Here is a 288,358-nt window from a genome sequence, read left to right as displayed (position 1 = left end):
AAGTGTCTCGGCCTGAAATGTTGACTGTATTCATTTTCATAGACACTGCTTGATCCTCCAGCATTTTGTGTGTCTTACTTGTAAAAGTTTGTATATACTGTGATATTTCAGCTTCAACCTTAATCTCGTATTTGGGCCCCAATTGCTTTTGTCTCCCTATAGAAAATGTTAAACATGCTCATTAAAATTTAACACCTTGGTTTGATTTGTTAGAAGTGTATAATGAAGAATCTTCCTTTGACTGCTCATCACTTGCCAGAATGAAGTTAAGGTCATGAAAAAAAAACCTTACCATCGAGTCTGGAAATCTTTGTGGGGAACTTCCTTTGAAGTTAGTGATAATGTAAAAATTGTACTAACACTTTAAGTTGGTGACATTTCATCAAGTGAAAGGTCATAGACCTGAACATTAACTGTGTTCTTCTCTCACATTTGCTATCTGAACAACTGAGTATTTCAAGTATTTTGCATTATATTTAAATTCTCCAGCATTCACTATATTTTTGTTTTCTATTTTTAATTATTTATCAGCAGATCAAGAAGGATGATTGGGTTTATTGTTGAATAAATTTATTTTTGATGCCTCCTTACGTTCTGTGGATTGTAAAAAGAAATTGTTTTAATAGAGAATATTTGTGAAAACTTCAGTTTTTGTTTGGTTTTCTGCATCCCAATCTGATTAACCACATTGCAAGAGTTTATGAAAGGCACGATACACAGATGATTGCAACTGGGGTAATTGCAATTGCACACCATCTGTGCCACTAGATCATGTAACGTACACCTTTTGCTTCTCAGAGGGGATGATTTACTAACTGTGAAAAGCATCCCAAAAAGATATTAAATTGTGACAACTGTGGGCCTCAACATGATTTGTCCCTAACTACATTCCTGCAGGTTTAGGTAAACAAACACTAATAAATGGTCAAGAAAAATTTAGAAAGGTAATCATTCATAATTGTAGATTCACTGCCTGCTTTCTGGTCACCAGTGGGATTGCTTTGCTGCCGGAGAGGCGAGCCTTTGTGGCCTGTCACTGTGCCCGAAGGATTTTACCAGGGTTTTTCTGCATTTTGGATGCAGATATGGATTTTGACTATGATCTATGGACTTTTTTCTGTCTTATAGTTTTTTAGATTCTGTGTTTTGGGTGGGGGGGCTAATGTTCTTGTACGGAGTAGTGGGATTTGGGGGTTGATGATCATGTTGCTGTTCTTTGTTTTTTCTTCTTGGCTACCTGAAGAAGAAGAACCTCAGAGTTTGTATCCTTTGATAATAAATGAACTTGAACCTTTGAACCATTGGATCATTGTCAGTGCCTAGACAATATCAGAGCTTCTCAATACAGAACTAGGACAATGCATGGATATAAGGTTGGAACAATGAAATACAAATCTGCAGAGTTTTGCCACAGAATTTATACAGTATAATGAACTAATATTTCCAGTCACCCATATTTTAGAGAGGGACCAGTAAAAACCCTCTAGTAAACAGTAAAAGGGTCAAGTCATTATGATCAAAGGTTGTAAACATTTATATTCAGAAGGGAGGCATTTAAACTGAAATTTCAGTGATATTAAATATTAATAGCTTATTTTAAAATGTCATAGTTAAATATCTTTCTAATTCATTTTCCATTTGTCATATTTTCACAGGTGGAATGTTCTGAACCTAAACGTGCATTCTTTGCAACACACACAAAATGCTGGAGGAACTTGGCAGACCAGGCAGCATCATGGGGTGATAGGTAAGGACAAGAAGAACTCTATCACTGTATGACAGTGGGAAGATGGCGTGAGCATGGATATTCGGGAAATGGAGGAGATATAGTTGAAAGGAGCATCAATGGTGGAGGAAGGGAAACACCATTCTTTGAAGAAAGAGGACATTTCTAATGTCCTGGTAAGGAAAGCTACATCCTGGGAACAGATGCGGATGAGGTGAAGATACTGAGAAAAGGGAATAGCATTTTCACAGGAGACAGGGTGGGTAGAGGCATAATTGAGCGTGGGAATCGTTAGGTTTATAAAAGATGCCAGTTGTAGTTTGTCTCCAGAGATGGAGACAGAGTGAGCGAGAAAGTGGAGGGAGATGTCAGAAATGATCCCAGTGAATTTAAGGGCAAGGTGGAAGCTAGAGGCAAAGTTGATGAAATTGACGAGCTCAGCATGGGGGCAAAAACAGCACCAATACAGTCATCAGTGTAGCAGATGAAGAGATGGAAGGCTTGGAGCATGGAATGTTGTTGTTAGCCAATGAAAAGGCAGGCATAGCTGGGGCCCATGTCTACTCTTCGGGTCTGGAGAAAGTGGGAGAAGCCAAAAGAAAATTTGTTGAGGGTGACGACCAGTTCAGCCAGACAGAAGAGGTTGATGATAGTGGGGAACTGGTTGGTTCTTTTATTGAGAAAGAAGCAGAGAGCTTTAAGGCTTTTTTTTAAGGCAGAGAGCTTTTCTTTTCGGAGAATGGACGTGTATAGGGACTGGACATCCATGTTGAAAATGAGGTAGTCAGGGTCAGGGAATTGATAGTGAGGAGATCGAGAGCATGGATGTAGGTGGGAAGGGACTGAGCCAAGGGGGATAGAATGGAATCAAGGTATGAGAAGGTGAGATCAGTGAGGCAGGAGCAGGCAGAGACAATGGACCTTCCCACACAGTCAGGATTGTGGACCTTGGGTAAGAGGTAGAAACAAGCAGTGCATGGTAAATGAACTACAAGTTTATTGGCAGTGGATGGGAGTTCTCCAGAGTTGATGATGTCAAAGTTCAAAGTCAATTTATTATCAAAGTACATAAATGTCACCCTATGCAACCCTGAGATTCATTTTCTTATGGGCATATGCAATAAATCTATAGGATAATAACTATAACAGAATCAATGAAAGAGCACACCAAGTTGGCCGTTCAGCCAGAGTGCAGAAGACAACAAACTGTACAAATACAAAAATAGAGAAACAGTAATAATAATAAATAAATCAATCAATAAACAATATGTATCAAGAACATGAGATGAAGAGTCTTTGAAAGTGAGTCCATAGGTTGTGGGAACATTTCAATGATGGGGCAAGAGAAGTTGAGTAAAGTTACCCCCTCTGGTTTAAGACCCTGATGGCTGAGAGGTAATAACTGTTCCTGAATCTGGTGATGTGGGTCCTAAGGCTCCTGTACCACCTCTCTGATAGCAGTAGTGAAAAGAGAGCACATCCTGGACGGTGGGTTTTTCTAATAATGGACGCTGCTTTCCTGTGACAGCGTTTCATATAGATGTGCTCAATGGTGGGTAGGGCTTTACCTGTGATTGATTGGGCCGTATCTACTACTCTTTGTAGGATTTTCTGTGCAAGGGCATTGGTGTTTCCATATTAGGCTCTGATGCAGCCAGTCAATATTCTCCCCACTATAGAAATTTGTCAGAGTTTTAGATGTCATGCTGAATCTCCACAAACCCCTATGGAAGTAGAGGTTTGTGTTCTCTTCATAATTGCACTTAGGCGCCGGGCCCAGGACAGGTTCTCTGAAATAATAACACTTGAGGAATTTAAAGTTGCTAACTGGCTCCACCCCTCATCCTCTGATGAGGACCAGCTCATGGACTTCTGGTTTCCTTCTCCTGAAGTCAATAATCTGCTCCCTGGCCTTGCTGACATTGAGTGAGAGATTGTTGTTATGGCACCACTCAGCCAGATTTTCAATCTCCCTCCTATATGCTGATTCATCACTGCCTTTGATTCAACCTACAACAGTGGTGACAGCGGCAGTTTTCTGATGGTCCAGAGTAAGGTTTTCCTCAAGAGGAGGTGTCTGAGAGTTGCCACCTGGCCTCAGCAAGATAGAGGCCAGGGTACAGCCACCCCTTTGTCTGTGGGATTGGTGTGGAGAGAGTGGCAGGCTGTATTATTTATCCACTTGTGTGTTATGTTCATGTCTAATGTTTAAAAGTAATTATTATAAACTGCACTTAGTTCAAAGTGCATTTATTATCACAAATTATACAGCCTTGAGGTTCATCTGCTTACAGGCAGCCATAAATCTCAAGGACATCTTTGGAGATAAGGTGACTCTTTTGCACTTGTCAATGTTGATGGCTGAAAATATTTTGCACTAGACTTTTTAGAAAAATTCTACATTGTAACAACTGAAATGACTAATCAAAACATCGATATTTCAAAGATCCACTGAAGCATCTGACTGGGATTATTGATTAAATGCAGTTTGTTCTTTCGAGATTCTTCTGCTGAACTCTCAGAATGCAAAAGAGAGTGAAATGATATTTTACAAATAATGGAAAGTGTAAAGTAGGTGCCGGGGAGTTGAGAACAGAGAAACTGGGGTGAGTTGTAAAATGAGCTGATATTTCACTGTTAATAGTGTCACCCCCACATTGACCCTTCCCTATTTGCACACAGTAGCAAGGCAACCTGGTCAAGGTGTGTTTGGTACTATAACTGTGCGACTTCCCATTGGAAGGTTCTTGCACTTTACGAATAATCTGAAGATGATAATAATTTATTTGAAGAGAGTAGTAAAAGCAAAATCTTCGCAGTGTTACAGCTAATTAACAGAGGGATGAAGGCTCGGTTAAGTCATGCTTTTCATCTTCAGTTTTCAGTCATTTCATTCAAGTGATTTAACGGATGACAATCACACACAGGTTCTCACATTTGCTGCCAATACTGTTCATATCTCAACATTCAATATTGTTTAATGTCACTTCCACTACATTAGTGTACAAGAGAACGAAATTATTAGTCAGGATTCGAGCAACACCCAAAAAAAAAACAAAAGGTAAAGAATACTGTAATGAAAATGGAATAAATATAAATATATAAGATAGCTTATATACAGAGATTGATTGTATGTCCATAAAAAGATGCTGGGCACAGGAGTGTCTATATAAGGTGATTGACAGGAAATGATAACATAGTAGTGGTGGGGTTGGGGTGGTGGGTGCAGGTCATGATCAGCCTTACTGCGTGGGGTAAGTAATTGTGGTCCTGGTGTGGATGCTACATACCCTGCTCCCTGATAGGAATGGGACAAACAGTCCATGAGCAGTATGGGTGGGCTCCTTTATGATGTTACTAGTCCTTTTCTGGCACTTTTCCTTGATGGTGACTAAGCTGGTGTTGGTGATGCCTTGGGCAATTTTGACTACCCGCTGTACAGCCTTCCTGTCCGCCACAGCACAGTTTCTGCACCATGTAGTGATGCAGCTTGTCAGGGTGCTATCCACTGCCCACCTGCTGAAGGACACGTGTATAGATGTTGCTGTGTTACAGGAAGGAGAGGGTGCAGAAGAGATTACCATGATGTTGCCAAGATTAGCGCATATTAACTCTTAAGGAGAAGCTGAAGGAACTTGGATTATTTTCTCATGAGTGTTGAAAGATGAGGGGGTGACTGATCAAAGTATATAAAATTATAAGAGACGTGGATAGGATGAATCATCAGAGCCTTTTTCCCACAGTGGAAATGAGGGAATATTTTTATGATGAGTGAGGGGAAAGGTTATAGGTCATTTACGAGACTGACTTTTTTACACAGAGGCTGGTGTACACACTATTAATAGGTTGAAGCAGATATGATAGGAAGTCTCTAGCTTCTGGTAATTCCCTCCCTCTCCCTTACCCCATCCCACTTTCACTCTGCCTCCTCTTCCAGCTGCCTATCACCTCTCTCATGATTCTGTCTTCTTCTACTACCCATAGTGCTTTCCCCTTACATTCCTTCTTCACCTTTCCTGCCTATCCCTTCCTTGCTTCCCCTCCCCCATACCTTGATCTTATCCCTTACTGGTTTTTCTCCTGGCACCTTCCACCCTCCCCCCTCCTTCTTTATAGGGCCCCTGCCTCCTCCTTCTTTAGTCCTGATGAAGGGTCTCGGCCCAAAACATTGACTGCTCATTTCCACGGATGCTGCCCGACCTGCTGAGTTCCTCCAGTGTGTTGTACGTGATGATAGCAATAAGACCATTTAGACAGGAAGACAGGGAATGGAGTGACTATGTTCAGGCAGATGAAATTGTTTTAAACTGATGTCATACATCATGGGCCGAAGCATTTATTCCTGTGCCGTGCTATTCCAGGTTCTGTCATTTCACTGTTCAGAAGCGGCCTGGTTGAGGGAAGTGCCTGGTGTGAAAAGTGCTAGTCTTTGGCTCGAGAGTCTTTGGCGAGGAAGCTGAGGGAGGAGACTATGCCAAGCACAATTGGAGAGAGTGAAGACATGACCGCTAAGCTGATTCAGTGTGCTACGTGCATGATGTGGGGGGGTCAGGGACACTGATGGTACCCCCGGCTGCTATAGCTGTGGAAAGTGTGTCCAGATTCAGCTTCTGAAGGAGCATGTTGCAGCAGTGAAGAAAGAACTGTATGACCTCAGGTTTATCCGTGAAAATGAGAGTTTTCTGGACAGGACCTGCAGCGAGGTTGTTAAATCGAGGAGTCTGATGCACCATCAATAACTCTCAGAGACGTGAGTTAAGGTAGGCTTTTATTGGCTGGAAGAAAGCACAAGCAGCAAGCGACCACCACACAACATCCTGGAGACCGAGGGAGGAGCAGTGCCTCCAATCGCCTTTATATAGGGGTCTGTGGGAGGAGCCACAGGAGCAGTCAGTGAGGGGGGGGGGCGTGTCCAGACAGGTATATGTAGTTCACCACAGATACTGGAAGAGAGAAAGGGGGCGACAATGAGGAAGGAAAGGATGCTTGAAGTACAGGAGACCCCAGGGGATGTACCTCTCGTAAACAGGTTCACCCTCTTGGAAGCTGTCAGGACAGAAGATATTGCCAGTCTGAGAGGCGGACAGGTCTGTGAGCCGAAAATTGGTGCAGAAGCAGAGCCGAGGAGTCAGACATCAGGAAGAGCCGTGGTAGTAGGGGACTCCATAGTAAGAGGTATGGAAAGGGGTTTCTGCGGCAGCAGGCGAGATTTAAGGAGGGTGTGTTGCCTCCCTGGTGCTAGGATCCAGGACATCACGGACCAATTACAGGGAATCCTCGAGGGTGAAGGTGAACAGCCAGAAGTAGTAGTGCATGTTGGCACAAATGACATCGGGAAGGACATTCTGCAGCGGGACTTCAGAGAACTCGGAAGAAGGCTGAAAAGCAGGACTTCCAGGGTGGTTATCTCCGGTTTGCTTCCAGTTCCTCGTGCTGGAGAGGGCAGGAACAGGGAGATAATGCATCTGAATGTGTGGCTGAGGAACTGGTTCAGGAAGCAAGGATTTACATTCTTGGACCACTGGGATCTGTTTTGGGGTAGGGATGAATTGTACAAAAGGGATGGGTTGCACTTTAATAGGTGGGGGACCAGCATTCTTGCAGACAGGTTTGCCACTGCAACACGGATGTGTTTAAACTAAGTAGTGGGGGGGAAGGGGATGAACTGGAAATATAAGGATGGAGTTAAAAGGAAAGTGAAAATAAGAAAAGTTAACAAAAAGGACAACAGAATCAATGGAGTAGAAAGCTCAAGAAGAGATCATACAGTATGGCCAAGTGAAATAGGAATTGATATGAAAGGAGAGGGGAGTAACAAATTAAAAGTATTATATATGAATGCACAAGGTATAAGGAATAAAGTAGATGAGCTTGAGGCTCAGTTGGAAATTGGCAAGTGCGATGTTGTGGGAATAACTGAGACATGGCTTCATGCAGACAGGGCCTGGGAAATGAATATTCAAGGATGTACATCTTATCGAAAGGACAGACTGACTGGCAGAGGGGGTGGGGTGGCTCTGTTAGTGAGGAATGATATTCAGTCCCTTGCGAGGGGGGACATAGAATCTGGGGATGTAGAGTCAGTATGGATAGAACTGAGAAATTCTAAGGGTAGAAAGACCCTAATGGGAGTTAACTACAGGCCCCCAAACAGCAGTCTGGATGTAGGGTGTAAGTTGAATGAAGAGTTAAAATTGGCATGTTGCAAAGGTAATGATACAGTTGTCATGGGGGATTTCAACATGCAGGTAGAATGGGAGAATCAGAATGGTACTGGACCCCAAGAAAGGGAGTTTGTGGAGCATCTCTGAGATGGATTCTTAGAACAGTTTGTACTGGGGTCTACCAGGGAGAAGGCAATTCTAGATTTAGTGTTGTGCAATGAACCAGATTTGATCAGGGACATCGAGGTAAAGGAACTATTAGGAGGTAGTGACCATAATATGATATGTTTTAACCTACAATTTGAGAAGGAGAAGGGAAAATCAAATGTGTCAGTATTACAGTTCAACAAAGGGAACTATGGAGCTATGAGGGAGGAGCTGACCAAAGTTCAATGGAACAATACCCTAGTAGGGAAGACAGTGGAACAAAAATGGCAGGTATTTCTGGGAATAATGCAGAAGGTGCAGGATCGGTTCATTCCAAAGAGGAAGAAAGATCCTAAGGTGAGTAAGGGGTGGCCATGGCTGACGAGGGAAGTAAAGGGCAGTATAAAAATAAAAGAGAAGACGTATAACATAGCAAAGATGAGCGGGAAACTGGAGGACTGGGAAGCTTTTAAAGAGCAACAGAAAATAACAAAAAAGGCAATACGCCAAGAAAAAATGAGGTACGAAGGTAAACTAGCCAAGAATATAAAGGAGGATAGTAAAAGCTTCTTTAGGTATGTGAATAGCAAAAAGTAGTTAAGACCAAAATTGGGCCATTGAAGACAGAAACGGGTGAATTTATTATGGGGAACAAGGAAATGGCAGATGAGTTGAACAGGTACTTTGGATCTGTCTTCACTAGGGAAGACACAAACAATCTCCCAGATGTAATAGTGGCCAAAGGAACTAGGGTAAAGGATGAACTGAAGGAAATTTATATTAGACAAGAAACAGTGTTGGATAGACTGTTGAGTCTGAAGGCTGATAAGTCCCTGGGACCTGATGGTCTGCATCCCAGGGTACTTAAAGAGGTGACTCTAGAAATCGTGGATGCATTGGTAAACATTTTCCAATGTTCTATAGATTCAGGAATAGTTCCTGCTGATTGGAGGGTGGCTAATGTTGTCCCACTTTTCAAGAAAGGAGGGAGAGAGAAAACAGGGAATTATAGACTGGTTAGCCTGACGTCAGTGGTGGGAAAGATGCTGGAGTCAATTATAAAAGAGGAAATTATGACACATTTGGATAGCAGTAGAAGGGTCAGTCCAAGTCAGCGTGAATTGATGAAGGGAAAATCATGCTTGACTAATCTTCTGGAGTTTTTTGAGGATGTAACTATGAAAATGGACAAGGGAGAGCCAGTGGATGTAGTGTACCTGGACTTCCAGAAAGCTTTTGATAAAGTCCCACATAGGAGATTAGTGGGCAAAATTAGGGCACATGATATTGGGGGCAGAGTACTGACATGGATTGAAAATTGGCTGGCTAACAGGAAACAAAGAGTAGTGATTAATGGGTCCCTTTCGGAATGGCAGGCTGTGACTAGTGGGGTACCGCAAGGTTTGGGGCTGGGATCGCAGCTGTTTACATATACATTAATGATTTAGATGAAGGGATTAAAAGTAACATTAGCAAATTTGCTGATGACACAAAGCTGGGTGGCAGTGTGAAATGTCAGGAGGATGTTATGAGAAAACAGGGTGACTTGGACAGGTTGGGTGAGTGGGCAAATGTATGGCAGATGCAGTTTAATGTGGATAAATGTGAGGTTATCCACTCTGGTGGCAAGAACAGGAAGGCAGATTACTATCTAAATGGAGTCAAGTTAGGAAAAGGGGAAGTACAACGAGATCTAGGTGTTCTTGTACATCAGGCAATGAAAGCAAGCATGCAGGTACAGCAGTCAGTGAAGAAAGCTAATGGCATGCTGGCTTTTATAACAAGAGGAATTGAGTATAGGAGTAAAGAGGTCCTTCTGCAGCTGTACAGGGCCCTGGTGAGACCCCACCTGGAGTATTGCGTGCAGTTTTGGTCTCCAAATTTGAGGAAGGACATTCTTGCTCTTGAGGGAATGCAGCGTAGGTTCACAAGGTTAATTCCTGGAATGGCGGGACTGTCATATGTTGAAAGATTGGAGCGACTGGGCTTGTATACACTGGAATTTAGAAGGATGAGAGGGGATCTGATTGAAACATATAAGATTATTAAGGGATTGAACATGCTGGAGGCAGGAAGCATGTTCCCGCTGATGGGTGAATCCAGAACTGGAGGCCACAGTTTAAGAATAAGGGGTAGGCCATTTAGAACAGAGATGCGGAAAAACTTTTTCACCCAGAGAGTGGTGGATATGTGGAATGCTCTGCCCCAGAAGGCAGTGGAGGCTAAGTCTCTGGATGCATTCAAGAGAGAGTTAGATAGAGCTCTTATAGATAGCAGGGTCAAGGGATATGGGGAGAGGGCAGGAACGGGGTACTGGTTGTGTATTATCAGCCATGATCACAGTGAATGGCAGTGCTGGCTAGAAGAGCCGAATGACCTACTCTTGCACCTACTGTCTATTGTCCATTATTGATCATGTCTGAAAAATGCAATTTAAAAATTCCTAGTTAGGAATTGGTTTCTATTTGTCACATGTACCGAAATGCAGTGAAAAGCGTGTCTTGCATGCTGTTCATACAGATCAAGTCATTGCAATGTGCTTTAAAGCAGTAGAAGTTAAAACAATAATAGAATGCAGAATAAAGTGTAGTAGTTACAGAGAAAGTGCAGGGCAGGTGCAGAATACGGTGCAAGATCAAGTGTAATGATTACCAGCAAAATTGTCAGGGACATTTGAAATGCAGGCAAGTGCTATTATCAGACGGTAGAAGAGGAATACTCAAATGGCCTTTACCAAAAACTGACATTTTGATTTTTATGAGGTCCTCTCCACTTTCCACATTGGATCAGAAATTAGGTTGATTATCACTGCCCTCAACCCCGACTGTTGCTTTGAAATGCTGGTGATAAATCAAACCTCAGATTTTCCTGCTTTCTGTAATGCTCTCCCAAATAACACTACGCCTTCAGCACAGTCCCTAATGAACATCAAAGTGTCAATTGAAGTAGGTAAACACATTATTGATTAAAGTGGAGCCCAAGTAATGATCAATATAGTACGCTCAATCAGAGCTACACTGTCAGCTTCACTCATAACAAAGGTGTGGTTCTTTTGCAAGTAAATGCAACAACAATTTTCAAAATTTGACTTCTTTAGTTTAAATCCTTCTCATTAGTTAACCATTAAAAACTAATATAATAATGACTTCTGAATATGAATGTGGTGTCTTTCAAAATCAGAGGCTGTCTCTTAAAAATGCAGTCTCAGCTGGCAGCACTAAGTTAGAAACATCTCATCGTCATTCTATGAGATGTAAGGTCTAACTGCTTATTTAAACTCATCTAAAAATCTTCATTTTCTAGCATTTTCTCAGAAAGGCGTTATCCATTATTAAGGACCTTCGCACCCAGGGCATGCCCTTTTCTCACTGTTACCATCAGGTAGGAGGTCCAGAAGCCTGAAGGCACACACTCAGCGATTCAGAAACAGGTTCTTTCCCTCTACCATCCGATTCCTAAATGGACATTGAACCCATGAACACTACCTCACTTTTTTAATATACAGTATTTCTGTTTTTGGACATTTAAAATAATCTAGTCAATATATGTAATTGAAATAGTTGTTTATTTATTATTATGTTTTATTTTATTTATTATTTTTTCTCTCTGCTAGATTATGTATTTCATTGAACTGCTGCTGCTAAGTTAACAAATTTCACAACACATGCCAGTAATAATAAACCTGATTCTGATTCTGTTCCTTACACCTTTCTAAATATAATTTGTTGTTGCTTTCAGTAGAGAATTATCTTTAGTTTTGCATTTGCCTGATTGAATTTAGTAATCATGATTTTATATATCATTTATCACTGGGGTTTGTTAAAATTTCATTTTCCTTTACCTACTTATTTCTGTTTCATATTTAGTTGGTTTGCCAGCAGCTTAATAATTTTTGTGACAGTAAGTAAGATTACTTTCCTCTATATTAACCCAGGTTCAGTGTTAAATAGCATTTCTTAATGGTTAAGCCAACAGTTGCAGTCTACCATTTCTATTAAACTGAGGAGGTATATAAAAATCAATGGCGTGAGTGGGTCAGGGGTCACATAGAGGCCAGACTCCTCTGAAAGACACAGGCCATGAACCAGATAAATTTAACAACTCATTTACCAGTAGTAAAGCTAACTACTTTTCTCTTTCTAATCCAGGGTTCATTAATTACATGTGTAACTAATAAGATAACCAGTAGCTTTTTGTCCCCCGTCTGATTAAAACCACCCCAAAAGACTCTCTCTTTCACCATAGTGCACTTATCATCATTATTTTAAATGACTGTTTTTTCCAAGAACTGGCAATCTCTGTACTGCTGAACTGTTTGGTGTGGGCATTTCAATCTATTAAGGCCAATAAACTGTAAATCTCAGTAAAGGTGTGGGATAAAGAGAAAGATACTGCAACAAAGTAGTGAATCATATCGTGCATTGGCAAACACATTGACAGATCTGCTTAGAAAAAAATTGCCTTACAAATAACTCTTGCGTTAAAAAACTGCCAGGGAATATATGATACCATAGCAATGATACATTGAACTGTGCTTCTGCAATTCAGTTCTACTACAACAATAAGTTGCTCACTCTATGATATGTGTGTTTACTTATACCGGCTGGGGTGATGTATTTTCCAGCACAGCTCTAGGATATTAGAAGCACTTAAGTAATGGATGCAAATAGATGTTTTCAGTTTCATTTGGCGTCCTTCAGGACCTGAGGCCCTCTGTTGACCATGCACGTTGCGTTCCAGATGTCTATGTGATGCGCAAGCCAGGGCAGGATGATGTGGAGAGCATGCAGTTGCCCATGTTGCATGCTCCTCCTCTCCACGCAGCTGGTGTCTCCACAGGAACAGCAGAAGCCGATGCAGTTTGGCACCAGGGTCATTGCGGCCGTTCCAGTCAGCGTTGAACTCAGCATAGGACTGCTTTATTGACTCCGGCTCGGTACTTTTCCTCGTGGTTTACTCCTGAAGCTACAAAACAGCAGAGGATTGAGATCAGCGTTTTCCTTCTCATTGATGAGCAACCAGCCATGAGTAACGAGCCCCACCTGACTGAAGCAACTGGTCCTGTAACCTGCCTTTGCTTCTTCTCCTGTCAGTAGAAATGTTTCCACCAAGCTTAACAGCTTGGCTGCACATGAAGGTCAGGAGCTGGACTTGGTTGTCAGAGGCTATTTGAGGTGCACACTATTGGGAGCATTTAATGGGTAGTGGGAGCTTAACCCCACTACAACCCCTGGCAATAACAACCTTAAGGAAACACATACTGAGTCACCCTTTTGGTATTAGATTGTTTACTAAGAAATAATGTTTCAAAGGTTCAATTAATGTCAGAGAAATGTATACAATATACATCCTGAAATGCTTTTTCTTCACAACTATCCATGAAAACAGAGAAATGTATACAATGTGATACTTGAACTGATTAAATTCTTAAACCACAAGCCACAGTTTATTTAGTCAGTGCCGATTAAGCAAACATATGATAGATTGATGTGAAGGTGGACCATGTTTCATTTACATTCTTAAAACATCAGTTGGCTGGTGGTGTAGTGGCATCAGCACTGGACTTCAAGGCAGATGGTTGTGAGTTCAAATCCAGCTGGGTCCCAACCTGGGCAGCAGCAATATCTGTATGGAAGAAAGTCCTGGCAATCTACTTCCGTATCTTGCCATGAAAACTCAATGAACACTATGGTCCATGAGGTCACGAAGAGTCGGACTCGACTTAACGACTGAACAACAACAAACGTATACCATTTACAGTCTTGAGATTCATCTTCTTACAGGCGCCCACAACGGAATCCACAATGACCAACAAACATCGAATGTGTGAAGGAGTACAAATCAAAGTAAGCAAATAATAGATCCAACATGTAACCATAACATAACAATCACAGCACGGAAACAGGCCATCTCGGCCCTCTTAGTCAGTGCCGAACTCTTAATCTCACCTAGTCCCACCTACCCGCACTCAGCCCATAACCCTCCACTCCTTTGCTCTCCATATACCTATCCAATTTTACCTTAAATGACACAACTGAACTGGCCTCTACTACTTCTACAAGAAGCTCATTCCACACAGCTATCACTCTTTGAGTAAAGAAATACCCCCTCGTGTTTCCCTTAAACTTCTGCCCCCTAACTCTCAAATCATGTCCTCTAGTTTGAATCTCCCCTACTCTCAATGGAAACATCCTGTTCACGTCAACTCTATCTATCCCTCTCAAAATTTTAAATACCTCGATCAAATCCCCCCTCAACCTTCTACGCTCCAATGAATAGAGACCTAACTTGTTCAACCTTTCTCTGTAACTTAAGTGCTGAAACCCAGGTAACATCCTAGTAAATCGTCTCTGCACTCTCTCTAATTTATTGATATCCTTCCTATAATTCGGTGACCAGAACTGTACACAATATTCCAAATTTGGCCTTACCAATGCCTTGTGCAATTTTAACATTACATTCCAACTTCTGTACTCAATGCTCTGATTTATAAAGGCCAGCGTTCCAAAAGCCTTCTTCACCACCCTATCTACATGAGACTTCACCTTCAGGGAACTATGCACTGTTATTCCTAGATCTCTCTGTTCCACTGCATTCCTCAATGCCCTACCATTTACCCTGTATGTTCTATTTGGATTATTCCTGCCAAAATGTAGAACCTCACACTTCTCAGCATTAAACTCCATCTGCCAACGTTCAGCCCATTCTTTTAACCGGCATAAATCTCCCTGCAAGCTTTGAAAACCCACCTCATTATCCACAACACCTACTTTAGTATCATCAGCATACTTACTAATCCAATTTACCACCCCATCATCCAGATCATTTATGTATATTACAAACAACATTGGGCCCAAAACAGATCCCTGAGGCACCCCGCTAGTCACCAGCCTCCATCCCGATAAACAATTATCCACCACTACTCTTTGGCATCTCCCATCTAGCCACTGTTGAGTCCATTTTATTACTCCAGTATTAATACCTAATGACTGAACCTTCTTAACTAATCTACCATATGGAACTTTGTCAAAGGCCTTGCTGAAGTCCATATAGACTACATCCACTGCCTTACCCTCGTCAACATTCCTCATAACTTCTTCAAAAAATTCTTCAAAACATGAGCTGCAGAGTCCTGAAGATGGGCCTACAGGGTGTGGTGTCAGTTCAGCGCTGAGGCGACTGAAGCTGGTCCAGTAGCCCGATGGCTGTAGGGCAACAACTGCTCCTGAACCTGGTAGCATCAGACCAAAGACTCCTGCACTTCCTGGCCAATGGTAGTAGTGACAAGAGGGGAAGATGGATCGAATGCAAGCGAACAAGAGGGGCTCGGGGGGGATCTTGGCTGGCATAGAGAACAACGCAGGTTCATTTGAACTCTGTTTTAATTTGCTTTGGCAATTTAATTCACTTGAAAGAATGGAGCTGAGCATGGGTACGTTTTCCAATCTCAGGCCTTGATGAAGTGCTAGCGTCGACGTTGGTCAGTGTTGGGGGCCAGAATTGGGACTGCTTCTTTTTACGTTATCTGTCAGTGATTTGGATGACAAAACTGATAGCTTTGTGGCCAAATTTGTGAACAATATCTAAGAAAGGATACGCTGGCTTTGGAATTGGTCCTTGGAGATTCATGAAAATGGTTCTGGGAGTGAAAGCATTGTTGTAAGAAGAGGGTTTGATGCTCTGGGTTTGTAATTACTGGAGTTTAGAAGAATGGTGGTGGGGGGAATTGAATTTTCAAAGGCCTTGATAAAGTGGATGTGGAGGGGATATTTCCTGTATTGGGGAGACTAGGCCAGAGGACACAGCCTCAGAATAGCAGGACGTCTCTTTAGAGCAGAGATGCTGAGGAATTTTTTAGCCAGAGTACGGAGAATCTATGGATTTCTTTGCTACAGCCAGCTGTGAATGCCAAGTCATTGGGAATACTTAAAGCAGAGGTTGGTATGCGGTACTCGATTAGTAAAAAGATGGAGAGAAAGCAGGAAAATGGGGCTCAGAGGGAAAATAATTCAGTCATTATGAAATGGAGGAGCAGGCTCAAAGGGATGAATGGCCTTCTTCTGCTCTAATGCCTTACGGTCGTATTTAACAAAGGATGTCATTAAAGAGGGTCTTACTAGAATAATACCTGAAAATGGGTTGTTTGTCTGATGAAGAAGGGTTGGACATGCCAATGAGGGTGAGAATGAGATGAATTGGCAGATGACTGCATGGCTGAGGAACTGGTGTAAGGAGAAGAGGTTCAGACTTCTGGATCATTGAGATCTCACCAGGGAAGGTATAAACTATACAAAAGGGAGTGGTTACACCTTAACCCAAGGAGGACCGATATCCTTGCAGGCAGGTATGCTAGAGCTGTTGGGGAGGATGGGAACTGGAATGATAGGACTGAGAATGGGACAATTGGTTTTCAAGTAGGGGCGGTCTGTAATTCAGACAGTGAGAGAGGGCAGGCAGATGAAAGAGCAAAATTGCAGTCAGTGGGATAAGCTGAAGGATAACATGGGGGCCAATCAAAAAGGGTGATGAATACAAGTCTAAAGGTGTTATATTTGAATGCATGTAGTATATGGAAAAGGTAGATGAACTTGTAGTGCAGCTAGAGATTGGCAGGTATGACATTGTGAGTTATGGCTACCCAAAGAACAAAGTTGGGAGCTTAACATCCAAGGATACACTTTGTATTGATAGGACAAGCAGGTAAGCAGAGAAGGTGGTGTGGTTCTGTTGGTAAAAAATGAAATAAAACCCTTAGAAAGAGGTGACACGGCATAGGAAGCCATAGAATCCTTGTGGGTAGAGTTAAGGAACTGCAAGGGTAGGAAGACCCTGATGGGAGTAATAGTAGCTAGGTGTGGGATCCAAATTATAATGGCTGATTAAAAAAATGCATATCAAAATGGCAATGTTATGCTAGTCATGGGGGATTTCAATATGTAGGTAGATTGGGGAAATCAGGTTGGTGCTGGATTCCTAGAGGAGGAATTTGTAGAATGCCTATGAGATGCCTTTTTATTTCAGCTTGTGCCTGTGCCCATTAGAGGAAAGGCAATTCTGGATTAGGTGTTGTGAAATGAACTGGAATTGATAAGGCAGCTTAAGATAGCAATGCTTAGGAAGCAGTGATCACAGTATGGGAGAATTCACCTGCAATTTGAGAAGGAGAAGCTAAAATCTGATGTGTCAGTATTACAGTGGAGTAAAGGGAATTACAGAGGCATGAGAGAGGAGCTGGCTGAAGTTGATTGGAAGGGGACACTAACAGGGATGATGGCAAAACAGCATTAGCTGAAGTTTGTGGCAGCAATTCGGAAGGAGCAGGATAGACGTGCCTGTATCCCAAAGGTGAAGTAATATTCTAAAGGGAGGATGAGGCTGACAAGCCAAGTCAGAGACAGCTTAAAAGCAAAAGAGATGGCATATTATGCAGCAAAAAATAGTGTAGAGGATTGGGAAGCTTTTAAAAATTAGCAGGAAGCAACTAAAAAAGACATAAGGAGAGAAAAAATGAAATATGAAGGGAAGCTAGTCAAAAATTATAAATGAGGATATCATAAGTTTTTTTTCAAATATATAGAGTAAAAGAGAGGCAAGAGTTTATATTGGGCCGCTGGAAAACAATGCTGGAGAGTCAGTAATGAGGGAACAATGAAATGGCGGAAGAACTAAATAAGCATTTTGCATCAGGCTTCAATGTGGAAGGCACTAGCAGTGTGCCAGAAATTTGAGGGGGCAAAAGTGGGTGTTGTCCCTATTACTAAGGAGAAGGCGCTCAGAAAGCTGATGGGTCTGAAGGCAGATGAGTTACCTGGACCAGATGGTTCTGAAGGAGATGGTGGAGGCATTAGTAATGATTTTTCAAGAATCAGTAGATACTGGAATGGTTCCAGAGGAATGGAAAATTAGAAATGTCAGTTTGCTCTTTAAGAAGGGAGGGAGGTGGATGAATGTAAATTATAGACCAGTTAGCCTGAGTTCAGTGGTTAGGAAGATGTTGGTGTCCATTATTAAAGATGAGGTTTCAGGTACTGGGAGGCACATGATAAAATAGGTCAAAGTCAGCCTGGTTTCCTTAAGGGGAAATCAAGCCTGACAAATCTGTTAAAATTATTTGAGGAAATAATGGGCAGAATAGACAAAGGGGGGGGGGTGAGTGGATGTTGTTTACTTGAGTTTTCAGAAGGCCTTTGACAAAGTGCCACACATGAGGTTGCTTAACAAGATAAGAGCCCATGGTAGTAGAGGACAGACAGAAGACTGGCTGACTGGTAGGGAACAAAGAGTGGGAATAAAGGGTTTTTATAGTTGGCTACTAATGGTGATCTGCAAGGGTCGATTTTGGGACCACTTCTTTTCACGTTATATATCAATGATTATTAATGACAGAATTAATGGCTTTTGGCCAGGTTTGCAGATGACACAAACATAGGTGGAGGTGCAGGTAGTGCAGAGGAAACAGAGAGTCTGAGAAGGAATTAGGCAGATTTGGAAAATGGTCAAAGAAGAGCCAGATGGAATGTAGTGTAGGGAAGTGTATAGTCATGCACTTTGGTACAAGAAATAAGGGCATAGACTATTCTTTAAGGGGAGAAAATTCAAAAAATCAGAGGTGCAAAGGGACTTGGAAGTTCTTGTGCAAGATTCCTTAAAGGTTAACTTTCAGATTGAGTCACTGGTAAGAAAGGCAAATACAATGTTGGCATTCATTTACTATAATATGAAAGTAAAGATAAAATGCAAGGCTTTATAAAGTATTGGTCAGACTGCAGTATTGTATGCCGGTTTGAGGTCCTTATCTGTGATGTGCTGGCATTGAAGAGGACGTTCACAAAAATGATACCATAAGACATGAGCAGAGTTATGCCATTCAGCCTTTTGAGTTTGCTCTGCCATTTCACCATGGTTGATTTATTGTCCCTCTCAGCATATTCTCCTGCCTTTTCCCTGTAACCTTTCACACCTTAACTAATCATGAATCCATCAATCTTCACCTGAAATACTCCCAATGACCTGGCCTCTGCAGCTGCCTGTGGAAAAAAATTCCACAGATCCACCACCGTCTGGCTAAAGAAATTCCTCCTCATCTGTTCTAAATGGACGTCCCTCTATTCTGAGGCTGTGCCCTCTGATCCTAGATTCCCACACCATTATGTATCCAGATGGAATGTTCTCTGTGGTGCATTGATAAGTGTTAATGGGGACACGCTGAATTTCTTTAGCCTCCTGAGGAGACAGAGGAATTGGTGAGCTTCCTTGGCCATGGTATCAATGTGGTTGGATCAGAACAGGCCATTGGTGATGTTCACTCCTGGGAACATGACCCTCTCAATCTCAGCACCTTAGATGTGGGCAACACTATGTGCACTTTCCCTTTTTCGGAACTTAGTGACCAACTGTTTTGTTTGGTTGACGTTGAGGGAAAGGTTGTTGTCATGACCTTGTTTCACTATCTTGTACTCTAATTCATCGTTATTTGAAATGTGCCCACTATAGTGGTATCATCTTGAAGATGGAATTGGAGCAGTACCTGGCCATGGAGTCATGAGTGTACAGGGACTAAAGTCAGGGGCTGAGGGTGCAACCTTTTGGAGCGCCAATGTTTAGAATGTGGAACGTGGGTTTACAATCAGATACCCCATGATCTCATATTAGCACATTTTACAGACCTGACGGACAAGGTAGCCTACTCCTGCTCCTAGCTCATATCTTTATTTGTAATTGCCATAGTTGGTTAAAATGTGAAAAGTATTTCATATAAAACTCCACAGTTTCAATTAAAAGGAAGTCAATAATTGACAGGTATTAAATTGTGGAAAATGAATAACTGACTGCCAGATTCTTACTAGGAGGAAACTGAATGGCAAAAGTCTGTCAGGCCGAATTGCCTGATGCCATTCAGTTATGGAGCCATAAAATCATTAAGCAATCACATAATGCAATTTGTCTTCAAATGGGTCTGTCCTTGGACTTAAAAATGAAACTATCAAAACAATTCTGAAAGCTTTTCCTAGTGCAGAGATTGCTCCCTTTGTGATTCCCTTGTCCATCGTCCCTCCACACTAATCTCCGTCCCAGCACGTATCCCTTGCAAGTGTCCTATGTGCTGCACCTGTCCATACACCTTCTCCCTCACCTCCATTTGGGGCCCCAAACAGCCCTTCCAGGTGAGGCAACACTTCACTTGCGAATCTTCTGGGGCCCTCTATTGTGTCCTGATCTGGTTCTCTCTGAACTGGTGATACCTGTTGTAAATTGGGGGATTGCTTCATCGAGCACCTTCACTCCACCCACCAAAAGTGGATCTTCCCAGGGGCCAAAAGTTTAATGTAGCTGTTCTTTACTGGTTACTTCCCTTCTCTAGCCTTGATAGTAGCAATTAGCCAAGATTACCAGAACACAGTACAAACCTGCTGCTTTATTGATCAGCCGTTTCTAGCATTTTCCATCTCTTTCCAGAGGCTGGAAATAAATCACCTTCCAAAGTGATTTGTATTGCTTGAATTATGAACCAAAGCAAGAGCTTCTCAAATGTAATCAGAGGCTCCTCATTGCAAGAGATTGATTAATGAAGTCATAAAGCAGTAAAACAGGACATTCAACTCATCATCTCTGTGCTGACCATTATTGGAGTATAAAAGTTGCATAGTCAGCTTTGAACTTGCTATTTGCTATGCGTGTATCCAATTTAGTAGGAGAATGAAATCTTAAGAATGTAGAAGACAAGTGTGTATTAATGAGAGGTAGCTAAGAGATGTAGATTAGAACATGATTAAGTCAATGGGTAGAAACAATAGTGGCGGATGTACGTGTGATACGCAACTGTAGACCGATTGGATATGCTAATGCAACTAAACCAGGAGATTGCTATTAAAAATGCTATGTACAAGGATCAGTGGGCAATCAGCGACTAGCTCAATGACTGTCTCAGTTTTGATTTGCAAATTAAAGTTTAACCCTTCTTGAAGAATCTTCTGCGTCTCCTGATCATTTGTGGGGCACGAGAAACCACGACACCATCAAGTGCTATCTTTGAGAGAATTGTAGAGAAGATGGCGGCGCGACGCAGCACACAGCAGCCACTCCAGGATGAATATCTGTGATCTGTCAAGTCGGATGCCGTGTACAATCCTGATTTGATGGAGACGGACGTGAGAAGCACGGAGGAACATCTGGTGAAACTTCTGAAATGCCTGTTTTGTTGCTGCTGCTACAGTGCGATCAAAAGATCTCCGAGAGGAAGGCCCCGGATCCTCGGCTTTGCCTGTCGCTTGGCGGCCGGGGCCGGGGTCGAAGCGCTCGGCAGAGATGGTGCTCGGTGTCAGAGGGCTGGTCGGAGGCTCGAAGTTTTCGGACGGACTCAGAGTTGGCTGTGGTCGGGTGCTTCCAGGGTGCTGCATCGGCAAGTTTGCGGCGCTGGAGTTTCATGGCAGGAAGAGTTTTCCTTCCTTCTGCCGTCTACGTGAGATGATGGGCTGTCGGGACTTTGAGACTTTTTTTTACCGTGCCCATGGTCTGCTCTTTATCAAATTACGGTATTGCTTTGCACTGTTGTAACTATATGTTATAATTATGTGTTTTTTTGTCAGTTAGTCTTGGTCTGTCTTGTGTTTCTGTGATATCATACTGGAGGAACATTGTATCATTTCTTAATGCATGCATTACTAAATGACAATAAACGAGGACTGACTGTCCTCATAATCTAATAATCTAATCTAATAATAATCTACACTAATGCTATTGGATTGTAGGTGTTGGGAATTAAAGTGCTCATCCAGATACTTATTAAGTGATGTGTGAGCACTTGCCTCCATCACCCCTCAGCCAATGCCTTCCAGATTTAACCTTACTCATGGTGAAAATGTTCTTTCTCAGATTCCCCTTTATGTTAGGTACCTTACAACCTAAGCCCTCTAGCTTTAGACATCTCTGCTGTGGAGGAAAGTTCCGTACTCTTTACCCTTTCTAAGCCCCTAACAATAGAGTGGAGGAAACTGAGGAGGATGCCTGGTAAAGGGATACAATATTACAATAAGGATGTGTTCCATTTTGACAAGTTGCGCTGCAGAATTAATTCCACATGAAGGATCTTCTTTAGCATTGCTCAAAGTGTGCTGAAAGCCATGGTCCTCGAACCGTTGAAACCTAAGTTTTATGTAATAAGAGAAACACATCACTGCCTGCAAGTGTTCTGTTTCTGTTGTAATCCAATAAAATGAATAAGCAGCCTCGTACAAAAAAGCAAACTCAAAAATTTCCTCGTGGTGCAGAGATCATTTACCTTTTTATTACGTGATTGAGACATGAGAGGACAAGGAATTACTCTGATCATTGTTTGTGAATTGTAAGTATGTTCTTTCCTTTTATTCATTTGCTGTAACCACTGCTGAAGCAAATCTTCCCTGGAGAATTTTTTTACTTGCACTCTAGAAACATTCTGTAGTTAAATTAATTCTGATCCTATTCAATTGTTATAAATCTTCTTTGGGGAAAAATACAAATATTATCATAAAGCTCCTTCCCCAACTATACAGACTGTCAATCATCAGAACCAAGTTCAATATCACCGGCATAAGTTGAAAAATTTGTTTTGCATCAGCAGTACTTTACAATACATGGTAATACAGAAGGAAAAAAAACAATTACAGTAAGTGTATGTGTGTGTGTATATATATATAAAAAAAAAGTGCAAAACAGAAATAATATATTTTTAAAAAAGTGAGGTAGTATTTATTGATTCAGCTTCCATTTAGGAATCGGATGGCAGAGCGGACGAAGCTGTTCCTGAATTACTGAGTGTGTGCCTTCAGGCTTCTGTACCTCCTTTCTGATGGTAACAGTGAGAAGGGGGAATGTCCTGTGTGTTGGGGGGTAGGTCCTTAATAATGGATGCCCCCCTTCTGAGGCACCGCTCCTTGAAGGTGTCTCAGATACTATAAAAGCTAGTACCCAAAATAGAGCTGGCTAATTTTACAACTTTCTGCAGCTTCTTTCATTCCTGTGCAGTAGTTCCTCTACCCACCCCCAAATACCAGACAGTGATGCAGCTGGTCAGAATGCTCTCCATGGTACATCTTTAGAAGATTTCAAGTGTTTTTGGTGACAAACCAAAGCCCTTCAAACTCCTAATGTCTTGCCTTCTTAATAGCTGCATTGATATGTTGGGACCAGGTTAGATCGTCAGAGATCTTGACACCCAGGAACTTAAAATTGACCAGTCTCACCACCTCTGATACTTCTATGAGGATTGGTTCTTGTATCCTCGTCTTACCCTTCCTGAAGTCCACAATACCCAATTTCCCTCGGGATCAATAAATTATGTCTGTCTGTTAATCTTACTGATTTGAGTGCAAGGTTGTTGCTGCAGCACCACTCAACTAGCTGGTATGTCTTGCTCATCTCCATCTCAGATTCTACTGATAATGGTTGTATCATCAGAAAATTTATAGATGGTATTTGAGCTATGCCTAGCCACACAGTCGTAGGTGTAGAAGGAGTAGAGCAGTGGGCTAAGCACACCCCCCTAAGGTGCACCAGTATTGATTGTCAGTGAGGAGGATATATTATCACCAATCCACGCAGATTGTGATCTTCTGATTAGGAAGCTGAGGATCCAACTGCAGAGGAGGTTACAGAGGCCCAGGATTTGTAGCTTATCGATCAGGATTGTGGGAATGATGGTGTTAAACACTGAGATGTAGTCAATGAACAGCATCCTGATATAGTTGTTTGTATATAAATTACAATAAAAGGGATGTATATAAAAAATTTAATGCGTAGTGCAAGAAGAGAGGAAAAAATACCGAGGTAGTGTTCATCGATTCAATGTACATTCAGAAATCTGACAGTAAAGGGGAATAAGCCGTTCCTGAGATGTTGAGTGTGTGTTTTCAGGCTCCTGTACCACCACCTTGATGGTAGCAATGAGAAGAGGGCATGTCCTGTGTGAAGGGGTCCTGTGATGAATTCCCTCTTTTTTAAGGCATCACCTTTTGAAAGGGTTCTGGATGCTGGGGAGGTGTCCACGATGGAGCTGACTGAGCTTACATCTTTCTGCAGCTTTTTCTGATCCTGTGCAGTGGCCCCTCCAGACCAGACGGTGATGCAACCAGTTACAATGTCCTCCACGGTACATCTCTATAAGTTTGCGAGTGTCATTGGTGACAAGCCAAATTATCTCAAACTCCTAATGAAATATAGCCATTGCTGTAGCTTCTTTGTAGCTGCATCAATATGTTGGGCCCAGGATAGATCCTTGGAGAGCTTGAAACTGCACACCCTTTCCACTTCTGTCCCTCGATGAGGACTAGTGTGAGTTCCTTCGACTCCCCCTCCTGAAGTCCACGTCAATTCCTTGGTCTAACTGATGTCGAATGCAAGGTTATTGCTGTAACAAAACCCAACCAGCTGAACTATGCATCTCAGTCCTGTACATCACCTCATCACCATATGAAATTCCACCAACGATAGTTGTGTTGTCAGCAATTTTATAAATGGTCTTTGAGCTGTGCTTAGCCACAGAGTTATGGGGGTAGAGAGGTTAGAGCAGTGGGCTAAGCACACATTCCTGAAGTGTGCCTGTGTTGAAGACATGTCATTTCTGATCCGCACAGACTGTGGTATCCCAGTGAAGAAGTCAAGGATGCCGTTGTAGAGAGATATACAGAGATATACAGAGTCCCAGTTTTGGAGCTTTTTGATTAGGACTAAGGGTATGATTGTGTTGAACGCTAAACTGTGTTCAATAAACAGCTGTCTGTTGTAGGTATTGCTGTTGTCCAGTGACCCAAGGCTGAGTGAAGAGCCAGTGAGATTGAATCCACTGTAGATCTATTGTGGTGAGAGGCAAAATGCATTGGATCCAGGTCCTTGCTTAGGCAGGAGTTGGTTCTGTCCTTGACCAACCTCTCAAAGCATTTCATCACAGTAGATGTGAGTGCCACTGGGTGACAGTTGTTGAGGCAGCTCACCCTGCTCTTCTCGATCACTGGTATGGTTGTGTCCTTTTGAAGCAGGTGGGAGCCTCTGACCACACCAATGAGAGATTAAAGATGTCCTTGAACACTCACACCAGTTCGTTGACACAGGTTTTCAGAGCCCTACCAGTGACACCATCAGGAACTGATGCTTTACAAGGATTCATCCTCTGGAAAGAAGTTCTGACTTCAGCCTCCAAGACAGAGATTACAGTCACCAGATGCTACAGGGATTTGTACAGATGTAGTTTTATTCTCCCTTTCAAAGCATGCATAGAAGGCATTGCGCTCGTCTGGGAGTGACGCATCACTGCCACTCGCGATGTCAGGTTTCGCTTTGTAGGAAGTAATGGCCTACTGACCCTGCCAGAGCTGATGTGCAGCCAATTCCATCTCATCAGAATTGTTTTTTTGCTCTTAAGATAGCCTTCCAAAGGTTGTACCTGAACTTCTTGTGTAGATCTGGATGCTGGTCTTGAATACCACAAATATAGCTTTAGCTGACTATGAATCTCCTAGTTCATCCGCGGCTTTTGATTTATACATGTCTGGTATTGTATGGCACATACTCATCCACACAGTTTTGATTAAATCTGTGAGAACTGTGGCATATTCATTCAGGTTCAAAGATGAATCCCTGAATATTGTCCAGTGCCCTGCCATCTCCCTTGACCATACCTTCTCGGTCCTCACCACTGGTGAGGTGTATGAACTGAACGGAATGTAAAAAATGGAAGCAGAAGTGGGCCATTTGGCTCCACGTGCCTGCTGCACTATTTAGTTTAACAGTCTTTTACCTCAGTGCAATTTTACTTCGCTTATCCCGTTTTTGTCAATTCCTTTAATATGTAAAAACCTGTACAAAGCTAGTCAATCAGATCACAGCTCTTGGAAGCCACTCTTACCCTCTTCTTTTTTAATCTGCTCTCTCCTTTCCAGCATGTAATTGTCAGTCCCACATTTACCTAATTAGTCCTAGCTTTGGGCAACATCTCAATCCTAAACTGACTTCTCCAAATAAAAACACATCAACCATTTGCACCTTTCCCTTTCATTATCTGCTGCTCCTGGCTTCCAGCTGTCCTTGGCTCAGCATCATTCCAAGGATAATTCCCAACTCTAGACAACGCTGGCTTACTCACCCCTGACTAATGTGTTGCTTCTGCCTAGATTTTGCTGCTTAATCTCCCATTTTTTAAAATGAAGTACAGAACAGTGAATTGATGGCTTTAATTAAAAATGAGTTGGCTTTTATTGCAATGCGTGCTATCTGGGACAAATTATAATTTAAATGTGCACAAATTTAAACAGATCTAAATATAATTTTGTTTAAGGAACTATAAAATATTTAAATACTGCCTTAAGATATCTGGCAGCTTCTTCATCAGGGAATTTTCATTTATTGTAAATTGTAACTTGATAACGTTGCATCAGACAATTCTGATGGATAAGCTATTGACTCAATTTGCTCAACCAACTCATTCATATGATCCTAATATGAAATTAAGAGTCTACCTTTGATAAAGATTGATTATAGTTTACGTTGTGATATTGTGGCATTAATTTAAGGATAACAGATTGTGGATTCAAAGAATGCAATTTCATGATTTAAACTGGAATTATATCGATTCAAAAGAAACCATCTGTAGAAGGAAATAAAGGCAGTTCACACCACAAAGTTGACTGCCTTTGGATCTCTTGGAGCTAACTAATTTCAGTTAGCTATCCATGCTGAAAAGATTTCCCATAAAGGAGGAATTCAATATCAATTTCCAGAGCAAAATGAGCTAAGAAGGCAACAATTGTGCGTTTCATTTACTTCTGGTTGTGAACACTGGGAAGTACAGTACATTTAGGAAAGACAAGAAAGCGGGAATAAGTGAGGGAGTTGCTCTACTAATTAACATTCTAAGTGCAACATAATGCTCATCAGGAGACTGTTTTAAGGCAAGGAGACGAATTGGTAAGGCAGATGAATTCAAAGCTGTGCATTTCATAGGGAAATGCAATATTGTTTCTATCACTGAGACCTTTTTGAAAGAGCGACAGGGCTGGCAGCTCAAAGTTCAAAGTAAATTTATTATCAAAGTATGTTTCTGTCACCATATTCTGCCTTGAAATTTATTTTCTTGTAGGCATTCACAGTACAGCAAAGAAAAATAAGGGATACTGAGAACATGAGCTGTCAAATCCTTGAAAGTGAGTCTATAAGTTGTGGAATCAGTTCAGTGTTGGGTAAGTGAAGTTAACCACGCTGGTTCAGGGCCTGAAGGATGAAGAGTAAGAGCTGATCCTGAAGCTGGTGGTGTGAGACCAAAGGCTGCTGTACCTTCCTCCCAATGGCCTGGCGTGGATGGTGGAGACCCTTGATGATTGATGCTGCTTTCTTGTGGTTACACTCCCTAAAGAGGATTGGTGGGGAGGGCTTTTCCTGTGATGAAATGAGTTGTGTCCACCACTTTCTGAGGGCTTTCTCATTCTTAAGCATTGGTGTTGCTATACCAGGCCTTGATGCAAACCGTCAGGATACTCTCCACTGTGCATTGTGCATCTATACAAGTTTGTCAGAGTTTCAGATGACACTCCAAATCTGTGCAAACTTCTCAGAAAGTAGAGGCACTGCCATGCCTTCTTTATAATGGCACTTACATGCTGGTGCCAGGACAGATCCCCTGAAATGGTAATGATAATACCAAAGCATTTACAGTGATTGATCCTCTCCATCTCCGATCCCCTAATGAGGACTGGCTGATGGTCCTCTGGTTACTTCTACCTAAAGTCAATAATCAGCTCTTTAGTTTTGCTGATGTTGAGTGAGAGACTGAGTGAATATTCAGGGCTATAAAATACTTAGGCAGGACAGAGAGGTAAGTGCACATACTTTGTACTTTTGGACAAGAACTGCATTATTTCTTCATTGGGAGAATATGCTAGAAGGCTTTTCAAACATGGTCATATGCGTAGAGACCAGGAATAAAAAGTGTGTTGTGACTCTGCTGGAGATGTATTGCAGATCTGACAATCAACAGGAACAGATATGCATGCTGTTATCATGAAGAAACAAAACACTATCATCCCCTCAAAACTAATCAATAAGCTCCAAGACCTAGGCCTCAATGCCTCCTTGTGCAACTGGATCTTCAATTTCCTCACTTGCAGACCTCAGTCAATTTGGATTGGCAACAACATCTCATTGTCATTGAATTATTGAACACTACAGAACAGAAGCAGGCCCTTCAGCCCATGCTGAATTAAAAATCGGCCTAGTCTCATTGAACTGTACCAAGACCATAGCCCTTCATAGATTTCTCATCCATCTACCAAATTTGCCTTAAATGTTGAAGTCAAACTCATATCCACCACTTATGCTGGCAGTCCATTCTTCACTCTCACCACTCTCTGAGTGAAGAAGTTCTCCCTCATGTTCCCCTTAAACATTTCACCTTTCACCCTTAAGCCATGCACCCTAGTTGTAGTCTCACCCAGCCTTGGTGGAAAAAGCCTGCTTACATTTACCCCATCTGTACCTCTCATAATTTTATGTACCTCTGTCAGGAATCACCACAATCGTCACCAGTATAGATGCACCACAAGACCATGTGCATAGCTCTCTGCTCTACTTACTTTATAATTATGACTGTGAGGCTAAGTTCAGCTCCAAGCAGAGGAAAGTCACAGCGGTCAGGTCTCTGGCTCTATGGTTTGGGGGGTGGGGAAGAGGAGGAGTGCAGTGGTGATAGGGAATGCCATGGTTAGAGGAGCAGACAGGACATTCAGTGGAAGTGAAAGAGACACCCAGATGGTATGTTGCCTCCCAGGTGCCAGATTTGGTCCACAGCATTCTGAAGGTGGAGCGTGAATAGCCCAGAAGTTATGGTACATACTGGTACCAACGACATAGGCAGGAAAAGGTATGAAGTCCTGAAGAGAAAATATAGGGAATTAGGTAGAAAGCTGAAAAGCAGGACCTCCATGGTAGTAATGTCTGAATTGATGCCTGCACCACACGCCAATGAAGATAAGAATAGGATGATGTGGCAGATGAATGTGTGGCTGAGGAATTGACGAAGGGGGCTGGGTTCCAGATTTCTATATCACTGGGATCCCGTCTGGGGACAGTATGACCTGTACAAAAAGGACAGGTTCCACTTGAACTCGAGTGGGACCAATATCCTCGCAGGTAGATTTGCTAGAGTTTTTGGGGAGGTTTTAAATTAATTTGGCAGGGGGATGTGAACCTGAGTGATAGGGCTGAGGATGCAGCAGTTGGTAGACAAGTAAGTGCAGTTTGTAGTGAGACTGTGAGAAAGGACAGCCAGATGATTTGGCAAAATTGCAGTCAGTTGAAGTATGACATGAGACCAAATAGCCATAGCCATATAACCAGATAACAATTACAGGACGGAAACAGGCTATCTCAGCCCTTCTAGTCCATCCAAACATTTACTCTCACCTAATCCCACCAACCTGCACTCAGCCCATAACCCTCCATTCCTTTCCTGTCCATATACCTATCCAATTTTTTAAATGACAATATCGAATCTGCCTCTACCACTTCTACTGGAAGCTCGTTCCACACAGCTACCACTCTCTGAGTAAAGAAGTGTTACCCCTAAACTTTTGCCCCCTAACTCTCAACTCATGTCCTCTTGTTTGAATCTCCCCTACTCTCAATGGAAAAAGCCTATCCACGTCAACTCTATCCATCCCCCTCATAATTTTAAATACCTCTATCAAGTCCACTCTCAACCTTCTATGCTTCAAAGAATAAAGACCTAACTTGTTCAACCTTTCTCTGTAACTTAGGTGCTGAAACCCAGTTAACATTCTAGTAAATCTCCTCTGTACTCTCACTATTTTGTTGACATCTTTCCCATAATTCGGTGACCAGAACTGTACACAATACTCCAAATTTGGCCTCAACAATGCCTTGTACAATTTTAACATTACATCCCAACTCCTATACTCAATGCTCTGATTTATAAAGGCCAGCATACCAAAAGCTTTCTTCACCACCCTATCCACATGAGATTCCACCTTCAGGGAACTATGCACCATTATTCCTAGATCACTCTGTTCTACTGCATTCCTCAATGCCCTCCCATTTACCATGTATGTCCTATTTTGATTAGTCATTCCAAAATGTAGCACCTCACACTTAGCAGCATTAAACTCCATCTGCCATCTTTCAGCCCACTCTTCTAAGTGGCCTAAATCTCTCTGCAAGCTTTGAAAACCTACTTCATTATCCACAACACCACCTATCTTAGTATCATCTGCATACTTACTAATCCAATTTACCACCCCATCATCCAGATCATTAATGTATATGACAAACAACATTGGACCCAGTACAGATCCCTGAGGCACACCACTAGTCACCGGCCTCCAATCTGACAAATAGTTATCCACCACTACTCTCTGGCATCTCCCATCCAGCCACTGTTGAATCCACCTGACCTATCTCATTCCCTAACAGGAGATCCAACACTGCCCCTTCTCTAGTTGGTACCTCTATGTATTGCTGCAAAAAAACTATCCTGCACACATTTTACAAACTCCAAATCATCCAGCCCTTTTACAGAATGGGCTTCCCAGTCTGTGAGTGGAAAATTAAAATCTCCCACAATCACAACCTTGTGCTTACTTACAAATTTGCTGCTCCAATTCTCGCTCCCCATTAGGTGGTCTATAATACACCCCTATAAGAGTTACTACACCTTTCCCATTCCTCAATTCCGCCCAAATAGTCTCACTAGACTAGCCCTCTAATCTATCCTGCCAAAGCACCTCTGTAATATTTTCTCTGACAAGCAATGCAACACCTCCCCCTCTTGCCCCTCTGGTTCTATCACAACTGAAGCAATGAAATTCAGGAATATTTAGTTGCCAAACACACCCCTCCTGCAACCATGTTTCACTAGTAACTACAACATCATATTTCCAGGTATCAATCCATGCTCTAAGCTCATCCACCTTTCTTACAATGCTCCTAGCATTAAAATAAATGCATTTAAGGAATTCTCCAGCTCTTACTCTCTGTTTATCCCTAATGGTTCAAACAACTTTACTATCTTCTTTTTCTTCCTTCTCCCCTGCATCTTCGGTCTGAGCGCTCCTCTTCTCTATCTCCTGCTGATCCTCCCTCACACACTGTCTGCAAGCTTTCTCTATTTGTGAACTAACCTCCTCTCCCCTAGTCTCTTCAATTTGATTCCCACCCCCCAACAATTCTAGTTTAAAGTCTCCCCAGTGGCCTTAGCAAATTTCCCCGCCAGGATATTGGTCCCCCTAGTATTCAAGTGCAACCCGTCCTTTTTGTACAGGTCACACCTGCCCCAAAAGTAGTCCCAATGATCCAAAAACTTGAATCCCTGCCCCTTGCTCCAATCCCTCAGCCACATATTTATCCTCCACCTCATTCCATTCCTACTCTCACTGTCACGTGGCACAGGCAGTAAATATTACCTTTGAGATCCTTCTTCTCAACTCCCTTCCTAACTCCCTATATTCTCCTTTCAGGATCTCTTCCCTTTTTCTACCTATGTCATTGGTACCTATATGTACCACAACCTCTGGCTGCTCACTCTCCCACTTCAGGATATCTTGGATGCAAACATCCCGGATCCTGGCACTAGGGAGGCAGACTACCATCTGGAGGCTAGGAGATTCCAGGACCTCTCACTTCCGACACTGAGAACAACAAGCTGCCCTCACACTCATGATTCCCCCTTTCCTCAAATAACAGGAAAAATTGAAAACTAAACCTACCTTGCCTGGCCCATTTCCGCCTAAGCCCGTTGAGCCTTTAAGCCTTCACTCTGCTCCCGGCTCACTCCGCTGCCCGCTGTACAAGGCTGTGGTCCTTTTAAACCTTCCACGCTTCATTGCCCAACGTCACACCCCTGCACAGTCCCGCCTCTCTTAACCCCAATGAGAAGAAAAAATCAAATTCACAGCACTCCCATTCTGATTCTCAGACTTCCTTCTCCAATTTCTTTTTTTTTAGAAAGGATCATAAGGAGAGAAAAGATGAAATTAGCTAATAAAATAAAAGAGGATAAAGAACTTCTTTTCAGATATATAAAGGGTAAAAGAGAGGCAAGAGTGGATATTGGACCACTGGAAAATGACACTGGAGAGATAGCAATCAGAGACATAAAGTGGTGGATGAACTTAAGTATTTTGCATCAGTCTTCACTGTGCAAGACACCAGAACTATGCCAGAAAGTCTAGAGAGTCGGGAGGCAGAAGTGAGTGTACTTGCTATTAATCAGGACAAGGTACTTGGGAAGCTGAAAGTTCTAAAGGTGGAAAAGTCATTTTGGACTAGACAAACCACACTTCAGGTTTCTGAAAGAGGCATTGTGGAGGCATTAGTAATGATCTTTCAAAATCAATAGATGGTTCCGGAGGACTGGGAAATTACAGAAGTCACTCCACTCTTCAAGAATGGAGAGAGGCAAAAGAAAAGAAATTATTGGTCAGTAAGCCTGACTTCAGTGGTTGGAAAGATATTGAAGTCCATTATGAAGGATGAGGGTTTGGGATACTTGGAGGCACATGATAAAATAGGCCATAGTCAGCATGATGTCCTTACGGGAAAAATCTTGTGTGTCAAATCTGCTGGAATTCTTTGAGGAAGTAACAAGCAGGATAGGCAAAGGAGAGTCAGTGAATGTTGAATACTTCAGAAGGCCTTTGACAAAGTGCCATACATGAGCTGCTTAAGAAGATAGGAGCCAGTGGTATTACAAGAAAGATACTAGCATGGATAAAAGATTGGCTGACTGACAGGAGGCAAAGAATGGAAATAAAGGGGACCTTTTCTGCTTTGCTGTCAGTAACTAGTGGTGTTCCACAGGGGTCTGTGTTGGTACTGCTCCTTTTCATATTATATGCCAATGATTTGGACGACAGAATTATAGATGAAAACAATAAAATACTAGAACTAGATCTATGTCAAGAATTGTGGGAACTCAGGTAATTACAATCACCAGGGAAGTTGTACTGAGAAAACTGTTGAAGCTATGAGGTGACAATCTACAGGGCCTGATGGACTTCATCCTAGGGTCTTTTTTTAAAAAAAACGTAGCTAGTAAAATATTTGATTTGTTTGCTTTAATTTTTAAAACTTCCCTAGATTTGTGGAGATTCCATTTGATTTGAAAATCTAAATCTTTCTTTTATATGAATTGAGATGAGAGGTAGAAAGCTGGAAACCAGTGGGCTTAATGATGGAGAAGATATTAGAAGCTGTTAGTTATTTTTTTTACTTTTTTATTTATTTGTTCAGGGATGCAGCAAAGAACTTTTGCCCTTCCGGTATGTCTTTAAACTTTGGGAGGGATTTGCGGGACCTGGAGGATTGCTACATGGTCATGGGGAGAACATACAAACTGTACAGACAGCACCAGAATTGAACACCCAACTCTTACACCCCTGAGTTGTGATAGTGTCGTGCTAACTGCTCTGATATCATGGCGCCTCAATGTGATCAGGCAAATTCAACATGGCTTAAGTTTATCAGAAAGCGGAAACCAGAGAATACATAATATTAATGCTTCACAATGACTTTTCATAACATCTTGCTTCCATATTTGATGGTGCAGGCAATAATATTTTCTGTGATTAGTTGGATAACATAAAAAAGCAATAAGTGTTGCTACAATCTGCTGGAGAATCTCAGTGCATCAAGTAACATCTGTCAGATTGTCAGCACTTTATATTGGTGTAGGGCTTTGATCCAAGACAATGGCAATTTCTTTCCTCCCACTGATGCTGTTCGACTCACCTGAGCTCCTCCAGAGGATTGCTTATTGCTCCAATTTCCAGTAGCTGTAGTCTCTTGCTTCTTCAAAATATATTTTTTAGCTGGCATGATGTAACATGTAATGTACCACAGGGGTCATTTCTGGGCCTCAGCTTTTTACAGTGCATATGAATTTGTGAAATTAAGGCACTGATGTTCTGTCTGTAAATTTATTGATGTAAAGATAGGTTTTCTCATTCCTCTCTCTTCTCCAGTGAAATCTCGGCTGAGGTTCAAAGTCAATTCTGATATACTTCCTTCTGCAGAAACCAGTCAGTTATTTCCTTCCTTCCTCCCTTCCCTTCCCCCCTCCTTTCCTTCCCTTCCTCCTTCTTTCCTTCTTTCCCGCCCTTCGAGTCATGCTTTCCAGCAATCATGGGACAATTTACAATGAGCAATGACTCTGCTAATCAGCACCTCTTCAGACTCTGGAAGGAAACCAGAACAGCTGGAGAAAACCTCATTTTCCTTACAGATGATGTCAGAGTTGAACTCCAAACTCCAATGCCCACGCTGTAATGGCCTCGTGCTAGCTGCTGTGCTGCAGTGTCAATCTTTATTGCCCATCAAAACTGCTACCGTGGCTGAAGGAAGCCCAACTCATAACTACTGAACTCCATAAATCAGTCAGAGGCAAACTTACAAACCAACTGGTCTGTGGTTACTGACACTTTCCAATGTACACCCTGTCTTTCTCAAACACCCTAATGAGAAAGTACACCCGCCGTCTGCATGCTTACCCTGCCAACATACACACCACCAAGTGCAAGTCAGGTAAGTGGAGGAAAGTTCAGTGGAGATGTTCAGGGGTGGCTTTTTTTTTACCCAGAGAATGGTGGGTGCATGGGATGCCCTGTTGGGGATGGTGGTAGAAGGTGATGTAATAGGGACATTCAAAATGTCTCATAACCCTCCATTTTTCCTGCATCTTAGATATTCACATGGATGTAGGGATAATGGAGGGTCATGGACTGTGTTGGAGGGAAGGGAGTAGGTTTGTATAGATTGGCCAAAGGGCCTGAACTGTACTGTAATATTCTATGTTATATGTTCTACAAGGTTGGTGTTACAGGTGAAGGCCTGTGTTCCACTTGCTAACTGATGGATCCACTATGCAGGTGGGAGATGTGTCACTATGTCTTTGAGGAGGCACTAGAATCATGTCTGTGACATACACTGCCTTATGTAATGAAATGATATCACAATCTGTGTACTCTGAGTACGTCCATTGTGCAAAAGCATGGCATATACAACCGTACGTTCCTACTAGCACCCAGAACATCGGAACAGTGGGCCTTACAGAGCAGAATTTTGCAGTCAGTTTATCTAATTCTGTTCTATTCCTCCATGGCACACTAACTAGAGAAGGCAATCTTTAGCTGTGGGCTTGCTGCTCCTAGCAAAATCATTGTATTGTACATTTCAAGCAGAAATTAAAAATTGAAAACATGCAAGACATTCATTGGATAAGTAGAATAATACTGCAATGTCAGAAATGCATTGATAGAATAAAATAATTTCCAATGACATAAGAAAAAGAACGGGATATCATCAGTCAGTCATGAAATATACAGTCCTGTGAATTAGGTGCCATTTAATAAGTCTTGGTTGATCTGATTGTGACCTCAATTCTGCCTTCCCATCCACCTGAGGTAACTCTTCACCCACTTGCTTATCAAATCTTCATCTACACTGCCTGAAAAATATTCAAAGATGCCCCTCCCATGTAAGGAGGTAAATTCTGCTCTATAGAGTTAAACAGCATGGAAGCAAGGCCCTTCAGTCCACTGTATCTGTGCCAGCCTCGAGTATTTATCTCTGCTAGTAACGTAGATTGAGGGGTGACCTCATAGAAGTGTTTTGATAAAGGAATAGGTAAAGTGAATGGTAACAATCTTCTTCCTAGGGTAGAGGTGTCCAAAACTAAGGAGTAACTTTTTCATGAAAAAGTGGTGACTATATGAAACAAGTTGCCAGAAGAGGTGGTTGAGGCAGGTACAATAATGTCATTTAAGAAGCACTTGGACAGGTGCGTGGAGGGGAGGGACCTGGAAGGATGTGAGCTGAATGTAGGAAATTGGGACAAGATGGTCAGCATGGGTTAGTTGGACTGAAGAGCTTGTATCCTTGCTGTATTGCTCTATGATTCTATGATGCTACTAATTCCATTTTCCAGCACTGGCACATAGCCTGCTTGGCCAAGGTATTTCAAGATAACCTATCTGCAGAGTTTCCTCAGGGTGTACAATTCAGATCTGAACCATCCACTAGGTGGAAAAAAATTCTCCTTCAGTTCCCCTCTAACCTTTACCACACATTCTGGTTATAAACACACACTGCTAAATGGAAGCATTTCTTACTATTTACCCTACCTGTGTGGCTCAGAACATTGTATGACCCTTAGCCATCAGCATTCCAAGGAAAACAAGCTACAGTCTATCCGGCATCTCCTTATACCCGTTTCCATTCCAGTCAAATTCCCGGTGAATTCCTCAGCACAAGCTACAGAGGACACAATCACATCTTTCCTATAGTTTGGCAAACAGAACTGCACACTATATTCCAGCTGTGGGCTGACCAATGATTTACAATGGTGTACCATAACTTTTCAGCTCTCATGTTCTGCCCCAACTAATGAAGGCAAATATTCTGAATGCTTTCTTAACCATCTTATCTTCCTGTGCTGTTGCTTTCATTGGTGCTTTGACATTATGACGAAGATCCCTCAGTCTCTCATTATAATCCCTTGTGTGGATATTAATTTTATTAATCCTCCGAAAGTGGATTAATTTTTCAGAATTAAATTTCATCTACCGCTACTCTATCCATTTTTCCAACTCAACAATAAAATCTCTGTCTTAAGTGGGTGACTATTTATTCTTAAACTGTGACCCTTACCTCTAGATTCTCCCTTAAAAGATTAAGTGCTCTCCACATCCACCACAGACTCCTATGTGTTCCGATATGGATATATGGCCAACCTTTCCCCAGAAGGCAACCTATCCATTCTAGGTATTAGTTTATTAAGCTTTCTTTATTTCCAAAGCATTTACAGCCTCCCATAAATAAGATGAATACTATTCACAGTACTCCAGACGTGGTCTCACTAGTGCTTTAATAACTCTGCTTATCAGAGTCATAAAGTACTACAGCACAGAAACAGACCCTTTGGCCCATCTTGTCCTTATCACCTTGTGTATTAGATTCCCCTGATAATAAACAATTTGCTAGCTCTCCTCATGAATGCTAATGCTAACTTTCCTGAATGCTAATCTTTTGCACATCTCAGCACCTCAGAGCTCTGATGCTTTCTGTTACAGAGCTGTGCCAAGTTCTCAGGCATATGTATATAGCTAGTGTGCCCAGGACTTTTGCACAGTACCGCATCTCTCAACGTGAAGCAGAGAGTGAGTCAGTAAATCTGGCGGGAGTGAAGAATGTTGGGAATGGTGAGAGTGAAGCTCCATGGGAGGAGTGTGAGATAGATGGCAGTGAAGGAGTGCCAGAGATGGTTGGGTGTAGAGAACACCCAGCCCTGAGACACCAGGCAGGGTTATTCAATTCAAAACAATTGGTTTATTTTTCATTACAGTAGGCTTACCTGGACAGTCATGTTTGTGGATCTTGGGAATGTCTCTCTGATGCTTCCCGCTCCCTCCCCTCTCCCTGCCCCCTTCCAACTCTCAGTCTACAGTATAGATCTCAGTGGCCGGGAAGATGTTGGAGTCAATTATTAAGGATGTGTTTTCAGAGAACTTGGAGCTACATGACAAAATAGGTCAAAGTCAGCATGATTTCCTTAAGGGAAAATCTTTCCAGACAAATTTGTTGGAATTCTTTGAAGAAATAACAAGGCTTTATAAGGCATTGCTCAGACCGAACTTGTTGTGAGCAGGTTTGGGCCCCTTATCTAAGAAAGGGTGTGCTGTCATTGAAGAAGGTTCAGAGGTGGTTCACGAGATTGATTCTAGGAATGAAAGGGTTATCATATGAGTAGCGATTGACGGCGCAATGTTTGTTCTCGCTGGAATTTAGAAGAAATGTGGGGAGGGGGATCGCATTGAAACCTATTGAATGTTGAAAGACCTAGACGTAGTGGATGTAAAGATGTTGTTTCCTCTGGTGGGGGAGTCTAGGCCCAAAGAGCACAGTCTCAAAATAGATGGACATCCATTTAGAATGGAGATGAGGAGGAATTTCTTTAGCTAGAGGGTGGTAAATCTGTGGATTCATTGCCACAGATGGCAGTGGAGGGCAGGTCACTGGTTGTGTTTAAGGTGGGGGTTGATAGGTTCTTGTTTAGTCAGGGCATGAAAGGTTATGGGGAGAAGGCAGGAGAATGGGGTTGTGAGGGAAATGCAAAAGCCATGATGAAATGGCAGAGCAGAATCAACGGGCCAAATGGCTTAGTTCTGCTCCTTTAGTCTTACATGAGAATCAGGTTTAACATTACTCACATATGTACAGTACAGTGCAATACATAAAATGACTACAGTACTGTGCAAAAATCATGGTAATGGTGATGCGTTGTCAGTTCTCTCTATCTGTTGTAGTGCTTTCACCTCTCTGCCACAGGACAGGTTCTGCACCAAGCAGTGATGCCACTTGTCAGGATGGATACTCTCTGTTACATATCTGTAGAATGATGCGAGTATTCCACTCCTCTTCAGCTTCCTCAGAAAGATGAAGCGTTAGTGAGCCTATGTAGTTGTATCTGGGTCCCTGAGAGGTTGTGTGTGATGTGCACTCCTAGGAGTTCTTAAATGCCTATGTAAGTGGTACAAGATTGTCTGAAGTTGATAACCTTTGTCCTGTTGACATTAAGGAAGTGGTTATTTTTTCAAGCACCAGGCCACAATCTTCCATCTCCTCTCAGTAGGTCTTCTCACTAGCTGTTGATGAGCTCCACCATTGTCATGTCATTGGTGAACTTGACAATGTGCTTGCGAGAGTGTTTGGCCTTGCATTTACGGGTGAGCAGAGGGTACAGCAATGAGCTCAGAACACAGCCCTGGGGGGAGCAGTCATGATGGGGATGGAGGAGTGGTCTGTTGGTTAGGGAGTCTAACATCCAGTTGCATAGTGATGTATTTAGACCGAGGAGTAGGATTTTTTTCACTAAGCTCTATGGGACAACAAATTGAAATCCAGAACCAGCATTCTGACATGGACAAGTGCCCTGTTCTTGATGTGTCAGGCCAGGTGCATGACAGATGTTACGGTACCTGTTGTAGAACGGTCCTATTGGTAAGAGTATTGGTGAGTGTCCAACACAGCAGGGATGGAGTTCTTGATTTGTTGCATTTTCAGCCATTCAAGGCACTTCATGATGATTAGTGCCAGTGCCACTGGGTATTTGTCATTTGGTTCTGAAGGTGTACAGTTCTTTGGTACAGGGATGATGGTGGCTGAGTTGAACTACATGGGGACAGCAATCTGAATGAGTGAAGTGTTGAAGATATCTGTGGAAACAAGTTAGCTGGTGTGCATGCTTGCTGAGTACTCGGCCTGGGATGTTGTCTGGCCCAGCCGCCTTATGAAAGTTGACTCTTTGCAGAGTCCTTCTGACATCTGCTGCTGTAACAGACAGAAGGAATTTGGAAAAACAAGTGAAGAGAAAAAAACACAATACATTCTCTGATATCTCACATATGGTGTATTCCCAAAAGTAAGAGGTCTAGTGGGATCAAGGGGTTTTTATAGACAACCCTGTTCATAACCACACTGATGTGCCTGGAACTTGTATACAAGCACTGACCTTAACTGTGCACTGATGTACCAAAGACCCTGCGCTGAACCCAGGTTCAGTACTATGTCATCGGTAATCCCAGTGCTCAGTGTGGAAAGGCTGACGGTGTTGAAGGGCCAAAGTGAGTAAATTGTGGGTTTCATGGCTGCAGCCTGGCCAGCATGGTGAGGACTGACAACCCACTCCACGTGTTGACAGACATCCGTTACCTGTCAGGACGCTGGAGCAGGGATCCGATCTCAGACCCAGTACTGTGCACACAGTGATATTAATTGAGTAACAAATCCCGAGGTGCAAACAAAGTCAGTGTTAAAGTTCAGGCAGAGACCAAAACATCCAGAGAAATCCAAAAACCAGAATCAGGAGACAGGCAGAGTCGATATTCAGACGGACAGAGTACAGACACGAATGCTGGATAGGGTCAGGAAAATTCACTGGCATAATCTGGCCACAAGCAGGTGAATACACGGAGCAATAAACAGAGAGGCAGATGATAGGTGGAGCACAATGGGACAGAAGTGGCAGCAAAACAGGTAATAGTGAGAAACCTGTGAGAGGCGGAGTACTCAGTAATACAGGGGCTGGAGTAGAGCAGGAGCAGGGACAGGAGCACATGGGGCATGAAAACAAACGAGCACAAGGCAACACAAAGCCACAGACTGACGGCTAGGAGTAAAACACACAAAAAGACAGAGTTCAATTGGAGATACTGACATAACCCTACGGTCGCCTCCTGTTGGTTGTGATAGAATTTGCAGTCTTTCCACTCCTTGTCTGCCCAGCCCTCCCCAGCTCAGAGATTTACCTGTGGTAACGAGCACAACAGAGGTTTCTGGCTGCTTACACAGAAACCACCCTAAAACATTGTGTGGATCTGTGGAATTCTTTGTCCCTGAAGGTGTTGCAGGCCAGATCATTAGATATATTTAAGGCAGAAAAAGGATAAATATTTGAAAAAATGAGCAACTGGCACAGAAGAGGAGATGAGACCACCATTGATCAACCATGATCATATTGAATGGTAATTCAGGCTTTGGGGGTCTTGTAGTCTATTTTTGTTTCCATTTTACTGTTTTCTTATGCTCCATAACATCCAAAAGACAGCGATGGGTAATTGGTACGAATGGGAAGTCTGGCAATTTGTAAAGAAGCCACTGCTAGTCCCCAACAATGGCCTGTATTCAGTGAGCTTCAAACAACAGCTCTGAATGGTCACAGTGCTTGTCCAACCCCATCCCTCTCCACACTGAATAACCCAACCCTATCCCTCTCCACACCGAGCAGCTGGCCTGTTAGTTGGAGTGGGCATGGATTCATGCCAGGCTCCCATCGCCCTGGTTCTTAGCACAGCAGAATACAACAGTTCATGCTCAGCTTCCAAACCAGCAGTATGAGCAGATGTCTTTAATCAAGTGCTGTGGGATACATAAGTATGAATAGCGGGCTGAATCACCAAGAGCATTGTAATCAATGGCTTAGCACTAAATGACATATCAGTAGAAATAGACAGGAGCAGCTGATCACACCTTAGCATTTTCCAAAGCTCCTCATAATTAATACAAGGCATCTGTTGTCATTGTATGTTATGCAGGTAACAACATCTGCTAATTTATACACAGCAGAGACTACACAAACAAAAGAAAAGAAGACAGTTAATTGTGTAATTTGTTTTGGTAGTTTCTAATTCAAACAATGGAATCTTTTGCTGGCATATCCTAAAGGTACTTCAAAGCAGTGCTCCATTGAAACCGCAGTTCACTATCAGCCCAGACTTCGCACTCAAAATTTGGGCTTGAGAAGCTTCTGTTTTATGAGTCATAGGTAAATGCAGCCATCTGAGCCAAGCCAACACAAATTGAAATGCTTCTTGGGAAAAGAAAAAGCCATTTCCAGATTTGCCTTCTGCAATAGACAACACAAAATAAACTGAAAATATAGAGGGAAAAAAACAGTTCACCTCAGATTTAGGAATCTTGTAAAAGCTGGGAACAAAATTATATCAAAATATAGAATAAACAACATCTTGTCTTTTAACTTGGCACTCGGTATAATTTTGATTAACTATGTAGTTAGATGCATGTGAAATCTGCTGGTAGGCAAACATGTTGAAGTGTCAGAGGTGTGGAAGAGACGTGTAATCTCTGCCAAGGTGCAAGGTATAAATTTGTTATGTTTTTGGCCTTGTATATATTGGCATGAATTGGCTCGACAGGTTGAAGCATTGAGAGCAGCTCAATTCTTCACCCTTGATGTATGCCAGGCTAGAAAATTAGCAGAGGCTCACAAAGCTTCAAAACAACTGATACATCCTTCAAGGAAGTGACCTTGATTCAATGTCTATATTGTGCGAAATCGGATTTGTAAAGTAAGCTGCTGGTATGTTCAGCAGAGCAGGTAGTAGAGCTACCATTTCACAGCTCCAGTAACCCGGGGGTCAGTCCTTATCTCCAATGCTGTCTGGATGGACTTCCATAAATACGTCCGTGTCTGTGTGGGTCTGTTTCCTGCCAGATTGCAAATGTGGGTTGGTATGATAATTCGAACATAGAATATTACAACACAGTACAAGTTCTTTGGCCCACAATGTTGTGCCAACCTTTTAACCTACTCTAAGATCAAGTTAGTCCTCCCACACAGCCCTCCATTTTTTATTCATCCGTGTGCCTGTCTAAGAATTTTTTATATGTCTCTAATGTGTCTTCCTCTACCACCACCACAGTAAATTACCTCTTGGATATAAGTTAGTGGGAGAATCTATGGGAATATGGGGAGGTTAAAGTGGGATTCATGTGGCAGAAGTGGGTGCTTGATGGTCAATGCAGACTTGTGGAAGGGAAGGGTTGTTTTGTTATCCACATTAAGCTCCATTTTCCAAGCTTTCATTCACCCATTCAGCCTTTCTACACCAAGCGGTAAAGCCTTAAAGCATGATCGTAATGTACCAACTTGTTATTTTCATATCATATGCAAACTTGGATACCTTACACTCTGTCCCTTCTGGGTCACTAATATAAATAATAAAAACTGCATGTCATTGGTTACATCTTTCCAGCGAGAAAAATGGCCCATTTCATTTTTACCAAGTCTTTTCCGTCTTGGCTCAGGGTTTCATAGGTAGCAAAGCAGCTACCTCTACGACCTGCACAATAACGTCTTCAGTTCATGCTAACAGGTTTCCCCTAATGCTATAATATCTAGTGCACCAAATTATTATCTAATATTTTATCAAATGCTTTCTGGACATTTTTATACAAGAGTTTCCCTCTTTGAACTCTGCTTATTACTCTAGCAAATTTGTCAGTAGTGCTTTATGTTTCATAAAATCATGTTGACCTTGTCTGACCTTTGTTTAAATAATGTTTGATTATATTAAGTTTTTCTAAATTGAAAATTTAAATTTAAAAGTGAAGAGGGTTTCTGCTGCATGACCCTTGCAGATAAGAGTTCCAGACTTATGCCACCTTCTGGATGAATTTTTCTTCCCTGTCCATCACCAAATCATTCTACTAATTACATTAAATCTATCCTCAAGATTTCAATCCTCCTGCAAAGGGAACTAGGTCATTCCTGTTTACTCCAACTCTGTCTTTCAATTAAATCTCTCCTCTCTTCCTCCGTTGCAAAGAAAATAACTCTATTCAGCCCAATGTTAAAATTCTCCAGTCTTAACATCAGCCATACAAGCCTCATCTTCATTCTCCAAAACATTAACATCTTTCCTTTGATGTGAGCAGAACTACAGGCAGTACTCAAACTGTGGTTGAACTAGTGCTATACATGTTTCTAAGTTAACTCTCTGCTCCTAAATTCAATGCGTTGCCTAATGATGGAAAATATTCTATACAATTTTCCTGCTGCTTTCCCTTCTGTCTTTCCAGATCAGTGAACATATCATGTTCCCTTTGTTCCTTCATACCACTCAGTACCCTCCCATTTATTACATGCTGCCTTGTCTTGTTGAAAATTTTCTGGATTAAAATGTCTTGGTCACATTGCTGCCCAACTGACCAGGCAACTTATATTTTTCTCCATGTTAAAAGGTGCCTCCTTTTCCAATCAAGTAATTCGTGCTTTGTTGATAACAAGGTTTCTTGGTTTTACGAAGTCTTAATCATTTGTTTGATTAAGTAACTGGCGCCTTGTTATCTTTCAAACTGTGCAAAACATGCAGGCAGACTGCATCCATTTTCTCTTTTGCTGTTTTCTGCCTTTATATGGGTCCTCTAATGTTACTTTTTCGCAGCTCTTTTTAAACATTACGTTATATTCTCTCAGTGTTATGTTGATTTTTACCTTCCTTTTAGTAATTTGACTGAAAGTAATTATGTAGGGTGTACATGTAGTAATTACTGAGGAATGAAACTATAGGGTGTTATGCTTTACCTTAAATTCACTCAGATTTTTCCTATCTTTTGATTATTTATATACCTTTCGGTCTTTTACTGTTTTTCAAAAGTATACAATATTCTATATTTCTTATTGCTGGTTTTTGGTTTTATCATTATTTTGTCATTTTATCCTTTTTTTTCTCTCCCTTGAATACCTTAAATTAGTCATGTAGGAAGCTATTTAAACCACTTCCCTTTTTAATTATCTTCTATTTGTTTCTTTACTCTTTTTTTTGCACCTGCAAGTATATACTGTTTTACTTATTGATTTTCCTTATCTGTCTTTCCTTTTTTACCAAGACTAATACTTATATTTTCCCATGGTTTTTTTTTCATAATTAGCAAACTTATTTACTTTGATATTTTGTTTTTATATATATATATCGTTTATTCAGCACAGCTATACATATATATTTTCTGGAGCCACAGGAGTTTTGGGTTGGGAACGTTAGAATTAGTCTTCAGCCTCCCTTGGTTGATTTCTCTCTTTGGGGGGAGGGAGGGGGGAAATGGGTTCTTCTATAAAGCTTATTGGATGCTTTTACTGTTTTATTTATTCACTATCTACGTGTCTGTGATTACCTTTTATACATTACTAAAGGATACTTGATGGATTCTTTTATTAATATACTCAGTTTTAATGTGAAAGGTCTAAATAACCCTGTTAAACAAAATAAGATTTTCTCTTATATCCGGAAACTTAAAACTCATATAATCTTTCTCCAAGAAACCTATATTCGTAAAGATGATATTTCACGTTCTTTCAAAGGATGGAAGGGTATACATTTTCATTCTATCTCTATCCTGTTTGATCAGAATGTATCCTTTATTCAACATAATGTAATTTCTGATACAAATGGGCGCCTTGTTATTGTTTCGGGTAGTCTTGAGAATAAACTAATCGTATTTGCGAATGTATATGCTCCAAATACAGATGATTCCTTGTTCTTTGAACGTCTTTTCTCTTTTCTGCCTGATTTGGATTGGTATTCCTTAGTGATGGGTGGATATTTTAATTTTTGGCTTGACCCTATATTAGACTTCAAGTAAAACCCCTATCACTAATAAATCAGTCCTACTTTTTAAATCCTTTTAATCTCAATGTGGTATTCTTGATGTGTGGCATTTTTTACACCCCCAAGAAAAGGAATATTCATATTTCTCTCAGGTTCATCGTATGTACTCTCGGATAAATTGTTTTTTTATAGATAGAAACTTGCTTCCACTGGTACGATCCTGTGATTATAAGGAGATTGCTTTGTCTGATCATGCACCTGTGCTTCTGGCTTTAAGATTACCTGTTTACTCTGTAGCAAATAGAAGTTAGCATTTTAACTTATCATTGTTATCTGATAAAAATTTTCTAAAGTTTTTGGAAAACCATATTACTTTTTTCTTTAAAGAAAATTTTAAAGGAGATACTGCTGGTAATACAGTCTGGGATACTTTTAAAGCATATATTCATGGAGAAATTATCTCTTACTCTACCTATATAAAGAAAAAAGCTGACAAAGAAAGGTCTGACCTAGCAGCGATATTAAAAGATCTTGATCAAAAGTATGCTCTATCTCCAGATCCAAGTATATATAATAAGCATATTGAAATCCAATCCAAGTATAATCTTCTGCTGACTTACCCAATTGAATGACAGCTGTTGAGAGATAAAACTCAATTTTACATTCACGGGGATAGAACTGGTAGTTTATTAGCCAATCGCTTAAAATCTTTTACAGTTAATTGTCAAATCACAGAAATTTTAAAGATAATGGAACTAAGACATCCTGTAGCGGTGTGCTACATGCAGCGCTAAAATAACAACATGGAGTCGGTAAACTGCAATTAAAGATGATTTTATTCGAACTTCACAGCCTTGCTTTAAAGCCTCCCTCATCATGCCCTCCCCGGGCGCAGATGCTCTAAGGGACACGTACTCACAAACCCCCGCAGGCTTTTCCCCTTTGTTGTGGACCTGGCCTTTGTGCCTGTGCACTGGCTATTTGTGAGCCGGTTCGAGTGTGCTAGGAAGTGGGTCGCCACATAACCCCCCCCCCCCCCCAGAACCGGCGATACACCCCCTAATGTCCACAGTCTGGGCCGGACCCTGTTTGGGAGGTCAGCCTCTGCGCCGCGGTGCCGGGAACTCGACCGGTTGCGCCAGGTCCACATGGGCCGGTCACCGTGAAAACCTCCTCTCTCCCCCCAACGTCCAGCACAAACGTGGACCCGTTGTTCCTGAGCTCCGTAAATGGCCCCTTCTGACCATTCTGAAATTAACAACGTATTTAAAGATTTTTACCTTAAGTTGTATCAGTCCGACTCTTCTTCAGATGATACCTATGTGAATGCTTTTTTCAATAATATCAACATTCCTACATTGTCTACTGATAGTCTAACACAGTTAGATCAGCCTATTTCCAATGAAGAAGTGGCTGAGGCTATACGTGCTTTACATTCTGGTAAGACCCCAGGACCTGATGGTTTTCCTGGGGAGTTTTATAAAACTTTCACTACGTTACCTACACCTTACTTATCCTCTGTTTTATCAGAGTCCTTTAAATCAGGTAAATTCCCTCAATCTTTTTATGAAGCTTTTATTTCTCTTATTCTTAAAAAAAATAAAAATACAGCTGAATGTTCTTCATACAGACCAATTTCTTTATTAAATGTTAATGCAAAAATTTTATCCAAAATCTTAGCTCGAAGACTTGAAAATATTCTACCATCCATTATATCACATGACCAGACAGGATTTATTAAAAATCATTACTCACATTTTAATATACATCGGTTATTGAATGTAATATATTCACCATCCAAAAAAATATCAGAGCGTATATTATCTTCAGATGCAGAAAAAGCCTTTGATAGGATTGAGTGGAATTATCTTTTTAAGACCTTAGAAAAATTTAATTTTGGGCCTAATCTTATTCGTTGGGTTAAATTAATCTACTTGTCTCCTACTGCTCAGGTTATTACTAACTCCCAAATTTCTAAGCCCTTTAAATTACAGTGGGGAACTAGACAGGGTTGCCCTCTTAGTCCTTTACTTTTTGCTTTAGCTATAGAACCCTTAGCAATAGCACTTCGAGAAGCTAAGGACATTTCTGGTATACTAACGGAAGGTATGTCTCATAAAATTTCATTATACGCTGATGATATTTTACTTTTTAATCTCTAACACTGTAACTTCTTTACCTTTGGTTCTTTCTTTAATCTCCCAGTTTAGTTCTTTTTCAGGATATAAGCTGAACCTACATAAAAGTGAGCTATTTCCTTTAAATGACCTAATGTCATCAAATGCCAAATCTCCATTCAAAGTTGTTACAAGTCAATTTACATATCTAGGTGTAACAATTACTAAAAACTTCAAGAATTTATTTAAAGAAAACTTAAACCCCTTATTGAATTATGTGAAAAAGACGCTTTCTAAATGGTCCCCTCTTTCTTTATCCCTAATTGGCCGAATTAATTCAATTAAAATGAAGATTCTTCCTAAATTTTTTTATCTTTTTCAGGTCTTACCTATTTTTATTCCTAAGATGTACTTTGATTCTTTAGATTCAATTTTAACCTCTTATATTTGGAATAATAAACAAGCTCGTTGAAGTAAAGTTTACTTACAAAGAAATAAAGAGATGGGTGGACTAGCCTTACCCAATTTTAGGTTTTACTATTGGGCTGCCAATATAAGGAATATTACTTTCTGGTCCTATTATATTTATCGTAAAGATTGCCCATCATGGGTCTCCTTAGAAGTTAATTCTGTAAAAAATTCCTCTATTGTCTCTCTTCTTATCATACTCTTCTTTTTCAGCAAATAAAACAACAGATAATATAATTGTTAAGCAAACTTTAAGGATCTGGTCTCAATTTAGAAAATTTTTTGGTTTAGCGAATTTTTCATTATCATCTCCCATTCTCCTTAATTATTTTTTTATCCCTTCCATGACTGATAAAGTCTTTAAAGATTGGGATGAACTAGATATTAAGTGTTTTTGGGACCTGTTTATCTCAGGATCTCTTGCTTCATTTGACCAATTGTCAAATAAATTTGCACTCCCAAAAACACATTTTTACAGATACCTTCAAATTAGAGATTTTCTATGTTTCCAATTAGCTACTTGTCTGATAGGTCCTAATAAAAATTTACTGGACGATCTTTTAAATTTAAAACCTTTTGTTAATGGTTCTATTACCGGTATCTGTAACTTGTTGATTAATTCTAGACAAGGCTTTTTAGTTAAAATAAAAAAAGCTTGGGAGAATGACCTAAATTGTCAGATTTCTGATGATAGATGGAATAAAATTCTTAAACGGGTTAATAAATCATCTTTCTGTGCTTGTCATTCTCTTCTACAATTTAAAGTGGTTCATAGAGCTTACATTTCTAAACAGAAGCTGTCCAGTTTTTACCCGAGTGTTTCTCCACTATGTAATAAATGCAACTCTGCTGATGTCTCTTTAATTCATAGTCTTCTATGTGAGAAGAGGAGGAGGGGCATTAATGGAAGTTAGAGAAATCAATGTTTATGCCAGCAGGTTGGAGCTACCCAGACAGAATATCAGGTGTTGTTCCTCCAACCTGAGTGTGGCTTCATCTTGACAGTAGAGGAGGCCATGGATAGTTATAACAGAATGGGAATCTTGACAGTAGAGGAGGTGATGGCCTCCTCCACTGTCAAGATGGGCATATGTACAAGGTTAAGGGAGGGAAGTTTAGGGGAGACATCAAGGGTAATTTTTTTACACAGAGGGTTGTGAGTGCCTGGAATGACTTGCAAGGGATGGTGGTGGAGGCTAAAACATTAGGGGTATTTAAGAACCTCTTGGACAGGCACATGGATGAAAGAAAGATGGAGGGTTATGGGGTAGTGTGGGTTTAGTACTTTTTTTAAAGGATTATATGGGTCGGCACAACATGGAGGGCTGAAGGGCCTGTACTGTGCTGTCGTGTTCTATGGTTCTATGGTTCTGTGGAGGGTTCTTGAATATTCTGGCTGCTTTCCTAAGGCAAAGAAGTATAGATGGAACCAGTGTACAGTAAGCTGCTCAATCTGCTGATCTATCCCAGGCCACCAGACAAAGCTTCAAGCTAATGCTTTCATTTTGACCAGGTCTAGATGACATCCATGTATCCCCTCCCCCTTCAATATGAGCTCTCAGTTTGGATTGTACAACTCTCAATCCTCACATTAGGCAACTTCTAGCAAGGACAAATTCATCCCATCACAGGGGGACCTGGGACTTCTGCTATACATTCCAGCCATTGTGGGTGGCCATGTAGACCTGAGACAGTGTGGGATCTTTTCTGGTTTTCCTTTTGGATCATCTCTGCCATAATAAGGAGACTTCCAATTTGCATTAGGGAGAATATGTCAAGAGCAGTGTTCTCTTTTGGAAATTTTTCAATATTTCCTTTTTTAAGGGTAAACGGGACAACCCCATCAGCATTTCCATGATTAGTCAGCCTCTTGAATTTTGGTTTTGCCCTACAATTGAAAAGTTTTGGCGGGAAGTATTTCATACCTTCTCACAACTTTTTAGGGTCCAGTTTGACCCAAATCCCCTTCCTGCCTTGTTTGGTATTATTGCAAATGAAGATATTGTGGCGACCCACTTCCTAGTGCACTCGAACCAGCTCACAAATAGCCAGCGCGCCGGCATAAAGGCCAGTCCCAAAAGGGCGCCAGGTCTGCTTCACTAACAAAGGGAAAAGCCTACGCGGGACTGTGAACACGTGCTTCCTACAGCATCCGCACCTGGGGAGGGCGGGATCAGGGAGGCTTTAAAGCGAAGCTGCGAAGTTCGAATAAAATCTTCTTTAACTGCAGTTTACCAACTCCATGTCGTTATTTCAGCGCTGCGTGTTGTACACCGCTACAATTGGTGACCCCGACAGTCCAAACGATATTTGGACTGGTGATGAACAATGCCGCATCTGTTCATGCAGTTTCGTTGAAACTGCCAAGCTTCTGGACGCTGTGTCCTCACCTGTGGTTCCAGCAAGCAGAAGCCCAATTCCACGTTCAGCAGATAACCTCAGAGGACACACGTTACTGCTACGTGGTGAGCTCCCTCGACCAGGACACAGCGGCCCAGGTTGAGGAGTTCGTACAGTCTCCCCCAGTGGACGGCAAGTACACAGAATTCAAAGCCCTGTTCGTAAGGACTTTCGGACTCTCATGGCGTGAGCGAGCTGCCCATTTACTGCACCTGGATGGCTTGGGAGACAGACCTCCATCGAGTTCCTCCGCATGCCGTTCGGCCTGAAGAATGCCGCGCGGACGTTCCAGTGGTTAATGGATGCATTGGGACGTGACATGGACTTTGCATTCATCTATTTGGATGACATCCTCATAGCCAGCAGCAGTCGTCAGGAGCATCTGTCCCACCTCCGTCAACTCTACCCCCGACTGAGTGAGTATGGTCTAACAATCAACCCGGCCAAATGCCAGTTCGGGCTCGACACCATCGACTTCCTGGGCCACAGGATTACTAAAGACGGGGCAACCCCTCTGCCCGCTTTGGTGTACCAGCCCACATTACCTCCGACAGAGGCGCCCAGTTCACCTCCAGCCTGTGGTCAGCTATGGCCAGCCTTTTGGGGACACAGCTGCACCACACCACTGCCTACCACCCACAGTCGAACGGCCTAGTGGAGCGTTTCCACCGTCACCCAAAGTCGGCTCTCATGGCCCGCCTGAAAGGAGCTAACTGGGTGGACGAGCTTCCCTGGGTTCTACTCGGCATCCGCACGGCACCCAAAGACGATCTGCACGCCTTGTCGGCCGAGTTGGTGTATGGCACACCCCTGGTCGTCCCCGGAGAGTTCATACCGGCCCCGAGGGGACAAGAGGAAGAACCCACAGCAGTCCTGGGCAGACTACATGAGAGGCTCGATGACCAGGCCCCCATACCCACTTTGCAGCATGGGCAGAACCCGACCTGCGTACCCAAAGACCTGCAGAACTGTAAGTTTGTGCTTGTACGAAGGGGCGGGCATTGGCCACCAGTGCAACGGCCCTACAAGGGGCCGTTTACGGTGCTCAGGAACAACGGGTCCACATTCGTGCTGGACGTTGGGGGGAGAGAGGAGGTTTTCACGGTGGACCGCCTCAAACCGGCCCATGTGGACTTGGCGCAACCAGTCGAGTTTCCGGCACAGCGGTGCAGAGGCCAGCCTCCCAAACAGGTTCCGGCCCAGACTGTGTACATTGGGGGGTGTATCACCGGTTCTGGGGAGGGGGGTTATGTGGCGACCCACTTCCTAGCGCACTCGAACTGGCTCACAAATAGTCAGCGTGCCGGCATAAAGGCCAGTCCCAAAAGGGCGCCAGGTCTGCTTCACTAACAAAGGGAAAAGCTCGCGCGGGACTATGAATGCGTGCCTCCTACAGTATCCGCGCCCGGGGAGGGCGGGATCAGGGAGGCTTTAAAGTGAAGCCGCGATGTTTGAATAAAATCTTCTTTAACTGCAGTTTACTGATGCCATGTCGTTATTTCAGCGCTGTGTGTAGCACGCCGCTACAATATAACTTTAAATACTCCTAACCTACAGGTTTTAGTTTTTACCTCTCTTTTAGCAAGAAGAGCAATCTTGCTTAAATGGAATGAGTCTACCCCTCCTACACATCTTCAATGGCTACGTGATATAATGTCATATTTAAATTTAGAAAAGATCCGCTGCTCAGTCTTAAATTCGAAACAATCTTTTTATGATATTTGGTGACCTTTCCTAAATTACTTTTCCAATTTATAAAGTTTTAACAGTGCACAGACTTTTATGTATATTTTTATCTTCTCTTCTTAAGTGAATACCTTTTTTTTCCTAATTATCCATTGTCATCCATCAGCTTTTTTCTTTGGTAGTTGGTATTGGGTTGATTTTTTTTATATAAAAAAATTATTTTATGATGTATGACTTATCTTTAATTTTTGATTACAGAGTGGTATACCTTTGTGTTATGCTATAATATTTTGATCAATTTATTACAATATATGAATGTACACAAGTTTTGTTGAGATGTATCTATGTGTTGCACTCTGTAAGTCTTGTTTTTCCTTTCTGAATAAAAATATTGTAAAAAGAAAAAAGGTGCCTCCTCACTATTAACCACACAACCATTTATTGTGTCCTTTGTAAATGTTTGTATTGTGCCTTCTACGTTAACTGCAAATCATTTATACGTATCCACTCAGTGGCCACTTCATTAGGTACACCTGTACACCTGCTCATTAATGCAAATATCTAATCAGCCAATCATGTGACAGCAACCCAGTGAGTGTCAGTTCTGTGGGCAAAAACACTTTGGTCATGAGAGACATCAGAGGAGAAAGTCCAGATTGGTTCAAGCTGACAGGAAATTAGGGTGTTTGATTGAAAGTTGAAGATCAGGATCTCCAAGGATTGCTGCCTGTGCCACTCGCGAAAGAGGGTAATCAGAATCAGAATCAGGTTTATTATCACATCATGTGACATGAAATTTGTAAACTTAGCAGCAGCAGTTCAATGCATACATAATCTAGCAGAAAGAGAGAAAAAATAAAATTTCAGATTTCTGGATCATCATTTCTGGTGACCTTTTAGCACTGCACCATAGAGAGCATCTTAACATACTGCATCTCTGTGTGGTATGTCATTTGTACAGCAGCTGATAGGAAAGCACTTCAACGGGTCGTCTGTAGCGCACAGAAGATCATTGGGACACAACTCCCAGCCAGTGGAGGGCACCTGCAGCTTACGCTGCCTAAGGAAAGCTACAAGCATCTGTAAGGACAATACACACCCATGCAATCTGTTTGAACTTCTTCCATCTGGCAGACATTGTAAGATATTCTATGCCCGCTCTTCCAGACTGAGCAATAGATTTTTTCTCCAGAGCTATAATTGCTCTGAACCAATCGATCAAGCATCATCCATAAATTTGTTATATTGCTACTTTTAATACTGATTTTATGGCTGTCATGCATCCGAGTTGCGCTTTTGTACTGCTGGACATTGCTTGTACTGGCTGGTTACTTGATTTTTATTTATTGTTTATTTATTTTATTTGTTGTTTTATAGCATTGAGTACGAGAGTTGCAAATTCATTTTCGCTGTATTGGTGCGTGACATATTGTACTATGCAATGGCAATAAAGATATTTCATTGGGATCTCTTCTGAGGAAGGTGTGACCTGTACAAACAGGACAGGTAACATCTGAACCCAAGGGGGGGAAGGGCAATATCTTTGTGGGCAGGTTTGCCAGAGGTTTGTCACTCTATGCATCCAGAAGGGAGGCAGGCAGAAGAAAGGAAACTATAGGTTAGCTAGTCTGACCTCAGTGGTTGGGAGGAAGTTGGAGTCAATTGTTAAGGATGTAGTTTCAGGGTACTTGGAAAAACATGATAAAATAGGCTGTAGTCACCATAGTTTCCTCAAGGAAAGTCTCACCTGACAAATCTGTTAGAATTTTTTTTGAAGCAATAACAAACAGCATAGACAAAAGGAGAATTGGTTGATGTTGTGTATTGGATTTTCAAAAGGCCTTTGACAATGCACCACACATAAGGCTACTTAACAAATTAAGAGCCCATGGTATTTCAGAAAAGCTATTAGCATGGATAAAGCAGTAGCAGATTGGCAGGAGGCTATGTGTGGGAGTAAAGGAAGCCTTTTCTGGTTGTCTGGTGGTGACCAGTGGTGTTCCACAGGGATCTGTGTTGGGACCTTTTCTTTTCATGTTATACAGGAATGATTTGGATGACAGAATTGATGGCTTTGTGGCCAAGTTTTCAGAGGATACATTGATAGGTGGAGGGGCAGGTAGTGTTGAGGAAGCAGGGAGCCTGCAGAAGAACTTAGACAGAATGGACAAAGAATTGGTATATGAAATATAGTGTCAGGAAGTGTAATGTCATGCACTTTGATAGAAGAAATTAAAGGGTAGACTATTTTCTAACCAGGTAGAAAATTCAGAAGTCAGGGCTGCAGAGGGACTTGGGAGTCCTCGTGCAGGATTCCCTAAAGGTCAACTTGCTGATTGAGTCAGTGGTGAGGAAGGCAAATGCGATGTCAGCATTCATTTTAAGAAGGACTAGAATATAAAAGCAAGGATGTAATGCTTAGTCTTTATAAGACATTGGTGAGGCCTTACTTGGAGCACTGGGAGCAGTTTTGCACCCCTTATCAGAGAAATAATGTGCTGTCATTGGAGAAGTTTCAGAGGAATTCACAAGAATGATTCTGGGATTGAAAGGGTTATTGTATGAGAAGTATTTGATAGCGCTGTGCTTGTACTCACTGGCATTTAGAAAAATGAGGGGGGTATTTCATTGAAACCTATTGAACGTTGACAATAGAAAGAGTGGATGTGGGGAAGATGTTTCCTATGGAGGGGGGAGAAAGCTGTTACCAAGGGGTGCAGTCTCAGAATAGAGGGATGTCCATTTCAGACAAAGATGAGGAGGAATTTCTTTAGCTAGACTGGGGTGAATCTGTGGAATTAGTTGTCTCAAGCAGCTGTGGGGGGGGGGGGGCAAATCATCGGTTGTATTTAAAGTAGAGATCAAAAAGTTTTGATTAGTTAGGGTGTGAAAGGTTCCAGGGAGGAGAATGGGGTTGGGAGGGAAAATGGATCAGCCATGATAAAATGGCAGAGCAGGTGCAATGAGCCAAATGGCCTAATTCTGCTCCTATCTCGTATATAGATACATTCTGTACCTTCTGCACCATCAACACCTCTGCCAGTCTTAGTACCATCTGTGAATTTATTGATCATGCTCCCTACATTCACAATCAAATTAGTCACATATAATCCAACAGCAGGGCTCTCAGCACTAATCCCTGTGAAACACCACTGGTCACATGCATCCATGTACAGAACTCTGCCATTTCCCTCTGACATCTATTGCCAAGGCAATTTTGGATCCAGTTTGCCCTAGATCAACTTTTGAACTTTTATCCCATGTGGGTCCTTGTTGAAAGGCCGATCTATAATGACAATACCAAAAGAACGGCCCTCCACAACCCTTCCTGCTACCTTCTCAGAAAAATCAGTCAAGATAGACTGACTCTTGCATAAGGAAATCCATGATGTGGACTATCATTTATGAATCTGAGCCTTTCTAAAACACTGAATAATAAATGTCACCTATTCATTAAAGTACCAAGAGCAAAGTGTTAATTGAACCACAATGCAAAATTTGTGAAGTAAAATTTCTAAGTAGAGCAGTGTCCTCTATTAAGCTACCCCGTTGAATGTGTTGTTTGTGTACTGAACACATTTTATTTTGTGCTTCAGTAAACAAATACATGAAAAGCTGGTGGTCTAAATAAGGTAGAATTATCATTAATATGAATCTGAATTATGAAAAACAATTTGCAGTTATTCCTGGTGCATCACAAGTCGGTCATCAGCATGTTTGATTTTATGATTATTATTTACTTTATATTGACCTTGTTACTTAATTTGCATTTATTATAAATAGTGAATTAATTGGTTAGCTTTGGCTTTAAGCTTCCTTTGGCTCATGGTAAAGAGAAATCAATTCTAATATCTTGTTTGACTCTGGCCAGCTGACAGTAATTTATGTGGAGTTGATGTCATTTATACCCTTGCTGTACAGTGACTGATCACCAAACAAACTCCTGTAGTTCAAAGAAGGTGAGGTTGAGCGGTTGGAATCAGGGCCAACATGTGTAACATTTCACTAACTATTAACTATCAAAAGCCAAAGTATAATTTATTAAGATTTTATCTGTTCACTGAGTGCGTGGTGATAAATGAATTAACGCTTAAATGCCCTAGGCTTAGAAAGCTATGGAACCATTACTGGTAAAATGATTAATATAGATGGGTATTTGATGGGTATAAGGCCACCATGTGCCAAAGACCTATTTCAGTGCTTTATGATTCTAAATACCTGGAGGTGGTGGCCATTGGAACTTTTCCAGTGCAAAAGTTTCAGAAAATTAAGGCATATGATGTAGACCATCATTCACACAGCTGTATTATTTTCTGAAAGCCATTTAGACTCACCAATAGTGTGGCAAATGACTGCTTTAAGATACATGAAGGTGAAATATTTACTTAAAGCTAAATAAAATTTCTGTTCATCCCTGCCCTACTTAGTTTGCAGCTAGAATATTCTCAGCTAGCTTGTAAATGTGTGCCTAATTCTCAGCTAGAACATATCTCCCTTGTTAATGTGTGACTAGGATCTGGGATTCATCAGTGGAGGCGGGAGTGGGAGAGAAATTTGCTTCAGGCCTGCATTCACACCAAAAATGCTTGGCACTTAAGCCAGATGTCAGAAGCTCATCTGAAATTGGACCTCAGTCCTCTCAATTTCTACAGGCTGGCTTTAGATCAGATGGTTCAGGATGGTGAGGAATGAGGGGGAAGTGTGAAAATTGATTTCCAAATGAATTGAATCTGCAGAATTCTGACGACCTAACTCTGGAACTGAACATGCCCTTGCTCCAGGAAATTATCATAATCAGTTCTAGCAGAGGGAAAAGACTTGGAATTTCCTTTCCTGTGACTTGGGTTCATAGCCGTTATTTCTGCAGAATTAAAATGTTTAAACAGATGGCGCAAGCCAATGACTGGACAACTTTTTAAGTGATTCAAGTAACGTTCTAAGGAAGTTTTGGAGTGAATTGGCAAAGGTCTGATAGAACAAGTACTTAAATTGTAATCAATGTCTTTGGTTATTGATCATATTATTTAAATAAACTCTGGTTGGTTGACCTTTCCTAAATTTCAGTTTGCAGTGACATTGAGAAATGAGACTTCCTTTATTGAACTGTTGTTACATACCAGTGATAGATTGGCAAAATAATTTCCCCCTAAATTATCAGCCCTTCGGCACCATCTTCACCAACCCTCCGTCAGCTCAAAGTGATTCATGTATCAGCTGCAGACTGCAGAAGCCAAGACTCCTACAAACATCCTGGAAACATCCTAAATACAGAGGACTGATGCCAAGCCTCTCCAATACAATGGTTGCACTGGGAATCCATCCAACAATATGGGAAATTGCTGAGGTGTGTCCTATCCACAAAAACAAGATGGATCTGTTGTTGCCAAGTATCACCTGATAGGTCTGCTCTAAATCTTTAGCAAAGGGATGGAATAAGCTGATAACTGATGCCCGGACTGACTTTTTGCCAGGGCGATGCATCTCCAGAATACCTTGCAGCCTTGGTCAAACATTCTTAGAGAGCTGAAATCAAAGAGTAACATGCAAAGGGTAGCATTTAACCATATGTAGCATCACACAGCCCTGGTAAAACAAATCAATGAACTCTGAGCAGAACACACTAGCTGGAGTTGTACTTTGCACATAGGATTCCAAAGTGGGACTGGATGGCATCCCAGGGTGAGAACTCAGGATGTGCGCACACAACAGGCAGGTGTGTTTACAGACATTTTTAATCTCTCTTTCTCCCAGTGTAGAGTGCCCTCCTACTTCAAAATACCCATCATTGTTCCTGTACCTAAAAAGTCCACGGTAACATGTCCAAATGACTGGCATCCTGTTGCACTCACCTCAATAATAAACAAATGCTTTGAGAGGCTGGTCAAGGACTACATCTGCAGCTTGCTACCATCCAGACTGGACCCCCTACAATTCGTCTTCTGACACAGCCGATTGACAGACACAATAGCCACATACCATCCTTACACATCTGGAGAAGAGGGACACTTATGTGAGGATGCTGTTCTTGGACTACAGTTCAGACCCATGACAGCGTCACCACCCACAGCTCCAATCTACTAATTAAATTTGCTGGCAACACTATACTGATTGGCCTAATCTCAAATAATAATGAGGCAGCCTACAGAGAAGTCATTTCTCTGACACAGTGGTGTCAAGAAAGCAACCTCTCCCTCAATGTTGCAAAAACAAAGGAGCAGGTTGTGGACTACAGGAGGAATGGAGACAGGCTAACCCCTATTGACATCAATGGATCTGGAGTTGAGAGGGTGAACAGCTTTAAGTTCCTCAGCATAAACATCACTGAGGATCTCATGTGGTCTGTACAACAGTGCCTCAGTCACCTTGGACAGTTGAAGAAGTTTGGTTATGGGCCCCCAAATCCTTTCTACAGGGGCTCAATTGAGAGCATCCTCACTGGCTGAATCACTGCCTTGTATGGGAACTGTACCTCCCCTAATCGCAGGACTCTGCAGAGAGTGGTGCAGACAGCCCAGCGCATCTGTAGATGTGAACTTCCCACTTTTCAGGACATTTACAAAGACAGGTGTGTAAAAAGGGCCCAAAAGATAATCGAAGACCCGAGTCACCCCAACCACAAATTGTTCCAGTTGCTGTCATCTGGGAAATCGTACCGCAGCATTAAAGCCAGGACCAACAGGCTCCAGGACAGCTTCTTCCACCAGGCCATCAGACTGATTAAATCATGCTGACACAACTGTATTTCTGTGTTATATTGACTGTCCTGATGTACATACTTTTTATTATAAATTATTATAAATTGCACATTGTACAGTTACACAGAGATGTAATGTAGAGATTTTTGCTTATGTATATGGAGGATGTAAGTAATAAAGTCAATTTAATTCCATTCAGTTTCCAACTTCTTCACCCAGAGGGTGATCCAAGTGTGGCTCAAGCCCCAGTGAAGGGGCAGATATGGGTTTGACTGTAACAGTTAACAGTAGATTGAATAGGTACATGAACCAGAGGGGTTTGGAGGCATATGGTCCAGGTGTAGAGTCAAGTAAAGTTTATTGTCATTTAAATATATACAAGGATATAACATATATAATCATATAATGTATATAGAAATGAGACGTTTTCTGAACCAGGGTGCCAAGCACAGTATGTAGTACACATAACACAGAATAATTTATGATGGTAAAAATATAATCTACAAATGAATCGTGCATAAATTAAATTCCGTAAAGTACAGAACAGATTAACCAGTGACACTTCAAATACGATGCAGCTGGGAGTTCAGAAGCCCAATGGCCTGCAGTCCAAAACTGTTTCCCATCCTGACCGTTCTTGTTCTTATGCATCACAGTCTCCTGCCTAATGGTAGAAAGTCAAAGAGGATGCTAGATGGATGGGTGGGATCCATAATAATACTAAAGGCCCTGTGTTTGCGGCTTTCCTGGTAAGTGTGCCCGATGGACAGTAGGGCGTTCCCTATGATCCTCTCAGCTGTTCTCACAGTCCTTTGTAGGGACTTCCGGTCAGCATAGACTAGATGGGACAAAGAGACTGTTTCTGTACTGCACCCGGTGACCCTGTGATCTCTGTCTCGGAGGCCAATGTTAGACTGTCTTTAAAGAGGGTGAACCCTCACGAGGCAGAAGACCCTGACAGAGTACCCGGTAAGGCTCTGAAAACCTTTGCCGACCAACTGGCGGGAGTATTTCAGGACATTTTCAACCTCTCACTGCTATGGGCAGAAGTTCCCACTTGTTTTAAATAGGCAACAATTATACCAGTGCCTAAGAGAAATAGTATGAGCTGCCTTAATGACTATAACCCAGTAGCACTCACATCTACAATGATGAAATGATTTGAGAGTTTGGTCATGGCTAGACTGAACTCCTGCCTCAGCAAGGACCTGGACCCATTGCAATTTGCCTATATTGGAGTATAAAAGTTGCATTGTTTGCTGTGTAACCAAAACTATGTAGTCAGCTTTGAACTTTGCTATTTGCTTTGCATGTACCCAATTTAGTAGGAGAATGAAATCTTAAGAATGTAGAAGATAATGGTATGTTAATGAGAGGTAGCTAAGAGATGTAGATTAGAACATGATTAAGTCAATGGGTAGAAACAATAGTGGCGGATGTACGTGTGATACGCAACTGTAGACCGATTGGATATGCTAATGCAACTAAACCAGGAGATTGCTATTAAAAATGCTATGTACAAGGATCGGTGGGCAATCAGCGACTAGCTCAATGACTGTCTCAGCTTTGATTTGCAAATTAAAGTTTAATACTTCTTGAAGAATCTTCTGTGTCTCCTGGTTGTTTGTGGGGCACGAGAAACCACGACACCTATCGCCACAATAGGTCAATGGCAGATGCAATCTCAATGGCTCTTCACATGGCCTTACAATACAAGCACTTATGTCAGGATGCTGTTCATCGAAATGCTTAGCATTTAACACTATCATTCCTACAACCCTGATTAATAAATGATAGACCCTGAGCCTCTGTACCTCCAAACAACACACACAAAATGCTGGTGGAACGCAGCAGGCCAGGCAGCATCTATAAGGAGGAGCACTGTCGACGTTTCGGGCCGAGACCCTTCGTCAGGACTAACTGAAAGGAAAGATAGTAAGAGATTTGAAAGTAGTGGGGGGGAGGGGGAAATGCGAAATGATAGGAGAAGACCAGAGGGGGTGGGATGAAGCTAAGAGCTGGAAAGGTGATTGGCAAAAGTGATACAGAGCTGGAGAAGGGAAAGGATCATGGGACGGGAGGCCTCAGGAGAAAGAAGTGGGGGGGAAGCACCAGAGGGAGATGGAGAACAGGCAGAGTGATAGGCAGAGAGAAAAAAAAACAAACAACTAAATATGTCAGGGATGGGGTAAGAAGAGGAGGAGGGGCATTAACGGAAGTTAGAGAAGTCAGTGTTCATGCCATCAGGTTGGAGGCTACCCAGCTGATATATAAGGTGTTGTTCCTCCAACCTGAGTTTGGGTTCATTTTGACAGTAGAGGAGGCCATGGATAGACTCACCTTTCCGCTCTTAGCTTCATCCCACCCCCTCCGGTCTTCTCCTATCATTTTGCATTTCCCCCTCCCCCCCACTACTTTCAAATCTCTTACTATCTTTCCTTTCGGTTAGTCCTGATGAAGGGTCTAGGCCCGAAACATCAACAATGCTTCTCCTTATAGATGCTGCCTGGCCTGCTGTGTTCCACCAGCATTTTGTGTGTGTTGTTTGAATTTCCAGCATCTGCAGATTTCTTCGTGTTTGCTCTGTACCTCCATCTGCAATTGGATCCTCGACTTCCTAATTGGAAGACCATAATTTGTCTGGATTGGTGATAATGTTTCCTCCTCACTGATGATCAAGACTGGAGTACCTCAGTGGTGTGTGCTTTGCCCCCTGACCTACTCTCTCTTTACCCATGACTGTCTGGCTAGGCATAGCTCAAATGCTATCTATATACAGTATTTGCTGATGATAGAACCATTGTTGGTAGAATCTGAGATGGAGATGAGAGGGCATACAGGAGCAAGATATACCAGCTTGTTGAGTGGTTTCACAGCAACAACCTTGCACTCAATGTCAGTAAGACGAAAGAGCTGTTTGTGGACTTCAGGAAGGGTAAGACGAAGGAACACATGCTAATCCTCATAGAGGGATCAGAAGTGGAGAGAGTGATCTGGGTGTCAAGATCTCTGAGGATCTAACCTGGTCCCAACATAATTGATGCAGTTATAAAGAAGGCAAGACAGCGACCATACTTCATTAGGAGTTTGAAGAGATTTGGCATGTCAACAAATACACTCAAAAACTTCTATAGTTGTACCATGGAGAGCATTCTGACAGGCTGCATCACTATGTGGTATGGAGGGGCTACTGCACAGGACCAAAAGAAGTTGAAGAAGGTCGTAAATCAAGTTGGCTCCATCTTGGGTACTAGCCTACAAAGTACCTAGGACAGCTCCAAGGAGCATTGTCTGAGAAAGGCAGCATCCATTATCAAAGACCCCCAGCACCCAGGGCATGCCCTTTTCCCATTTTTCCCATCAGGTAGGAGATTCAGAAGCCTGAAGGCACACACTCAGCGATTCAGGAACAGCTTCTTCCCCTCTGCCATCTGATTCCTAAACAGACATTGAACCCATGGACACTACCTCACTTTGTATTGCACTAAACTGCTGCTGCTAAGTTAACAAATTTCACGACACATGTCAGTGATAATAAACCTGTTTCTGATTCTATTCAATGATTCTATGAACTATAGTTGTTGGAAGTTCCTTGTCACAATCAGAGTTTCTCAGACGATACTGCAGAGTCTAAACGTGAGCATCTCCAGGAGCTTCATCACTGATCTTCCTAATACCTATATGGAAATATTCACAACTGATTACACAACGCTCAATCCAGTTCGCAGCTTCTCAGCGAGTGCAGCAACCCATGCCTGCATGCAGCAAAACCAGGACCAAATTTAGGCATGGGCTGATAAATGATAAATGGTACAATGCTCAACATTATCCAGTTCATAACAGCCCATTGAATCAGCATCCTGACCACCATCCCAATTAATGTTTCACCTTAGTCATAAATCAGTCCCTGCTTTATTATGAATGAGGAATCCAGATGTAATATTTGTATTTTCTGGTGGTTATGAAATTGAGATCACATTCCACCTGCTGAATCAAAACCACTGTTTCCAATTTAAAACAAAGTACATCACCAGAACCCAACACATGGCATCAACATTGGGTATTGGAGTATGAAGGAACTGGATTACAAGCTTGAACTGGCAAACTGGATTTTCTGATTCAGTGAAGCATCTGACAGTGTGTTCCTGGTACACAGCTTCAGTTCATAATGCCAGGCTGACCTTGCCAAATTCTGCACAGCTAACCATAAAATGATGGGAAGTTCTCAGCCTCAGAGTGAGTCAGAGGTTTGATGGTGGGTGGGTCAACTTATCTCACCATGCAGAACTGTGGTAGGAGTTTCAAGCTTCTGTGCTACCTGATATTTTACTTGGAAACTGATTTACACGAAGGAGTTTCAATCTCGTAGGTACAGTTCTATTAGCGTTGGTGTTTACAGCAGCATAGCAGGAGCTTGCCAATGAACAATGGTCCTACCAGACCAAAAATGACAAAACCACCTCAATCATGCATATGGCCATGGGGAAAAGGGAGAAATAGGGGCACTAGGTGCAAAGACATTTAAAATAACTGTGTTGCCTTTATGGCAGTTACTTAGTTTATAATATTTTCGCCTAGTAATTCATTTGTTAGCATTCTAGTTAAAGTTAGGATTGTTTAAAGTAAATACATTGTCTGTGATATATCGCGGCATGTGATGACGTCACATCCGTTTTAGCCGCGTCCTGTGGGAAAATACCGGTTTGGAGAAACGAGAAGGTGGGGGTCGAGACATGTGCGCGTGCAAGCGCCAGCAAAGTTTTCTCTCTACACACTAGGAACATAGTGAGAGCAATGCTGTGAGTTAAGAGATAATCGATATGTTGAATTAAACTGTTAACGCCGATCCTGTTAAAAGTAACGATGGTCGATAAGGTTTATGTTTTCGTTAGTTAAAGAGTTGTGGATAGTTTGCGTTGAAGTGTATTTAAAGCAGTCAATGGCGTAGGTAGATTCTGACTGTATGCTGCACTCTAATGTAATGTAGTAGTTGTAGTTTTACTCTTGCAAGTATTTACGATGTAAATGTAATATCAAGAAGGAAACAAATGCTGTACAAATCTTGTATTGTTTTATCAACAGTTTTGACCATACGTTAATGTGGAAGAGTGAACAGTAAATGGTTAATCTTACTGTGATCCTGTCGTCATTGACAAAGGTTTAACTCGGTGTTTAATTCGGCGTTCCGTTACACCCGAGCGAGAACACTACAGTGAAAAAGCGGCATTATCAGGCGTTTCAAGTGCTGCAATGACAACTCGATCCAGCGTCAAGTCGTTGTCACCCAGCAACGGGGGCAGTAGGACATCATCAAGTAAGGCTGCCCATGCAAGAGCTAAGGCAGAAGCCGCCAAGGTGCGACTGCACTACACCAAACAAGAAGCAAAATTGAAAATGGAAGCGGCTGCCAGAGAAGCCAACAACCAGAAGGAAGCGGCTTCCAGAGAAGCCGAAAACCGGAAGGAAGCGGCTGCCAGAGAAGCCGAAAACTAGTTGGAAAGGGCAAGGATAGTGTCAGAGTTAGAAGTGCTGACGCTGGAACGAGAAGAAGAAGCTGCCAGGGTGGAAGCAGAGTTCATAGAAGATGCTGAAGAAAAACAAGATCTGGTTGACATAAAATCTACTTTAGAAAACACCAGATTAGAACACTCAAGCGACTATGTCCAATCTCAAACAGACCGGAAAATTCGTTCTTCCACTCCATACTTATTTGATTATGCCCCACTTCATGAGGAGTCCCAGAGAGGCCCAATTGCATCACATCCATCCGAGGAAGACAATTTACCCTTGCAACTCCGCGATGAAGTCAAGAATGAAAGGGCTGATGACAAATACTTCTCGACACCAAACTTACCAGATTTGGCGAGAAGAGAGGCAAAGGATGAATTCGGAACAGCAAATTCCATAACAGAAGTACGCCCTCAGTTATATACCCGCCGACATACTTCCCCAGCCCGCATGCCACTTGCAGTTGAACCCATGGCACAGTATTTAGCACGACGAGATCTCATCACTTCAGGATTGTACCAGTTTGACGATAAACCTGAAAATTACCGTGCATGGTACTCCACATTCACCAACGCTATTGACAGAATCCAGCTCAGAGCAACCCAAGAGTTGGATCTTATGGCGAAATGGCTGGGAAAAGAATCATGCGAACAGGTGAGACGCATACATTCAGTGTATATCAACAACCCCGAGCTAGCCTTAAGCCAAGCATGGGAGAGACTTTGGGAGGGCTATGCAGCCCCCAAAATTATTGAAGCGGCGCTATACCAACGTCTGGAAAATTTTCCTAAGGTGTCAGCCACGGATCACATTAAGTTAAGGGAGCTCGGAGATTTACTCATGGAGATTCAAGGCGCCAAAGAAGATGGCTCCTCAACTGGTCTAGTATACCTAGATACTCCATCCGGGATTAGACAAATCGTGGACAAACTTCCATTTGGGCTGCAGGACAGGTGGGTGTCCGTTGCCTCAGAGTACAAAGAAAACCACAATGGTCGATTTCCTCCCTTTGAGTATTTCACTAGGTTTGTGTGCAAGGAGGCGAAGAAGCGAAACGACCCTAACCTCGTGGGTCAAGGAAGCAGTACAGTTTACACCAAGCCAGATAAATCCTCTTTGAATAATTTCAACATTAATAAACCCATTTCAGTGCTTAAGACTGAAGTCTTTACAACTAACCACGACCCTAGCAAGAATTGCCCATTGCATAACAAGCCCACCCCCTCAGAAAATGCAGAACGTTTAGGGAAAAACCCCTTGAAGAGAGGATGGCCCTTCTCAAGGGGAAAAGAATATGTTTTAATTGCTGTTCCTCGACCTCTCACTTTGCTAGAGAGTGTACGATCGCCGTGAAGTGTCCAGAATGTGATAGCACTAATCACGATGGGGCCATGCATCCCGGCCCGTTACCGCAAACCGACAACGCTCCCTCACCCCCACAACAGGACGGCGGGGAGGGAGAGGCTCACTCCAGGACAACTGTTGTCAGCTCGAGCTGTACAGAAGTTTGCGGTCAAGCTCATTCAAGCCATTCTTGTTCAAAGATCTGCCTCACTAAGGTGTACCCTAAAGGAGCCAAAGACAAGGCCATCAAAGCCTATGTAAATCGGACGATCAGAGCAATCGCTCACTAGTCAGTCCAGAGTTATTTAATTTGTTCAACATTGAGAGTGAGCAGTTCCCATACTACCTTAGAACTTGCTCAGGCAACATGGAAACTCATGGAAGGAAGGCAGAAGGCTTCCAGCTCGAGTCCCTGGATGGTAAAGTCGTCAATGAAATTTTGAATAACCGCACTGAGATCCCGACGCCAAGTGCGGTGCTACACCAGCCACATCTCCGCCACATTGCCAAACACATCCCAGAACTGGATCCAAAAGCAGAAATACTCTTGCTATTAGGAAGAGATGTTCTTCGGGTGCACAAGATTAGGCAGCAGGTCAATGGACCATACGACGCCCCCTTTGCCCAATGCCTGGATCTAGGCTGGGTGGTGATAGGAGAGGTGTGCCCTGGCAATGTACACAAACCGACGGTTAGCACACTCAAGACCAATGTGCTAGAGAGTGGCCGCCATTCAATTTTTCAACCCCGCACAAGTGTCACGTGTATTAAGGAAGCACAAGGCTTTAACAAACGTAAAGTAACTGACGAGACACTGGGTCAGTCAGTCTTCGCTCAAACTGAGCATGATAATAAACTTGCTCCATCAGATCAAGATGCCATTTTCTTAAAAACAAAGGACACCAAGGTCTTCAGAGATGAAGCAAATAATGGGGTCGCCCCACTGCCTTTCAGAGAACCACGCCAGTGCTTGCCAAACAACAAAGAGCAGGCAGTCAAGCGGTTCACGCCCTTGCAAAAAATCCCTAAAAGGAAACCTGAGATGCAGCAAAGCACCTGATTGACCCATGAGGTACTGTGCACACTAATGGCAGAGGTCACAGCCATTGTAAATGCACGACCACTTCTACCCATGTCTTCCGACCCGGAAAACCCCTTCATACTCTTGCCATCAATGCTCCTTACGCAGAAGGCAGGAGCTCCCCCTCCACCAGGAGACTTCTCTGATAAGGATCTGTACTTAAATCAATGGAGAAAGGTCCAGGCTCTGGCAAATCGGTTCTGGTCTCGCTACATTCCCTAGCAGGGATGGACATGTCAGGAAGGTTGACTTGAAAACTACCGACCAAGGCGATGTGAAAATTTACCAAAGGCCAGTTACAGAAGTCATTCTACTTCTACCTAAGGACCGATTTAGAGACTGAAGTTTGTATTATGTTCATTGTGACCTTACGAAGGTCAAGCGGGGAGTGTGTTGCCTTTATGGCAGTTACTTAGTTTATAATATTTTTGCCTAGTAATTCATTTGTTAGCATTCTAGTTAAAGTTAGGATTGTTTAAAGTAAATTCGTTGTCTGTGATATATCGCGGCATGTGATGACGTCACATCCGTTTTAGCCGCGTCCTGTGGGAAAATACCGGTTTGGAGAAACGAGAAGGTGGGGGTCGAGACATGTGCGAGCGCAAGCACCAGCAAAGTTTTCTCTCTACACACTAGGAACATAGTGAGAGCAACGCTGTGAGTTATGAGATAATCGATATGTTGAATTAAACTGTTAACGCCGATCCTGTTAAAAGTAACGATGGTCGATAAGGTTTATGTTTTCGTTAGTTAAAGAGTTGCGGATAGTTTGCGTTGAAGTGTATTTAAAGCAGTCAATGGCGTAGGTAGATTCTGACTGTATGCTGCACTTTAATGTAATGTAGTAGTTGTAGTTTTACTCTTGCAAGTATTTACGATGTAAATGTAATATCAAGAAGGAAACAAATGCTGTACAAATCTTGTGTTGTTTTATCAACAGTTTTGACCATACGTTAATGTGGAAGAGTGAACAGTAAATGGTTAATCTTACTGTGATCCTGTCATCAAAGACAAAGGTTTAACTCGGTGTTTTGTTCGGCGTTCCATTACTCCCGAGCGAGAACACTACAATAACATTATCCTTTCTATCTAGTGATACCTCCTGATTCTAAAGCTTTGGCAGTAAGGGATTGTAGGAACCATATACCTGTTTTCAATCTGCATTGTCTTCTGTGTTGCATGTTCATTATGGCAGTTACTCACATGGGTGAGAGGGTGGTAAAAGCAAAGGGTTTAGTTACGTATTCGTACATTATTCTCAGAAGTTTAGTATTAGAGTTGGGAACCGATGGATTTTGTATCTTTTGTTGACTGTCTAATTTAGCTTCATTACATTTGAAGTTGCTTAATTCTACCTAACTTCAATTAATTCCACTTAAGTACATTTAATATCCCTAGTTATAGTTTCATAAGCTTCAGCGGTTCAATATTGTATGTTTTGTTAGTTGCCAATAAAGGATCAAATGCATTTCTTTGACCTTGTGGAATATTATTATTGGATTGATCAGAGAGCCTGTCATACAAGAATAACCATCCATGGGGTCACCTGTAGCGGTATTTATTCAGTAGGGTTTGTTGCTACAAGGATCAAAGGTCATAAGGCAGCACAAAGGTTCTGCTGATATGAGCACTGCTGCCAGACTTGCTGAATACTGCAGAGTAGTTATGTGTGGTGACACCTTCATACAAATATGGCACGTGGTGTTCTGTTCATATGGATTACAATATTGTGCTTTATTTCTAAGTTTGATCTGGTAGATATTACAGATCATTTCCTCTGTGCATCAAGGGAAGTAATTATAGTCCATCAAGTATTTGCTAGTTTGCAGAACAATCTCATTCCTCCCAATGTTTCCTGCAACCTTTTCTCTCCACATTCCCATTAACTATGTCATCCCCACCATTCTACCACTTGACTATATTCCGGGAGAGTGGGCAATTAACAGTGGCAAACTGATCTGTCATCTGGTCAGAATATCGGTAGTGTGGTTCTGGTTGAGTTTGTTTCCTCTCACTAGATCACCTGATTGTTGCTTTTGTCCTGATCCCTTGTGGCATTGGTGTCCTTTGGTAGCAGTTGGCATTATAATACTAGGAAGAATAGCCCATTTCTCTCCTTAGTCCATTCCTCAGATCTTGCCTCATTTCTAACCTATTAGAATTAGTTACTCTAGAGAAGCAAAGCCTCATAATTGGGCAGCAAATGGTGCAGCAAGCAGGGATGCTCCTCCCTGCTTTCAGTGCTGTGTGTGCAATCTGTTCTCAGATGCTTTCTGTGCGTAGTTTGTACGTTCTTCCTTTGACCGCATGGATCTCCCGGTAATCCAGTTTCTTCCAAATCCCAGATTAAGTGGTTATTGTCCATTGACTTTTGGATAGGAGAGCGGGATGAGAACTGGGGAGGAATTGATGGCGTAAGAGAAAATAGTTTGGAGGAAATAAGTGGAGGAACAGGGCAGATGAGAATATTATGGAGAGATGCATAAATACAATGGGGGAATGGTCTCCACCTTTGTCATAAGTATGATGATGAGGGATAATTCAGGAAATATATTATAAAGCAAAGTGGAAATCCATAGCTTGCTTTCTGGAAAAGCCATCGAGGTTAGCACAGATTTTTCTCAGAAAACAATATTTAATGAACAAATTGTTGTGGGGCCACAGAATATGTTGGCATTGAATACAGTGTGTTTATTTATGAAAAAAATCCAATTTCAACTACTTAAACAAAATTCTATAGTTCTAACTCTTGGGTATATCAAGGAATATCACAAAGCAAAATGACTTTGCTTCAAAATTATGTTCCAAAACATTGACTGGGTCAGAGGTTTTCCACTAATATGCCAACAAGATTATGCAGAAGCTAGCAAGAAAATAACATCAGATTCTTGAACCAGTGTGGATAACTTCACTCAACTTCACTTTCCCTGTCACTGAACTAGTCACACAATCTATGGGCTCGACTTTCAAGCATTCTTCATCTCATGTTATTGATATTTATTGCTTGCTGCTTGTTTGTTTGTTTATTTATTTTTGTATTTTCACAGTTTGTTGTCTTTTGCACATTGGTTCTTCATCTGTCCTGTTGTTTGTGGTCATTCATTCATTCTGTTATGGTTCTTGGACTTACTGAGAATGCCCGCAAGAAAATTAAACTCAGGGTTGTATATAGTGATATAAACATACTTTGATAATAAATTTACTTTGAACTTGAACACTTATTAAAAGTGTTCCACAATAATAACTTATCATCTGGAGGTTAGAAGTCCTCAGCCAATCACTCCAATAAATGACTAGATTCTGTGCAAAAAGATTTTAATAGGGATAGATAACATCTAGTTATTCACTGCAACCACTCATTCAGGAACTGCACAGCTTAACCCCCACCATCCCAAAACATGAAAGAAACCAGTTGATAACTCATTCAAAACTCCACTTATTTTCGTAAATAGACCTCTCATTAAAAAGTCAAATGGATATTCAATGCATCATTCAGCAGAAAGGGCTAAACATTATTATCATCATCATCATCATCCCTATTGACTTGAGGAACTTACTCACATTACTTAACTCCCTTTAGACAATTAGCTTGTGCAATAATAACCAGGAAGCTAAGTAACCCAACCAGAGTATTTTGTGATGGAAATGACATTTGTTAAATAATGTTCCTATAAGTCATAGATTTTATATTAGCACATTAATGGTTGAGTCACTTCATCACTGATTGTTCTAAAGACATCAACACTGAGTAGATGGTAACGTGGAGTGACGTACATTATTCCAGGATGAGAGCACCAGCCTCTCAGCCCGTTTATTAAGCTTTTTCTCACTAGTCCCTATTTTCCACTTTATTCTGTAAGAGGATTTGTATTGCTTTCTCATAGATAGAGAAACATTGTTATAAGTACTTGTGGGTTTTGCACAATACAATTTTATTCTAAAGTAAGTACTAACGTGCATCTCGAAATGGTGATGGTACAATGGTTAACCTGCTGTAATCTAGGAGCTTGGACTAAAAGATCCAGAGACCTCAGTTCAAATCCTGTATTGTTGGCAGTGAAATTTGGATTTAGTCAATAATAATCTGGAATCTTATCTTAAAAATTCTCAATAGTAATGACAGTTACATAGCTACCAGATTAATGCTGAAACTCATCTGTTTCACTGATATCATTCATCTGCTGCTCTTACCTCCATCATACCCTGTATTTAACTCCACACCCATTGGTATGTGATTCTATTGTGCCCTCTGAAATGGTCTGGCAACTCTCTCAGCCCAAAGACAATTGAGGAAGAGCTATAAATGTTGGTCTCACCAGTGACGTCAAATCTAAACAAATTAATCATTTAAAAAATATATATATAACAGCTTCAGGACAAAAGGAAGGATTTGAAAACAAGAATTAAAAATTTTGATATCAAGGAATTGGTAAATCAGTTGACAGAGAGAGAGCAATAGTCTAAGAGCCTGAGGAACTGAGATGTTTGGTTAAAGAATACTGTATTTCTACTTATCCGACACGGGATATTGGAAAAGAAGTCCGATAAGACAGAGTAGTTTGAAATCAATTGTAAAAATGTAAATTTTAAAGATCTATATCTGAAGATGCTGGACTTCTGAAATAAGTTCCAGGACACGTTGTCAGCACTGGGAAGCAGAAAGAGAGAGAGAGAGAGAAAATACGATTAGTTTTCAGTAACACTGAAATGGGGAAATGAATGACATTGATAGTGAGGTACTTGTCATTGCACATTTGGAACCTGATGTGTTTTCAGCTAATTTACTGAGGGTCAATTGTGATTTCTGTCAAAGACCATCAGTGTTGGGGGTGGGGCAAGAGGATGAGTCATCTAGAGGCTTAGTTGCCATCTGCTCCCCTTTGAATGGCCATGAACCAAGGCTTAAAGGTAGCAGAGAACTGCACAGCTGTTGAGGTTATTGTAACTGCAGGCCTGGCGCAAGGTGAGTGCAGACTGTGGTGTGTTGAGTACAATGCAACCCAGTGTATGTTATTAACATGGATGCACCTCTTCTCTTCTTTGCTATAGTGTCACATGATCTCTAATGTCCACCTGAGATAGCAAACTGGAACTAGAGGAAATATCTCAAACTTCTGCTCTATGGTTTTCTCCTGGTATAGACCTGAACCATTGACTTTGATCTTGTGCTCATATATTGGAGCCAAACTTAAATCCACTAGCATGACTTGACACAAACAGGCAGAGCCATACAAGATGTGAGTCCACCAAATTCATTCTCTATTTTTCAGATTGCAAGGTTCTCATTGTAATTTTAAGGATTACATTCCATTGGTTTCAAGGGAACAGGTTTACTGCCTTTATCATGAAATTCTGAGTTTAAATCAATGTTTTGATTCTATATTCTGTGATTATGTCCAGTTTTCCTTGAGTATAATTAACACATTTGTAACAAAAGCTAGACTAATTTGCAGATATGACAACTGTGAAATTTAGCAAGCCCATTACTCTGGCTGCAGTTGTGAGCTTCATCAAGGAGAGAAGGTGTGTATTGATATGTTAAAGGTCACTTGTAATTGATGTCCAGAGAGATTTAGTAGGAGCTATGCAATTCTAAGAAAAATTACACTATTTAAGGCAGGATATCACTACAAGGAGCAACAAAGGCAGACACATGAGGAAATTTCTAATTAGCAGAAATATAACAAACTGGTATACAATGCCATATAATTTAATGAGGTAAAGTAAGAGTAAAAATGAAAACTGGAGAATTATGATAATTGCATTAAGCAATTTGACAGAAAGGAACCTCTGTTGGCTAGATCACCCTGACTTGATCTATATGATGTTCACACTTAAAAGTCATAATTTCCCTTAATAAAATGAACCAAATTCAATTGATGTTGTATTTGAAAATACCTATCAGCAAATAAAAAGCAATTGTTTTTTCAGGAGAATTGCTTTCAAGTTAAAAGGCAGATGGAATGCATATATCAAATAATACAAATTATACCAATTGTATGTTCAGAGACTTGTGTGACATTTTATCTTATGAGTTTAAATGCTCTATAGCACATATAAAAACAATCCAGTAGATAAGGGTTTTTGTGCACTTGTTGTATACCATCTAGTATTTGGCAGAGGAACAAGAAACAACCAATTATCAAGGCAGATCCTAAATGAAAGTTACTGCACTTTCAATCAAAGTTGTATTAAGCCCCAGCACTGTAATGTCAGCTCCTGCACCTCCTCCCTGGTGTCAGTAATGAGAAGAGGATATTGCCCTGATGGTGAGGGTTTTTAACTAAACAAAGCTATCTTCTTGAGGCACTGTGTATTTAAGATGTCTTCAGTGACAGGGAGGGTTATGCCCATGATGGAAGTGGCAGAGTCTATAGCTCTCTGTAACCTTTTACAGTCTTGTGCACGGGAGACTCCTTACCCAGCTGCAATGCAATTAGTCAGAATGCTTGCCACAGTTTATCTGTAGAAATTTTGTAGATATAATCTTCGGTAGCATATCCTATCTCCTCAAACTCCTAACAAAGTCGAGATACTGAAGTGCCTTCTTCATTATCGTACAATGTGTTAGGCCCAGGATAAATCCGCTTAAGATGCTGATGGCCAGGAAGTTAAAGCTGCTCTCCCTTTCCCACACTGACCCCCCCCATGAGGATTTGAGGGGTCACCGATGAAAAGGATAAGCAGTTTCACATGCTCATCCTTTTCACCAACTGCCCTTTCCTGAAGCCCACAGCCAGCTCCTTCGTTTGCTGATACTGAATGTGAGCTTGTTGTTGCGACGTCACTCAACCCAGCAATCTATCATGTTCCTATAAACCTTCTCATCACCATCTGAGATTCTACTAACAACGGTGTCATCAGCAAATTTAGAGTTGGTGTTTGAGCTGTGCTTAGCCACACAGTCATGAGTGCAGAGGAAGCAGAGAGACGTTCATCTTGAAAGCAAACCAAAGCAAGGGACAAATGACCAAAGTTCATTTATTCTCAAAGTACATGTATGTCACCCTACACAGCCCTGAGATTAATTTTCCTGCGGGCATTCACAGCAAATACAAGAACCACAATAGAATAGTGAAAGACCACCCCTAACATGGATGCGAATCGACTGATGTTCAAAAGAAAACAAACTGTGCAAATACAAAAATAAAAAAAATTAAAAATAAATAAGCAATAAATATCAAGAACATGGGATGAAGAGTCCTTGAAAGTGATTCCATAGGTTGTGGGAGCAGTTCAATTAGGGGACAATTGAAGTTATCCCCTCCAGTTCAAGAGCCTGTTGGTTGAGGGGTAATAGCTTTTCATGAATCTGATGGTGTGGGACCTGATGCTCCTGTACCACCTTCTTGTGGCAGCAGCAAGAAGAGAGCATGGCCAGGAAGGTAGAATTCCTTGATGATGGATGATGCGTTCCTGGCGACAGCACTCTGTGTAAATGTGCTCACCTTTGGAAGGGCTTTACCAGTAATGGAGTGGGTCATATCCACTACTTTTTGCAGGGTTTTTTCATTCAAGGGTATTGGTGTTTCCATACCAGGCTGTGATGCAGCCAACCAATGTACTCTCCACCACACATTTACAAAAGTTTGTCAGTTTTAGATGACATGCCGAATCTTCACAAATTTCTAAAGAAGTAAAGGTGCTACTGTGCTTTCTTCATAACTGCACATATGTGCTGGGCCCATGACAGATCCTCTGAAATATTAATACCAAGCAATTTAACGTTGCTAACCATCTCTACTTCTGGTCTCTTGATGAAGACTGGCTCATGAACCTCTGGTTTTCTCTTCCTGAAGCCAATAATCAGTTCCTTGGTCTTGCTGTCATTGAGTGAAAGGTTATTATTGTGGCATGGGTCAGCCAGATTTTCAATCTCCCTTCTATATACTGATTCATCACCACCTTTGATTCAGCCTACAACATTGGTGTCATCAGCAAATGTGAATCTGATATTGGAACTGTGCTTGGCCACATGGTCATAAGTGTAAAGTGAGTAGAGCAGAGGACTGCGCACACAGCCTTGTGGTGCAGACTGTGGAGATGTTGTTGCCAATCTGAACTGACTGGGGTCTGTAAGTGAGGAAATTGAAGATCCAATTGAGCAAGGAGGTATTGAAACCAAGGCCAAGAAGGAAGAAAGGAAACTATTGGCCAGATAGTCTGACCTCAGTGGTTGGAAAGATGGTTGAGTCGATTGTTAAGGATGTGGTTTCAGGGTACTTGGAGGCACCTGATAAAATAGGCCATAGTCTGCATGGTTTTCTCAAGGGAAAATCTTGCCTGACTAATTTGTTGGAATTCTTTGAAAAAATAACAAGCTGCATAGACAAAGGAGAATCAGTTGATGTTATATACTTGGAGTTCCAGAAGGCCTTTGATAAGGTGTCACACATGAGGCTGCTTAACGAGCTATGAGCCCATGATATTACAGGAAAGATTCTAGCATGGATAAAGCAGTGACTGATTGGCAGGAGGCAAAGAGTGGGAGTAAAGGGAGCCTTTGCTTTTTGGCTGCCGGTGACTAGTGGTGTTCCTCAGGGGTTTGTGTTGGGATCGATTCATTTTACATTACATGTTAATGATTTGGATGATGGAATTAAAGGCTTTGTTGCAAAGTTTGCAGACACTATGAAGATAGGTGGAGGGGCAGGTAGTTTTGAGGAAGCAGAGAGGCTACAGAAGGACTTAGACAGATTAGGAGAATGGACAAAGAAGTGGCAGATGGAATACAGTGTCAAGAAGTTAATGGTCATGAACTTTGGTAGAAGAAATGAAAGGATTGACTATTTCTAACTGGAAAGAAAATACAAAAGCTGAGTAGCAAAGGGACTCAAGAGTCCTTGTGCAGGATTCCCTAAAGGTTAATTTGCAGGTTGAGTCGGTGGTGAGAAAGGCAGAAGGCAAGAATGTAATGTTGCGACTTTATAAAGCTTTGGTAAGGCTTCACTTGGAGTATTGTGATTAGTTTTGGGCCCTTGTCTTAGAAGGATGAGCTGAAACTGGAGAAGGTTCACGAAGATGATTCCAGGCTTGAATGGCTTATCATATGAAGGGTGTTTAATGGCTCTCGGCCTGTATCCACTGAAATTCAGAAAAATGAGAGGTGACCTCATCAAGTGGTGAGAGGCCTTGATAGAGTGGATGTGGAGAGTATGTTTCCTATGGTGGGAAAGTCTAAGACCAGAGGACACAGGTTTAGAGTAGAGGAGTGTCCTTTTAGAATGGAGGTGAAGAGGAATTTATTTAGCCAGAGAGTGGTGAATCTGTGGAATTTATTGCCACAGGCAGCTGTGGAGGCCACACATTATGTATATTGAAGGCAGAGGTTGATAGATTCTTGGTTTGTCAGGGCATGAAGGGATACAGGGAGAAGGAAGGAGAGTGGGACTGAGAGGAAAAATGGGTTAGCCATGATGAAATAGTAGAGCAGACTCGATGGGCCAAATGGTCTAACTATGCTCCTATCTCATATGGCCTCATGGTCTTGTGGTGTTATGAACTTATTGATTTGTTTCGAGGGGATGATATTATTGAATGTAGAACTGTAGGCAATGAAAAGCATCCAGCATTCTGATGTGTGTACCTTCACTGCCCAGTTGTTCCAGGGTTGAGTGAAGAGCCAATGAATTGGCATCTGCTGTTAACCTGTTGTGACAGTAGGCAAATTGGAGTGGATCCAAGACACTTCTCAGGCAGGAGTTGATACGTTTCATCACAATGGATGTAAGTACGATTGGGTGATAATCATTGGGGCAAGTTACCACGTTCTTCTCAGACACCGGTGTAATTGAAGCCTGCTTGAAGCAGGTGGGTACCCAGACTGCCGAAGTGAAACATTGAAGATATTGGTGAACACTGCAGCCGGTTGGATCAGCCCAGGTCTTTAGCACTTGGCCAGGCTACCTGTTTGGGCTGTATGCTTTCCGCGAGTTCACTCTCATGATGGATGCTCTCAGGTCAGCCTCAAGAGACTGAAATCACAGGGCCATTGGAGGCTGCAGGAGTTTGTGAAGGTTCCTCATTGTTTTTATCAGCTATTTGGACATCTGTTTCCCCACATGACCATCACGGATCTTGGGCTAATATCTGACTGTTCACATAACAAAACATTTGTTAATTCTATCACTTGATTTCTAAACACATCTCTTCAATAGACAAGTTGACAAACTTCGACAAAACTCTATAGATATGTGGTAGTAAGTATACTGACTGGCTGTACAACAGCCTGGTATGGAAACACCAATGCCCTTCAACAGAAAATCCTTCAGAATGTACTGGATATGCCCCTGCCTATCATGGGTAAAGCCTCCCCAACATTGAGCACATCTACACAGAGTGTTGTCACAGGAAAGCTGCATCCATCATCAAGGACCCCCACCACCCAGGTCATGCTCTCTTTTCACTTCTGCCATCAAGAAGGTACTGGAGCCTCAGGACTCTCACCACCATGTTCAGGAACCGTTATTACCAATGCACAGGATCAAAAGAGGGTTGTAGGCTAAGCCAGCTCCATCACAGGCACAAGCCTCCTGCTACTGAGTACATCTTAAAGAGAGATGCTTCAGGAAGATTGCATCCATTATTAAGGACCCACACCATCTGGGACATATCCTCTTCTTGTTACCACCATCAGTGAGAAGATACAGAAGCCTGAAGACTCGCAGTCAATGTTCTGGGAACAGCTTCTCCACTTCTGTGGTCAGATTTCTGAATGGTCTATGAACACGACCTTGCTATTCCTGTTTGCACTAATTATTAATTTGTTTGTTTGTCTATTTATTTATTATTGTAGTAATTTTTATGTCTTTCACACTGTACTGCTGCCACACAACAAATTTCATGACATATGTCAATGATAATAGTCCTAATTCTAATTCTGATCATAATGCAAGTATGTATTTTATGATGTATATAATAAATGTAAGTTACCAATGGAAAACAGAACTATGGTTATACAGTACCCTCAGTACTGTGCTGGAGCCTCAGGCAAAGATTTTGTGACAAATCACAGATGGGTCTTGAGTTCCCGACATTTATGACAGGCAATAAAACAAAAACAGCAGATGCTGGAAATATGAAATTAAAACAGAAAACTGATGGAATTCTCAACAGGTCAGGCAATTTTTGCCAGTCATCCATCAGTGAATTTAGAACTATTTTTCTTCCATTAGTGAATTTGGCCTGCTAGGTGTATTCCACGGGCCCTCTATTGGCAAAAAAATAACAAAGGCAAATAAATATAACCTGAGAGTCATATAAACTTGTTATGGTCTCACCATTCCAGACACATTCCCTTCGTTCTACCCATCCCTACTCCTTCTCTTCTACAGAAAATGAAATTGTTTTCTCATTTCCCTCCAATTCTGACCTGAAACATTAATTTGTTTCTCATTCCACAGAAGCTAAGTGTTTCTATCACATTCTGTTTTTATTTCTTGTTACCAACCAAGCCACAGTAGAAAAGAAATTCAGATCCTTCACATTACTAAGTCTGTAAGTTATTTATTTTACTCCAACAAAAGACAATTTACTATATAAAATTCATTGTGATCTGTGCTCTCAACATGCCAACTGCCTTTGAGCTACTTTCCAGTCATACTTAAATCAAAGTAAATTAATTTATTGTATCATGGCCACTTTAGTCATTGTTAAATAATAGAGTATAAACCATTTCTGTGAAATGAAGCCTTGGAAAGGATCAGTTTCTCATCTGTACTGTACCTTATAATTGAAAACTAAAGGTAAGAAATTGATTCTAATTCAATCCTTGAGAGAACACTTACCTATTTGATGCATTTACTTTAAAATGAGGAAACTTTTGTTATAAACTCTTGATTGGCTTTAACAAAAAAAATGATCAGGTGAAAAGCAAGGGGAGAGCAACAGCAGGGGGTAGGGATAGACTGATTTGCAGTACAGAAGGATGTATTTTTGCATCACCCAAACTTGGGAGAGAAAATTCTGTGTCTGCATAAGATTTACATTGACTTTTGCTTAAGAAATAAAATGTGTCCTTCTTAGCATTAGAATGTCAAAACAAATCCTTAAAATTTGTGCATTGCTCCAATACTTAATTTCATAGAGGTTCCCTGGGAAGGGACTCCTGGGTCGGTATTTCCCCTTTTATTTTGTCAATGAATCCGATGATCAGCTAGTCAGCTAATATTAATTAATATGATTTGGTTACATTTTTAATATTTTGGTAAGTTTCCCTTTAATTTCTTGTATCATATCTGGCCAGACTCATCCTCAGGCCAACCTCATCAGCATTTACTTACTAAATATGGTTGCCTGCCAAGATTTCTGTTCTTCCCTGTTAAAGTATCTAGGGGATTCCAACACTATTGATCTCTGTGATTTAAGCCAATCCATCATTCCATTGCTACAAGTGTACAAGTAAAATTGTGGCCTACTTTTTGATCCAAATCCATTTTAACCTCACTAGTTTCTAACATTATCAGCTTTAGTTGTTTATCTCAAAAAGAAATCTGTCAGGTATTTTTAGCACCTGCGTGCCCTGAGTTATATTTGGCAGAATGAAATGCCGTTTCACTTTAATCTCACATCCAGTTGAGGAGTCTCTGTGCCTTCCTTTGAACAACAGTCCTCAGAACGTTCTGTATCCCCACAGCTTACAATTCCCAGTTCTCTTTCCCTTCACATGTTTCAATAATTCACAGTTAAAGGCGTACTATTTCTTTCATTAGAAGTATCTCACTGAGTTGTCTTCCTGGTTTTTTTCAAGCACCACATAATATTGATACACGTCATTGACCATGGAATAGCATCATTGATCCACTGCAGAATTTTACATGGGCTGCCTCAATGAAAATAGCCTGCAGCTGCTGTCTGCTCCCCATTCTTGTAGAAATACAAGGAATGGACTGGACCAATCTAAACTTTACACTGTTTGAAGAGAAGAGCATTTGTTGGCATTCTAGCATTTTCTGATTTTATATTAGATTTCCAGCACCTGCAGTTTATTTTGATTTTCACATTTTTGTTTGGTTCTTGAAATGAAGCTAAGTAAGTTTTGATAGCATTACTTTTTAAAATGAAATTGCTGTGGGAATCTTAACAACTTGACATAGTCTTCTGAATAATATTAACTGAAGATAAAAGATTTGTGAATATAAGTTTGCAATACTGCTGCATTTGGAGGATTAAAGATAAACAAATATAATTCCAATTGTCAGCTATTTAAGTTAACAGGCTTAAGACATTAAGCCTTTCTCTTTGAGGTAACATAAACTTTTCAGGATTCTGAAAGTTGTTGTAAAATTAACCAAGTTGTCATTCTAGTGAGCAGTTCAGGTGACAAGGCACACATTAGGAAAAGAAAATTTCTTTCTTTCATTCTGAGGTTGATAATGTTTGGGAGTAAGGTACTTGGAAGGTATTGATGTTGAACGTGTAAAAAGGTTGTTTGTGAAGAAAGCCATAGGGTTGAGCATCTGCTGTGCATTGTCCAGTGTCCCTGAGCAAGACTTGTGAAGTAAACATTCCCAAGTGAAGACTGTTTTTTGAAGAAGGAATCAGAGTAGGGGTTGATCTCTGCCATCAAGAAGCCTGCCCATGCTGACTGCTCATGCTAATCTCACATTCCTGCAGTTTCTTATGATGTAGAAAGTGACCATTTGGCCCATTGAGTGCATGCCTGCTCTCAGAACAGTTCCATCAATCCCCCCTTCGTAAGGTTTCAAAGGACTTGATGGAATTGCCATCAGAAGAGGAGTGGCAGAAAAACACACTTATCTCACAGGGAGAGAAAATCGAGTACTGTGCTAAATTATACCAACTGTGCCAAGACCCTGAGGGCTCAACCTCTCCCATGTCCGGCAGAAAATTAGGGACACCATGAGCTTGAATAGTAACTAACCAAACCCCCCACCCCTTCCGGAGATTAGGAGGTAAAATATGTTACATGTTTTTAGGCATTTCATTCTAATGTTTTCATCAATTGCTTTGTGCTTTTTTTAGATTTTGGTAGTTTGCATTGATTAAGTTGTTTAAAGAAGCATTTAAAACTGTTTAAAATGTTTTGGTAGCTTTGGCTAGGAGATGAGGCTGTAGGCCCAGCATTGCCTGCTGTTGGAGTGTTGTAAAGGAAGGGCCTCAGTAGTAGGGAGGCTGAGGCCCACTCACCACTCAGGCATCATTAAGCCTCAATGAGGATACTTGCTTACAGCCATTCCAGGCATAAGCAAGCGGTTGAAGTGGTGGGGGCCTCTGTGGACTGAATCATAAGGAAATAAAAATAGGAGAGGGCTATTTGGCCCCTCAAATCTGGACTGCCACTTAATATGCCCATGACCAACCTGCCCCAGGATTTATTGCCTTATGGCATAGCTCAAGCTTCCTATTATCCAGGTTCCCTGATGTTTGGACAATCCAGTCAACTTCCTCTTTAGTATCCCCAATGACCTGACCTGACCTCCACAACCCTTGTAGGTAGAGAATTCTAGATAATCACCAGCCTCTGCAAATAGTTAATCTGCACAGCCCAGTTTTAAAAGGTCCATTCTCTAACCTTGAAACTATGTTCTTTTGTTTGAAATTCTCCCACTATAGTAACATCTTAAAGTTTACCCTGTCATGCCCCTAAGGATCTGGTATATTTTATTAAAATCATCCTTCATTCTTCTAAACTCTGTTGAACAAGAAAGTAAATGGAAAAGCTGGGTGCAGGACTTACACAAGATTCGTAAGCGTTCATTTTGAGAAGACGGGAATATAAAAACAAGGATGTAATGTTGAGGCATTGTAAGGCATTGGTTAAATCGCACTTGGGGTATTGTGTGCAGTTTTGGTCCCCTTATCCAAGAAAGTGTTTAGTAGCATTGGAGAGGGTCCAGAGGATGTTCATAAGAATGATCCCTGGAGAGTATTTCATGGTTCTGCGCCTGTACTCACTGGAATTTAGAAGAATGAGGGAGGATTTCATTAAAACCTATCGAATATTGAAAGGCCTAGATAGAGCAGATGTGGTGAAGAAGTTCCCTATAGTGGGGAAGTCTCAGACCAGAGGACACAGTCTCAGAATACAAGAATGTCCTCTTGGAACAGAGATGGTGGATCTGTGGAATTCATTGCCAGATGGCTGTGGAAGCCAAGTCATTGGGTGTATTTAAAATGGGGGTTGATGGGCTCTTGGTTAGTCAGAGTGTCAAAGGTTATGGGAAGAAAGTAAGCAAATAAGGTTGAGAAGGATGATAAATCAGCCATGACGGAATGGTGGAACAGACTCAATGGGCCAAATGACCTAATTCTGCCTCAATGTTTTATGGTCTTATGATTGTTGAAAGTTTTAATGGGGAAAAATAGATCTACAGTTTTAAAAACAGTTGTGGCTTCGTATTAAAAACTGTTGCCATCATATTAATTCACTTGCAAGTGAATTATGATGTTGCTCAATTGATATTAAACAATTTGAATTCCGTTCATTCAGTAATAAAAATCTCATTGCCACACAGCCAGTTTGAGTTTGCCTGCCACAACGAGTTGCTTCATCAAAGAGACAGGTGGCACTCCATTTGACTTCATCTTTTCATGAGTTTATACAGAGTTCTCTATGAGGCTATGTTTAATACCTGTGGGTCCCTCTCTGCTTTATACATCAATTGTACCAACAACAGATATTGCACTGGGATAAACAATGGTTTCTACAGGAAACCAAACCAGAGAGAAGAAAAATATCCATGGATGTGATAAAGTTGGGTCTTCTATTTTATGAACTGAAGGAATTTATGAACTGGTGACACTTTGGTGCAGTTATTCACACACCTGTGTTACCTCTGAACTACGAATTTCCACTGACTCTCTCTATGCTCCAGAACAGCCGAGAGCAAGGGTGGAGGGACTAGTCATTGTATTGGAGAGCTGCATTCCAGAAATGGCTGGCTTTCCAGCCAATCCGTTACCAGCTCAGCAATACAAAGGTATGTCCAGTTCACAAAAAGTTAATTACTCCCCAATCAGTCATCAGCGAAGTGCTGAAAACAGTCATCAATGGAGAATCAAGTGGCACCAATTAATCAATAACCTGCTCACTGAAGCCTATTTGGAGTTTCATCGGGACGATCTTGGCTCTGGATCACAGACCTGATACAAAACTGAAGAAAAGAACTGAACTCCAGGGGTACGTGACATCAAGGAGACATTTGGCAGAGCACAACATCAGGGTATTGCCTGGATATTGGCTTCATTTCCTTGGAGCAGCAAAAGCTGAGGTGCAGTATACCAATTACCTCGCCAGTGATAGCAGATCCCAAAGACAAATAAAAATATGTTGTTGTTGCAAGTATTCTGCAGTATCTTTGAACAGCTCTCATTTGGTGACTATTAAATCTTTATGGACAAAGCATGGCACAAAACTTCTGAAATCCTCCTGCAGAAGTCTAGGTTAACTACATTGCTTCCTGCTTCAACATTTCTCCAATGGTTTTGAACCACATGTTGGCCTTTGTATAAACACAAAAAAAATCTTATTTGCTAATTTCCTTTAACACACTGCTTCCTATTTGCTTACTTTGTGAACTAGATTGTGATCAGGGATATTTCATTGTGGTGTCATTTTTCATAATGTATGTGCTCCATTGTACACATTAAATTTGAGCAGTGATCTGACAGATTTGGGAAATGCACTGCCTTTGAAAGCGGTGCAGAGGAGGTTCACCAGGTTGATTCCAGAGACGATGGGTTTAGACCAGGGGAGGGCAAACTTTTTGACTTGTGAGCCTCAAAGGGTTCTAAAATTTGACAGGGGGGCCGGACCAGGAGCAGATGGACGGAGTGTTTTGGTAATAAACCTCATAAGAGAAAATAAAATATCATGGGATATGTAGAAAACATGTGCTTTAATTTCAATTGAAAATGAACAAATGCATTACAGCAAAATATCTGTCTTTGAAGTCCCATGGTATTTAGCTATTTATTGAAATGACTTTTAAAACACTGAAAATTAAATGAATAAAATACAGCTTTTTTAATAGTAACAGTTATTATTTTAAGGCACTGAAAATTCTGTTATCCTTCAAGATATTATCATCATCACTCTCCTCCTGACTGTCTTTATTTCAAAAACGGTAGGAGATGCAGGTCTACTTGTCCTGCTCCTTCTTATTCAATTGTCCCCTGTGCCAAAACTCAACAATGACCAGCACAAGGACAGAACACTGACAGCGCGCCAGTATGCGGAGCACGTTATTTGATCTGGAGCGCATTTTTTTATTTTGAGAACGTACGTGCACCTGCGCACTACTCATGTCCATCACTTAACAGAAATGACATGTAACATGTAAGGCTTATTGAAAAAAATATTTTCAAATGCATTTTTTACATAACACAATGAAGAAACTTATTTTTAATTTCAGTGGGAACAGTGTTGTTGGTCTCCCTTTTTAGCCAGCGCATCAAAGTCTGGATTTAGTTTAGTTGTGGCGATTCTCAGGATGGATCTGAGATGTTGGTCAGTTAACTTGGATCTGTGGCTGGCTTTGTTGATGTTCATGACGCTGAACGCCTGTTCACACAAATAGGTCGAGCCGAACAAAGAGTAAAGCGCAAATGTGGAGTAGTACGCTGCACCTCAACAAAGGTCAATTTATATAGAGTGCGTCATCTATTGGGAAAACGCCAGAATTGCGGGGAAAAAACGTTAACAAGGTTTATTAATATAATTTCATCAAGTTCTGCGGGCCGGATTAAAAAGCTTAACAGGCCGCATATGGCCCCCAGGCCGTAGTTTGCCCATGCCTGGTTTAGACCATGAGGAGAGGTTGAGTCTCCTGGGACTGTACTCGCTACAATTCAGCAGAATAAAATGAGATCTTATAGAAACCTATAAAATTATGAAAGGGATAGGTAAGATAGAGACAGGAAAGTTGTTTCCACTGATAGGTAGGATAGAACTAGGGGGCATAGCCTCAAAATTCGTGAGAGTAAATTTAGGTCGGAGATGAGGAGGAACTGCTTTTCCCAGAGAATGGTGAATCTGTGGAATTCTCTGCCCAATGAAGCAGTGGAGGTTACCTCAGTAAATATATTTAAAACAAAGTTGGATAGATTTTTGCATACTAGGGGAATTAAAAGTCATGGGGAAAAAGGCCGGTAGGTGGAGATAAGTCCATGGTCAGTTAACCTATGATTTTATTGAATGGCAGAGCAGGCTTGATGGCCCACTCCTGCTCCTATTTCTTATGTTCTTATGAACAGTCTTTCAATCTTCATTCAGTCACCATCTCATCATTATTGTCACAACACATGACTCAAATACACCAATCTTTGGTGAAACTCAAAGTTTTAATAAAACTTGTGAAGTACTTCTCAATAATTGAAAGAGCAAGCATCTCACTGAATGGTCATAACATGGTTCCATGGGCTTTCCAGTTACACAACACTTTTCAACTGAAAAAGCATCCCCTGGAATACTTTATAGTGCAAAGGAACTAAGTCCAGAGTGTCTTCATATTTTGTACTCTTTTAAGACTTTTAAAAACATATTTTGACCATGTTTCTAACTTTGCCTTGGTTTAAGTTTGAGTACTCTTCAGCCTTGTGATGTGCTTCTTCACTGAAGGTGCCACTTAGATACATATTGCAATTTTTTTTGTATTCAATTAAGTCAATTCAGTTAAGAGTTCATGGTGTCATCACATGTGGATGACATTGAGCCACTGGAGGTTTTGATTACATTCATGTGAACTATGTTGACTGCTGCAGGAATACAGGCTATACTTTATTGCATTCACAACAAATTTATTGGACTGAATTGGGGTAAGGTGAAAATAATAGATACTCTGTGAGATGCAAGTACAGAGTACAGTGGCTTCAGGGGAAAGGGGCCAAGCTTGTGAAAGAGAAAAAGGCAGGAACACTTTGTTTTTGTGCTGCACTGGCGTCAACACCACTCATCCTGATCTATGTTTTCTTGACCTGCAGCAGTATCTATTGGGCTTTGATGAACGAGATGCTGTCCCTGGCCAGAGGTCACAAGCCCTGCCTCATGTTTGAGCAGGCGTTCCTGCAGCAGCCGCCCGAGGACATACACCTGCTGCTGTCCGACGCGGATTTCAGCGACCCCCCGGAAGGTGGCGGCCTGGGCGGACGTGCTGTGGAAAGCCAAGAAGGAGAGTGGGGCGTCCGTCGCACAGATCACCGGGCCACGCTCCCAGCAGCAAACCAGACCAGGCCCGGCCGCAGAGCCCGCTAACCCCAGAGGCAGGGGTGTGGAGACCAACAAACAATGGTGCTTCTACCACCAACGGTGGGGTGCAGAAGCCCGCCGCTGTCGCCCGCCCAGCAAGTTCCCAGGAAACGCCAGGGCCAGCCGCCGCTGATGGCTACGGCTGCTGGCCATCAGGATAGCCTCCTGTATGTGTGGGACAAGCGGTCGGGATGCCATTTTTTGGTCGACACCAGAGCCGAGATCAGCGTCTTACCTCCAACGAGTTACAACACCTGCAACAGAGAACCAGGTCCCACCCTGAGGGCCGCGAATGGCAGCACAGTAAGGACCTACAGCACCCGTACGATGCAGCTACAGTTCAGTTCCAGCCGGTTCATGTGGGACTTCACACTGGCCGCCGTAGCCCAACCGCTCCTGGGAGCGGATTTTTTGCGAGCTCACAGTCTACCGGTCGACCTGCCAAGGAAGAGACTGGTCCACGCCGAGACCTTTCAAACATTCTCCCTGGGTGAAGCCCAGTTGCCAGCCCCACACCTAGACTCCATCACGCTGACCGACAACGACTTCACCAGAGTCCTGGCGGATTTCCCATTGGTTCTGGTGCCGCAGTTCACGGCAGCTATGCCCAGATGCGACATACAGCACCACATCCCGACACAAGGACCACCCCTCCACGCCCGTGCTCGAAGGCTTCCCCCGGACAAGCTCCGACTGGCGAAGAGTTCAAGAACTTGGAGGAATTGGTGACCATACGGTGGTCCGACAGCCCATGGGCCTCCTCCCTGCACATGGTGCCCAAAGCAACAGGGGGCTGGAGACCATACAGCGACTACCGCAGACTGAACGAGGCTACAACACCAGATCGCTACCCTGTGCCACACATTCAGTACTTTGCAGCAAACCTGCACAGCACACGGATCTTCTCCAAGGTAGACCTCGTTTGGGGATACCATCAAATCCCGATGCATTCAGACGATGTCCCCAAAACGGCACACATCACCCCTTTCGGCCTTTTCGAGTTCCTCCGCATGCCGTTCAGCCTAAAGAATGCCACACAGATGTTTCAGCGGTTAATGGACGCGGTGGGACACGACCTGGACTTCGCTTTCATCCATTTGGACGACATCCTCATAGCCATCAGCAGTTGTCAGGAGCATCTGTCCCACCTCCGTCAACTCTACACCTGACTGAGTGAATACGGCCTGACAATCAACCCGGCCAAATGCCAGTTCCGGATCGACACCATCGACTTCCTGGGCCACAGGATTACTAAAGACGGGGCAACCCCTCTGCCCGCCAAGGTAGATGCGGTCTGTCATTTCCCCCGACCCAACACAATTGCCTTCAGAAATTCATGGGTATGGTAAATTTCTACCACCACTTCCTCCCTTCAGCTGCCCGAATCATGTGCCCCCGTTCACCCTGATGTCGGGTAAGGTCAAGGACACTACCTGGGATGAGGAGTCCACTGCCGCTTTCATTAAAACCAAAGAAGCCTTAGTAAATGCCATGATGCTAGTGCACCCCAGAATGGACGTCCCTACCACCCTCACAGTGGACGCATCTAACACGGCAGTCAGTGGGGTGCTGGAACAACTCATCGAGGGTCGCTGGCAACCACTGGCGTTTTTCAGCAAACACCTACGACCACCCGAGCTCAAATACAGTGCTTTCGACCGGGAACTGTTGGTGCTATAACCTGGCAATCCGGCATTTCAGGTACTTCTTGGAAGGTAGGCCCTTCACCATGTTCATGGACCACAAACCTCTTACCTTTGCATTCACGAAAACGTCCAATCCCTGGTCGGCCCACCAGCAGCGACATCTGTCCTACATCTCCGAATACACGACGGATGTCCAGCATGTCTCGGGAAAGGACAATGTCGTGGCAGGTGCCCTCTCCCGCCCTAACATCCAAGCCCTGTCCCGGGGGTAGACTATGAAGCACTGGCGGAGGCGCAGCAGGCAGACGAGGAGATCCCTAGTTACAGAACCACAGTCTCCGGTTTGCAGCTCCAGGATCTCCCCATAAGCCCAGATGAGTGGACCTTACTCTGTGACGTCACCACTGGCCAACCCCACCCCCTCGTCCCAGCAGCCTGGCGGCAGAGCATTTTCGACTCCATTCACAACTTAGTGCACCCCTCCATCAGGACAACCATCCGGATGGTAGCCAACAGGTTCTTTTGGCACGGACTCCGCAAGCAGGTCAGTGAATGGGCCAAAACATGCATGCACTGCCAAACAGCCAAGGCGCAGCAGCACACCAAAGCTCTGCCGCAGCAGTTCCATCCCACCCACTGGTGTTTCGAGCACATTCATGTGGATATCATGGGCCCCCTGCCAGTGTCGCGAGGAGTGCGGCACCTCCTGACTCTCGTGGACCGGTTCACAAGATGGCCAGAGGCGGTCCCACTCACCGACACCACCTCCGAATCTTGCGCCCGAGCACTGATTGCAACCTGGGTATCTCGCTTTGCTGTACCTGCCCACATTACCTCCAACAGAGGCGCCCAGTTCACCTCCAGCCTGTGGTCAGCTATGGCCAGCCTTTTGGGGACACAGCTGCACCACACAACTGCCTACCACCCACAGTCGAACGGACTAGCGGAGCGTTTCCACCGTCACCTGAAGTCGGCTCTCATGGCCCGCCTCAAAGGGCCTAACTGGGTGGGCGAGCTTCCCTGGGTCCTGCTCGGAATCCGCATGTCACCCAAAGAGGATCTGCACACCTCGTCGGCCGAGTTGGTGTACAGCGCACCCCTGGTCGTCCCAGGAGAGTTCATACCAGCCCCAAGGGGGCAAGAGGAAGAACCCACAGCAGTCCTTGGCAGACTCTGCGAGAGGCTCGGTAACCTGGCCCCTATGCCCACTTCACAGCATGGACAGAGCCCGACCTGCGTACCCAAAGACCTGCAAAACTGTAAGTTCGTTTTTGTACAACGGGGCGGACATCGGGCACCGCTACAGCGGCCCTACGAGGGGCCGTTTACGGTGATTAGAAACAACGGGTCCACATTCGTGCTGGACATTGGGGAGAAAGAGGAGGTTTTCACGGTGGACCAACTCAAACCGGCCCATGTGGACTTGGCGCAGCCGGTCAAGATTCAGGCACCGCGACGCAGAGGCAGACCTCCCAAACAGAGTCAGACCCAGACTGAGGACACTGGGGGGTGTATCACCGGTTCTGAGGGGGGGGTGCGGGGTTATGTAGCAACCCACTTCCCAGTGCACTCGAACCAGCTCACAAAGCAGCACGCACTGGTATTGAGGCCGGTCCCAAAGAGGGCGCCAAGCCTTCTTCACCAGCAAGGGGAAAAGCCCACATGCGGGACGGGACTGTGAATATGCGCCCCCCCTACGGCATTCCCACCCAGGGAGGGTGGGAACAGGAAGGCTTTAAAGCGAGGCCGCGAAGTTTGAATAAACCTCTGCAACTGCAGCTCACCGACTACGTGTCGTTATTTCAGCACTGCATGTAGCACACTGCTACCATACCCCAATTCATTGATTCACTTTTTCTCTGTTTATTTGGAATTTAAACAAGATATTGCAGAGACATTGTATGGAATTTATGTAGGAAAGAAAGAGAGATTAGTTTTATTTGTCACATGTACATCGAAACATTCAGTGAAATGTGTCATTTGCATCAATGATGGTGCAAGGATGTTCTGAGAGGGCAACCTGAAAGTGCCGTCAAATTTCCAGCACCAACGTAGCATGCCCACAACTTACTAACCCTGACCCACATGTCTTTAGAATATGGGAGGCAACCAAAGCACACAGAGGAAAACCATGTGATCACCAGGAGAACGTACAGGCAGCAGCAGGAATTGCATTCCAATCTCTGTTCACTGGCACTATAATTGTGTGACACAGCCCGCTACACTATTGTGTAGAAAGAAAGTGATAACTTGGTACACATCTAAATGTGAGTTATGCTCAGTGTTAACTTCAAGTACCTTGGTCTCATCTTTTAGAAGGTCATTCCTTTCATAAACAAAGGCTTCATTCCCCAAAGAATATTTTCACTGCTGAATAACCATGTTTAAATAATGATTGCTTGGTTGAAATTTAGTGTAGCCTTGCTGTGTTTATTGAAGATGTTCTGAGTAAATAACGTGCATATCTCAAACACACTCAAAATGCTGGAGGAACTCAGCAGGCCAGGCAGCATCTATGGAAAAGAGTGAACAGTCGATGTTTCAGGCTGGGACCCTTCAGCAGGACTGGAGAGAAAAAGATGAGGAGTGTGTGGTGAACTACATATACCTGTCTGGACACACCCCCCCCCCCCCCACTGACTGCTCCTGTGGCTCCTCCCACGGACCCCGGTAGAAAGGCGATTGGAAACACAGCCCTGTTCAGTCTCCAGGATGTAGTGTGGTGGTCAATTGCTGCTTGTTCTTTCTTCCAGCTAATAAAAGCCGATATCTCACCTCACGTCTCTGAGAGTTATTGATGGTGCATCAGAGTGAGAGTAAGAAAGTGAGGGGAGGGGAGGAAGAATCACAAAGTGATAGGGGAAACTGGGATGGGGAGGGGTAAAGTAAAGAGCTGGGAAGTTGATTTGTCAAAGGAATACAGGGCTGGAGAAGGGAGAGGACCTGCCCATCACCTACCTCTGGTGCTCCCCCTCATCCCTTTTCTTTCTTCCATGGTCATCTGTCCTCTCCTATCAGATTCCTTCTCCAGCCCTGTAGATTGTTGAGTGGACATGGCATCAAAAGTTACAGGGAGAAGGCCAGGATCTGGGGTTGAGGAGGAGAAAAAAGGATCAGCTATGATTGAATGGTGGAGCAGACTCAATGAGCCAGATGGCCTAATGTCTGCTCCTATGTCTTATGGTCTTATAGTCTTTTCAGTAATTGAATATCAGGGTGTACAGCTCAAAAGTTCATTGGGATGTGCTCTTCTGCCAACGTGGAGCTGTAGACTCAAAAGAATCCTATCATCTAAGTAAAACTATCCAGTTGAATCCTCTTTATTTTCCACAAGAGAATTGATAAAGGGTGTTTCTTTCTTAGCAACATGCTGTGGTAGTAAATTTAAGCTGAACTATTGATCGATGAGGTCAAAATACTCGAGCTATAATTGTGACAAAATTACAGAGTAAATCTTATTTAGACATACACTATTATAGTTTCTGCCACACTTGCTGTGAGATTAGGTTACAGGTACAATGAATAAATTCTTGAACATTGTCTTACGAAAGAATTGCTGCAATAACAGTTGCATTTCTGGAATGTGACATTGGTGAATTCAAACCTGTACAACATTTTGCTAATTCCTGTATAGTAGAATTTTTTCACTCAGCTTTTCCTTTGATTGGCAGAAACATATAGGACACGGAAAAAGAACAGTACAGCAGAGTTCAGGCCCTTAGGCCCGCAATGTGCTGACAAATAAACCTATTCGATGATGGATCTAACCCTTCCCTCCTACATGGGCCATAACCCTTCATCTTTCTTATATCCACTTGCTTTTCTAAAAGTCTCTTACATGTCCCCATTGTATCAGCTTCTACCACCACCTCCAGCAGCTACTACTGTCTGTTTTGGAAAATAAACTACCTCTGACATCTGCCCTAAATTTTATCCAATCTTCCTGTGTTGGCCATTGCTGCCCTGGGAGCAAGGTGCTGGCTGTGCTATTTACCTACACCTCTCAAACTTCAAAGTAAATTTATTTTCAAAGCATACCATATACTGCCTTGGCATTCATTTTCTTTTGTAGGCAGTTACAGGGAAATCGAAATACAATAGAATTTATTAAAACAAACTATACATAACATACTGGCAAATAATCAGTGTTCAAAACAAGACAAGCTGTGTAAATAAAAATAGTATTGAGAAAATGAGTTGAAAAGTGGGTCTGTAGATCGTAGAATCAGTTCAGAGTGCTGGTGATTAAGTTATTACACCGGCTCAGAACCTTTTGGTGTCAGGTTATAACTGTTCTTGCTCCTGGTGGTGTGGGACTAAAGGCTTTTCTACCTCCTACCTGATGGTAGTAGTGAAAAGAGGGCATGGCCAGGATGGTAAGGGTCTTTGATGACGGGTGCTGGTTTCATGTGGCAATATTCCATGTAAATGTATTCAATATACTCATGATCATATATACCACTGTCAAATTGCCTCTCATGCTTCATCACTCCAAAGTTAAGTCACTTTTTATTGTCATTTCGACCATAACTGCTGTTACAGTACATAGTAAAAATGAGCCAATGTTTTTTTCAGGACCATGGTGTTACATGACACAGTACAAAAACTAGACTGAACTACGTAAAAAAACAACACAGAGAAAACTACACTAGACTACAGACCTACCCAGGACTGCATAAAGTGCACAAAACAGTGCAGGCATTACAATAAATAATAAACAAGACAATAGGGCAGTAAGGTGTCAGTCCAGGTTCTGAGTATTGAAGAGACTGATAGCTTAGAGGAAGAAACTGTAACGTAGTCTGGTCATGAGAGCCCGAATGCTTCGGTGTCTTTTCCCAGACGGCAGGAGGGAGAAGAGATTGTATGAGGGGTGCGTGGGGTCCTTCATAATGCTGTTTGCTTTGCAGAGTATAAATGTCTGTAATGGCGGGAAGAGAGACCCCAACAATCTTCTCAGCTGACCTCACTATCCGCTGCAGGGTCTTGTGATCCAAGATGGCGCAATTTCCGAACCAGGCAGTGTTGCAGCTGCTCTAGATGCTCTCAATACAACCCCTGTAGAATGTGATGAGGATGGGGGGTGGGAGATGGACTTTCCTCAGTCTTCGCAGAAAGTAGAGATGCTGCTGGGCTTTCTTTGCTATGGAGTTGGTGTTGAGAGACCAGGTGAGATTCTCCGCCAGGTGAACACCAAACAGACAAGCCCTAGTTCATTCAACTTTTCTTCATAAGACATGCTCTCTAATCCAGACAGTGTCTGAGTAAAGCTCCTCTGCATCCTCTCTAAATCTTTCACATTTTTTTCCAAAAATGAGGCGACCTGATCTGAACATCCCCTATTTAAACAGGGTGCAGGGTTTATTTGGCACCAAGGTTTGTAAATCAGAATTTACTGTGAAATGTCCATATGCTCTTGGCTGTCTGTAAAAGAGATGAAAAATGTTCTGTTCTTGAATGTTGATATCCTTGTTTTCTTAGTGAGGGCAAAATTGCCAAAATCATAAGTCAAACTGATCTACAGATTAATTTGCTTATTTTGTGTAAAGCTAAACTCTAATCAAAAGCCACTTCTGATTACCTGGTGCCCAGGCAATAAAGTTATGCAATGGTGTCAATATTTTAAGTAATTATAAATGCATGTTTTTATAAATACTAATGTATGTAATTATGAATTCGGTAATTAACTTCCATCTTCAGTAACAAATGCAGGTCATATTTTCACTAAGTAATCACCTCCTCTCAGAGAAAGCTACACGTCAGCTCAACTCTTCATGCTGACACTTTTCTGATACTTTTTATTTATGGATAATGCATGATAAAATGCATTCAAAATCAGAGCTTAATGAAGTTGAGACTTCAAAAACATATTTCATTTCTGGCATAATTTATATGTGGTATGGTTTATGTATACCCATCTATCTTCCAACAAAATATCTCTCTTTTGTGAAAAAAACAGTATTACACATTAATAATGTTCAGGGAGGTTCGTGAAATACACGTAATAGAAGGAATTATAGAACCCAAGCCAGTAATTACATATTTAGAACGAATGTCTGCTTGACTTGAGTATCTGTAATTGCTTAATAACCTGACTGGGAAAGCAAAGCAACAAAATAGATTTTTGATATGAAATTTATCAAATATTTGAATCAAATGCAGTGCCTTCAGTGTTTTCAGCATTAAAGATTCAGATATCCACCCGCCTGCACAGGTTGATAAGCATGGGATTTAGCAACCCATTGAGCATTAACAGAAAACAGTTTTTAACATTGTACAATTTTATCTTTGATCATTGTTCCGTTTGCTGTGATGATTATGCGGCCAGCAGAACAGTGCCTGAGCCTATGCAAAATAATTTATGACTGCTCCTTGACACAGGCTGCAAAAATCCAGGTTTACGATGTTGAGGCAGCTGGTTAGCTTTTTGTTAGAGCTATTTTATTACAGAGGGGTCAACACAAATCGTCATCATTTGGCTTAGTTTGATAGATGAAGATATCACTATTAGTTGGTTTCTTTGAATTTTTGCTGCAAGCTCATATTTCGTTAACACCATCATGAATTGTACTTGCTAATTAAATAGTTATTTTCAAAGACCTTCAGGTTATCTTTTCCAGGCATTCCATAAATAAGAAAGGTCCTCCATATAATTAGTAAAATCCATTGTTTTAGTACACACTTCTGTCTATTTTTTTCTTGATCCTTCACTTTTTTTCATAGCTGAGAGTTGTACGTAACCAGAGATGGGCTGTGGTTATTAATTAGACACATCTGTGATGTGTATTCAAAGCACAGGGGTTTTGAATTCCAGCTGATGCCAAAAGTAACGTCTCAAGGGATCTTCAGCTGGGTTTATTGCTCATTCCCAATTAGATTGTACTGATAAATAAACCAGAATTATATTGATCGTTAGCCAGAAACCTCCATGCCACAATGGAGCCCACAACACACATCTGATCTTGCAGAATGATTACCTGATTATGTGACTTCAATACTGAACCAGCTGCCCAATATGCTGCTCTGAGGAACTTCTGTATATTGTGGCTGAGACTCCAATAACCAAAACTGTGCTCCTCTGGGCTATGATGATGAACTGAACTCCAGACTACACTTCTAGAAGATCATAAAAGGTCCCATGATAAACAAGAGAAAATCTGCAGATGCTGGAAATCCAAGCAGCACACACAAAATGCTGGAGGAGCTCAGCAGATCAGGCAGCACCTATGGAAAAAAGTACAATCAATGTTTCAGGCTGAGATCGTTTTGCACTCCTGTCGAAGGGTCTCGGTCGGAAATGTTGACCATGCTCTTTGGTCCCGTGATGTCAGTTTCTGCTCAAGGTATTGGTATGTTATTGAAACATGTACCAGGGTACAGTGATAAGCTTTCCAAACATTCTGTACATACAGATCAAACATTACACAGTGCATTAAGGTAGAACATGGTAAAATAATGACAATGCAGAACATGAAGTGTAAGAACTACAGAGTAAGTGCAGTGCAGGTAAATAGTCAAGTGCAAGATCATAACAAGGTAGATCGTGAGATCAAGAATCCATCTTTCATACAAGACATTCATTCTAATGATAATGGGGTAAAAGCTGTCCTTAAGCCTGGTGGGATCAGCTTTCAGACTTCTCTGTTTTTGGTTATAGAAGGACAGAGCTCAATGTTCAGAGGGTTTGGAGGGAGGTGGTTCTTCCAATATCTTAATTAGCATTTCTGAAGTGGATTATCTGGTCATTTCTCTAGCTCTGAACCTCGCTGTGTGCAAACTAATGATAGGCCTCTGGGAGGTGAGTGGGTGTATAGATATGTACTTAGAGCTTAAAAGGATTTGAAGCCATCTTGCAGGAGCTGTGCACAGAGTGGAGAGTTAATGCATCTTACAACAAACAGAATCCTGGCAGCTCCTGTTTTGGTGTAAAGATGGTCACTATTTACATATTCCTCTATGCCTTTGGCAGGTCAAAATTACATTGCATCTCTGAGTTGATTTTGAGAATTTTAAATTGTTACAGACAGTGATTAAAACATGGCTGGTATAAAGCATCACCAGGATACGTGAATGCGATGTTTATAATATGCTCTGGGGGCTATAATTAAATGGCCTCACAAGAGCTGCATTCTGAAATGTTCCTTTTTTCTGTGTTTTCTGGATGGATATCATTACCTATGGAAAGAGGCAGGACAAGGAAGATACAACATTACTTTCCCAGTCTGTTCGATGAACTGAGCCAGAGTAAGGCTTCATCTCTCTTTAATATCACCTCAGTACTTTTGAGCCATGATTATTTGAATATGAGTATGGATCCCTGTACTGTTTATAGTGTGATTAGGGCTGCCATCCTAAACACTGTGAGGAATATCTGTTGCAACTTGAAGTTTTTAATTATAACTAATTACTCCAAAGGCATTTCTTAGTTGGATTTCTCATTACTAACATAGCCGTTTCTCTTGGAAACCCAGAACAGCAACCATATCTACATCTTGCATGAGAGTTATGCAGGAATGAAAAGGTTAATGTATCAAGAGCATTTGATGGCTCCTTGTTTGTGCTCACTGGAGTTTAGAAATATGTAGGGTGAAATCAGTGAAACCTATTTGAAATCCTGAGATAGAGCAGATGTGGAGAGGAAGTTTCCTATAGTCGGGGGGTCTAGGACCAGAGGACACAGCCTCAGGATAGAGGAACATCCACCTAGAACAGAGATGAGAAAGAATTTCTTTAACCAGAAAGCAGGGAATCTGTGGAACTTATTGCCACATACAGCTGTATTAAGTATATTTAAAGTGGAGGTTGATAGACTCTTGATTAGTCAGGTCGTCAAAAGTTACAGGGAGAATGAAGGAGAATGGATTTGCGAGGGATGATGAATCAGCCATGATGGAATAGCACAGCAAACACGATGGGCCAAATGGCCTAATTCTGCTCCTATGTCTCATGGCCTTATGTCCTATTACTTCAACAGGAAGCAAAGCGAGTGAGGTTTGGTGTGAACCTGACATGCCACCCCAGAAACATCCATTACAATTTGTCTTCAGAACCAGAAAATAGTAGAAACCGGAAAGAAAAGGAACTGTCATCAAAAGGAGAACATTTCAACTCCTCTTTATATCATTAATCATTTTCTAAGGAATTTTATATAACTTGTGTGAAATGGATTTAGTCCCTTTTATAAAAAGGGGACTTAAATTGTTATTGACATATTGTTCACCATTAGAAAGAGTTGAAACTTCAGCAGACTAGAGCTAAAAGCTGATAGCAGGCAGGGCCTTTTATTTAGAAAAGCAGGAAGAAAACCAACATCAACTCAGTCATAGTTCTAGGTCATAAATTTTCAACGGGATCTATAGAATGAGCGGGTGGTGTGAATCAATGCCATTATTTGGAATCCTTATTATTTGCTTTGGCTGAGTAACTCCTTACTCTGGAAAAAAAAGTCTAAAGGCACTTGATTCATTTTCTAAATGAATCTTTTGGCAAAAAAATTGTTGGCCTCAGTCTATCACTCGGACTGATCTGAGGCAGAGTGGTAGGGCTTTGGCTCATTCGGGCTTCAGCGAATACTTGTCGAGGCGAGGTAAGTTACCTGTGAGGAATAGAAACAGGAAGTATGTCTGTGAGGCTGGTGTTCTGTGCTCGGTGTCAGATGTGGGAAGTCCAAGAGACTCCCAACCTCTGGACAGCCACATTTACGCCAGGTGTGTCATGCTGCAGCTCCTTAAGGACCAGGTTAGGGAACTGGAAATGCAGCTCGATGACCTTCGTCTGGTCAGGGAAAGTGGGGAGGTGTAGAGAGGAGCTATAGGCAACTAGTCACACCTGGGCCTCAGGAGACAGATAAGTGGGTAACAGGAGAGGGAAGGGTAAGAGTCAGATACTAGAGAGTACACCTGCGGCTGTACCCCTTAATAATAATTACTCCTGTTTGAGTACTATTGGGGCGGAGAACCTCCCTGGGGAAAGCAACAGTGGCCATGCCTCTGGCACAGAGTCTGGCCCTGTAGCTCAGAAGGGTAGGGAAGGGAAGAGGAAGGCAGTAGTGATAGGGGACTCCATAGTCAGGGGGTCAGACAGGTGATTCTGTGGACACGGGAAACAAATACAGATGGTAGTTTGCTCCCAGGTGCCAGGGTCCAGGATGCTTCTGATCGTGTCCACAATATCCTGAAGTGGGAAGGAGAACAGCCAGAGGTCGTGGTACATATTGGTACCAATGACATATGTAGGAAAAGGGAGGAGGTCCTTAAAACAGACTACATGGAGTTAGGAAGGAAGTTGAGAAGTAGGACCTCAAGGTAGTAATCTCCAGATTATTGCCTGTGCCAAGTGACCATGAGTACAGGAATAGGATGAGATGGAGGATGAATACATGGCTGAGGGATTGGAGCAGGGGGCAAGGATTCCGATTTCTGGATCATTGGGATCTCTTTTGGGGCAGGTGCGACCTGTACAAAAAGGACGAGTTGCATTTGAATCCCAGGGGGACCAATATCCTGGCGGGGAGGTTTGCTAAGGCTATTGGGGAGAGTTTAAACTAGAATTGCTGGGGGGTGGAAACCAAACTGAAGAGATGGAGGAAGAGGCGGTTGGCTCACATATAGAGAAAGCTTGGAGACAGTGTGAGAGGGAGGATAGGCAGGTGATAGAGAAGGGATACGCTCAGACCGATGGTTTGAGGTATGTCTATTTTAATGCAAGAAGCATCATGAACAAAGCAGATGAGCTTAGAGTGTGGATCAGTACTTGGAGCTATGATGTTGTGGCCATTATGGAGACTTAGATGGCTCAGGAACAGGAATGGTTACTTCAAGTGCCAGGCTTTAGATGTTTCAGAAAGGGCAGAGAGGGAGGCATAAGAGGTGGGGGCGTGACACAACTGATCAGAGATAGTGTCATAGCTGCTGAAAAGGAGGAAGTCATGGAGTGATTGTCTACTGAGTCTCTGTGGGTGGAAGTTAGAAACAGGAAGAGGTCAATAACTCTATTGGGTGTTTTTATAGACCACCTAATAGTAACAGGGACATTGAGGAGAAGATAGGGAGACAGATTCTGGAAAGGTGTAATTATAACAGGATTGTCACAGTGGGATATTTTAATTTCCAAAATATTGATTGGCATCTCCCTAGAGCAAGGGGTTTAGATGGGATGGAGTTTGTGAAGTGTGTTCAGGAAGGTTTTCTGACATAATGTGTAGATAAGCCTTCAAGAGGAGAAGCTGTACTTGATCTGGTATTGGGAAATGAACCTGGTCATGTGTCAGGTCTCTCAGTGGGAGAGCATTTTGGAGATAGTGATCACAATTCTATCTCCTTTACCAAAGCCTTGGAGAGGAATAGGAACAGACAAGTTAGGAAAGCGTTTAATTGGAGTAAGGGGAAATATGAAGCTATCAGGCGGGAACTTGGAAGCATAAATTGGGAACAGATGTTCTCAGGGAAATATACTGCAGAAATGTAACAAAAGTTCAGGGGATATTTGCGTGGAGTTCTGCATAGGTACGTTCCAATAAGACAGGGAAAGGATGGTAGCGTACAGGAACCATGGTATACAAAGGCTGTTGAAAATCTAGTCAAAAAGAAAAGAAAAGCTTACAAAAGGTTCAAAAAACTAGGTAATGATCTAGAAGATTATAAGGCTAGCAGGAAGGAGCTTAAGAAGGAAATTAGGAGAGCCAGAGACAGCCATGAGAAGGCCTTTGCTAGCAGAATTAAAGAAAACCCCAAGGCATTGTACAAGTATGTGAAGAGCAAGACGTGAGAGAATAGGACCAATCAAGTATGACAGTGGAAAAGTGTGTATGGAACCAGAGGAGATAGCTGAGGTACTTAATGAGTACTTTGCTTCAGTATTCACTACAGAAAAGGATCTTGGTGACTGTAGGGATTGAAAAGCTTGAGCATATAGACATTAAGAAAGAGGATGTGCTGAAGCTTTTGGAAAGCATTGGTCAGATAAGTCTCCGGTACCAGACAAGATGCACCCCAGGCTATTGTGGGAAGTGAGGGAGGAGATTGCTGAGCCTCTGGCAATGAACTTTGCATCATCAATGGTGATGAGGGAGGTTCTGGAGGATTGGAGGGTGGCAGATGCTGTTCCCTTATTCAAGAAAAGGAGTAGAGATAGCTCAAGAAATCATAGACCAGTGAGTCTTACTTCAGTGGTTGGAAGAGATGCTGAGAGGCAGGATTTATGAACATTTGGAGAGGCATAGTATGAATAGGAAAAGTCAGCATGGCTTTGTCAAAAGCAAGTCGTGCCTTACAAGCCTGATTGAATTTTTTGAGGATGTGACTAAACACATTGATTAAGGTAGAGGAGTAGATTAGCGTATATGGATTTCAGCAAGGCATTTGATAAGATACCCATGCAAGGCTTATTGAGAAATTAAGGAGGGATGGGATCCAAGGGGACCTTGCTTTGTGGATCCAGAACTGGCTTGCCCACTGAAAGCAAAGAGTGGTTGTAGTCAGGTCATATTCTGCATGGAGGTCGGTGACCAGCAGTGTGCCTCAGGAATCTGTTCTGGGACCCCTTCTCTTCTTGATTTTTATAAATGACCTGGATGAGGAAGTGGAAGGTTGGGTTAGTAAATTTGCTGATGACACAAAAGATAGGGGTGTTGCAGATAGTGTGGAGGGCTGTCAGAGGTTACAGCGGTACATTGATAGGATGCAAAACCTGGGCTGAGAAGATTCAGATGGAGTTCAACCCAGATAAGTGTGAGGTGGTTCATTTTGGTAGGTCAAATATGATGGCAGAATATAGTATTAATGGTAAGACTCTTGGCAGTATGGAGGATCAGAGGGATATTGGGGCCTGAGTCTCAAAGCATTGATCAGGTTGACTCTGTGGTTAAGAAAGCAAATGGTGCTTTGGCCTTCATCAATCATGGGATTGAGTTTAAGAGCCGAGAGGTAATGTTACAGCTATATAGGACCCTGGTCAGACCCCACTTGGAGTACTGTGCTCAGTTCTGGTCACCTCACTACAGGAAAATGTGGACACTATAGAAAAGGTGCAGAGGAGATGTTGCCTGGATTGGGGAACATGCCTTATGAGATTAGGTTGAGTGAATTTTACCTTTTCTCCTTGGAGTGACGGAGGATGAGAGGTGACCTGATAGAAGTGTATAAGATGATGAGAAGCATTGATCGTGTGGATAGTCAAAAGCTTTTTCCCAGGGCTGAAATGGCTATCATGAGAGGGCACATTCTTTAAAGAGCTTGAAAGTAGGTACAGAGGAGATGTCCTTGGTAAGTTCTTTACACAGAGAGTGGTGAATGCATGGAATGGGCTGCCGGCGATGGTTGTGGAGGCAGATACGATAGGGTCTTCTAAGAGACTCCCGGATAGGTGCATGGAGCTTAGAAAAACAGAGGGCTATGGGTAACCCTAGTAATTTCCAAAGTAAGTACATGTTTGGCACAGCTTTGTGGGCCAAAGGGCCTGTATTGTGCTGTAGCTTTTCTATGTTTCTATATTCAATTGTTCAGGCATGTACAGAGCTCTTAATGAGGGATGGTTTGAAGGAGTTAATTCATGGATGGGTCCAAGTTGTTACAAAATGAATGGGTTTGTCAAGCCTGTGAAGATTTTCCTTTCTCAGATTAATATTCTTATTAACTAGCTTGGAGTAGAAGTAGAATTGGTGTAGCAGTTCTGTAGATTAAGGATCTGTCTACAGTAAACGTTGGTGCGTTGTGAGTTCTCAGTGTATTGTGAATAAATGAAATACTTCTGGATTTGTTTTTTTAGTTCTATGCAACATTAAGACTTGGTTCCATGTATTTTCACTCAAGGTGGCTGGTCTGAAACATAGACTGATAATTCCCCTCCAGAAATGCTGCCTGACTTGCTGAGTTCCTCCAGCATTTTGTGTGAATTTCATTGCAGTGACTTGATTTATTTCATTTTGAGGTCATCATTTGTTGCCTGCCCACCTTGAGTTGGTGATGGCGAACTATTAACTTGAGTCATTGAGTTCTTTTGGTGAAGGTACTCTCTGTAAGGTTTGGCAGAGAGCCCTAGGGTTTAGTCTCAGTTTTGATGAAAGACCAGCAGTATACGAAGGGTGATTGTTAAGTTTGTGGCCTAAGATAGGAGTCAATTTTAGAAAACCTAGCACATTTATTTTTCAACATAGTCCTCTCCTACATGTACACACTTCGTCCAGTGGTTGTGGAGCATACGGATCCCTTCTTTGTAGAAGTGATCAACAACAGGGGTGATTGATAAGTTCATGGCCTAAGGTAGGAGATGAGTTATACAGCTCTTGTTACATGCACATGCAGTTCAACTCTTTGAGTGAAAATGCAGAAAGTTTAAAGTTGATAACTCATCTCCTTCGACCTTAGGCCACAAACTTATCAATCACCCCATGCTGTGGACCACTTCTGGAGGTCCAAGACGCCGACTTCTACAAAGAAGGGATCCATATGCTCCACAACCGCTGGACTAAGTGTGTAAATGTAGGAAAAATAAATGTGCTAGGTTTTCTAAAATTGACTCCTTCTGCCTTAGGCCACGAACTTATCAATCGTCCCTCGTAATTCTAAGTCAGGATTATGCACAGCCTGAAGGTGGCGCTGTTCTAATTATCTTGCTGCCTTTGCCCTTGGTGGATCAGGGGTTTCCAGCTTGGGCTCCACGGAAACTTCAGTTAATAGTATTGGTCCATGGCATAAAAAAGTTTGGGAACCCCTGTTGGTGGTAGAGGTTGATGTTTTGGGTCATGTTTTTAGAATGGCCTAGGTGAATACCTGCAGTGCCCGCACCAAGACCACTGTTCAGCAGTGGTGGAGGGAATGAAAGTTTAGATTGGTTAACGAGGAGTCAGACAAATGGATTGCTTTGGCTTGTATGTCGGAATAGGTTTAATATTGTCACATGAACTGCGGTACTGTGAAAAGCTTGTCTTGCGTACTGCGATACAGATCAAACCATCACACAGCACGTTGAGGTAGAAGATAGAAGGAACAAATTTAAACAATAGCAATGGAGAAAAAGTGTGAACAGCAACAGATAAATTGCAGGGCAGGTAGACAATAAAGTGCAAGATCAAAACAAGGTAGATTGTGTAGTCTGTGGAGTACCTTTCCTAACTTAGACACCAATCTTTGGCTGTTTGCAAGAATCAATTTGCAAGGTCAACTGGACTGGAAGCTGTTCTGCCGTGTCCAAACCCAATGCCCTGAAAATGCTAGCACCATCTCTGTCCCAGCATGGCAGTGTTGGTAAACACTGAGGGCATTTAAAATTTAATCACATGGGGTGGGTCTGGAGTCACACTTGGGCCAGGCCTGGTATGGAAGGCAGATTTACTCCCCTGAAGACTTTTGGTGGTATGAGAGCTTTTCCTTTCAGAAAAGATTGGGGAAGGAGGTCTGGAGAATCAGAGGTGATCTCTTTGAGACATTCCATACCATATACGATTTTTGAGAGATGATTTCCTCAGGCTGGACAATCAAGTGGTATGTTAATCTTTACTGCAGGAGAATTCACATTCTAAAGAAAGAATCAGTCACTTAAGACTAAAATTAGGGGAATTTTTACTCAAGAGGAACATGAATTTTTGCATGGTGTACTATATATCAGAGGCCTTGAATAATTGAGAACAGTCTTGGCCATAAGTTCCCAACCTGAGGTCCACAGACCCCTTGGTTAATGATAGCAGCTGATGGCATAGAAAAAGTTGGGAATCCCTACCCAAGGCAAAGTTTGAAATGATGCTTTGGTCACTATGGGTATGAATATGAAGTTTGAGTCAGTCCTATTCTTATTGCATGGTCAGCCAAGCTCATGGCTTCCATTTCTAATGTTCTTATGCCCTAAGAAGTCAAAGCTGTGTGTCAGCCAACTGAAAATGGTGATTGATTGATTGATCAGCTCCTTTAGCACGAAGTCCACTTCTCTCTGCTGTGAGAGAATGTGGGCCACAAGTCGTTGTTGTCAGTCAAATCTGAACTATTGCCCTTTTAAACCACCTACTGCCTTTTGAACAGACTAATTAAGGTCTAAAATATTTGGATTTAAAGTAATAAACATTCCTTGCACTGCACATTTGGCAGTCTGATACAACACATCTAAGGAATAAAATCGATGGGCATTGAAGCCCATTATTAGTCACAACTGTTATTTGCCAGAAGTGTAATGTGGAGGATAGAGGCAGCAGGCACAGCTTTATTTCACTAGATAGCTAATGACTTCATTTCAGCCTGCAAGCAGAAACCAGGCTCCTCGCCATTGATCTCTCGTCATATATAATTGAATAGATACCACAGCCAGTTCCAAGGTAAGTCACAAAGCCTGGTTCTGAATCTAAGCCTGATTTCTTGTGTTGCAACAATTGAAGTTTACTTTAGTGAGTTTTATTGATTTCTATTTCCAAGGAAAGGTCTTAAAGTGATATCTGATCCTGTTCCTCAAGCAAGGCCGCAGCTGAGTCTTGGATTTATCTGTCCCATCTGGGATTGGCTCTGATTAAAGCTTATGGGTTTTTCCCACACTACTACTTCAAAGATAGCAAATAGCTGAAAGCAGGTTCCACGGAACAACAGAGGAACAGCCAAGAGGTCACAAATAGGAATATCAGGACAATGGTGAAACTGTGCTACAATTCAGTTCAAGGGGCCTCTCCTCAGAGCAAGGTGAACTAACCCTTCAAGGAGCGTATGTTGATAGTCACAGTGTCGTTACTGGTGAAACAAAACATAAATTGGATGATTACTTTGCAACACACCTCCATTTTGGAGGATGATCATGAGCTATCAATTGCCTGACTGACTCACTCTGGCCTATTGTATCTGTCAGCTTGAAGTACAGCATCTCATCTTCTGAAAAGACTAATTATACCTCTCCGGATTTAACACTGTTCAACAATTTCAGGTGATCGGCCTTTCCGGTTTGTATCAGAGCAGGCCAATTCAAATACAGATGCTGGAAATACTCAGCATGTTAGGAAGCATTGGTGGAAAAGGTTCTTTCAGTGTACAGTGTTAACTCTGTCTTTTCACACAGGCTGCTTAACCCATTGAATGTTCCCAGCATTTTCTGTTTTTATTTGTCCAATTCTAGTGAACATTCAAGGGCCTGGTAAATTGATTCATTATTGTCTCTTGTACTGAGATACACTGAAAAACTTGTCTTGCATACTGCTATACAGATAGGTTCATTACGTCAGTGCAATTGAGGTTGTACCCGGCAAAACAATAACAGAGCGCAGAATAAAGTGTTACAGTTGCAGGGGAAGTATAGTGAATAAATGTTTCAGTGCAGGTAGACAATAAGGTGCAAGGTCACAACAAGGCAGATTGCGAAGTCAAGTTTATCCTATCATACAGGTTCAAAAGTTTTTAAAGTAGAGTCAAAGTTGTTCTTGAGCCAGGTGGTAATGGTTTCAGGCTTCTGTATCTTCTGCCCCATGCAAGGGAGGAGAAGAGAGAATGCCTGGGGTTGGTGGGGTTTTTGATGTTGCTGGCTACTTTACTGAGGCAGAGAGAAGTGTAGACAGAGACTAGGGAAGGGAGGCCATTTTACATGATGCGCTGGTGCTGTCTATAGTTTCTTCTGTCTATGGTCATCGGCAGAGCAGTTGCCATTACAAGCCATGATGCATCCAGAAAGGATATTTTCTATGGTGCATCCATAAAAATTAGTGAGGGCCAAATTTCTTTAGCTTCATAAGGAATTAGACACTAGTGAGCTTTCTTGACTGTAGCATCACCCTGGTTGGACATGGACAGGCTACTGGTGATGTTCACACATCGGAACTTGAAGCTCTCTTGCCCTCAGTGCTAATGATGTAGGTAGGAGCATATACGCAGTCCCCTTTTTGTTTAGTTTTGAAGGGAAAATAATTATCATCATACCATTTCACTAAGCTCTCGATCTTCTTCCTGTACTCCAATTCATTGTTATTTGAGATATGTTGGTTTAATCTACAAACTTGTGGATGGAGTTAGAGCAGAGTCTGGCCACACCATCATGCATGTACAGGGAGTAGGGTCAGGGGCAGTGGACACAGACTTGTGGAGAGAATAATCATGGTGGACATGTTACTGCCTGTCCTTCCTCATTGCAGTCTGTCAGTCAGGGAGTCAAGCGTCTAGTCAAAGAGGGAGGCATTAACTCCCGGAGTCTGAAGTTTGGTGATGAGTTTGTATGAAATTATAATATTGGAGCTAGAGCAGTAGTCAGTAAACAATGGTCTGATATGGGTATTTTGACTGTCAGGCTTCTCCTGAGATGAGTGTAGAGTCAGGGAGATGATGTCTACCATAGACCTGTTTTGGCAGTATTCAAATGCAGTGGGTCAAGATTGTCTGGGAGTCTGGAATTAATGCATGCTATGTCCACAAAGCACTTTGTGAAGGTGGATGTCAGAGCCACTGGCAGCAGTCATTAATTTATGTACTGTGAAGATAGCGGTCTGCTGAAAGCAGCTTGGAGAGTTAAAAATGTGTGCTGATACCCTTGCCAGCTAATGTGCACAGGATCTAAGCACATGGCTAAGGACAGCATCCAGGCCAGATGCTTTCTGTAGGTACACTCTTCAGACGACTGATCTTACATCCTTTAATTCCATGGCTTTCAGTCTTGATGACAACCATATTATCTGCCACTTATCAAATGCATTTTGTAAGTCCATAATACACTTCAACCGCATTTTCCTCAGTGAAACCGGCATTTCTAATATCTCCTCTTGATCAGAATTTAGTCCATCAACAATCTCAATTGCACCTTCCTCTGCTGAGACTCCAATGGCGACATCCTCATTCCTGAAGACTAATGTAAAGTACTCAGGTACACCCTTTTCCTCTATGAGCAGATATCTTCGTAGGTCTCTGATCAACCCCACTTTTCCTTTGACTATTTTTATTTCTCTCACATGCCCATAGAATATTTTTGCATTCCCTTTAATGCTTGTTGCCAGTCTTTTCTGCTTGTCTCTTTTACTTCCCTTCTTACCTTTCTGTAATAGACCTCATTCACATTTGATAAATACAGGTATATACAGCATCTCTGTATCATTCTCTAGCATTTAAATCTGTATCACGTAACTGTGGATTTAATTCCCCTCATGGGAATGTGCCTAGACTAAAACAGAAACATTTCCACCTTCGAAGGTTTACTAATAGATTTAACTGCCAATTTTTAGTTCCAATTTAATCGAATCAATTCCTTTCTCATCCCATTGGCCCTGGCCCTTCTCCAATTGACCACTTTACCTTGGATGGACCTTATCTTATCCTTTTCCACAGCTCTTCTAAATCTCATGATATTGTATTTGCCAGGCCAATTGGAGCAACATCAGTATGTTCTCTACTGATGTTGCTCCAATTGGCCTGGCTCATTTCCCAGAACCAAATCCAGCAAAGGCACTGTCTCTGTTAATTCACATAATTCATTCAACTCTGCACATCTGTGGCCTTTATGTTTTTGCTGATCTAGAATATTATTGCATTCTTGCCTATTATCACTATTCAATGGTGTTTGTATGTACCTGCAAATTACTTCCTCAATGTTCTTCTCACAAATTGACAGCTAAGGAGTAGTTCAAACTAAGTAATCACACCCCTACTGTTTCTTGTCTGAACAGGTCATTCGATTCTCTCTCCAATACTGCAATATTGTCCTTAATCGTTACTGACTGTCTTCTCCCTGCTTCCCTCACACAGATCACCTGAGAACTTTGTATCCCAGAATAATTAAACTCATTCCTACCTCTTTACTTTAGCTGGGTATCTGTAATTACAACAACATTGACATCCCAAATAGTTAGTTGCACCTGCAGCTGACCAACCTTTTTAAATAAGCATTTAGCATTTACAAATAAGTATTGTAAACCTTGGGCCTTCCGGTTTGTGCCAGGAGTACCTGCTCTGGCGCTGGAACAATGATTGGGATCCTTGAGCAGCGAATGTTGGGGGATGGGAGGTAGGGTCGGAATTTCAGGTCGATGATCTTTCACTTTAAGGATCAATGGGCAGATACTGTCTGGCCGGCTCAGTGTTTTCAGCTTTTTCCATTTTTATTTCAGATTTCAGTTAAAACCAATTCAGTACCAAACATGGATAAAGCACAAGTACTCAATAGATAATGAAATGTATCGAGAAAGAAAGTCTTGGGTCAGATTCTCTGAATGCTAATTCTGCTCAGTGTGGTAGAGAGCTAGCACAGAGATGATGGGTCAAATGGCCTCCTCATAAGCTGTAACTGCAACACGAATGTGGAACTCTTTTTTTTAGAAGGGCCATTTTATTAAAATGGAAAGATACCTCTGTCCCTACATTAATTGACTGGTTTTCTCAAGTAATGTTATGTCTCAGTTTGGAAAAAATTAGAAGTAGAACTTTTGATACCTGATTCGAGTTTGAGAGAAGATGGGGCTCTTTTGCCAAATATTATCATTTAATTTGAATTATTTTATATGGTTTCCTTCCAATCTTATTTTATATAAACATGAATTGGCGGTTGATGATTCTTTTTTTATATATATAGATGATGGTAAGATGTGTTTCTCCGGGGGTTGATTCCAAATGGATTTTTCCCCCCTTTTTATGTAGTTAGTGGGGTTTTTTTCTTAGTTGGGTTTTTTCCTTTTCCTTATATATAATTTTTTTTCATTATCATATATTATGATCAGCTTTTTTTCTTAAGCTTTATTAATTGTATACATATTAATTTGTTGAAGTTTTGTATTCTTTTATAACTGTAGAAGATTATGTACCAATAAAAAGATTATAAAAATGAAAATGAAAAGAAAACATGAATGTGGAACTCTAGCAGTGGTCTCAAACCCCACTGCACTAAAGGAGTTTGGTCTTGGAGAATGAGCTGGAGCCAGAGCCCCCCAGATCTGATCACTATGTATAATCACAAACAAGGAGCAGGACCAGGTTTACTGTTCCTGCTTGCCATTGTCAAAGCCTTGAAGCATTGCAGGGCTGTGGAGCTGTGTACAGCAAATGGTCAGCAATTGCACTAGAGGAGCAGGAAGAATTGACAGTGGGGGGGGAGGGGAATAAGGAAATAAGAATCATGAATAAAGGATGTGAGTTTAAAGTGCTAATTTAATCTTGGTGTGCAGCTGGCAACTAACAAATCACCCAAGTGTAATCTTGCTTCACGGGTCATTGACAACCATTTTATATTTGTCACTAAAGGAAGAAATCTGCACTGCTTATCATTCTCATTTATACAACAAACCAATCAGAATCTCTCTGTAGTTAGACAATGTGGTGTTAAAATTGGGAGCTTGATCTCTTGTTACATCATTGATGGGTATTGGCCAATGCCCTTGTAACGTTGCACTGAAATTATCTGTTGAGTTATTCTATTTTGGTATTTGTTCAGTTTGTTGTCTTTTCCACGTGGGTTGATTATCTGTCTTGTTTGCTGTTTTGCATTGATTCTATGATGTTTCTTTATCTACTGTGAATGCTTGCAAAAGATGAATCTCAGGTTTTGTTGTGTATTTAATATTTCAGTAATATTCTAAATATATCATTCAATTAAGCATTCCTGGTCATTTAAATAATTCATCATGGGTTATTTGTAAAAATACGTGAATTGCATACATCATGAAGGTACCATGTTATATGTGCGTTCCTCGCTTAAAGTAAAATCAAATGAAGATTTGCTTCTCTCGGTTTTCTTGTTTTCCTTTCAATTAGTTTAAAATTTTGGAGTTACAACACGTAACACTAGTGAATGAGGAAGTTTTAAGCGTACCTGAGACAACTCCCTACCTGCTGAAGTGCAGCGAGACATTCAACTTTTGAAGAAGCAGAGCAGCAAACAGTTGATTTTTTTTTAAAAGCGCAGCACTGTCTCTTCAGAAGGGGAAGAGAGAAATGGTTGAATTTTCAAATAAAAGGCAGAAAATAAACTATTTCATAAACAGTGAGTATGAAGTGATAATAATCATAAATAAATTTTTTAAAAAAACAGAAATGACTTGCTACATTGGAAGGAAGGATTGATACATTTTATTACACAAAGGTGCTGTATACTGAACAAATTCAGGAGTATTTAAAAGCAAGTGAAATAGCCAATGAGAAACAAGTGCCAGTTTTGTTGCGTGCATTGGGTATCAGGGCATACATTTTGCTTAGGAGCTTGACAAACAACCAAACAAGCCGAAGTGAGCTTTACTGAGATCATGAAAGTAATGCAGGAACATTTAGAACCAAAATCATTGCTGACTGCAGAGAATGCTTTAGTTTCCATAAGCCAAATCAAAAGGTAGGGGAGTCCATTTCAACATATGTGGCTGAATTGATGAAGTTACCTGAGCATTGTCAGTTCAATAATGGGCTTATTGGTGCACTGACAGATCATTTGCTTTGTGAAATCTCACAAGAAGGCATTCAAAAATGGCTCCAAGCTGAAGCACAATTTGCATTTAAAGGAGCAATTGAAATAGCTGTATCAATGGAAATCACTGACAGTTGCAGTCGGGATTGAAAAGGAGCATGAACAATATTGTGGTGTATAAAGAGAAACCTGTCTGGTCGAATATCTTCTATTACCGTGTGGCAAGGGCTCATATACATTAGCCCAATGCAGGATTAAAGGAGAAACTTGCAGAAAATCCGACAATCTAGGACACATACAATGAGCATGTTGGGCAGACAAAAATAAATGGACTGCACAGGGAAGAGAAAAGGATGAACAATCAAACTGCAGTTTCAAAAAGAACACAAATCTACGCACTGTTGATGAAAAGTCTGATAATGATGTAACTGACACGGGACTGGCTGGCCTTGAGACTTACAAGGAGAAAACTAATAATAGACTGGCAGTATAGCTCACACCATAAGTGAATAGCAAATTAATTAAAATAGAGGTTGGACACTGGCTCTGCTGTTTGTCATTCCACAAAATGAATTTGAACGGCATTTCAGAAATACTGAACTGAAGCCTGCAAATATCCAAATAAGAACTTGTACTGGAGAAAAGATTACATCTGTGGGAATAACATTTGTAACAGTGAAATACAACAACAAAAAAGCCAGTTGGATTTGTATGTGGTAAAAACTGGAGGATCAGCATTGAGAGCATTGGCTAGCTGATTCAACTACAACCTGAGTGGAGAATAAAATCCACTGTTTGCATGGCATATCTTCTGTAACAGGCTCAACTGAAAGCAAATTAAGAAACTTGTTGATGATACCACACCTATCTCCATGCTGAACACCAACAGAGGACAAATAAGTATTGGTGCTGACCGCTGTGCCTCTGGTCGGAAAGCATATTGGGCCAAGGAAGGACTATTCTGCTCAGAAATGGAAGTGATGAAAGCGGTATTCCGACTATAACAGTTTTTGTACGCAACGTATCTGAGAGTTTTTGTGATATGTTAATCAGGCAGTTAATTGTGAAATGTGGCTTGGTTGGAAGCCAGAAGAGACTTCAAGGAGCGTCAGGAAAGATGCAAGCATTCGGCTTCTGTGAGTATAAAGAACCAGAATCTGCTCAGTATGCATGAAAGTTATTGCATGAACTTCAAGTGGGAGACTAAAAGCTGCTTGTAGAAGTAGATGCAAAAACCAAAGACCAAGGTTCAGCTGGATAAAAGGAAGGCCAAAAAGAAAGGAGTCAACGGAGATACCAAAACAGAGGTTTCATCAGATGGTGTTTAGATGAGGAAACCAAAAAGACAGATCAGATCGTAAAGGGAGCAATAGAAGAACTAAATGCACCTTCCAAGGATCAAGGTACACAAACTAGAATAAGAAAAAGAAAGGAGATGAAAGGTGTTCAGAGCTGTCAGAACCACTTCCTGCAGTCTTAGAGTCAACTCCTACAGTCACCATGGAGGAGGCCCCAGAACCCAATATTGTTTTTAGTCATAGATCTCACCTACCAAGCAGCCATTAAGAATGCCTCCACAACAATTAAATCTTTCAGCCTGAATAGAACATCTTAAAAATTACCTTGCTGTGGATGTCTGTACATAGTAGATGTATTATATCACATGTTGTGTGCATAGTTGAGATGCATTCTATATTGAGGTGGAGTTTAAAGCTAAGCAGGCAAGAGTGTTGTGTATTTAATTGTAACCCTCAGGTTTGGCTAGCAGCTTAATCTAGGGAAAATGGCCTCCGGCCCGGCCAAACTTGAGAAATCTCGTTTGGGTGGATGTTGCATGATGTGTTGCCCGGTTACAAATCTGTACCATGAAATAACAAACAGTACACAATATGTAATTGAACGATTGAGATTCATAATTCTTAATTTGACGCTATTGTTCATAAAGAAACTGAAAAGGGCCCATTCTCATGAAATAGTCTAATGCGCAAAGTTGGAGTTCACGGTTCTGTCCATTCGTTCCCCGTCAACCTCTTCCAAGCATTGCTGACCCTCGGACCCTCGATCCAAGTCCACTCTATCCGGCAGTCTACCAACTCTCTCCATTCGTGTCTTCTCTCTTCTTCTCTCGCTGATAAAAGACCATAAATCCCTTCTCTCAGACCCACAAGAAAGAAACAACATGCCTCTCATTGGATGACGCACACTCTAAAGCCCCCGTTATCTCCAATCATGACCCAAACATTGCTGCTACAGAGAAACCATTACATTAGCAGTGAAACATTACAGTGTGTTACATAATACTTCAGTAATATTTGAATCATCATGTAAATATATCGTTTGATTAAGCATTCTTGTTCATTTCAATACTTCATAGTAGGTTATATCATGAATTGTTAACATCATGATGCTATCACACCAGATGTGCGTGCCTCACTGAAAGTAAAGATTTGCATGTTTTGGAGATACAAAACGTATATAGTGAAACAGATGCACTTTGATAATGTACTTTGAACTTTTATTAGTACTTAATTTTTAAGATGAGCTGACAAAACATTAGACATTTAGACATTACTCATTTCTTTTTTTTAACTTATTTTTTACTTTATTAAACAAACACATAGCTACAAACAAGCATCAGCTATCAGTACACAATTCACTGTACCTATATTAACAATACCAGGGGTGGAAGAGAGTAGGAGCAAGAGAAAAAAGAAATAAAAGGCACAAACCTACAATTGCATACATACACAAACATACATATGGTCTACATACTTTACATCAACCCTCAATATAGATTTACATCCATTTAAAATAAAATCACAGTCCTCAGTCAATCAACTCAGTCCCACATTTTGCCAGGCCCCTATATGGGCCTTTCACTGTGCCAGGTATGGTATAACAGAGTTCCAACTTTCCAAGTAGGAGTCCATTTTCAGTTGTAAACTTGCAGTGATATTTTCCATACAGTTCACTTCTTTCACTCTCTGAATCCATTGTTCCAAATTGAGAGGTGAGAGTTAAGCCAGTTAACAGTTATCATTTTATGAGCAATCAGAATCAAAACTTTTAACATATATAGTTTATTCTTCTCCATTGTAGATTGTGGGAGGTTGCCTAAAATTAAATGACTAGGTTCAAAGGGTATATGTGTGTCTAAGATCATTCTTATTTCCTCAGTGACCTTGTACCAAAATTCCCTTAATTTGGTGGGCGCAAGGAGGCCTGGATCTTGTGGACCAAATGTTTGATGGTAAGGTGCTTAAATTTTTCTCCCAACTCCAAACTGAATTTGACCTTGTATCAAATGACTTCGATGGATTCCTCCAAATTAGACATTACCTTACATCACACAAAGAATGGAACAATCTTAAAATACAGCCAAATATCTTGGAAAAATTTTGGATAGAGATCATCATGGGTAGGATGCAAACCCAGGAAACTGTATCTTGTGTATGTATATATATAAAGATACACCTGGATACAATGGATAACACATTAGATGTTAAACATAATTGGGAATTGGAGGCAAATACCATAATAGAAGAGGAGGAGTGGGGGAGGTCTTGGGAGTCATGGCATAAATGCTTGAATGGTCCCATTTGGAGGGAATTTGCTTGGAAAATAAGGATGAGATACTTTAAAACCCCATTAGTAATATCATTATACGCAGAAAAAAACAGCAGACTTTGCTGGAGAGGATGTGGCCTAGTGGGAGATTTTGCACATATACTCTGGGACTCTCTGCAGGGAATGGAACCATAAGATGCCTGAAACTATTAACACAGAACTGTCATTTCCATTGGAACAGTTTATATCCCTCACCCAGTCTTTTCACTGAAGTGGAATTGGATGGGAGTTACTTTCTATGGTCATCATTTCTCATTCAGCATTTCTTCCTTAAAAAACAAGAAGGGTCTCGGCCTGAAACAATGACTGTTTATTCATTTCCATAGATGCTGTCTGACCTGCTTAGTTCTCCAGCATTTTGTTTGCGCCACTTCTTCCAAAAGTGACTTTATGAAGGCCTACAGTATTCTTGTAACTCTTAAGAATTTGCCTTTATTTGTAAATTAATTTTTGACTTTTAGATTTGCTTGGTGGTGCCCTCTTATTGCAATTCCATGCAATTACTACAGCCAAGCAGGTGAAGATCTGAAGGAATTCACCCCCAGTGCCGATAGTGAAGTGAGGTTAACCTTTTTTATTATGAGGTGAGATAGCTTTCCTCTGTTTTATAAACACCAAGAAAGGTAGTTACGTTGCTCCTGCACATGCCCAACCTATCCTATCGAGAGACTAAAGTGAAAAACTTTATTTTCTATAAATAAAAGCATGTCGTGTGAATTTCATGAGCCAAAATATTAAATGCTAAACCTGTGCACCATCTCAGCGATGTGATTGTAGCAGTGTTAAATGAGTAGAAGGCCTCGCAGCAAGGTATTATTTAGTCTGGTGCTGTTATGATCCAGAGTTTGTTCAGAAGTCAAGAACAAGGTATAAAACTGCGTGATTACAGCTGTTCTATTGGGAGCAATGAGAACGAATAGAAGTGCAAAAAGTCATTGTTGCCTTATCTTAAAAACTAGCTCGTACTCAGATAAAGGACATTCCACTGATAAGAAGCAACATATGAAATAGTCAGATACAGTGGCATGACACAGGCTGTAGAGAAGTTTCTAGGAAAATGCAGAACTAACTACACTACAGTTGCTGAAAAATCACCGATTGATCACACATAAATAAATTATTATATAAAAATACAAGCAAGGATAGGAAAGTTAATTTACAAGAAGAACTAACAATTTTAGACTCTAACTCAACAGTGTCCAAAGCAACCTTCAGCTATGGGTAGTCTCCAACTTAAAAACCTGAAAAGGAATGACAGAATGAGTCTGGTAAATATGTAAATACCTGTGTAAATAATGTGCGGGATTATCTGATCATTTGGCAGCCTAACTGCCTGAAGCTGTGCAGATAATCAACTAGTACTTGTCCAAAAGCAAGGAATGATGTTCAATCTTACTTTGAGTATGTTTTGAATACGTGCTTTGAATATGTTTTATATTACACCAAAGCAAAGAATGAGTGCAGATCAACTTATGATTCAAACCTAACCTCTGATAATTAGGTGCTAGGGGAATTGTCATTCTGCATGAGGCTGGCTCAAATGCAATACACAAATCACGTGGGGAATTTGTAGCTTGAATATTTCTGAAGGAATCCTGCTCCTCTAAACTGTGAATTCTTAGTAATATTAAGACATTTATTCTGATGTGGATATCTGTGGCTATGGTTGTAAAGTAGAAGATTCACGTGCACCCAACTGCTTCCTAATCCTCATTGGAGAAAGTTTTCCTTATTGGAATACATATTCATAAATAATGCATTTTTCAAATACTTTGCAGTAAAATATTTTCAAAGTATGTTGGATTTTAAAGAGGCAATAATAAGGTAGGCATAATTCATAGGAACAACTCCCATTTAATTACAGTTTTGAAACTTTATATTTGGCATATTTCCTTAGATGTTTATATAATGAAGATCAACAAGTTGCATTTACACTGTCTTGATGCACTGAACAGGTTTGGTGGGTTTGAGTTGATGGAACAGGACAGATGGAATGCTGGAGGGAGGGAATGAAGACATGGATGAGGATTGCAGGAGCAGAAGAGTTGAGCCAGGTCAGAACTGGCTCATATTACAGAGGTGGGAATAAACAGTTCTACTGGGGAAGTGGATCATGCAGACACTGGGATTATGAGTAGTCTAGCTCAGCATCAGCATTTTACTGGGAAGAGGGGATTGGTGATGAGGGATTAGAAGCTGTAGTATAGAATAGAGTTCCCACTAGTGTGAGATTGCTGGCCACTTACTTCTGGGCCATGAGTGCTTCCAGATTGCTTCCGGAGGCATAGTCTCCCATTTAGAGCTGGTGAGGCCCCACCTCAGGTTCCCAGGTTTATCACTGTCAAAGTTATTGAAGAATTGCAAGTCGTCAAAATCACTTAGACATGTCAAAATAATAAAAATATTATTAAAAACTCAAAACAGGAAATCTTGAAATTAAAAATACTAAACAAAAACACACATATTTGACGTAGAACATAGATTGCATGATTGCAAAGTGGTTAGGGTTTAATTGCTGCTGCTTTCTGTAAGGACTTTGTGCACTCTCCCTGTGACTGTGTGAGTTTCCTCCAGTTGCTCCAGTTTCCTCCCATATTCCAAATAAGTACAGGTTATAAAGTTAATTAATCACATGGGTGTCATTGGGTGTTGTGAGCTTGTTGGGCCAGGAGGGTCTGTTACACTGCTGCATCTCTGACTAAAAATGAAATAAACATGATATATAGAACAGTACCAACTCTTCAGCCCATGATACTATTCCAAACTTATAACCCACTGCAAGATTAATCTCACCCTTCCCTTCCACTTAGCGCTTCTTTTTTTTATTTCATTCATGCTGTGTATTTAATATTTCAGTATCAGTGGCAATAATATGTTTTTACAATGAACCCAAAAAAAAGCAGAGCAACATTTGTTTGTTGGAAGGGAAGACATGATCGAGCTGAACAAAAAGGCAGGAAATGGAAGAACTTATGGGTTCATAAACTGTAAGAACTGGGTGATAATAATCATTAAATAGCACAGAAATGGCTGGATATATCAGAAAGATTGACACATTTGATTACACAACAGATAACTGGATTTTATATACTGAATGGATTGTTATTTTAAAGCAAATAGAATAACCAAAAAGAAACAAATGCCAATTTTGCTGAGTGCATCGGGTTTAAAGGCATACAGTTTGCTTCAAAGTTTGACTGCTCCAACCAAACCAGTTGAAATGAGGTTTGCTGATGTTGTGAAAGTAATGTACGAGCATCTAGAACCAAAGCCATTGTTGACTGCAGAATGCTTTAGGTTTCATAAATGGAATCAAAAGGAAGAGGAGTCCATTTCAGCACATGTGGTTGAACTGAAGAAGTTGTCTGAGCATTGTCAGTTCAGTCATGGGCTTAATGATACGTTTTTTATTTTGGGAAATATTACAAGAGAACTTTCAGAAACAGCTTCTAACTGAAGCACAACTTACATTTAAAAGAGCAGTTGAAATAGCTGTTTCAATAGAAACTGCAGACATGCACAATTGAGTTATAGTCAGGAATGAAAATGAGCGTGAATAAAATTACATCGTCTAGACAGAGGCCTGCTTGGCTGGACAAATTGTACTACAGTTGTGACAGGGGCTCACATACACTGGACAAATGCAAATTTAAAGGTGAAGCTTGCAGAAAATGTGACAAAGTAGCACACGTCCAAAGAGCATGTCAGACAACCAAAATAAATGGACTGTGCAGGGAAGAGAAAAGCTAAAAGTCAAGTTGAAATTACAAAAAGAGCTCTAATCTAATTGCTGTTGGTGAAAAATCAGATAATATAACCATATTACCATATAACAATTACAGACGGAAACAGGCCATCTCGGCTCTTCTAGTCCATGCCAAACGCTTACTCTCACCTAGTCCCACCGACCTACACTCAGCCCATAACCCTCCATTCCTTTCCTGTCCATATTGAAAGTGACTCAGGACTGTCTAGCCTTGAGATTTGCAATGTGTAAGCTAACAATATACAAGCAATATAGCTTACACCAAATATGAATGGCAAATTAATTAAAATGGAATTGGACACTGGCTCCGCTGTTTCAGTCATTCCACAAAATGAGTTTGAATGGAATTTCAAAAATACAGAACTGAAGCCTGCAGATATTCAATTAAAAACTTATACTGCAGAAAAGGTAATTCCTTTGGGAATGACATTTATAACAATGAAATACAACAATCAACAAGCCACATTGGACTTGTATGTGGTAAAAGCAAGAGGACCAGCACTGAGAGGACTTGATTGGCTAAAACAACTACAACTTGATTGGAGATCTAGCCATCATTTGCATGCCACATCTGTAAGACCGTCAACTGAAACCAAATTAAGAAAGGTACTGGATAGTGCCACAGCTGTCTCCATATTGCCCAACTGAGGGCAAACAGGAATTGGTGCCTCTGGTTGGAAAGCATATTCGACCAAGGAAGGACCATCCTACTCAGAGAAATCATGAAAGTGACAAAAGCAATGGTCCAACTATGACAGCCTTTGTGGGTAACATACCTGAGAAAGCTTCTGATATTTTAATCAGCTAGTTACACTTGCCAAATGTGGCTTGGTTTTAAGCTGGAAGTGAGTTCAAAGAGTTTCAGGATAGTTGCAAGTTTTGGAATTCTGTGAATAATGCATTAAGGTTATTCAAGTGGGAGACTAAAAGCTGCTTGTAGAAGTATGCAAGACCAAAGCCCAGCTGGGTTAACTGGAAGACTGAAGAGAAAGGGGTCAGTGGAAATATGAAAACAGGATTTGTCAGATGATGTTGTGGATGAGGAAACCAAGAGGAGAGATCAGAACATAAAAGGAGAAATCAGAAGGATTAACAAGGGCTAAATACACTTTCCCAAGATCAAGCTGCACTGCCTATAAAGAAGAAAAAGGAAGCGGAAGTGGAGGATCGAAGTAGATCCAGGAAAGATATTATCCCACGAAAGTAAGAAAGCCTCCATTATGTTTTGTAACTTCTAAATATTAAGGTAAGTGTGAGATTAAGTCAAAGCTGGGAACGTGAGTCTAACTTCATGTTTTACTTTAAGCGAGGTGTGTACATATCATGTGGTAGTGTCTCGACATATGCAATTCACTTATTTTTTACTCATAATGCATTATTTAAACAAAGAATGCTTAATCAACAACGTATTTACAATATTGCTGAAATACTATGAAATATTAAATACAATCTTCCCTGCTTAGCAATAAACTCCAATGCAATATAGAATGCATCTCAACTATATGCACAGTATACTTTATAATATAACTATGACAGACAGACATCCACAGCATTGTAAATTATAAATTTTCCCATTCAGGTAGAAAAATATAATTGCTGTAGAGGATTTCTAACTCTTGTCTGTTAACGGCTTTCTTGACAAGGGGTCACTCTGCTTGGCAGGTGAGACTTGTGGCTGTGAAACAGTGTCAGGTTCTGTTCTGCAGACATGAACAACAGAGGATTGCCTGTTAGTGTGGTCAGACTGAGGGAAAGTCTGGCTAAGAAGTTATCCCGATCTGCTTGGGAAATAGTAAGAGAATCGAGAAAGCAGGGGTGAGAGGTGAGAGAAGGATATTAGGAAGAGACTGTGAGTTCTCCGATGACAGCCCTCACCTCCTCCAGAAGAGCCATAAGGTTTGGCTAACTTTAAAAGTGCTGATAAGCTAAACAGAAGCAAAGATAGACGGTGATATACCTATACGTATTATAATGTGGATTTTATATTACTAAATATTTTCTTATTTGTTCGTTCACTCATTTTTTCCCACCTAAATGAGAATACATGCATGGGAGGAATACACAGGGAAATCATTTCTGATTTAGTAATTTCTGATTTAGTAAATTTTTTAACTTACTTTTATGGGTACTACAGCAGGGGCCCTCAACTCACAGGTAGGAGGGGCTATCCCCCACGGCTAGACATTTCTTCTAGCTCAACCCAGGGTCGTCTAGAGACCCCAGCCTTGGAATCACACCTTCGTTACCTTTTTTTTCCATTTATGTTTCTCAGCTCTTTATTTGTTCAGGGATCGATTAAGTTATATTCTACAAATTTCAATGAGATGCTAACAGATAAATACACATGGCTAAGGACAAAGTAAAATTCATTTCTTTTAATGTCAATGGGCTATTGAATCCAATCAAACGCTGTAAAGTTCTAACAAAAATGAAAGAAGAACAAGCCCATGTAGTATATTTACAGGAAATTCATTTAAGTGATAATGAGCATGGAAAATTAAAGAGAATGGGCTTCACTAATTGGCCAGGCAGCATCTATAGGGAGAAGCACTGTCAACATTTCGGGCCGAGACCCTTCGTCAGGACTAACTGAAAGGAAAGATAGTAAGAGATTTGAAAGTAGGAGGGGGAGGGGAAAATGCAAAATGATAGGAGAAGACCGGAGGGGGTGAGGTGGAGCTGAGAGCCGGAAAGATGATTGGCAAAAGGGATACAGAGCTGGAGAAGGGAAAGGATCATGGGACAGGAGGCCTAGGGAGAAAGAAAGGGGGAGGGAAGCACCAGAAGGAGATGGGGAACAGGCAGAGTGATGGGCAGAAAGAGAAAAAAAAAAGGGATGGAAGACAAAAACTAAATATATCAGGGATGGAGTAAGGAGGGGAGAAGGGGCATTAACATAAGTTAGAGAAGTCTATGTTCATGCCATCAGGTTGGAGGCTACCCAGCCAGTATAGAAGGTGTTGTTCCTCCAACCTGAGTGTGGCTTCATCTTGACAGTAGAGGAGGCCATGGACAGACATATCAGAATGGGAATGGGACATAGAATTAAAATGTGTGGCCACTGGGAGATCCTGCTTTCTCTGGCGGACAGAGCGTAGGTGTTCAGTGAAACGGTCTCCCAGTCTGGTTCTCCCTATAGATGATGCCTGGCCTGTTGCGTTCCACCAGCATTTTTTATGTGTGTTGCTTGAATTTTCAGCATCTGCAGAATTCCTCATGTGGGCTTCACTAATTTGTTTTTCTCCTCATATAGATTAGGACATAGACATATAGATTAGGACATAGAAGAGGAGTTGCTATTCTCATCTCAAGTAAGCAAAATTTTGAAAAAGTATTTGAAATGGGAGATAAGGAGGGCAGATATATTCTGGTAAGGGGGAATATAGATGGAAATCCAGTTACTTTATTAAATATATACACACCTCCAGGAAGTGATATTAGTTTCTTCCAGAAAATTAATAATATTATGGTAACAGAAACAGAAGGTCTCTTGATATGTGGGGAGACTTAAATTTACAATTACAGCCAAAGTTAGACTCTTCAAATAGAAAAACTTATGAAACAAATTCCTTACATAAGAAAATTAATACACTTTTTGAGGATGTTGGTCTAATTGATATATGGAAGGTCCTTTTCCCCAACAGAAGGGATTACACTCATTATTCTGCCCCCCCCCCCCATTCCGTATATACAAGAATAGACTATTTCATAACAGTTGGAAAAGATAAAGAAAAAATAATCACCTGTGGAATTGGGACAATGGTTGTAAGTGACCATGCATCTATATATTTATCTGTTGATTTTGACCTATGTATGTGGAAACTAAATTCAAGTTTACTCAATGATCCCTATTTTAAGGAACAAATTTAAAAAGAAATTGGTCTTTACTTAGAATTCAAAGATAATGAAGAGGTTTCACCTCCCATTCTATTGAATACTCTGAAGGCTGTCTTAAGAGGGGAAGTTATAGTGATACCTTCAAATCAGAAAAAAATAAGGAATAAAACATTAGAAGAATTACAAAATAAGCTGAAGGAACTAGAAAAAAATACAAATTGAGTTTGGCACAGAATATGCTAGAGGAAATGTTTAAAAATTAGGAATGAAATTAATAGTTTGGCTACACAAGAAATTAGAAAAAAATTAATGTTTCTGAAACAGAGACACTATGAAAGTGGATCTAAATCTATGAAAATACTAGCGTGGAAACTGAAAAAAGATAGCAGAAAATACAATTCATAGAATTAGGGATCCAAGAACAAAAGTGATAAAAAAAAATAAGCTAAGTGAAATTCAAGAAGCATTTGAAATGTTTTACAAAACTCTATATTCCGAAGTTCCAGGGGGAAGCATAATCCAGATTGACACCTTCCTGAATTCTTTAGAGTTACCCACTTTAAGCAAAGAATGAAATAGAATGATGACTGCTGACATAACTGAAGCTGAACTAAAAACTGTAATTAGTAGGCTTAAATTAAGCAAGTCACCAGGATCAGATGGATATATGGCAGAGTGGTATAAATAATTTAGAAATGAGTTAATTCCTGTTCTACTCCCCACACTGAACTGGGCTCTAAAAAAGGCGCAAATGCCACCCAGCTGGAAGGAGGCGATGATCTCAGCTATACTGAAAGAATGCAAAGATAAAATGGAATGTGGGTTATTTAGACCGATATCTGTTCTTAATGTGGATTATAGAATATTTACCTCCATCATGGCTAAACGATTAGAAGAGTTTCTACCCACACTGATACATAATGATCAGACAGGTTTTATACAACAACACCAAACACAAGACAACAGACGAAGGACACTTCACATTATGGATCATATAAAAAAATGAAATTGAATCAATAGTGATAAGCGTGGATGCTGAAAAGGCATTTGATTCAGCTAATTGGGATTTTCTTTACAGAGTCTTACATAGATTTGGTCTACATGACACAATTATTAAAACTATACAGGCACTATATGACAATCCTACTGCTAGGATTAAAATCAATGGATATTTATCTAATAGTTTTACCCTAGAAAGGGGCATGAGACAGGGTTGTGCATGGTTATCACTACTCTGCATTATATCTGAAACCATTAGCTCAATACATCAGACAAAATGAAGATATCAGGGGGATTACTATTAAAGGGACAGAGTATAAATTGGCCTGTTATGTGGATGACATTTTGATCTGTCTAGGGCAACCAACATAATATGGCCAATTATCAGGATACAAGATCAACATAGATAAAACCCAAATACTTTCATATAACTATAGCCCACCAAGAGAAATTGGAAGTAGATATCCTTAGGCATGGCAAACAGAGTCTGTCAAATATTTGGGCAACATTATGCCAAAACATTTGGCAAAATGATCAGAATGCAATTATCAGCCGATATATAAAAAAATTAAGGAAGATATAACAAGATGGAACCTAATTCCTTTTCTTTGTCTCAGTTCAAGGTTTGAATCTATTAAAATGAATATACTGTCCAGACTACTACATCTCTTTCAGACCCTACCAATAGAGATTAACCAAAATCAATTTAACAAATGGAACAAGATGCTATCAAGCTATATACGGGCAAGGTAAAAGGCGTAGAGTTTGGCTCAAAACTTTGCAATTAGCCAAGTAAAAGGGGGGATGTGGCCTACCTTCTCTTAGAGATTATTATTTTGCAGCACAGTTGAGAGCTGTGATATGTTGGTGTAACCCATCATATGACACTCAATGGAAAAACATCGAGGAGAGGATACTTTCCATCCCTATACAGGCAATTTGGGCTGATAACAACCTACCAAAGTTACATAAATACTATTGATAACCCGTGGGTGAAATGGACTCTTAAAATATGAAAAACTATTATAAAAGAATATAAACTAGAGAGAGACATTGCAGTTCTTAAATGATGTGCATATGACTCAGATTTTACGCCAAATAAACTGGATGCTAGATTTAAGGACTGGATAGCTAAAGGAATAACAGCTATTTGCAATATAATGAAAGAAGGAATACTGTTCAGTTTTGAAATGCTCAAAGAGAAACACTTGTTAGAAAAACAAGACTTTTATCGGTATAGGTATTTACAAATACGATGGTATGTTAATAGGACGGTTAAAAATGTAATCGAGGCAAGTATATGTCTGATAGAGCTATTTAGAAAAGCATATAATTCAGACAATGGTAGTAGAATCATTTCAAGCATGTATAAGGGGTTGTCAAATCTTAAAACACATTCCACTTCACACATTAAAACAAAATGGGAGAAGGAAGGAGGGATAATTATATCTGAGGAAGAATGGACAACAATATGGAGATATCAATGGAAGTGTACCAGTTCACAGAAATGGAGGGAGTTTGGGTGGAAGTACTTGATAAGATATTTTATTACACCCTCTCAGTGATCCTGTTATGATAGTAACATCCCTGTTTGCTGGAGAAGTTGTGGAAATCAAAATGCAAACTATTATCATATTTTCTGGGAATGTCACGTTATCAAAGACTGTTGGAGTGGGATACATAATGCCCTACAAGACATCTTTAAGTGTGAAATACCCTTGGAGAGTAAGACCATATATTTTGGGTATATACCTCAAGAATGGTTGAAAAGAGATAAATATTTAATGAATATACTGTTGGTGGCTGGTAAAAAGGCCCTTACCAGGAAATGGTTATCACAGGAGAGCCCAACTTTAAATGCATGGATGGATAGAAATTACAAAGGACATTTACAAAATGGAGAAGATAACAGCATCTGTTAATCATAAGTTGGAACAATTTGATTCATACTGGGAAAAATGGTTTAACTAAATAACACCTCATAGGCCTGATTTTATTCTCAGAAGTCAATGAATATGTTGTAAAAAAAAATCACTCCCTACTTTGTACATAGTTTTCTTATTTTGCTTGTTCTTTCTCTCCTCTCCTTTTTATGAGTGTATACCTCAGATAATTATTGTGGAGATTTGTGACAAATATGATTATATGATCTATATGTAGAGTATCTGAAATACATCTTATGGAAATGTTTGATGATGAACTTCAATAAAAAATAAATTACAAAAAAATCAGGAAAATTAGCCCTTGCTTCTTGTCAGCTATTCCATTTGCTTTAAGATACTCTTTAATTCACTCAATATGTATGAGCCAGTTAATCTGTTGTGCAATCAAACGCAACAACCTTTCCAATATAGTCTGCCATTTCTGCTTTTTTTTAATGGTTATTATCACCTGGTACTTATTTATGAACCCACAAATTCTTCTGTTTTCTGTGCTAATTTTTTAAAAAACTTGATCGTGTCTTCCCTTCCAAAGAACATGTGCTGTGTTGCTTTCTTTTTAAACGCAAACATCATGCTGTGCTTACATTGTTTGGTAGTTGTCTTGGGTTCATTTCAAAAATACCTCATCACCACCATTATGTTTTGAATTTTCAAAACATTAAGCTAATTGCAAAAAAAAAATTGAGCTGGGAATGCAAGTCTAACTTTGAGTTTTACTTTACAACAAATCACGTGGTAGCATCATGAAGTATGCCCTTCACTGTTTTTACATATAGCCTGTAATTCTAAGTTCAAAGTAAATTTATTATCAAAGTACATACATGTCACCATGTACAACCCTGAGATATATTTTCTTGCAGGCATACTCAATAAATCCTTAAGACTGTAAGATATAGGAGCAGAAGTAGGCCATTTGGCCCATTGAGTCTGCTCTGCCATCTAGTCATGGGCTGATCCAATTCTTCCAGTCATCCCCACTCCTCTGCCTTCTCCCCATACCCTTTGATGCCCTGGCTAATCGAGAACTTATCTATCTCTGACTTAAATGCACACAATGACTTGGCAGGCCGACAGGATTTTCCTTTCAGGAAACCATGCTGGCTTTGGCCTATCTTGTTGTATGCCTCCAGGTACTCCATAATTCAGTGGTTAAGACTTGCAGCCTGAATGGGACAATATAAATTTATTATATTGCAGTTGTATAATATAGTATACTGTGTATGTAGTTGAGATGCATTCTATATTGAGATTGAGTTTATAGCTATGCAGGGAAGTGTGCTAATATTTCAGTAATATTTAAGTACAATTGTAAATGTATCATTTGATTAAGCTTTCTTGTTCATTTAAATAATTCATTACGGATTATTTGTTAGAATGTGTGAATTGCCCCATACGTCATCATGCTATCACTTGATATGTATATGTCTTACTTAAAGGAAAAGCAAAGGACACAACTTATTTCCCAGCTCTTTTGTTTTCATTGCAATTAGTTTTTATGTTTTGGAATTACAAAACAGAACAGATGAGACTATTTAAGAATCTCTTCAATGTCCCTGATGTATCTGCCCCCTGGTAGGGTGTTCCATGCACCCACCACTCTCTGTGTATAAAAAAAAACCTACTTCTGACATCTCGCCCCCCCCCCCCCACTGTACTTTCCTCCAATCACTTTAAAAAATATCACACACAAAATGCTGGAGGAACTTAGGAAGTCAGGCAGCATCCATGGAAATGAACAAACAGTCAACGATTCAGGACTGGAAACAAGGAGAGGTGCCTGAATAAATAGGTGAGGGCAGCCCTCTTGTATTAGCCACTTCTGCCCTGGGGAAAAAGACACTGGTTGTCCTCTCTGTCTATACCTCTTATCATTTTCTACACCTCTCTCAAGTCACCTCTCATCCTTCTTCATTACAAATAGAAAAGCCTAAGCTTGCTCAACCTCTCCTCATAGACATGCTGTCCAATCCTGGTAAATCTCCTCTGCACCTTCTCTAAGTGTAGGGTGAATGTTCCCCTCTATAAACTCCAGAAACATTACCACATCAACTTCTGTAGCTGAGAGTGAGTTCAACAATTTCAGGTATGTGGTCTTCCTGATGAAGAGTCTCGGCCTGAAACGTTGGCTACTCTTTTCTCACAGATGCTGCCTGACCTGCTGAGTTCTTCCAGTGTTGTGTATGTATTCTTTGATCCACAGCACCTGCAGTTGTATTTTTGTGTTTTGGTCTTCTAGTCAAGTGGACAGTTTTGTACTGAATGTGTATCAAGCTTCTTCAGAGTTGATGGAGCTGTACTCATCCATGATGTGCAAATCTGGATGGCATAGTGGACAGCTGTAGAATTGAAGATGTCTAGATTGTTGCTAGGATACCAGTCTCTGAACTGGAGCTGTTGTTGCTGGAGTGAAACTTGATTTGGTTGTGGAGCAGAACTGATGTTTTGTGCCTGGAAAGCACACCTAGCAATAGACTGCTGCTTGAAGGGGTCCTCACTCTCCCTGCTGCTCTTTGAGAGTGCAGTCAGCTGGCTGTAATTAGAAAGCTTCAGTGATCTCCCTTATGCAAAAGTAGGCAGTACTCTGCAGCAACACACACAAATTGCTGGAAGAACGCTGCAATTTAGGCAGCATCTATGGAGGGAAATAAACCATTGATGTACCAGGCCAAGGTGTTTCATCAAGACACTGGTCTTCTTGCCTCACTCTGAGGTTGCTATGAGACAGACTTCAGGTGAGGTCACCGTGACTGAGGTTCACATAGTTCACGCTGTTCCTCACTGAACTCCCTGCAAGGATAAGATTTCCTACAAGAGAGCCCTCCCATCCCACCCCACACCTTCTCCCAGCAGCTTGCCTTAATGAGTGTGCCCTTTTGCTCTTTCTCCCTCTTGTGCTGTTTACCGTGCAGTCTGTCATTCAAACTGGTGAGGGTACTTTATTTAAGAAACGGTTTGCAGAAGCAGCCTGCGTACCTTAAGACTCATTCGTCCACGCAGATGTCTTCTGCAGCTTCTTCCACTAGAACACCATTGCAGTGTGGAGTTAATCACAGGTTGCAACACTTAAAGGGATATCTGTCTGAAAGCAAGAGCTATTGCTCACAACCAATATTACGTATGTGTGGCGTACATGTCAACAACAAAACATGTTACTGCTACTTACTACAGACCTTTTATAGCATAAAAACTTTACAAACTTAGTAAATGTTAGGATAAATCAATTAACCAGAGAATTGCTAATGAATAGTCTAAGCAGAAAATGCTGGAAACACCAAGCAGTCCAGGTAGTGGAAAGAAACACGGAGTTAACATTTGATGTCTGAGGCCTGTCCTCAGATTGCTGTGATGGAGGGCAGTGATTTTCGGCCATACAAGGTTAAGATGGGGGCTAGCTGAAGGGCTGCGCTCAGCGTTGCAGGCTGACACTGTATGTTTTGATGTACATGTGACAAATAAAGCTCATCTTTAATTGTGGCACTGCGTTCTCTCAATTCTTTTGGATGCTTTAATGCCTCCACCAGTAAGGCTTCTGGCACCGTTTGTAAGATCCACCATTTTGGAATCTTTGACTACCTGTATTGCCAAAAATTGCAAGCTGTCAAACCAAATTTGCTGCTTTTGATTCTGCCATCTTCAAACAGAGCTTGTAACTTTCCTCAGTGATTTTGATGTCAGCGAACTATAATAATCTTAAATGCAGTGATTTATAGGAAATACTGTTTTGAAGATTAAATTTTCACAAAATCTCGCAAAACAGAAAAAAAATTGCTTTGACTCCCTTGATAAAAGCATAGTTTCATGGAAGCACTGTTCAACTGGAAAAATTATTAGTATTTGATAGAGTCTAATAAGGTACTTGTGAAGTCTGTATTAACCTGTTTCAGGAAGATGTCACAGACTATGCAGCATGACTCCAATCTTAAAAACAGCAGAGATAAGAAGCAAGGTGTTTTAAGTATCTTTGAACCAAGGTTTAAACTAATTAGATGAATAAAGCAGTCGGCATTGAGAAAGGTCCTTGTCGGAATTATGTGCAAAGCATCATAAAATGTTTCTAGTGCAATTAGTTACTTGGAATTATTAAATAGACAGTGGCAGTCATTTTATTTTCAGAAATTTCCTGCATAATTAAAGATACATAACAAAATAAGGAACATTTTCTGATCATTTATCATTGGTTAATGGAAATGAAGTGATATTGATCAGAAGAATTTTGAATGATCCATTAATTCTGGTTACAGTCTACTTAGGTTTCCATCCAGTTACCTGATCAGATTAACCAAAGAAGTGTAACACTAACGTAATGGCTTTTCTGTAGCAGTTTAGGTTATGGTTAGAGATTTGGAATGTGAACCGTCCCATGAGGGGAGTGTTTTTTCTGGCTAAGTGCCTGTCACCGAGGTGATCTGGGGCTTTTGTTCGGCGGAAGATGGAGAGAGAAGAAGCCAGGAAGGAGAGGTGGTAGACATCAGAAAGGGGTGGACTTGGAGTGGGGGTGGGAGTCGACAAAGCTCGAGGAAATTGATGGAGGACCAGGAGAAGGGAAACCATGAGCTTCAACTTGTGCACGTTAGACTGTTCCATTAAAATGGGCCCTTTTCTTTCTGTTTTACTTTACTAACCTTTTAGTCAAATTATAAATTATAAAGCTAAATTGCTTAATTGCATATGGTGTACTGTCTGTTATTTTATGGTACTGATTTGTAAATATCAGGTAGCATCCACACAAATAGGAGGCTTTGCGCCTCAATCTCATACGTTTGGTGGGGCCAGAGATTGCCTACCCTAGACTCACACAGCCAACAGAATCGGAGGGTTACAGAACTAAAGCCAATGAGAAAGAGGCCTCAGTTGGTGTCATTTATGGATTGGCAACCATATCACACTGAAGGCATTGACGTGCTCACAATGAATTTGCACTGGACAGGAACATTGTCATATCAGTCATAAGAAGCAGATGTAGGGGTGGGCCTTTTGCCTCCTCGTCCCTGCTCTGCCATTCATCCTTTTACCTCGGCCATTTTCCGACACTAATCCCAATTCTCACAGGCCCCTTAATATCTAAAAATCTATCAGTTTTTCTTCTGAATATATTCAGCCTTCTTAGCCTCCTTAGGTTAAAAATTCAAAAGATTCATTGCTCTCTAACAGAAGAAATCTCATCTCTGTCCAAATGCTTGCCCTATATTTTGAAATTGTACTAGACAACTCGTGCCAAGGAGATACAATTCCACCCTGAACCCGTAGGAATATTGTGCATGTTTCAGTATGATTAACATGCAGTAAGTGTGTGGGTCTAATTTAACACTAGCACTTCAGTTTGCTTCTCAGCTCTCTCTCTCTCTGCTGCTCTCTCCTATCAGAATTACACATATAGCATGAAGACATTCACCATTAGTGCTATAGAGAGAGAGAGAGAGAGAGAGAGGATCCATTAATTGCTGGTTCATTCCTTCTGGCTGACAAGTGTGTGGTGCTCCCCCATGACATTTGAGAACCTACGGTGACACAGGAGGTGCTGATCAACTTTCTGATGACTTTGATTTGGGTTATTCTCAGTCACTGGTGTTTGAGTCAGCATTCCCCTTGCGTCTGGCAAAATCAGTGGAGACAGAGAGAGAGAGGTGGACAGACACAAACAGTGAGACAGAGAGAGAGGGATTTCACCAGGCAGCCATATAAGGTCATTCAGTACTTCGAGTCTGCTCTGCCATTTGATCAAGTCTGAATTTTTTTACCCCATTTTCCCGCCTTCCTCTAATAACTCTTAAACCCTTTACCAATCAATCTCTGCCTTTAATACTCTCAGTGACGTGGTTTCCAGAGCTCCCCGTGGCAATGAAATCCACACATTTGCTAGCCTATGGTTGAAGAAATTCCTCCTCATCTCAACTTTAAAGGAACAATCCTTTATTCTGAGGCTAAGCCCGTGGATCCTGGACTCTCCTGCTAATGGAAATATCCTCCCCACATCCACTCTGTGTAAGCCTTTCAGTATCTGGTAGGTTTCAATGAGTTCCTGCCTCATCTTCTAAACTTCATCAAGCACACTTCCAGAGACATCATATGTTAAGCCCTGCCCTAGATGTACAGGCAGCAATTCCCCTAACACCTTAACGCAGTGTTCACTGTCGTGGAAGAGACTTCAATGAGGCTCTCAGTTCACAGGTTCAAGTTCAAGTTACAATGTAAAAACCAAAAGCTACCACTAACTAAGCATACCTAATGAACAAGCCATGCTGTAAAAGATAGGTCCAGGAGGTCCACCTCTAGCATTCCTCTGGACACCTCAGCGTAATGTAGGCAGCCCAACAGAGGGAGTGAGAGGATGAATTGCTGAGAGATGACATGGTCCACAGCTGTGCTCCTGGCTTGCTGCCTCACCAATCCCAGTAAGACGTTGGCAGCTAGATTGCTGGGTACTGTGACAATCTGTAGGTTCGTTGCCACACTGTATTTTATAGCTGTACGAGCGTGACTCAGATATAGACTGGCTACTTCTGTGTGTGTTGTAATGGACGCCACAGCTCTGGTGCCACATCATGCCGGGCATTGCATATGCACCAAACAGGCTGACCATCACTTCTATGCTGGAAAGTTGACTTCAAACTGTGTTAAAATAGATATATAAATATGGTAATGTGGGCATTGGATTCTACTGCCACTGCTCACTGGGGTCTGCCAATGTACCTAGAATGCAGTCTTCTGTGGCTTTCTCTGACTGTGTCTTCAACAGAGCAGAACTCTGACCTCTTGGTGTCTGATCTTTCCATGTCCCGTCTCTGCTGGAAGATTGCTCATACCAATGCCCCACCAGATGTGGAATTCACCTCTTAAGTTACATCCCGGTTAGTGGCTGCGTGTGCGAAAAGGAGTGATGCTTTGCCTTAATCTCCTCAATGAGCCTCCATCCCTTGGTCATGTGTACCTGAGAGACAAGAATCAATGGTGTTAGATTGTGGTGAGGAAAGACTTGGAGGTGCATGGTTGCTTGTTAATCAAAGAAGATTGTAGGTTGACGGTATTTGGGATTTGAAGAAGAGTTTCTTATCCGAGGATGTCCTAAATTTGTGCCACACCACAGTAGTCCACATCATCAGCAATGGATGGTTTCTACCTTACAGTTGGGCATGCAAGATTGCATGTACCTACTGCTTAACTCTTGCCTCCTCCGGTGACAGACACTATGGTGCGTTGGGTGAAATGTGGCATCTGAAAATGCATTCACTGGCCTTGATCCTTCTTGGGAGTTGTTGGGTGGGTAAGAAGAATGAAAGGTAATCTCACTGAAGCATTCCAGACAGAATTCCTGGGATTTCTAGAATCGGTGGTCACGGACTCAAAATGAGTGGTCAGCCACTCATCACCAAGGAGGGAAATAATTTCTTCACCCACAGGGCAGTAAATCTATGGAATTATTTATCCAAGAAGGTTGTGTGGATTCAATTCCTGAATACATACAAGAATTATTGACTGAATGCTGTATGATATAGGAATCTAGAGATATGGGGTCAGTGAAGATTTGGTGGAGAAATGCGGGGGCTGAATCGCCTACTTCTGCTGCTTTTTTGATGTAATAAAGCACTGCATCCAGACACTCAAGAATTTGACCTCTGGGACTATTCCCCTCCTCCAGTGGAGGAGCCTCCTAGTTCCACGTCAATGCTTCTACTTCAATGGTTGTGCTCTCCCACAGGTTCTGAAGTTCAGCATTCTGGAACACCTGAGTTTGCCCATTCCTATGTTATGTCATTATTCAAAGGTTCGTTGATTATCAAAGTATACAACTCTGAAATATTTCTTCTCCAGATAGGTACAAACACAAGAAAGAAAAGAATGGCAGCACTATCCCCCTCCCCCCGCACAGAAAAAAGAAACGAGAAAGAGCAGGCGAAAAACACAGAATACAAAAAAACCCATAAGACTGAGAAAAGGTCCACAGTCCAATTCCACATCCAATATGTAGAGAACCTGGGCAATGTATTCCCTCTCCATAGCAGAGCAATCTCACCAGTGGAAAAAAAAGCAGTCTCCCCTCTCTGGCAGCAGAGCGATCCCCCAGTGATAAAAAGGCAGGCAGCTGGCGTTTCAATTTTTTTTGTCGTTTTAATTGTGAACAATGGAAGTTGTAATTTGTGAAATAGAGTCAAACATCAGTTTGCAGCCTGCTCACCACAAAGTTCCCACTCCCTGCCTCTGCCTCCCGAAACCCTCTCAGTGTCTGCAAAGCACTGAAACATCCGAACGATCTCCAACCAGGCTCCAACAGTTCCAGAATCGCATTCCAGATGGAAAACAAATGCAAAAGACATTAAAGAGGTGAAATATATATTTCATGATCTATCCAGAAGATGTTGACTGAAGGAGAATTGTAAGCAGGTGCCACCTTGACCAGAAGTCCAGATTCACTTGTAGAATGGCTGCCAATGTCCACTGCAGCCACAATGCACCTCCTGTTTAAGAGGTACAAAATGACTTTCACCAAATTGGTTTTAACTGGAGCTAGCCACTCATGATATTGGTAGAAGGTAGTGAGCATTGGCTGGATTTGATCTCCTGAAAATCAGCAGGCAATGTGCAAATCTTGGGGGCTGTTAAACTTCACTCGCTATTTTCTTGGATAAAATCTACAATGCCCTGAACTCATTTTCTATACATGCAGACTACTAACGACTCTCCCTGAATCAGAATCTCCAAGCGGTTAGGTACTCCTAGAAAATAGGCATTGCTTTAAAATGCATCACTGGGAAATTTGATTTCTTGTAATTAAATCTCTTTCACTCAACTTATGCTTTTCAAGGAGAGCACTCAATGGGATTTGCAGGCACTCAAAGTTACTGACCTTCAACTTATGCTCAGCATCAGTATTAGGCAAGACCTTAGGAAGCTGATTTTGAGTAAACTGCATTCAGAAACATGGAGGAAGGTCCAGATGGTTAGTAAACAGATCACAAAATATTCAGAGCCAAAGCACTATAATCACTACCCAAGAGAAAGCAACCCACATGACTGGCATCTTAACCACACAAAACGTTCATTCCCTCCACAAGTGTGTTTGCAGTGGGTTTCATTGACAAAAATGGTGGTTACTCCATTGAGTTAGTTCAGCTTCAATTCCCAACAATAAGACCTGAACTAAGATATTTGCTTTAAGCATTCCAGAACATTCGACCCTATGGAGCAATTGTGTGTCTGTTTTATTTTTGAGAACTGTAACCCATTGGATTCTCATCACAGAACTGAGATTCAAGACTATTAGTCTTCTAAATTTAACATCTAAAATGTAATTCAGAGGCTGGGCTGGGCTAGCCACCAGATGGAAGATGATGGCAATGGTGTTATCTGTTGAATGGTTGGGACAGTAAGCAAACTGCAGGGGGTCCAGTGAGGGGGCAGCAGGGTCTTGATGTGCCTCATGATGAGCTTCTCGTTGTGTAGGTCTGTAGTCTAGTTTACTTTTCTCTGTGTTGTTTTTTACGTAGTTCAGTCTAGTTTTTGTACTGTGTCATGTAACATCATGGTCCTGAAAAATGTTGTCTCATTTTTACTATGTACTGTACCAGCAGTTATGGTCGAAATGACAATAAAAGTGACTTGACTTGACTTGACTTGTTCAGACAGCGTAGTTAGACCAGAGGCCTTTCTTCTGGTCAGTTACAGGATCACTGGGAAAAGTGTGGAAGCTGGTCTTGCTCCACCATTTTTCTAGGGAATCCACATTTGTGATATATAGCAAGTCCTCGTGGTGGCAAAAAGATCTTAAAAATAGATCAGAAAAAAACAAGTTTGTTTTTTTTTCCCTGCCAAGATCTCCCTAGGTATATTTGAGATGGGCATCCATGCATCTTCTGAAGGCCAGTAATCACATTGATCTGAAAGAAGATTGCCTGCTTTTGGTGAAAATGTGAACCCATGCTGAAGAGCGGCTCAAGAAATTAACTGTATGAATTTCACACTTTACAGTAGGCAGTGCACCAGCAGATAGTGCCAGGCAATTTCCTGAGTCACAGCACCCTCTACAGAGAACTGACATCAAAATCTATTGATATTGAAGAATGGCTTTTTCAACAAGAACTATTCAACTTCTGTTGACATTTCAATTGCAATTAAAATGCTAGATGCAAGCAATTTTTTATTTCATAGCACTTCAATTCAAGAAGTGAAATCACAGCTAACTAGCCCGTCACAGTACCGGATTCCTACAGAAATATCACCAACTGTGCTTCAAAGCCAAGCAATTTGGGTTGTCCCAAGGTCACAAAAAGCACCATAAAGTCAATTAACTAGTAGAACTGTTGATAATTTCGCTAATTCCATTGAACACAATTGTTTCTTTTTTGTTTTTAAATGCAAGTATGACTTTTAATAGAACAAGAAGTGTGAAGATAATGAACTGTTTCCATGGAAGCAAATAATTGTATATTTCTAAGCAAGATCCTGAGCACATTATCACAGACCTGGGTGGAGAAATTGAATATTATATACCACATTGACCAAGTTTTCTATCATTTACAATTAGATATGTAACTATAAATACTCCATAGGCTTAATGCATCATTCTGCATTAATAATATAGAAAACTCACTAGTATGCTTTTTAATGCCATCATTGTACTTCATCGTGCCCCCCCCCCCATCAAGTTTGACTGGAGAAAGTCAAACTCTGCGAGGATGTGTTCACTAGCAACCACATGCAAGAAGCATCATGGACAACAAGATAACCCAGGGCTTTTTTTCTGTCCCATCACTCTCCCCTGCCCTTTTGACTGCTGCCACCCTGTTCTTCAGCAAATTCAGGAAGCTCATGGATAGCTGTAGAAGGAGTTGTTCAATATAAGGAGAGCTGTGGGGGCAGAGAATGGGTAAGATCTGAAATGGTCCACAGACCATCCTAGTTCGAGATAGAGCTTACAGAGATTACAAGTCCATGATGTAGATTTGCTGGTAGAAGTCAGATTAAGTGGAAACAGTTGAACTGGTGGAGAGGATTAGAAGCATCATGGATGTAAATGGGAAAGGGTTGCACAGGAGGGGAAAAAGTGAAGTTAAGGTCAGAAAAGGTTAAGGTCCTGCTGAAAGGTTTCGGCCCGATACGTCGACTGTACTCTTTTCCATAGATGCTGCCTGGCCTGCTGAGTTCCTCCAGCACCTTGTGTGTGTTGCTTGGATTTTCAGAGTCTGCAGATTTTCTCCTGTTTGTCAAAAAGATTATTTTCTGTGGGATTTGACTTCTAGAGTTCTTTGAGCATATTGCTTCTACCGCTGATGGGGGAGAAGCAGTAGTGGTGGTACTTTTAGATTTTCCGAAGTAGAAGGTTAGTGAACAAGAGCCCACAGGGTTGGGGTGGGGTAACGTACCAGCATTGACTGAAACCTGGTTAATGGATGGAAAGGAAACAATAGGTTGGCAGGCTGGACTACCTGCAGTGGGGCTCCACCAGCTGGCAGTCCATTCCACCCTGTATGTTGCAGGTCTTTGATGAGGCCACAAAGTACATGTTGGTCACCCTATTATAGGAAAGATGTGGTTAAAAGTGCAAAATAATTTATAAGGATGCTGCCAGAACTAGACCTGAGTTTCAGGGAGAGGTTGGCCAGGCCTGGTCTTTATTCCTTGTAACATAGCAGAATGAGGGCAACCTAATAGAAATGTTTGTTATCAGGAGCATAGAGAAGAACTAGAGGGCATTAATTTTGGGTAAGAGGGGGAAATTTTAAAAGGAACACTGGGGGCAACTTTTCCACACAGAGGGTGGTGAGTATGTGGTACAAACTGCCAGAAAAATGCTTGAGGCAGGTAGGTAGTATTATCTAGGAAGCGCTTGATTAGATAGGAGCAGTGGGGCTTAGAGGAATATGTGGCTGAATGCAGGAAATTGGGCCTAGTTGGGTGGGCACCGTGGTCGACATGGACCTCTCAGGTTGAAGAGTCCCTCTGTAGATGTGTCAATGAAATAGTCGATGCAGATGATAAATTATTTGTAAAAGGTTAACGTAGGATATGAGAATTCTTTGGCATCCAAAAGGTGGCAAAATCCTTCATCAGATATACAAAAAGAAACCAAGGCTCAGCTAGTGGAGTCGCCGTCTCGCAGCGCCTAAAACAGAGGGTTCAATCCTGATCCTGGGTGCTATCCGCACGGAAGTTGCAGCTACCGATGACCACCTCTCTCTCCAACACTACTAAGATAATTAAAACAACTACTGGAAATTGTAGTAGTGTAAAATCTGGTGGAAAACAATTGGAAGGTGGCAGAATGAAAATAAGAAATGAAGGGTTAAAATGAAGCAGGCTGTTTCCGTGCGCAGTATATTTCTCTAGGGTTAGTGTGAGAAGGTGGGATTAGGCTGAGCGCCTCACTTTCGATTGGCACATGATTAATAGTTTCTTTCCCTTCATAACTCTTATGTGATTCTATGATATTAAAGCATTTCAAAATGAAATATAAACAAACGTCTTCCGTTCTTAAACCTCTTCAGTGGGGCATTGGTGAGTCAGGTTGCGCGGGAACATAGAGCAGCCCGACCCACCGATCCCAAGAAAAGGGGGCGGTGCTAATCGCTGATTGGCTGGGGCAACATTCGGCGTTCCTTCCTCTGATGCTACGTTCCTTTTTCCCGCCAGCACTGGGGACCGGACCGGGTTGTGGTGCTGTTCCCGCGCCATGGCCAAGCAGCGGACCTTGTTCAGCTTCTTTACCAAGTCTCCGCCACTCAGCACCCGGAGTGGGTCGGGACCCGAGATCATCACAGCGCCCGCAAAGAAGGCCGGTAATGACCGGGAAGTGGTCAAGCACAGTGACAGCGAAGCGGGCAAGACCCGCCGGAGCCCGCCCAAGAAGCTCCGCACTACTCCCTCCTCCAGCCCTTTCTTCACTAGGGAAGCGAAAGCAGCCCACAAACAGGCGGCGAGTCCCCGGACGACCACCCTGAGGTAAGGCCTGGAGTTCCGGTTTGGGCAGTAGGCATAGAGCTTTCTATGGGAATTTGGGAGGGAGGTGGGTTCGCTGTTGGTCCGTGACCGGCTCAGTAGCAGAGAACAGACGGAGGCCTAGGAGGCCGCTGGCAGCCTTGAGCGGCTTGGCGAGCTTTGCAAAACATGGGCTGGTTGTGATTTTATTTTCCATGCGTGCGTTTGTTATTGGTCCAGGAAACTTCATGTCACCCAGTGGTGTATTGTAGGCTACCTGGTATGGTAATAAGCCTTTGGAGAAGGGGATAACTGGGAGAGCCATCTCATTTTGTTTGTAAAGCCATGTGGATGGCAGTATTGACACGTTTCGGAAGATAGTAGAGATGGAAAGTCCTTGTATTTTTGCGTTTACCTCGTGGCTCGTGATGTTTATGATGTGCTCTGTACGGTCACCGTCTTGTGCGAAGTACGTGAATGCAATTAAAAAATTATTTGCAGCAACAGCGAAAGCTCGTTCTACTATTTAAACAGCATCCTCAAGAATAACATACATTTGAATATAAATGATAGACTTTTTTTTACAATAAAGGACACTATTAGAGCAAAACCAACAAAGTCTAATTTTCCAGTGTAAAGTAACCGAAGTGGTCAGTGTTGTTAATCTGCTGTGATGAAGGTTTGGCCGTTTAGTTCAAGAACCAGTAGCTGAAATGAAGTACCTGTTCTTGAACCTGGTGTTGTGGGACTAATGTACCTCAAGCTGTGAGCGGATAAGGTGACCTGCATTTTTTTTTTGGGGGGTGGGGGGAGGGAATCTTTGGATGTTGCCTTCTTGAGGTGTTGGTGCCCGGAGACCTGAAACCTATTGGTGTAATAACTGGGGTTTTGAGATTGTGAGTCTCGTGTTGTATAAAATGTAATCTGGGGTTGTGTTTTGGTGCAGCAACTTTGACTAGAGTTCGGCAATGTGGACAAATTTACAGCCCGCAGCTGCGGTTTGAAAATATTGGCAAAAGAAAAGCCAGTTGTACAAAGGGTAATTAATGTCTGTCTATCGTCCTGTTAACTTGCAGTCAAACATGTGATTTTACACCTGGCGATCTAGTGTGGGCCAAGATGGAAGGCTATCCGTGGTGGCCAAGTCTAGTTTATAATCATCCCACTACCAAGGAGCACCTCAGGGGAAAAGGGAAGTCTCTTCGTATTCATGTCCAGTTCTTCGATCAACCTCCAACAAGAGGCTGGGTCAGTGTGAAGTATGTAAAGATGTACACAGGTAAGCCAGGACATACAATGCCTACTTCTCTGAAGGTTTCATTGCTGGCACATGAGGTCAGACACAGCCCAAACTGCAAGGTAGAACTGTCCTTTGATAAATGAGTTTGAGGTATTTCAGTTTGGATGTTGATGCACCATCAGTAACTCCCGGAGATGGGAGGTGAACAATAGGCTTTTATTAGCAGCAAACCGGAGCACAGCATCTTGGAGACAGAGGGGGGAGCAGTGCCTCCAATCGCCTTTATACAGCGGTCTGTGGGAGGAGCCACAGGAGCAGTCAGCAGAGGGGCGTGTCCAGACAGGTATACACATAGTTTACCACAGATGTTAATAAGGGTTTATATGCGCTGGGTTCCTTGAAAGTATCAGCTTGCTGTTTTGTGATATTTTCTTCTATTCTCGACTTTAAATAGTCAATTGCTGAGAACTTCCCAGGGTACGGATTACCTGCCAATTCGTGTAGAGTAATGTAGGATCTTTGCTGCGCTGCAAGATCTGAAGTTCACATTTCCACTGGCATTTGTTTATCATGTTTGAGCGCCTTCTGGTAATGTGTCCACGTGTAGGATTGTTGAGTTACTTGTTCAAGCTTGTGTACACATACTGTGATCATGTTCAAAGTAAGATTTATTGTCAGAGCGCATATCTACAACCCAGAGATTCTTTATGAGTATTCAACTGTTTGGATTTTGTAGACTGTTTAAATCTATCGTCTTTGTCTTAACCCAAAATCTTCCTTTGAACTGACTGATGGTAGCATCCATATTGTTTTGAAAAATTGGTGCTAGTTTCTGGTTGCATTAACCCCTTGGTAGTTTAGCCATGACAGAACTACTTTTTAATTGGAGTAATTTGCAGTTGAAAATTTCCTAAACAGTGAGTTCAGAGGTTCCTCAACCCTCAATGCATGCTTTAATCTGACTGCTCATTTAGTACCCTTTGATAGAAATGAGTTACCAGTATGCAGTTATGAATATTATGCCAACAGCGCCCTGTTTGCACGTTGTTTCCCTCCTGCATGTTCTCAGGATGTGGGTAATCTAGACAAAATTGCCTTAATTGTTTATCCTAGTTGATGGTTTTTTTTTAAAATAGCTTTTACAAGAGATTGGTGCAAATCATTTTGCTAACTTGATTCGACAGCTGTTCCTGCACCATGGTTCAACTGCTGATGAAGTAGAGCTACCAGCTTAGCATCAGACCTCTGATCCCATTCTCCAGTGCCCAGACAGTGCAGTCTGTGCTGTGCTTTGAATTCCAATTACCCAATGCTTTCCAACTGGCATGGCAGTCAAAGCAGGCTTGGTGATCTTGTGCTGAAATTGATTTGAGGTTAATGAAGTGCTGACTTGTGTCTAGGGGAGTGGAAGTGTGGTAAAAGACCCAGTTTGATCACACCTGTGCATTTCTTGGCATCATCTAAAGGGTGTATTGGCCTTGGAGAGAGTGCTGAGTAGGTAATTTTGTTAATTTGTAGAATTTAATACCAAAGGCAGATGTTGAGTCTATTTAAGGCAGAGATTGACAGGTTCTTGATTGGCCAAGGCATCAAAGCCAATGGGGAGAAGGCCGAGGAGGGGAAAGAAAAGATCAGCCATGATGAACGGCTGATCACATTCAATGGACCAGATTCTGCTGCTGTGTCTCATGGTCTAAAAGGAGGCCATTTGCTTCATTGGGCTCATGTAATTCCCCCTTTTTTCCCTGTAAAGATACTCTTCATGCCCAAAAACATGCCCTGATGTTTTTGTTGCCACACACAGTACCGTGCAAAAGTCTTCGACGCATAGGGTGCTTAAGTCTTTTCTTCAGTGCTGTATTTGTTAACGTTGGGCAGAGAGCATGTTTGTAAATCTGGCAGGAGCAAAAACGTTGGGGGTAGTGAGAGTGGGTGGCAGGTGGCAGAGGAGGGGTGCCGGGTGGGTTTGGTGCTGGTTCAGACACACCCAGCCCTGAGACACCAGGCAAGGTCATTTGATTCCAAGCAATTGATCATTGCAGAATATCTCTCTGGTGCTCCACACTTCCTCCCCTCTCCTTTCCCCTTTTCCCAACCACGATTCCCCTCTCCCGGTCCCCTTCCTACTCTCAGTCCATAATTCAGAATCAGGCTTATCATCACTCACATATGTAATGAGATTTGTTTTTGTGGCAGCAGTACAGTAAGATTACTGCAGTACTCTACTGAAGTCTTGAGTACCCTCGCTATGCATACGTGACTGAGACTTCTGCTCAGTTCTCTACCTTGTCCAAAGCTTGGGATACGGGAGGAACGGGAAAAGCCACACAGTCACGGGGTGAACGTGCAGACTCCACGGGGAGAGCACCAGAGTGTGCATCAAACCTGAGCTGTGAGCTGAAGTTTAAGTGTGCCCTGGGCTGCACTGTTGGTAACTTCGGAGGTGAAGCTTGTAATTCTGTGATTAACAGTTGATGTTGTGTTAATTAATCTAGAATATAGAAAGTACAGCACAGGAATAGGCTATTTGGCCAACAAGGTTGTGTAAAACCAGCTGAAAAGCAAATCCAAAACACCCAAATACTAATCCTTCCTACCTACACCATGTCCATATCTCTCCTCTTCCTTGCATCCATATTCCTATCCAAACATCTGTTAAAAGCCTCTCATATATTTGCTCCTACCACCATACCAGGCAGTGCATTCCAGGCATCCGTGACTCTGAGTTTTAAAAAAAGAACTTGCCCCTCTTAATCCCCTTTGAACCTACCCCCTCTCTCGTTCAGTGCAAGCCCTCTGGTATTAGACATCTAAGTTGGATAACTAGGGGTGTTAAGGGATATATGTTGGCGATGAGAGGTGGTGGGGGATTAGGGTCATGAGTCAATTAAAGTTTTATCAAGAAGTCCCATGGCCTTGTCCTGTTCGTGGCCAATTAACAACACTATCCACTTTCACCTGTTTTTCCACACTGCTGTTCTTGAACTCCTCCCCATAACATTGCCATAACTGACTGATTCAGAAATCCACACATTGCACCTTGCCTCACCTGCCTCTTTCTCTGGCGTTTCTGGTCTTTTCTTCTCCTCCTGTAGTACAGGTGGCCCCTGCTTTTCGAATGTTTGCTTTATGACAACTCGCTGTTACGAAAGACTTGCATTAGTACCTGTTTTCGCGAACCAAAGAGGAGTTTCACTTTTACGAAAAAAGACGCCCGCTTCATATGTGTGTTTACCCCGAGAAAGACTACAATGACCATGAAACCTTGTGCGGGCAGTTGTTTGCGTGTATGTGCGTATGCATGTATGTGCTGATTTTTTTTTTCTCCAAATCGATTTCAGCTCGCTGCCTTCCCAAGTTTGATAAGTGAAACCACACTGTACCTACAATATTTCTACTTTATATAGGGTGTAAAGTTATCATATCATTCCTGCTTTGACTATATGTTCGTGTTATTTTAGGTTTTGTGTGTTATTTGTTATGATTTGGTAGGTTTGTTTTTGATCTGGGAACGCTCTAAAAAATTTTTCCCATATAAATTAATAGTAATTGCTTCTTCACTTTATGACATTTTGGATTACAAACAGTTTCATAGGAACGCTGTACCTTCGGATAGTGGGGGAAACCTGTATGTTGCTTTCAAAACATTTGTCTGCAAGATCTATCCTGGTACGGTTAACCCTGCTTACTTTGAAAACTTGTTGAATTATCAAGCACAGCGACCTTGTTCCTGTGTGACATTTTCCCTGACTAGTAATGCCACACCCCGCCCTTAATCCCTCCAGTCTATCACATCTCAAACAGTGGAACGCTGGAACATTGAGCTGCATGAATCTAAATGAATCATTTAGAATGAAGATGAGGAATTTCTTTAGCTGGAGGGTGGTGTATCTGGAATTCACTGCCACAGGTGTCTGTGGAGGCCAAGTCATCTGGTACATTTGAAGCAGAGGTTGATAGGTTCTTGATTAGTCAAGGCATGGAAGGAAGGTTGGAGAATGGGGTTGAGAGAGAATGTAGATCAGCCTTGATGAAATGACGGAGAAGACTCGATGGGCCAAGTGGTCCTAATTCTGCTCCCGTCCCTCATGGCCGACAAGTTGCTGGACAGTTTACTGTGAAATATCTTTTGAACTTGCAGGTTCTGATTGTAAAGAGGCTCAGAGAGGTGGTGTCTACTTTAGTGGAAAGCCTGAAATCCGCAGGGCAATTGTTGATGCAGATAACGCCCTTCGGAAACCGAGAGAGAAGCGTTTAGAATTGGCAGTGTGCACTGAACCTTCTGAGCCAGAAGATGAAGACAGTGATGATGATGATGAAGGTGAAAAAATGGAGGTATGTGAATGAGCCATTCACAGGTGTGTGAACAATGGTTCCTATGGGGGCTGGTGGGCTTAACTGCGTTTGTTTTAATGCAGGGAGTCATTCAGGTAAGAGCGATCTCGGAGCGTTAGTCAGCAGGTGGGTTTGCAATGCTGTGCAAGCACGGAAGTTGTTGCCGGAAACTCAGTGCTCCCGGGTAATGGGATTTTTGGGTGGGGGTGTGAAGGAGTGTTGCACCGCTGGAAAAGGAGAGCATAAGAGTGGAATTGGGGTTGGGTGGAGAGGGTCCGCTGGAGGATCATCAGATGAAGTTTACAGTAAAAGGAAGAGGATGATCACTCTGGGATTAGATAGCCTTCTAAATAGTCGGTAGGATTTGGAAGAGCAGGTACGTAGGCAAATAACAATAGGGTGTAAAAGTAATAAAATTATAATACTGACAGGTTTCAGGGTTTTCCAGTATTAATGAGAAGGGTCCAGGTGGCGTTTCTTTTTGGTTATTTAGTGATACACAGTGGAGTGGGCCCCTCCAGTTCTTCAAGCCTGGCAATTCCCCGATAAACATGATGACCCCTAGACTAATCGTGGGTAAATTTCCAATGACCTATTAACTGGTACACCTTTGGACCAAAGGGGGAGCTTCCAGGGAAAACCCACGCATTCCGCGGGGAAATGCGCAGACTCACTGCAGAATGGCACCGGAATTGAGCTCTGAATTCCAGAATCCCTGACTCCGTTGTCGTCATGCTAACTGCTACACTACCGTGGTGCCCTGCTGTATTTATTAAATGTACCTAGGAAGTGTTTTTAAACCTAGAGCCCTGCGAGAGAGGGAACTGTACTTAACCTTGGTGATGGGCAGCTACTGAACGGCTGGAAATATCTGGAGGAACCCTTGCAAGCTGGAGGAGTGAACCAGGTGGTATAAGACCATAAGGCATAGGTGCAGAATTAGGCCATTCAGCCCATCAAGTCTGCTCCATCATGGGTGATCCCAGATCCCATTCAACCCCATACACTTGCCTTATCGCCATATCCTCTGATACCCTGACCAATCAGGAAACAACCAACTTCCACCTTAAATATACCCACAGACTTGGCCACTGCCTCAGTCTGTGGCACAGCATTGCACAGATTCACTACTCTGGATTTAAAAAATCCTCTTATCTCTGTTCTAAAGGGTTGCCCCTCGATTTTGAGGCTGCCCTTTGGTACTGGATACCCCCACCACAGGAAACATCCACCCCACTTCCACCCCATCTAGTCCTTTCTACATTTGGTAGGTTTCAATGAGAACCCCACACTCTTCTAAATTCCAGTGATTACAGGCACAAAGCTGCCAAACGCTCCTCGTATGTTAACCCCTTCATTCCCTGAATCATCCTTGTGACCCTCCTCTGGACTCTCTCCAATGACAACACATTCTTTCTAAAATATGGGGCCTGACTAGTCTTATAAAGGCTCAGTATTATCTACTTGCTTTTATATTCTATTCCCCTTGAACTCATGCCAACATTGCATGTGCCTTCTGTACCACAGACTCAGCCTGTAAATTAACCTTCTGGGAGTCTTGCACGAGGACTCCACTCTACTCTACACTACACTACACCTTTGGCAAGGGTTTTGATGTACCCATTTGTCTAGACAGTGGAGCGCATGGGATTCCAGGGAGGGGAATCTAAAACCAGGGAACGTAGGTTTAAGGTGAGAGGGGAACTATTTAAAGGACAGCAAATTTTATTTTCCTCCACAGAGTGAGTATATGAAATAAGCTACCAGAGAAGGTGGTAGACTTGGGTATAATCACAGTGCTTTTCAAAATTAAAATATTTAGATGCAGATAGGAAAAGAGTGGAAGGCTATGGGATTCATACAGATGGGCATCTCAGTTGACACAGCTGATCGAGCCTAAGGGACTTTTGGCAGCAGTAGACAAATCCCAGCTTTTTGTCTGTTTGGGATAGTCAGAAGATCAAGTAAATTTGTAGTCTTGCTTTCTAGGTCGATGGTCCGTCCATAGCAAGCGAGGAAGACAAAGAGAATAACAGCGAAGATGAGAATAAAGCAAATAAACGGCAGTCACGGGCGACACGTTTGGCCTGCGTCAAGGCCAAAAGGAGGCGGATTGTGGTTGAGTCGGACAGTGATGTTGAAAGCTCAGAGGAAGAGTTTAAACCGGACCAGCAGGAGGGGAGCAGCGACGAGTGCAGCAGTGGCGTCGATGAGAACGACATCAGTGAGCCCGAAACGGAGACCGATCCTGAGAGTCCAGTAAAGACTCCCTTCAAGCGCAAACGCAGCGCGACTTCAGCCACTGCAAAGACTCCATCTCGTTCTCCCCCGGAAGCTCCAAAGAGACCGGCCGCGGTGTCCTCGGGCACCAAGTCCAAGCTGTCGGCGTTCTCCGCTCCAGAGACCTTCGAGTGCCAGTCCAGTGGAGGGGGCCTGGGCGGTGCCTCTACCGCGACCGTGTGGGACCACGAGAAGCTCGAGTGGCTGAAAGCGGGCAAGAGGAAGGACGCAGCGAGGCGAAGGGAAGACCACCCTGATTACGACCCCTCCTCGCTGTACGTGCCAGACGACTTCATGAGCAAGTGCACGCCCGGCATGCGGAGGTGGTGGGAGCTCAAGTCCCAGATGCTGGACACTGTGATCTTCTACAAGGTCGGCAAGTTTTATGAGCTCTACCACATGGATGCCGTCACAGCCGTCAATGAGCTGGGCCTGATGTACATGAAGGGCACTTGGGCTCACTCCGGTTTCCCCGAAATCGCTTTTGGCCGCTTCTCTGACGCGCTGGTCCAGAAGGGGTACAAGGTGGCGCGGGTGGAGCAGACGGAGACGCCCGAGATGATGGAGGCGCGTTGCAGGTCGATGGCGCACCCCACCAAGTTTGACCGCGTGGTGCGGCGGGAGTTGTGCCGGGTTATCACGCAGGGGACGCAGACGTACAGTGTCCTGGACGGCAACCCCTCGGAGGGCAGCAGCAAGTACCTCCTGTGCCTGCGGGAGGCGGCGAACGCTGACTCACCGGGCCACCCCCGCTCCTACGGTGTCTGCTTCGTCGACACCTCTGTCGGCAGGTTCCGGCTGGGTCAGTTCCGGGACGATCGCCATTGCTCCAGGCTGCGGATGCTGGTGGCCCACCACGCCCCGGTGCAGGTGCTGACCGAGAGGGGCAACCCCTCGATGGAGACCAGGAGGGTCCTGAAAGGCTGCCTCCTCTCTGCCGCGCAGGAGACGCTGCAAGCTGGCTCCCAGTTCTGGGATGCCGCCAAGACCCTGAAGGTGCTGGCGGAGGAGGGCTACTTCAGCGAGGAGCCGGGCGCCACCTTGCCGCCGGCCATCCGGGGGATGGTGGCCGAGTCGGATGCGCTGGGCCTGACCCCGGCAGAAGGGCGGGAACTGGCCTTGTCGGCTCTCGGCGCCTGCGTGTTCTACCTGAAGAAGTGCTTGGTCGACCAGGAGCTCCTGTCCATGGGCAACTTCGAGGAGTACGTGCCAGTGGACGTGGGGGCCCAGGGGCTGCCAGGGCCGGCCTGGAGCGGACGGCGGCTGGTCCTGGATGGGGTCACCCTCACCAACTTGGAGGTCCTGCGCAACAGCACCACGGGCACGAGGGAGGGCACCCTGCTCGAGCAGCTGGACGGCTGCTGCACCTACTTTGGCAAGCGCCTCCTGAAGCAGTGGCTCTGTGCCCCCCTCTGCCACCCCCCGGCCATCGATGACCGCCTGAATGCCATCGAGGACCTGATGGCAGTGCCAGACAAGGTGACTGAGGTGCTGGAGCTGCTGAGAAAGGTGCCCGACCTGGAACGGCTCCTGAGCCGGATTCACAGCATCGGCTCGCCTCTGAAGAGCAAGGACCATCCCGACAGCCGGGCGGTGTTGTATGAGGAGACTACGTACAGCAAGAAGAAGATTACTGACTTCCTCTCTGCCTTGGAGGGTTTCAAAATCTTCCAGGAGGTGCTGAAGGTCATGGAGTCGTCCGTGGACGGCTTCAAATCCAAGCTCCTGAGGCAGGTGCTGAGCCTGAAGGGTAGCGGCTCCGAAGGCCTCTTCCCGGACTTGTCGGCCGAGCTGAAGAGGTGGGACACGGCCTTCGATCACCAGAAGGCGAAAAACACTGGAGTGATTACGCCCAAGTCTGGCTTTGATCCGGACTACGATCAGGCACTGGCTGATATCAAGGAAACCGACGCTAGCCTCCGGGAGTACCTGGAAAAGCAGCGCAAGAGGCTGGGGTGCCGCGCCGTGGTGTACTGGGGCACGGGCAGGAACCGCTACCAGCTGGAGGTTCCAGAAGCCGTGGCCGACCGCCACGTGCCCGAGGAGTACGAGCTGAAATCCACCAAGAAGGGCTTCAAGCGTTACTGGACCAAAGCCATCGAGAAGCTGTTGGACGCAATGAGCAATGCTGAGGACAGGCGGGATGCTGCCCTCCAGGACTGCATGAGGAGGCTCTTCTACAACTTTGACAGAAACTACAAAGACTGGCAGGCAGCCGTGGACTGCGTCGCCGTTCTTGGTGAGTCGAGTGTTGGCTGGGGCTTTTGTCCTTGGGATGAGCGTGGGAGGCCTAAGGTGTGAGAGCTGTAGGACGAAACACCCTTTGTCTTGTCCCATCTGAAGTGGGGGTGCTCAGTTGTTGTGATTGGGTGCCACTCTCTCTTGCTTCTGATTAAACCAACTGGCAGACTGCCTCAGTAGCAGCTTCTTACCCCCTCATTGTGGGCTGTTCCACCAGCTGAGGCAGATCTGTTGGTACGGCTCTTTAATACAAGCTCTTTTTAAAATTTATAAATCCATGAGTGCCAGTTGGCTCATTAGGAGAGGAGAATTGTCTTTGAAGGTCCAAGCCTCATAGATTTAACATTTCTGGAGCCATTCATCAGAACTGTAGAGAGTTGGAGATGGAGCAGGTTTTAAGCCAGTTCAGGGGGCAGCGGGAAGGGAGGAGAGGACAGTATTGGTGTTTGTTATATCTACCAAGATGCAGTAAAAAGTTTGTCTTGCATACTGTTCATGCAAATCAAACATTACACGTACATTGAGTTAGAACAAGGTAACACAGTAACAATGCAGAATAAAGATAACAGCTAGATAGAGTAAACCATGAAAGGCAAGATCATGACAAGATGGATTGTGAGATCAAGAATCCATTTTATTTTACTCGAGGACCATCCGTTGGCTGGATAACAACAGGATAGAAGCTGTCCTTGTAAGTGCCTCCATGCTTTTGAATCTTCCTCCTGGTGGGAGAGTGGAGAAAGAAGAATGTCTGGGATGGGGTGAGGTCTTTGATTATGGATAATACCAAAGGTTGGTAAGGTGCTAGAAGATAGAAGAGATTAAATGACAAAGGATTACACAGGAGGTGGTGTAAATAACATCATTTTATTGCTAACACCTGCCATCCAAAAATGTAGAAGCCTTGGAGATTCCAGTGCTGAGCCCTAGACTACATATTGGCTAACCAGGGAAGTAGTTATCATGCCTCGATTTTCATTGCTTGAATTAAGATACAAAAGTAACTACAGTTGGTTATCTGTCTTTCGTATTAAATTGAAAATCTTTGTTTTGAAACAGGAAGATATTCTATTACAGTTTGATTGATTTACAATCTCCCATCAGTGCAGTGGTACCCTGTCTATCAGTCACATTTTTAGGGTAACTGTGATAATGTTTTCCAATGCTCTGCCATCCTGTCTGCCCCGAGTATTTCATTAGCCAAACTTCTCCAATCCCAATTCGTTTCAGCTCCTTGAATGGTTTGAAGAGTTTTCAAATTGCTTGGGAACAGGAAGCTGTGGGTTGGATAGGCAAGGTAAAGGCTCATCAAAATATGGGGGCATCTCTTTGTAAGATGAGTGACAGCTCCACCCGATGACTTGTGATTCTGTTTGTGTATGGTCCAGTTATTGTTTATATCTGGCTGTGAATCAGTGAAGTTAATCCAAATTGCTGAACCATAGTTGTTCTGGGTCAAGATATATTCTCTAATGATGGCCATCACAAATAACCACCCTGCTTGTTTTCAGACCACAACAGTGCCCGCGCTTTTGCAAGGGACCTGGCTGCAGAGCCTCCAGAACATTTTTTTTTGTACTTGTCCCAACCTTTGCATGTTAACCTACCAGCTGGTGATAATACAATGGCCGGGAATATGTTGCATGCACCACATAGTCCTGAACTTGCAGAGAGATGCCCAGATTATGGTGAGTCTTTTTGTTGCCTATCCAAGCTGCAGCTTCCTGCTCAAAACCTCAAACTGCCTCTGCTGTAAACTCTTTTGGTGAGACCACCTTGTTGCTTCCTCTGCCCAGGGTAGTTGTCCCAGAGCTCAAGTAATGGGCCTCTTGCAAACCGCTTGTGAGAATCATCAGTTTTGAGGATGGCTGGCAGGTTGGCTCACATTTGCATTACTCTAAGGTGGGACTTATGATGTGAGTTACTCCCCTCACTGAACTTGAGGTGGGTGAGGGAGGAGTTCAAAGAATTGCTCGGTCATTTGAATGGCATCGCAATCCATTTTCTCCTGTCTGATGGAACTTAAGCCGCCTATTCAAAATTTCTACCAACCTTTGGCTAGAATACTTCTCAAAAAGGATTTGCCAAATACTGGAAGATTCAGACCTCTTCTGCAGGTGGTGCATTTCATAGACCTTTGAGCTGCTAACTCTCCTCATTCCTCTTGCAGATGTCTTGCTCAGTCTAACACACTACAGTCAGAGTGGCGAGGGGCCCATGTGCAGACCCGTCGTAACGTTGGTCAGCAGCGAAGCCCGGCCATTCCTGGAGCTTAGAGGCTCGCGACATCCATGCATCTTAAAAACCTTCCTGGGCGATTTCATCCCGAACGATGTGGTGATTGGCTGTGAGGATGTTGAAGGTTTAGAAAATGGTCACAGTAACCAACAGGCTTCCTGCTTGCTTGTGACAGGGCCAAATATGGGTGGTAAATCCACACTCATGAGACAGGTAAGAGGGAGATTTGGCAGCAGAATACTATGCTGAATGCTGGAGAAACTCAGCCGGTCAGGCAGCATCTATGGAGAGGAATAATCAGTTGATGTTTCAGACCGGGACCCTTCAGAATGTGGTGCTATTTACATAGTTTGTGTAGCACCATTCACATTCCTTTTGCACAGTATCTACTCAAAGTATGCTGCTACCATGCAGGAAATCTAAAGTGCACAATAAACAGCAAGATCTATGCCTGGGCATTCCCCCAAAGCAAATCACTGCAGAGGCTGCTTAATCTAACTTGCTGAAAATACTTGAGAGAGCAGGCAGCTACTTTGTAGAGCCAAGCAGTGTTAATGTTTTGGGTTGATAATCTTTGCGTGGATTTGGTTAAGGAAGCAAGTACTGACTTAATGGGACTGCTCCCGCACTCTGTAATCATGGGATGTCACACATCCATAAACAGCACCTCCCGTAGTCCAATACTGCACTGCACTTTCCAGGGAATACCAGGATTGCAGTGAGCATGGAAGGATGCAGTAGGAGGGTGTTGGGTTGAATGAATGCAACATGAACTGGAGGTATGAGTGGAGCCTGTGAAACTACACATAGAAACCTGTGGTTGGTTTTGTCAGGTTGGCTTATTGGTGATCATGGCTCAATTGGGGTGCTACGTACCTGCTGAAAGCTGCAAATTTAACCCAGTGGACAGAGTCTTCACTCGCCTTGGAGCCTCAGATAGAATTATGTCGGGTAAGAAAAGAATGTTATTAACAAAGTGTGGATGTTTCTTCCCACTTAATGAAATTTATTATTTTTTTTTAAATGCAGAGCTTTTCCAGTCAGTTTCCACCAGGTTCAGTGGAATTCTGCACCATCAAACATTTATTGCAATGCTCCTGGTTTATGGAGCTCTGTGTACAAGCAGCAGTGGATAAGGAAAATTGGAGCTGCTGCTTTGGCCAATAAACTATTTAAGCAACAAACACATGAGCTCTTATTCTTAGACCTTAAGTGGTGAGAGCTTTGGTGGCAAGTTCCTCTCTGGGTGTCAAAGACATTGAGGTCTATGAACCTCAGGTCCAGAATATTCAGTTAGTGACAAGAATGTATTACTAGCTCACAAGGATTTTCTTGTAGAGGCAACAAGGTTGTGACTCATATTTAGAGAGAATGTATAAGGATTACTTCAATTTGAGTTTGAGTAGTTTGTGCATTTGCTGGGATGGAGTTCTTATATCTTTTGCCAGCTGATGTGGGTCTACTTAACTATCCCCGTCACAATTTACTAAGGAATGAAGGGAAATGCATTGATCTACAACAGATGCCTCGAGGTTGGGTGTTGAAATGTTTTGAACTGTCTCTGTTGCAGGTGAAAGCACCTTCTTTGTGGAGCTCAGTGAAACGTCCAGCATCCTCCAACATGCAACTCGGCATTCCCTCGTGCTTTTGGACGAATTGGGTAATGGCTGCTATGTGTGTCTTGCTAGGGCTTTGTGCTTGTTTGTCAGTAGTTAATGTACATTGTGAGCTGGATGATGTTGAGCTCCTGCGGGCAAGTGACTTTCCATGGCACTGCTGACTCACTGGCCACAGGATACCCAAACTTTGATCTAGTGTTGCAGCCACATTACTTGCTTGGCTGCTCCAGTTTAGTTCCTGGTCATGGTGACATGATTTTGATACTGGGATGAATTTGGTGTCAGTGATTTCATTGACTGCTCAGGTCCCCGCTCAGCAGTCTCTGCTCCATGGATCATAGATTCACTGCTCTGATGTAGATAACATGCTCATGAATCTCCTTTTGTGGGATTTTCTTGTACAATTTGGCTGCCATTTATCCAGTATTAGTTGGGATTTGCTTTTGGAACATGTTGAATTTGTCAAAGGTGTTGGATATTCATTCCATTCCTCTCATTCTACACTGAAGGGTATGCAAATTTCAGAAATCATTGATGGACAGTTTTTGTCATGGAGCTGTTTGCATGTCTGAGATGCACTTCAAATGTGTAATTTCACTATTTTCCCTTGACCTTTCTAAAGTACTCTCTAAAACTGGTCCTGTGTTTGTAGGTGAAAAGGTCAAAGTAACAAGTTGCTTTTGAACTGTGTCTTTAGTTATGAGTGTACGGTCCTGAGTAATTCAATTTGTGGATGTACCTCTTCCTGCACTCCCTGTAAAATTGTACCATTTAAAGTTAATTGGTGGTTGTGTGTCCATATGTTTCACCAAACTGTCCTCTTGAAGTCAGATTTACTTCCAAGTTTTGTAAGATCTGATAGAGCTGTGTTATTGGGGAATGTCATGATTTTTTAAAATCCAGCCTTAGGACACTTTGTTTTCTGTGCCTAAGTTAAATTCATATCTATTGATATTGTTCATTTCATCATGTGAACCTTTATTATACATGTCAGCTGTATTTTCTTTGGTAAGCCTCTATCTTACCAAAAAATGTGCAGAAGTTATCTTGATTTGTAATTTTTCTTTCAAGTTGTCCAAGATTTTTCCAGGTTTATTTGTAGATTGCTTACATTAGGGTTTAAAGTAACTGAAATAGATACCTTCAGCCCACCCTTGCAAAATCCTTGCCTCACTAGAAACACATTTTTCTAAGACAAGGTTGTATTGCTGTACAGGCACCTTACTTCATCTTATATTAACTTGGCAAATTAAAATTGCCTAAACTTTGTTGATTTATACACGCTGGTTTGGCTGTAAAACTGGAGTCTTATTTTCCTTTCATTTTTGTTTGAGTTGTCTTTTTTTTTCTTCCCAGGCCGTGGTACAGCAACATATGATGGCACTGCAATAGCTAGTGCAGTGGTAAAAGAGCTTGCTGAAAATACCAAGTGCCGCACTCTATTCTCAACACACTACCATTCCCTTGTGGAAGATTTCTCTCATTCCTCTGCAGTCAGTTTAGGACATATGGTAAGTGTATCACTCTGCAAAGATGGCAGAAGCTTTGATCTTGTAAATTTCATGTTCACAAAATAGGATGCCATCTAGTCTAAATCGTGGCTCTGATAAATCTTATTTGCCTGTAACATAATTTCTCAAGCTCTCATCACTTGCACAAACAATTCTGAAAGACTACAAGTATTTCCAATTTTGCTGCCCAAATAGCACGTGTTGCAAACCTATTGGTGTGTCTCATAACTACCTTATTTCATAAGGATTAGATTATAGAAATGATGTTATTGCATCTTTGTTCACTTGGGAGATGTGGATCTCACTAGCAAGGCCCATTTTTATTGCTTGCTTCAAATTGACCTGTTTGGGTGTAGGGGACTCGACTATTGTGCTTGCTTTGAATTTGGAATTACATCCACAGTAGTTCAGACCATGGATGACAGATTTCCTTTCCTCAAGGAGATTAATGATATGGCGGGTCCTAAAAGTCTGGGTAGCCCACTGAGCAAGCTGAGCGGAATCTTATGTAACAAGGTGTGTTGTGTATCAAATGTTTTATAAATGTGAAAGGATCTAATGTACCCTATTGTGAACTCTTTGTAGGCTTGTATGGTTGAGAATGAGTGTGAAGATCCAAGCCAGGAAACTATCACATTCCTCTACAAGTTTATTGAAGGAGCCTGTCCAAAAAGTTATGGATTTAATGCAGCAAGACTAGCAGAGATTCCTGAGGAAATAATTCAGAAAGGACACAAGAAAGCTGAAGAATTTGAGAAGACTACTATTTCCTTGCGACTCTTCAAGTAAGTATATGGGTGATAACAGGTTATGGAAGCTGGTTTTAAAAACTTTGTACTTTTCAATGTTAATCTTTGTTTGCTTCTACAGGGAAATATGCTTTTTGGTGGAAGATCCAAATGTTAATCATCTCAAATTACAGAGAGTATTGAAGAAGATTGCTGAACTCTGAACCCAGATAAATACAGGCATGATTTAAAATTGTTCTAATAAAAGCTTATTTTAAAAATAAGACTCTGCTCCTAGGAAATTAAACCCTTTTATTGTTGCCTAGCATCTACATAATGGTTATTGAATACTCCACAATATATTAAGTCTAGGATGTTATGGTACATGCATACACTTTCAAGCTGTTGATTTTACCCACTGTCACCAATACGCATTAATGAATAGCTATTGAGGAGAGACTGAGTATATGTACATATATACTTAAATGCTTCATTACAGGGAGAAGCATTGCCAAAATGGCACTGGAAGTTACATTTTGTAACAGTATTTACATGGTAATGAAACATTTAATTTCTTTAACTGGGGTGAAAATACTGATACTATTTCAGATGTTTTATTTTTTATGCTGAGCCCCATCAGTCTCCAAAGTATAAGTTTGACATGGAAATAACTTTAAAAAGAACATATCCATGTTCTGTAATTAATCAATAGCTCAGGGATACAATTGATTAGTGTTTCTTCTCTTTCATAGAAAGAACTTAAGATACTGGGACATGAGTATAGTTTACAGCAAGTCTAGTTCTGCTAACAAAACAGGACACATTCAAGTACAATGTTTTGCTTGAACTTACAAAAAAAGCTACATGAGAAAAGCATTAAAATCAGTTGTCTCAGTTGAATATTTTTTAAAAATCAAAACATAGAAGTGCTAGATCACAATTTCATACATACACCAACCCAATCGGTACCCCTTTGCCATAGGTGCTGTAGCATATTCCTGTAGTTCTGTATACTGTCAGCAGTCATTTTCCTGCATATTGTAATGCAGTTGCACAAGATGGCAATTAGGGTACAAAAACCAGTGTTAGCCTTTGTCCCTTGGATAGTACACTGCTGTTTAGTCCATAGTAATGCTATTTATACCCAGCCTTCTCTTAATCCTGAGTTAGCAGATTGCTCCTTTTCTTCACTGCCCGAACACCAGACTGGGCTCCTGTGTCATCCACATGTACATGACTGCTGTACAAATGACATTCTTCCTGAAGATCTGAGCAAATGATATTTCTTCCCCCAGAGTTTTTTTGTACAATTGGAGTTACTTTTGATTAGAATGGCAGGATAAACAAACTCAATTGTGTTGCAATGTATTGGATTCTATTGGTGGGGCAGAATCATACAAAGTGTCTGTATCATGCGTAGGTTCTCCAGCTAATGTGCAAGGGTTTGAAAGTGTTCCAGCACCACAATCACAGAAAAATCTGTAAGGAGAGGGAAAACAAAAATAAGTATTTATTTATATTGCAGTGTTCTATTTAAATACATTGCCAATAGAGCTAATATTGTATTGGTTTTGCTGCTCTATTTTATAGATATTCATTGTCCAAATGAGGGATAGGGACAGGAAGTTGGTTTTCCAAGACCTAACTCAAAGGAAAAGGCCCTGAATTTGTTTTCCATTATGATGGCCTTAACTACTACATTCTTAAATGCACCTACACACCATTGAAATCTGGCCTCTACAATATTTCATGCCTACCCCATTAAGCACTCAGGAAATTGACTTAATACTTGCCTGAGCGTAAATTTTAATAACAGGCCTGAACTTTATTTGTATATAATAATTAAAATTAGATTTATGATTACAGATGGGAATGTCAGTGATCAATTTAAAATTGCCGAAGAAAGAATGTAGGCAAAAGGTGGGTAACTTAGCTTTATATCTAGGGTCAGGAAAATGCTTGAAGCATAAAGGAAGAATGATTCTACTATACTCTAAAAATTAACAAGACATAATAGAAATAGTTCCATTAAGCAGACTCAGTGAGGATTCAGGAAGGGCAGGTCCTGTTTGACAAACTTACTGAATGGTGCTGGGCCTGCAACTGTTCATTAATGATTTGGAAGAAGGGACTTAGTCTAGCATAAAATTTGTTAATAACACCAAATTGAGCAGAGGGTACAGTATATCTGCAGAGAGATAGTTACGTGAGTGGGTGAGGGTCTAGCAGATGTTATGGAAAGGGTCTTGGGAAGAATTGCAAAAGGTTGATTTTCATTGCTAGGGGATTGAAGTTAAGAACCGAGAGGTTACAAGGTAGTGGTGAGACAGGCTGCTGGAATGGGTTTTTGCTTTGCATCAACTAGCATCTGCCAAGTATTTTTGGTAGAAAGGGTCAAGAAAGTCTTAAATTGAGAAAAGGAGTAGAAGAGGGTAATTCACTGAAAGTCGCAAGGTAGTTTGAAAAAGTGGTTAACAAAAATGGCACTGGTATTCTGGAATTTCTAATTTTCAGAGTACAAAAGTATTTCATGGATCAACTTTATTAAGTGGAGCACAGCTGGAGTATGAATCTGTAAAGACCTTAAAGGAAGATCAGTAGGGACAGAGGGAGAATAACCAAGCAGAAGTTTGCCCTGTAACAAAACTTTCATGAATATTTTCCATTTATAAAACAATAGGATTTACTTGTATATTGGATATTTACTAGAGCACTTAAATGGACAGTGGATTTCAGTCATTTACCAAGAAAATAGCCGGATTATTTGGAACTATCACTTAATTGGGACGGGAGACTTGCTGAACCCTTTCTAATCAGTGCCTGTCACATGCACATCATGTGGCCATTAGACAAACGTGCTTAGAAGGACAACTTTTAAATAGTGTCACTTGCATGTTTGTGGTTGAGGAGCTGTGATTTTTGTCACTGGCAGTTGGCAAGTAACAAACAGGCAAGTTAGAATTCTTTTCCTCTTCAATATATCATCTGTATTCTGTCCATATTACTAATATTAATAAAAAGATTTAGAAAAGAAAAAAAAGAATTCTTTTCCTCTTGATGGTGTCAAGAGTTCAGGCTTGGAGATGCCAGAAATGGCTGGGAGAAAATGAAAGGATTTCACTACTTCAACAGATTAGGAACTCCAAACAATTGGAAGGTATTGACAATCATCTTCAATGTTACAATTAAAATGAAGATTTGGAGGATGCAATTGTGAAACGCACTGCTTGAAGGCAGTTCTCTATCAGGACTAGGAGTCCGCACTGATTTTGTTCTTTACAGTAAATTAAAATAACAGTGTAGGCTAAGTGAATTCCTCTTTCAATAACTATGAGGAACTAATATACGGTTTTATAGTACGGCAGTAGTTGCTGTGGTTCCTTAACATTGATATAGCTGGAGGAGGTAGTATTGAGGTCAGGCTCCTAACTACTTATTGAAAGTTCCCAATGGTGTGCATCTCAGTTGGCCCCGACAACCAAGTCCAGCTCCTGGCCTTCATATGTGGCTTAACTACTAAACCCAGCAGAACTGATTCCACTGACAGACAGAGCAAGGGCAGGTTATTTGTACTTTAAAATCTGTTGCTTTGGGCAGATGGGGCTCGTCAGTCATAGTTCACCTAGAAGGAAAACTGATTTCAAATGTCTGCTGCCTTGTGGCTATGCCTACTTATGAGGAAGGCTTTGGTAGTAAACCCCAAGGAAAAATACTGGAGCTGGAGTCCCTAAGGCAGTCCAACACTGACTGGCCACTCCTGTGGGGCCGCCAGCGCCAATCTGCCGTTCCTGTGGATTCCTCAGCTGAACGGAGGGGAGAAGCCTGCTGTGTAAGCAACAACTTGTGTATCATACTGCCCTGGCTTGCATATAACATTGACAGCTAGGACATAATATCCATAGTCAACCCTGACCAAAACAGGGCCTCAGAAATTTTGGTAGTGTTCTAATTTATTCTATACTTCATTGAAATACACAATTTGTTACTTAGGTACACAGTAGTTTGCCTTATTTTATACCTTTTTAAACTATTTCTGCAAAACTTTGGCTAATTGGGCCAGAATGTACTGGTTTTAGTGTCACCAGAACATTTCCAAAAACAAAAGTCTCCCCTCCTCACTCATTCAAGCAACCGTTTCTTAATACTACCTGAGCTTTTGCAGAACACCACAGGAATGATGGAATCAAGCTACTGAGAAAGAATTATGAACAAATTTGTGGCTATTGTATCAAGTTTCATTCCTAACAAAAGCAAGAAATTTCAGACATTGGATTATTACTATACTAATTCTGTAAAACATCAACTACTAAAAAGTAAAACAGCACAATACTACACGTTTTTATTTTTGTTGCATTTAGAACAAAGGAACAATAGCTGAATGTAGTAAACAGAACATTAGACAAATAACCTGGCTGTCTTAGAAATCCCAAAGTCATTGCTCCAAACATTTATGATAAGTAAATAGTGAATGTTTTCTATACAATACTGACCTATCGTGTCTAATAAATTCCACATCATGTCCTTGATGGCACTTTTTAATGCAGTTTACACAGATTGCATTTCGGTCCGTTGTATTGCAGGTGTGACACCTGATACAATTAAAAAAAAGAGAACTGGCATTAAATGTTAAATTCAAAACAGGATATTTAACCCAAAGACAAATTTGAGATACCATGAAATTTACCTGTAAAAATCGTGCATGGGGTAGCTGGTGTAACTGGATATCTTATACAAACATTGGCCTCTGTTAACAGCCTTCTCAATGGCATCTTGATTATTCATAATTTTGTTGTCTTAAGAGAGGAAAGAGCCATCATGTTACAGATAATAACTTCTAATTTAGTTCCTTTATCTGCTAAGTCAATTTATTACTTCAACCCCTTTCTCAGCTTGGTGTACTTCTCCCTTCGAAGTGTTCTATCATTAAGTTCACAGAATTTTATTTCAAAGCTCAAGTTGAACTCGCTATGCTTGCACAATTGTAAATATGACAGTTTTAATGAGTAATCTGATTTAGAATTCCAGCCTACCTCAAAATCATCCATAGCTTAATAAACCTTCCACTGACCAGCAGAAATAGTTTCAGCTTCTGCCAATACAATCCACCTCTCTCCACTATCCTATCTCACCATGACACAGCTCAACACTGAAACCAAAAATCAACGCTGGTGCTCAGGCATATATAAAACACTAGTACTGAAAGCTGACAAATGCTGTTGACTAGAACAACTATCTACACATAGGTATAGTTAGGATATTAGGTCTTGCATAAAACCCAACCAAAATAACCTTGCTGGGGCTCATATCTGAAAAGCTGGGGCAAGAATGTGAAGCATTCATGAAATATGCATTTAGCCACCAACTTAATGGGTTCAAATTTTAGAGGATTCAGGCCAGAATTGCTTCCACTGTGAGCACTCCCAGATGGGGCAATTTATTTTATGGATTGCGATGTCAAACAATCTCTGTTCAATGAATAATTAGATAAATTATTTTTCCAATGTTGGCAAGCCAGGAGGCTAAGAGAATATCCAGTTTATTTTAAATTATCAATGACAATCGTGTATACTGCACACTTGAATACATTCCAATGTTTGATGTCATTAAACATATTGCAGGTGTTGTTTGAGGAATACAATTCAAAAAGTAGAATTTATACACACTTTCTTCATATTTCTTATCAGAATTGGCACCAAGGAACTAGGTGCAACTTAATGAAAATTTCAATGCAGTACAGCAGGCAAATGAGATCTGCTGCTTGCAGTTTAGGCACTGGAACTTCACATGTTATTACAGGGTTAACTAATGTGTCTATTCTAAATACTAAAAATTATGGGAACAAAGAGGAAAAATGTTTTTAAAAATAGACTCAAATAATTATTAAGATAAAATGTAGACAGGTTGATAATTCTGATCTGGATAGTAAATACTTGGCTATATCATCAAATATGTTCTGTCATTGAATAAAATCACAGCATTATTTTTCCACAACCCTGGGTTCCCCCGATGTTTGGATAAAAATTGATCTTACTCTTGAATATACATAATAACCAATTATACTGAAGGCCTTTCAGTCCATTGAATCCTTAATGATTCTAAAAACTACCCTTCCACCTTATCCCAGTCCTCTAACTCAGCTGTTAATATCCCCTCAACTCCTATCTGAACAGGCCATTAAATATTACCAAGTTATTCCTTACTGCATTATTTATTTATTTTCTTTGCAAATTTTGCTGCTGCAAAACTACCAATTTCACAGCACACATCAGTGATAATAAAGCTGATTAAGTAATAATTTAAAATGGCCAATCAACTTAACAAGCAGTATGCATTAGGAATGTGAGAGGAAAGACACGGACACAAAGTGAATGTGCAAACTTAATACAAATAGTGCCAGAGATCACAATCAAGACTGGACTGCTGTATCTATGAGGCAGTTGCATTAACTGAAGCAACATTAAATGTAAAAAGTTCACAAACTTCTGAATGACATCTCATTCCTGAACAACTTAACTCTAAATCAATGTCCCCTGGGCAGTCCTAGTTTCCTCAGCCAAGAGAAATGTTCATCCTGCATTAACGTAAAATCTCCACAAGATTGTTTTAAGTTTTAATGAGATGTCTCATTCTTTTAAATTGAAGAATCTAGTCTATTTAACTTTTTTCAAACTAAAAATCCACCATCCTTGGAATTAATCCAGTGAATCTTGGCTACATTCCTTCTATTCCACCCTTTCATAAGAATGAAACTGTACATAATAATTGGTGTATATTCTCACCAAGGCCACGTACAATTGCCGTAAGAATTACAGACATCTGTATAGGACATACTTCCTTACTCCTATATCCAACATATCCCACTTTTATCAGTAAGGAAAAGATATCATTTAGTGTAAAAGTTTTATACCTTTCATTGAAACATTTACACCAGATGCCAGAAACAACCCTCCAAACCGGTTATTAAAAATCTGATTGTTTTCTAAAGTAGCTGTAGCATGATTTGTTATTTCAATACCTGCAAAACAAGATGAATGATTATCTATAACTGGAATTGTAATTTACAATGAACAGTGGACTTTCTGGTTACCTCATTATTTACCAATTCAGTTGATTAGCACAAGATAATTCAACCACAAGTCAGAGCTCACAAAATTGATAAAGATAACATATGGAAGGAAATCAATTACATTTAAAATTAGCCCTTTTTGAATTTCCCTAGTAATATAGAAATTCAAGGTACTAAAGTAACATATAAGCTTCCTTCAAAATCACAAACACTTCACACAGAACAACTTTCCAGCAAATTTCTACAAAGAATATCACAAAAGGCATGGGATTATGAATCTGTTCCATAAATTCCATTAGACAGCAGTAAGTCACAATTGTATTAAAATCTAGTCTTTGTACCAAGTGTCCCCTCCTTTACAAAGGTAGTGTTCCTATGAAACCTTTCTTTAGCCGAAATAGTGTAAAGCAAAGAACCATTAATTTATATGGGAAAAATTTACTTAAAAGCAAAAATCCTCTGTCATGTGAAAACAGGTTACTAATGTAGGTCTTTTGTAAAAGCAAAGTGGTGTAAAGTGAACATTCATAAAGCAGGGGACACCTGTACCAAAAAGCACATATATGGCGATAGTATTGCTATTTCCTATCCAAGGCCAACTGATACTTTGTAATTCAATACATTTGCTCACATTAAACAATGTCACTCAGCAATTAAGAGAACTTGACCCCAACGTCTACAAATTAAAAGTTACAAACCTGCTGCAAATCCATCGAATATCCTGTTCTTTCGCAACACAGGATGACTATTTGTGCTAATAAGAACACCAGCTTGAGCATTTCTGAAGATATCATTTTCTTCAAGTAGTCCTACAAATGGAAGTAGTACAGCATAGTAGTATAATATAAGTCATAGCATCTTAACAACCCTCAACTATTTAGCAAACACAATCCTTGACTTTGAGCCATAGAGCACAACAGCACATAAACAGGCCCTTTGACCCATTTAGACCTGCCAAACCAATTCTGCCTAATGCCAATGATCCACACTTCATATTCATAGCTCTCCATACCTACCCCTCTCATTCATGCACCTATCGAAACTTCTCTTGAATATCGGAATTGAACCTGCATCCACCACTTCTGCTGGCAGTTCGTTCCACACTTGCACTGCCTTCTGAGTGAAGAAGCTCCCACTCAGGTTTCCTTTAAATATTTAACTTTTCACTCTCAACATATGACCTTTAGTTTTGGTCTCACTCAAGCTCAGTGGAGACAGCCTGGTTGCATTTATTCTGTCTATAACTCAATTTGTATACCTCCATCAAATCTCTCTTTATTCACCTGTGCTCCATGGAATAAAGTCCTAACCAATTCAACCTTTGCCTATAACTCAGGCCCTATAGTCCTTGCTACATGCATGTAAGTTTCCTCTGTATCTTTCATTATTGATATCTTTCCTACAGGTAGGTGACCAGAACTGCAAATTTGGCTTCACCAATGTCTTAAGACAAATATCCCAACTCCTGTACTCAATCAAGCAGCATCTATGGAAAGGGAAAAAGAGTCAGCATTTTGGCCCAGGACCTTCATCAGAACTGGAAAGGGGGAGAAGCCAGAATAAGGTGGTGGGGGGAGAGGAAGGAGTCAGAAAGTGATAAGTGAAGCCAGGTGGGTGACTTGAATTGACTATTTCTTACATCCTTCACATACATGAGGAGTAAAAATCTTTATGTAATCAGCTTGATGGCCCAGTGGAAGAATCTGTCCCGGAGGCTTTTATGCTGTGGTACAGTTTCCTGTATGGTAGCAGCTGGAACAGTTTGTGGTTGGGGTGATTTGGGCCCTTTTTACACACCCGTCTCTGTAAATGTCCTGAATAGTGGGAAGTTCACATCTACAGATGCACTGGACTGTCTGCACCACAAAGTCCTGCAATTTGGGGAAATACAGTTCCCATACCAGGCAGTGATGCAGCCAGTCCAGTATGCTCTCAACTGTGCCCCTGTAGAAAGTCCTTAAGATTTGGGGATTGATGCCAAACTACTTCCACCATCTGAGGTGAAAGAGGTGTCACTGGACGTTTTTCACCACTAAGCCAGCCAGTATGTACAAACGTGAGGCCTTCGGTGATGTGGATGCCAAGGAACTTAAAGCTGTTCATCCTCAAACCCAGATCCACTGATGTCAATAGGGGCTAGCCTGTCTCCATTTCTCCTGTAGTCCACAACCAGCTCCTTTGTTCTTCTGACATTGAGGGAGAGTTTTTTTTCATGACACCACTGTGTCAGGGTGATGACTTCTCCGTAGTCTGCCTCATTATTATTTGAGATAATGTATTTATGTAAGCAAATTTAAATTGCAGATTGGAGCTATGGGTGGTGACACAGTCATGAGTATACAGTGAGTAAAGGAGGGGGATTAGTACACAGCCCCGAGGAGTTCCTGTGCTGAGGGTCAGAGGTGAGGGAGCCCACTCTTACTACCTGCCGGTGATCTAACAGGAAGTCCAGGATCCAGCAGCACAAGGCAGGGTGAAGGCTGAGGTCTCTAAGCTTCTCGTCAAGCCTGGAGGAAATTATGGTGTTGAATACTGAACTGTAGCCCAAGAACATTCTCACATAAGCATTCTTCTCCAGATGTGTAAGGATGGTGTATAGAACTGTGGCTATTGCGTCATCTGTCGATTGGTTAAGGGGGGGAATGAAGTAAGAAGCTGGGATGCGATAGGTGGAAAAGTAAAGGGCTGAAGAAGGAATTTGATAGTAGAGGAGAGTGGACCATGGGAGAAAAGGAAGGGGGAAGGGGCACCAGGTGGATGTGACAGGCATGTGAGAAGTGGTAAGAGGACAGCCAGACTGGGGAACGGAAGAAGATAGAAGTGGAAGGGGCAAAAATTACCATAAGTTAGAGAAATCAATTATCATACCAACACCTTATATTCCTTCTGAGAGGCGTCTCAGTATAGGAGGCAATGGACCAACAATTGAATAGGAATGGGGTTTGGAACTAGAATAAAAATGGTCTTTCACTAGGAAATCCTGCTTGCTGTGGAAGGAGTTAAGGTGCTCGACAAAGCTGTCCCCAGTCTTAGTTGGGTCTCACTGATGTAGAGGATGCCATATCAGGAGTACCAATGTAAAAGACAAGTGGAAAAAAATAGCTTGCATATAATTTGTGCACTTATGTACATGCTTTCTAAACCCGTGAGACCATTAGACTGGAATTTTACCGTGCGTAACACACTTGAAATCCATGATTATTATAAGCACGCCAAGTCAATGGGACATTTGCATCTTTATTCAACTGCGAGACTAATCATGTAATACCATAAACAAGGGTGATAAAAGAAACAGGAAAAAAGTAAAATAATTAACTAAAGACAAATTGGGTATAAATAAATAAAATGAAGGAATGAGGAAAAAAGTAACAGGAGGAAAGAATTAGAAAGTAACTAACAACCTCTGAGTTTATGATTTGGATGAAAATGTACGTGGGATGATTAGCAAGTTTACAGACAACACAAAAATTGGCAAAGTTATGGATAGTGAGAAAAGGTTGTCAAAGGATACAACAGGATCTAGAACTTGGTTCTGCGAAGATGGTGAGACACAGCAACGCTTTGCAGGCAGCAAAAAAAAACTAACGATTCTAAATATATATTTTCAGGACTATGATTACTGTAATCTACAGCCTGCAATTTCCCACTGGGTGATGTGCTTTTGAACCAAAGCACACTTTTGACCTGCTGTTTTTTGTGGCATGCTGAAATATTCAGCAAACTGGACTTTTGAGAATACAGGTACGGTTGTGGTGGCCATTGCCGGAATGGGCTGAACTGAACTCAGGCTGGACTGAAGTGGTGGGGCCTGAGGGCAGATAATGAACTGATGTTTAGCTGAATTGAGCCATAAACCAGATTAAAAGATTAAGATGTCGAGGCCTTGGATGGAGGACAAACCAGTGTTCAGCTCACTGCTCCAGGAGGCTTTACGCACCTCAGTGCCGAACTAACTCTGCAGTTGCAGCCATCGGCACTCGCCTCAACGCTGAACCTAGCTCCACTACTATGGCCATCTGTAGTGCTGAACTGGCTGCATGGCTGCGGAATGACTTTTGGGGACTCTGCAGTTCACATTCTGTGGATTGTTTTCACATTTTGGGTTCTTTTTTGTGAAGTCTGATGTGTTTCTTTGTTTTGTGGCTGCCTGCAAGATGAAGAATCCCAAGGTTGTACTTGGTATACATACTATGATAATAACGTACTTTGAACTTTAGATCAGTTGAAAATATGGGCAGGAAAAAGGCAGATGGAGTTTTAAGCAGATACATATAAGTACAGCATTTTGGGATGTCAAATGCAAGAGGAAAATAAATGGCAGGACTTTTGGGAACATTGTTGTACAGAGAGATCTTGGGTTACGAGTCCATTCCTCCCTGAAAGTGACGCACAATTGGATGGGGTGCTAAAGGATGTGTCTGGTATGCTTGCCTTCATTAGGCATTGAGAACAAGTCTGCACAGAATAAGAATTTCAGGTTGTAAACTGTATATATTCTCTGATAATAAACTGAACCATGTAAAAAGAAGTCATGTTGCAAGCTATATAAAACTTTGGTTAGGCCACATTTGGAGTTTTTAGGTTCACAAGGTTGTTGCCCGGATTTGAAAAAGGAAACGTTGGGCAAACTTGAGATTGTTTTCTCTGGAACAGGGCTCACCAGCCTTTTTTGCACCACAGACCAGTTTAATATTGACAATATTCTTGCAGACCGGCCGACCAGATGGGGGTGTTAATCACGAACAGAATATAGGTGTAAGTCACTTATAAGTGGCTAATACACTCAATTTTGTTTCTAAAAGGGTTTATCTGACAAATTTAATATTAAACACACAGCACATATTTTCCTCGCATGAATATAGTGATAAGTCAATTATAACTCACTTAAAAATCAATAGCATCATAACATTTTAAGTAATGTTTGGATATTAAATATACAGCGCATATTATCCTTGTAGGAACATATAAAATAATTGCACCAGTGAGAGGACAAGGTAAGGGCCGGAGGTCCCCATACCGGGGCCGCGGCTGTTGCAGTCCGGAGAGAGCGGCCGACAAAAGTTTGGCTCGAGGGAGGACTTTCAGTAGATTGCAGCGAGGTAGCCGCTCTGCTATTTACAAAACCGAGCCCGAATTAAGTCGTCTGCAGATACTTTAGCACTGGGTTCCCCACGAACATTCGGTGTGCTAAACAGGCTTAGAGGTGGCGCCCATCTATCCATGCTCCAAGCCGTATCAACGGCACTTCTCACCGACCGCTCAAGGCAGCCGGTTACCCGAGGTCAACCAGTGATCCCTGGCGCGAGGGTATCACTGCGATTAGGCAACTGATGACCTCCCGTGCATTCAAGTTCAACAGTGGGCATGACGGAATGAGGAAAGGTGCAGCTGAATCGTATCGTTTCATATCGCCAAATCATATTGTTTCCTTGCGGCCCGGTGGTTGGGGACCACAGCTCTGGAACATCGGAGGCCAAGGAGCAACCAGATCACTAAGTTTTAAGAAACACAAATAGGGTATATAGTCAATCATTTTCCAATACCAGAGAGCTTTAAAGTGAGATGGGGACAGCTTAAAGGAGATTTACAAGGTAAACATTCTTTATTTTAAAGCACAGTGTAGGAACATGTAACACACTACTGGTGAGGTGGTAGAAGCAGATAAGATAGTATATGTTTAAGAGGCATTTTGGATGGGCACATGAATAGGCAGGAAAGAGAGGGATGTACACCATTAGTTTTAATTTGGCAATGTGATCAGAATAGATATTGTGGGCAGAAGGGCATATTCCCGTCTGTACTGTTCAATGTCCTATAGGAAGAAAAACAATCTACCAGTGATTTTGAGATGCAATGTGTTTTCCACAAGATCTAGATTCTCGTGCCACTGGTGGAGCAGTACCATTATTGGTTCTACTAAATCGTCCAAATCAACAGTATTAGCAAATCAATTAAATGCTCTTGAGGGTAACACCATCAAAAATGAGGCACTCAACCAGTTCCAGTGGTTTTGGATCAGCATGTCCAAAATAAACTCAAGCTACATCACAGCAAGAGACTTCCAGAAGGACAATGAAGAACAAACAAAAATGTTCAAAAGCTTCTGTGGTGGGGTGGGGGGGAAGGGAATGTAATATCCTCACCAACTCATGATCACCCTGATCCATCACCACTTAAAAAAGAGAGGCATTCAAGGAAGGGACAGCAGCAAGTTCCTACAACAAGAGCCCACAGAAGCAAGAAACATCCCAAACAATTCACCCACTTATGGTAGACTTTGAATCATGAACAATCTCCACAGCAATCTCCCATACAGAAAAGTGGAATGGAGTGGAGTAAGTCATCATCAACACAAAGGACTATAGAAAATTTGCAATGTGAAGTATTTCAGAATAAAATCCACCTAAATAGATTTTAAAAATATACAGTTCCTATGGTCTTTTTACATTAAAAAGGCCACAGAAAATGTTGAAATATGTACAAAATTATGCTTTTCATTTTCACCGGACTTCAATCCATTAGTTTTTTTAACGAAATGAAATGGATGGATAACAATAAATTGTGCAAAGTAAACAGTAACTGACATAGAAAAGGAGGCAAGGCCCAAGGCAGGATTAGCCAGGATCATACTGAGTGGTGAGGTAGGCTTGAGGGCCGAAGGAGTCTACAGCTCCAATCTTCTCATGATTTTATGTAAGGCTAGGCTTGATGGGTTAAATTGTCTTTCACACTTACATTTTCATTTGAGTTTTTAAGTTCCAACCAATATTTATATGGATCAAATATATTCATATTTGAAATGCTATACATTTCTACCAGCTCCATGGTACATAATAAAAACATATTTGAAGTTTATACCTGTTTCAAAGATTAGATGGGAAGAACAGTTTCAACAGTTTAACTATGTCGCATGCCTAACAATCTAAGTTGGAAAAGCAGTTTTTGTCAATAACATTTACCTTGCATTTCCTACAACATAGAAGGCTGCTAGCACAGGAAGCCATGCTCCAGAGCATAACCCATCAGTCCTAAACCCTGCCCACATTTCCTGTAACCTATTCCCCTCTTATGTGCCACACAGAACTTAGTGATCAAAAGTTAATTTATTGCAAAGTATTCTTCAAATGATAACTTCACCACTTTTTCTACAGACCAGCAATTTCCATCACCCAATAATGCAATTAAATGTGAAAATCTAGTCAGCTCCATCTTGGGTACTAACCTACAAAGTACCCAGGACATCTTCAAGGAGCGGTGTCTCAGAAAGGCCGTGTCCATTATTAAGGACCTCAGGCACCCAGGGCATGCCTTTTTCTCACTGTTACCATCAGGTAGGAGGTATAGAAGCCTGAAGGCACACACTCAGTGATTCAGGAACAGCTTCTTCCCCTCTGCTATCAAATTCCTAAGTGGACATTGAACCCTTGGACACTACCTCACTTTTTAAAAATATATAGTATTTCTGTTTTTTTGCACAATTTTCAATCCATTTAATCTACATGTACTGTATAAAGTATACTGAATAAGATTTACTTATTTATTTATTATTTTTCTTCTATATTATGTATTGCATTGAACTGCTGCAGCGAAGTTAACACATTTCACATCACATGCTGGTGATAATAAACCTGATTCTGATTCTGAGATGTACCACTCCTTTGCAGAATGAATGACATCTTGATCAAACATACAAACAGAAAAACCATGTATATTCATAACCCAGAATTAGGAAATGCTCAGCATGTCAGAATTAAGTACGGACTGCTATGTTTAAATTCAAAAATCAAGTAATCCTTATTCTACTTAAATGAAGTATGGAATCTAATCCCAACTGATTTTTTTCCAACCTTTTATTTATCTCCCTTGATCTAACTTCCTCACAATGTTGACGTACCTGCATAGGCTTGACAAACCACCCCCCCCCCCCACCCCCGATACCCAATTTGGGTCTTACCATCAGGCTCTAGATGACATCATGGCAGTGGCATAAAACAAGGGAAAAAAAATAGCTGAATTCTACATACAAGGCACGATGAGGGTGAGTGGCTCAAACATCGACACATTTTAACCACACACAGCAAAGAACCTTGAAAACCCAGTCTCCAGAAAAGACGGGTACTGTGTAGCAGAACGGTCATCATGTGAGCAGTCTGAGTCAGGGTGGTAAGGCTTTAGCTCAACAGGGCTTTGGTGAGAACAGGTAGATGCAAGTTCATTTCTTCTTTCTTATTTAACTCTTGAGAGAATAGGGGGTATATCTACAGGGACAGTGTTCTGGGTTTCAATTGTGGGTTTCCCAGACTACCAGACTCCCCGATGACCACATCTGCACCAGATGCATCAAGATGCAGCTTCTTAGAAACCATTTAAAGAACTTGAGCTGTGGCTCGATGACCTTCGGCTTGTTAGAGGAAGTGAAGAGGTGATAGAAGCTACAGGCAAGTAATCACCCCAAAGCTACAGGGGACAGATAAATGAGTGACTGTCAGGAGAAGGAAAAATATCAGATATTGAAGAGCACCCCTGTGGTTGTCCCCCTCAACAATAATAGGGGCAGCAGTAATAGGAGACTCTATAGTTAGGGGGACAGATAAACGATTCTGTGGATGCAAAATAGAAACACAGATGGTACTTTGCGTCCCAGATGCCAGGCTCCATGCTGTTTCTGAACACGTCCACAAAATCCTGGGAAGGAGGGTGAACAGCCAGAAGTTGTGGTACATTTTGGAACCAACAACATAAGAAGAAAAAGGGAGGTGGTCCCGAAAAAAGAATGCAGTGAGTTAGGAAGAAAGCTGTACAGCTGGACTTCAAGGTAGTTATCTTCAGATTGCTGCATGTGCCATGTGACAGTGAGGATAGAACTAGGAAGAGGTGGCAGATATATGCACAGCAGAAGCAGGTGCAAGGATTCAGATTTTTGGAAAATTGGGACCTCTGCTGAGCAGGTGTGACCTGCACAAAAAGGATAGGTTACATTTGAATCTCAGGGAGACCAATAGTCTTGCGGGCAAGTTAACTAGAGCTGTTGAGAATGGTTTAAACTAGTGGTCGCCAACCCGTCAATCGCGATCAACTGGTCAATCTTAGAGACTTTCCCAGTAGATCCCCCCCAAAAAAAAACAAATACACAAAGACCGTTTAGAGACTGTTTCCGGGTTGCGGGGTTTTAGTTCCATTCTTTCTGCCCAGCATGCATGCGTATAGCTCCCCCGCACTACACAGTGTACTTCAGTGGTCTCCAACCACTGGGCCGCAAGGAAACAATGAGTCAGTTAACACACACAAAATGCTGGTGGAACACAGCAGGCCAGGCAGCATCTATAAGGAGAAGCACTGTCGACATTTTGGGCCGAGACCCTTCGTCAGGACTAACTGAAAGGAAAGATAGTAAGAGATTTGAAAGTAGTGGGGGGAGGGGAAAATGCGAAATGATAGAAGACCGGAGAGGGTGGGATGAAGCTAAGAGCTGGAAAGGTGGTTGGCGAAAGTGATACAGAGCTGGAGAAGGGAAAGGATCATGGGACAGGAGGCCTCAGGAGAAAGAAGGGGTGGGGGGGAAGCACCAGAGGGAGATGGAGTACAGGCAAACAACTAAATACATCAGGGATGGGGTAAGAAGGGGGAGGGGCATTAACGGAAGTTAGAGAAGTCAACGTTCATGCCATCAGGTTGGAGGCTACCTAGCCGTTATAGAAGGTGTTGTTCCTCCAACCTGAGTGTGGCTTTATCTTGACAGTGGAGGAGGCCATGGACAGACATATCAGAATGGGAATGGGACATGGAATTAAAATGTGTGGCCACTGGGAGATCCTGCTTTCTCTGGCGGACCGAGCGTAGGTGTTCAGCGAAACGGTCTCCCGTTCTGCGTTGGGCCTCACCAATATATAAAAGGTCACATTGGGAGCACCGGACGCAGTATACCACACCAGCCGATTCACAAGTGAAGTGTCGCCTCACCTGGAAAGACTGTCTGGGGCCCTGAATTGTGGTGAGGGAGGAAGTGTAAGGGCAGGTGTAGCACTTGTTCCGCTTACAAGGATAAATGCCAGGAGGGAGATTGGTGGGAAGGGATGGAGGAGGGGGGGAAACGAGTGGACAAAGGAGTCGCGTAGGGAGCGATCCCTGCAGAAAGCAGAAAGAAGGGGCGGGAAAGCTGTGCTTGGTAGTGGGATCCCGTTGGAGGTGGCGGAAGTTACGGAGAATTATACATTGGACCTGGAGGCTGGTGGGGTGGTAGGTGAGGACAAGGGGAACCCTATCCCGAGTGGGGTAGCGGGCGGATGGGGTGAGGGCAGATGTGCGGGAAATGGGAGAAATGCGATTGAGAGCAGAGTTGATGGTGGAAGAAGGGAAGCCCCTTTGTTTAAAAAAGGAAGACATCTCCTTCGTCCTGGAATGAAAAGCCTTATCCTGAGAGCAGATACAGCGGAGACGTAGGAATTGTGAGAAGGGGATAGCATTTTTGCAAGAGACAAGGTGGGAAGAGGAATAGTCCAGGTAGCTGTGAGAGTCTGTAGGCTTATAGTGGATATCAGTAAATAAGCTGTCTCCAGAGATGGAGACAGAAAGATCAAGAAAGGGGAGGGAGGGGTTGGAAATGGACCAGGTAAATTTGACGGCAGGGTAAAAGTTGGAGGCAAGGTTAATGAAGTCAACAAGCTCAGCATGCATGTAGGGGGCAGCACCAATGCAGTCGTCGATGTAGCGAAGGAAAAGAGGGAGGCGGATACCCATATAGACTTGAAACATAAGACTGTTCCACAAAGCCAACAAAAAGGCAGGCATAACTGGGACCCATACGGGTGCCCATGGCTACACCCTTGGTTTGGAGGAAGTGGGAGGAGCCAAAGGAGAAATTATTGAGAGTAAGAACTAATTCCGCTAGGGGGAGGAGAGTGGTAGTAGAGGGGGATTGGTTAGGTCTGTAATCCGAAAAGAAGCGAAGAGCTTCAAAACCGTACGGGTGAGAGATGGAGGTATATAGGGACTGGACGTCCATGGTGAAAATAAGGCGGTGGGGGCCAGGGAACTTAAAATCATTGAAAAAATTCAAAGTGTGAGAAGTGTCATGAACATAGGTGGGAAGAGATTGAACGGGGGGGGGGGGGGGGGGGGAGATAAGACAGTGTCAAGGTATGCAGAAATGAGTTCGGTGGGGCAGGAGCAAGCTGAGACAATAGGTCTACCTGGACAGGCAGGTTTGTGGATCTTGGGTAGGAGGTAGAAACAGGAAGTGCGGGGTATGGGAACTACGAGGTTGGTGGCAGTGGATGGGAGATCCCCAGAGTTGATAAGGTTGGTGATGGTATAGGAGACAATGGCCTGGTGCTCCTTAGTGGGGTCATGATCAAGGGGTAAATACGAGGAGGTATCAGAGAGTTGAAGCTGTGCCTCGGCCAGGTAGAGGTCAGTACGCCAGACAACAACAGGTCCCTCTTATCAGCAGGTTTTATAGTGAGGTTGGGATTGGTGCGGAGGGAGTGGAGGGCAGAGCGTTCGGAAGGAGTGAGGTTGGAATTGGAACAGGGTGTGGTGAAGTCGAGACGGTTGATGTCCCGTCGGCAATTAGCAATAAAGAGATCCAGAGCAGGCATCTTTATGAGTCAGTTGCACCTTTCCTCATTCTCTGTCTCAGCCACTGTTGAGCTTGAACACACGTGAGGTCAAGAGTCGTGTAAACGCAGTGATACTCTCGTGCGGCCAGCAGGAAGTGCCATTGCTACTGGCCTGGAGCGCAGTCAGATGGGCACCGCCTGTGAGCCTGCTTAGCACACCAAATATTCGTGGGGAACCCGGTGCTAAAGTATTCGCAGACAACCTAATCCAGGCTCAGGGTTTCATAAGCAGCAGAACAGCTACCTCGCTGCGATCTACTGAAGCAAACTTCTGTCGGCCGATAGATCCTGCAAGGGGGGCAGGCGCAGGCCTGTCGCTCTCGCCTTTCACTGAGGCTGAGGTAGGAGATCTTGGGCTTAAAAAGGTTGGTGACCACTAGTTTAAACTAATATGGCAAGGGGATGGGAACCAGTATAACAGAGCTGAGGATGAGCCAGCAGGTTTACAAGTAGATGATGGATGTAATAGGAATGCAAGGATGGACAAGCTAATGAAGATGCCACATTTAAATATGGGTAGCATTCGGATTAAGGTGGACAAACTCAGCGCAATTAGAGATTGGTCTATATGACGATGTGGGCATCATTGAATCGTGGCTGAAAGAAGGCCATAGTTGGGAGCTTCAACATCAAAAGATATACCTCGTATTGAAAGAACAGGCAGGAAGTCATAGGCGATTGTGTGGCTCTGTTGATAAGAGATGGAATTACATCTTTAGAAAGAGGTGACACAGTCAGAGAATGTTGAAACTTTGTGGGAGTAGTTAAGAAACTGCAAGGGTAAAAAACCATTATAGGAATTGTATACAGGCCTCCAGATAGTAGCCAGGTTGTGCGACTGAGATTCAAAGGGAGCTGGAAAAGACATGTAATAAGGATAATATCACAATTGTAATGGGGGACTCCAATATGCAAAGGGACTAGGAAAATCAAGTTGGAGTCAGATCGCAAGAGAGGGAATTTGTTGAATGCCTACGATATGGCTTTTTAGAGCAGCTTGTGCTTCAGCCTATTCGGGGGAAAGGCTATCATAGATTGGGTATTGTGTAATAACCCAGATTTTATTAGTCTGCCTAATGCAAAGTGACCTCTAGGAGGCAATGATCATAATAGCATTGAATTCATGTTGCAATTTGAAAAGGAGAAGCTCAAGTCAGATGTACCAGCATCACAATGGAATAAAAGAAATTAAGAGGCATGGGAGAGGAGCTTGCCCAGATGGACTGGAGGAGGATACTGATGGGAATGATGGCAGAGCAGACGTTTCTGGGAATAGAAGGCGAAAGTAAATATGCCCCACAGAGGAAGAAATTCTTAAATGGCATAGCTAGGCAACCGTGGCTGACAAAGGAAGTTAAGGACTGCATAAAAACCAAGGAAAGAGTATATAAAGTAGCAAAAGTGAGTGGGAAGTTGGATGATTGGGAAGCTTTTAAATTCCAACAAAAGGCAATTTAAAAAAAGTGGTAAGAAATGAAAAGATGAAATATGAGGACAAACTAGCCAATAACATAAAGCAGGGTACTGAAAGTTTTTCCAGTTATATAGAGTAAAAGCGAGGTGAGAATTGATATTTGACCACTGGAAAATGATGCTGGCGTGGTAGTAATGGGGGGACAAGGAAATGGCAGATGCACTTAATGGGTACTTTGCATCAGTCTTCACAGGGGCACACTAGCAGTATGCCAGTGATCTGTGAGTGGCAAGGAGCAGGAGTGTGTGCCATTGTTGTTACAAAGGAAAAAGTGCTAGGCAAACTCAACTGTCTTAAGGTGGATAAGTCATCTGGGCCAGGTGGACCATATCCCAGAGTCCTGAAAGAGGTTGCTGAAGAGATAATGTATGCATTGGTCATTATCTTTCAAGAATCACTTGATTTTGGCATGGTCCCAGAGGGTAGGAAGATTTCAAAAGTCACTCCACTATTTAAGAAGGGAGGAAGGTAAAAGAAAGGAAATTATAGGCCAGCTAGTCTAACCTCAGTGTTGGGGAAGTGTTTGGGTCTATTATTAAGGATGAAGTTTTGGGATACTTGGAGACTAATGATAAAATAAGTCAAAATCAGCATGGCTTCTGTAAAGAGAAATCTTGCCTGAAACCCATTAGAGTTCTTCAAGGAAGTAACAAGCAGGGAGGAGAACAGATGCCATTTACTTGGATTTTCAGAAGGCATTTGTTAAGATGCCACACATGAGGCTGTTTAACAAAAATCCTATGGTGTTACAGGAAAGATACTGGCACGGATAGAGTAATGGCTGACAGGCAGGAGGCAGTGAGTGGGAACAAAGGGGACCATTTCTGGTTGGCTGCCGGTGACTAGTGGTGTTCCTCAGGAGTCAGTATTGGAAATGTTACTTTTCATATTGTTTGTCAATAATTTGGAAAATGGAATTGATGGCCTTGTGGCAAAGTTTATAGATGATACATAGATAGATGGGGGGTAGGTAGTGCTGAGGAAGCAATGTGATTGCAGCATAGACAAATTGGAAGAATGGGCAAAGAAGTGGCAGATGGGAAATGTATCATAATGCATTTTGGTAAAAGGAACAATAGTGCAGACTATTATCTAAATGGGCAGAAAGTTTCAAACATCAGAGGTGCAAAAGGACTTAGACGTCCTTCTGCAAGACTCCCAGAAGGTTAATTTACAGGTTGAGTCTTTGGTAAAGATGGCAAATGCAATGTTGGCATTTATTTTCAAGGAGAATTTATTTCCAAGAGATAATGCTGAGCCTTCAGTTTGCACTCGAAGTACTGTCAACAGTTTTGGGCCCCATATCTCAGAAAGGATGTGTTGTCACTCCAGAGTTCAGAGGAGGTTCACTAGGATGTTTCTGGAATGAAGGGGTTAACATACGAGGAGCGTTTGGCAGCTTTGGGGTTGTAATCACTGGAATTTAGAAGAATGCAGGGGCATCTCATTGAAATCTACCAAATGTTGAAAGGACTAGATAGGGTGGATGTGGAGAGAATGTTCTCTACAGTGAGGGGGTATCCAGAACCAGAGGACACAGCCTCAAAATTGAGGGGGGACCTTTTAGAACAGAGTTAAAGAGGAATTTTTTCTCCCCCAGAGAGTAGTGAACCTGTGGAATGCTCTGCCACAGTCTGCAGTGGAGGCCAAGTCCATGGGGATATTTAAGGCGGAAGTTAATCGATTCCTGATGAGTCAGGGAATCAAAGAAGGCAGGTGTGGGAGGTTGATTGGGATCTGGGACCAGCCATGATGGACTGTAGGGCAGACTCGATGGGCTGAATGGGCCAATTCTGCTCCTATGTCTTATGTCTTTAACCCTTTCAAAACTGATAAGGTGGATGGAAAGCAAGGGGAAAAATCCTTCACTAGATAAAATTATCTTATCAAACAGTATCATTTGTTGTTCAGCCACCTCAGCCCCACCACACTACCTCGAGAGCCTAGTCAGTAACCCTAAGCCTAACCATTCATTCTTTCCACCACTTACACAAAGTGACTACAATGCACACAATCTGGGAAATGAAGTGCAATTCCTTGCCAAAGGCAAGCTGACAACACCTCCCAGTCTGTCAACCTCTATCACCTGTAAGATAATGACTGCAAGCACATGGGAGCACATGAGAGAATGGGGTTAAGAGGGATAACAAATCAGCCATAATGCAATGACAGAACAGACTCAATGGGCTGAATGGCCTAAATCTCCATCTACATCTTATGGTTTAATACAAATACACAAGTGCTTGGAAATTCTAATACATCAATGAGTATGCTCATAGGCAGGCTTAAAGTAAGGAAAAACTTAGGTACGGTATGTAACTATGTAAACCCAGAATCACAGTATGATGAGTATATTCTGTTTAACAAGATCAAAGTTCTTTCTCTGTGCTCAAAAAGGAGTATTGGGAAATTGTGTTACTCTGTGTGACAAAGCAGAAATCAGATTCTGAATACAGGGCTGATTTGTGAAAAACAAACCTGGTCATTTGCCAAATTATGAGAATCAATTAGGAAATAGCAGCATTGTCCTTCATGAGAAGTGAGTGCATGCTATTAAAAAACAGTATTCTGTGCAAATAAACTTCTTGGCAACTGGATTCAAAAATGATTGGAAAAAGCTCAGTTTATCAGCATTGACATTGCTGCTCTCAATTTATAAAATGAATGAGAGTAGATTGATTATTAGCTGCATCTCACATTTGCGACATGCAATGCAAGGTGCAAACAAATGAGCAAGCACAGCTTGTTCTGTCTGAAACAATTTAAGATGTTATAGCTGACAACTGAAATTCATGAAGGGAAACCAATTTTTGGTTAGGGAATGGGAATTGTTTCTTCAAACCAGCTTTTATATCTAAAACGTATACAATGTATAACAATGTACATTTTTAGAGTTTTTGTATTTCTTGCTCTATGTGAGATTGTTTAAATGCAGTCATGTATTTTAGTGGTCATGCTTGTTAGAGGCAGAGTCTTACAAAAGGTAAATAAATGAACACACAAGTATTGCCCAGATTTTGTGCCTACAAATACGGCGAATTTAACCGTTTGTTATTACATCTTGAATCTCAAAGGCATTTTGGAATTTCCTCTCAGAGGGTTATTTCACATGGAAATCCCACAGATGATGTCAATGACGGAGCACTCCTGCACAGGCTGTGTTGTTTTATTCCCTCCTTTAACACTCTACTAGAAAACCAATGAGATGCCAGAAATTCCTGATATTTAAAAATTATTTTCATGTGACCTACCCAAAAAATAATGCACCTTGCATTAAACTATACACATTTTAAATGACAATTATTGTTTAGAAATCTCTCTGGACCTTAAAAGCAAAATGAAATATAGGTGTCCCGTTTTTCTAACGTTCGCTTTACGACACCTCACTGTTACGAAATATCTACATCAGTTACCTGTTTTCGTTAACAGAAGGTGCTTTCACTGTTATGAAAAAAGGCAGTGTGTGCCACAAGCAGCCAAGCTCCTCCCCCGGAACTGCAATCTAGCCGCCATTGTTTAAACACGTGCCTGTGAGCATCTGTGCTTTATGTTGATTTATTTTGTGCATCCATTAGCAAGATGGATTCTAAGATATCGGAAAAGCCTAAGAGAGCTCGTAAGGGTGTTATTCTTAGTGTAAACTAGAGATAATTCAACGTTTTGATTGTGGTGAACGAAGTAAGGGCATTGTCCACACTATTTATACGCAGAGAAAGACTCTTGAAAGCTGCCGATGTTACTGTTGGTTCTGCTCGTAGCAAAGTGGTCTCTCCTAGTCGCCATCCAATAATGGATAAAATGGGAAGTCTATTCCTTGAGTGGATTGATGGGTGTACAAAGTGTGGTATTCAATTAAGTTATATCAGTCCGCCTTTTTAATAAGCTGAAACAGAAAGCGCTGGACGATGGTGATGAAAGTGTTGTGAAAATGGAATTTAAAGGTAGCCATGGGCGGTTTGATCGGTTTCTGGGGCGAGGGCAGCTTCGTAGTTTAACGTTTACTGGAGAGAGGGCTTCAGTTGATGCTGAAGCTGCCGAAAAGTTCCGGGCTAAAATTGCCGAGCAAGACATTTATTTCGATAGGAGAAAAGCAGGCTAAGGGACACAAGGCATCAAAGGCAACATTTACCCTAATGCTTATGATTAACACCACTGGTGATGCTGTCCTTAAGCCTCTACTAGTGTACCATTCAGAAAATCCGAGGCCACTTAAAGGCATTGATAAGAAAACACTTCCCATTGTGTTCCATGCACCCCAACCTCCGATGAGCCAGTCTAACACACCATCATCAGTGTGTTTGCTGTCTTCCTGATTCCAGTAAGTGAAACTACACGGTACAGTACATACATTATTTCTACTTTATACTGGCTGTGTACTTTTATGTGGTATTTGGTATGACAGTGCTTCCTCTAACATTGCTTCCACTATGCTAGTAGCGCTAAGTAGTGAGATTATCGCTACACTAGACAGTGCTGCAATGATTGCAGGGAAGTATTTCTACTTTATAGAGGCTGTGTATTTATCATATCATTCCTGCTTTTACTATATGTTACTGTTATTTTAGGTTTTATGTGTTATTTGGCACAACTTTGTAGGTTATTTTTTGGGTCTGGGAACGCTCACAAATTTTAATGTGACAGGATCTTCAACACCGACTTGACTATGAATTAACATTTCATGTAACAAACCTCTTGCACTACAGCAGAACAACCACTATTTGGAGTAGAACTAAATAAAATAAATAGACCCAGGACAGAAAGACATTTAAAAATGAGAAAATCAACTAGACTTGGAGGGAATGATCTCAAAAACAGGAAAGCTTTCAGTGTAGCAGTATTTCAGTGGAGTAAAGGAAATTACAGTGGTATGAGAGAGGAGATGGCTAAAGTAAATTGGAAGGAGCTGCAGGCAGGGATGTCAGCAGAGCAGCAATAGTGCGCGTTTCTGGAGAAAATGAGGAAGGTGCAGGACCTGTATATTCCAAAAATGAAGAAATACTCAAATGTAAAATAGTACAACTGTGGCGCGTGGCCTAGTGGGCAAGGCATCAGACTAGTAACCTGAAGGTCACTGGTTCAAACCTCAGCTGAGGCAGTGTGTTTGTGTCCTTGAGCAAGGCACTTAACAACACATTGCTCTGCGACGTCACCGGTGCCAAGCTGCATGGGTCCTAGTGCTCTTCCCTTGGACAACATGGACAGAGGAAGGCCTGCAGCTTGGGCAACTGCCGGTCTCCCATACAACCCTGCGCAGGCACAGGCACAGATCCATGGTCTCTCCAGACCGACGGATGCCGCCACCACCACAACTGTGGCTGACAAGGGAAGTCAAAGCTAATGTAAAAGCAAAAGAAAGGGCAAACAAAGCAAAAATTAGTGGATAGAGGATTGGGAAGTTTTTAAAAACCTAAAGAGAGCAACTAAAAAAATTAGAGGGGAAAAAATGAAATATGAAAACAAGCTAGCAAATAATATCAAAGTGGATAGAGTTTTTTTTCCCAAGTGTGTTAGGAATAAAAGAGAAATGAGAGTGAACGTAGGACCACTAAAAAATGAGGCAGAGGAAATAATAATGGGGGACAAGAAGATGGCTGATGAACTAAATGAGTATTTTGCAACAGTCCTCACTGTGGAAGACCCTAGCAGTGTGCCTGATGTTGTAGTGTGTGAAGGAAGAGAAGTGGGTGAAGTTACTGTTACGAGGGAGAAGGTGCTCAAAAAGCTGAAAGACCTAAAGGTATACAAGTCACCCAGACCAGAGAAACTGCACACCCTAGGGTTCTGAAAGAGGTAGCGTTAGAGATTGTGTGGCATTAGAAATGATTATTCAAAAAAATCACTGGACTCCAGCATGGTGAAAGAGGACTGAAAAATTGCAAAAGTTACTCTACTATTTTAAGAAAGGAGGAAGGCAGCAGAAAGAAAATTATAGACCAGTCAGCCTGACCTCAGTGGTTGGGAAGATGTTAGAGTCAATTGTTAAGGATGAGGCGAACTTTCTGACACAGGACAAGATAGGACAAAGTCAGTATGGTTTCCTTCAGGGAAAATCCTGCCCGACGAACCTGTTGGGAGTTCTTTGGGGAGATTAAAAGTAGGATAGATAAACGGGGTGCACGGATGTTGTATATTTAGACTTTCAGAAGGCCTTTGACAAGGTGCCACACATGAGGCTGCTTACCAAGTTAAGAGCCCATGGTATTACAGGAAAGTTACTAAGATGGTTAGAGCATTGGCTGATTGGTTGGAGGCAGCGAGTGGGGTAAAAAGGATCCTTTTCTGGTTGGCTAGTGGTGTTCCACGGGGTCAGTGTTGGGACCACTTCTTTTTATGCTATATATAAATGATTTAGATGATGGAATAGATGGCTTTTTTGCTAAGTTTGCAGATGATATGAAGATTGGTGGAGGGGCATGTAGTGTTGAGGAAACAGGTAGGATGCAGAAGGACCTAGATTAGGAGAATGGGCAAGAAAGTGGCAAATGAAATACAATGTTGGAAAATGCACAGTCATGCACTTTGGTAGTAGAAATAAATGTGTGGACTATTTTCCAAATGGGGAGAAAATACAGGAATCTGAGATGCAGAGGGACTTGGGAGTCCTTGTGCAGGACACCCTGAGGGTTAACTTGCAGGTTGAGACGGGGGTGAGGAAGGCAAATGCCATGTTAGCATTCATTTCAAGAAGGCTAGAATACAAGAGCATATGTGATGCTAAGATTTTACAAGGCACTGGTGAGGCCTGACTTTGAGTACTGTGAACTGTTTTGGGCTTCTCTTCTTAGAAAAGATGTGCTGGCATCGGAGAGGGTTCAGAGGGAGTTCACAAGGATGATTCCAGGAATGAAAGGGTTTTCATATGAGGAACGTTTGATGGTTCTGGGCCTGTACTTGCTGAAATTCAGAAGGATTGGTGGGGGGAAGTATCTCATTGAAACCTTTCGAAGGTTGAAAGGCCTAGACAGAGTAGATGTGGAAAGGATGTTTCCCATGGTGGGAGAGTCTAGGACAAAAGGGCACAGCCTTAGGATAGAGGGTGCCTTTTCAAAACAGAGATGTGGAGAAATTTATTTAGCCAAAGGGTGGTGAATTTGTGGAATTTGCTGCCACAGGCAGATGTGGAGACCAGGTTATTGGGTATATTTAGGGCAAAGATTGATAGGTTCTTGATTGGACATGACATCAAAGGTTACAGGGAGAAGGCCGGGAACTGGGGTTGAAGAGATCGAAAAAAATTATCAGACACCATTGAATGGCGGAGCCAGGTGGCCTAATTCTGCTCCTATGATCTTATGGTCTAATAAATATCTACTTCTGAAATCCTGATCACAAAAACCAACTAATATTTCAGACTACAATTATAACAGCCCCACATGAAACAAAGCTGGATTATGGAGGAACAAAGTGCAGATGCCTTACTTTACTGAGCATACATTGTCAGCCCAAGCTATCAAAATCAGCAATCAAATTGACGACTATTCCAAGAAAAAATTGGAAAAATCACTTTCCTTGACTCGAATACTTCATTCAGTTTTAAGCTCAGTACAAAATAGTTCTATTCATTAGTGCCAAAATCTGACCTTTCAGTGATACCTCAATAAAATGTCAAAGAATTGCATTAAATTCTGATCTTAACAGTTTTCAGTTAAGATTTATTCTGTTACAACAATAAAATGTGCAAGCTACTTGCTCTTGGAATTTTCTCTCAGAAGGTGCTGACTAACTGATATGATTTGAGGTGTTCTTATTTCTGTACTTCTGTAAATAACACAAAGTTTCAGGTGAACTACATTGTTGTTGAATGCCTTTGAGTCGTTGTCGACTCATGGCAACCCTATGAATAGTGCGGTTGTCCATAGGGTGTTCGTGGCAAGATATGAAAGTAGATTGCCAGGCCTTTCTTCCACCCAGATACTGCTGCTGCCCAGGTTGGGACCCGGCCGGATTCGAACTCAGGACCATCTGCCTCAAAGTCCAACGCTGATGCCACTACACCACCAGCTGGCACAACACTGTATTACTATGGAATAGATGATTATTAATATAGACACAAAACTATAGCTAAATAGATATAACATTTTAAAATGCAACAATCTGTCAATGGTAAGAAACTATTTATCTTGCTCTTAAATAACCAATGACTGCAATAATTCTGCTAACTTCTCATTTGTAAACTTACTGCACTGGCAGTTAATAGGTTATTCTTATTTTGACCTGGTGTATTCTGCACTCTTCTCCAATATCAAATACAACACTTACAATCCTTCAAACCAGTATTTCTCAATTTATACAACTGACAACTGGAGATTTGCCAAACTTCAAACATACAAAAAAAAAGTGTTTTACAACAGCTAGGACCCCAAGACATAGCCATGTACCTTTCAGAATGCAACTAAAATAGCTTTACTTCAAATATGCAAATATGAAAAGATACAATTCAGAAATATAATAATAGTGGTAGAAGGCTCTCTGTATGAAACAATCCTCAGGCTTCAAGAGAATTAAGCATACCAAATAGGAAGTAAGGAACTCAGCTGTTAAGGACACGAGAGCTCATTCTTGTTCTAATCTGTTTTTTTTTAAAACGGATGGTGACCAGCAGGACTCCTAAGTGATTTCCCCCTTCCGCTCCAAGAAAACTGAAGTAACTTTTAGAAACGTTCTATTTGCCTCACTGACTGAAGTTAACACACCACAAGCCATGGATCATGACAGAACCACAGGCTTGGTAGCAGACAGTCCTATGGGAAGCTAAACTGTGCAATTTAATTTTAAATCTTAAGCTATAAATCTTACCCCTGCCTCCGTTAAATATGCAGATACCCCCGTCTCGGCCATCATGGATTTTGTTCCGTCTGAGTGTGGGATTACTGTCTGTTTTAATCCAAACACCGGCCATTGCATTGTCAAATATTTCATTATCTTCTATAAACCCAAGACCTGTATTAATTGACATCAAGAAATATTTTCACTTGGATCTGAAATTAAGGTGGAATATAAAACAACAGAAAAGCAATGAAACAACCTGTAACTACATTGGACTCTTACCAGAATTATACACAAGAATGCCGCCATTCTGTCCTCCCCATATTTTGTTGCGCCGAATCTTAGGGTTGCTTCCAGTTCTGTGAATCACAAGTTTTAAACCATGCTAAGACTGATATCTTATTACTGTGCTCTAAAGAAATATTTCCAAATCATAATCTTTAAAACTGTGGCCATTTTCCAATAAAAGTGCAATATAAAACTTCAAGTATAATATAAAAATAAGAAAAAATATGTACTACAGTACAATACAGTTTAATTATTTACAGTGCATTTAGTAAAACTGGCACTATTTATAAAGAACTAGAAGGTAAAATTATTTATAGTAAATCTTCAATAACCCACAAATCTGCCAACCTGAGAAGCTTAATTTCTTATACAGACTTAATTCAATACAAAGCCTTTTGCCACTCCAGGTATACCACTTGAATTGACCTACCATGATGCAGAATGAAGGGGAAAATCCTCTGCAAGATAAAGTATACAAACCACTATAATGGCTAATACAATTAATGTACTATTAATAAAAAATAATAACTTAAAATTCTGTATTTTTCTGCAATGCAATTAGCATTTTAATACATATAAGACAAATTAAAGCGTCCACAAGTGCAAAGGGAAAAAGCATAGATATGCGTTGATCTGCTCTGTAAAATAAGATGTACAGATTTGGCTTTAAGAACATCTTGTGCTCACCACAATTATCAGTTGGCAAATCCTAGACCTTCCAGAAAAAGCAGAAAGTAGCAATGTTTGAACAAAAGCAGCACAAAATAAATACATGTTTTAGGGATGTACAAAAGAAGTATTGTTATTTTATGGTAGTGGCATTCTAAGAACAGAATTGTTGGTTTTCAAATACCAAACAAAATCATGTTCCAATGAACAGAAAGAAAATTTCACAGCAAAGTGAAATCCCCCACAAAAGTCCTCCTCAAGATCCCGTATGCCTTCGAGAGCACGAATCAAGAATAAACAGAGGAATGTTCCTAATAATTCTGATTAACATCAGCAACTGTTCTTCATTCATGATTTCTAAACTGCCTCTTGATTGCTCTGCTTGGCTTTTTTATAAAAATGTTTCCATTATAAAGCTTGTGGATTGTAATTGGGCATAAGAGTCACCCAACCACCAAACCATGGGGCACCTCACAGAAGGTGTTCGCAACCACAATAGCATTTGCCCAAAACAGATCCACATTGTGTAATCAAACTGCAAGGACAGCAGTTCAAAAATTGCACAAGAAGCAAATATAATGAGAAGGTGTCTTTGCTGTTCCAAATTACATTTCTCAATGGAATCACTACTGAAGTACTTCACTAGAAATAAAGGGACTAGTTTAGTGTTATATAAAAGTGCAAAAGTAGCCAGGGATTCTCGTTATCATCACATATTTACTTATCATTATGTTCCTTTCAATAAACAACAGAATTACCATGATCTGACTAAACATTTTGTTTCAGAGTTTTACCATGAGCCCAGCAACACAAGTTTAAAAAAATACTGACATTAGAAAACATTTCCACAGCATGTAATCGAAAAGGTGTTTCACATCTCTAACCTGGAACTTCTCACTTTTTTAAAAATTTCCATACAGTTTGCACATTACCACCTTACCTTCCACTTTGTATAGCAGATGCTTTCACAGACTTTTCTAACAAACAGCTTTGCCACTTTTAGCACAATATCATGGCTGCCGTATGTGGAATCTTCTTGATCTGGTCTGATGCTTACCATTACAGATAAGCCACAAATTTATGTCATAGTTACAATATAAAAATACAAATTGCCTTCCAAGTTTATTACATCCAGTGAATGGCCAAACATTCCTGGTTTGTAAATACACTATAAAATGTGACAGATTTAAATTTTTATCCAAATCATTTTCAGCTATTTAATATTACACATTTACACATGTAGGAAGAAAACCCTGTCTTTGCACTGTCACATTACAAAAATTCCTTCAAACATTAAAATACTAAATGGAGTAGCATTACAGCTAGGTTGAAGGAAAATTGTGGTCACACCAGTAAAACTTAGCAAACCAAAAAAGTCATAACATAAGTGATGTGCAATGCTCTTCAATGTTTTCGCCATTTGTATAAAATCAGTCAACAGCATACTTAATGGCAAACAGTCAGTCTGACTGTGCCATTCACTTTTTGTCTCCTCAAAAAATAACTCTACAGATTTAATATCTACATGATAAACTACTGCCTTATTGTACAGTTTCTTCCTATCTGTGCTAAAAGCTGAAGGGACAAGATAATTGGAAGTTAAAAATTAGAACAGTGACTAATATGAACATGCATCTTACCTGATCTGAACCCCTGAGTACATATGGTTGTAGATATCATTATCTTCAAGCACTCCATGGCCATTGTCATAGAAGTAAACACCCACCTTACAAAACAAACACTCTTGTCATGGATACTGTAGCACTGGTGACCCACAAGATTTATGAAAGTATCTAATTGAAGTGGACTGTACCTGTTTGCCACTATGTATTCTGTTCCGCCGTAGCACCGGTGTACTTCCTGTTGTTACCCACACACCTGCCAGGGTATTACTGTACACTTCATTTTCTTCAATTACACCTTGCCCTTTCTCGTGCTTAAGAAACAAAAGTCAATAAACTGAAATTTAGTGCAGACTGACAAGCTACATTACCCACAAATTGTAATATTGCATATTATGAATGCAATTCATGCTGAAAATATTAAAATCGTATCAATTTATATAGTTTTTACAATCATCCCCTATAGTCCACCTCCCTTAAACAGATTAGTTTGGTGTGCACTTTGCTTTTGTTGATTCTGATTATTAATTCTTAATTTTGATTTCCCTACAACAATTAAGGAATTAGGGCAAAAAGAATCAATCACTTTACTGAAATAGCAATTGTAATTATCTAAATTACAAAGACAGGTACTAAGGGGAAAATAAACATTGTTTATATGCAGATAATCCAAACGTTATGGATCACATTCATAGACAAAGTCCAAAACAGGATTCTGAAAATATAGATACCTGTTAGAACAGACAGAGAGCCAAAAAAGCTGAAATTCCAATTAACAAGTTCACAATCATTATTTTTACTATTTCTGCTTCCCCAATTATATTTTTGTCAGTCTATTTAACAATTAATTCAGCAACAATTATAAGAGTAGCAAAAGAAATACAGTAGTCTGAAATTTTCATATTTTAAAATGTTAAGTAGCTATTACAAATTTAACTTCCAATTTAAAGTTGTCTCTTAAAGCAAGGTCATGACAATTTCATTTTCTTTTCCTGTTCATTTTAGTCTTTCCCATCCCCATGCCTATACAAGCATAAACACAAACATGTCCCTTTTTACAGACTTACCACATAAATACCTCCATGCTGGCCATCATGAATTTTATTTTGACGGACAATTGGACAACTATTTGTTCGAATCTGAATTCCGGCTAATGCATTTCCTAGTATAAAAATATCACATTTTTAAACAATATAGACTTAAAAACTAAAGATCTAAAAACTTGAATTAAGGTAATTATATTCCACAACTTACCATAAATGTCATTCGCCTCTATAAGGCCCCTACCATCTCCAAAGATGTAAACCCCGCCCTGATTTCCATTAAAAATAGCATTTCCCCTAGGGAGTGAAAAACAAAGGCAAAAAACATTAATCTATCCAGAAAAATATTTATTTCACTGAGTATAATGATAGTAAAAGCCTTACCTAATTGTTGGATCACTATTTGATGTAATCCACACACCAGCAAAATTGTTTGCATAGATTTTGTTTTCTAAGAACTGGCCTCGACCTTTCTCGTGTACATAAATTCCACCCGTTTGGCCATGATGAATTTCACATTTAACCACTGTGGGGTTGGCATAGGCTTTCACCTCAAAACCAGCTATTCGATTACGATGAATATTACAGCTTTCAAAGTAACCCTGAAACAAATAAAATCAGTTTTTTTAATCATTTATTGTGAATTTATAAAAATGAAGTACACTGATTGGAAATCTGAGCATTTTGTAATTGACAAAAGACATTAAGAACATAAGAAGTAGGAGCAGGAGTAGGCCATCTGGCCTGGCAAGCCTGCTCCACCATTCAAAAAGTCCATGGCAGAACTGGCCATGGACTCATCTTCACCAACCTGCCTTTTCCCCATAACCCTCAATTTTCCCTACTTTGCAAAAAAATCTATCCAACTTTGTCTTAAGTACATTTACTGAGGTAGCCTCCAATGCTTCACTGGGCAGAGAATTCCATCGATTCACCACTCTCTGGGAAGAGCAATTCCTCCTCATCTCCGTCCTAATTCTACTCCCCCAAATCTTGAGGCTATGTCAGACTAATAGATTCTAATAGATTTAAAGGAAACGCAAAGAAAAGATTAAAGATTTTAATTATTAGCTTTTAAGAAAAGTACTCTCATGGAGTCATAGAAGACTACAGCATAGAAAATATTCCTTCTGCCCATCTAGTCTGCGCCAAACCATTAATCTGCCTTGTTCCGTCAACCTGCGCCTGGAACATCCTCCAGTTGTGCTGCATGAATTACCCCTATTTAATTTTACATAACTCTATCAGATTTCCCCTCAGCCTTCTTGGTTCCAAGGAATAAAGACCTTACCTATTCAACTTTTCCTAATAACTCCCGTCATCCCAGCAATATGCTTCTATATTTTCTCTGCACTCTTTCAATCCTATTTGCATCGTTCCGGCAGGCAGGTGACCAAACTGCACACAATGCTCCAAATTAGGCCTCACCAACACCTCGTATTGCAGAGTCTGTGCAGCACTTGATGGATGAATGGCCAAATTCTGCTCCTACATCTTACAGTCTTATACAATTTCAACACATTCCAACTCCTGTACTCAAAACATTTGATTTATAAAGCTTTCTTTATAATATGATCTATTTGTGGAGCCACTTTCAAGAAATTTTGGATTTGAACTCCCAGACCCCTGCTCTACCACACACCTCATTGTGTAAAACCTATCCTAGTTGGCCCTTCTAAAATACAACACCTTACAGTTGTTGCATTAAATTCCATCTGCCATTTTTCAACCAACTCAGATCCCTCTGCAAGCTGTGACAGTTTTTCTCACTATCCACTGCACCCCCAACCTTGGTATTACAACAAATTTGCTAATCCAGTTCATTACATTATTATCCAGATTTTGTTTTATATAGAGCACTATGCAAAAGTCTTAGGCACCATAGATTTTTATTACAAGTTTTGTTTTAGATGTTTAGTTTTTGCCTTGAGCATTAGTTGTTTCAATAGTAAAGAACAAATTTAAGATCTCCAAAGATTAATTTTCCAAAAAATTAAATGTTATAGAATTTTTTTAGACTATTCCAAGATGGCGGCGCAACGCAGCTTGCAGCAGTCTCTCCAGAGTTGATATCTGTTATTTGTTAAGCGGGGTGCCGTGCACAATCCTAATCTGATGAAAAACGGACGTGGGAGCACGGAGGAACATAAACTGCTACTGCTGTTGTGAGGTCCGAGTCCCTACTGGGAAGAACAGGCCCCCTGTCCTTGGGATCACGTTGCCGGTGGTGTCTTAATGTGCTTGGCAGAGGATGGTGCTCAGAGAGGCTATGCTGGAGGCTATGTCGGAGGCTCGGAGGTTCGACGGACTCAAGAGTCCACTGCGGTCGGGGAGCTTTTCATTGTGTGCTGCGTCTGCGAGCTGAGTCCGGCGGCACCTTGGAAATCCACAGCAAGGTATTCCCTTCTGTCGCCTGCATGGGCTGACAAGTCTATCAGGACCCTGAGGACTTGTGGAAACTGTGTGGTGGTTTCTTTCAAACTTATAGTCTTTTAACGTCCTTGGACTATTTTTTACTCTGCCCATGGTCTTTTTTTTAAATCAATTCTGGTACTGTTTGCATTGTTGTAAATATATGTTAACTATAACTATATGTAACTATGTGGTTTTGTGTAGGTCTTGTAGCTTTAGTTTTTGATTTGTTGGGTGGTAGAGTTGGTCTCCTGATTTGGTGTGTCTGGGTAGTCTTGTTTAGTCTGGTGGGTTTGGAGCTCCTTCCGGGAACACGCTAAGATGGTAGCACAGTATTAATACGCAGCAGCCTCTCACGACTCTGGATTGGGGATTGCCAAACGTTATGTGGATTTTCTGGTGTAGTCTGTTTTGTCATGTGCTTTTGTGATATCATTCTGGAGGAATGTTGTTTCATTTTTTAACTGCATTGCATTTGTGGTTCCTAAATAACAATAAACTGAAATTCAATTCAATTCATTAGAGAAAGTAACATATTAAGATCACTTTTCAAATGAATACTTGATTACTTCATAGGTACAAAGCCCAGTGTATGATTAAACAAAGATAACAAACAGATGTTATGATCAATGACATATTGAGTTGAATGAATTTCAAATGATGAACTGAAACGGGTATACAAAGAAATCAACTCGGCCAAACTAAGGCTGTCAAGAGAGTGTGGCATCTGCGAAGCCTCCCAAGCACAAATTACACAGTAAACAAAAGTTTCAAGATGTGTTATCAAAGCTCTTCTGAAGAAGCACAATGAAACAAGCAAAGCCAAGAACCAGAAATGCAGTGGTCAATCACAGAAACTGAGTACAGCAAAAGAAAGACATCAAACTGACATTTTTTTTCTAAAACAGAAGTAGTTCACCACTGTTATCAGTTCTGAACTCACAGAAACCACTGGAACCCAAGTACACCCCTCTATAGTCCAGAGAAGTTTTGTCAGAAGCGGTCTTCATAGCAGAGTTGCTGCCAAAAAGCCATTCCTCTGAAGTGGAAGCAAAGCCAAAAGACTAACCTATGCACAAAAACACAGGAACTGGAGTGCCGAACAATGGTAGCAAGTACTCTGGAATGAAAAGTCAAAATTTGAAATTTCTGGCTCAACAGGAGGCAGTTTGTCCATAGAAGAGCAGGAGAAAGCTACATGGATGAATGTCTGCAAAATTAATGGAACCTCAATGCTGAGAAGTACAAGCAGATTCTCATCCATCAAGCAATACCACCAGGGGGTATCTGATCGGTCCCAACTTCATTCTGCAGCAGGACAATGACCACAAACACATGTCCAAGCTCATAAACAACTATCTTCAGCAAAAAGAACAAGGAGCTCTGAACAGATAGTATGGCCTTCACAGAGCCTTGATCTCAACAATATCAACGCTGTCTGGGATTACCTGGAGAGGCAAAAATAAGGAGACAGCCGAAGTCCACAGAAGAACTGTGGCAAGTTCTCCAAGATGCTTAGAACAACCTACCTGTTGCTTTCAAATTGCAAGCCAGTGTAACCAAGAGAACTGATGCAGTTTTAAAGACAAAGGGTGATAACACCAAATATTGATTTTGTTTTTTTTTTACTGATTATTGCTCTTTATAGTACATTTTTTGGTACTTGGAAATTTTTCATTATTTTTGAAAGGAACTTTTGCTTTACAGAACCTTTTTTTTTACATGTGCCTAAGACTTTCAGGCAGTACTGTTGGCGACAAACAACAATGGACCCAACACCAATCCCAGTGACACACCACTAGTCACAGCCACCAATCAAAGAGGAAACCATCTACAACCACTCTCTGGCTTCTTCCACAAAGCCAATGTCTAACTCAATTTATTACCTCATCTTGATTGCCAACCAACTAAACCTTCCTGACCAACCCCTCCCCCCCCCCATGTGGGATCTTGTCAAAGGGCTTCTAAAGTCCACATAGACAACGTCCACTGCCTTGCCTTCATCCTTCTTTAGCTAAATCAGTAAACTAGTTTACATCTTATGGAAATGTTTGCTTGATGATGAACTTCAATAACCTATTAGGTTAGTACTGACTGCCAACTTTACCTATCATTACTCTTATTGTTATAACCACAACAAAACCAGCAATCACCAGCTCAGCTTTTTCCTACCTGAATAATAAGAATTTTACCCATAATTACTTCTGTATCATCTCACCTGCAACAGTTAACATGTAATTTGAATTTTTTTTGTTCCACCCAGAACCAAATCCTGTATGGCTACTATTCCCAGGAGAGTCTAACTCTAAATTCACACCCAGAAATGCTTTATTACTTTAAATTTTGATTTCTCTGATGCCATCTTCAAATACATAATACGCGTAAATACAGCAAAAGTGCTTTTGGAACATGCCAGCCCTCTACAAGCCTTCTTCGATTTACTTCAAATGTCAACCTCATCTAGAATTTCATATTAGCCTACAGCATACAATATTTCCATTCCACTATTCAGGGTCTTAAAATTTCTAGCTCTCAGTCCTCTTCTAATAATATTAAAGTGACTTAATTGCTACTAATCATCAATAAATCATGATTGCATGGCCAGATTCTGCTCCAATTCCATCTACAAGGTTTGCTGATCGGAAATAAAGACCAACATGACAACCTTCACTCAATGTCAGAAAAAACAAAAGAGCTGGTCATCGAGAAGAGGACGTTGACAGCTTCAGTTCCAAAGAGTGAACATCAGCAATAACCGGCGCTGGTCCAACAGAGGACACCACAACAAAGAAAGCTCACCAATACCTCTACATCCTCAACGGGCTGCAGACATTTGGCATCATAAAACGCATCCCATCTGAATGCAAAAATCTGCAGAGCCGTGGAAACAGTTCAGCACATCACCAAAACCAGCCTCCCCACTGTAGATTCTGTTTAAACTTAGTCCTTCCGAGAAGCAGCCTGCATAATCAAAGGCTCCATGACCCGTAACATTCACTTTGCCTCTCTCCATTGGGCAGAAAATACAAAAGCACATACCACACAAACTCAAGGACACCTTTTGCCCTGGTGTTACAGCACTATTGAATAGTTCCCTAGAACAGTAGCTCTCAAACAACTTCTGCTCATGGCCTACTTGTAACTTTTAATTACCTCTGTGGACCCCACACTCCATAGTCTTCGTCAGCTGTAAATTTTTTTGGACCACTCTATTAAGTATTCTAATATACAGTTAATATTTATGCTTCATTTGCTTCATCTAGCATTACTTTCCCATTCATTTCATTCAGGGTTCCAATTAAATTATATATATTAATTTATTTTTTATTTATTTTAAAAAATATTTCATTAAAACAATAAACTTATCATGGTCCATTCAGAAAGTCATATGTTCCCCAGTTTCGTGCTACTTATGTGCGGTCCCTACAAAATCCAGCATGTCCCCCTGGAAAAGATGGACTCTTAATGTCACATTCTACCTTATTGTGATCTTGCACCTTGTTGTCTACCCGCCTGTACTTTTGCTGTAGCTATTGTATTTTATTCTGCATTTTGTTATTTCTACCTTGTATTACTACCTCAATGCACTGTGTAATGATTTGATTTGTATGAACAATATACAAGCAAGGATTTCCATTATATATTGTGAAAATATTGAACCAATATAACAATTCTTCCAAACTTACAACTATGTCATCTCAAATTACACTTTTATATAACTAAATTCCACTGACTTGTTCAACCCTATTGAACTTGATTGAACAAAAATCCTTTAAATGTATTCTGAGCCCAAGTCACTTTTAATAATTATTCCCGGACATTTGACTTGCCCTTCTGGTACAGAATCATGTTCTGTGTCAAGCACATTCAAAGAGAAAGCTCCATGATGCCAGGCAGCACAGGAATCCTCAACCTATCCATATTTCTTCCAGATGCAAACTAAATTAGTCTTTAAGTCCTCTTACCTGCACTGCAGTTGCTGTACCAGCCTGTTTAAATCTGGGGGAATAAAAAGTACAAAAAAGTTTTAAAAAAAGGTGCATGCACAGTTTTTTTAAAAACTTTTTTTCATACTTTTCATTTACCCCCAGGAACTATGGTGCCCATAAACCTGTTACAATTTTGGCAGAGAGAGAAAAAGCCTGAATTGACAAAAAGACTGATATCTATTGTTTCTTATCTCTTGCTTGGGGAATGGAAATAAACAGTAACTGTTTTCAAAAGCAACCAAGTGCACCACACATTCACTCAGCAAGAACGACATAGAACAGAATTTTATAAAGCTGCTTCATGGATAAAACCATTGGGCAAAGCCTTTAAGTCAATGAAGCAAAGAAGGCTTCTAGTCTAACAATACCATCAACTAACACTAGTTCAGTTTCCAAAACTCTGAAAAATAACAAGCAAACCAACTTTACTTTATTGTAATAATATGGTACGATGACAATACTAATTTCTTTTAAAAATATACACTACATATGTTCACTGCAGTAAAAATCTCATACAAGCAAAAATTTGCATTTACAGAGCGCCTCCACTGGAATGCTATTGCAAATTAATATCTCAAGGTTGTATATGGTTTACCTATTTTACTAAAAAAAATTTACTTCGAACCTTTGAAATTTATAAGGGTAAGGATGCTGTCAAAATATGCTTTTAGCAGGAAGGAACAGTTGAATAAAATTAATTTAATGACATTAATTTTATTAGATTAGTGCACCTTTTGTATAAAATTTCCAAAAACTAAATGCAGGCAAAAATTGATATTTTTCTTCAAGTTACTTAATTTCTACAAAATCATCATTGCGCTCTCCTAATTTGGCTTAGCAAAGTTTAAAATGAAAGGAGAGATAAAAAGAAATATAAATTTAGACAGTCACTGGGTTCTGAAACTATGTAACTGGACGTTTTAAAAAAAGATAAACATTGGCAAAATAAGCAGAGTATGTTACAATTGGTCTCTGTATATGCTTTTCCTTTCAATGTTCAGATCACAAATATCAACTAATGTGAAACGTACTTCATGAATGCAAATCTTAATAGCAAAGAAAGATGTTGTATCTTGAGAATTTGAACCACAAGAGTCAAAGTCTATGAAAATGCATTCAGAAAATAAAATTTGGATTATTGACAAATTAATAATTACATCATAAAACCATAAGATATAGGAGTAAAATTAGGCCATTCGACCTATTATGTCTGCTTGCCATTCAATCATGGATTATTTTTTCCCTCAATCCCAATTTCCTGCCTTCTGCCGATAAACTTCAAACCCCTTACCAGTCAAGTACCTGTCCCTTAAATATAACAGAGAACGTTGCTTCCACAGCTCTCCATGGAAATGAATTCCACAGATTCACTCCACACCTGCTGAAAAAAATTCTTCCTCATCTCAGTTTTAAAGGAACATCCATCCCTTTATTCTAAGGCTATGCCCTCGAATCATCGAACACGGCAGCAAAAACAGCACAAAAAATGCACTTTTCTACATTGCTTCCATTTTCTGCACACAACAATGCAGAAGAAGTGGCTGTGGCTGAGAAATCTACTTAGTAAGTCAGTCAATGACTTGTTTCAAACTGTCAAAAATTTGACAGTCACATAACACAGATGTCTTCTGATTTATGAAAACTCAAAATTGGAAAACTATGAGAAATATGATAGAAAATATCAGTGCAACAATATACCTTAGGAAATGCATTTTAAAATGAACTTTGCAAATGAAAAAAAGTTTCAAGTAAGACTATCTTCATGATACAACTTTTCATTCATTCAAAACGCAAGCACAGAACAGTAGTTAGCACAATCATTGATCATAATTTAGTTTAGTTCAGGAACACACTACCTTCAAGAACTGTAGTTTGTCAAGTATTTTGTTAATAACAAATATATTCATTGTGAATCAAGAGACCAGTGAAATTAAACAAGGTAGCTATAATATGTTCAAGGTAAAACTGTAACAGAAAGATGTTTTTTTCTCGGGTAGGTACATGCCAATCTACCAGCAGCTTAAAAACTGGTCATGATTGTACGAGTAGGAAAATTTATGAGAAACATTGGAAGACTATACATCTTAAAGGCATAATTGGAGATCTTGAAGAGCTATAAAAGCTTTTTTTTAATATATATAGGTCAGGCTCTGCACTACTCCAGAAATAACTAAACAGTAATTCCCCAAGCATCATGCTCAATCACACTTAGTTCTGGAAAATTATTTTACACATCCAAAATAAAGTGTGAATCATTCCAATGAAATAAAAACAGCATTAATATCACTAATTAAACAAACTTATGATCACCTCAAGGGGATTCTGAAGGAATTGATGTTCTTCTAGTGAGTATATATGAAATAACTAATCAATACTAGTAAAGCTTAAAAGAAATTGTAAACTGACAGAATAAAGAACAGAGTTATTTGAAATCATATCTAGCTTTTGACAACCATAGAGCTACACAGCAAAGAAACTGGCAAAATCATGTACACTACTTCTGATTTTATCCCCCCCCCCCACCCCCAACATTACCCCTGATATACTACCTATTCACCTATACACCATGTAGTGGCCAATTAACCGATATTTCCATGTCTTCAGGGTGTGGGAGAAAACCCAAGAAAACACAGGGAAAAGATACAAATTCTACACTAACAGCACTTGAAGTCAGGATTGAACAAGGGTCACTGGAGCTGTTAAAGATCAAAGTTCAAGTAAATTTACTATCAAAGTGCACACATGTCATCATATACTACCCTGAGATACATTAGGCAGTTTCTCTACCATTTCCACCATTGCACAGCTCCTCAAAGATAGCACAATGAAATATAAGCCCTGACACTACTTGCTGTAAAAAAAGTTTTCAGGACATTGCAGTACTGAAAAATGCCAAAATCATTTTGTTGAACAAGCTCAAGAATAAAAGCAACCTAGACAAGACTTCATTCACTATCAACAGAACTTACTTAGTTTTAACAAGATGTCAGTAACAGCCTCATTTTTCTCAAGATAAATAATAAGCTTCTAATATCTTGACCTCTATCCCAATAACAAAGTACAATAACTTTTTTTCAAGTAACAAAATCACAACTCCTAAAAGTAATGTGCCAGGAATTCATTTACGAGCTGAAACATTTTGGCTGCAGTAGCATAAGAATTTGCAAGTTTGTGAAGTTTCAGTATACAATTTCAAATTAGATTGCACGAAATTGAATTTCTAACAAAAGGCATATTACCATGAGGAAACCTAATTGACTGTGGTCAACATCAACAGTAACAAATGAGAGCAAATTCTTCTAGTACAAATTGTGATGAATTGCTACATTCCAGTCCAGACATTCACTCTGTTGACTAATTCAGTAATCAGCTATCAAATTCTTATTGAAAGTATTAAGAGTTACCATGCCATGATCAAATGTGAAGACCCCAACATCACGCCCATGGTGAATTTGATTTCTCCTGATGATAGGATTTCCATGGTTTTTTACCCAGATTCCAGCAAGAGCATTGTTTGAAATTTCATTGTCCTCATAAATTCCCTATGAAATTAAAAAAGATTATACTGAGCTATGGACAGGAAACAAAACAGTTTAATAAAAAGTTACCTTCATTATGTACCAACATACCTGTGCATGATCTGTTATATACAACCCAACATTTTCACAGTCACTAATGTTGCAGTGCTTGATTGTTGGAGATGCTCCCTGGCCACTGACACACACAGCAGAGCCAACTGTAACAATAATAAATCTTTTTTTTTAATCATTTCATTAACAATGTATGTCTGGGAGTGAAAACTAACTTTAGTCACATGGTAAAATTCAAAGTTAGGTTAATGTACATCATTTGATTCTGTCTTTTCAAAAGTCCAGAAATATTTTATAAAAGACAACTTGCATTTATATTTCTTTGACATAAAAAAAACATCCAAATAGATTTTAAAGAAGCTTGATACAGAAGCAGATATTAAGAAGCTATGAGATGGCATTAAAAGCTAGATCACAGAAGTGGATTGAAATGATCAATAGGGAGTGGAACATAAACCTAGGATAGGCTTTACCTTGCCTTGAGCAACTGGATTCTGGACTTCCTGTCAGATTGCCAGCAGCTGGTAAGAGTGGGATCCCTCACCTCTGCCCCTCCGACCCTCAACACCGGTGCCCCTCAGGGCTGTGTCCTAAGCTGCCTCCTTTACTCTCTGTGTGACTATGTCGCCACCCACAGCTCCAATCTGCTAACTAAATTTGCTGACAATACTATACTGATTGGCCTAATCTCAAATAATAATGAGGCAACCTACAAAGAAGTCATCACCCTGACACAGTGGTGTCAATAGAACAACCTCTCCTTCAATGTCGCAAAAACAAAGGAGCTGGTTGTGGATTACAGGAGGAACAGAGACAGGTTAACCCCTATTGACATCAAAGGGTCTGAGGTTGAGAGGGTGAACAGCTTTAAGTTCCTTGGCATGAACATCACCGAGGATCTCACGTGGTCTGTACATAGCAGCTGTGTGGTGAAATAAGCACAACAGTATCTCTTTCACTTCAGACAGTTGAAGTTTGGTATAGGCCCCCAAATCCTAAGGACTTTCTACAGGGGCACAGCTGAGAGCATCCTGACTGGCTACATCATTGCCTGATATGGGAACTGTACTTCCCCAAATTGCATGGCTCTGCAGAGAGTGGTGCAGGCAACCCAGCACATCTATAGATGTGAACTTCCCACTATTCAGGACATTTACAAAGACAGGTGTGTAAAAAGGGCCCGAAGGATCACTGGGGATCTGAATCACCCAATTACAAACTGTTGCAACTGCTACCATCTGGGAAACGGTACCACAGCATAAAAGCCAGGACCAACAGGCTCCAGGACAGTTTCTTCCACAGGCCATCAGACTGATTAATTTGTGCTGATATAACTGTATTTCTATGTTGCATTGATTATCCTGTTGTACATACTATTTATTATAAGTTACTATAAGTTGCATATTGCACATTTAGACAGAGATGCAACGTAAAGATTTTTACTCCTTATGTATATGAAGGATGTAAGTAAAGTGAATTCAATTCAATTACGTGTGGCTCTAAGTGAGCATGGGTGAAAGAAAATTTAAGTTGGGAGAATTAATCTCCTTGAGAGGTGGAGATAAGGCTGTTGGATTGGCATGAATGAAGGAAGTGCAAACTCATAAAGGAATTTAAACTGCAGAACAAGAGTTTTTAAAAAATGAGGCTTGGGGGTACCCAAAACCAAAATGAGTTAGTATTAAAAGAGTCAATAAGCAAGTTGAATGAATAGAGCATGTTTAAATTCATGAAAGGAGTGGGATAACGACCAGGATCTTTTATTAAAACGATCATTTATCATTTGATAAATGTTCAAGTTTAATTGTCATTCAACCATATATAAAGACCCATGAATACAGCCAAATTAAACAGTGTTACTCCAAGGTCAAGGTGCAAAACATAGTACTAAAAGTCATAAACAGCACAAGGTATATATAGCACATACTGTATAAGATAGCATGAAAATACAGTCATACAAAAAAAATCCAAGATCCTGAGTCCATGAATTTTGCAGCAATCTGCAGAACACAATACATCTTGTCTTCTACTGAGCAAACACTAGAGGACAGCACCAACTCAAGCATGAACGCCACACTACACGGCCTCCTGCAGTCCAGTGGAGCACACCGACTCCGCCACTTTTCTCCTGGGTGGCTGTAAACCACACCACAGCTTGTGGCATAGTTGCCACTACAACTGAGGACACTCAGCTCCCCCGCCACTCATCAATAAATCAGTGAATTGGATGTGAAGTATTCCACGTTAACAATGTCCAAAGGGGTCTTGTGATCGTAAGAAAAAATGACTAAAACTATCATTAGCTGTTAAGAATGCACACCTCCTTTGCTCACCAACTCTGACTCTCAGATACAGGCAACAGCATCATCTGCACTGTCCAGCTCCTTCAGTTTCTCCACCTACGAGAAATTTGCTGATGGGGTAGACCTGCAATACTTCAAGTTCTTAAATGTCCAGCAGGGTCTTGATATCATAAAAAATACATCTAAAAAGACACCACCACCTTTGTTGGCCCTGTAGAAGCCAATGCATCTGAATACTATGCCATCTTACTGGAAATATACTCAATGACTGAAATGTGTGCAGATGACAGTTTCAGTGGCAGATGGGGTAAGCTGAGGAAGGGACAAGTGACATTACAGGAATGGAAGTGGTCTTTGTGATGGAACATAACCCATTTAAATAATTTCACTGCTACAAATGATCCAGTTATCAATTTTAAAGATCTGTGAGGAACCAGAAGTATGTTTCTGAAAGCAAATGAAGCAAACAAATTTTGAAGTTAATCTTATTGAGATGATACACTTTTCTTATCGAATGGCGGACAGAGCAGGCTCGATGGGCCAGATAGCCGACTCCTGCTCCTATTTCTTATGCTCTAAATCCACATATTTAAAGTACACCAAAGCTAAAATTATACCCATAAAAAGGTAGCAAAAACATAGGCACTGATAACAAGACCTAGAACTCCAATTTGCTTTCTTGGCCTACTGACACCACTTCTTGCTCCCCACATCTGCAACACACATGATCACAAGTGTAATGGGGGTTGGAGGTTGGGCATAGGAGAGAAAATGAGTAAGAGGTAAAAACGCATACAAATGCCACATCCTGGTAACGGTTTTACTGCTAATGTTGTCAGATATTTCATGTGATGGTCTTTCTGTAAAAGTAGTGTGTTCTGCTGGGAGTGTCTGGGTTACAGTTCAGCAATAAGGGATGTTAGGAATGTGTGCCATCCAATCAGGACAGTAGAACTAGGAGAAGGTTCTAGAGAACGCTGGGGGAGCAGTTGTTGTGACGAACACTGAGGTGGGTTGAGTTTTTTTTTTCAGCGGGAGATGGAGAGAAAAGGAGTTCGAGAAAACAGGCATTTGGATTCAATCCAGCGGAGACATGCAATCCAATGGAGTCCAAGAGGGGAACTTTTACCAGCAAGTGATGAATAGGAGTTGGTACATTGTGTACAGTGAAAACCACAGCTTCTGGAAGATTTGAGCTCCACCACACACTGTCTGTATAATAGGCTTTTCTTTAAATTTTCTTTCCTTTTATAACCATTAACATTCTTAAACATAATTCTGTACACTGCATACAATTGTAAAATCTGTTACTTCTTGCCAATGGGCGAATGCTCAGGGCAGTAAATCACACAGCATTCACACAAACCAGGGTTTGGGTGGGCGAGACACCCCAACCTCATGGCTAATGAGCCACGTGTCCAGAAACGCACAGTAAAAAGGGATTTCATAAACAATATACTGGACTGAATTGTCATGAATAGATCACTTCCACTATTTTTTTCAGCTCATGTTTTAATGGACCTTGTGGAAAATGGATCACAGCCAAAAAAAAAATGAAAACAAGGGAGAACTAAAGTAGGTCGGGTGAGTGGTGGTGGAGAAGAAACAGGCTGGGGAAATGTACAACATATTTAGCTTCATTACTGCTTCATTTTTTGCCAAGATATTTTGTGTAATAACAAACAAGTTTCATAAACTTTCAGTTTTGCCAGTGCACAGTCACAAATACAAGAATCAAAAATTGAGAAAGAATCTTTTGCTCATTTCCATTCTTCCACAATGCACAGGAAAAGGACAAGACAGAAGAGAATAGTGGAATACTATAGGAATGATAAAGCAGCTTAGATTTTTCTCCATACTTACCCCAAGAACACGAAACTAGAAAGACATGATATTTAAAATTTAAATAATGGCAGTACTGGTAACACAAAATGCTGGAGGAACTCAGCAGGCCAGGAAGCAGCCATGGAAAAAAGTAGTGTTGACGTTTCAGGTCGAGACCCTTCATCAGGAAGCTGTCTAGCCTGCTGAGTTCCTGCAGCATTTTGTGTGTTGCTTGGATTTCCAGCATCTGCAGATTTGTGACAATACAGGAAACTCAGCAGATTAGGCCGCAGCTGTGTAAGGAGAAATGGTTAACGTTTCAGGTCCTTTATAGGAACTGGGAAAGAGTGTAAACATTTTATTAAGAGGAGGGAAGGGGAAGGAGAGAATGTACCTGAGTGGAATGAAAAAGCAGACAAAACAGTACATGGTGTTGGCTAATAGAATCGGGAACAAAGGGAAAAGACAAAAGCAGAGGACGACAAAAATAAGAAAAAAAGTTATAAATGGGCAAATAGACATATTCATCATTTTGACCTTGAACCTTGCTGTCTCTCTTTCTACAAACGTTGTTTGATCAGCTGAGTGTTTTCATTTTGGATTTGATTTCAGTTTTATTAATTTATTCATAATCTATTGACATATTAATATTCACTGATTTATCTAATGTTAACAACACACATAGCGAAAATAAAATTAAATCTGTTTTGACTTAGTTTATGCTACATCAAAACTGTATAATACACGTCATTGTGTAAATCCCAAGTCCGATGTTGGCTTCTTAAAAATACTAACCATTCAGCATGTTTTCAAATAAGACAGGGAAAAAAATGATACTTACCTGTACAAGTACTGCGAATTATGCAGTGATCTATTATTGGACTACAATTCACTGTTATCTCCAAACAGTGGTGTGCATTATGGTGCTGTGCTGATTTATCATCAGGATTAAACTAGAATGAAGAAGAGCATATTTTAAAAATTTGTCCATAGTCAGTTAAGTCTGATTATCAAATTATTTCAAGCCCACTGATTTCACAGAACTTACTCGAATTGTCATATATCCAACATAGGCATCCTCGGAACCTTCCATAAATACAAAGGTAGAATCCCTCGTGTTTTCAATGATGACTTTATCAGCAACTTTGCCCGGTGCTGAAGGTGTATTGAAACAAACCATATGAGCACAACCATACTGTTCACATAAGTCACTATCTTTTATGTAGTGTGTACCCCCGCATTTCAGAAGGACTGTATGCCTAGCAAACTGTCCATAATGTGATTTTCCATAGCACAAACCCTTTCTTCCTCCCCCACCACCTTTGAATGCCATCTTACAGTGGAGATGGGTTCTGATGGGAATTTGTTTCTCAATAGTAATGCTCCTGAAGCTCCGAAGATAAAATAATTGGTTATTTGGGGAAAGAAATATATATACTAAAGTTATTACGAACTCCGTGGAGCATGTGGGGATCTTCCGTTATCCAGGCACTCTTTCTTTCTTTCTTCTCTTTTTCTTTTTTTCTATAGGGATGTTATGGGGAGGGGGGGGGGAAGGGTATTTTTTTTTTCTTTCTGTAATCATTAGAAAACTCAATAAAAAAAGTTTTTAAAAAAAGTAATGCTCCTGAAGATGCATGGTCTATAAACAACAAAATTTAGATTGTATTGTAGGCAGAAGGAAAAAGGGTGCTGCTTTAAATAATAGGAAATGTAAGTTACACTGTTTGATAGGGTATTCTTATACAAATATCAATAGAAGAGCTTGCCTTGTTTGTTTCCAAAGCAAATCTCTGAAGTGGCCTCCTACTGTGAGCCTGCAATCATTGTCTTTGATAAATTAATCCAGTTCTCTGTGTATATTTTATTTTCCCACATAAATTCACAGTAAAGCAAATTTTTATCCCACATCTCAAATTTTTTTTTGCCAGAGGTTTATGAATTCTTGAGAAGCAAATTTCTGTTACGACAATTCAGATAACACAGGGAGGAGGCAAGACCTTAAGATGTAGGAGCAGAAGTAGGTCATTCAGCCCACTGAGTCTGCCCCGCCATTCAATCATGGGCTGATCCAATTCTTCCAGTCATCCACACTTTTGTCTTCTCCCCATACCCTTTGATGCCCTGGCTATTCAGGAACCCATCTCTGCCTTAAATACACCCAATGACTTGGCCTCCACAGCCGCCCATGGCAACAAATTCCACAGATTTACCACTCTCTGACTAAAGTAATTTCTCTGCATCTCTTTTCACATCCTTCAATCCTGAAGTCCTAGAGTCCCCTACCATGGGAAAAAACTTTAATCTGTTCAGGCCTTTTAACATTTGGAATGTACAGACTGTACAGACCATTTAGATTTACTTATTCTAAATATGTTCAAATAAAACTGCTTCTAAATTTATTTGAAATTGTCATTATTTCACCATGACTGAACATTTCAGTCTTGAAATCTTCTCACAAAATTGCATAAGTCTTTCGTTCCTCTGCTCTAGTCTTCCATCTTTTTTCTCCTTTACCTTGGTTAAAACTGATTAGGAACTCAGCAGTATTTCACTTTAAACATAAAACCGTATAACATCAAGAAGAAACTCAACCTAACTTGCAAATTAGATTGAGTTTCCCCTCCATGTTGCCAATAACACAACTACTATATTTGATGCTATTTTGCTGTTCTGCCATATTTACCTGCACCAATCATAGTTATAGGGGATTCGATATAGATCCACTCATCAGTGTATGTACCAGAGTGTACAAAGATAAGGCCGTCAAAGTGTGCTTCCTGAACACCTCCCAAGGCATCTTCAATTGTATCATAATACTATAAGGAAAAAAATATTACTTAGCTCAAATATTACATTTTTTAATGGTGAAAATTCCTAGAAAGAGACAATTCTTACCAACATATTTTCTCTTCCTTTATATCTTGCAGGGCTACTGTAAAAGTGTTCTGCAAATCCAGGCTTTACATGAGCGCCTTTGTACTAAAATGCAAAGTGAAATTACAGCAAAATGTGGAAGTATGACATTATTTAAGTATTAAATGAAATAGAAATTCAGTTAAAAGTCAGAACTCTGCTCAAAACAAATACTTCCTATGATGGTACCTACTATACTGCTAAATATCTACAAAGAAAGCAAACCAATAAACAACTGAAGGTGTTCCATACTTTAGCAAAAACTTATAAGTAAGTGCAGGAAGTTGCTACAAATTTACATCCGCGCTCATTATGATGAATATATTATAACAGTTTTGCTGCTATCCCCATATCTTAATGCATACCAGAGCTCTTCAGCAGACTAAAAATCTAGGGCATCAAATGACATTCAAAGAGCAGGATGAATAAAGCAAATGACATAATAAATGACAATTAGTAAAATATGGTATCAAAAGTGGCATAGAAATATCTTCATCAAACCCACATAGCAACAACCCACACAGCTGTGACCAGAGACCAATCCAGACATCGGAAGGAGGAAATTTCACACAGGTCCACTGCCCGAGTAGAAAAGCCAACAGCGGGTCACTACAGTGAAAAAGAGCTTTGAGCAGCAACCAATCTGGACATCAGAAGTTTTAGGAGGAGGGGATTTCACTCAGGTCCACTGACTGAGTAAAAATGGCAGTAGCAGGTCACTATAGCAAAAAAGAGTGCCCAATTGGCATTTGGGATTGATTAACAGGAAAACATTAAAGGAAGGCGGGATAAGCACAGCGGCCATCATCTAAGTGGACAGAGTCAGAGTGGTGATCTTGAGGCTTTAGCTCTTTGAGGCTTCTGGGAAGAGAGGCTTCAGTCAGAGAAAGTAAACTAAAGAAAAGCTCTAAGTTGTTTTTTTCCCTCCCTTCCTTCTTTATTTCTGCTCAGCTGGGACAGTAGAGATGCCAGGCAAGATTGTGGAATGCAGAAAGGCAAGGAGACCTCCAGTATCCGACAAATACGAATCCCAAAAGTGCATCCAGCTGCAGCTTCTAACATACCACTTTTAGCAGTTAGAGCTAGAACTGGATGAACTCCAGATCATTCAGGAGGCTGAAGAGGTGAAAGATAAGACAGAGAAAAGTCGCTACACCCAAGATGCAGAACACAGATGACTGTGTGACAGTCAAGAAGGGGAAAGGGGTTAAGGAATCAGTGCAGAGTACCCCTGTGGCCATCAACATTTATATCACTTTGGATACTGTTGGAAGGGAGTTGAGCTAATAGTCACGGTGGTCAGGTTTCTGGTATTGAGCCTGGTTCCACAACTCAAAAGGGAAGAAGAGGTGCACTGTGGTAATTGGGGGTTCATTCGTTAAGGGAATAGACAGTAGATTCGATGGAAGAGAACAAGATTCCCGTAAAGGATTGAGTCCTCAGCATTCTGAAGTGGGAGGGTGAACAGCCAGAAGTCATGGTCCACGTAGGGACCAATGACATGGTGAGGACAAGTGACAAGGTTCTGCACAGGGAGTTCAGGGTGTTAGGAGCAAAGTTAAAGGACAGGGCCTCCAGGGTTGTGATTTCAGGATTGCTACCTGTGCCATATGCTAGTGAGGCCAGAACTAGGAAGATTGTGCAGTTTAATACAATGGCCAAGGAATTAGAGTAGGAAGGAGGGCTTAAGATCTTTGGATCATTGGCCTCTCTTTCCAGGGAAGATGCAACCTGTACAGGCGGGATGATTTGCACCTGAACTGGGTGGGGTGGGGGAGGAACTAATACCCTAGCATGAACAACATTTGTTAAACTAGAGTGGCAGGGGTTGGGAAACAGAGTGCCAGAACAGTTAGCAGAGAGGTTATGGAGGCAGATGTCGGTAAAACATCAAAGTTAGAAATCAAAAGGTTGAGCATTGTGTGACTCATGTCTTAAGTTGCATATATTTCAATGTAAGAAATATTGCAGGAAAGGTAGATAGTGGTGCTGAAGGTGAAGTAGCTTGCTTACAAAACAGAGGCAATGTGTAGTGAGGAGAGGCTGTTGATGCAAGCAAAATTGCAGTCAAGATGATGAGTTGCAACTTAAAAGGCAGACAAAATTGAAAGGGGTAAATACAGGACATGAAGTATTACTGAATGTGCACTGTATATGGAATAAGGTAGATGACATTGTAGAAGAGTTACAGATTGGCATGTATGATGTTGTAGGCAACATTGAACCATGACCAAAAGAAGATTATAGCTGGGAGCTGAAAGTCCAAGGATACAAATTGTATTTAAAGGACAGACAGAAAGGCAGGGAGCTTGCTCTGTTGGTAAAAAATGAAATTAGAAAGAGGTGACATAGGGTTCAACCACTGTAGATAGAACTAGGGAACTGCAAAGGTAAAAACACCCTGATGGGAGTTGTATACAGACCCCCAAACAGTAGTAAGGACATGGGCTACAAATTATAACAAGAGATAGAAAATGCATGCCAAAAGGGCAATGTTACAATAGTCATTAGTAGGTTGGGAAAATCAAGTTGGAACTGGACTCCAAGAGGGGCATTTTCTAGAATGCCTTCAAGATGGGTTTTTAGAGCAGCTTGTGGTTGAGCCCACTAGGGAATCAGCTATTGTGGATTGGGTGTTGTGCAATGAATCAGAATTGATTAGAGAGCTTGAGGTAAAAATACTCTTAGGGACAGGAGATCATAATATGATCAAATTCCCCCTGAAATTTGAGAAGGAGAAGTTAAAGTCAGATGCACCAGATCCTTTTTCCCTTACTTTGAGTATTGTGAGCAGTTTTGGGCCCCTTATCTTAGGAAGGATGTGTTGAAACTGAAAAGGGTTCAAAGGGGGTTCACAAAAATTATTCTAGGATCGAATGGTTTGTCACGTGAAGAATGTTTGATGGCTCTGGGCCTGTATTCACTGGTAGAGGGGTGACACCATTGAAACATATTGAATGGTGAAAGGCCTTGATTGTGGATGTGGAGATAATATTTCTAATGGTGGGAGAGTAAGACCAGAGGACATGGCCTCACAATGGAGGGGCATCCTTTTACAATGGAGGTGAGGAGGAATTTCTTTAGCCAGAGAGTTGTGAATCTGTGGAATTCTTTGCTACAGGCAGCTGTGGAGGTCAAGTCTTATGTATATTTAAGGCAGAGGTTGATATATTCTTGAGTGGTCAAGGCATAAAGGGATACAGAGAGAAGGCATGAGATTGGGGCTGAGAGGAAAATTGGTTCAGCCATGATGAAATGGTGGAGCAAACTCAATAAGCCAAATGGCCCAATTCTCCTCCTACATCTTATGGTCTGATGCCAAGCTATTTTAGTGAAGATTGAATAAAAACAGTAATTCTTGAACTACTCAGCTAGTCAAAGTATAGATAATATTTCAAGACATAGTCAACAGTTAAGAAAGTGAACTTATTTTCTTGTGTCCTTACTCTTTCACTTTACTGTAGTAGACTCACAATTATGTGGGAGATGGAAGTTGATCCCTATTTACCTAGTAAATATTTTTCATTAACTTAAGGAAAAATTAAGGCACGTCTCCCCTCGCAAAATCACTCCAGCATAAACTGAATAATTATAAATGCTGAGATGTCAACTTGGAGCCCACAAAGTCCAACTCTTTAGCCCGCAGAGAGTAAATTTCAACTATCAATTAAAAATAGCTCTCATTTCAAAATAAAGATTCAGAAAAGAATTAATAATTTTTTTACCAATTGCTGAAAGCTCTCCTTCCATGGATTTGGGTGTTCACATTCTTCAGGATTAATTTGATAAAATTTGCCTGGCTCTGGATGCATCATTGGTCGGCTGTATTCAAACACCTCCATATATAACCGTTTCCTGGAAACAGAATTATGCTATAATTTAAAGTTTATATATGACATCATTGAAAATGTGAAATATACCCCAAAACAAAGCCAAGGAATAAAAGAAACATCGAACTTCCTGCAAACTGGATGATTTTCCAATTACTTTCAGACCCAAAGTCAATAAAAAAGGATGTACAACATACACTGAAGTATTTCTGCAGTAATGCAAGATAAGCCTAGTTACATTTTCTTCTGATATGCACACTTTCTCCACTTTTTTTAAAATGCAGAATTATTCAACTTAAGATGGTACAATTACACTTCAGAGTAAAATGTAAGAGACCACAGATACTGGTCTCTTAAATGATACCCCAAGCAAAACAAAATGTGCCCAGATACTAAAACGTCATCACTGACCTAAGGTTTTGACCATAAGAGATTTTAAAAAGGAGACCAATTGGCAAAGAAAAGCTGACAGCATGGAAACCAAAACACTTGGCAGTCAAAAATTCTCCCACTAATTATAGAGATAAATGAAATGCCTTCGCCAAGAAGGGAGGAAGACAAAAGAGAGGAAATTACAGGCCAGTTAGTCCAACTCAGTGGTTGGAGAAGTGTTGTCCGAGTCCATTATTAAGGATACAATTTAGAGATACTTGAAGACTTAAAAGAAGTCACAGTCGGCACTGGAAAGGGAAATCTTGCCTGACAAATCTGTTAGAATTCTTCAAGGAAGCGACAAGCAGGGTGGACAAAGGAGAGGTAGTGAATGTCATTTACTTGGATTTTCAGAAGGCATTTAATCAGGTGCCTCACATGAGTCTGCTTAACAAGATAAAACCCTATGGTGTTACAGGAAATATAGAGAAATGGCAGGAGGCAGCAAGTGGGAATAAAGGAGGCCTTTTTCTGGTTGACTGCCTATGATTAGTGATGTTCCTCGGGGATCAGTATTGGGACCACTACTTTTCACATTGTTTGGCAATGATTTAGATAGTGGAATTGATGGCTTCGTGGCAAAGTTTGCCAATGATATGAAGTTAGGTGGAAGCATAGGGAATGCTGAGGAAGCAATGCAATTGCAGCAGGACTTTGACAAATTGGAAGAGTGGTGTTAAGTATACGCAACCCTGTAAAAGTATCAGCAGCAATAGAACACACCTGGAGTCTGGTTTTGATGTTAATAAAACACTATTTTATTAGTAACTACATCATATAGTAACTTAAACCAGGTAAATCAAGAGTTAACAGTGTTATGCATATATAGGTGTAAATATATATGAATCCCCAAACTTCTTCAAACTTAGGTGGTAAATGATAGAAAAGTTCAGTTAAAATGCACAGGTTAATTAATGAGAGGTAGTTGTAATCCAAAGGCGAATGTTGTGAGAAGGCAATTACATCGGCATTCCACAGATTCTACGACAGCAATACAAAATAACAATAGCAGAAGGCTTTATCTCTGAAGTTGTTCCACTCCACACACTAAGTATCACTGACAGTGATCTTCAATGAATATCTTTTCAACGCAAATGGTACCACACCCGAATTCAGTTACAGGACATCCCAAAGTGGTGGTCACAGGATACTCAAACAGAATCCACATATGGATAATCACCAACAGTACAAAGGGGACCCTCTTTCAGGGAAAACTATCACCCAGTCAAGGGTTGACACATCAGTACATTCCACAAGGTTACCCCAATCACACACAACGTGATAGCCATTTATCCAGTTCCATAACATACAAAATAACTCCAACAGTGATTTGCCACAGGGGTGCCTTTCTTCGGTGAACTACCACACCCAGACAAAAAGGGTAAACACACACGTGGTATTTACAAAGGTTTCCCCTCACCAGAGAACCCACTCCTGCAGATTAACTAAGTGACAATCACACTTTTGTAGCCGAATGGAACCAAACTCACCCCCACAGGCTACTCAGAGAGAGAGTCCAAACAGTGATCTCTTTGTCATTAGGTTTCTTCTGTTTTAAACTTTCCTCTCCTCTCTCTTCTCTGCAAACTTTTTCCAGCTGGCAGCACTTGTGAGAGTCATTTATCAATACTCTGGATTGATCTCAACTCACCCCTGTGGGCTACTGAAAGTTTAAACCAGAGACCGACTCACTGGTGTCTTCCATTGACTAAATCCATCTTGACTCTAACTGTGTGTGTCTGTGTGTCCTTGTATATTCAAAATAAGCCGTGAGAAACCATAAACATTCATTATCCGTCAAATAACTCCACCATAGGAACCAAGCAACTCTGTAGTCATCAGAAATCCAAGTGTCCAAAAGTCGGTCTCATTCTCGGCATTTTAAAGTGACAGTCCACAGAAAAAATGATCCCTGGGGTATATAACAATTGGCAAAAAAAATGACAAGATGGAATAGTGTGTTGGGAAATGCAGGTTAACCCATTTTGGTAAAAGGGACAATAGTGCAGGCTATTATCTAAATTAGGAGAAAATTCAAACATCAGAGGACTTGGGAGTCCTCATGCAAGATTCCCAGAAGGTTAATTCACAGATTGAGTCTGTGGTAAAGGAGGCAAATCCACTGTTGGCATTTGTTTCAAAGGCAATAGAGGAGATAATGCTGAAGTTTTACAAGTCAGGCTGCTCTTGGAGTATTGTCAGCAATTCTGGGCCCCTTAACTCAGAAAGGATGGCTAGTCATTGGTCAGAATCCAGAGGAGGTTCACAAGGATGATTCCAGGAATGAAGGGGTTAACATGTGAGAAGTGTCTGGCAGCTTTGGCCCTGTAGTCACTGGATATTAGAAGAATGTGTGGGGATCTAATTGAAACCTACCGAATGTTGAAAGGACTAGATAAGGTGGATGTGGAGAGGATATTTCCTCTGGTGAGGGTATGCAGAATTAGGGGGCACAGCCTCAAAATTGAGGGACAACCTTTTAGAACAGAAGCAAGGGGAATTTTTCTTTAAGCCAAAGAGTAGTGAATCTGCGGAATGCTCACCCAGAGACTGCGGTGGAGGCCAAGTCCGTGGGTATATTTAAAACGAAAGTTGATAAGATTCCTGATTGGTCAGGGCATCAAGGGCATGGTGAGAGAGCAGGTGTATGGGAATGAAAAGGGTCTGGGATCAACCATGATGAAATGGCAGAATGGACTCAGATGGGCTGAATGGCCTAATTATGATCCCATGTCTTGTGGCCAAAATCTACATCTTCAAAATTCAGCATTCCCTACTACATACGTATCCCCACTTCCCAGCTGTTGTTGTTAAGAGTAACCTAAACACCCATAGGCCATTCACAAGTAGAAATCTTCAATCCCCAAATATGCTGAAAACCCTTTGGATCATCCCCACCTTCCATTTGCAAGACAAAGATCTATCAGCATTAACCACTAAATGCTAAGTATTGGAGTTAGATTACTAAAAAAAACACCAAGGTTAGTGCGAGAAATGGCAGATGGGAGTTTAACCTGGACAGTGTGAAGTCAAATCAAATGTAAAAAGACAGTACACTGTTAATTACAGTGAGGAACTGAGTTCAAGAGTCAGTAAGTTCTGCTACATCTTTATAAAACTTGAGTTCAGCTGCATCTGGAGGACTGTATTCAATATGGGTTATCACATTATAGGAAGGAAGTTGAGCCTTTGAAAAGGGTGAAGAGGAGATTTATCATGATGCTGTGTCGATTAGAGGGCATCTGTTACAAGGACAGGTTGGACAAACTTGAGTTGCTTTCACTGGAGTAGTGGAGGCTGAGGAGAGATCTGATAACAGTTTAAAAGATTATGAGAGGCATAAATACAGTAGATAGCTGATACCTTTTTCCTTCTGGTTGAACTGTATACCACTAGAGGGCATACATTTAAGGTGAGAGGGCACAAATTCAAAGGAGCAGTGACGGTCAAGCTTTTTTTTCAATATGGTGAGCAGTGGGTGCCTGGAGTCCACTGCTGAGGTGGTGGTGCAGACAAACATGATAGCAGCATTCAAGAGACTCTGACAGGCACATGAATGTATAGGGAATGGAAGGATATGGACATTGTCTAAGCAGAATGGAATAGTTTAGTTGGGCATGTTGATTACTAACTTAATTACCTCAGTACAACATTGTGAGCAAAAAAGTCTGTTCCTGTGCAGTATGTTCGGAGTCCAAATCCTACCATTGCAACTAGGAAATTTAAATCTGTTATTTAAACAATCTAGTATCATAACTTATCAGTAACAATCTACAAATTTAAACCCACATTTTGGTTTACATAGTTCTTTTGTCCCCTTCTGTATAGAAAACAAACCAATTTCATAAAACTCTTATTTTGCACTAATGCTTCAAATCACCAAATCTTTAAAAAAAACTTGAGTTACTCTAACTTTGAAAAGAATCTAACAAAGTAAAAAATTTCAATAAACACTGACCAAATGATGCAAACATTAATAACATTATAATAATAAATTTAGCTTGTGAAGGTGACTTCTCCAAGTGATAAAGCTAGGACCCAAATCCAAATTAGTGAAATAGCAGAAATTGAAAGTGACCATTTATGTCGCAAATATATTTTACTGTGAATAAAATCAACACTGAAAATTTTTGCTCTGTCAACTGCAATGAATAGAAGTAGAGTTCAAAGGCAGTGGAGAATAAAATGGATTTTAAAAGGCTGAACCAAAACAAAATATTTGGACAATTTTCATTAAACAAAGTTCTGAATTCTATTGTTGCTAAAAACAAATGAAAATCTACTTTAACTTTGTAGATTAATACACAATTTTAGGTAAGCACTGTAAAACTTGCCTATAAGCAATTTAAAGTAAACTTTACAAAGATTGTAAAATCCACTCATTTCAAACTTCACTAGCTGTGGTCTACATACAACAGTTTTCCTGGAAACCATTAACAATAGATTTGCTGCTCACGTAACATGACATATTGTTGAAGAAAACTTACAACATTATCTACCAGATATGCAATAACAAAAATGTCTCTGTCAATAATTAAAACTTATTCTTTAAAATTTACAGAAAGAACTGAAAAATATTTTTCCCCCCAGAGTTTAGCAGATATATCATTAAGACCTACTCACCACAAAATTGGATCGTTAGCAAGTTCACTAAAGCGTTTACACACACAAGCTGCTCTACAAAGGTCCTGTTCAAGGAGGTATGAGAAGATCTTCATTACCACTTCATCTGGTAACTTTACTTGAAGGTATTGTTCTGCTGGCGATGCTATTAAAAGATGAAGTTTAGAACAGAAAACATAATTAGACACAATATTCACTTCAGAACTGGCTGACTTATACATTCAGATAAACCATATTTCTATTTTTAAACAACTTTTTAATCTTCATTTTCTATTTACCTTCAAGGATAAGCCCATAAGTTTTACTTACAAGATTTACTCAAGTTTATAGCATGTACATGAGACATTATCTTTAAAAAATCTGAGAAAAAACACAAAGCTTTGTATTAGAGATTACTGATTTCTGAGAAATATTTGATGAAAACACCAAAACTGGCTTAAACACATACACCATCCTATTTCTCTAACATTTTCTGAATACTTTTTAAAATCTATCGTGAGTTAGAGTGAGTGAATATATTTTTTTAAGTATATTTATAGCACTTTCCAACGACTGGTTGACAGTGGTGTTTCTACAGGGAAAATACTACTTTCTGTATGACTAAAGTACAATCTAATGAAAGGATAAATATCTCTCCAGCAGTTTCTTTCAAAGTTAGCCAGTAGTATAATGAACCGAAGGACAGAGAAAAATCAGCATCTCCATTGTCTACCCATAAGAACAAGTGTTTTTATTCAACTAATCCAAAATCAAAAATCCCAATTCATTTTTATTGATGTCAAGCCAGAGAATTAGAACTTGAATTTTCATATTTCCATCTGGGAGCACTTAGAGCCTTAATTTGACATTTCATAAAGAGTAAGGCAAAATAAGCTTTGGATTCATTTTTGACAGCTATTCTAGAGGTCTAGAACAGCATTTTTCAAAAATGCAAAAAAAACAGAACTGCCTAAAAATAATGGGAAAAATGAAATTCAGGTAACAGTAACATTTTCAAAATCAATTTTTGTAAAATTCTGTACTTTACAAATTGCTAAAACATTTACTCGCCCTCAACTCAAAAAGGGAATCTGACAGTGCGCGAGAGAAAATAAGTTGCAGGGAAGGGAAAATAAAAAGCAGGAGAATGCAGGATTGCACTCTTGGAAGACTGCATGAGCTGATAGGCTGAACGGTGAGCTCCCGTGTTATCAGAAGGACTCTTACAAATAGATCAATTGCTCTATCAAAAACAAGTGTAAACAAGCATAACCTTACAAGTCCAGAATAAAAGGCATGCTGTCAGGATGCTAGTTAAAGAAAAACCCAAAATTGACAAAAGTTAAAGAGGCATCATTCAGTCCCTTCACTCAGTAACAAGGTAAAGTACCATAAATTCCTGTGTATAAGCCAAGAATTTGGCCCTAAATTTTGGTCCTAAAATTAGGGGGTCAGCTTATACAGAGGGTGTTAACTTTGGAAAAACGAATACACAGAAGACAGGTTGTATATATTGGCTGTTTTTGAGTCAAATTCGTTCCACTCTTGACATATGAATTCTTTGAATGATTTGTTTAAACACACATCTAGTGGCAGGAGCACGGAGATCAAACCACCGGGGATGACTGCAATGTCCGTATTTTCAGCTTTCAACTCCGCTTTTGTCTCACCTGACAAGTGCGCTTTGAACACGTCCCAGACAAGTAGCAACTTTTCCTTCCCGAAATCTTCAGGACGTCGACACCACACCTCTTCAACCCACTTCAAGCAACCTGCTTTGTCCATCCAGCAGCGTTCTTGAACATAACCAACACTCTGCAGGAATTTTCTAAGCAATCTCTGTTTTTTGTCTCAACACAAGATCACGTCTATCCATAAATTGGGTGCACCAACTTCACGTAGCTTTGAAATTTTCGCTGACTTCATGGTGTTTTTCGGCCCATTTCAACGCTTGAACTCGAATCGTTTCACTGGTAACAATGTATCCGGATGATCACTGGTGATTCACCTAGTCCGGGGGTCGGCAACCCGCGGCTCCGGAGCCACATGTGGCTCTTTTACGTCTGTGCTGCGGCTCCCTGTTGCTTTGGGAAATAATTGATTGTGGCAACCCTTTTCCTGGCACATCCGAACCGACTCACAATTAGATAGCCTACGGGGGTTTGCGAGCACAGAGCTTTGGAGCCTCTGCGCCATGGGGGGCAGGTTGAGGGAGGCTTAAAAGTGAGGCTGAAGATTTCGAATAAAGTTTTTTCCTTCGACTGCAGTTACCGACTCCGTGTCGTAATTTTAGCGCTGCGAGTAGCACACCGCTACATGGTCAGTATTTAATTAAAAAGTATTTGTTAGTTTGTTAGTTTTTGAAATGTAAATCTAAATTTGAAGATTATGGTGATCTTGTACAATCTAAATAAGACGTTGTGGCGACCCATTTCCTGACACATCCGAACCGGCTCACAATTAGCCAGCGTTCAGGCTAAGGGAGATAGCCTACGGGGGTTTGTGAGTACGTGTCTTTTGCAGCATCCGCGCCCATGGGGGGGGCGGATTGAGGGAGGCTTAAAAGCAAGGCTGTTTAGTTCGAATAAAGATATCTTTGACTGCAGTTTACTGACTGCGTGTAGCACACCGCTACAACGTGTTTTTATCGCTGGCTGTCCAGAGGGGAGGTGCTGAAACACTTTGTCGCGTGTCTGGAAGAAGTGAAAACTTTCCTGGGCAGCAAAGGGCTCACCTTTCCTGAGCTGGAACAGCCAGAGTGGCTGGAAAAGCTACACTTCATGGTAGACATGACAGCGCACCTGAACACGCTGAACACAGCTCTTCAACGGGGTAAGGACGTACAGCCCTGCACATGTTGGAGGATGTTTTGGCATTCGAGCGCAAGTTGACGTTGCTTGCCAGAGATTTACAGAAAGGCACTTTGTCTCACTTCCCCAATTTGAGAGTTCAAACAAGGTCACGACATGATAAATTCGGAGTATTTACATTCTGCAATCATCGCAATGCAAACATCGTTTGGGAAACGCTTCTGTGAGTTCAGAGAGGAAAAAAACACATTATCCTTCCCGGTCACTCCCCTAAGCATCGATCCATCCCTACTGAATACGACTGCATTGTCAGGTGTGAGTCAACCTGAACAAGTATGATAAATATTTTAATTGCCTATTATTTTACGTATATTCATATGTTTTCATTGTTCAGTGAAATAGTCCTTTTATTTTTCAGGTTGACAGCTGGCTGACGTTATTTTTGGTTTGCTGCTGGCGGCAAATTTAAGTTTGGCGTTTTTCATAAATACAAGAAGGACTCAAATAGACGTTGAGTATTTTACTTAAAAGTAACCTTCAACCCAACGTCTTTTTTTCGGAGTTCAAAATGTTTTTGTTGCATGCAGAAATGTAATTTCGTTTTCTCTGCAGGAGTTCATCAATTTCATAAATGCAACACATTATAGTTTGTTTATACATAGCATAAAGGCAAAACAAAACGTTGTATGCAGTGTTATTTCATTTTAAATGTCAAACGGGTTTTGCGGCTCCCAGTGTTTTCTTTTCTGTGGGAAACGGGTCCAAGTGGCTCTTTCAGTGGTAAAGGTTGCTGACCCCTGACCTAGTCTATAACTTTTTCTTCCAGTTCTGGCCACTGGCATGTTTTCCCGCAGTTTGCGCATTTCCCTCAGCGTGTCCTCTGCCTTTCTCCACTCTCTCACTTGTTTCTCATTTACACTAAACTTCTTAGCAGCTGCAGAATTACTCGTTCCTTTAGCAAAAGCAACAACTTTCAGCTTGAAGCCAGCATCATATCACATTCATTTTAATCTTTTGTACATGGCGGTCGCAAACTCAATACTGAGTACACGTACTGATCTCGCCACCCCGTGTTATGTTTTAACGAGATTACGGTGGTTACATTTCAAAGGATTCTTTACTATTGGAGACCTAATCCAAAATTTCTCTCCCTGATTTATTTATTAAGAATTCGCCTATCAATGTGTAGGCCTGTTTTCTTAGCAGGTACTGGTTCACAAAATTTTCTGGTTCCGCATCTGGCAAAGCTGAGTACCGACGTGTGAGATCTTGTGATCTTTTCTGGTTAAATCAAAAACCTCTACAAAAGAGGTCGGCTTATACAAAGGTAACATGAAAAAGTCACTTTTTTAAGCTTGAAAATGGGGGTTTGTCTTATACTCCGGGTCGGCTTATACTCTGGAATATACGGCATGACATAGCAACGTCAAGGGGTGTGGCGGGAAATATTTTTCCGTGCCCACGGGTTTCATTTACGGTAAGTGTCACTTTAAGAGACGCCTGGATGAGGCGGGACTATGATATCAGCTGCGACGGACTGCTGGGATTTTCAGTAGTGTGTGGGGGGAGGGGGGGTGAAGAGAGGGAGAGGGGGAGGGGGAGAGGGGGGGGAGGGGGGGGGAGAGAGAGAGAGAAAAACCTGGATTCGGGTGTGTTATGTGCTAACCACTTGGAAGAAAGGATATTTCGTGACTGTCGGTCACCTGGCAGTATTTTGATGTGGATTTCAGAACAACGCGACGGATAACATCTTCGGCAACTGTTATTTTGTTTGCCCAGCGTGGAATCTGTGGAATTCTTCATAATTGCCTTCTCTCTACATTTTAACATGGATTTACAAATCTCTCCCATTATTTATTCTGTGTATTACTGCACCTTACTACTTTGCCACCTGAATCTTAAGGCTTAAACAATTGTTCCTAAGCTTGACTGTTTGGGAGCCACATACACATATATAAGCATAACACTGTTAACTTCCGCTTATTTCGTTTAATTCTCTATATTTTGAGTAGATACTAATAAATATAGTGGTTTTTAACATTGAAACCTGAGTCAATGTGTGATCTATTGCTGCTGGTATGTAACATTGTTTAATTTTAAAAAGCCTCCAAAGAACAAAAAAAATTCCAAGAAAAAAGTAAGCACCACAAGAAAAATATATGGATCAGTTACTTCTATTACTTTTCTGGAGAAACATGAATGGATTTAAAAGCTTAACCTCCGTGTCCTGTGGAAAAATTATCATTATGAAATAGGTTGCAAAAAAAGTTAATAACAATTGATATAAAAAAAAGTACAGTACAAACTTAAAAAGACATGAAGTAGCACCTGGGATTGAGAAACTTGAAATCAGATCATTCCAATTGAATAAGAAAAACAAAATCTGAGATGAAGAGGCGAATTTGCTCTGAGATGCTCAGAAACTAACATCAAGAGCCAACTAAAAGTGATGTGAAATTCAACCCACTAAATAAAAGATTTAATGAAATATTTGTAGTTTTAGAAACCAAGGTAGATATTATAAATGTTGTAGATTATCACTAGTTAAGATAAATATGGCCATGTAGCATCAGATGTCCAGGGTAAACAATGAACAGAAAGAAAGAAAGAAACCAGTGATAAATAGGACCAATGTCGCCATAATTGCCAGAAGAGCTTGTTTCAGACAGATTATGCTTAACAAAAGATAATTTAGCAAAATACTTGAGAATAATGTACAAATAAATAGATGACATCAGGCCAACAAATAATAGAGGCATTAAAATTGAGATGGGAGAATTGGCTTAGATACAAAGACAGAAGAGTGAAATAATTTAGTTTAACATTCATGTTAACCAAAGGGAAAAGGGAAGTGGTAGATGCAGGCTCAGTTTGATAGTTAAGAGATGTTTCAATAGGTACATGGATGGCTATGGTCCGGGTGCAAGTAGACAGGACTAGGCAGAAGACCAGGTCAGCATAGACTAATTGGGTCAAAGGGTTTGCTCCTGTGCTGTAGTACTTGACAACTGCTAAAACATAGTTCTTATTCCTTGGAAGATATGAAATGAAGCAATATAGAAGAGCCAAGGTTAGAGATAAAACTAGAGAAATAACTAGACAAGTTCATATGGACATAAAAAGGCCTTCATCAATCGTGGAATTGAATTTAGGAGCAGCTATGTAGTAATGTTACAATATAGTAATGTTGCAGCTATATAGGACCCTGGTCAGACCCCACTTGAAGTACTGTGCTTAGTTCTGATCACCTCACTACAGGAAGGATGTGGAGCCATAGAAAGGGTGCAGAGGAGATTTACAAGGATGTTGCCTGGATTGGGGAGCATGACTTATGAGAATAGATTGAGTGAACTTGGCCTTTTATCCTTGGAGTGAAGGAGGATGAGAGGTGACCTGATAGAGGTGTACAAGAAGATAAGAGGCATTGATCGTGTGGATACTCAGAGGCTTCTTCCCAGGGCTGAAATGGTTGCCACAAGAGGACGAAGGTTTAAAGTGCTGGGGAGTACGTGGAATGGGCTGCCGGCAATGGTGGTGGAGGCGGATATGACAGGGTCTTTTAAGAAGCTTTTAGTTAAGTATATGGAGCTTAGAAAAATAGAGGGCTATAGGTAAGCCTAGTAATTTCTATGGTGGGGACATGTTCGGCATAACTTTGTGAGCCGAAGGGCCTGTATTGCGCTGTAGGTTTTCTATCTTTCTAAATACTGCAAACATGATAATGTGATGCATTTCCAAAGCAAATAAATGGAAAATTTGTAAGGCTGAGTTAATACATAGAACCTTGGTTAAACCGAGACAACTGTATAATTCTAGCAGCCAAAAGATATTGAAGAAACATAGGGAATGAACATTTACAAGGACATAAGTGTATTCAAACACAAATATCAATATTTATCTACCATCAATGGGGGGAGGGTCAGAAACCTGAAGAAACACACTCAGCATTTTAGGAGCAGCTTCTTCCCCTCTGCCATCAGATTTCTGAACAGTCCATTAATCCATGAACACTACCTTGCTAATCCTCTTGTGCACTTTTTATTTATATTTTAAGTGTCTTTTTTTAAAAAACAGTTTTACACTGTGCTATTGCACAAAACAGCAAATTTATCAATAAATGTCAAAACCAGATAAAGACTAAAGTTATGGAGTAATGATACTTTCATTGTTAATGGATCCAGACAGCATGGATATACTGTACATTAAACACCCTATCGGTGTGTTGGTAGAGGCAGATACATTAGGAGGATTTAAGAAACTTTTAAGAAGTGGATGATAGAAAAATGGAAGGCTATGTCGGACAAAAGCATTAGATTGATCTTAGAGTAGGTAACACACAGTTGAAAGAAAATGTCTGTGTACCCTTTGCAATTACCTAACTTTCTGCATTAATTACTCATAAAATGTGTTCTGATCTTCATCTAAGTCACAATAATAGACAAGCATAATGTGCCTAAACTAGTAACACACAATTGTACTTTACATGTCTTTATTGAACACATTGTTTAATCATTCACAGACCAAGCTGGAAAAAGTATGTGAACCCTTGTATTTAATAACTGGTAGAACTTCCTTTAGCAGCAATAACCTCCACCAAACATTTCCTGCAGCTGCTGATCAGACTTGCACAACGGGGAGAAGGAATTTTAGACTATTCCTCCAACAGAACTGTCCCAGTTCAACAGTATTTCTGGGATACCTTGCATGAACATGGCAACCTGTCTTGGCCCTAAGCACCAAAGCAGCCCCAACCATGATGCCTCTTCCACCAGGCTTCACAGTTGTGATGAAGTTTTGGTGCTGGTGTGCAATGCCCTTTTTCCTTCAAACATAGTGGTGTGCATTTCTGCCAAAAAGTTCAACATTTGCCTCATCTGTCCACAGACCATTGCCCCAGAAGTGTTGCGGAACATCCAGGTGGTCTTTTGCAAACTTCATTATGTGCAGCATGGTTTTTTTTCAGAGCAGTGGAGTTCTCGGTGATGACCTTCCATGAACACTATTCTTGTTTTATAATGGACACAAACAGATGTTAGTAAGTTCCAGAGAATTCTACACGTCTTTTTCAGCTCCTTAAGCATAGCAAGTTGTGCTCTTGATGTGATCTTTGCAGAATGCCCACTCCTAGGGAAAGTAGTAACAGTACTGAATTTCCTCCATTTGTAGACAATTTATCTTACTGTGGACTGATGAACATTCAGGTCTTTAGAAATGCTTTGTAGCCTTTTCTAGCTTCATGCATCTCTACAATTCTCTTCTAAGGTCCTCTAAAAGTTGTTTTGATCAAGGCATGGTGCACATAAACAGATCTTTCTTGAGAAGAGCAGGCTCTGTCGTAGTTTGATTCTGTGTCTTTTTTTTGGGGGGGGGGCACCTCTAATCTCATCTCATTGATTGGAACACCTGACTCCAAATAGCTTTTGTAGAAGGCATTACCCCAGAGGTTCATATACTTTTTTGAACCTAGATTGTGATTGTTTAAATAGTGTACTGAATATTGAGGAGAATACTTACAATTGTTTGTGTTATTAGTTTATGCAGATTGTATTTGTACTGTGTATGTTAATCAAAATGGCTTCTTTGTTAAAAGTAAAACTGCTTCTTTGTTATGCTAAATGGTGAGAGAATGCTGTCTTGCAGAGCATTCTCCAAGCTTCTCGCAGCCTGTTTGGGTTCAGAGTTGCCGATAACGGGAATTGTATCCATTTGTTAAACAATGGGGTTGGATGTTATTTTTTTGTTGTGGGTCTGGGAGCTGGAATTTCGCAGTCTTTTCGAGAGTCAGGAAGAAGACGCCTAAAGAAGGTGGACGTGTGCCACACTGCTCGGTTGACCACTTCGGGTGGTCCCAGGTGCGAGGTTGTGGAGGTCGGAGGAGAGTGACTTGCGGTCAAATGGTTCGATGGTTGAGCTCCAACGATGTGCACTAAATTGACTGAACTCTGATAAGTTTTGGCACCTTTTTCTTTATTTTCTTTTCCTTCATATATACTGTATCTGGTGTGAGCTTGATATCGTGTGTGCGACGCTGCGTTAACTTGTTTTCCATAGCATCTGCATATACGGGAGGCAGGGTTGGTGACTGGCTAGAATTTTCCCCCTTTGACATATACTAGCCTGTCGTGTAAGCGTTACATATTAGTCTATTGTGACTTAGATGAAGATCAGACCACATCTTGAGTAATTAATGTAGAGAACTAGGTAATTGAAAAGGGCTCACAAACCTTTTCTTGCAACTGTGTATATATAAATAAATCACCACAGAAATGGTACAGTTTATTTAAAATCTGCTTTTAAAATTCAACCTAAAGATAAAAATAATGAGGTCTGAAATAACTTGGCTACTAAGAAATGTAACTTAAAATTAGAAAATTGTAGAGGCCAGTCCATTTACTCTTCCTCCATGCAGTATTTGGAAATTGTAAAAGAACTGTTGGATACCAAACATAAGCTTACTTTTAAGCCATGTTTTATATGTGCAACATAAAATACATGAGCATTTTACAGCGTTGACTGATGCAAATTAAATATCCATTATTCTAATAGTCTTTAGTCATGGACTACAAGATGCTAATCTGACCTGCCGAGTTTCTCCATACCTTTTTATCCTCCAGATTACTGCATCTGCAGTCTCTAGTGTCTCCAAGAATCAATGGCACTGAGCTGATTAATTAACTTTCAGAAAGCTTGATAACTGCAGCTGTTTTTGAAAAATTCACCATTAATCCCTCCTTATTCAGCCAGCTTCAGAAGACCAATTCGCCAAGGGGCACTTCAAAATTTATGCTCCAAATTCTGGATTTCACGACACATGTTAGCGATAATAAACCCTATTCTGATGATGCATCAAATGATGATTCTTCAGTATTTTCCCCACCAATTAGGTTCAATATCAATCAAATCATTCAACAGGATTGAGTTCAGAATTCATACAACTTGACACTATACATGTCTACCTTCTGATGCTTAGAAGACAAAATAGCTATATCAAAATGTAGACACTTACGCTATTTTCAGATTTTGCATTTAGTTACCTGGAAGATCCTGCAACTTTCCCGAGACTCTTGCACGTTTTGCTCTATGACCAAAATTGTCTGAGGTTGATGTGGAAGCACCCTACAAGACAAAAAATACACACAAAATAATTTTCCTAATTCAAAAGAAATTGCCACTGCAATCATACAAGGAAATTATTTTTAAGATACAGTAGATTCAAGAAATTGGGACACATTGGGACCAGTACATTTTGGCCCAATTAAGCAGTTGCCCCAATTAGCTGAGGTTTCATGGAAATAGCTATAAAAAAGACAAATTACCATTTAACTGAATAATAAATTTTGTATTTAAGTGCAATACAAAACAAATTAGAACACTACCAAAATTATTACAGTATTACAAAACTGGATTAGTTCCTAATCCAGTGTATACTGCTGTTTTGATTGACTGTAAATGAACAAAATTAGAGCAGAAATCTAGTGCACATGATGGACTGCCTTTAAACAATGCTCTCAACGACTGCATCCTCCAAATCTTCATTTTCATTGTAACATTCAAGATAATTGTCAATACCTTACTCTAAAATTCTTCACAGTTCTTAATTTGTTGAGTAGTGAAATCATTTCATTTTCACTCCCAGCCATTACTGGGATCTCCAATCCTGAATGCTTAAAACTACACTGAGCAGAACAGTTCTGAAATGTCTTACTATTTATTACTCGCCAACTATCAGTGAAAAAAAATCACAGTTTTTTTTTTGGAACACTCACACCTGAGTTTAAAACAAAGCCATTTGCAGATGAAAATGAAGTAGTGTATATAGTACAATCAAACCTGATTTTTAAAAATTCTTTAACTGAACAAAGAGAAGGCAAAACAATTTCAATGTGCGACAGCTGTATTCTTAATTACATTTCTTACCTGTTAATTTTTTTAGAAAATATATTTTAAGTAAAATGTTTTGATTTTATTTCCACCTTACAACACCAACAGCATCCTACTGCAGCCTTACAAGTCTTGTCTCAGGCTTCCCCTGGGGGATGCACATTGATTACTTCTATATTGAATTTTCTTTTCCATAAAAATTCCATAAATGTATTTTAGCTACATTTGTAAATAAATAACAGTGCATTTAAAGTCAAGGTTATAACTCTTCATAACCATAGATTATCTTCTGGCTTCTGTTAGGAACAATGGTCCCTCGGGGATGTGCAAATAGAGACAGGGAGAAGGCACCACTAGAAGGAAAGAAGAACAACGACGGGGAATTCAATTATCATTGAGACATGGAGGATTGTCTTTTGCCATAGATGCAATTACAGGGTAACAATAGTTTCTCCCTGGAATCAAAGTCAAACATGTCACCAAACGACTGAAAACCAATCTAACAGAGCAGGATAAAGTTGTGTGCAATATCAATACTAATAATGTTGGTACAAAAAGGGATAGAATATTGTTCACATTTTAGGGAGCTATGAACAAGATTAAAAAGCAGGAATTTAAATCTGGCTATGAGATAAAAAGGGCAAAGGAGCAAATGAACAGGGAAGATGCTACACAGTGAAGGACTTCAGATTTTTCTGAAGCGTGTGGGAGCTGTACCAATCTGTCAGGTTCCTTCTCAGCTAGATAGGGACTAATATCCTCACAAGAGATGACACAGGTATAGAGGATGAAGAGTGACATGAAGAAAAAGCATTAATTTTCACATAGCTTCTAGTAGGAATCTGAAATGCACTCCTGCAGATATGGTGAAGGCAGGGCCCATTTTGGCCTCTAAGAACGAACTGTATAGACAGATGGTAAAGAAATTATTTGCAAGATCACAGAACGGGTAGAGGTATGCAGCTTGGGTGATTCACTCTGGCCTTCTACTGAACTGAAAAGCTCAAAGATATTTCAAGTTTAGCAAGGACAGAAAAAGGGAAAAGGAGGCAGTTAAGGCTATAAATAAAGGACGAGGTCAGTAGTCAGAAACAAACTTGATGAGCAGATGACATGTATATTTGGAAACCATAAAAGGGCAGAAAATGTTTGTGATAATTACAGACGACCAATTATAACAGAGCATAAAAAAACTAGAGCAGCACATAATGGAAAATTTGGCAATTATGAGAGGCTTTAATTCACATCCCCTTCAACAACGGGTATACCACTTTTCTCTCTTCTCTGAACTCTCTCCAACATCAGCACACTCTTTCTAAGATATGAGGCCCAAAACTGCATACAGTATTCCAAATGGGGTCTCACCAGTGCCCCATAGAGCCTCATCAACACCTCCTTACTCTTATACACAATTCCTCTTGAAATGAGTGCTAACATAGCATTCGCTTTCCTTACTGCCGATCCAACCTGGTGGTTGACCTTTAGGGTATCCTGCACTAGGACCCCCAAGTCCCTTTGCACTTCCGATTTTTGAATTTTCTCCCCATCTAAATAATAATCTGTCCAATTGGTTCTTCTTCCAAAATGTACAGCCGTACATTTCTTAACATTGTATCTCATCTGCCATTTCTGTGCCCACTCTCCTAAACTGACCAAGTCTCTCAGCACCCTTTCTGTTTCTTCAACACTTCCTGCTCCTCCACCTACCTTGGTGTCATCCGCAAACTTAGCCACAAAACCATTTAATTGATAATCTAAATTATCGATATACAGTATAAAAAAAAGAGGCCCCAACACTGACCCCTGCAGAACAGCACTAGTAACCAGCAACCAACCAGAATAGGATCCCTGTATTCCCACTCTTTGCTTTCTGTCTATCAGCCAATGCTCCACCCATTCCAACATCCTTTCTGTAATTCCATGGGCCCTCATCTTATTAAGCAGGCTTTTATGTGGCATCTTATCAAAGGCCTTTTGAAAATCCAAATACACAGCCTCTCCCTTGTCAATCTTATTTGCGATTACCTCAAAAAATTCCAATAGGTTAGTGAGGCAGGATCTTCCCTTCATGAAACCATGCTGGCTTGGGCCTATTTTGTCATGCACCTCAAGGTAATTCATAACCTAATTCGTAACTGTCTGCTTTAACTCTACAAATTGTCAGGGAAGGGAAGGGAACAGCTCATATAGTGGAGAGCACCCCTATGGCCAACCCCCTCAGTAACCATTATCTCACTATTATTGGGTTTTGAGTTTTTGATCCTCCACGTCAACCCAGCACAAATGGAGAGTGCACTCGATATCAGTCTGTCGCTGGATCGAACTTGCGCTGAAACATACGTTCTTAAGTGTTTTATATGCATAGAAAGGTAAAATATAATCTATATACTAACACAAATGCTTGACTAACTGATGCTAAATAATACCGGATGTATCTGGTCCGACTTAGTAAGAGAACTTCAGATTTTTTTCAATCCCGGTCCACGATAATCCATGCACATTCTCCCGTATACTTTAAATCATCTCTAGATTACTTATAATACCTAATACAATGTAAATGCTATGTAAAATAGTTGTTATACTGCATTGTTCAGAAAGAATCTGGCAAGTATGAATTAAGACAGGCTTTGTGAAGGGAAGATCGTGCCTCATGAGCCTGATTGAGTTTTTTCAAGAGGTAACAAAAGAAATTGATGAGGGTAGGGCAGTGGATGTGGTCTACATGGACTTTAGCAAAGCATTTGACAAGGTCCCTCATGAGAGACTCATCCAGAAAGTCATGAGGCATGAGATCAGTGGAACCTTGGCTGTTTGGAAAAAAAATTGGCTTAAAGGAAGAAAGCAGAGGGTAGTTGTGGAAGGAAAGTATTCTGCCTGGAGGTTGGTGACTAGTAGAGTGCCGCAGGGATCTGTCCTGGGACCCCTGCTATTTGTGATTTTTATAAATGGCCTGGATGTAGAGGCAGAAGGATGGGTAAGTTTGCGGATGGCACGAAGATTGGAGGAGTTGTGGATGGAGCTGCAGGTTGTCGAAGGTTACAAGAGGACATAGACAGGCTGCAGAGTTGGGCAGAAAAATGGCAGATGACGTTCAATCCAGGTAAGTGTGAGGTGATGCATTTTGGAAGGACAAACCAGAAGACTGAGTAAGGATTAATTGTCAGTTACTTAAGAGTGTGGATGAACAAAGGGACCTTGGGGTTCAAATCCATTCATCCCTCAAGGTCACTGTGCAGGTTGATAGGATAGTTAAAAAGGCCTTTGGGATGCAAGGCTTCATTAACAGGGGGTTGAGTTCAAGAGTAGAGAGGTCATGTTGCAACTTTACAAATCTCTGGTGAGACTGCACTTAGAGTATTATGTTCAATTCTGGTCACCTCATTATAGGAAGGATGTGGAAACTATGGAGAGGCTGCAGAGGAGATATACCAGGATGTTGCCTGGTTTGGAGAACAAGTCATATGAAGCAAAGTTAGCAAAGCTGGGACTTCTCTTTGGGGTGTAGAAGAATGAAAGGGGACTTGATAGAGGTCTACAAGATTATGAGAGGCATAGATAGGGTGGATAGTCAGTATCTGTTTCCCAGGGCACCAATAGCAAACACCAGAGGGCATATGTACAAAATAAGTTTAGGGGAGACATCAGGGGTAAGTGTTGTTGTTGTTGTTGTTTTTTTTTTTACAGAGGGTTGTGAGTGCCTGGAATGACTTGCCAGTGATGGTGGTTGAGGCTAAAACATTAGGGGTATTTAACAGCCTCTTGGACAGGCACCTGGATGAAAGAAAAATGGAGGGTTATGGGGTAGTGTGGATTTAGTACTTTTTTTTTAAGGATTATATGGGTCGGCACAACATAGAGGGCTGAAGGGCCTGTACTGTGCTGTAGTGTTCTATGGTTTTCTGTACTTAGAAAGTGGAAGGACTTCAAAAGGGAAATTTTGAAACAGAAAGCTTGTACGTGCCTGTCAGAATAAAAGGTAAAGCTAACAGGCTTAGGGAACTTTGGTTTTCAAGAGATATTCAGACCTTGGTTAAGAAAAAAAAAAGGGAGTTTCCTAGCAGGTATATACAGGTAGGAACAAATGAGGTACTTAATCAAGTATATGAAATGCAAGAGAACACAAAGAAATCAGGTAAGTGTTCCCCATACACATACTCACCCTGTGTCATTTTTCAGTAGCAGATCAAGCATCACATACTCTCATTGGGAATTCTACATACTGATTAAGGAAATTTTCCTGAACATAAGACCATAGGATATGTGTCAATAAACTTGCCACAGTTCTTCTGCAGACTAACTGTCTTGCTTGCTTGTCTTTCCCAGACAGCCTCAGTGAAGTTGAGATCAGGGCTCCGTGAAGGCCATACCATTTGTTCCAGAACTCCTTGTTCTTCTTTTTTGCTGAAGATAGTTCTTAATGTTTGGGGTCATTGTCCTGAATGAAGTTGGGACTGAGCAGATGCCTCCCTGATGGATGAGAATCTGCTTCTACTTCTCAGCATTGATGATTTCATTAATTCTGATCAGATCACCAAATCTATTTGCAGAAATGCAGACCCAAATCTGCACATCCATTGTGGTTCACTATTGGCTGCAGACACAGATCCATGGAGCATTCTCCAGTTCTTCTAAAGACAAATTGCCTCCTATTTGAGGCAAAAATTTCACATTTTGACTCGTCAGCCCAGAGCATTTGCCACCATTGTGTAGCACCCTAATCCTTGTGTTTTTGTGTGTAGTTGAGCCTCTTGGTCTTGTTTCCACTTCAAAGGAATAGCTTTTTGGCAGCAACTCTTCCACAAGGACCACTTCTGACAAGAATTCTCTGGACTGTAGAGGGGTGTATTTGGGTTCCAGTGGTTTTTGAGTGTTCAGAGCTGATAGCAGTGGTAGACTTTTTAAAATTTAGAAGGGACGTCAATCTGATGTATCTCTCCTCTGCTGTACTCAGTTTCACTGTAATCACTGCTCCATTATTACACCCAGCATTCCTGTACATTCTTTGCTACCCAAATTTAGTTTTATTTCTATTCTCAGTTCGGTGAAGGGGTAGGGTATAATCTGCTGTGTAGATCATGTAGACATTCTATTTTATTATAAATCTTTATAGAGTTTTTGTATATAATTAGAAAAGCCTATGATATTTTTCAATTAAATATTTAGCATAGCCAAGTCACTACCACTTATATTATCAATCCTAACAAAGATATCTTTGACCAACATTTTACTGTTAAAATTTTTATCCTTCTGTTTCATTCTCTCAGTACCATTCCCATTTTTCATCTTTGTAACTACCTCAAGTCTTGCATAGATTAAAAAAAATACAAATTTTGGATACAAAATGATTTGTGGAAAAGGCACCATGAAGCCAAAGTTGGCATTAATACAACTTAATTAACTTTTAAAATCCATGTTACCACTAAATTTAATCTGGTTTCACAAAATTTTCATGTTAAAGTCTGGGTCTTACTGCTGTGCCCATTACAACTTACAAGGCACTCAAACTTCAAACATTTTTCTTTTCATTAAAATAGCAATGTTTAACAATAAAATTTTTAAAAGAAAAAATAAGACCTAGGATTAGTTTTACTTTACACAGTTTAGAAGTGCAAAATCGAGTATTTGTGCCAAACTCATTTCTGGGCTGAGTACAGTTCTGGTCACTGCCATTACAGAAGTACTGAGGCAATTCAGTGGATGCAAAATGAACTGTCAAGGAAAACAAAACAAATGCATCAGGATATGATTAAAAGGCTGAAAAATATGTAGATAGACAACTTCAGATGTTTTCCAAATCTTGAAAGGCTTTGATAGCATAGAATGTCTATTTATTTTAGGAAGAAAAAAATTAGATGCCTTCAAAGTCATATAGTTAACAAAAGGAAAGTAAAATATGTAAAGCAGAACAAATAATATCACTACATAGAAAAGTTACAAGGACATGAGAGAAGGCAAAGACAGTTGGCCTCTAAGTTTAGAATAGAAGCTCAGCATAATCAGAGAATGGTTGGGTTAAATGGCCTGTTTCTCTGCAAACTATCATAATATCAGAAAGATTAGTTACCCGTAAGCAGAAAATTTGTGCTGTTAACAAACTCCTACCACTCAAGCAAAACATCATATTGCTCCCATAGCAAATATCCTGAAATACATTAATCTGCCAATTTTGTGCATTGAAGTGATAGACTTTATAATAAAACTCCTACAAAGATATTAGATTGTGTTAGAATCCTTGTGTATATCAGAATTCCATTGAGAATTTTAATATTAGTGCTTTTTAAACTGCTTTTAAGATTCAATAACCACCTCAGACAGGCTACACAAATGTGTACACTGACCATGAACTCTTGACAGAACATGTGAAGAACAAACTGCAGAGATGCATCACTTTATCAAGAATATCTGAGTTTAAAAGACCAGGGGCCAGGTACAAAACTTTAGAAACTATGGAATTACTTTAAAGCCAAGATTCAGAAACAAAAACAGTAACAATATCCATAATATTATTCCTATTTTTTTCTTTCCCATGATTTTATTAGAGTATGTATACTTATCATATTTTATAGTCACTATCACCACTATATATGTGAGAGAAAAGATTGGGAGAAGTATTTCAACGGCTAAAGTATTTGACACAAGTTTCGAAAAGACTATTTTGTCTTCAACCTTTTGATTCTTAAGAATTAAGCAACTGTGTAAGAAAAAAATTAGAACACCTAAAACAGACGGTTTCAGAACACCCCATTTCAAAAAAAAATGCTCAGGAAACCCAAGTATTAAACTGCATTTAAAATTGCACATTTAAACCCTCTGCCATCTGATTCCTAAATGGACACTGAAGCTTTGGACACTACCTCACTTGTTAAAAAAATATACAGCATTTCTGTTTGTTGCACATTTTTAGAAATTTATTCAATACATGTAAATGATTTATTTGTTTATTTATTATGTTTTACTTTTTCTTTGTCTCTGATTATGTATTGGATTGAATTGCTGCTGCTAAATTAACAAATTTCATATCACATGCCAGGGATAATAAACCTAATTCTGAAATTATTCAAAGGTTAGAAACACCCAAGATATGGCTCAAAACAATTAACATATCATCTGATGGTAAGCCTTTCCACCATTCACTGCAGTCTACAAAATTCATCAGATAAAAATTGAATTTCAGTTACCACAGTTCTTGTTGAGCTATTCTATTAAAATATAACCTCCAAAATGGATAGATGGTGCCTTTTCACATTTTGCTCTTTCTAAATATACTGACACCACAAATTGTAAGTTATAATTAACATATTTAAAAATCACATCTTAATTATTTCCTTGGCAATAAAATTGTGACTGAAACAAAATCTACCTCACTTAATCTATGAAACGGGCTATCACACCTTATTTTTAAATGTTTTCTTTATAGCTGTTGGCAAAGATGCAGGACGTGTCATTATACTACTTCCTCTCTGATCTATAGATTAACAATTGTCAACCAAAGAAGCAAGTACTTAAGCCCACCAAATTTGGCTTAGCAATTCCAGTACTTGTCTAGGTGTTTCTTAGATAGTGTAAGCATATTAACCTCCAATATCAATTCAGGCTGCATAATCTAGACCATTCAGCTTCTATATTAAAGAATGCCATCGTGGACACTCCCCTATTTAACTCGAAATTTGTAGACTCTCATATAAAATGCACTCCCTCATCATAAACAGTGTGGAAAAAATTATCTACTATATTTATCCCCCTCAAATGTATACACCTCTGCCAGGTCATTCCTCATCTCATGTGCTCTAGGGAAAATAAAACCAGTCTTTGCAGTCATTCCATACAGGCATAATTTCCTTTGCACCTTCTCCAGTGCAATCACATCCATCCTATAATGTGGCAACAAGAGCAGCACATAAATCTCCAGGCATAATATGATACCCTGGTATGCTCTATCCCATGGTCAGCAAAGGATGGATCAGTCTTCTTCACCAACTTATCCGTCCATGCTAACATTTCTGGGATATATGAACTTGGTCCCCTTGTTCACTACTATTTATTGGATACATCCTACTTTATCTTCCCAAAAATCATTTTGCATTTGACAAGATTAAATTACACTTACCATTAGTCTACCAAATTTTCCAGCTGAATAGCATCACACTATAGCCTTGATATCTACACCACTAGCAATTTTTGTGGTACTTACAAATTTATTTACCTTACGTCACATATTCATTCCCAAGTTGTTAATCTACATCACAAACATACCAACTGCTGAGGTACATCACTGGTAACAGACTTCTAATTGAGAAAACAACCCTCTAGCACAGCCCTATTACCAATCTTTCCTGGATCCCATGGGCTCCAACTTCTGGACCAGTTTACCAAGCAAATTAAAGATTTTATTAAAGACCTTGCACACAGCATCGACCACACTCTCCTGAAAATGTTTAGTTACTTCTTCAAATATCAATCAAATTTCCCAGAAACAAACCCATGCTGAATATCCCTAACAAATCCTAACTTTCCTAATAAAATAAAATCCTCTCCTAAAAACCAATTACCAATAAATTCCCTGTCACTGCTGCAGGATCCACTATCCTTCAGTAATCCAGTAAATCCATGCTCGTCATCTTAAGTACTACAGCAACAGTCATTAGCTAATAAGGATACAAAAATGTCTGCAAAGGCCCCCACAAACTAGTTGCCTCGCATAGCAGCTGGGATTTCTTCACATTGGGCTCTGGATATTTACCCACCTTCATGCTTCCCAAGACCCTGTCTTCCCAAATGTCAATTATGCACAAAATATCAGCCTACCTCACCCTGAACTCTCCCTTCATCTTCTTGCAGTGAATACAAACAAGAAATACTCATTTAAATCTTCACCCACATCTCTACGCTCCAAGCATAATTTATCCCATTATCTAGAGGTTACCATCTTCCTCTTAGTATACTTTGATTGCTGGAAGATTCATCTTAAATTTTGTTTGCCACTGATGGCCCCTTTTTCCCCTCCCAATTTCCTTTTTATGTACACTCCCACATCTTCCATACCTCTTAAGGGATTCCAACATTTTGCCTATTCCTTTTGTTTTCTTCAACTCAACATAATTTTTGATTCATATTTCATAAACCTTGCCATCCTTACCTTTCATACTCCATACAATCTTCTTTTTAAAAGGCTCCCATTTGTGCTACCACAGCATGCCTGCTTTTATTTTCCAAATCCAGTAGAACCACGTTTATATATAATTATCAAAGTATTGGCTCAAAAAAGAACTTCCCCGACACATTTTACTCCCAGGATGAGTCTTACCTCCAAGACTCTCCCAGATATAATTGGAAAAGTTGAAATCTGTTCCCCTGTACTCCCACCATAGAACATTACAGCACAGAAACAGGTCTTTTGGCCCTTCTTGGCTGTGCCATACCATTTTTTTTGCCTCGTCCCACTGACCTGCACCTGGCCCATATCCTCCATACACCTCTCATCTATGTACCTCTCCAAGTTTTTCTTAAATGTTAAAAGTGAGCCCACATTTACCACTTCATCTGGCAGCTCATTCCACACTCCCACCACTCTGTGTGAAGAAGCACCCCACCTCCAATGTTCCCTTTAAACTTTTTCCCCCTTCACCCTTAACCCATGTCCTCTGGGTTTTTTCTCCCCTAGCCTCAATGGAAAAAGCCTGCTTGCATTCACTCTATCTATACCCATCATAATTTTATATACCTCTATCAAATCTCCCCTCATTCTTCTACGCTCCAGGGAATAAAGTCCTAACCTATTCAACCTTTCTAAGTAACTCAGTTTCTCAAGTCCCGGTAACATCCTCGTAAACCTTCTCTGCACTCTTTCAACCTTATTAATATCCTTCCTGTAATTCGGTGACCAAAACTGCACAAAATACTCCAAATTCGGCCTCACCAATGCCTTATATAACTTCACCATAACATTCCAACTCTTATACTCAATACTTTGATTTATAAAGGCCAATGTGCCAAAAGCTGTCTTTATCTACCTGTGATGCCACTTTTAGGGAATTTTGTATCTGTATTCCTAGATTCCCCTTTTCTACTGCACTCCTCAGTACCCTACCATTTACCTTGTATGTTCTACCTTGGTTTTTCCTTCCAAAGTGCAATACCTCACACTTGTCTATATTAAACTCCATCTGCCATTTTTCAGCCCATTTTGCCAGCTGGTCCAGATCCCTCTGCAAGCTTTGAAAACCTTCCTCAGTGTCCACACCTCCAATCTTTGTATCATCAGCAAATTTGCTGATCCAATTTACCACATCATCATCCAGATCATTGATATAGATGACAAATAACAATGGACCACTATGGTGCCTTTGCCCTCACATCCTTCTGTCAATTGTCTACACAACTGCTCATCTTTTTCTTGCTAACTGCTAGCAAACCTGCAATATATAATACCAAAGTGATTGTCCCTGTTTCTTCTAACACGTCATCATTGGAAGAGCCTTTCAAAATATCTTCCTTGAATACTGATATGATGCTCGTCCTAATAAACACTGAGGCACCTCTCTTCTTTTACCTATCTGCTATGACTGAGTGCACTGAGCTGTCAGTCTTGTTCTTTTGTTTCCCCCAACTTCATTTTTGATAAACAATATCACATTTCCATTTGCTTATGAACCAAAGCCAAATCCATCAGGTTCAATGCATTAAAATAAAAACTAATTAATTTAAATCTGATTTATCATGCCCTATCTACTCTTCCAAATTAAGATGCTTAGTTTATACTCTAAATATGACTTCAATTCCCCACCTGCCATGCCACCATTGAGTCCTATTTTCTCTGAAAATTAAAGCCTCTGCATATCAGCATCCAACATTCAAACCCAGCTTCACTGTGCAAAACTAAAGTAAATGGGCTCATGGTTGACAACAAGATAACAATAGTTTATACAGCTGTTGTCTCAGCCACGTTTTCATAAATTAAATCTGCACCTGGGCAAAGATGAATTTTGGATGGTGGGGTTAACACCAAAAAATACATTTTTCTGCATTTAGCAGTGCATCTCACCTCCATATTATTTTTTGTAGGATATTGTCTTTTAGACAATAGAGACTTCCTCCGTAGCTGGTATGGGCTGTTTTGTGGACCAGGTCCTGATTCTTCCACAATCATGTCTGCAGGGACATCCTCATCTACAACAAAAGAGAAAAATATATAAATAAATATATATTTTAATATATTAATCTGATATCTCATTCCTGTACACCTTCTCCTCACCATCTTCAATGGTTATAGCAGCACCAATTTTACAGGTGGCATTTGAGCTGTGCCCAACAACACCGCCATGAGAGTAGAGAGAGTAGAGCAGTGGGCTAAGCACACATCCTTGAGGTGCACCAGTGTTGATTATCAGTGAGGTGGAGATGGTATTTCAGATCCACACACACTGTGGTCTTCTGGTGAGAAAGACAAAGATCCAGTTTGCAGAGGGAGGTACAAAAGTACTATCCTAAACTTAATCTATTATTTGGATAACATTTTCAGATTCAAAGTATGCACAACAATAGAAAGGGGTTAAACTGGCATGGTCAGTTAAAAGAGTTGTGCCTCAGTCACAGAACAACATGCAGACAGAAAATACTAGAAAATGCTAACACCTAATTGCAAGGAACTAAAATTGGATGGTGTCAATATGAAGAGTGATAATTCTATGAGTATTTAAGAGCAAATCCCCAATTTTGCAGCTCTGAGATTGGAATGGTTCCAGGAGACATTCAAAGGTGTGGAAGTTCATATGGCCAAAATACAATAAATCATAAGGAGTTATGGAGTTGTTCAATATGCCTGTTGTTGGAATTTCACTGTCCTGTAAGCATCAAGAGTGCTTAAAGTCCCTCGAGTCTTTCTTCCACAAGTAGTCACTGAATAATATCATACCTTACTATTTTATTCATGCTGAAATATGAACCAGTTTATCACAAAATGCAGAACGTTTTATAGAAATTTCTAAGTATATAAAACATTAAGTATAATAAAACTCCCTAGACACAGTATTAAAAACAAAAGCATACTAGAATTAGTGCTTTGACCAGCAGCCCATCCAGACATCGGAAGTTTGGAGAACTTCAATCAGGGGACAGATGATGATTTAACAGAGGAAAGTCTCTGGCACTGAGTCTGGCTCTGTGACTCAAAAGGGAAGAGGCACACTGTAGTGATAGGGGATTTGTTAGGGGAACGGACAGGAGGTTCTGCGGGCAAGAATAAGATTCCCAGAAGTTAGGTTGCCTCCCAGGTGCCAGGGTTTGGGGTATCTGGGATCGAGTCCTCACCATTCTTAAGTGGGAGGGTGAGCAGCCAGAAGACATGGTCCACATTGGTACCAATGACATGGGTAGGACAAGTGATGAGGTTCCACATTGGGGTGGGGAACCATAGTGCTCAAACAGTTAGTGGAGAGTTTGTGGAGGAAGACGCTGGTAAAACCCCAGACAAAATTAAAATCAAAAGGTTGAGCTTGGTGCAACTAGTGTCCTATATTTCAATGCAGGAAGCATCGTAGGAAAAGGTGGATAACAGTGCTGAAGATAAGTAGCTGGTTTACAGATAGAGGCAATTTGTAGTAAGGAGAGGCTGCTGGTAGCGCAAAACTGCAGTCAAAAGGATGAGTTGCAACTTAAAAGGAGGACAAAATCAAAAAGGGTGAATACAGGACTGAAGGTGTTGTATCCGAATGCATGTTGCATCTCAATATATGGAATAAGGTAGATGAACTTGCAGATTGGCAGGTATGATCACTGAATCATGACTGGAAGACTATAGCCAGGAGCTTAACATCCAAGGATACACAGTGTATTATTGAAAGGATAGACAGGAAGGCAGAGGGGCAGTGTTGCAATGTTGGTAAAAAAAAATATGAAATCAAAATCATTAGAAACAGGTAACATAGGGTCAGAAGGTGTTGATTCACTGTGGATAAAGCAAGGGTAAAAAGACCCTAATGGGGGTTGTATACCGACCCTCAAAAAGTAGTAAGGACGTTGCCTACAAATTACAATGGGAGATAGAAAATGCATGCCAAAAGGAGAATATTACAACAGTCATGGGCAGATTACAAAAATCAGGTTGTTGCTGGATTCCAAGAGGGAATTTGTAGAATGCCTATGAGTTGGCTTTTTCCCTAGCGGTTGAGCCCACAAGAGAATCAGCTATTCTGGATTGGGTGGTATGAAATAAACAGGAATTGATTTGAGAGCTTAAGGTAAAAGAACCTTTAAGGACAAGTGATCATTGTATGATCGAATTCACCCTGCAATTTGAGAAAGAGAAACCAAAGTCAGGTGTATCAGTATTACAGTGGAGTAAAGGGAATTACAGAGGCACAAGAGTGGAGTTGGCCAGAATTGATTGGAAAAGAACACTGCCAGTGATGATGGCAGAGCAGCAATGGCTGGAATTTCTGGAAGCATTTCAGAATGCACAGGATAGATACATCACAAATAGGAAGAAGTATTCTAAAGGAAAGATGACATAACCATGGCTAACAAGAAAAGTTAAAGCCAAAGAGAGGGCTTAAAATAGAGCAAAAATTAGTAGTAAGTTAGAGGGTTAGAAAGCTTTTAAAAACCAACACAAAGCAACAAAAAAGTCATCCATAAGGTAAAGATAGAATACAAAAGTAAGCAAGCCAATAACATTAAAGAGAATACCAAAAGTTTCCTCAGATTCATAAAATGTAAAAGAGAGATGAAAATAGATATTGGACTACTGTAAAAAGGACACTGGAGAGGTAATAATGGGGCTCAACAAAACAATGGACAAACTGAATCAGTATTTTGCATCAGTCTTCAATCTGGAAGTTCTAGGTGTCAGGGGGCATTAAGTGTGTCAAGTTACCATAACTAGAGAGAAGGTTATTAGACTACTGTGGGAGGCGATGGAGAAGTGGCAGATGGCGTTCAACCCAGATAAGTGTGAGGTGGTTTATTTTGTAAGTCAAATATGATGACAGAATATAGTATTAATGGTAAGACTCTTGGCAGTGTGGAGGATCAGAGGGACCTTGGGGTCCAACTCCATAGAACACTCAAGGCTGCTACACAGGTTGACTGTGGTTAAGAAAGCATACGGTGCTTTGGCCTTCATCAATCATGGGATTGAGTTTAACAGCCAAGAGGTAATGTTGCAGCTACACAGGACCCTGGTCAGACCCCACTTGGGAGTATTGTGCTCAGTTCTGGTCACCTCACTACAGGAAGGATGTGGAAGCCATAGAAAGGGTACAGAGGAGATTTACAAGGATGTTGTTTGTATTGGGGAGCATGCTTTATGAGAATAGGTTGAGTGAACTTAGCCTCTTTTCCTTGGAGCTAAGGAGGATGAGAGGTGACCTGATGAGAGGCATTGATCGTGTGGATAGTCAGAGGCTTTTTCTCAGGGCTGAAATGGCTAGCACAAGAGGGCACAGTTTTAAGGTGCTTGGAAGTAAGTACAGAGGAGATACCAGGGCTAAGTTGTCTCATTGTTGTTGTTTTTAAAACGCAGAGTGCGGTGAGTGCGTGGAATGGGCTGCCAGCGACGGTGGTGGAGAATACAATAGGGTCTTTTAAGAGACTCCTGGACAGGTATATGGAACTCAAAAGAATGGATGGCTATGGGTAATTTCTCAGGTAAGGACATGTTCGGCACAGCTTTGTGGGCTGAAGGGCCTGTATTGTGCTGTAGGTTTCCTATGTTTCTAAGATTCTTGGGAAATGGAAAGATCTGAAAGTGGGTAAGTCACTTGGACCAGATGTTATACACACCAGAGTTCAGAAGAGGTGGCTGTAGAGATTGCGGAGGCATTAGTAATATTTCAAGAACCACTGGATTCTAGAATGGTTCCAGAAGGCTGGAAAATTGCAACTATCACTCCACTCTTCAAGAACGGAGAGAGGCAGAAGAAAGGAAACTATAGGCCAGTAAATCTGACCTCAGTGGTTGGGAAGATGTTGGAGTTGATTATTAAGATTGAGGTCTCAGGGCACCTGGAGACACCTGATAAAATAGGAGTAGTCAGCATTGTTTCCTCAAGAGAAAACCTTGCCTGACAAATCTGTTGGAATTCTTTGAAGAAATAACAAGCAGGATAGACAGAGGAGAATCAGTTGATGTTGTATACTTGGATTTTCAGAAAGCCTTTGATAAGGTACCACACATGAGGCTTTTTAACAAGCTACAAGGCCATGGCACTACAGGAAAGATACTAGCATGGATAAAGCTGTGGCTGATTGGCAGGAGGCAAAGAGTGGAAATAAAGGGAGCCTTTTCTTGCTGGCTGCCAGTGACTAGTGGTGTTCCAGAGGGGTCTGTGTTGGGATTGTTTATTTTTAGGTTGTCAGTGGATGATGGAATTGATGGTTTGTAGATGATATGAAGATAGGTGGAAAGGCAGGTAAGTTTAGAAGAAGCAGAGAGGCTACAGGAGGTCTCAAGACTGATTAGGAAAATGGGCAAAGAAATGGCAGATGGAATACAGTGTTGAGGATTATATGGTCAGGTACCTTGGCAGAAGAAGTGAAAGGGTACAAAACACTGAGATGTAAAGGGACTTGGGTGTCCTTGGGCAGGATTTCCCAAAGGTTAATTTGTTGGTTGAGTCTATGGTGAGAAGGGCACATACAATATTAACATTCATTTCAAGAGGACTAGAATACGAAAGCAAGGATGTAATGTTGACACTTTATAAAGCACTTGGTTATTGTAAGCAGGTTTGGGCCCCTTATTTTAGAAATGATATGCTGAAATTGGAGAGGATTCAAAGGAGATTCACAAGAATGATTCCAGGATTGAATGGCTTGTCATATGAAGAGCGTTTAATAGCTCTGGGCCTGTATTCACTGGAATGAAAAAAGAGGGGTGACTTCAAAAAAACCTATCGAATGGTGTAAGGCCTTGATAGAGTGGATGTGGAGAAAATGTCTCCCAAGGTGGCAGGGACTGACCAAAGGACACAGCCTTAGAATAGATGGGGCGACATTTTAGAATGGAGATGAGGAAGAATTTCTTTAGCCAGTGAGTGGTGAATGTGGTGGAAATCTTTGCCATAGGCAACTGTGGTGGACAATTTATGTATATTTAAGACAGAGCTTGATAGATTCTTGATTGGTCAGGGCATGAAGCGATACAGGGAGAAGGCAGGAGATTGCGGCTGAGAGGAAAATTAGATCAGCCGTGATGAAATGTTAGAGCAGACTTGATGTGCCAAATGGACTAAATTCTGCCCCTATATCTTATGGTCTCACATGACGTTCATATTAAAAAACCAAAAGTTTGGACAAAAATATATTTTACAAGTTTCTTAAAATAGAAGAACAGTTTAGTGGGAAAATTTCTTATGATTAATGCACAATTAACTGTTAGAATAAAAATGGGAATACAAGATACCAGAATTATTGGAACTCAGAAAACAGGATTTTACAGTTACAGGCAAAGCAGGGATGGAGTTATTAGAAACAAGGATTAGAATTAAGGAGTAATTCTAGGCGCAATACAAATCATTAAGCATATGGATGAGGAGCAAACAGGTCTTATTCAATTTATTGAAAGGATCAGAATTAACATGCAAACAGCCAGATGGTGAAATGGCATCAGGTGGAAAAATATACAAATGATCATAGCAATTAAAACATCAAAAGTATCATGAATAAACAGAGTTATGAGCTAGAAGTTATAAAAATAAATATCAGTTCTTTAACCATGACAAATTTTTTACCCTCCCCCCAAAAAATAAAACAATGATTTGGGGCAAATTATCTTTCACTGAAGGAATGATGACAGCTTTAGAATAGTGGGAGTAGTCAAAGAAAGCTTAACATAATTAACGGAAGGTATATGTATGCAGGGTTGCACATTTAGCTAGGCAGGAATCAAGCAGCAGGTGATGAAATAGAAATCTAAGATAAAATAATAAGATTAAAATGAAATGAGTATTTAAAAATTGAACACATGGCAAAGAAAGGAAGTGTAGAGACAACAAAGATGAGGGCTGTACTGAAAAGAGTGAATTATGGTTTTAGTGGTGAGTATGACATCAAATATCAAATGTGTGAAGAAAAATAAATCACCCTACAATCAGACTGAACTGTGTCTGTAAGATAATCTGCTTGTTTCCAAATCATTCAACGTATCCTCACCAACAAAACTCTGATATACTGCATATTAATTAAAAAATTCTTGCTTCACTACTTCTCTCCCATTTCCTCTCTTAAAACCACCTGTTAATTTGTCAGATTCTTCAGCAACTTCATTCTTCCATAAGAATTCACTTCCCAGGATCTGTCACATTTCAATGTCTGCCCCCCACTTTCTAAAGCCTATTTAAATTTATCATTTTATAACACTTCTGCAATCTTCTTAATAATCTTATCCATCTTTTATGAAACAGCTTAAAACTGCAGGATGAGTTTTTGTTTTCATAAATTGTTTGATTTTAACCAGTACTCTAATTAAAATTCCTCCATTGTGGATGTAAGTGCACCTAAAAAAGCAATACCACCAAAATCAATTAAAATCATTACCTAAAATTAATGATCAGGGTTGTTAATTTTCTGATTTAATTGAATAATTTTAAAATTATTTTGTAACAAAATTCTCCTAAAATAGTTACATGAATAAAGGTGTCCCCCACTTTATGAACGTTCCCTTTACGCCACTTCGCTTTTACAAAAGACCTACATTAATAACCTGTTTTTGCATTACAAAGAGGATTTTTGCTTTTACGAAAAATTTTCCCATATAAATTAATGGTTCTTCGCTTTACGCCATTTCGGCTTAAAAGTTTCATAGCAATGCTCTACCTTTGTAAAGGGGAGGGGGGACATCTGTAGTTTTCATTTTGGTGAGTTTAAAAAAAATATTGATCCAGAACCTCAGAATGCAATTTAGCAACCAAATTCTTTTGGGTGTACCATACAACTCTGGTCAAGAACTTTGCTGCAACTAATCAGTCAACAAAATTCAGTACGGAGTGCAGCTATGGTGATACTGACCACATTTTAAGCAAATTATCAAAATTGAGGACACCTTTCCAAACTAATTGTGTGGATTTTGAGATGGCTTCTGAAGCCAATGTAGGACCCTCAACTTTATGGGGCAGGATATGATTGATGGGGCAAGCTGCAGGATTGTAAAATAGACAGATGGTATGTTCTTTCTGATGTTTTTAGAATAGTGATCCAGTTCCAACAAATAGATTCAAAGGTTCTCGGTGCCTATCCAAAGGTTTATCCACTCTAAGTGGTCATGGGGCAGCAATCCCAATGAGTCTGTTAAGATGTCACATTTTGCCATGAAGACTTTGAAAACATCTTTGAGTTGGCTTTCAAGTGAGGCGACCCACTGATTGGAGCTGGGTGAGTGTAATTGGAGCTTCATATTCAGCCTGAGTAGTACCCAACCTGACAGCATCAATATTGATTTAAAAGTTCAAAGTAAAATTTATTATCAAAGTATACATCACCATATACAACCTTGAGATACATTTTCTTGTGGGTATTCAACAAACATAATATATGAAAGACCACACCTAACAGGAATGACAAACAACCTATGTGCAAGAGGAGTGTGCATGGCATGTACAAAAAGAAAAAAAAATGAAATAATAATAAATAAGCAATAAATATTGAGAACATGAACAACTTCCCTCTGTTCCCCATCCTCTTTGATCTCCCTCATTCCTCCAGCCCCTTTACCCCTTCTATGTCCAAACTTATGACTTGTTCATCATCCACCCCTTCCTCCCTTGGGTTCCACATCTGCTTCCCTTTATTACATGGTCTGCTGTCCTTTCCCATCAGATTCCTTCTTCTACCTATCACTTCCCAGCTTCTCACATTATTCCCACTTCTTATTCTTGCCCACCAACCAACCTACTCATCTCGCTTATCATCCACTTGCTCGTGATCCCCACAACCTCTTCATTCCGATTGCTGCTCTTCCCCCCCCCCAACCCTGATAAAGTGCCTCTGCCTGAGACATCAACTATTCATTTCCTTCCACAGACCTAAGAGGGTTGCTGCTGATTTCCAACATTTGCAGTCCCTTGTGTCACCATCAACTAGTTTTCCTTTTTCGCATTTTGCTTGTAAGCATTGAGTTTGTTTATTGAGCAGATGGATGTGCACTAGAATTTGATGCAGAGTAAATGTGACATTTAGAGAACAAGACCAAAGAGAGGGAATAAACGCATGGTAAAATGTTAAATGGAACACAAAAAATGGACTAAGGCAAAAATCAGATTCAGATAGCCAGCAAATTCTCGAAGTGTCAAAGCCTTGAATGCTCATATATAAAATTTGTATTTTCCAGACTGCATCCAGGACAAATTAATTCAAAGATATAGAATAAAACAATGTAGATCCTCCCTCTAAACTCACCTTGGCAAATTTTATGACATTTTCACCCACAGAACTGCTGCTTACTGGATTCTTTTCAGTTTTTCCACACCATTCTCAGGAAACTCTAGAGACTGTTGTGCGTGAAAATTCCAAATCAGCAATTTCTGAAATATCAAACAACCCCATCTGGCACCAATAATCATTCCACAGTCAAAGTAATTTAGATCACAGTTCTGCTCCATTCTGATGTTTGGTCTGAACAACAATTGAACCTTTTGACCATGTCTGCATGCTTTTATGCACTGAGTTGCTGCCACATGATTGGCTAATTAGATATTTGCTTTAATGAGGTGCACACGTTTAATGATGTGGCCACTAAGTGTACATGGTGATATGGATTTGAATGCAGTGAACAGAATCATAATGTGAATGAGTAAGGCAAACAGTGAACAAGATTTTTGAAAGATAAACTAACAGAATGGACAAAGACAGAAGATGCCAAATCAACAATGTTATTTTTTCCAAGTATTGCGCAAAAGGGAAAATCTGAAAAGTAGACGACGGAAATAGCCAGCAGGTCATGCAGGATCTCGGATCGGAATGAAAAGATTGAGGTTGATCACCATCAGATCATTTTTAAAAATAACTTAGTATTGACTTTGCCAGTTATGCCCAGTTCTCATGATTACCCATCTTAAAATGTCCTCAAGAAAGTCCTCATAATGCCAATGGATTTCGGATTTCAAGAGCTAGTCCCCAAAGTAAGACATTATCCAACATCTGATGGTGGCACTGAATTTGTACTTGTTTTCCTTACAGACCAAAAAAAAATGAGTAGCAAGGGCGGTGCAAAGTTCAAGAATGGCAATAAACAAAAGGAGCAAAGCCCCAGAGAAGAAAGCAAGCCACTCATATTTATCTCTCCATTGAAATTGTGTTTGGTCTCATTTTGCAGCAACTTGTGTCAGTTGCTGACATAAAAGTGGGTCTGGAAATTTCAGTTTAGTTAATGAAATCAACATCCATATTAAAGCAGACAGAATTTCAGCTCAAGTGGTTTCTAGGCTATGCTAACATAACAAACATTCAATTCATTTCCTTTTAAATGAACTTTCTAAATAATTACTTGTATTATTAAAGCATATATATATATATATATATAGGCTTTAATAATACAAGTAATTATTTAGAAATTATATATATATATATACACACACACACACATATATACACACACTCGTGTACACATATATACATCTGTGACCAAAAATTATCTGCACAAGCTATTGCCTTAGAATTCAACCACAATTAACAAACAGCCTTGCACATATTTCCTTTTCTGTAAGAAATTGCATATATAAATTATGGTGAAATCTTGAGGGCCCTCCATGTCATTAAAACTTCAACTATTTTTGAAATGCACTGATACTGAGAAAGTTACAATCAAACATGAGTATGTAACAAATCATTTCTTAAAACTACTGAGAGATTTTATTTCTTGACTGCATTTGAAAAATACAATCACTGAATAATTATATGCTTAATGGCAGATAAATTTTTGAATTGTTTTAAAATTCTGGAAATAAGCAGCATCAGTAGTAATAATGATTTTGAACTATTAGGATTCAGTTATGGAGCATAATTCAGCTTTACACCTAATGAGTCCACACCAAACACCCATTTACACTAATACCATTTCATTCTCCCTACATTCCAACCCCCAAGATTATACAGCTCCCCTCCATACATGGTATGATTTACTGTGACAATTTATCTATTCACCCAATGTCTTCAGAACCTGGAAGAATCCAGGGCATCCAAGGGAAGTCACAAGGAAATTCTAGCCAGATAGCACCAGAAGTCAGAAGTAAGCTTGGTCAGTGGAGCTGTGAGACAGCACACTTACTAGCTGTGCTACATGTAAAAAGTCACTAAAAGCCAATCTTGTAAAGTAATAAAGCATATATGAGATCTCAATGCCATCACTGTTATATGTTAAAAAATGCTTTGTCAAGCACCTCTGCTCCATCCACCAAAAGCAGAATTTCCGGTTGCTAACCATTTTAATTCCTATTCCCCTTCCAACACAACAATCCACTGCCTCCTCTTCTGCCATGATGAGGCTGCTCTCAGGGTGAAGGAGCAACACCTCATTCTGTCTAGGCTGCCTCCAACCTGATGGTTTGAACATCTGGTTTTTCCTTCTACCATTTTTTTTGCCCTCGTTCTTTTTCCATTCCCCACTCTGACATCCCAGTTCTTCCGCCTATCACCTTCCCCCAGTACCCTCCTTCTTCCTTTCTCCCATGGTCCACTCTTCTCTCCTATCGGATTCCTTCTTCTCCAGCCCTTTACTTTTCCCACCCATTAGGCTTCATCTATCACCTTATAGCTAGTCCCCCCCCCCTCAAAATGACAACTGTTTATTCATTTCCATAGATGTTGCCTGACCTGCTAAGTTCCTCCAGCATTTTGTGTGTGTGCACTGTTAAACCTTGACTGCCCTCTAAAGCAGCCCAAACTACAGAGGTTTCCCAGGTTACAGATGACCTGAATTGGGAAATGTGACTTTATAAAATTCTCCCACACGTTTTAAAAATACTTTTCAAGTTGGTTATTAATGCTTCATTGTTTCCTTAATTGATGGATACAATGGTTTCAAAAGTGTAGTTATAGGCAGTATTAAAATTATTCAATGAAATGATAATTACAGCAAGTGTATGCATGGTAATACAACATGGTAGCGATAGGAAACAGATGTTTCTGACTAAAAGAAATTGGTTCATGGATAGTTCTCTGGAACTGAATCCTTCTGTACCTTGGGACTGACTGCCTGTATTCAGCTGTATCAAATCGTTTAAAAGGTAAGCCAGAGCAGAGTAACAATGGATGACAGGCAATAATTGTGGTTTTGCTAATAACATATATTTTATATTGTAAATACACAGTACATGCACACATATTTTTTACTTTAAACAACTTCTTCTGATTTCAGTCAGATTCCTTTGTGATTCCTTTTCACAAAATAACTTCCCAGACTTATTTTGCTTAAATCATGATGTTATAGGATACCAATATTTTTAAAAAAGACTATTCCAAGCACTTGATAGTGCAGTTTAGGTTGGCCAGCATGAGGGCTACAAAGGGGAAAATTATGAAGCTATAAATTAGAAGCCTCCACATTCACAATGAAAGACAATTCAAATGAGATTCAAGCACAATTTGTCTTACAAAATCCACAGAGTTTTTACATCATTCCAATGCTACAATACAATGCCTGCTCTGAGAAAGGACTACTGAATCTTGAAGCTTCTCTTTTTGGGGGCCCCCAAAGGGTGCTGGCCTGTTCAATTCCCCTCCCCCTGCTTTCAATTTGCATACTCAGCCTGTAGTCTGGCAGCAAAGCACTGTCTCATGAACAGCTTGAATGAAGTGAAAATACATCCACCCCTATGAACACCAAAAGCAAGAGGCCTGTGAGTCAGTGAGAGGTTATTGCATCTGGAATTTTATATCTGAAGAAACATCTGCAGAGCCTCTTGAATGCCATCTGATTGAAGAGGCCAAGTTTATAATTTGGCTAATCCCTCAATACACATCATGACTAAAATATTATCATCCAGAAAATGGGAATCTGCTTTGTGCACTATGTTGATGATTTATTCTTTACCTCTATTATTAATGCTATATTTAAACTTAGCACAGTAGTGCAAGATCTGACAACATTTACATTCATGAAACTGCACAATCCCTTGAAGCCCAAACACAGTAAATATAAAGGAATCATCTACAGATTCAAAGTTATTAGGAAACTGTTTCAGCAAATTAATTTCTTGTGCCTACTGTCCTCGACAAAGCAATTTGGCCATTTTCTACAATGTGCTATGCTTTAACGAGTGGGCAGTTGCAAGGCTGCAGGACCAGACAGCATCCCAGGGCGGGTACTAAGGATGTGCGCTTCACAACTGGTAGGTGTGTTTACATTTTTAATCTCTCCCTCTCCCTACGTAGAGTGCCCTGCTGCTTCAAAACATCTACCGTTATTCCTGTACCTAAAAAGACCAAGGTAACATGTCTGAATGACTGTTGTCCTGTCCCACTCACCTCAATAATAAGCAAATACTTTGAGAGGCTGGTCAAGGACTACAACTGCAACATGCTACCACCCACACTGGATCCCCTACAATTTGCCTACTGACATAACCAACTGACAGACGCAATAGCCACAGCTCTACACACCGTCCTTGCACATCTGGAGAAGAGAAATTCTTATGTGAGAATGCTGTTCTTGGACTACAATTCAGCATTCAACATAATAATTCCCTCAAGGCTTGACAAGAAACTCAGAGACCTTGGCCTTCTCCCTGCCTTGTGCAGCTGGATCCTGGACTTCCTGTCAGATCACCGTAAGAGTGGGCCCCCTCACCTCTGTCTTTTGACCCTCAAACAGGAGCCCCCTGGGCTATGTCCTTCTTTACTCTGTGTATACACATGACTGTGTCACCCACCCACAGCTCCAATTTGCTAATTAAATTTGCTGACAATACTATACTGATTGGCCTAATCTCAAATAATAATGAGGCAGCCTGCAGAGAAGAAGTCATCAGCCTGATACAGTGGTGTCAAGTAAACAACCTCTCCCTCAATGTCCCAAAAACAAAGGAACTGGTTGTGGACTACAGGAGGAATGGAGACGGGCTAGCCCCTATTGACATCAATGCATCTGGGGTTGAGAGGGTGAACATATTTAAGTTCCTCGGCATAAACATCACCGAGGATCTCACGTGGTCTGTACATACTAGCTGTGTGGTGAAATAGGCACAACAGTGCCTCTTTCACCTCAGATGGTTGAAGTTTGGTATAGGCCCCCAAATCCCAAGAACTTTCTAAAAGGGCACAAATGAGAGCATCCTGACTGGCTGCATCACTGGTTGGTATGGGAACTGTACTTCCCTCAATTGCAGGACTCTGCAGAGTGGTATGGACAGCCCAGTGCATCCCTAGATATGAACTTCCCACTATTCAGGACATCTACAAAAACAGATGTGTAAAAAGGGCCTGAAGGATCATTGGGGACTCAAGTCACCCCAACTGCAAACTGTTCCAGCTGTTGCCATCCGGGAAACGGTACCACAGCATAAAAGCCAGCACCAACAGGCTCTGGGACAACTTCTTCCACCAGGCCATCAGACTGCTTAACTCATGCTGACACAATTGTATTTCTATGTTATAGTGACTACCTTGTACATACTATTTACTATAAATTGCATATTTAGATGGAGGTGTAATGTAAAGATTTTTATTCCTCATGTATATGAAGGTTGTAAGTAATAAAGTCAATTCAAATTTAATGATTTTTGACAGATCATGCAAAAATAAGTGTATTGCATTTCAACAGGTTTTCCCACATGAAATACACAAATTAGAGGCTTCAAAGCTATACATTTCAAAGCCATTCACTCTAAATTTTATAAAAAGCAGGTTTATGAAGCAAATATCAAAGATACCAACACTATGCAAATGCTTGTCCTAAAATGAACTGAATCCATTTCTCCATATTATCAGAATACTCGAAATTGGTCTTACAAACAACCTAATGGCATGAACCAGGTAGCCTCCAATCTGATGGTATCATTTCTCAAACTTCCGGTAATTGCCCCCGCCCAACATTCCTGTTTCCCCCTCTCACCTAACCATCCCATCACCTCCCTGGTGCCCCTTTCTTCATGGTCTTCTACCCCCTTCTCCAGCCTTTTATCCTTTTCACCTATCAACCTCCAAATCTTTCACCTATCACCTACCACTTTGTACTTCTTCCCCTCCCCCCACCCCCCCCCCCCCCCACCTTCTGGCTCTGACTGCTCATCCTTTTTACCAGTCCTGATCAAATGTCTCATCCCGAAACATCAACTTGGTCCACTTTTCTATAAATGTTGCCTGGCCCATTGAGTTCCTCCAACATTTTATGTGTTAATTGGATTTCCAGCATCTACAGTCTTTCTCGTGCTTATAACCAACGAGTTCATTTATGAAATCTAGTCACTTGCATTGGCTAACATGGCAAATGAATCCAGTGCATTTTAAGAAAATTAAAGATTCCTCTGAAATTTCCACTAGTGAATTTCAAACAACCTTATAATTCAAAGGCGAACAACAGAATATGAAAATTCTAGAGACTGTGCTATAAATCAAACTGATTCACCAACAACCTTTTGGGAAAGAAATTCTTGACACCCCACACAATGAATTTAAACAACTCTAATTTTACATTTTAATGACTGACTAAACACTTTCAAGGGACATAAAAATAAACAGAATCCTCCTAAACACAGTAAGATTAACTCCAGAAAATCAACACCAAAAAAGCATAAGAAAATCAAAAATAGTACGCCATTAGACCACGATGCTATTTGCAGCCTTCTTTTTGTTTTGCCATCAGTAAATTTGTTCTTCTTGACTCATCCAAATTTATGTTATACTGATAAGCATAAATATTAGACACATTTGCTGGCAAAAAAAATTATATGAAGGAATAAGCAATGTTCACATTCAGCCAATGTTTTACAAAGCAGCCATTTAATAGAACACTTCCTGTGAGGAAAAAGTCAGGCATCGACAGATTATAACAGCACAAGACTGCAAAACTAACTACCTATAATGCCTGCTGGTGTTTACGGCAGCAATGAAGTTTCTCCATCTGTCTGCCCTTGGCCATTTTCTGGTGGTGTTCTGGGCTTCCTTCATTATGCCAGAGGCTTCCTCTAGGTTTTTACTATTGTCAGCCATGCAAGTCCTGAGTGAAAACTCAGGAATACCACTACACACATGAAGGATTCCTCATTGCTGTTTCTGTAACAGTTTTGTTTGACTACTCAGGAATGTTTGCCCTGACTGAAGTCCTGAACCTGGAGGACGAGTGGACCATTCTTAGTCTGGCCTCTACCCTTTGACCTGTTTACCAAGAGCCAAAGCACAAGGCCTTTACTCCAGCCCACAAACCTCTCCAAATCACTGAGGCACACAGGCCTCCAGACCACAAATGGTCATGGTCTTATTGACAGCTCAAATGGAGAGGATCAATTCCTAACTGGCCAGGACGGATTTTCCCTCCAGTTTTTAAGTAATTGTCATTTACCCAATGCACTTTGTTGATGAAATCCCTCTTATTTCATCAGGAGATGAGTGAGGTATTTTGCTTGTAGTAATTCATAGATTCCTACAACAGGCTTTCGGAATTATTTAGTCAGCAAGATGCTTAAACAGTACAGAGTACCTATACTTGGAAAAGTGTTATCAACACGCACCCTGACTACAGCCACCACTGAGAGCTCACTTTGTAGTGAATGATAATGATAGATCTATATTTCATCATTTAAAAATGAACCATACTGTAATATTACCAAGAAATGTGCTTGAAAGAGGCATCATGCTTCTTAACAAAATACTAATAAGGTTGCTTTAGAAAGAATTATTATTTGAAGGAAACCTTGAAATTAGCACAGCAAACAGATGGATTTTGTTGAAATATGTGGTACAACAGTGCATCGCACTATTCTATTCTTGGTAAGTGCTGCAATTTTGAGTTTTAACTTAATAAATTCTCCAAAGCAATGGCCCAGATTTAGCTGACAGAAAAACATTTCAATTTTTATTCATCAACCTTCATTTGTTCCCTGCAAGTTTTTGGGTGCACAAGCTGACAGCTGCATAGCAAGGAAAACTGGGCATCTAAAACCTTGGTGAATGGGAGGAGTAATGTATTCCTTCATAAATATTATTTAAGAATGGAAAAAGAAAAATAAGTGAAGACAGAGATAAAATGAATTATAGATTGGGCAATGGATGGAGTGTATGAGTAATCCCCACGTCAATGCCTAGCATTGGTAATGACAAGATCACAGACCTTTGATTTAATCATTTGAGGTGGAATTGACTATCTGGCTTCTTGTATCTGCTCTGCTATTCAATATGATCTTGACTGATCTATTGCCTCCATGTTAACCTTCTGGTACTAATCCCAAATCCCTTGATTACCATTATATCTCAAAATCCATTTGTCTTGTCCATCACCTGCTTGGGGAAAGACCGTGACTAGTTTCTAGATATCCCAAGCAGAGAAAACATCAGCGCTTCATTTAAGCTGTCAAGCCCCATAAAAAAATTTGCATGTTTCAATGTGATCACCTCTTATTCTTATAAACTTGATTACAAAGACCAGATTGCTCAATCTTTCCTCAAAGGTCAAGACACCATCTTAGCAATCTCCTTTGCTACAAAATTTTTCCATAAGCAGGAAGTTCAAACATGGTTATCATATTCCAGATGCACTTTGTTTTCACTGCAACCCTCTAACTGCAGTAGATCACTCACCTCTGTAACAGGATATTGCTTTTGCTGTTCAGCATAAATTGTAGGTTTGTGTCTTGCATCATCCTGATTCTGGCATGTTAAACCAGAGTCAACCACCATGCTTGATGATGGCAAAATGAGGACTATGCCATGGGATGCGATTATTGAATGCGAAAAAGTAGAAATCTTGCTGCAAAATTATCTCATAAAAACCCCAGTATAGTAACCTGATACAGTAGAACCGCAATGCAAAGGGTCCTTAGTGTGAATATGAGAATGATCACAAATAATGAAATATACCATTACAAATAGATCACAATGGTAGGTCCAGGTAGACTGGAAGGGAGGAATCACATAGAATTTTCCTTAATGGTGATTCTTGGCTCAATCTAGTAACCATGTCCTTGAAGATGTTAGAGCCATATTTGTTGAAAATTAAAGTTCCAGATCTGTGTAAACAGCGCTAATGGTGTTAAACATTCATCAGGTATGGGAGCCTTATACATGGCAACCAACAAGATCCTTGATTATAATTCATTGCCGAGGACCTGAGAAGTATTGAGTATAAACAGTATTGCTGTTCATTTTATATGCAGCTCATTTTGTACACTCACTTCCTGTTTGTAAGCCTCTTCCTTTTAAAGATCATTTCCTGCACAGATTAATTTGAATTTCGACTTGAACCACACACGATGGAAAGACATCCATTTCCATCCACTCTTTATTTGCCCTTGAAACAGCAATATCTGTGAGGCTTGAGCTTCTTAGTATTGGTAAACATTTAGTAGATGCACCTTGAAGGAAGTATTATGTTTATTTTCATCACTACTAAGCAATCGGTGCACCACAAGCTCACTCTAGTCCATGGCTTAGCTACAAAATGTTGCATGTGTGTATTACCTTGTTTAACTCCGATTGTGAGAACAATCAATATTGTTAGCATATTCAGAAACAATGACTCTACTGAATCTAATATAAGCTTTACTTAAAGCTTCTGCAGTTTCACAAAGTTTTCTCATTAAAAACCCTGAAGAAAGTTTCTGGTTTGGGGGATTTTTGAGGCGTTTAGCTCCCTGCCTAGCTTTGTATTCAACGTACTACAAGGACAATAGAATCGCCATCTGCTGACTGCGTACCACTGTGCCTTTGGAGGGATGATTACCTTATCAGCTATCATAATGCAGAAGTCCGGAGCATTTACTGAAAATTATAACTGTGAGACAGTCTAGTTGAGAGTTTATGGAACAGCTCTCTTGAGGAACAAATCCACATACTTTCATGAAAATTTACAATCATGACTGGACAAAATGCATAACATATGTCAAGTTCAAGTCTCATCTTATTAGGTCCCCAATTTTATTTTTAGAGTTTTATGGCAATTTGCTTCAGGCACTTTAGGGCAGCTAAGAGCCAACCACTTAGATGTCTAGAGTCACATGAAAATCAATTTAATGACAATTCAACAGTTCCATCAACACCAATAGTTAATTATATTTTTTATTCAGTGTAATTAATCAAACTTAAATTGTCCCTTGTCAAGGGATTTGAACTTGCTACTCTCTCTCCTCTCTTCCCATGGAACTAAAAATTTAATCAGAATATAAATTATTATTAGGGATACTCCAGGTATCTTGGTTCTAACATATTTTTACTATTAATGACTTCAAATAATGCTTGATAACTACAATCTACCTACAGCAGACAGGTTTTGCTATCTAGGAAGCATGATATCTCAGAGCAAGCTGCTGAAGATATAAATGCATACTTTGCCAAACCTCACGAGAGACTGAAGCAGGTGTCATGTTAAATTGATGCTGGGTTAAGAAATTCCAAACATTCTAATACACCTTCAGCCACAGCCAGCAAAAACATTTAAATGAAAGCACAAAGTGTTTGGAATTAGTCTAGCAACATTGACAGTGGAACACGAGGAGAAACTGGTAAGGATGAAGATATGTGATGCACAACACCAGTAAGATTACAGTCAGTCTACAAGAAGCCTCTGAACATTGACAATGCCGAATCAGTTAATAATTGGAGTTTCTGGAATTTTTTTAAATCTTCTAAAAAGATGCAAACAATTAATTGATATTGCCATGTAGGAACAAACTCAAATAACTCCCATGTAACTATTAAGTATAGCTGCTTTAAAAAATGTAGTAATTCTCATAACCCAAGTACCATTAACTTGCATTTGATAAAGCTGCTGTTGTTCTTAGGGTGGGGGTTTCTTTGTACATTATCACAATCTATAATCTCATACCCTTTATTCCATCATTACAATCAACTAAAGGGATCAAAGGTGGTCCATTGAGAGCTAAAGGGCATACCAAGAAATGAATTATAGGACATGGTTTTCAGGTGTACGAGACTGTCACCATCTGCAAATTTCTCTTTAAGGATTCCAAGATGGCAGCGTGACGCAGCTTGCAGCGGCCACTCCAGAGCTGATTATCTGTTATTTGTGAAGTGGGATGCCGTGCGCAATCATAATCGATTGAAAACAGACATGGAAGAACATCGGGAAATCTCCAGGAAGTCCTTCTTCATTGCTGCTGCTGTGAGGTCCGGGACTCTGCTGGGAAGAACAGGCCCCCAGTCCGCGGGGTTGCATTGCCGATGGCGGTGCCGTCTTAATATGCTCGGCAGAGGATGGTGCTCGGAGAAGCTGTGCCGGAGGGAATGGTCGGATGCTCGGAGGTTCAACGGACTCGGAGTCCGCTGCGGTCAGGTCTCTTTCGGTGTGTACTGCATCTACGAGGCTGGGTTCAATGGAGCTTTCATTGTGTGCTGTGTCTGCGAGGCTGAGTTGGGCGGCACCGTGGAAGTCCATAGCAGGGATATTCCCTTCTGCCGCCAGCGTGGGATGGCAAGTCTGTCGGGACCCTGGGGACTTGAGGAAATTGTGTGGTGATTTCTTTTGAACTTATAGTCCTTTAACAACTTTGGACTATTTTTACTGTGCCCATGGTCTCTTATCAATTATGCTATTGTTTGCACTGTTGTAACTATGTGGTTTTGTGCAGGCCTTGTAGCTTTAATTTTTGGTCTTGTTTTGTCTGGTGGATTTGGAGCTCCTTTCCGGGGAACGCGCTAAGACGGTAGCGCGATATTAATACGCAGCAGCCTCTCCGGACTCTGGACTGGGGATTGCCAAACGTTATGTGGATTTTCTGGTGTAGTCTGTTTTGTCATATGCTTTTGTGATATCATTCTGGAGGAACATTGTCTCATTCTTTAACTGCATTGCATTTGTGGTTTCTGAATGACAATAAACTGAATCTGAAGTTGTTGTTCCTTCACTGCAACAAGGCCTAAATCCTGGAATTCTCTCCTCAACAGCACTTTCACTAGAACGGGGGTACTTTCACTAGAACTGCAATATTTTATGGCAGCAGCTTTCCACTCCCTTTGTAAAAATATTTATAAATGGACAATAAATACCAGTCATGCCAGCAAAGTCCAGCCTCTCAAAGATGTATTTAAAATTGTGCCCAACTCTCTTCTTTCAGTTCACTTCATTCAATAATTATCTATTTACTTTGGAAAATTGTACAGATAGATTTCCTTTTTTTCTTAATTGTCCTATCAGAAAATTATAGAACTTTATAATTATAAATTACAGGTTATCAGTAAATTCGTACAAGTAACCTGGTACACATCAATCAATACTTAAAAGTTGATCAAAGAAATTCATAATGCATTTTAAAGACTTAGATATTTTTAAAGACATTTCAAAAGCAGTGTAGAGAGAAATAACTATGTATATCATTTATTTAATAAAAATTCTCATATGCGACTGACAAATTAAGTTTGGAGAGCTGGAGATAAATTATTGACCTGGTAAGGTAATTTGCGAAGTGACAAGAGACATGCAGTTACTTAGTCTGGCAAGACATGAAAGACTGCTCAGTACTAATACGTTTTAGTACTTTAACCCTTTACTCAATAAATGACTCAGATGATAGGACAGAAAACCACATTTCCATGTTTGTCAAATACAATGATGGGAGCTGTGTTTCATTTATACTGTTGTCAATGAATTTTTAAAAATATTAATAAGTTAACAGTAAAGTGCTTATAGTGTTTGCAAATGGGAGAAGAATTGAGTACAGGTAATTTCTAAATGGCTTAAAGCCAGAAGCAATTAAGTTCACGTGCATACATTGACAAAGAAAAATCGGAAAATCCAATAGAATGCTAGCACTAAACCTAGTGAATCAGAATACAAGGTGAAGGAGGGAGAAATAAACCAGTTATACAAAGAACTGAAAACTAATGTACTCTGGCTGATCTAGGCTACAAACCTTAGCAAGGGTTTCAAGAATCTTGAAATCAGTTCATCAGAATATTACAGGATTGATAACAAATTCAAGTGTAAAATTTACAAAGCAGATAACACAAAGATAAGTGACATTGTGGATCGTGTGGAAGATCACCAGGGTAGAGATCATTGTAGATATAGGTCGAGAAGCATCAGAGTTTCCCTCTGATCACAAAATACCAGCAATTGTAAGGTATCATACATTGGGAAATTAAATATAAAGGGAAGGTATACACAGTTAATGGTAGAACACTTAACTATCTTGATGCACAGAGGGATCTTGGGGTCCAAGTCCATAGCTCCCAGAAAGAGGATGCATAAGAATGGTACAGGAAGCGTATGACAAGCTTGCCTTTATTAGTTGAGGAACTGAGTTCAAGAGTCAAGTTATACTATAACTTTATAAAACTCTGGTTAGTACACACCTGGAGGACTGCATTCAATTTTGATCACCCATTATAGGGAGGATTGGAGGCTTTGGTAAGAATGCAAAAATTTACCAAGATCCTGTCTGGATTAGGTACTTTAAGGAGAAGTTGGATAAACAAGGGTTGTCTTCCTTGGCATGGTGAGACTAAGGAGAGACCCGATAGAAGTTACTAAAATTATGAGAGGCAAAGATGGACAACTGCTATCTTTCACCCAGGGTTAAGATGTCTCATACTAGAGACAATGCCATTAAGGTGAGAGGGAGCAAGTTTAAAGGAGATGTGCAGGGTATGTTTTTTCCCCACATGGAAAGTAATATGGACTGCCAGGGGTGCTAGTGGAGTCAGATAAAATAAAGGCATTTATAAGGTTCATAAATAGACATTTGGATACGCAGAGAATGGAGGAAATATGCAAAAGAGAGTGATTAGTTCAATTATCTTAATTAGTTCACCACAATACCGTGGGTCAAAGTGCCTTTTCCTATGCTGTACCATTCCACATTCCATGGAATTATTAAAAACTAGCTTTGTATTCCCCAAATTATAGGTTTGGGTGATTTGTTTGAAATGTTTTAATATATTCTGTGAAAGTAATGGGATAAAGACAAAAGCTATTTCTACTGGGTGTAGAGACAACTACAGGGTCACAATCTCAAATCAGGTCTTAGAGGTCATCCCTACGAAATCGAGAAATACTTGCACGTTCATTTATAGAGTATGAGCAATATTCATAAATTTACTTTGTACAACTAATCTAAACAAATAATTAAGATAAAAATTAGAATTGACGGTAGAAATGTCATGGCATTGTTATGTAAGAAAATTTAAAAAGTGAGTTTTAGAAATTTGTACTAAGTTATATAACCATTCATATGTATTTCAAAGTGCATTAACTGCTAGGTTCATCAAGGTTGTTATAGCTGGTTTTTTGGGGAGGGGTATTGTGGAGATAAGCTCTTACTACTTATTAAATGATCCCAGTGATGTGTGTCTGAAATAATCTCTAGCAACCAAGTCCAGTTTCTGGCTTAGCTTTTGAGCCAGGAGGAACCGTTTCTGGCTGTAAGAGAGGGGACAAAGGCAGGTTACTGGCACCTTAAAACTGGCCACTTTGAGCAGATGGGAGCTCATCAAAGCAAAGAAAAAATAAAATTTCAAACTGGCCACTCCTGCGAAGCTGCATCAGACTCTGACTTTCCTTTGTAACCATCAGCTGCGTGGGGAGGAGCAGCCTGCTGCATAGGCACCAGCTTGCTCTCCATAGCATACCACCCTGGCATCTGTATCACAAAGACAGCTAGGATGCAATGTCCATGGCCTCATAACTGCTAAACTCCAATATTGGTAAAACTTGAGTCTGAGTAAACTAATGAATTACTGAAAAGATATTCCAAGTTCCCTTTAGGCACCTGGACTAAATGTCAAATCAAAAGTTTGATGTAATTAGTCTAAGTCAGAAGGACGGAACTTGGGACAATGGTGCCTGGTAGCAACTCCTTTGCTTGCATCTTCAGAAACAGCTCTATTTCTCTTTGATATCCCTTTCAAGGTGCTTTCGAAGACCCTGTCCTGGAGTTACACACTGACTTCAGTTCTTTGCGGAAATTGGACCTGCTCTCAGAGTCTCATGACCAGCTACTTTTCAATATGCCGAGGATGTGATCTAGGAGACTAGGGTGCCTTCAGGGTGCCGGATTTTCATTGCACTAGAGGCGGGCAGATTCAAGGCTGGTGCCACCGTTGCTGACTAATGTGTCGTAGGAGATGTGCCCAGAGACTTGAGTTATTTGGGCACAGGGCTCAGAAAAAGCGATGCAACAGACTTAACATCATAAATCAGTGAGTTGTTTTGTTACGTCTACCCTCTCGCTGTGAAACGGGAAGATTTTTTTCCCGGGGAGGGGGGAGGGAAAGTGCTCCTCTCCTTTTTCTTTCTTCATGGTCTTCTGTCCTTTCTTACTAGATTCCCCTTCTCCAGTCAAGTATCTCTTTCACCAATCAACTTCACCACTTCCCTCCTCCAGGTTTCACCTTGTGTTTCTTCCTCCCCTCCCCCAGCCTTCTAACTCTGATTCCTCATCTTTTTTTCTCCAGTCCAGAGAACTAAGTAACTCTGAGTGTTTTGAATAAATGGTTCCAAACATTACTCCTTTATCTCAATCTGGATATAGCACTATTCTGGATTCACCAAATCCAAATGCTTTGTTAGCAAATACAACGGAACCAAATCCAAAAGAAAGCCCACTTAACTCAAGATTCCAATGATGCAACCAAGCCAAACTGTCCTTTAAATAGAGAAGATTGGAAACCAAATTTAACTTATGAGGGTCACAGCAGAGCCAGAAGGTAACTAGAGATGGCAAATACCATTTAGCCCTTTTGTCCAGAAAGGCCATACAATTTCCAATGCACCATCTAACTATAAAATGATGCAGACTTTAAGTTATTAAGAATCTACTCCAATGGATTTCACATTTTGATATTAGTTGGCTTTTTTGCTATTGTGTATGGCATGTAACTCAATAATTAATAGGACTAAGGAATTTTGAATTAAAAAGTCACATCTGTCAAATGAGATACCTTCCTTCCCATGTTCTATAGACCATTCCTCAAGCCCTATGTTCCTCAGAATAATCAAAATGTGTCCTCTGTTCAGTGCCTTGAAAGAAACCAAAATATAAATATTGAGCGCCAATTACCTCAAATCCAGGATTACCTCAACTTCTAAACTGTGGAGCCTGAGCTCCACTGGGCAATTTTAGAAACCCAATAACTTATAGCTGTTTCTCTAGATCAAAAGGTCAGAAAGTAAAGCTATTTGCTGAATACTGCCTGAAAGACTGATGCATTTGCTATTCTTTAAACATCCCATGTTGCTGTGCATCAATACTTAAATTGTGGCAGTCAGTCACAAGTAGCATTCAAAGGAAACACACACCAAAGAATGCAGTATTCCCAACAATTTGTTGCAATGTCCTGGAGATAAGGACTTTCATCAGTGTCACAAAGTAGGGCGTGCGTTCGTTATTACGAACCATTGTATTTAACTCTAATTTTTAATATAATAGGCTTTACGGCAGTCCGTTCCCAAGTACGAGTTGTCCGTAAGTTGGATGTTCGTAACTCTGGGACTGCCTGTACAGTCAACATTTCAGGCTGAAACCCTTCGGCAAGACTGGAGAAAAAAAAGCTGAGTAGTAGATTTGAAAGGTGGGGGTAGAGAAGACAGAAATACCAGGCGATAGGTGAAACTTGGAGGGGGAGGGAGCTAGGAAGTTGATTGCTTAAAGAGACATAATACCATGTAGAAAGGGGGGGGGGGGGGGGGAGGATCACCAGAGGAAGGTGATGGGCAGGCAAGGAGATAACATAGAAGGACAAGGGGATGAGAAATAGTTGGGGTGGGGCAAGTGGAGACATTACTGGAAGTTTGAAAAATCAATCTTCATCTCACCATTGGTTGGAGGCTACCCAAACAGAATATAAGGTATTGTTCCTCCAACCTAACTGTGGCATTATCCTGGCAGTGGAGGAGGCCATGAATGGACATATCGGAATGGGAAGTAGAATTAATATATGTGGCCACTGGGAGATCCCACTTGTTCTGGTGGACAGAGCATAGATGCTCAGTGAAGCAGTCTCCCAATCCACATTTGTTCTCACCGATATACAAGATGCCACACTGGGAGCACCGAATACAGTTTATGATCCCCAAGGTGAAGTGTCGCCTCACCTGGAAGGGCTATTTAGGGCCTTGAATGGTAGTGGGGAATGTGGCATAGGGGCAAGTGAAGTACTTGCTCCGCTTGCAAGGATAAGTGCCAGGAGGGAGATCAGTGAGGATGGACAAATCAACATTTGTGGGGTGATAGGTGAGGACAAGAGGAACCCTATCTCTGGTAGCATGACAGGAGGATGGGGTAACAGCAGACATGTGTGAAATGGAAGAGATGTGGTTGAGGGCTGTGTTGATACCTGTGCTGGTACCTGATGGTGAGAATGCCAGAGGCTGGAAGAATATTGTTTGCAGGAATACCAACCGTTCTATAGTTGGACCCTATTTCAGAAATCTGATCATCTGGCTGATCTCCTCCTACCTGCAAACATGCAGAGGCTAAAGAGCAAGGCTCCAGAAGTAAGGACAACAAAGAGGTGGTCACGGGAGACAGAGGAGTGGCCACAAAATTGCTTTGAGGCAGTGGACTGGTCCATGTTCAAGGACACAGGGGATCTTAAATGAGTACTCCACGGTTGTCACGGACTTTATAAAGTCAGTGATGGACAAGTGTGCCCCACAAAATCATTCAGTCTTCCCAAATCAAAAGCTCAAGATGAATCAAGAGATCCACAATCTGCTCAGGACCAGATTATGGCGTCCAGGTCTGATAACCATGCAAGATACAAGAGGTCCAGGTACGACCTCAAGAAAACCATCTCATATGTGAGTTAGCAATTCCAGACCAAACTTGAATCACAGAAGAATGCTCAACAACTGTGGCAGAGCTTGAATGCTGTCACCTCTTACAAAGTAAAACCATGAGACATATGACAACAAGGTTTCCCTCCCAAATGAGCTCAATGCCCTTTTATGCATGCTTTGATGGACAAAACATGGAGTCACCTTCACAATATTCCACGGGTCTTGATGACCCTGAGATTTCAGTCTCTGAGACTGACATGCAAGCATGCCCTGGAGGATGAACGACAGAAAGCATCTGCCCAGAAGGGATTTCTGGCTAAGTAATAAAGACTCATGCTAATCAACTAGCTGGAATATTCAATTATATATATCAGTGAAACCTCTCACTCCGGCCAACTGATTCAAGTAGGCTTCAATTGTACTGGTGCCTAATAAGTATGTGGTAACCTACCTCAAAGACTATCATTCAAGTAGCACATACATCCACATCGATGAAGTGCTTACAGAGGTTGGTCAAATCCTACCTCAGGAGTGACTTAGATCTACTCCAATTTGCCTGTCACAGCAGGTCAACAGCAGATGACATTTCTTTGGCTCTTCATTCAACCCTGAGACATCTGCACAGTGAAGATGCATACATCAGGATGCTCTTCTTTCAATGCTATCCCTCAGAACTAATCAATAAGCTCCAAGACCTAGGACTCAATACCTCCCTGTCTCCCTGTTGAACTGGATCCTCTATTTACTCACTACAAATCCCAGTCAGTTTGGATTGGTAACAACATCTCCTTAATCACCATCAGCACAAACGCACCAGGGGCTGTGTGCTTCGCCCTCTGCTCTACTCACTTAATACTCATGATTTTGTCGCTAAATACTGCTCCAATGCCATTGATAATTCAAAGGCATATGATTGGAGACTGAAAATTTGGTTGGATGGTTACACAACAACCTTTCACTCAACATCAGCAAAACCAAAGAGCTGATTAGCAACAGGAGGAGGAATTCAGAGGTCCAAAAGCCAGTCCCCATTAGGGGATCAGAGGTTGGGGGTGACAGTAACTTTAAATTTGTCAGCGTTATCATTTCAGAAGATCTGCCCAGGTCCAGCACATATCTAGCACTATAAAGCCATGGCAACACCTCTACTTTCTTAGAAGTTTGCAAAGATTCAGCATGTCATCTAAAACTCTTAATAAATTTCTATAGATGCTCAGTGGAGGGTATAATGACTGGTTGCATCAATGCTCTTGAATGGAAAAGACCACAAAAAGTAGTGGATACATCCCAGTCCATCACGGGTATAGCCCTCTCCACCATTCAGCAATCTACAAGACGCACTATCACAGGAAAGCAGCATTTAAGGACCCCCATCTCACTGGTACCATCAGGAAGGAGATACAAGAGCCTCAGGTAACACATCACTAGGTTTATGAACTGTTATTACCCCTCAATCATCAGGCTCTTTAATCTGAGGGGCAACACATAGATTCACTAACCCCAATGCAGAATTGATTCCACAACCTATGGACTTACTTTCAAGGGTACTTCATCTAATGTTCCTAATATTTCTTACTTATTTATTATTCTTTTTCCTTTTGTATTTGCATAGTTTGTTGCCTCTTGCACATTGTTTCTCTTTCTTTGTTGTATGCAGTTTTACATTGACTCTACTGTGTTTCTTTATAGTTACAGCAAATACCCTAAAGAAAGTGAATCTCTGGAGAATATGGTAACATATCAAAGCTCAAAATGAACTTATTATCAAAGTACATGTATGTCACCATCTACAAATCTAAGGTTCATTTTCTTGTGAGCATACTCAATAACCATATTATGCCGTTGGATCTGTAAGTATTTCGATAATAAATTTACTTTGAACAATTTAAGATGCTGAAGACTAATTAAATGTTTATATGGAATTCCTACAGTATTATAAGCAACAAGTAGCTGTTAGTGTTAGCTCGAGGTCAGTCGGATGCACTCTTGCCTTAGACTAAAGATTACAACCTCAAATCCCACTCTTTAGCAAAACATTAGACTGATACTTCAGTGCAGTACTGAGGGAACATTAAACTATTGGGAATTCTGATGTTTGAAATGAGACACAAAACAAGAAACAGCTGCCCTGTAATGTAAACTTAAAATGTAAACCTGACCATAAATGCCCTGACCAATGAATATTCTAAAACAAATGCCCAAAAAGAGGTTACCTGGCCATTATCACAAAGCAGTTTGAGAATGTTTATTGAGCACAAATTTGCTCCTGTATATCCCATAAGTATGTCAGTGACCTGACTTCAGAATTAATCACCTGTTAATGCACTTTGGGATGCTCCATCTTGTGAAGGATAATATTAATCCAATTCTACTTTTAGAATATATAAAAAAAATCAGAAAAATATTTAAGTTAAGATAAATCTGATTTGGCTGAGACACAAGTTTAGAGCTACAAAGGAACTAAAATTCAAGTAAACTGAAGTCTAGAATTAAAAGTGTAATTACCATGAAGATACATCATCCTAAAACTTAACTGTTGTCCTTCAGGACCAAAACCTGAATTTTCCTCTTTGCAAATGTCTCTGGCTACAAATTACTTCATGTGATTCTGTCCCTTGGCCAACACTAGTTTTTTTCTTTGTTATCAGTCTTTTTTTCTTTTCTCCAAATCTGCTATGTAAAATGTTTAATCTCTAACCTTTTCCATTTCTGAATGAATGTTCACAGTTCCAAAACAATTTTTTTTCCTCCAGAACTGCTGAGAATCTTCAGAATTTTCTGATTTTACTTCAGGTTTCAAGTACGTATTTAGTTTTTTTTTGCTTTTTAATACTTCATATCTCATATAAGATAGCATGGTTCTTGTTGGTCAATCATACCCAACCTATGATCACGTTGAACAAGTTCCTCAGGACAATGTTCTGACCAAACTATCATCACCTGCTTCATCAATACTCATCTTTCCTTCTTCATAGCATCAAATATTTTGATGTCCACCAACAATTGCACATGGTTCAATTCTATTCACAATAAAGAGTAGTCCATGCCTTTGTGGTTTGCAGATTCTTTCAGTCCAGAAGAGAGCAGTTGCCAGACAGGGCTGAGATACAATACAACCTTTCTGGTTAACTTCTGTGGCACATAAGTAGAAATCTAAGATAATCCTCATGGATATGGCGAATCTTCTCAGATGGCAAAGAAGATAAACATACCAATATGTTCTATTGATCACCACATCAATGAGAAGGGATTAGGTGAGGTTACTGTTGATATGGATGCCAAAAACTTAAATGTCAACGATCTCCACAGCAGCTCTGATGATGAGCATAAGGTTGTGTTCACCACCCTCTACTGACTTCCTTAGGTCAACAGCCAGATCCTTTATCTTGCTAACATTATGGTCAAGGTTTTGACCATAGCATTACATTACCTTTCCTGTCCTCTACCGAATCACTGTCAATTATCCAATCAGTAACAGTGCCATCATCAGCAAACTTAAAAGATCAAGTTGGTACACTATCTCACCACAGAGTCATGATAGTACAGGGAGTGGAGAAGTGAACAATGCACCCAACACAAATAACAACCACGAAATTTCATCAATTTTAACCACTTGAGGTCTGCCAGTCAAGAAAACAGTTGCAGATGCCCCTCTCCTCCCCCTCCCAAAGGGCAAGGTCCAGGAGCTCAGAGACGAGCTTACTTGGAAATATGCCATTTAAGGCTGAGCCTCAGTCTATGATTAACATCCTATATCATTATTGTCAAGGTGATCCATAGCTGAATGTAGGGCAAGTGGGCAAGGAAGAAAAATAGGCCTATTTTCCTGTTTGCAAATTATAAGGGGCCTAAATTGTTTATGAAGCTAGGCTACTAAAATCTTTCAAAGCAATTTATTATCATTGATGTTACAACCACCAGTTGGTAGTCATTGAGAAAGGACTCATTTGGTGGAGGTTTCCTTGAAGCAGACCATTGACTATGGCACAGATTCAAAATCCTTATTTTATTAAATGACCATTGTTACTAGATTACAAAAGTAAAGCCTTTCATTTTAAGTTTATATACCTGCTTTGTTTAGTACCAATTCATGCTATTGTAAGCTTTCTACCATAGGTTTCCTATAGCAATTCAGTCCAGTTAATTGAGACCAAATCAGTTTTCACTCCTTTAAAATTTGCCCTCAATTTGAAATATGGCTCAAAACTGAGTTACGAACATCCATCTTACAGACAACTTGTACTTACAAACGGAGGGAGGAGAACGCCGTCTGCCATTTTAAGTCATTGCCGTTAACACTGTGTTGAGTGTGTACTTTGTATTTGGCTTAAATATTTCTTAGCAAGATTCACCCTGACCCTCCCCCCCCCTTTTCCAATAAGCACTGCCCCCACCTGTCCCATTTAACCTTTCTCAGTGCAGGTGGAGTTTAGGAGCCAGAGCAGCACAAGACCCGCCGCCTGCGGCTGCTGCTGTATTTTTTTCATTAAGTGCGATCGTGAACAATAGCCAGATCAGAAATGCTGATCAAGTCAACTAGTTCCTAAAGAGAACTCTGATAGGCCAATCAGACGGTTCACTGCTGCTCAGCGATAGAACATAAAATCCGCAGTTTTCTGTTCCGTTGACGGAAAATGATCGCAATTGAAAATAAAGTGGAAATAATAAAGCAATTGGAAAGAGGTGAAATGCCATCAGTCATTGGAAAAGCTTTAGGCTGTAGTTGGTCAACGATCGGAACAACTTTAAAGGATACAGGTAAAGGATAAAGTAAGAATAATGGAGCATGTGAAAGGCCCCGCCCCGATGAAAGCTAAAATTATTACTAAGCAACGCAGTGGTTTAATTATTGCAATACATACATTTCTTAAGTGTTTTAAATGCATAGAAAGGTAAAATATATACTATATGCTAAAACAAACGTTTGACTAACTGACACTAAATAATACCAGGTGTACTTATTCCGACTTACGTACAAATCCAACTTAAAGATGGACTCGGGAAAATAACTCATTCGTAACCTGGGGGCTGCCTGTATGCAATTCACCAATTACAAGATAGTCTGTTTTCAAATTATTGACTAACTGGAGTAGTTACATGACTTACTACATAATGTGGCTTTTTGATCAATTCTAAAACCCTGTCCTGGAAACCACCTCAAATACATTGCTGAAATTTATCGGCATTGGTCAAGCTATCTACTTCTCAATCTGTAAATTAAAAACCTTTGATTTTTAACAATTTTCCCAATCTCCCCCTTATTAAAAACCTCTCTCTCACCTAGTGCCCAGTAATCAAGAGACTTTAGAGAATTTCTATCATACAATCGCATCTCCTGCTATTTCAAAATTCTAATCATGAATTTCTGAGAGATCATCCAGAACAAACAATGGATTAACACAAGCTCATGTCATGTATATTGCAATACAATATTTAACAAGGTATCATTATCAACCTCCTAAAGTATCAGATTTAAAAACAGCTGATAAGCTTACACAATAGAATGTGCACCAATATCTTAGATAATCACATTTAGTCTATCCTATTTTTGTTTTTAAAAGTTACAGGATAAACATCTAATGAAGTTCTCACTTGTACAAACACCCAAAATAGATATCAAAATCAATGTTACTGGCGGTACTGACATCCCACTGCATTTATGCACTCTACACTTCCAAGCATATTGTTTACTTAATCTGAAACTAGAAAACACAAGTCAAAAGCCTCAGATGACAACTTGTGTGTTCAAGTTCTATATGTCATTATACTTGTTAACTATCTACTGGAATTTTCCTGGAACATCACATATCAACATAATTACAGTTTTTTCAATGTTCAGGAATTCCTAATATACAAGTGTAAATGGATTCTTTAGAATATCGTGCAGTTTATTTCTTAGACTGTCTGATTTGAGGTTAACTTGCTTTCACTCTGCTTTTGTGGCTAATGAAGATGCTAAATAAGTCAATGTTGAAACTGCAAACTCTTCCATAGAAATTGCAGTTGGTGGGTGAAGGTACAGGCTATTTGTATAGTGGTCCACTCCTTTTGCCATGACTTGGTGTCTGTGCTTCTGAAATGCACCCTCATGATTTTCAGTGCTGTACTGAAGGCTATTTCTCCATTTTAAGCAATCATAAACCAGGCATTTCCAGCAGTGAAAATGAGCTTTTCAGCACACATTTGAACCTTTTCCTCTGATTGTATAATATTTTTCCCTAGAATGTATAAGCGTTAATTTGTCAAAATGTTTTACAGCAATATACACGAAACCAGTATATCCTGAAGCATCCTCTGACCAAGCATTGAAGCTCACCAATGTTCAATTTTCCAAGGTCTTCTTCAAAGTGTACTCAGTTTGGTTTTCATCCTGTTTTCAGGCAATCTGAGAGAATGCTCCTCTTCTGAGCTTTGTACTGCTCCCCTGCTCTTCAATCACGTTATTTGCCAGCTGCTGCTCACCATCCTCTTGCCCTCTTTATACTGGCAGTCTCCCCTCTATTCTTTCTTATTGAATGTCCATTTCCCTTCACAGGTGCTGCTTGAACAGCTGAGTTTCTCCAGCAGCTGGTTTAGATCATGACAATAAACACAGTGCAGGCCCTTTGGCCTACAATGCTATACCTACTCTAAGATTAATCTAACCCTTCCATCCCACTTAGTCCTCCACATTTTTTTATCCATGTGCTTATTTATTGAAGAGCCTCTTAAAATGTCCTTCGTGCATCTGCCTCTACCACCACACCATTATGTGTAAAACAACTAGCTCTAACATCCCCTTATACTTTCCGCCAATCACCTTAAAATTATGACCTTTTGTATGTCATTTCAGCCTTGCAGAAAAGTCTCCAGTTATGCACCGTGCCTCTTATCACCTTCACTCCGAAGACCTAACTCACTCGACCTATCCTCACAAAGAATGGTCATTAAATCCATTCATTCTGCACCCTCTTTAAAGCTTCCACATCCTTCATTTAATGAAGCCATCTGATTTTCCAGCATTCGCAATATCTTGTATCGTTAACAAACATCAGTTTCTAAATATAATTATATCAGATAAGTAGCACAAAGCCAGAATGTTTGACCCAACTAGCCCACGTCTACACTTATGCTCTGTTCAAGTCTCCTCCAATCTCTCTTAATTTATCATTGTAACCCATTCTTCCCCTTCACCATCATGTGAACAGACTGCCTTAAATTACAGTTGTGCCATTCTCTTGATCATCTCAAGTTATGTAAAAATAATTACTTGATTTTTTATTATTTCAAGTTATTTCAGGTTAACTCTCTTCAGTTCTTTTATTGAAAACTAGCACAATTCTGAGGGAGGAAAACATGAGGAAATCTGCAGATGCTGGAAATTCAAGCAACACTCAAAAAAAATGCTTGTGGAATGCAGCAGGCCAGGCAGCATCTATAGGAAGTACAGTCGACGTTTTGGGCCGAGACTCTTCGTCAGGACTAACTGAAAGAAGAGATAGTAAGAGATTTGAAAGTGGGGGGAGGAGAAAGAGGGGAGATCCAAAATGATAGGAGGGGGAGGGATGAAGCTAAGAGCTCAAAAGGTGATTGGCAAAAGGGATACATAGCTGGAGAAGGGAAAGGATCATGGGATGGGAGGCCTAGGGAAAAAGAAAGGGGGACGGGAGCACCAGAGGGAGATGGAGAGCAGGCAAGGAGTGATTGTGAGAGGGGCAGAGTGAGAAAAAAAGAGAGAAAAGTAAAAGGGAAGGGATGGGGTAAGAAGGGGAGGAGGGGCATTAACAGAAGTCAGAGAAATCAATGTTCATGCCATCAGGTTGGAGACTACCCAGACGGAATATAGGGTGTTGTTCCTCCAACCTGAGTGTGGCTTCACCTTGACAGTAGAGGCGGCCATGGATAGGCACATCAGAATGGAAATGGGACATGAAATTAAAACGTGTGACCACTGGGAGATCCTGCTTTCTCTGGCAGACAGAGTGTAGGTGCTCATCAAAACGGTCTCCCAGTCTGCCTCGGGTCTCACTGGGAGCACCGGACGCAGTATTTCTGAGGGCCTTTATTAAGTGGGGGACTTTGTTAAGTACTTCAAGGCCCATTTCCATCTTACATGTATATTTAAACGTAGACTTCAAGCACTTTACCCTCAAAGTTAATGGTACATGCTTGCATATTAACAGTAACTGGGCTCAGCATTTTATGAAAAAGTACATCACTCAGTAATTTCATATTGTTAAGCCAATCTTGTTAATTTGACAATTTATTAAATATTTGAACACAGGATTTACCTGGACTCAACACTTCAATGCAATTACAAAGAAGGCACACCAGCAGCTGTACTTCATTAGTAGTTTGAGGAAATTTAGTACAAAGACTAGAAAATTTCTCCAGCCATACTGTAGAGAACATTATAACTGGATGCATCACCGCTTGGTATGGAAATAGGCTGCAGATGGTTGTCAACTCAGCCAGCTCCATGACAAGCACATCTCTCCATAGCATTGAGGACATCTTCAAAGGGCAATGACTCAAGGAAGCAGCATCCATTATTAACAATCCTCACCATCCTGGATATGCCCTAGTTTCAATACTGCCATCAAGGAGGAGGTACATGAACCTGAAGACCCACACTCAACATTTTAAGAACAGCATTTTCCCCCGTCATCAGATTTCTGAACAGTCCATGAATCTCTGTTTACTTTTTATAGTAATTTATAGCAATTTTGTTTTGTTTTGCGCTGTACTGCTGCCACACAACAAATTTCACGTCAGTAATAATAAACCTGAATCTGATTCACTGACGTGAGGAATAATCAAAAAATAGATTTTTCTTTAAAGTACATTCACCTAGATTAACAACAGACAAATTGATATGAAGACACAAGAGACTGCAGATGCTAGAATTCAAAGCAACGCACAAAGTACTGGAGGAGCTCAGCAGATCAGGCAGCATCATTGCAGGAAAATGGACTGTCAATGTTTTGAGTTAAGATCCTTCATGCAGACTGAAAGAAAGAGAGGAGCTAAGCTAGTCTAAAAAGTTGGAGCAAGAACTCACAGATGTGAAAGAGATGGAGATATCAGAGGGGGAAAGAGAGGGATTAAGTCAAAAGCTGGAAGTGACAAAGGCCTGAAAATAATGGAATCTGCTAAAATTATGGATTGTTGATATACATCTTTTTTGTTTTTATAGAAGTGCACACTTCATGCCTGTTTTGTTATTTAATCAGTTGCCCTGTGACTTTTCATCATATCCCTAGCAAGACTGGATTTAAAGTTAACAGATTTAACATCAATTGCAAATGTAATTTCAAGTTTTTAACACACGTACACAATGTGATACAGACGCACAATGTTAAAAAAGCACTGCAATAACTGTACCCGAGTTCAGAGATGAATTCAGCATTATGGCTTTAAATACCAAAACAAGAGAAAAGATGAAAGAGAAATGAACATTTTATGCCATAAAAATCCCACAAATCATTAACACTCTATGAATATTCCACACCTGAATATCCAGGAAAAGTGCTTATTTCTAAACAACTTGCACAACTCAATCACAGTTATGCTGAAATAAATCATTGTTAATTGAATGTAAATCCTACAGAATTACATTTTATAAAGTTCAATTGATTTTACCTGATCAGTATTAATTTCCTGTATATACTACCTCGAGTTTAACATTAATTTCCTCATCCAATTCACCATTTCCATCCATTCTGTTCCCACCTATCCTATCAGCATTCAAATTTCCATTAGATTATAAATTCTATACATCTCTTTCTTCTCATAGTAAGATTTTCTTACAAAGCAGATTTCAAAGTAATCTTATTATCAAAACATATTTATGTTGTTATATACCACTTTAAAATTCATTTGCTTGCAGGCATATACAGGGAAGTCAGTTCCTATAAGGTAGAAGCCTAAGTATCAGGACTGATTTCTTCCACTTATTAAAAATTGGAAGAAACTGTGGGCAAAGAAGCAAATTACCAACTATCATTGAAGAAATAACATCAAACAACAAAAATTATAGAGTATAAATTTGTCCAAATTATTAAGATAGTGGGACAGTAAGTTTTCACAAATAAAATGGTGAGGCATTTTTTGTTTAAGAAAACCATAACAACACACTTATTGTAATCCAAGCACTGAACAGAGTGCGTAACAGTAATTAACATAATTACATAATCACGTCAGATCAGCTTCTTAAAGTGAACCCCAACTCAAAGCAGGTGGTTGTGAATTTTGTACATTTCCAATTACACTACCCTATAGGGCCACTTTTAACTTTCACAAATAAATGCAAAACTTTATTTATATCTAATCTGTAAACTGCAGTTTTAGGTAATTTTCACTTATTATGTTATTAATTTATCTTTGACTTGATTTACTTGCCTCTTTTGAGATCAACTTTCGAATGCACACATTATAATAACATCTGTATTACAATCATGATTCTCTAGGGTAAGATGGGAGTGCCAATTTTCATGATTTAGAAGATAATGCAAAACACATTAAAACATGTTGAAAGGCATCCAACATGTGACAATGTACTTAGTTCTTTATAAAAATACCCAGTCACATTTAGTTGAGAGCTGTTTTACACCAGTGCCTTATTCTAGCTTTTAGTTCAGCTTTATGTTACACTGCAGTGGTCAAAATCAGTTGTGTTGGAGTTTGTAGACCATGCACAATCAGTACTACTGTCTAAATGAGTTTCAATAAAGTTTAAAGGCTTAATCAATATTCAAATATTCTCACAGCATTCTTACTGTAGTTGATGTGTTTAATGGTGAACCTATTCATTATTATATTTAATGTATCATGATCCTATTCCTACTATATTGGTTGGAGTTTGCCTTTTGAAACAGGTAGTGCATACCCTTCAGCCAATAGTACTCCTCTTCGAGGAATTATGCAATTAGTCTTAGCACTTTGCTCTTTTCCTCGTACTACCAATTCTCTTTAAAGTACAGTCGGCCCTCCTTATTTACAGGGGATTGCTTCCGGGACCCCCCCACCCCCCCCCCCGTGGATACCAAAAACATGGTTGCTCAAGTCCCTTATTTAACCTGTCTCAATGCAGTGGTCTTTAGGACCCAGCGGAACCCCCAACCATATTTAACCTGTCTCTGTGCGCTGGACTTTAGAACCCAACGCAGCTCTGAATCCGCAGTGTTACAGTTCACGAAATTAATCATGATCACGATTGAAAATAAAGTGGAAGTAATAAAGTGATCGGAAAGAGGTGAAATGCCATTGGTCTTTGGAAAAGCGTTAGACTACAGTTGATCAACGATCGGAACAATTTTAGTGGAGCATTTGAAAGGCCCTGCCCCGATGAAAACTACAATTATTACTGAGCAAGGCAGTGGTTTAATTATTGAAATACATATGTTTCTTAAGTGTTTATATGCATAAAAAGGTAAAATATATACTAAGACAAACATTTTACTGAGGCTACATATTACCTGATATACCTGTTCCGACTTCAAATCCAACTTAAAGATGGACTCAGGAACAGAACTCGTTCATAACCCGGGGACTGCCTGTACTTTTAAATCATCTCTAGATTACTTACAATACCTAATACAAAGTAAATGCTATGTAAATAGTTGTTATACTGCATTGTTTAGGGGAAAATGACAAGAAAAAAAGTCTGTACATGCTCAAACAACGAGTGCTAGAGAGGGAACTTCCAGGTTTTCCCGATCCACGGTTTGTTGAATACGCACATGGGGAACCCTCGGATAAGGAGGGCTGACTGTAAATACCCAATAGATTTTTGAAAATCAGTTGACTCTACTTCATCTCTGTATCCAAAGAATTCTTGGTACTTCAGTTAATTTTCAGTTGCATCTAATCTGCATCTTCTGGAAACCAAACCCTCAAATCACTCTCGGTGTTTTTCCCAATTTGCCACATCTTCCAATACCTTTTGTGTATATATTTGACCAGACCACGCATGAAATTGGATTTTCAATTACCTGCTTTGATAGGCAGAGATTAAATGCCAATGGGCCTCAGTCTCTTCTATCACAACCACTGTTCCTTCAACATCAGTATTATGCAAGGACATTATTACTTTCCTACTGGACTCTACTTTAGATCTCTCCTTTTATCAAATGTGGAGAGCTCTAAGACAACATTGCTTTTGAAACCAAGGACATCCAATCAGTTGCTTTAATCTACTTCCCATTATCAGCAAGACAAACATTTTCTTATTTTGGGTAGGTTGGACTTCGCTGCAAGGATATCAAACAGCTTCTAGCCACCTCCATGTGTACTAACACACACAGAATGCTGGAGGAACTCAGCAGAACAGGCAGCATCTATGGAAATGAAGAGATAATTGACATTTTGGGCCAAGACTCTTCTTTAGGATTTCTGATTTCCAGCATCTGCAGACTTCTTGCATCTCTGTATATTAATATATTTCAAGTATATTAATATATACTTGTATTCACCTCCCTGCATCCATGAAAGTCTACTGAATTTACTCCACTTTCACAGATGTCAACAAGGAAACAATATAGAACATTAACTTCATCCCACAAATTTTGATGGTAATTTGTTTCTTTTTCATGCCCATACTTTACTCCAACACTTCTCTCTTGAAATCATTACAACTATACCCCAAGTCAATGTTTATTACTCAATCTCTCAATCTCAACACCAAGGAAATCCTCATTCCTGGTGACTTCAACAGTAACCCAGTTCCTCTCCATAATTCTCTTAATTGTTGTTAAATATCTCCTTCCATTAGAATTGGTCTATTCACATTCAAAACTATCCTCTCTAAACACCATCTCTCTCATTAATCACAAACATATTCCAACCCTTATACCCCTAACAATGAGCATTTATTTATCCTCAGCCCATGAGATAAATCAGCATATACCCACCCTCTTACATCTATGTATCCGTTTTAGACTCCCATACCTAGGAAAAGGGCTATTCACCTTTTCTATGCCTTTAGTGGTATTATATACATCCATAAGGTCACCAGTAAACCTGCCACGCTCTAAACAGAAAAGTCAAAGCTATCAGTTTCTCCTTATAATAACTCAAGCCCTCTAATTACTGCTATATCCTTAGGGATTTTTTCTGAAACCTTTTGTGCTTCATAGCCTCTCACAGCAAGGAAACCAAACCTGAACATAATACTCCAAATACGGTCCCACCAATGTCTTGTAACAGCATCACAACTCCTGCACTCAGTTCCGTAACCTATTTATGCCTTCTTCACCAGCCTGTCTACCTGCCTTGCCACTTTCACTGAATTATATGCCTGTCTTCCTAGGTTTCCATGTTCTACAACATTTCCCATAGCCCTGATATTTAACCTGCAAGGCTTGCCCTGATTTTAATTGTCCAAATTACAACACTTCACACTTGTCCAAGTTAAATTCCAGCTGCTTTGGATCTAAATTTCTCAATTTCCCAGTGGATCTAAATCCTGTTGTAATCTTAGGTTACCCTCTTCACTGTTCACTAAACCATCAATTTAGATGTCATCCACAAACTTGTTAACCATTGCTAACTATACTCAATAGCCACTTTATGAGATACAGGAGTGGTACCCAGTGTGATCTTCAGCTGGTGTTTCCCATCCACTCTGAGGTTCAACATGTACATTCAGAGACACTCTACTGCACACTACTGTTGTAACACATAGTTATCTGAGTAACTGTCATCTTCCGGTCAGCTTGAACCAGTCAATCCACTCTCCTCTGACCTCTCTCGTTTAGAAGGCATTTTCACCAACAGACCTGCCACTCACCAGATTTTTTTGTTTTTTGCACCACTCTCTGTAAACCTTAGAGACTGCTGTACACGAAGTTTCTGAGATACTCAAACCACCCTATCTGGCACCATCAATCATTCCACAGTCCAAATCATTTTGATCACATTTCTTCCCCATTCTAATGCTTGGTCTGAACAACAAATGAACCTCTTGAGCATGTCTGCATGTTTTTATTCACTGAGTTGCTGATTAGATATTTGCATTAATGAACTATACAAGTGTAACTAAAAGTGGACACAGCAGCACACCACTAGCCATGTGTCTCCAATCAGGAAACCAGCCTCCACCACCACCAAGCTAATTTTGTATCCAATTGTCTAGCTCACTCTGAACCCACATAATCTAATCTTCCAGACCAGTCTACCATGCAGAATCTTGAAGTCCACACAGACAATAACTATTGTCCTGCCCTTTATCACTTCTTCAAAAAACTCAGATGGAATTCATAGTACACGATTTCTCCTGTGCAAAGCCATGCTGAAAATCCCCAAAACAGTTCTTGTCTTTCCAAATGCAGGGAAATATCTCTTAGAATCTCTTCCTGCAACACTTCCACCAATATGCTGGGTTCACTGGCCTGTAATTCCCTGGCTTGTCTTTGTAGTCCTTGATTAAAGGCATAATATTAACCAACCCCTCCCCACAACTCTTCCAGTACTTTAATAATGGTACAACTACCTCTGCCAAGGCCCCAGCATTTCTCCCTTGGTTTTTGCAATGGGATAGCTCTCCAGGAATTAATCTAGTAAACTTTTGTTGCACTGTTTCCAAGGTCTGCAGGTTTTTAAGGCAAGGTTAACTTTCAATACAACACTCCAGATATGTTCTGAACTTGGTCTATGCCGTATATAACTGCACAAGACTCCTGCTATATTCCAATCCCTTCACAATAAAGACAAAGTTGCCCTTTGCTATCCTATCTTCATGCTAACAACATGATGCACATACAAGAACACTCGAATCTCTTATGAATACCAACACTTAGTGGCTACATCACATTTAAAAATATATTTTTATTGTTCCCACTAAAGTGAAAACCTTCTATTACAGCCCATTACTCATTCTTCAAAGTAACATTAATTATTAAAATTCATATACAATACCATGTACAGTGGAGAGTATTCTAAATGGTTGCATCACCATCTGGTATGGAGGGGCATCTCCACAAAATAAGAAAAAGCTGTAAACTCTGCCAGCTAAATAATGGGCACTAGCCTCTTCATCATCCAGGACACCTTCAAAAGGCTGCATCCATTATTAAGGATCTGCATCACCCAGGACATGTCCTCTTCTTACTGCTACTATCAAGCCTGAGCACAAACTCAACATTTCAGGAATAACTTCTTCCCTTCCGCCATCAGAGTTCTGCACAGACAATGAATCCATGAATACCACCTCAGTACTTTTTCCTCTATTTTAGCTCCACTTAACTTTCATTTTTATATGCTTATTGTAATCTATAGCTTTCACTATGTATTGCAATGTACTGCAAAACTACAAATTTCACGACATACACTAGCAATATTAAACCTAATTCTGATCAATCATGTTGTTTTTTTCCCCGTAAATCCCTGTAAAAAAGTTAACCTCAAAGTAGGATACAGTGGCATGTATCTACATTGATAGTAAATTTACTTGGCACTTTGAACCACTTTCCGATGGTTTAGCTTTCCTTAAATAAAAGCACTCCAAAATTGTTCACAACAGTCTACTTGAAGTTTAACTTGTGTCTTGTAGAAGTCTTGTGTCTTCCCTAAGCTATACTCCAAAATGACTGAGTTAAGTACCAATATTCCATTTTCCTTGACTGCTGAACATGCAAAAGCCTTCCCTTTTTAATACGCAAAGATCCCCAAATCTCTGCATTGCACTTTTCGGCAATTTTTCTTCATTCAAGTTCTTTCATCTAAAATGTACTTTACATTTTCCCATCTCACATTCACTTTGCTAAGTTTATGCCTGCTCACATCAGCTACCAATATCTCTCTGTAAACTTGTATCCACCTCACAACTTGCTTCGGCACCTTTGTGTTATTCATTAATCTGGCCATTATTGATTTGCTTCCTTCCAAATCAGTCATGAAACACTTAATGGCCACTTTGGTACACCTGCTCATTAATGTAAATATCTAATCAGCAAATCCTACAGCAGAAACATAAAGCATGTAGAGATAGACAATAAGTTCAGTTGTTGTTCAGACCAAACATGAGAATGGGGAAGAAATGTGATCTAAGTGACTTTGACCGTGGAGCAATTGCCAGTGCCTAACGGGGTGATTTCATAACTCAGAAACTGCTGATCTCCTGGGTTTTTCATGTACAATAGTCACTATAGTTTACAAAGAATGGGGTGAAAAACAAAAAAAAATCCAATGAATGGCAGTTCTGTAGGCCTCATTAATGAGAGAACCCAAAGGAGATTGGCCAGACTGATTCAAATAACTACATGTTACAATAGTAACTCAATTAACTATGTGTGCTGAAGAGCATCTCTGAATGCACATGTCAAACCTTAAAGTGTACGGACTACAGCAGAAGTCAGCACCAGGTTCCACCCCTGTAACTAAAAGTGGTGACTGAATATATGTTGTTAATAGTTGGTCCTACCGTAGATATCAGCCGGACCATACCAGTTACAGTGCTACAATAAAAATGACCAATCCCTGGTCACCAATTACCTATTCATGGTAATGTACTACCTCCAACACCATGACCTTTTGTGACTTAACCTTTTGGTAGGCACCTTCTCAAAGGCCCTCTGGAAACACCTCCGCTGGTTCCATTCCGTTTTCTGTCAAGGCTTCTTCCAAAAACAAATATGATGTACACATTAATAAATTTGTCAGATGTTGCTTCAAATTTGTCAGCTATATGATGAAGACTACCTTTATAAATTTCAAAGGTCTGTATGTGTTCCACTGTATGTTAAATACTTAATTTGAACATACCATATTACAATATTATTAATGGAACAATCTGTCAATTAACTACACCAGTACAAATAAATGTGGGAAAGTGTTAACGATATTAAGGATGCTCGTGAAATTCCCTCCAAAGTTATCACCTTCTAATTTCCCCCCCCCCCCTTTGCTGAGATACTATCCACTATTGGTGCTTCCAACTACTGTAACTCATTATCCAACAAGAATCTTTATTCAAAGTCAGTAGGCTACTGATCCAGAGAAAGCATTACAGCCAAGACCAAACTTATCACTGAGTTCTGCAGTGCAATCGTTATTTAGTGAAGTAGAAAAGCCAGTAATAATTCCCACAAAAAAAATCACACAAATCCCATTTCAGCTCCAGTTGAGGTCAAATAACTCAGAACAAGTCCAGTTCAACTTGTGCTGCTGAGATCTCAGTACAGCTCACTGAATAAATCTCCTGAGCCCTATGCAGCATTCAGCAGCATTCCCATCTTTTACCTCCGACATAACAGGTAAATCTCACACAGTTACCTGTAAATATAAACAAGCTTTCTTTGTCACAGTGCCTTTACATAATTCATTAATATACCATCTGTACACATATTAATTGCTCGACAGCAGAGGAATGCAAACCCTGAACAATGTCTGCCCAACTAACTCGCTCGTGTGGTAAACAAAATACCAGTTTTCCAATAATAGTCAGATTTTGAAAACAAAATCAAGTCCGTTACTTATGTTTGAAAAAGTATTTTAAAAAAGCATGACATTTGTACATACTAAAATGCAGATACACTGCTCATACTAATCTTTTGAAATATTAAATCAGACAACAAATTGTAAAAATTAAAACAGAATTTGCTTAATTAAATATTTAACCAATTTGCATATTTTAGCATTTTGCACATAGATGAAGTGACATCATTTGGTATAATTAATATTATGCATACATGTTGCAACTTCTAATCTGACACCATTTTGAGATCTGATGAGTAACACCATATGAACAGCCTTTAGTGGCCATTACAGCAGTTACTCAATGGACAGACCTAGTTAAGGTGCCTACATTCCTCCCACACTATGACACAAGCATATTCCTAATCTGACAAAACAATCCTTATCATATTAACTACAACAAAATAACAACATTTTTTGATAGATGTGAATGCTAACAAACACAAAGTGATTTTTCTCTAAACACAAGCACATCTGTGAAAAATAACACGCATATAATAGCCCTAGGGTTAATATCGAAACACCACAATTCTTGTTTTTGGTCTGCAAATAAGGCCTGTCAAAATGCAAAACTTTATATAAAAAAACAAACTTCAAGCCACTTGCTTTGGAGCAATAAAAAACACAAGATCAGATTAAAGAAAGCCTCTTCAAATACAGACAGACTTTGAGTAGCACAGGGTAGATAGAATGATCCCGTGGACTCGACATGAGGATACGATCACTTTAAGGCAACTACGCAGCAAACATTCAGACACCATTTAAAGAGAAAGGGGGACGGCAGAAAAGAGTGCAGACAAAGTAAACCTATAATATACGGGAAGTGTGATTTCATGCGTAATTTTAGCAGTATATATATTTTAAATAGTTAATGGGCATCTTAAATACCAACGTTGCATTCTCCTTGAAAAAGGTGTCTCTCCAATGGGCTCCATTTTATGTGAAATTTACACACCAGAGAGAAGGTGATGAGGGGTGTTCAAACATGCTGCCACCACAGGATTGTGCCAAGGCACAAACAAAGCGCGGCCTAAACTGTGGGAGGACAGCCTCGGTCTCTCCAGTCCGTCTATAACCTGTAGGCGCAGGGACAGCCGGCGGAAGGTTGTTCCAGAGCGCTCACTTAGGATCTAGCCTCTCTTGCACACCCCCTCTCCCGGCGCCCGGTCTCTTACCCGCTGCGTTGTTTCTCTCCTGTACGGGGCGCGGCCTCGATATTCGCCTCGGTCGCCTGCTGGCTGCCCTGACCGAGTTCATTCTGAGGAAGGCAGTACGAGGATCCCGGGCCTTTGCTGTTGCAGCTCCTGGGGCTACGGTTATTTTTTCACAGCTCCCTGCCTTCTCCCTCTGTTGGTGCCAGTCCGTGGAGTAATATCTATTGGATCACTTGTTTGAAGCGCCCGCCGGCGCCGCTTCCCTCTGCCTCCCTCACTGCGCCAATACCGAGCCACCACTCAGGCCCGGAGGCCAGCGGAGAACCTCCACTCAACAGTCACTCTCCTTCTGCTTCCAGTGATCTCAGGCGCCGTTCCCGTCCTGTCCTTCCCCGCCTCGCCTCGTCCGCGCGCTTGCTCTCGATTTCTCCAGCTCCGCGGCCTTCCTCGCCTCCTTCCGCCGACAGATTTCACACACGCCCCACACAGTCGCCCTCACGTCGGCCCGCTGCCATCTCCGTCTCTCGCTTCCCCCCATCCCCCCTCCCCTCTCGAGAGTTGAGTCAGCCACCAGGCGAGTAGCTTAGGAACGAGGCTCGGGCATCACCCCGGCAGCCAATCGCGATCGGCTTTAAAAAACCTTTTCTCGCAGCCGTCCAATAGAGCGGCGTCTCTCATACGGACTGCGGACGGTAGGGACCGTGGTGAGGGGGATGCGCCAGGCTGCTGGGTGAAAGAGGAGCTTCTCTCTGTCAAAAGACATTCTCTGCCCCGGATTACTGGGTTGCCATCGGTATGTTGAAGTGATCTTCGGAGTGCTTTATCACCACGTTCCCAAGAAATCGCTTTAATAACGTCTTTATTTAACGATATTAAAATTGTCGCAATGGGACGATTGCTGTTTGAAATCTCATTTAGAATAGTAACTCATCGAAAATTGAAAGTGAGGCAACATTTGCACATTACTTTGAAGAGAAAATACGAGTTTTTAATGACAAGGTAACAGAAGTTTATAAAGTTTTTTTATTGATTTCAAGCACATCATTCGGAAGAGTATGGAGGATGTTCTTACACATCACACATACTGCAATTGTGAAAAATACATACAAGCTACTATGCCTAATTTAACAAGTTCTGAAGGGTTCTGCAACTTTTCGACATCGGGTCAAACATAAAATGAGTTAAACTGATTATTATTTTCGATTATAATTGAGTACGGGAATTAGTTTTCCCTTGTTTGTTTAGATTATAGTTGGTTTGATATGCGAGTCGAGTCGCCTTCATCTGTTTTGTAATTAATGGTTGATTCCTCGATGACTTTGTTGGTCCTTGGATAAATAATGGATTGTACAGCTAATATTAAATGATTGGACTTTAGATTTATAACTGCCCATTATAAGCACAGTTTTGTCACTTTTGCCAAAATCAGCTCAGGCATTGAAAAAATTGCAGTCCTAATGACAAAACAGTTCTATCTGTAATGGATAGTTATTTGTGAACCATTACAGTCAATGAGTGTAAGAAATAATCTGTTCTTCGTGATTTAAAAGAAGTGATGATTTCCCGAAGTTTCCATGTTGCCGAACTTGTATGTGACTATATAAAACAAAAATAATATGCACGAATTTAAAGAGATTATCAAGAAGCAGGGAAGCTGAAAAAATAATCAGAGTGCAGATAATGGGTCTCCACTGTAGTTCTGCAGGTTACGGGGTTACTTTTAAAAAGTGAACCAAGTTCATTTGTAAAGGGATAAAATTGACAAACAGAGAAGTCATGTTAAACCCTGGCCAGATCATGCTTAGAATCATGAACTTAGTTCTGATCTTTTGTTATTTAAGTGATATAAAGCAATGGAGAAAGTTAAAAGAAAGATGCATAACAATTATAGTAAAACTAAAACGTTGTACCTTAGGAGAAACTGAGTGTTAACCTCATGAAGTATTTAAATAATGAGAGGGTATATTGGGATAGACATTGAGGAAATATTTCTACTACTGGAGGAGACTGTAACTAAGGAAAAATGTCACATAATCAGTAAGTCCAGTATGGAATTCAGAAAAAAAACTTTTTCACACAATATATAAAACATGTGACTATGGAAATAGCAAATTAAATCGATGAAAGAGAAGATAATGAATAAACAGATTAGGATGAAAAGAACTGAATGGTATGCTAATAGGTTAGCATAAAGAGCAACAGAAAGAGATCTGTTTGATCTACAAACACCAACATGCTTCATCTTGCTTGTTTCTGCTCAATATAAAACTTTACAGATGTAAAGGATTTCAACAACAAAAGGACAGAGATCCTGGGTGTGACTGGTGGGAGCTTTTTGTTTACCTTTTCCATCACCTTCCCTCATTACCTCATCACCCTCCTACATCTAGTTCCATCTGTCCAACATCCACGCACCTATCTACTTGCATTTCTTCTCCCTTGCTTCACCTTTTCTATGCCCTTCATCTGCCCATTGTCCCCCCTCATCTGGTTCCCCCTATCTTCACTATCCTCTGTATCACATAAGAAATAGGAGCAGGAGTAGGCCATCTTGCCTGTCAAGCCTGCCCCACCATTCAATGAGATCATGTCTGATCTGGCCATGGACTCTTCTCCAGCTACCTGCCTTTTCCCAATAACCCTTAATTCCCCTACTCTGCAAAAATCTGTCCAACCTTGTCTTAAATATATTTACTGAGGTAGCCTCCACTGCTTCATTGGGCAGAGAATTCCACAGATTCACCACTCTCTGAGAAAAGCAGTTCCTCCTCATCTTCATCCTAAATCTACTCCCCCAAATCTTGAGGCTATGTCCCCTAGTTCTAGTCTCACCTACCAGTGGAAACAACTTTCCTGCCTCTTATCTATCCCTTTCTGTAAGATCTCCTCTCATTCTTCTGAATTCCAGTGAGTACAGTCCCAGGCAACTCAATCTCTCCTCATAGTCTAACCTCATCTCTGGAATCAACTTGGTGAGCCTCCTCTACACCGCCTTCCAAGACAATATCTCCTTCCTCAAGTAAGTAGACAAGAAGTGCATGCTGTACTCCAGGTGCAGCCTCACCAGTACCCCATATTGTTGCAGCATAACTTCCCTGCTCTTAAATTCAATCCTTCTAGCAATGAAGGCCAAATTTCCATTTGTCTTGATAGCCTGCTGTGTTGTAAACCAACTTTTGTGATGCATGCACAAGCACTCCCAAGTCCCTCTGCACAGCAGCATGTTGCAATTTTTTTACCACTTAAGTAATAATTTGCTCTTTCATTTTTCCTTCCAAAGTGGATGACCTTGCATTTACCAACATTGCACTCCATCTGCTAGACCCTTGCCCACTTATTTAACCTATCTATGTCTCTCTACAGACTCTCTGTGTCTTCTGCACAGTTTGCTTTTCCATTCAGTTTAGTATCATCCACGTAACGTAGATATACTACACTCAGCCACCCCCCCCCCATACCAGATTGCTAATGTATATCGTGAACAATTGTGAGCCCAGCACCAACCCCTGCGGCACACCGCTCACAACGGATTGCCAACCAGAGTAACACCCATGTATCCCAACTCTCTGCCATCTAATAGTTAACCAGTCCTCTATCAATGCTAATACATCACCCCTAACTCTATGCATCCTTATCTTATGGATAAGTCTTTTATGCAGTACCTCATCGACTGCCTTCTGGAAATCCAAGTGAGTAACACCCATCTGTTCCTCAAAGAACTCCAGTAAGTCTGTCAAACAAGACCTACCTTTGCCGAATCCATGCTGCACCTGTCTGATGGATGCATTTCTTTCCTGATGCCTTGCTATTTCTTCTTTAATGATAGCTTCAAGCATTTCCCAACAACAGACATTAAACCAACTGGCCAATAGTTACCTGTCTTTACCTACATCCTTTTTTGAACAGTGGCGTGACATTCACTGTCTTCCAGTCTGCCAGGATCTGCATAGAGTCCAGAGAATTTTGATAAGTTATCACCAAAGCCTCTACTGTAACTTCTGCCATTTCTTTCAGTACCCTGGGATACATTCCATCAGAACCAGGGGACTTATCTATCTGCAGGCCCATAAGTTTGCTCAGCACTACCTCTTTAGTGATAGCTATTGTATTGAGTCCGCACCTCCCATCACATCCATAACATCTCTCTCTGGCATGTTAGATATGTCCCCCAGCATGAAGACCAACACAAAATAATAATTCAAACCCTCGGCCATTTCCTCATTGCCCAATATTACTTCCTTACTGTTCACTTTAGTTACTCTTTACCGTTTTATATAATTATAAAAACTTTTACTATCTGTTTTTATATTTTGTGCTAGTTTACTTTCATAACCTATCTTCCCTTTGTTTATTGCTCACTCAGTGGTTCTTTGTTGCTTTTTACAGTTGTCTGAATCTTCCAGTTTCCCACTACTCTTGGCAACTCTATATGCATGAGCTTTTGGTTTGATGCCTTCTTTTATTTCCTTAGTTATCTAAGCTGGCTCTCTCCACCTTACTGTCCTTGCTTTTAACTGGAATATACTTTTCTTGAGCACTGTGAAAAATCTTTTTGAAAGTCTTCCACTGTTCTTCAGCCATATAGCTAGTGTTCCCAGTCTACACGAGCCAAATCTTCCCTCAACCCATTGTAGTCTCCTTTCTTTAGGCATAATAGACAATTGACGCAGAAGTAGACCATTTGGCCCTTCAAGCCTGCACGGCCATCCTGAGATCATGGCTGATCATCTACTATCAATACCTGGTTCCTGCCTTGTCCCCATATCCCTTGATTCCCCTATCCAGAAGATACCATCTAGCTCCTATAATACAGTGGTTTTAGATCAAACTATTGCACCTCCATGTGTATGAGAAATTCAATCATACTGTGATCACTCATTTTACCTGTCTCGTTGCACAGGACCAGATCTAAGATCGCATGTTCCCTTGTAAGCTCAGTAACGTGCTTGTCAAAAAAGCCATCACGGATGCGTTCTATGAAGTTCTTCTCAAGACTGCCTCATCCAACTTGATTCACCCAACCTATGCGCAAGCTAAAGTCCATAATAATTGCTGTTCCATTCTTACGTGCCTCAGATATTTCTGTTTTTTGCCTGTGCCACTGTAATGTTATTATTTGGGGGCCGGAAGACAACTCCCACCAGTGATTTTTTTTTTCTTTTCTCTTTACTATACCTAATCTCTTTCCTGATGGATTCAACATTCTGCTCCATAGATTTTATCTCACTATCGCCCTGATCTCATCTTTAATTAAGAGCGCTACCCCACCTCTCTTACCTTCCTGCTTATCCTTCCATATTACCTGATATCTTTGAATACTCAATTCCCAATCCTGTCCACTCTGCAATCACGTCTCTGTCATGGTCTCTAAATCATACCTCTTTGTACTGATTTGTGCCACAAGTTCATTGTTTTGAATGCTACGGGTATTCGCCCTTACCATCATGGTGCTTTTAAAATCTTGTAAACCTTTACTCTTTTGCTTTTGACTTTTCTTCACTCCACTCTTTTCTCTTTTTTATCTTTTGCTTTTACTTTGTCTTTATTCATACTTTGCTTTTTCACTTCATCCATACTTCTCCAATCTGTTGAACCACCCCATACTATTTAGTTTAAAGTCCTAATCATAGCCCTAGTTATGTAATTCGCTAGGATCCAGGTCCCATCACAGTTCAGGTGGAGCCCATCCTATTGGTACAGCTCCCTCCTTCTCCAATACTGGTGCCAATTTCCCATGAATTCAAACCCATTTCTCCCACACCAATTCTTGAATCATGCATTTAACTCTAATTTTCTTGACCCTATGCCAATTTGGATGTGGCTCAGGTAGTACTCCAGAGATTACTACCTTTCTGGTTCTCTTTAATTTAGTCCCTAGCTGCTCAAATTCCCTCAGCAGAATCTCTTTACTCATTCTACCTATGTCATTGGTACCCACATGGATCACAACAACTGGATCTTTTCCCTCCCCTGCAAATTCTTCTGCAGGTCAGGTAAGGTGTCCCGAACCCAGGGCACGAGACAGGCAACACAGCCTTCGGGACATTCTATTCTTGTGACTGAGAACTCTGTCTATTCCCGACTATACTATCCCTATAATTACCACTACATTTCTCTTCTTTCCCCCCTCTTGAACGGCTCCCTGAACTACAGTGGCATAGTTAGGTTGCTCACCCTTCTGACAGCCCCCACTCTCATCCACCCAGGAAGCAAGAATCTCAGACCTGTTGGACAAGCTCAAGGTCTGAGGCTCCTCCAGCGCTGTCTCTTGGATCCCACTATCTGCCTCAGTCACAGTCACACTCTCTTGTCCCTGACCACAGACTGAATTTGAGGCAGCTAATGTAATGAGTGTGACTACCTCCTGAAACAGGGAATTCAAGTAACTCTCACACTCCTAATGTGCCGCCTAAGTTTAAGCTCAGATTCCAGGTCATCATCTTTGAGCCTGGAATGAATGAATGAGTGAGTGAGTGAGTAAGTAAGAAAGATACAAATAATATTAAGATTGGGTTAGTTCTCCAACCCAATCTTATTCTGGTCCCTGTGTCATCGGCTTCTTCCAATAAGGCAAAATGTAAGCTTGCAGAACAACATCTCATCTTCTATCTAAACACATTAAAGCTCTTGAGACTCAACACTGAACAACAAAGTCAGGTAACTGAAGGATCTTCAGAACCTTGGAATCTGTAAGTATATCTGGTGACTTGAACGAAGTACCAACTTGTTGCTGCTACACATTGAACGATTGTTTGGATCCTTAGGTGATGGGAAGAGAAAAAATAAAAGGGCAGATATTACATCTCCTCTTGAGGAGTGGAGTGAGTGTTGATGAAGTTTAAGAGTGAACTAGGTTGTTGTTCTACCAGGAGTTTGTCTTTTTAGTATTCCAATATCTGCAGTTCCTAGTATTTCCAAGAATAAAATTAACGTCAGCAGTTTTGACTTAAAAATTAATGCGCTAACATCACTAGGACAGCAAATTGTTTACTGTTTACCTGTGCTGCGCACTCTGCATGCATTTTTGAATTATATTTTGTTTTGTTTTATGTGCTGTGGGTGATATATGTTTAGGGAGTACACCGTGGCACATTAGAGGCATTATCAGTCCAAATCTGATTCAATACCACAAAGGATATTAGGGCAAATGACCAGAAACTTAATTGAAGAGATTGATTTTAAGGAGTAAATTAAAGAAGCTAATAGAAGCAGAGAGGCAGAGAAGTTGAGGGAGGGATTTTCAGAGCCTTGGGCATTGGCATCTGAAAGCATATCCACCAAATTGGAAGAAGTTTATTGCTGCTTAAGATAACACTGGTGAATCTCAGCGCATTCTGGCTGGTGGCAGATGAAATGAGGAAAACAACTAAATTCTTTGTTAATCACTCTTTTTCTGGTAAATGATCATCCCAAGCAATAATCTGTTACTTCCCTCTGGACTTGGAGATAATTCGATGTGGCAGAACTGAGGTGAGGAAGACACAAGGTTTGATTGATTTATGTGCCAGGCCAAATCAGAAAGTTTGGGTACAGACCGAAACAAGGCAGCAGGATCTAGGCCCCAGAGTGTACTGAAGTGACTGAACCCGATATTTGGACGATGATTTAGATGCCGGTTGAGATTGAAAAGGTCAGAGTGCCGGGGCCCGAGGCGAGGGACAGGCCTGTTCAGCTCGCTGCTCTGCTATGTTTACTTGGCTCCATGCTGGGCTATGGTCTCAGACTCTCTGTGGATTTCTGTTCCGGTGCTATTTCCTTGTGGTTATTTGCGTGATTTGTTTTACTTTTACGGATTCTTTTTGGTTTCCTTGTTTTGTGGTTGCCTGTTAGGAGGTGAATCTCAAGCTTTTATAATGTACACATACTATGATAATAAATGTACTTTGAACTTTTGAGCTTGGAATGGTTGTTTGGATCCCCAGATAGTGGGAAGGGAAAGCATAAAAGGGCAGATTTTGCAACTCCTCATGAGGAGGGTATTGAGTTTTGATGAAGTGGAAGAGTGAATCAGGTGGTTGTGGAGGGAATGGTTCCTGAAAGGGGAGGGAAATAGGTGTCTGTTTGCAGCACCTTATTGAAAATGGCGGAAATTAGGAATGTGATCCATTGACTGTAGAGGCTGAAAGAATGGAATGTAAAGCAAGGGAAGTCCTAACCTTGCTTTCAATGGACGGTAAAAGAGGTCCACTTGCATTTCTTCTAGATAAGTGTGTTGTATTCAATGCTCACAATGTTGTATTGTCGACAGCAGAAAATCTAAACGTAGGTTAGAACCAGAGAACATTACAGCACAGTACAGGCCCTTCAGCTCTCCATGTTGTGCCGACCCATATAATCCTTAAAAAAAAGTACTAACTCTCTATTTTTCTTTCATCCATGTGCCTGTCCAAGAGGCTCTTAATACCCCTAATGTTTTAGCCTCCACTACCATCCCTGGCAAGCCATTCCAGGCACTCACAACCCTATGTGAAAAAAAAACTTACCCCTGATGTCTCCCCTAAACTTCCCTCCCTTAATTTTGTACATATGCTCTCTGGTGTTTGCTATTGGTGCCCTGGGAAACAGGTACTGACTATCCACCCTATCTATGCCTCTCATAATCTCGTAGACCTCTATCAAGTCCCCTCTCATTCTGCTACGCTCCAAAAAGAAAAGTCCTAGGTCTGCTAACCTTGCTTGTTCTCCAAACCAGGCAACATCCTGGTAAATCTCCTCTGCACCCTCTCCATAGCTTCCACATCCTTCCTGTAATGAAGTGACCAGAATTGAACGCAATACTCTAAGTGCTGTCTCACCAGAGATTTGTAGAGTTGCAACATGACCTCTCTACTCTTGAACTCAATCTCCCTGTTAATGAAGCCTAGCATCCTATAGGCCTTCTTAAGTACCCTATCAACCTGCACAGCGGCCTTGAGGGATGTATGGATTTGAACCCCAAGGTCCCTTTGTTCATCCACACTCTTAATTAACTAATAATTAATCCTGTACTCAGTCTTCTGGTTTGTCCTTCCAAAATGCATCACCTCACACTTATCTGGATCGAACTTCATCTGCCATTTTTCTGCCCAACTCTACAGCCTGTCTATATCCTCTTGTAACCTTCGACAACCTGCAGCTCCATCCACAACTCCTCCAATCTTTGTGTCATCCACAAATTTACTCACCTATCCTTCTGCCTCTACATCCAGGTCATTTATAAAAATCACAAATAGCAGGGGTCCCAGGACAGATCCCTGAGGCACTCCACTAGTCACCGACCTCCAGGCAGAATACTTTCCTTCCAGAACTACCCTCTGCTTTAAGCCAATTTTTTATCCAAACAGCCAAGGTTCCACTGATCTCATGCCTCATGACTTTCTGGATGAGTCTCCCGTGAGGGACCTAGTCAAATGCCTTGCTAAGGTCCACGTAGACCACATCCACTGCCCTACCCTCATCAATTTCTTTTGTTACCTCTTGCGAAAACTCAATCAGGCTCGTGAGACACAATCTTTCCTTCACAAAGCCATGTTGACTGTCCATGAGTAGACTGTACTTCTCCAAATGCTCATAGATCCTATCCTTAGGAATCCTTTCCAGTAGTTTGCAGACCACCGACGTAAGACTCACCGGTCTATAGTTCCCAGGTTTCTCCCTATTACCTTTTTTAAACAAGGGGACTACATTTGCCATTCTCCAGTCCTCTGGCACTTCCCCTGTAGCCAAAGAGGATTCAAAGATCATAGCTAATGCTCCAGCGATCTCTTCTCTCAATTCCCACAACAACCTGGGGTGTATCATATCCGGCCCTGGGGATTTATCAATCTTGATGTTTTTAAGAAGATCCAGCACGTCTTCCGTAATCTCCACATTGTCCAGCACACAGGCCTGCTCTATTTCGACCTCACCCTGATCAAGATCCTTTTCACTTATGAATACTGATGCAAATTATTCAGTTAGGACCTCCCCAACCTCTGCCTCCAGGCAGATGTTGCCCTCTTTATCCTTTAGCAGTCCCGCCTTCATTCTCGTCATCCTTCTGTTCTTCACATACACATAGAACGCCTTGGGGTTCTCCTTAATCCTACATGCCAAGGCCTTCTCATGCCCCCTTCGAGCTCTCCTAAGTCCTTTCTTTAGCTTCTTCCTGGCTACCTTATATTTCTCCTGAGCACCTCCTGCTTCCTGCTTCTTATATCTAACATGCTTCCTTTTTCCTATTGACGAGTTGCCTCACATGTTTTGTCAGCCACGATTCCCTTTTCCTACCATTTTTTCCTTGCTTCAGTGAGACAAACCTATCCTGAACCCAGCTCAAGTGGTCCCTAAACTTCTCCCACATTACTTCTGCGCTTTCCCTTTTGAACATCTGTTTCCAATTTACTCTCACTAGTTCCTGCCTCATCCCTTCAAAGTTAGCCCTTCCCCAGTTAAGCACTTTACCATTTTGTCTGATTTTATCCCTTTCCATCGCTATGCTGAAGCTAAGTGAGTTGTGGTCACTCTCACCAAAATGCTCCCCCACCAAGAGGTCTGTCACCTGACCAGGTTCATTACCCAGAACGAGATCCAGTATAGCCTTTCCTCTCATTGGCCGGTCCACATACTGTGTCAGGAATCCTTCTTGAACACACCTGATAAATTCAGCCCCATCTATCTCCCTTGCACTCAGGAGGTGCCAGTCAATATGAGGGAATTTGAAATCACCCTTAACTACTACCCTTTATTTTGTGCACCATTCTAAAATCTTCCTGCTTATCTGCTCTTCGGTGTCCTAAGGACTATTTGAGGGCCTGTAGACTACTCCCAGCACAGCGATTGATCCCTTCCTATTTTTGACTTCCACCCAGACCGACTCAGTGGACACTCCCTCTGCAGTGTCCTCCCTTTCTATAGCTGTAATATTATCCCTGACCAGCAATGCCACTCCCCCCCCCCTTTTCTACCTCCCATCCTATTCCTTTTAAAACACCTGAACCCCGGGGCTTGCATCATCCAATCCTGCCCTTCCTCCAACCAAATTTCAGTAAAAGCCATAA

General features: G+C 40.8%; 2 protein-coding genes across 4 annotated transcripts; one reads left to right on the top strand and one right to left on the bottom strand.

The window, feature by feature from the left end:
- Window positions 1-136,213: 136,213 nt before the first annotated feature.
- msh6 (mutS homolog 6 (E. coli)) lies at window positions 136,214-153,009 on the top strand. 2 transcript variants are annotated; one of them, XM_059985701.1, is made up of 10 exons: window positions 136,214-136,558; window positions 137,611-137,813; window positions 141,916-142,109; window positions 144,099-146,628; window positions 148,801-149,081; window positions 149,702-149,819; window positions 150,439-150,528; window positions 151,844-151,998; window positions 152,584-152,783; window positions 152,869-153,009. In XM_059985701.1, the coding sequence occupies exons 1-10, from the start codon at window positions 136,290-136,292 to the stop codon at window positions 152,948-152,950; spliced, it is 4,122 nt and encodes a 1,373-aa protein (XP_059841684.1). In that variant the 5' UTR covers window positions 136,214-136,289; the 3' UTR covers window positions 152,951-153,009. The 2 variants fall into 2 exon arrangements, with proteins under 2 accessions (XP_059841684.1, XP_059841685.1); XM_059985702.1 differs by lacking the exons at window positions 141,916-142,109; window positions 144,099-146,628 and having other exon boundaries at window positions 136,215-136,558.
- A 9-nt stretch (window positions 153,010-153,018) lies between these two features.
- Window positions 153,019-277,891, bottom strand: fbxo11b (F-box protein 11b). Of its 2 annotated transcripts, XM_059985704.1 has the most exons (24): window positions 277,362-277,891; window positions 241,251-241,375; window positions 232,903-233,027; window positions 221,015-221,096; window positions 211,192-211,336; window positions 206,032-206,161; window positions 202,289-202,372; window positions 202,077-202,209; window positions 200,439-200,545; window positions 200,232-200,343; window positions 195,303-195,409; window positions 195,078-195,215; window positions 185,657-185,874; window positions 185,484-185,569; window positions 185,297-185,391; window positions 184,421-184,543; window positions 184,248-184,333; window positions 181,933-182,009; window positions 181,681-181,824; window positions 160,491-160,601; window positions 159,634-159,741; window positions 157,411-157,519; window positions 157,217-157,315; window positions 153,019-154,205 (listed from the first exon to the last, which is right to left on the bottom strand). In XM_059985704.1, exons 3-24 carry the CDS (start codon window positions 233,005-233,007, stop codon window positions 154,076-154,078), a joined length of 2,529 nt encoding a protein of 842 aa, XP_059841687.1. In that variant the 5' UTR covers window positions 233,008-233,027; window positions 241,251-241,375; window positions 277,362-277,891; the 3' UTR covers window positions 153,019-154,075. The 2 variants fall into 2 exon arrangements, with proteins under 2 accessions (XP_059841687.1, XP_059841686.1); XM_059985703.1 differs by lacking the exon at window positions 241,251-241,375.
- Between the last annotated feature and the right edge of the window lie 10,467 nt (window positions 277,892-288,358).

This window comes from Hypanus sabinus, chromosome 12 (assembly GCF_030144855.1).
Source record: "Hypanus sabinus isolate sHypSab1 chromosome 12, sHypSab1.hap1, whole genome shotgun sequence".
NCBI lineage: Eukaryota > Metazoa > Chordata > Chondrichthyes > Myliobatiformes > Dasyatidae > Hypanus > Hypanus sabinus.
Note: the sequence above shows the minus strand (reverse complement) of the source record. Positions and strands in the feature narration are given on the sequence as shown.

What these genes read in the sequence shown, in the direction of transcription:
- msh6 (XM_059985701.1), top strand. Translation starts at nt 136,290, where the DNA reads ATGGCCAAGCAGCGGACCTTGTTCAGCTTCTTTACCAAGTCTCCGCCA. An exon ending in ATGAAGGTGAAAAAATGGAG is followed by an intron (nt 142,110 to 144,098) that starts GTATGTGAATGA and finishes CTTGCTTTCTAG; the next exon opens with GTCGATGGTCCGTCCATAGC. An exon ending in CTCAGATAGAATTATGTCGG is followed by an intron (nt 149,820 to 150,438) that starts GTAAGAAAAGAA and finishes TCTCTGTTGCAG; the next exon opens with GTGAAAGCACCTTCTTTGTG.
- fbxo11b (XM_059985703.1), bottom strand. Translation starts at nt 277,443, where the DNA reads ATGAACTCGGTCAGGGCAGCCAGCAGGCGACCGAGGCGAATATCGAGG. An exon ending in TATAACTATGATTGGTGCAG is followed by an intron (nt 200,546 to 202,076) that starts GTAAATATGGCA and finishes ATACACCTTCAG; the next exon opens with CACCGGGCAAAGTTGCTGAT. An exon ending in TCACATTTGATCATGGCATG is followed by an intron (nt 185,875 to 195,077) that starts GTAACTCTTAAT and finishes TATTTGTTTCAG; the next exon opens with GGTTACTTTGAAAGCTGTAA.